At 32.5% G+C, this 288,358-nt stretch overlaps 3 protein-coding genes across 5 annotated transcripts; all 3 read right to left on the reverse strand.

Moving 5' to 3' along the window:
* Positions 1-30,388: 30,388 nt before the first annotated feature.
* Positions 30,389-103,195, reverse strand: LOC114342798 (uncharacterized). Of its 3 annotated transcripts, none has more exons than XM_028293609.2 (8): positions 103,030-103,195; positions 91,401-91,550; positions 76,282-76,482; positions 74,874-75,310; positions 67,220-67,368; positions 59,677-59,825; positions 51,973-52,155; positions 30,389-30,724 (listed from the first exon to the last, which is right to left on the reverse strand). In XM_028293609.2, exons 2-8 carry the CDS (start codon positions 91,538-91,540, stop codon positions 30,406-30,408), a joined length of 1,578 nt encoding a protein of 525 aa, XP_028149410.2. In that variant the 5' UTR covers positions 91,541-91,550; positions 103,030-103,195; the 3' UTR covers positions 30,389-30,405. The 3 variants fall into 3 exon arrangements, with proteins under 3 accessions (XP_028149410.2, XP_028149401.2, XP_028149404.2); XM_028293600.2 differs by having other exon boundaries at positions 74,874-75,322; XM_028293603.2 differs by lacking the exon at positions 103,030-103,195 and adding an exon at positions 98,811-98,956 and having other exon boundaries at positions 74,874-75,322.
* Positions 103,196-106,540: 3,345 nt separating this feature from the next.
* LOC114342814 (uncharacterized) lies at positions 106,541-141,025 on the reverse strand. Its single transcript, XM_028293617.2, has 8 exons — positions 140,880-141,025; positions 138,646-138,804; positions 135,763-135,963; positions 130,437-130,873; positions 124,431-124,579; positions 113,565-113,713; positions 112,161-112,343; positions 106,541-106,909 (listed from the first exon to the last, which is right to left on the reverse strand). The coding sequence occupies exons 2-8, from the start codon at positions 138,792-138,794 to the stop codon at positions 106,594-106,596; spliced, it is 1,584 nt and encodes a 527-aa protein (XP_028149418.2). The 5' UTR covers positions 138,795-138,804; positions 140,880-141,025; the 3' UTR covers positions 106,541-106,593.
* A 2,711-nt stretch (positions 141,026-143,736) lies between these two features.
* On the reverse strand, positions 143,737-169,696 carry LOC114342821 (myrosinase 1). The gene is made up of 8 exons (XM_028293629.2): positions 169,468-169,696; positions 164,134-164,453; positions 160,447-160,815; positions 156,956-157,050; positions 154,896-155,192; positions 150,057-150,194; positions 146,114-146,220; positions 143,737-143,961 (listed from the first exon to the last, which is right to left on the reverse strand). Exons 1-8 carry the CDS (start codon positions 169,503-169,505, stop codon positions 143,829-143,831), a joined length of 1,497 nt encoding a protein of 498 aa, XP_028149430.2. The 5' UTR covers positions 169,506-169,696; the 3' UTR covers positions 143,737-143,828.
* Between the last annotated feature and the right edge of the window lie 118,662 nt (positions 169,697-288,358).

Here is a 288,358-nt window from a genome sequence, read left to right on the forward strand (position 1 = left end):
TACCAAGCAACATTTTTGTTTAATTTATTAATATTTTGTATTTTGACAAAGACGTCCGTGGTGGACGTCGAAACGTTAATAAAATCATTTTTTAGTTAAATTGTGGCTTATTTCCCATTTAGAATAGTTAATAATTATTAAATTATAAATTACAAAATGTACATTTTAATATATCATACTTCTTGTAGTTTTGTGAATCAAAACATTTTGTTCTTTGTTTATTAGTTTGTATTTAGTAGGTACCCTAATATTACCTTACATTATACACATTCTAATTATTCAAACATGTGCGTGTACCATCTATATAACCTATTATGTATCTCTGCCTATGTCATTTTGCTTCACGTTTACTGCCACATAAAAAGAATGAGGAAAATATTACCAAAGAATATATAGTTCCGTATAGGTATATTCATAGAGTATTCGGAGAGTTATATTCGTTGGTATTACACTTAACAGTTCTAAAGTCTTCATCGCTGTCTTCGTCTATTACAGGTATAACATCTGTATTGTCAAAGAGTTTTGCAAGATATTCTGCTGGCTTGATGATTTTTGTAGAATATCTTCCATGCCATAAATATGATATTATGGCAGCTACATGCAGCCTATGATTATGTTGCCGTTGGCGCAACTCGCATCTACAAGATATATACAAGACATAGATATCTATCGTTTAATGTTTTCCAAACCATCTACATTTGGCTCATAATGCAAATAGTCCACGACGTATGCTTGTCCCCGTTAGGTAAACTATTCCGATTCGTTTTTTTGCACGAACTTACTCAAAAACAGGTCCTTTAAACAAATTCACAAGGTGCCGCTGACCGCGGTCGGAAAATTGTTTAAACAATTTTTTAAACGAATTCAAAAAATCAATTTTTTCACTTCGGACAAATCTGTTTTAGATTCTCTGGATCAACTTGATCAAAAAAGGTCTTTCATCATCTTGCTCTAAAATTGAGTCTTGTCGAGTTACACGCGATTTAAAATTTGAAAAACACGAAAATGGCCATTTTAAAGGCTTAATAACTCGATTAAAAATTATTATTAGGAAAGTCAGAAAGTGACCAAATCAAAGTTTAAAGCTTCCCTACAAGAGCCTGAAGAAATTTTTGTCATTATTTTATTACTAACTATTAATTTTAATAATTAAAAATGAGCGCTAAGCACGTATTGAGGCGGCCGTCCGCGAGAGAGATGTACATGTACAATTCATTGGACGTTTTAAAAAAATATCGGTAAAACAAGTATCGATCGAAGTCAAAAATACGTTTTAAAAAAATAAAAAAGGAATTTTAAGGTATTATGTGTACACTTGACCTACGGGTCTATAAAAAATAGATATGTTTTGTAGAAGCCTCATAAAATTTTTAAATTAATTGCAACTTAACTAAATAAAAAAAAAATAGAAGAATTGACGTTTTTGTGGAGGCAGGGGGAGAGCGTGGTGGGCTAAAAATATGATGAGTCTTATTTATTAATCACATATAAAGTAAAAAAATGAAAAAAAATATTTAGGCTGTATTGATCTCAAAAAATATCATCAAGACGGCAAAAACCCTTACATAACTTAAAAAAAAACATGGTTTTTGTGGGGTTTAATCGTGTTTTGCCCAATTTTTGATAGTCCTAAAATACTCAGTTATTTCAAATTATACATAATCTATTAACAAAACCTTGAGCTGATCTATGCTTCAGTCTATAAAATGGAGAAAATCCCCAAAAACCCCCTAAAAAAAACAGTTTTCCGGAGTTTTCAAGATGGCGCAGGTGACGGAAAAATCTAAAAAAAATTATAGAAATAGCTTTTGAAAAAATACATGAAATGCAAAAAAATTGGACCCGCAGCCCCCTCCAAGAAAAAGTTATAAGCTTTAAAAAGTTAAAAAAAAATTGAGGTTATGTACACTCGACCTACGGGTCCATAAAAAATGGACATGTTTTGTAAAAGTCTTAGATACATGAATGAATTTTTTGAAATTTTTAAATCAATTGCAACCCAACTAAAAACAATTAAATCTAAAAATCTACCTTTTTGGCTGTGGTGGGAGGGTTAAGGGGGTTGGCGAGCTAAAAATCCGCGTTATCTCATTTTTTAATTGCATAGAACGTAAAAAAATTTAAAAAATTGAATTCTGGGAGTGAGGGCATTTTGCCTATCTTAACGGGGGTATCCTTTGCTACCCAAATAGTTCGATCGTCAATATTATTTGGACACGTACATAGAAAAATAAATGATTTTTTATTCATTTCACTAATTTATTTGAATGTGTGAGAAATATCAAATTTAAAAGCTACTAAACAGGTATTTTTAATCAGATGATGTCTACTTACAATTTAAAAATGTTTATAATAATTTAATGGACTAATATCTTGTTCAATACATTAATATGAAGGAACACAATGGTACGCCTATGAATGGTACACCATATTTTAAAATGTAAACAGATTTCCTTATCTTCTATAATGTAAATATACAGTACTTGAGTACAAATGAAATGAGAGATCGGAATATAAATATTTCGTTTTTTTTTCAAATGCAAGACTGTAGCACCATTATTATGATCATAGTCAGGCAAATGTGCAATAGTGCATATGCATATGCATTTGCATATTTTTGTAGTTTCTTTTGAATTTTGCATATAGTGGTATATTTAAAAATAAAGTGCATATAATAGGTTTTCAAAGCGAATTTTTATCAGTTTATTCATGGTTCAAATACCTTCGTACCTGATATTTCTGTGTGGATCAAGGCATCCAGAATTGGTCATAGATAGAGAGCGGAATATATGCAAAGTGCATATAGATGCATATATTGCATATTTTCAGACAACAAACATTGCATATTTAAGCTAAACACGATTTATTTTGCATATTTTAAAAATAAATTATATAAAAGTTTCCTCTCTTAGTTGGAATTTTATAACTTCGATATGAACGAGCTCGTTATTTATCTATCTATCGCTCATCTGGACTTTCCCATTACTACCTGAATTTAACAATTATGGGTGTTCCCAGAAAAATATTATTTTATTAGCGTAGCAAGTCGAAGGTACCTACCTGCTTTTAAGGGTCTAATATTTATTTTGTCAGTTTCCGGCCAACATTTGTTTAAAGTAAACGTTGTATCGTATTTAGTGTTTTTGAAGGGATTGGTATATATTAAATTTAAATATGTCTCCCATTCAAAAAAGTGCTTGGATAAAGTGTTTTCCCGAGTTAAAGCTAAGTGGAGACAAAGTATTTTGCAAGACCTGTTCCAAAATCGTAAGTTACATTCATTTTCACATTTCATTTTTTAAATGAGGAACTGACAAACAAAAGCATCATGTCCCACACAAGAAATTTTTCTGGAAAGAGTTTTTTTATTCGACAAATTCGCTTTTACTTCTATAAAGACGGACATAGAGAGAAGCATCAAAATACAAAAATCCATCAAATTGTAGACAATTCCGCTTTTGTTCTTCAGCTTAAGTAACGTACTTTGTTCTTTAAGTAACGTACAAATTGCTAAAGAACTTATGGTCATAAAAGTTAATTTTAGTTTTTTACCAGATCTAATAAAGTCATTAGAACAAAGGAATTTACAATTAAGTGATTCGGTTAATCTTGTTAACACTTTTTCTGCTCATTGTCAAAAAATTCCCGGAAATACAGGAATTACAATTAGAAATAAATTAAAAAATGTTTTAGAAAAAAATGAGGGCTTCGATTGTTTGAGGAAAGTTGTACGTATTTTTGAAGGCAACTTTTCTGAAGATCTTACGACTTAATATATTGTTTTATTTTTGAGTATTTTTAATATGCATTTGCATATTTAAACAAATTTAGAAAAAATACCTGCATATTTGTAGTAAAAGTAATGCATATATATGCGCATATTTTGGTAATGTTGTGTTGCATATATTCCGCTCTCTAGTCATTGATATGGGAAAATTATTATGCTCAGCATGCAGTAAGTAAATACAAAGTAAAACTAAATATTTTAAATTGCATAAAAATAATCAGAAAACCGAAATATATACATTTTTAATTTGAAATGCTTTAAATAACCCCCAATCTAAAAATTATTTAGTTTACTGTAGGATTTTTTGCAGATTCCATGCGAAAAAAAATTCCAAATAGTCCAGCATTGCAAAACTGCTTTACATTCCATATCTAGGTGCAAGAGAAGAAAAAACCAAGATTCGATAACTAGGTGCTTAAAATCAACTAATTGGAAATCAAGTGAGCAAGAGACATTTAGCCATGATTTTTTCGAAGCATTGTTCAGCTAAAATATATCTTTGTCCAAATTATCAAACGAAAATTAGCGAATATTTCTTGGAAAAAGCTGCAAATGGAATATTCCAAGTAAAAGAAGCTTAAGAAGAAACGAGGTCGATTCTGAAGGTATATTCTGCGGTACTGAATAACATAAAATTAGAGACAATAGGAGACAATTATTTTTATTTATGTGTGGATGAAACAATTAATTCTTCTGAACGTTCTGAACAAAATATTTCTTAAGGCACCTATAAGGTATCAGTTGTATAAAAAACATTTGCCGAATCTTCCTCTTCCACCAAAACCTATTGTTACTGGATGAGAACTTGATTAGAGGCTACAATGTTTTATGCAGAGATTTTTGATGAATTGAAGCCAGTAGATTCTCCTGAACCACTTACAATTTTCAAAGAATTGATGCAAAATAAAATAGTACTACAGCAACTTTCATACTTAAAATATTATGAACATACATGCATATTTTTGACACAATAATACATGCATATGCATATACATGCATATTTGACACAAATATATCTTCCTTGTCAGCCTGCATATTTGCCTTACTTTGATTATGATTCTATTCTATTTCAATATTTTGCTATTCAAATTTGGCTTCACAATTTTATGTAAATAACTGAGTCCATCCGTGTCCATGGATTTTTTAGTTTTTTTATCCAAGTTTCACATCCATGAAACAAAGCGGTCAAGACGTAACACGTCAATACCATTAGATATGTGGTCAATGACAGACTACTACTTCACAATAGGAACGCCATTTAATAAAGCTTTTTCGTGCAAGTTCTTTTATGGTCGAAATTTTCTTGTCACTTTATCCTGAAATCAATCCAGCAACCCAGATATCTAAAATGTTCCAACCTTTCCAGTATTTTGTTATCTAATTTTAGTTTTGCGTTCTCGATATTAATTTTTCAGACCACCATTCATTTTGTTTTCTTTGCGTTGTTTGTTAAGCCCATTTCAGTGAATTCGTTGTTTACAGAATGCAACACGGCTTGAAGGCCTTCTAGACTCTCTATCATTATGGTGATGTCAATATATGTAACTGCAAAGGTTATAATCTCTTTATCTAATGGTTGTAATAATTCTGTAGATATTTCGTTTTGATTGGTCGATGTCCTTTTGAACTTCTGAGATTAGAATCGGTGGGCCTGTATCTCGGTTAGATGATATTTCTTGGTAGATTCTTTGATCATCTTTAAATAATTCTTATGCACTTTTAGTTTGATTTTTTACTACTTTATTTCTTTTTCAAATTCCGTTATGTATTTCGTTATATTTTTCTTTGTTTACGGATTTTTACGGCCTCCGAACGTCCACTAGATGTCTTGTTTCCTCCAGTTATTTTAACTGTTCGTTGTGTTAGAAGATTTTCTCGAGCTGGAATGATTATTGTTGTTTTCATTTGTTCCCAGCAATCGTCTACATATGTTGTTGGTATCTTCTAGTCTAATTGGCTTGTCTTGGAATTCATCTCGTGATAATTTGGAGATTTTCTGATTACTTTGATTGTAGTGCACAGTAAAGTGTGGTGTATCTGTATAGTCTTTGTTCTACTCACAACCAAGTATTCATAATTAAAAATTTCTCCTCTTGGATAGAACTGCATCAACCGTTCTCCTCTTTCATTTTGTTTTTCTAGACCAAACTTTCAAACTAGTAATATTGAGAGTACTTTATGAGCCAACTTTTTTGTATTAAAGTCACTCATGATAAGTTCGTGTTTTTGTCATAACTAAGGCTTCTGATCCAAGTTATTAAAATGTTTCAATCAGGGTAATTTCTTTTTTTGCAGTTGTATTATACATAGTGGGCCAAAGAAAAGAGTCCACCTCGATGTTTGGCAGTATTTATCAGAGTTTAAGGAAATAAAAAAACAGGTCAATTTTTGATCTAAGTCGGACACATTTTTATGGTACATATATCTGTCATTTGTCAACACCCTCCTTTCCACTTCTGTGGAGCTAGCTGTGCTAGCTCATTTGGGGTTAGGGGTCATTTGGGGAAAGGTTATTCAATTCACTATTCAGTAATGTCAACATTGACATAGTCATTTACACAAGGTGTTCAAGAAAAAATTTTTTGAATTAAATTAATTGACAAAAAAGAAGAATGTATGTAATTTTTTAACTCAGAATACATTCTACTGAGGACACAAAACAGAAAAAAATGTTTATTTGATAAATAAACATTATTTGTTTGGCAGCTTGAACATTGAAATTAAGCGAAAAGCAATGTCTATTTATAAAAAAACATTTGTTTCTGTTTTATGACAGCAGTAGAATGTATTTTGAATTAAATAAATTACGTGCATTCTTCCTTTTGTGTCAATTAATTTAATTAAAATATTTTTTTCTTACACACCCTATATAAATAATTATGTTAATATTGATATTACTGAATATAAAATTGAATAACCATTCAAATGATCTAGCACACGACCCCTATTCCCTATTTAAAAATAAGGGGGAAAGGGAAGTGGAAGGGAAGGGGTTGAGAAATGACAGATGTATGTACCGTAAAATTGTGTCCCCCTTAGATTAAAAATTGACCTGTTTTTTTATTTCCTTAAAATCTAATAAATACTACCAAATATCGAGGTGGACTCTTTTGTTTGGCCCACTCTTATATTTTGCGTATAATACTTGTATTATATTTATATTGATTGGGAATGCAGCTAATTAAATTAGTATTAGTCGATCTATAGACCTGGATCCCGCGTACCAAAAAAAAGTTGCAAAAATACTAGGTTTTTTGTAAAAAGTATATTTTAAAATACCCTAAATAAGGGTCATAGAACATATAATATAGAACACTTGAGAAGAGTCCAAGTTTATACCTTGTATAGAAATTAAGATTATTCAAATATAATACTTATGAGTTTTTTGAGAGATAGATCTGTCTTTTTAGTCTTTAGACTACTCATCGCTTTTTTCGAACTTGTGCTTCACAGTTGCTTTCGATAATTATTATACTAGATTCCAGCTAGTTAAAGCTATCATCAGGGTGGAATATTTTGAGCCCCCAACCCCCTATAGAAGTTTCCTCTATCTAATAGGTACATTATTAGATTTTTTCGATAGTAAACGGAATTTTTAAATAAATTTACAAATATTAAGTTTATACTTTTATATTAGATATGTTTCTATTAATGATTTAATTGCTTTTATAAATTATGTTAAATCATTAATTTATATATAGTTAGAAATTGTATATATTGTAAAAAAGTATTGTAAATAAATTTATATTAAAACCTGCACAATACGTATCAATAAATTCCACACAGTGCGGTCATATCTCGATCAAAGAACAATCTGACCCAAAAAAATAAAGGAAGGATGAAAATTTCGGAACAGGTAGTTAAAATTGTCTATTATTATATAAGAAAAAGTTTACAGTTCGACATCTCCTACATTTTACAAAAATTAGGGGTGAACCCCCCCTTCTCGGTGGTGAAAAACTATACATTCAAAATAAGTCCGGAATTGTATAAAATGACTAATTCTAAGCAACTTTTGTTCTGATATCGGCCCAGTCTCTTAATCTGGGGAATTCCATCCGAATTATTTTGCAAGGGATAGTATGTAATATAATATTTGAGAGATAATGTGTATTTGTGTAATTTGAAATATGTATACGATAGTAAAAATTACTCATGGCACACGGCGGCGGCGGCAGAATGACGGTCATTGTCTCGGATTTATCGGAAACAACAGGCACCTGTTATTCCTTTATTTGTTTCAAACTGTCTTAGCATTATTTAAAAAAGACTAAAAGACTATTTAAAAAATAATGTGTGTACTTTGTACGCACGTAAGAAGATATTCTTCTATTATATAGGCAATTTAAACGAAGTAAATATACTTAACAGGTTATTTGTATTTTATTTAAAAATTAAACTAACTTTCTTATCTACCACTTTCAAAAAATTTTTTTTAAAACAACCAAAAATAAAAAAAAATATGAATCGTCCAGGATTCGAACCCGCGTCCTTCTAATCTCGGAGCTAACGCCCTACCAACTACTCCAGCGAGGTCCTTGTAATTGACATGTAAGTTTCGGATATAATTACACAACACGGCGACAAAGTGTAAAAATGTTATGCCTACATATTTTATTATTTTACTACAGAGAAACACAAATCCAATAACACAAGAATTATAATAAATAATACATTTACTAAAAACACTAATATATTCTTTTAATGACTTATCTGCACGGTTACAGATACATACATACCTATCTTGAAAGACTAGCAATGAACTACATGCTGTCTGTGTGCGCAGTAGGGTGGAACGAAAGGATAGGAAAAAAAAATTTTTGTTTCAAAGAACTTTCTAATAGCACTCGAAAGTTGCCTTTTCATGTCTACAATAAAACTACAAAATATTGTTGTTCTAGGTTTACATCTTGAGATGCCGCAAGAGCATTGAAAATATAGGTTTTTAACAAAAAAATACAGACATTTTCAAATATTTTATATATTTAATCTGGTGCCATAGCTAACATTTCTTAGTCAAATATTGTTTATAATAACAGTTAACATTGCTATCATTGCTATATGTACACATTGCTATAAGATTTCTTTAGTTACAATATTCCGCTTGATACTCAAAACATTGTTATTTATTTCAAACTTAAGAATAATCTTGTTGGAAGCAATATTTGCCCTAGCAAAGCCATTTCTTGCTTCTAGACCACAGACACTAAGAGATGACTCAGTCACGAGCTTTGTGACTCTTTCCACTGCCTTTGTATGACAGGGAAAACACTGAAAATCCACACACTGCAACAACTAGGGTATCTTGCTTCACTTATATACTTTAAGTCCTCGTCAGTTATATGTTTTATCATATGAGGTTCAGTAATTACTTCTTCCGTCCAGTTAATTACATCAATGTAGTCATTGGCATTAAAGTTAAGCTTTGGGACAACAAAGTTCCTTACACAATTTATGAGTTCCGATCTTGCCTTCAAAAGTCGTCGTAGACGACATATGTGTTTTCTCTCTTATGTGTTTTCTCTTGTCACGTAACATGGAGAGAAGCATATTTTTTGGGTGAGAGAAGTAATCATTCCTTTGAATTACTGGATCAGTTATTTGGAGATGTTCCTCACAAAGATAACGTGAAAATTTGATGAGTCCCCATATAAATTTTGATCCATTTACACAAGATGGTTTTAGTTTGATATGAGACAAGACTGGGGCATACACCTTCATCACATTCATAGTTAAAGTTTTCAGATTATCTGAAGGATTCTCTGTTGCAACACATAACCGAAGAATGTGATTGGCCAAAGTAAGCCATCGTGAATGAGCTAATTTCCCAGGGGTTTTTAATGAAAGATCAGAAGGACATACACTACTGGAGATTGTTTTGCACATATCAAGTAAATATTGTCGATCTGTGCTTAGATCATCTTTAATCTCTAGAATAGGGAGGTTGTTTTGTATGGGAGCGAAATTAACCACAGGAAGCTGGTTACAGATTTCAAGTTCTTTGCTTAAAACATCTTCAAATTCATTAGGGTTTTTAGTTTTTCCATGGCAAATGACGCAAAGGCAATTCATTGGCATGGAACAAACAAATCAGCCACTGCAGCGGCTTATTAAGGTTTTTTTCTTTTAAAGCAATTACACCATTGTTAACACCGGTGATAGGGCAGTTCCATCACATCCGATAGCTGTTATATTGGAAATATTCAAAGGATTGCCTCCTTGAAAATGCTCTACTATGCTTTCTTTTATAGCTTTACCTGTTCCGGAAGCAGAAGTTATATGCCACAGGAAGGTTGATCCAGGTTTCTCTACTATTGAAATGTGCTCTTATAGTATAAGTCTGTTAGTAAAATTTGTGCCCTTGTTTTTCTTGATTAATTGTTTTGTCTTTTCTTTTTTCGAGTGAAGCTAATTTCTGTGGCATTTGAACGATTCTTCAACCATGCTCAATGTATTTTCATCCTGTGTAATTACCTTACTTTTATTATCTTTCATAATAATGCCAACATCTTGTACAGCACTGGTGATTGCTGCTGCTATTCTGTCTGAGACACCAGTCCTGTCACAGATAGAAGCTACTGTTGGCAGTTCTACTCACATTTGTTTAGTTATACTTAAAGAACTTGAGGGCTTTTTGGACTTATAAATAAATTCTTGCAGGTAACTTTGATCGTGATCATCAGTAATGTAATATTCACAGCTGTGTTACCATCAGCTACTGATTGTCTGTAATTCAAATGCTGCTGTACTAGTTTTTGCCTCCTTTCCTCCCTCGTTGCCAGAACCTTTGAAACTATCTTGTCAACTCTATCAATACACATTTTTCTCACGTCTTGGCTTTCATCTGCTACTAAGAATGTTAAATTATATTAAAAAATGAAATAAATATTGACTACTAAATATTTCTTTAAATGTGGAATTCTAGTTCAAACTTTGTCAGTTTTAGTAAAAATAAATATTGTATTATTGTAAGTTAAAACTAAAATTATCTTTAAAGAGTAGTTTTAGAGTGTGTATTTCTCATTTAAAATAGGAATTAGGACATTACAATAGCTATTTTTGACCAAAATAAAATCATCAAAATTCGCAAAATTTAACTAAAAATTCTAATTTTCAACCCTTTTGCGGCACCTCTAAAAATATTTTGTTTTGAAAAATATTTTATTTGTGGCTTAACAATGGCTATACGCAACTTTCTATCACTATTACACTTTAAAATTATAAAAACATTTTTTTCGTTCCACCCTAGTGCGCAGGCGCGCAGATTTATGTACAATTCTACCCTCAATCGGATCGCCGCTAAAGAAGAATATCTTCAAAAATTTTTTTTTAAATGGTCTTAGTTTTCGCTCTGTATAACATCGTTCCGATTGTGACTGTATTGTGTGTAGTACAGTCTTGTATTGTTTGCTTTCGTTTTCTTAGGTTTGTGGTTGCGTGTTTTTAATAATTTAGATGTGTAGGTACTGTGCATATCATCATCATCATCATCATCAACCCGTACGCTTCCACTGCTGGACATAGGTCTCCCTCAGCTCTTTCCATCTTTCTCTGTTTTGTGCGGCTTGCATCCAGTTGCCGACAATACGTTTCAGATCGTCAGCCCATCTGGTTGGTGGTCGTCCTCTGCTCCGTAGTGCTTCTTCTCGTGGCCTCCACTCGACAATACGTTTTGTCCATCGGTTGTCTGACAATCTGGCGACGTGTCCTGCCCAATTCCACTTAAGCGACGCGATTCTTTCGACGGCGTCCGCTGTTTTTGTTCTACGACGTATTTCTTCGTTTGGGATTCGGTCCCTCAGGGAGACACCCAACATCTGGCGCTCCATAGCCGTTTGAGTAATGCGAATCTTGTTCACTACCTTTTTTGTGAGTGTTAATGTTTCCGCTCCATAAGTGAGTACAGGCAATACACACTGGTCAAAGATTTTCCTTTTCAGGCATATGGGTAAGTCCGATTTAAATGCATAGCTCAGTTTACCAAACGCTGCCCAGGCTAATCCTATGCGACGTGAGAGCTCGCACGTCTGGTTATCTCTTCCCAACCGAATTTCATGTCCCAAGTACTTATAAGATGCAGTCTGCTCAATATTCATTCCATCAAGAACAATATTACGATTTAGCACCAGATTAGTCATTATTTGCGTCTTGTTGATGTTAATCTTTAGTCCGACCTCTAAGGAAGCGTGATATAACTTGTTCAACATTATTATTGCATCATCCATACGATCGGCTATAAGGACGATGTCATCTGCGAATCTCAAATGACTGAGCTTCTCTCCATTTATGTTGATACCATATTCGTTCAGATCTGCCTTCTTAAAACTGTGTTCCAAAAGAGTTGTGAACAACTTTGGTGAGATGGTGTCTCCTTGCCGTACTCCTCGCTGTATACAGAATTTATTTGTTTGTTGATCAGATAGTCTTACGCTAGCCGTTGCGTTGTGGTAGATATATTTTATCATGTTAGTATAGCGATAATCTATTCGGCATTCTGTCAATGCTTTTAACATTTTCTGCTGGTTTATGGTATCGAACGCTTTCTCGTAGTCCACGAATATCAGTGCCAATGGTTTGTTGTATTCCGCAGACTTCTCGATCAAGTTTTTTATTACCAGTAAGTGGTCGTTAGTGCTGTATCCGGATCTGAAGTCAGCTTGTTCTCTAGGCTGATAGAAGTCTAACTTAGCCTCCAGTCTCTTTTTGATAATTTTTGTGAAAAGTTTATATATGTGTGATAGCAGACTGATAGGACGGTAGTTTTTTAGATCTGTTATGTCACCTTTCTTGTGCAATAAAACAATGACTGCATTGTCCCATTGAGAAGGCGTTTTTCCTTGGTAAATGCATTCGGTGAAAAGTTTGGCCAAAACCTGGATAATTTTATTTCCACCTTGTTTGATTGCCTCGATCACTACTCCGTCATCGCCAGGGGATTTATTATTTTTCATTTCTGAAAGTGTCTTTTTAACTTCGTATGGTGTTACTTCTGGCATTAATTCTGATCCCTGGTTTGTGATTTTGGACAGGAGCTGATCTTGCCTTGCGTTGGTGCTCTCATACATTTCGCGATAAAACGATTCGACAACCTTAAGGATTTCGGCTCTATCCGTAGCAATGCTGTTGTCTTTATTTCTTATTCTGTACATATTTTTGTTGCCAATGTTATTCGTATTTCGCCGCAAAACTTTTAAACTTTTGTTTTCTTGAATTATTTGAGTTATTTCTCTTGTATTGTTTTCTCTTATGTCTTTTCGGATCGACCGGTGGATATCTTTATTTAATTTCTTCAGTGTTGTGTAGTTGGAGTCGTATTTTTCCGTCAGTTGTCTTCTTTTACTTATTAACTCTTTGGTATTTTGGCTTAATTTTTCTTTATGGGTCACGACCGTCGGGCAGCACTCCCTTTCGGTTTCTTTAAGTGCCTCCGTTATGAGATTGTTTGCTAGTTCGATGTCTTCTATTTCGTTTTCTAAGTCTTGTATACGTCTGGTTAGTATATCTTCATAGAGGTCGTTGTTTTCTGGAGGAATCCATTTCTTCTTTCGTGTTTTGAAGATCATCTTTGTTCTTTCCAAGTTGACATTTAATTGTATCCTTGCTCGGAATAATCTGTGGTCGCTTCCTATCGAAAATTTGTTAAGTACTTCAATATCTTTAATTATTTCTTTTCTGTTCGTTATGATAAAATCTATCTCATTTTTGACACTGTCATCTGGGCTTATCCATGTCCATTTACGCTGAGGCTTTTTATCGAAAAAAGAGTTCATCACGGATAAATTTTCCTGGTGTAAGAAGTTAAGCAGTCTTTGCCCTCGTTCATTTCTTTCGCCGTAGCCATACTTGCCCATTGCTACTTCTGCATCATCTTGTTTAAAGCCCATTTTCGCGTTAAAGTCGCCCATAACTATTGTGTAGTATGCTGGTGTAGTATGTAATGCTGTTTGTAGGTCGTCATAAAATATTTCAGTTTCTTCATCCGAGTGGCTAGTCGTTGGAGCATATGTCTGAATTATCTTAAGGTTATATCTTGCATTTAATTTGAAGATGAGGTACACAATCCTGGGACTTATGCTGTTAATTTTAATTATATTTTGGGTGTGCTTTCTATGTATAATGAATCCTACTCCACTATTTGAAGTGTCTTCTTCTCCTCTAAAATGAAATAAGTGCCCCGATTTAAGGGTAATTTGCGCTTCTCCTCTTCGTCTGATTTCACTGAGGCCGATGATGTCCCATTTTATGGTTTTCAGTTCTTCCTCCAGTTCCATCATCTTCTGGTCCGATATAAGAGTTCTAACATTATATGAGGTGATATGCATTTGTCGTTCTTTGTGGTAGCCTGATCTTTTCCGGGGATTCTTAGCACCCTCTGCTCCAACCCTTTTCCACCCGCTACCTTGGCTGGGGGTGTTGGAGCCGCCGGAGACTGAGGGCCGTTCAGTAGTTTCGTCTTTCATGGAAATTTGCTTTTGGGGTTTTAGCCATTAAAACGCAACGCTTGGCTAGTGCGTGCATATACAGTGAGCGAAATAAAAGTGTCCACCTCGATATTTTGCAGTATTTATTAGATTTTAAGAAAATTACGAAACAGGTTGGTTTTTGATCAAAGAGGGACACATTTCTACGGTACATACATCTGTCATTTGTCAACCTCCTCCCTTCCACACCCCCACCCATTATTTTCAAATAGGGAATAGGGGTCGTGTGCTAGCTCATTTAAAAGACTCTTCAATTCTCTATTCAGTAATATTAACATTGGCATAATTATTTGTACAGGGAGTCCAAGAAAAATTATTTTAAATTAAATTAATTGACACAAAAAGAAGAATGTATGTAATTTATTTAACTCAAAATACATTCTACTGCTGATATAAAACGAGAAAAAAATGTTTATTTGATAAATAAACACTGTTTGTTGCTTAAATTCAATATTCAACCTACCAAGAGGCAGATGGGTGGCAGCTTGAACATTGAAATTAAGCAAAAAGCAATGTTTATTTATCAAAAAATATTTTTTCTGTTTTGTGAGAGCAGTAGAATGTATTTTGAATTAAATAAATTACATACATTCTTCTCTTTGTGTCAATTAATTAAATTTAAAAAAAAAATTTTCTTGGACACCCTGTATAAATAATTTTGTTAATGTTTGTATTACTGAATAGAGAATTGAATAACTTTTCAAATGTGCTAACACACAACCCCTATTTCCTTTTTAAAAATAAGGGGTGAGGATGTGGAAGGAAGGGGGTTGACAAATGACAGATGTATGTCCGCCTTAGATCAAAAATCGACATGTTACGTCATTTCCTTAAAATATAATAAAAACTGCCAAATATTCAGGTGGACACTTTTATTTGGCCCACTCTGTATATATTTCATGTTATTTCAATTATTATAACGGAGTTTATCGGTAAGTATACCGTATTTTATTAATTTTTACCATATTCTCCGGCTAACCCGGATTTTCGATAACCCGGATCGGCCGCGGTCTCGATTAATCTGAGTTATCGAGGTTCCAGTGTAACTCTAAAAGTAAGTATTTTATCGAAAAAAATATTCTTAGCAAAAATAGTGCCTATAAAAAAGTGGCAAAAATGGTGTAATCCAGGTCTGTGGATCCAGTAGAAGCAAAGTTGTAGCTAATGAAAAGTAGATGTGATCCTTTTCTGTGAGTATTAAAATTTGACCGCCGCGCCGGAGCGAACGGTCGTGCTCAATTCTTCCGGTATTTTATTGTGTTTTATAATTTTGTTAATTATTGTTGTTAATTGTTGTGTCAGTGTTGCTCCACAATATTTCAGTAATTCGTTTGGATACAATACAATAATTTAATTTAATTTCTGAAATAGAAACCGACACTGATCATTTCTTACAAAGACAATTTATAAGGTGGTATATAATTGGCGCCTGCTCGTTTGCATGGTCTTTAATGGTGCACCAGCAACCGACACAACCATGAATCAGCTTAACTATGCTCTTTATTCTTTTATCAGGTAGCCTATTGAGTATAACTCGTTACTGCTACATCAACGCATTCTTCAGCACCCACCTGTATATGGTGTATATACAAAGACTAATTGTAAACGACACCGACAGTTTTAGTCTATGTACGTATGTATAGATGTTTGAAGAATTAGTTTAAAATTAGCAAACCTGAATATAATATGCAATATTAGGATTATTATATAGGCAATTCCAATATGCTGTCAAAATTAAATCAATCTGACAGCAGGAATATAAATGCTATTCTATCAGTTCTTAATGTCTTTTAGATCATTTTAAATGTATTTCTTTATAATTTTGTTTTGTACAAGGATTATTTTAACAATCTCACTAGAAGAATTAATCTAAAAAATAGTATGTCTCATTTTTATTGTGTTTTGAAGTGTGGAATGCGAAGTGTTCATGATAAAGTTTAATTTTGTCGGTTACCATCAGTACTACTCCCCTGTGTTAAGAGCCAATGTATGGTAGAGGTACATCTCCAGGGTACCAGATTTCTCACCATATGATATTCTGACGCGCTCGAGTAACTGCAAAAATCCCCGCTTGGGCTCCCCTACCATTACACTATAATCTGATTGCGAAATTAACAGTATCACGCCAATGGCCTTAGTTGTCGAGGCATTTAACTCTGGAACTGCACACTGGTGTCTAAAAACCCAGGCACATAAATCTTTCAATGTAACTTGCACATGTCTGCGTCTTTTGGCGATCCCTGGCACGTAAATTCAGTTTAGAGCCGACTACGTTGAGAGACAATCGCTACACCTCGTAAGTTTGTTGTATAGTTTGCTGTGACGCTATTAGTGGAGCTGTGGGTACTTCGGACCCCAGTGTGCAGTTAAAGAGGGTTTAAATTTTGAGGTAATTTTTTTTATTTGCTAGTATGGCAGATTCTAAGAGAAAATATTAGCGTCCACTGGCAACAAAAGAATTATGTAGAGTGGGATACTGAAGACCTGTGGTCGAATGAAGATGAACCTGAGACCATTGAAGATGATTTTTTAGACTCATCAGATGAAGACGATGATTATGTTCCTGAACATCAGTCTAACACTGATAACGAACAAAGTGACGACGATAATGAAGAAGAACAAATAGAACTCAATACCTCGCAAAGAAATATCGCCAGTATACTGAAAAAAATTGTTTAGAACATCGTACTGTTTAGAACATCCAGCTCAATTATGTTATGTGTGTCAGAACCAAAGTTGAAATGCCTGGCTAAGAGTAAGAAATAGTTATCTTGTAACAACATTTATGTTTTATTTTAGATTAAAGGGTTTTCAAGAGACAAATTTTATTTCACTGGAATTTTGTTTAATTTTTTTGGTCATATCTCCATATTTTTAAAAAAGTGTAAAAAAGCTCTATATTATGTTTTTTCGCGTTTATCAGATCTAATGAGAAATGATGTTTTTGAAATAAACATATTTTGAAAATAAGATATTGTTGTTTATTGTTTTGTACTACATTCCGCAGAAAAAATAAATAAATAACATTTATTACTAAAAAAAATTAGGGTTTTCGAGACCCCACTGTGCAGTCTACGTTAGATAAACCAACTGTGCTGTTCTAGGGTTAAGCTGAATAAAAAAAAACTAATTATGGATCATAATCTCTGTCACCGAAACCTGTTACCTACAATTTTCATAGAAACAAACATTCCTTATATTAATTTCTATTAAGGGGCTATCCTAGTGTAAAAGTACGAAACTCATATACTTTTTTGGGAATTTCTAAAATAAAATGTACTGTACCAATTGTTTTGAAAATTTGCACGAGCATTTATTGTAAAAATAAGTACACATAAAACATTTTCATAAAAAAATATTGAAAATTAAACGATTTATGCGCTATCTACTGGCACCGTGAAAATAAAAACATAGCTCCACTACTGCAGTGATAGGAACTAATAGAGATCCTGAAACATATAATTTCAAAGTTATTATTGAAATATGTTATTTTCTATACCAGCGGTTCTCAAACTTTTTGAGTCATGTACCACCTACAGTTCTTTTTATTATTTTTGGTACCACATATACAGGTTGTAACAAAAATACAACAGGTCATAAATTAAATCACATATTCTGGAATCAAAGATAGTTCGATTCAACCTAACTTACCCTAGTACAAATATGCACACAAAAAAAGTTACAGCCCTCTGAAGTTACAAAATGAAAATCGATTTTTCCGATATATCGAACTATTGGAGATTTTTACTGAAAATGGACATGTGGCATGACTGTGGCAGGAATATCTTAAAAAGAAATTATAGTGAAATTTGTGCACCCCATAAAAATTTTATGGGGATTTTGTTCCCTTAAACCCCCCCGCAAACTTCTATGTACGTTCCAATTAAATTATTTTTGTGGTACCGTTAGTTAAACAGAATGTTTTTGAAACTTTTTTGCCTCTTAGTATTTTTTAGATATACCAGTTTTAATCGAGATGCAGCTTCTTTTTTAATATGTTAACATAACAATTTTATGGAGATTTTGTGCCTTTACACCCCCCAAATGTTTGTGTACGTTCCAATTAAACTATTATTGCGGTACCATTAGTTGAAAACAGTGTCTTTAAAACTTTTTGCCTCTTAGTATTTTTCCGATAAGGCACCTTTTATCGAGATGTGGCTTCTTTTTTAATATGGTTCAAAATATACTTATAAAATCTGTAATTTATAAATAAATTTTCATATTATTATAGGGTCTCTATAATCGTACTTAACAGTATATAAATATGTGGTGGATTTGACAAATATTCAAAATATTTCCATAAAAACTAGTTAGAAAAATTACTAAGAGGCAAAAAAGTTTTAAAAACATTGTGTTTAGCTAATGGTGCCACAGTGATAATTTAATTGGAACGTACACAAAAGTTTGGGGGGTTTAAAGGAACAAAACCCCCATAAAATTTTTATGAGATGCAGAATTTTTTTAAATATTTTCCTGTCATAATAATGCCACATGTCCGTTTTCAATAAGAAAACTCAAATAGTTTTCGATATATTGGAAAAAATCGATTTTTATTTTGTAATTTCAAAGGGCTGTAACTTTTTTTTGTGTGCATATTTGTACTAGGGTAAGTTAGGTTCAATCGAACTATTTTTGGTTCCAGAATATGTGATTTAATTTATGACCTGTATTTTTGTTACACCCTATATTTTTAGAGTGTATTATGAAGACTTACTAAGTACTACTATTTTAATTTTTTTTGTGTTTTGTGTACCACCGCAAGTAATGAATTGTACCACCAGTGGTACATGTACCACAGATTGAGAATCGCTGTTCTATACCATCAACTAGGGGTTTTTGATGGGATAAAAAATGTCAATTTGGCGGTTTTTGATACTGAAAATATTTTAGCTAATTTGAAGAATTTTTTTCAACACTTCGTCATTTTTCTAAACTTTAATATATTTCAGAAATCGTAGTTGATGGTATAGGAAATAACTTATTATATTGAATTCGCTTTGCCGAGATTTACTTTGACACATTGGGAATAGAAAACATGCAGCACAAAAATTACTAAACTGCTCAAATCAACTTAACATTTCACTAAAAAAAGAAGAATTATTGGAAATAGTGGGAGTGGGTACTAAACCCATAAAATTTTGTGGAATTTATTTCTACAAAATATTTTTATTTTGTACCGTAGACTGGGGATACTTTGAACTCGGGGGTTATTTTGATCAAAACTTTAAAAATTAATTATATGCCTCAGGCGTGTAGGCTATTGATTATGTACTATAGAAAGGAACTACAACGTTAACGGGGTTTTATTATTTCATATGGTCAATGAATCTCTATATATGAAAAAACCGCGGAGTGCTACCATTTAAAGGGGTGCGTTTTTGAGAAATGGGTGAATTAGTCCCTGGGCACAGGTTACATTAGGGTGAGTTCTATGTACTTTTGGTACAAACACGTCTACATAAACATTGTTCCTGGTTAAATTTCCTATCTAAATATCACTTTTTAAAGTCAATAATACTTTTTTTACAAAAATATATTCAAAAGAAAAAGCACAAAGAAACCCAAAAGAAAGAAATTTTGTTTTTTGTCCCATAACTCTTGTCCACGGGGATATAGGTATAGACATTGCTTCACAGAAAAAAAAATTACATATTTTCTCTTTAAAATGTTGTTTGGTAGACGTCATTAGGATTTACAATTTTCGAAATATGATTTTTCAAATTTCGCCACTCACAGCAATTTTGGGCCATTTTCCTTGTTATTTCACAAATATTGTTCTGTAACTTTTTTTACGTAACTTTAGGCATACGCAATGATACATGTAAGAGGAATAGAAATCAATTACCTTTAAAATGTTCTACTGCATAATGTTGTACGACTTCTTTTAAAGAGGTTATCTTTTTCAAGATTTTATACTTTTAACGAGTTTTTATATTTCTTACGTTTTTTTTTTAAATTTCCCATTATAACTTTTTTTTCTACATTTAGGTATATATTATGTGATAAAAAAGAAAGCTTATTCTGTTTACTTTACAATGATGTATTATCAAAAATTCTAGGATTATTTTTGAATAAGGTATGCTTTTTCAAAATGTAATAAGTACTTGCAACGATTTTTGATTTTTGGATTATTTTTTAAATCTCTCATTATAACTTTTTTATGTGATTGTGTGTTATGATTGAATCTTATTTTTTATAGGTAATACTTTCGATCCACTTGACTCGGCCGGGCAAACTTCAAAATATGGATTAATTCCAATATTTACTGTCAAAGCTCCTGCACCACAAGCTTTGCTTGAAAAAATAGCATGTAAATGTACCAAAGGATGTACAAAAAACTGCGGTTGTAGGAAGATAGGAATTAGTTGTTCAATATTCTGCAAAGGGTGCATGTGCATGGGTACTAATTGTGGGAACTCTAAGATAACTGAAGTGTCAAAGGAAGATATTGAAGCTAATGCTAACGAAGAGATGGACTTTGATTTTGAAATTTTTTTACATGTCAACGTTTAAATAATTTTAACTAGAGTGATGTTTTCTAAGACTAATGTTTATGTAATTTTTGTAAAAGAAATAATTTTAAATAATACAGGTAAAAAAATATCAAAGAATTACTCGGTTTCCATTATTTAAATATAGATGATACACCATTTTTAAGAACAGAAAGTAAGCCCTCTTTATTGAGCAATATATAGTATATTCATGTATAAGAAAAAAAGTTATAATGAGAAATTTAAAAAATAATCCTAAAATCAAAAATGGTTGCAAGTACTTATTACATTTTGAAAAATAATATCTTTTTCAAAAATAATCCTAGATTTTTTTGTAATACACCATTTTAAAGTAAACAAAATAAGCTTTTTTTATTATATAATATAATATATACCTAAATCTAGAAGAAAAAAGTTATAATGAGAAATTTCAAAATTAATTGTAAAAAATGTAAAAAATAATATTTTTTTATATTAGGTATTATATAAAATATAATATTATATTATATATACTATATATAATATAATATTATATAATATATGTATTATATAATAATATTATTTTATTTTTATATTAAATTATAAAAAATCGTTAAAAGTATAAAACCTTGAAAAACCATAATCTCTTTAAAAAAAGTCGTACAACGTTATACAGTAGACCATTTTAAAGATAATTCATTTCTATTCCTATTGCGTGTACCATTGCATATACCTAAAGTAACGTAGAAAAAAGTTACAGAACAATATTTGCGAAATAACAAGAAAAATTGCCCAAAATTGCTGTGAGTGGCGAACTTTGAAAAATAATATTTCGAAAACTATAAATCCTAATTACCTCTACTAAACAACATTTTAAAGAAGAGATATGTAGTTTTTTTTGTGTAAAGCAATGTCTATACCTATATCCTCGTGGACAAAAGTTATGGGACAAAAAACAAAATTCCTTTCTTTTGGGTTTCTTTGTGCTTTTTGTTTTGAACATATTTTTATAAAAAAAAGTACCATTGACTTTAAAAAATGATATTTAGATAGGAAATTTAACCAGGAACAATTTTTATGTAGATATGTTTGTACCAAAAGTGCATAGAACTCACCCTAATGTAACTTGTGCCCAGGGACTAATTCACCCATTTCTCAAAAACACACCCCTTTAAATGGTAGCACTCCGCGGTTTTTTCATATATAGATGTCTATTGATCATATGAAATAATAAAACCCCGTTAACGTTGTAGTTCCTTTTAGCTATCTTATTTTGAATATAATCAATAGCCTAGTATGCGCTTAGCCACTGCCGATAACCGAATTTTGCCTAGTCGGCAGCAGATGTTACTGTTATTTAGTATTTATGACCATTCGATACCGATACACACGCGTGTGCTAGAAGTACAAGCATTTTTTCGGAGTATTGAGTTTCACATCAATTTTGTTAAGTGAAAAACTTCGTACATTCACGGTAAGTATATTGTTTATACAACGTATTCTTTCATGTAGTGATTAGAAGTACTTTGATCATGAATCTCACTGAAAATAACGTAAGCAGGTTATGGGAGTGATTAAGAGTACGGCGTGAAATTACTGGGGGAAACATTGATCAATACAATGGGCAACATTGATCGTGTGATCAATGTTACCCCAGACGATCCGTATAATCGTTTTTTCGAACAGATGAAAATATTAATCAAATAAATATTATTTAAACGTATTCTTTCTTGCAGGAAAATGCCCCGTAAGCATAAAAGATTACTTGGCAGCAGAAGTTACGCTGATTACCCTCCAGCAAATTTAGAAAGAGCCATTGAACAGGTAGTTGAAGGCACACTATCTATTAAAGAAGCATCAAGACAATATAAAATTCCCTTTGGTACCCTGTACAACAGATATAAAGGAAAATTCCACACCTGTAATTTTGAACCAATCAAAATACGTTATTTTGACAGATCACCATGGCAACGGAGGTATTTTATCGGAAATTTTTTGCTCGTGGGGTACCCAACAGCGAATTATAGTGGAAATTTTTTGACGTTTACAATAACAGGACATTTTTGACAGACTGGTTTTTATTTGTTTACATAATTTAGTTTTGATTCATTTTCTATCACTTGTAGTTACTCAAAACTTATGTAAAATTGAAGAATATACTATTTTCTATCTTGAAATGGTATTCCCATGCAACTACAATGAGTAGAAATTACGAATTTGAAAGCCTAAATAATTGCTGACAAAGCTATGGCGCGCTATTAATCTGTTCATGCAGCTTTGGATTTTCAAATGCAAATTTGGTGTGGAATTTTCTTACCGAATACCACGCGAAGTCAAATTAATATCCGGAAATTTTTTTTGATCATGAATATTTTTAGAAAATTTCCCTCGTCTGCGACTCGGGAAATTTTCAAAATATTCATGATCTCAAAAAAATTTCCGGAAATAATTTGACCTCTAGTGGTATTACTAGTGAAAACATATTGGCACCCCCGGACGTCCTACTATTTTCACCAAAGGAGAGGAGGTAGCAATTTTAAAAGCAGCCGCTAAATGTGCTGACTGGGGCTTTCCTTTATCTATTCAGGACCTACGAATGATGGCAAAATGGTATTTGGAGCAACAAGGAAAAACGTGGCTATATTTCAAAATAATCTGCCTGGTATTGACTGGGCATACAGCCTACTTAATAGGCATAAGGATTCGTTTGGGCAACGACTAGCAACAAATATTAAACGTGCTAGAGCTGCTGTTTCAAGAGTTACACTAGAAGAGTTCTATAATAACTTGGAGCCAGTAATTAAAGATTTGCCCAGTTCCAACATTTTCAACTATGACGAATCTAATTTGTCAGACGATCCAGGGAAAAAACGTTGCATATACAAAAGAGGCATTAAGTACCCCGAAAAAGTGATGAATCACTCCAAAAGTTGTACCACTATTATGGTATGTGCTGCTGCAGACGGAACTCTTCTCCCTCCCTACGTCATTTATAAAAGCATTCACCTGTATGATACGTGGAAGGAAAATGGACCGCGTGGTTTACCTTGCTGCGATAAACCATGCTGCAACCAAGGGACGAGGTATAATCGTACTCAAAGTGGATGGATAGATGGCGTAACTTTTAGAGACTGGTTCACAACTTGCTTTTTACCCCATGCACGACGTTTAGAAGGAAGAAAAGCTTTGATAGGAGATAATTTGTCGTCACACATGGATGTTGAAGTTCTTAAGATGTGTGCTGAACATGAAATTGACTTCATATGCTTAGTTCCAAATTCTACCCATTTGTGCCAACCACTGGACGTGGGCTTTTTCAGGCCAATGAAACAGGCTTGGAGGACGACGTTAACGGATTGGAAATTAAAAAATTTGCGACTAAGTACAGTTCCAAAAGATATGTTTTCATCTCTTTTAAGGAAAACATTAAAAACTCTGGACGAAGTCACTCCTCGAGTTTCGAAAGGTGGTCCATCCCAACAAACGGATAAAATTGCGTCAGCAGTAAAGCGAAACTTAATTAGCTCCTTTCGTTCTACTGGTATTTATCCGTTTTGCCCGGGTGAAGTTTATAAGAAATTGCCAACAGATGACGCTCCACAAGATCCCACGGACGCCGTTGAAAATGCATTAACTGCACTTCTAAAGGAGCAAAGATTTGGAGGACCAGAGAGACCAAAACAAGAAAAAAGAAACTAGATGTAGCTCCCGGAGCTAGTGTGTCAACAGCAATAATTGAGCAGCAATCAGAAGATAGTTCAGATAAAGAAAGCCACATATCACAGTCAGATGAATCCGAGTCCGAAAATGAATCAGACTTGTTAGAAAATGAAGAAAACTACGAAGTGCAGTCTGAAGTAGATAAGGTTCAAGCAGGTAGATATATTTTAGCAAAATTCTTATCTCAGAGAGGAAAAAAAACTTATATCTATGTCTGTAAAATTTTGGAGGTAGAGCCGGAAGTAATAGTCATAGGCATAGGCTATAAATCCATAAAACCCAGCAAGACAGAATTTAAGATGATTGATGCCGACATATCCCAAATTAGTAAGGAGGATATAGTTGCATTTTTACCAAATTCCGCATCTATAGAGTGTTTAGATGGAAGCACCAAATGCATTTTTAAAAAAGACATTAAAGTAGTTGAAGTTTAGTTTAATTTGAAACACGTTAACATACCTTATTTTTCTGTAAAATTCGTAGTTCTTAAGTTGTTGAAGTGCAGTTTCATTTCATTATCATCAAATACATTATTTTCTGTAAGTTTCATAATTTTTTTTACTCTAAAAAGTCATAATAAAATAAGATTTGTCAAAATATATTTTCAAAGTGAATAACATTGGGGATACTTTCATATTAAACTAAAATTACATGTGTGATCAAAATATCCCCATCTACAGTATATCTTTGATCAGGTCCTTTAAATTTTTTTTCTTGAAAAGTACTAAACATTTAGTGTTAATATTTATTGTGTGTCTTGATAAACGAAACCCGATTATTACTGATTTTTTTAGTCGATTTTAACTCTTAGATAAAAGTTTTGTTTAACATTAAAATTTAAAAATGATCAATGTATCCCCATTCTACGGTACAATAAATAATTTTCTCATTTATGTTATCGATAAATTATAATGGTGTGAGTAATTATTATTGCTGGTGGTAAGGTTTATACTATTTATGTCTGTTTACCATTAATAGTATTGGCAATGCGCAGGTTTGTTTGATTGTGTAGTAATTTCCAGTTAATATAGAAACTCAATTTCCCAAAAAATAAATTACCAACGTCACTAGACCGTAGAGTCTCGTCAGAACGAATACAGTATACAGTTATGAGTGTGCTAATAATCGGCAAAATAGCGCAAAATATGGAAAACGTAATAAGTAGTGACATAAAACAAAATGAAATTAGTCGATCTGGGAAATTTAGCGATATTAACATATTCATTCACACTATATTTATTGATTCCCACCTCTACACGTATATCAGAGGATTATGTGGACCGCGTTATGTAATAGCGGATTAAGCGCCAAAATGTAGTTTTGAGATAAATCGGTTTAAAGATTTTAAATTTGCTTTTGGTACTATTTCTAAAATATGGTACTGACATGTTTCATATTTAATATATTACCTAATGCAAATGTAAATAGACTTTTACATGTGTTTAAAATTTTTTTAAAATCATTTATATTTTAAAAGTTATTCGATCAAATGTCGCTTAATTCGTTAATGATTTTTTAAGATATGCATGAGTTAAGATCCGAATTCCGGATTAAGAAACATATTTGGCGCTTAATCTGATGTTTCCTGACAAAGGATGTCTTTTAATTTGATATCTTAAACGTTAGTAAATATGTTATGTTTTGTAATAAAGAATTAATCGACTATTCATGGCGCTTGATTCGTTATTAAGCTTAAAAAGATGCGGATTTTTGTTTATGACAATGGATTATGTACCATTATTGGCGTTTAGTTCGATATTACAAATCCTAGTGTGAGATTTTTTTTAATAAAATAAAAAATGTCGCTTAATACAGGCATTTAAAATCAGCTTTTTTTAAATTTTTTTACAAAAAAAATATTTTTATACATAGATTTGCACCCTAGCTGCAAGATGGCACTATTATCTCGATTTTGGACTTTTGGCGGTTAATCCGTTATTACATAACGCGGTCCATGTCAACTAAAACTGTGACTGTGACAGTGTAGTTGCCAACTCGTCTGATACGTCTAAAGGTGGGAATCAAACAATATAATGTAAATTGTATATATAACCTAAACATATAACCCTATAAATATAATTTCTATCATCAATCTCAATCACTCGGCTGTCTGATATTTACTTTTTCCCACAACTTGATTGCATCTAATTACTTTTTACAATCTAATTTTTTAACTTTTTAATATTTAAAAAAAAATTCTTTTGAAACAGCAACTTTTACTCAACACCTTCGTTCTTTATTTTCTCTATAAAGGTAATAATTTAGAAAATTTTACTTAATTTTTCATTGTCCTAGAGATACACATATGGACAGAATAATTTTTAAACCTTTTTATAACAACTATTATTCCTAATCAGTGTTGAGTAACCCTCACATACCCCATAAACTTTAATATAGTACGAATTTCAGTTACATTAATTCAACCTCCCTATCAATATTAAAATATAAGACATAGAGCTCATTGCCTCATAATTTTATTATTAGTCATACCTTTGTTGCCTTTCTCATTTCATTCAGTTAGGTATCTACATTAATCATCTTCGTGCTGGATGTCAAATAACTATATACTTATAAGAATAGCAACTTCTACCTAGACATTGCCCTCATCATGTTTAATAGTTTAGGAAAAATCTACTTATTTTCTCTGCCCTAAATGCATTTGATCATATGGGCAAATTATTATTTTTCAACTATTAAAACAAAATAAGATTTTCATTTTACTTAAAATACACCTTATGTATGGTTGGTTGCCTATCTTTAGTAATACACTTATTAACCCGGGAGTAGTCGCGCTCACTTCTGTAACGTCGATAGTCGCGTGTGAGATTCTATCTCAAAATACGAATTTAAAACAAATTTTTATTTTGTACTATTTTTATCTACTTTTTATATTAAAAATATATATTTCTAACAATTTTATTAAAAAAACCTTTGTTAACGGCCACCTGCCAACATCGGCCACCTGTCCTAACGGCCAGTTTAAAAATTTCCCAAACCAATTATAATATGTAGACTACAAAAACTGGCAATACCGTCCACCTTTCTATATCGGCCAATAGTTCTTTCATTTCTAGTGGCCGTTACTGACAAATTTCACTCTATAGTAAAAACTATGTTAACGGCTACCTGCCAACATCGGCCACCTGTCCTAACGGCCAGTTTAAAATTTCCCAAACAAATTATATGTAGACTACAAAAACTGGCAATACCGTCCACCTTTCTATATCGGCCAATAGTTCTTTCATTTTTAGTGGCCGTTACTGACAAATTTTACTGTACAGTAAAACCTGTGTTAACGGCCACCTGCCAACATCGGCCACCTGTCCTAACGGCCAGGTTAAAAATTTCCCAAACCAATTATATGTAGACTACAAAAACTGGCAATAGCGGCCACCTTTCTATATCGGCCAATAGTTCTTTCATTTTTAGTTTCCGTTACTGACAAATTTTACTGTACAGTAAAACCTATGTTAACGGCCACCTGCCAACATCGGCCACCTGTCCTAACGGCCAGGTTAAAAATTATTATAATTGGCCAAACCAATTATATGTAGACTACAAAAACTGGCAATAGCGGCCACCTTTCTATATCGGCCAATAGTTCTTTTATTTTTAGTGGCCGTTACTGACAGGTTTTACTGTATTACGAAAAAGGATGAAATGTGAGATTCTATCTAACTGCGCGACTACTCGCGGGTTAAAGCTAATTGGCTCTCCAATTGGCTCTCTCCACAAAAAGAAGAAGAAGAAAAAAAATTCCTACGCATTACTACACCCTTCCTCGAGGCACTTACGAAATTTTTTCAAAATTGCAAAATTTTTTATCAAGTTATCGCGAAAAAGGATAAAAATTGAGATTCTATCTCACCGCGCGACTACTCGCGGGTTAAACCCCGCTGACAATTGGTTTTTAAATAACGTTATTTTCACTCCGTATATTATTCTTGGTAGCTTAATAGTGAATACTTGTAATCCCAGCACATGATGTTTGTTGTTATTATCGTATTTTACCACTAATAAATTTTAAAACTATTGGCTAGTGTACCTAACTACACATCAGTTCACAAAACCTCATGTTGGACCGTCTGTCTTGTGCTGTCATCAGTCAGAAACGTTTTCTTACCTGTCACCTGTAATTAGTTGGCTTTTACCTTTCTCTTTGTGAAGATAGAGAAATCAACTTAACCACCCACATAAACGTGGTATAGTCATATGATGCTTTGAGGTATACCTTGTTTAAATTTCATCCATCGCCAGGGTTTAATATATAACACGCCAATGTAAGAGTTTTGGTCGGCGTTTTATGGATTTTAACCCATGTATTTTTGGTGGCTTAGCATGTAGAACTTGTAAGTATAACCTAATTTTTTATCTTGGTCAATCTTTAAATTTTTTTTACTCTTGTCTTCACTAATTATGGTTGTACTTATTTTAGGCTTAGAACACTGATGATGCTCTCTTTAGAGCAAAAACGTTCTGTCTTTTAATATAGCCTTTTATTGGCGTTTTAAATAAATATATCTTTTACACAGAAAATTTTCTTCAAATTTTTTTTTAAATATAACCTCCTAAAAATATAAATTTTAAGGTTAATATCGCTAAATTTCCCAGTTCGGCTGGTTTCATTTCTTTTTATCTCAAAACTTAATACGGTTTCCATCTTTTGTGCTATTTTGCCGGTTATTAGCGCGCTCATCACTGTATTTTAATTATCACTCTGAAATTTTATGTTTCAGGATCTCTATTAGTCCCAATCAGTGCAGCAATGGGGCCATGATTTTATTTTCATGGTGCCAGTAGATGGCGCATAAATCATTGAATTTTCAATATTTTTTATGGAAATTAATTTGCATGTACATACTTCTTTTTATAGTAAATACTCATGCCATTTTTCCAAACAATTGGTACAGGACTTTTATTTTAAAAATTCCCAAAAAGTTTATGAATTTTTTACTTTTACACTAACTAGGATAGTCCCGTAATGAAATCGGTTTATGAAAGAAGCAACAAATCCCATTTTTCGGACGTCGCAACAATAAATAATAATCTTTTAAAACAACCATTTGTCAGAAAAGTAATTTCAAAAGACAAGTCAATAAGAGTTGGTACATCGTAAAGTAAAGAGTTGTTTTCCAAAGAATAACCTAAGCACAAAGTAGCCAACGGCTACTAATATTTTAACCATCGCGGTAAATATTTGTTCAACGAATTAACTTGTCAATAGGATGTTACGTTCTGCTTATTGATGGCTTTTCTTCGGTTTATACATCTGAGTAAAATAAGAGAGTGCCTGCAAACAAAAAAATTATACCGGTGTATACGAAAAAAATCCTGTCATTTTCAGTCTATTTAAAAAATTTAGTTGATTATTCCATTCATAGAAATTCTGACCAATAGAAAGCTACAAGAATAAGAATTACAAAGGTAAAAGGTGTATTTAAAAGACATAAGGGTTACATCACATTAACAAAACGTTTTCGGATTAACAAATAATCCATCACCAGTGTTAAAAGCCAATAGCAGGCGTGCGTGGGTTATGGGTAAAAACCCTTTAAATGTTACAAAATCTTAAATGGTACTACATATTGTTAATAATTATAATGGATGTTGCAAATATTCCTGAATATTACCCATCCACGTGAATGTAATGTGAATGGGACGAACCTCACATATTGAGAGTTGAATGTCAACTCAAGTTTGTGTCAACTCAAGTTGAATTTAAATGTCAAATGTACCATTTAAAGGGTTTTTACCCATAACTTTTTGGTGGCTCACGCATGCCTGCTATTGGCTTTTAACACTGGTGATGGATTATTTGTTAATCCGAAACCGTTTTGTTATTGTGATGTAACCCCTATTGTGGTCTTTTAAATACACCTTATACAAAGGATCCAGTATTTTTTGTGATAGAAAAATAATAACAAAAATTGTTAGATACTATTGTTTATTTTTTAATCAGTCCTGTATTATTTAATGTATCCTTTACTCTTTTTATAAGTATATCTCTATATTTCCAAATTGATTCATCGGTTACAATGGATTGTTGTTCCCCTTTACATTTGATTTTACAATTTTCTCTGTAGTGTTGCAAATGTGCGTCTTCGGAATCTATATGATATTTGAGACAAGGTCCAGGTTTAAGACATCCAAGTGGGTAGTGATTGAAAAGTGTTAACACTTTTTCAGTGTTTACAAAAGACTTAAGGAACTCTTTAGTGTGCATTTTCTTTTCTCTGTAGGTATGTCGAAGCATATACATGTGCCTGAAAAAAAAGCATAATATAAGAATTACATATTATAGTCAATCCCCGAAATTCAGGTGTTCCTAGGGTTGACTAGTCAATCCTCAGATCTGATCAACGGTCTTAGTCAAACCCCGATATAAATTCCATTTTCGGCCTTTGACTAGTCAAACCTAGGAGAGACTGATATAGTCAGGCAAAACGTCGAAACTTAATTTCACGAAATCGGGCTTTGACCAGTCAAACTCCGATCAGGTATTAAAATATCATAATTTGTTAGAATGAGTCTACTAAGACTAGAGCTGCATTCCCGGAAAATTCCCTGGACAAATTTGCCGGAAAATCAGTTAAAAATGGAAACCCCGATACCCGGGAATCCTTACAGATTTTACGGAATTTTTTTAAATATTTTATTGTAAATTATGAATTACTAACTCACAATGAATAAATGATTCTGATACTTTAATTATCTATGTCTGCTTAATAATCATTTAAATCATTCCACTTAAAATATTTCTTTTTCAATATTTTAAACATTTCAATTTTGGCGTTAAATCAGAATGTATTATATCAGTCAGCATAAATATTCTTTTGTTAATGTGACGATCTAATTCATTTAGAAGCAACCAGAATTATAACATAAATATTTATTTTGAATTCAAATTATGTTTATGAAGAATTAGTACATAGGAAATTTAATACGTTATTATATTGTTGCAAATCAGCTGACCGGACGTTTAAAAAAAATGACCTGCACTATAGGCTATTGATTATATTCAAAATAAGATAGCTAAAAAGAACTACAACGTTAACGGGGTTTTATTATTTCATATGGCCAATGGACATCTATATATGAAAAAACCGCGGAGTGCTACCATTTAAAGGGGTGCGTTTTTGAGAAATGGGTGAATTAGTCCCTGGGCACAGGTTACATTAGGGTGAGTTCTATGCACTTTTGGTACAAACTTATCTACATAAAAATTGTTCCTGGTTAAATTTCCCATCTAAATATCACTTTATAAAGTCAATGATACTTTTTTTTACAAAAATATATTCAAAAGAAAAGGCACAAAGAAACCCAAAAGAAAGAAATCTTGTTTTTTGTCCCATAACTTTTGTCCACCAGGATATTGGTATAGATATTGCTTTAAAGAAAAACAACCTACATATTTCTTCTTTAAATGTTGTTCAGTAGAGGTAATTAGGATTTATAGTTTTCGAAATATGATTTTTTAAATTTCGCCACTTACAGCAATTTTGGGCAATTTTCCTTGTTATTTCGCAAATATTGTTCTGTGACTTTTTTCTACGTAACTTTAAGTATATGCAATGGTACCCGTAATAGGAATAGAAATCAATTACCTTTAAAATGGTCTACTGTATAACGTTGTACGACTTCTTTTTAAAGAGATTATGGTTTTTCAAGGTTTTATACTTTTAGCGATTTTTATAATATAATATAAAAATAAAATAATATTATTATATAATATATTATATATTATATAATATTTTATAATATATACTCTATATAATATAATATGTCAGTCACGTTCAAGTAAAAGTTTTTGTAGATATTGTCCTGTAATTACGTTTGTAGAAAAAATATTGTATGATACGCCTGTTAAAAAGTACATTTTTTAAAGCACTCATGTGAATTGCAGAACTCGCTATCGCTCATTCTGCAAACTTTCACATGCGTGCCTTAAACGTGTACTTTTAACACTTATATCATAAATAACTATTAAAGGTTGACATTTAAAAAAAAATCAGTTATCTTAGAGTTCCCACAATTAGTACCCATGCACATGCACCCTTTGCAGAATATGGAACAACTAATTCCTATCTTCCTACAACCGCAGTTTTTTGTACATCTTTTGGTACATTTACATGCTATTTTTTCAAGCAAAGCTTGTGGTGCAGGAGCTTTGACAGTAAATATTGGAATTAATCCATATTTGGAAGTTTGTCCGGCCGAGTTAAGTGGGTCCAAAGTATTACCTATAAAAAATAAGATTCAATCATAACACACAATCACATAAAAAAGTTATAATGAGGAATTTAAAAAATAATCCTAAAATCAAAAATCGTTGCAAGTACTTATTGCATTTTGAAAAAGCATATCATTCAAAAATAATCCTAGAATTTTTTATAATACACCATTTTAAAGTAAACAGAATAAGCTTTCTTTTTTATTATATAATATATACCTAAATGTAGGGTCCGGTCCTGATAAGGAAAGAGTAAACACGCAGTGAAACTAGCTCCTAGCAAAATTCAATTTTAGTAGTGTTAACAAAAATAATTTTAGAAGTAGATTATCATAGTAGTAAAGTTAAAGTGCAGTAGTGCAGTGGGAGTAAAGGTAGAGCTAAACGTAAGTCGTTGCATGCTTTTTCAAAATTTAAAATCTGCAAATAAATAAAAATTACATTGCCATATCATTATCAGTAAATTTCTGCTAATTAGGTTTTAAAGATAAGGAAAAGTTGATATTGGTTTCAAAACCTGATTATAAAAGCCTGAAAGAAACAGAGCCGGCTTGGAAAAAATAAGCAGAAATTATAAAATTTGAAATAATTAAATTATTTTATAAAGTATAGGCAATTAAGACTAGTTAATTGAATAAAGGATAAAAGAGGTAGATTGTTGATGTAGATAAGGTTAGCTCGTGCATCGGCCGTGGGTTGGATTGAGTAGGCTCATGATTGCGGTGAGCGGGACGCCTGATCTGTATCTAGCAAACACAGCGGAAGAACTTATCCTGGTAAAAGTTAAAATTCAATTAACAACGACAAACATAGCTTAAACGAGTGAGCAACAAAAGAGATAAACCGGAACACGAAAACTCATTCGACGAGGAGGAAGTCTTTAAAAGAAGCAAATCAACGACAAGAACACCACCAAAGGACAGCAAAGAAGAGCAAGAAAAACAAGAAATGGAAGAAATAAAGAAAATGTTAAAAGAAATGAACGAGGATATCAAAACACAAATAAAAGAACTGAAAACGGAATTAAAGGAAGAAAATGAGCAGATTAGAAACAACATAAGGGAGGTAAAAGAAGAATTAAAACAAAACAACGAAGAAATAAAAAACATAAAAGGAGAAATAGAAAATATGAAGAATGAATGGGCAAAGGAGAGGAAAGAGTTAAAACAAGAGAATGAAATGCTCAAAGCAGAAAACAAAAAGATAACAGAGGATCTATCTGATCTTAAACGATCAATGGAAAGGCTAGACAAGGAAAAAAGAAAAAATAACCTAATCATAAGCGGATTAATTATAGACAGTGAAGATCCAATAGCTCTAAAACAAGAAATGACAAACATGCTAGAAAACCATCTAGGAATTAAGACCGATATCAAGAGAGCACAAAAAATTGGCACAGAAACCTGCCTAGTCGAATTAGGAAATGAAGAAGAAAAAGTAACCATACTACGAAATAAAAGCAAGCTAAAAGAAGTAAAGCATAAGAAAATATGGATTACAGAAGACCTCACAAAAAGAGAGCAACAGAAAGCGAAAGCCTTAAGAGATATAAGCAGAGAGATGAGAGAAAAAGGGAAAATAGTAAAAATGGGATATAATAAAATTACAGTAGACGGAAGGGAATGGAGATGGAACCAGAAAGAAGAAAAGGTAATGGAAATAGCGACTCCAAAAAACTAACACAGTCACACGGAAGAAACGACGTAGGGACCATCCGAGGAACAGGGAGAGAAGATATTGCAAGTGAACAGGACACTAACAAAAAATGTATAGAATTAAGTAGTGATAAGTTTAGAAATACGAAAATAAATATTAATTATTATAATAGTAATACGATTGGTGGTGGGAATAATAATTTTAGGAATAGTATTAAAAATCAAAACAAAAAGAAACAAAAAAGAAAACAGAAAATAATGAAAATATGCACCTGGAACGTAAGAACAATGTTAACTACAGGAAAAATGGAAGAGATAGCAGGAGAGCTGAAAAGATACGGTATAAACGTAGCTGCCATACAAGAGACCAGATGGAAAGGAAGCGGCGAATTAGAAAACAAAAACCTCAGCCTCAAATACTCAGGGAGCGAAAGACAAGGGCAATACGGAGTAGCATTTATGATACTCGGAGATGTAAGGCAAAAAATACTACAATTTAGACCGATAAGTAACAGACTTGCATACTTGCGCATAGAAGCAAAGCCAAGCAATTTGTCACTACTAAACGTATATGCGCCTACAGAAAATGCGAACAGAGAAGAAAAAGAAAAATGGTACGATGATATAGAGGAAGAAATAGAAAAGATACCCAAAGAAGACACGATCATGGTACTGGGAGACTTCAATGCCCAAATAGGAACAGAACAATACACAGAAATTGTAGCAGGAAGATACACAATACATGAAAGGACAAATGACAATGGACAACGATTATGCAACCTAGCAACAAGAACAGGCATGGTCATAAGCAGTACAAAGTTCCCGCATCCTAACAAACATAAAATAACATGGATATCACCAAATCTGCAAACTAAATCTCAGATAGACCATATTTTGATAAACAGGCGGAGACAATCTTCAATTAAGGACGTAAGATCCTACAGAGGAGCCTGTGCTGACTCAGATCATTTCATGGTAACAGCAAAAATAAAACAAAAAACATGCAGGAGTAAAAATAAAAGCAAACAAACGAAATGGGACATTGAAGAACTAAAAGAGGAGCAAGTAAGAAGGAGATATCAGGAAGAACTGGAAAAATATCTAAGAATGGATGACAATCAAGAATGTGTCGACGTGAAACGGGAGTGGAGCTGCATAAAAGACGCCATACAGGAAGCAGCAGAAAAAACAATTGGCAAAAAGAGGAAGGAGAAGAAAAAAGAATGGTACAACATCGAATGTCAAAAAATTATGAAAAAAAAAAGTGGAAGCGAGATTAAAATGGATAAGAACGAACACGGCAGAAGACAGAGAAAACTACGAATTACTGAGAAATGAGGGCAAAAAAATTAACAGAAAACAAAAACGACAATGGATAGATCTAAAGATTCAGGAAATAGAGAACGAAAAATACAACACAAAAATTCAAAAAAATTCTATAATAAAATAAAAGAAAACAATAGAACATTCAAAGGTAAATTAAAAGGAATAAAAAACAAACAAGGTAAAATTGTCGAGGAAGAGAAAGAGTATAAAGAAATATGGACAAGTCACTTTAAAGAATTACTAATTGAACCAGTTATAAATGATGAAATAGAAGACGTGGACGAAGAAGAAACGAACACACAGGAACCAACATTAGAAGAAGTAAAAAACATTATAACGACAGGGAATAATGGAAAGGCACCTGGGAAGGACGGAATAAATCTAGAACTAATAAAATACGGAGGAGACATATTGCATGAAAAAATACATGAATTGATTAAGAAAATATGGAAAGAGGAGACAATGCCGAACGAGTGGGAAATTGGACAGATTATAACGATCCATAAAAAAGGCGACCAGCATGAGTGTAAGAACTACAGAGGTATTACACTATTAAACGTTGCCTATAAAATATTATCGTCAATAATACAAAAAAGGTTAACAGATGAAACAAAAAATATCATAGGACAATACCAATGCGGTTTCGTAAAAGGCAGATCAACAACAGATGCAATACATACCATTAAACAAATCATGGAAAAAGCACACGAACATCAACATGAAATAGAAATATTATTTATAGACTTTGAACAAGCCTTTGACTCAATAAAGAGAAAGGAAATAATGAAAGCCCTAAAATATCAAGGAGTAAGTAAAAAACTAAGAAACCTAATAAAAATGTCTATGAATAAATCAAAAATAAGTATCCTAACACAAAAAGGGGAAACAGAAGAATTCGAAATAAATAAAGGAGTGAGACAAGGTGACTCACTGTCAGCAACACTATTTAACCTGACAGTAGATTTTGTGTTAAAAAAGATCCATAAGGGAAACCTAAGAGCATCAGGTTACCAACTAATCGCCTATGCAGATGATATAGCGATAGTACCAAAAACACGAAAAATCATGAAAAAATTATTAATGGAGATAGAAGAAGAGGGAAAGAAGATGGGACTAAGAATTAATGAAAAGAAAACAAAATTAATGAGACTCGGAAAAGCAGAACAAAACAGAGAGGTAAGGATAGGAAATAAAAAATTCGAGGAAGTACAGAAATTTAAATACCTGGGCGTTATGATAAATAACAAAGGGGAAAGGAAAACGGAGATCGAAGAAAGAATAACTGCGACAAACCGGGTATTCCAAGCAAATAGAAAACTACTAAAGAGTAAAATATTGACCAAACAAACAAAAATGAATATATATAAAACAATAATAAGACCAATAACGATGTATGCAACAGAAACCATGACTATGACAAAAAAAGAAGAAGAGAAATTAAGGATAAATGAACGAAAGATAATAAAGACAATACTGGGTCCAGTGAGAATCGAAGAACAAGACTATAGAAGGAGAACGAATAAAGAAATTTTAGAAGAATTAAATGGTGAAGATATAGTAAAGAAAATAAAAGTACAAAGAACCAAATGGCTAGGTCACATATGGAGACAAGGACCAGAATCAGTATCAAAAGCTATGATATTGTGGCAACCAGGAGGAAAAAGGAGACGTGGTCGACCCAGATCGAAATGGTTAACTGAAGTAGAGGAGGACCTAAGAGGAGCAGGAATTACAAAATGGAAAGAGAGGGCAATATACCGGAAGAAATGGAGACATATTAGTGAACAAATACAATGATCATGGGGACTGATCCACCCCGTAAAATGGATCTAGAAAGCGAAAGCGGCGAAACCCCACATGGGGTGTTAAGCCATATACTATACTATACCTAAATGTAGAAAAAAAGTTATAATGGGAAATTTAAGAAATAATCGTAAAACATATAAAAACTCGTTAAAAGTATAAAGTCTTGGAAAAGATAACCTCTTTAAAAGAAGTCGTACAACATTATACAGTAGAACATTTTAAAGACAATTGATTTCTATTCCTCTTACATGTACCATTGCATATGCCCAAAGTTACGTAGAAAAACGTTACAGAACAATATTTGCGAAATAACAAGGAAAATTGCCCAAAATTGCGGTGATTGGTGAAATTTGAAAAATCATATTTCGAAAACTGTAAATCCTAATGACCTCGACCAAACATCATTTTAAAGACAAATGATGTAAGTTTTTTTTCTGTGAAGCAATATCTATACCTATATCCCCGTGGACAAAAGTTATGGGACAAAAAACAAAATTTCTTTCTTTTGGGTTTCTTTGTGCTTTTTGTTTTGAATATATTTTTGTAAAAAAATGTATCTTTGACTTTTAAAAGTTATATTTAGATAGAAAATTTAACCAGAAAAAATTTTTATGTAGGCGTGTTTGTACCACAAGTGCATAGAACTCACCCTAATGTAACCTGTGCCCAGGGACTAATTCACCCATTTCTCAAAAACGCACCCCTTTAAATGGTAGCACTCCGCGGTTTTTTCATATATAGAGATTCACTGACCATATGAAATAATAAAACCCCGTTAACGTTGTAGTTCCTTTCTATAGTACATAATCAATAGCCTACTAAAAAAAGCATCAGACCTACATCAACAGAAAATGCGTTTTCAACTTCAGCAAATTTCTGTATGTCAGAACGTGTATGTATCGATCTGTAAATTGGTGCCGAAATTTGTAATTATTACTGTAAATACTAGTTATTTAAATTAGTTTTCGCTCAAATAGTGATTAATAACATTTGTGTTACGTGCTAATCATCAAGAACAAGCTGTAACTTCAGTCAGTAAGAGATGTTTTGCTTAATAATCTTCCAACTTAAACACATTCAGTGTCAAACTATCAATAGTTTTTCACTGTTGCTATCATAGAGTTATATATTAGCATAGAGAGAGTGTCAGTCAGAGCGAAGTGACGACACCATCTTTTTTATTTGGATTAGTGCTGTTTCAATCTTACGCATAGTAAAGCTGCGGAAGTTGTCCTTCCCTTCCGTACCTATGCTCACACTTAATGTTATCTTAGTTTCGTTTCTCGGTACAATGTGTTAGAAAGAGATGCCGCAAACCAGTCCATGAGATCTTGTCGTCAGGAAGCGCGGAAGGTAGGCTCACTCTATGTTAATATAATTGTCAAGTCATTATAAAATATGGTAGTGTCCGTGTTTAAAAGATATTTCTGCTATACATACGGCGAGCCATATGGTTTGTTTTTCGTTGTTTTAAGGTGAAGGGATCATGGACGTACTAGCCAGCCCACTTGAGATTGAAACCTATGATAAGAATGTATTGCAGTTTTAAGGAATGTGTAGATATTGGATATTATGTTTTTAAGTCAGTCGAGTTTGTAACATTCTTCGGATAACATCCAAATAAAAACTTTATTTTAAGCTACACTTGCGTATTTTTAATAGGGGTAATTTTCTGTAAACGAAAGTTATTTTCTTTAATTTGATTTCGAACCAGGGATCTTTGCGTGAAGTAACTCGTGGACATCCCTACGTAACATTTTGGCGACCGCGATAAGGACTTAAATGTATTTAGTGTAAACTTTTTTCCGGCGAATAAATTCGTTTGTCGTGAGGCTCGGCCGAAGTTGTTACCCTTGTAAGCGAGAAATATGGCATTAGAATTAGAAACAAAACGCCGAACAGTGCTTCGTACTGTTTTTACGACAGCTGCTAATGTTTTGGACAATTTGTTATCTGAAACGGTGGACACTCGACCCTGGCAACAAACTAGTGTACAGTGGGAACTGTTACAAGTTAAGTACAATGAGCTTTGTGTCGTGGAAAGTGCGGTATTTGAAGCTATGGTCGAAAAGGCTTCCGAAGCAGAATTAATCAGTGAGATGGAGGCAAAGGATAGATACAGCACACGCTACTATGAACTGAAGTACAAATTTGAAGACAGACCCAGTTTAGTAAGTTCAGAGTCATAACTAAAAGGTAAGCGCAGTTTTAAATTACCTCCAATCGAATTCAAGAAATATTCTGGGGACTTGATAGATTGGCTTCCATTTTGGTCGCAGTTCAGAGTAGTGCATGATGATCCATCGATTGATTTAAACGACAAAATAGCTTATTTGAGACAAGCCACTGTAGACGGTAGTAAGGCCAGACGTTTAGTGGAGAGTTTTCCTGCAGTAGCCGATAATTACTCAAAAATTATAAAGAGTTTGAAGTCTAGGTTTGGCAGAGAGGATCTCCAGATTGAAGTATATATTAGGGAACTCTTAAAGTTAATTTTGAGTCGAGTTTCTAGTAGTTCTTGTAATGTTTCTGCACTATATGATATGATAGAGAGTCAACTTCGTTCACTTGAGACCTTAGGCATAACTGCTGACAAATATGCGGCAATATTGTATCCCCTTATTGAGTCATGTTTACCGGAGGATATGATCAGACTATGGCATAGATCTTCACAGTTTTTAAGGCCTTCTGGTTCCGTATCCATGCACAATGTCGAAGAATCTGCAGAAGTTTCAACTTTGGAGACAAGATTAAGTGGGCTAATGAGTTTTCTACAAAATGAAGTTCAAAATGAACAAAAAATTAATTTAGCAACGGAAGGTTTTGGTTTATCGACTGAAAATAAATATAAATCCAATAACCTGGTTGAAAAGAAGAATATAAAATCACCGAAGCAAGGAACTGATCAGCCATCAGCGACCGCTGCTGGGTTGGTAAATTATGAGGTTGACAGGTGTATTTTTTGCGAAGGACAGCATGACAGTATCAATTGTTTTAAAGCACAAAAATTGTCTATGGAACAGAAACGACGAACATTGTCAGAAAAGAAAGCCTGTTTTCGATGTTTGAAGGTGCGACATTCTTCGAAGAGATGTAGAGCACGTTTGAATTGTATTTTGTGTTGTAAATCCCATGTTGTTTTGATGTGTCCTGATTTACCTGTTAACAAAATTGATACATCGACCTCAAGTATTAGCCGCTCGGAAGAAAATAGGACTGAGGATCAGACGCTTGCGAATTTGAATAATACACAGGTTTTTTTACAAACTCTGCGAGTAAACATAAGAAGTGCACATGGTACTAAACAAGTAAGGGCACTTATTGACACTGGATCGCAGAGAACATATATTTTACAGCGTACCGCACAAGAAATGGGTTTTTCTGCTAAAGGAACGGAAAATATCGTACATACGTTATTTGGCGGTAAAAGTACTTCTGAACAACGACATAAATTATACAAGGTAACTGCGAGTGAAGGAGCTTACTCTTGTTCATTTGATGCCTTAGATCAACCAAAAATTTGTGCAGATGTCTCTCCTGTTTATCACGGCCCTTGGGTTGAGGAACTTAGTGACATGAATATTTCGCTCAGCGATGTCGGACATATAGCACCAATTGAGATTTTGTTAGGAGCTGATGTTGTAGGCAAATTGTATACAGGGAGGAAATATCAGTTACAGTGTGGTCTTGTAGCAGTTGAAACTTTGTTAGGTTGGACTCTTATGGGCAAGGTGCCGGCAGTTGCTTCTAATTTCAGCACATCTATGATGTTGATTTCGTTGTTTGTTGATAGTTCTTCTGTGGCGAAACTCTGGGAGCTTGATATTATTGGGATAACCGATCCTGTAGAAAAATTGACACGAGAGGTGGCGGCCAAGGAGGCTAAGAATTTTTTCTATGAGACTATCCGATGTGACAACGAAGGTAGGTATGAGGTTATGTTACCTTGGTTGAACAAGCATCCTTTAATTTCAGATAATTTAGTTGTCGCTAGAAGAAGGTTAGATACTACTTTAAATAAGTTGAAAAAGTCCAATTTGTTTGAATCGTATAATTTAATATTCAATGAGTGGTTGAACGAGGGTGTGATCGAAATAGTAAATAATCCCGAAGAGAATAATTGTGTGCACTATTTGCCTCACAGGCCCGTTATTAAAAATACTAGCGAAACCACGAAAATTAGGCCAGTCTTTGATGCATCATCTCATGAACAGGGTCGTCCTTCTTTGAACCAGTGTTTAGAGGTAGGGCCTAATCTTATTGAACTTATTCCTTCTGTGTTATTACGGTTCAGACAACAAAAAATAGGTGTTGTGTCGGATATTCGAAAGGCTTTTCTTCAAATTTCTGTACATTCGAAGGACAGAGATTTTTTGAGGTTCCTATGGGTAAACAATGAAGGAAAGGAATTTGTATTTCGACATAGGAGAGTTGTTTTTGGAGTCAACTGTAGTCCATTTCTTCTGGGTGCTACTATAGAATTTCATTTGATAAAGGCGCTGGAGAAGTGTTGTAATGATATGCCGTACTCTAAAAATACAATTGAAAGGCTTATGATTGGGTTCTATGTAGATAATTGTGTGACTAGTGTTACTGATGAGAATGAGTTGAGAAAGTTCGTATCAGAAGCAACTGCCATCATGGAGGAAGCTAAGATGGATTTGAGAGGGTGGGAGTCTTCTGGTAGTACAAAAACAGTTGTCCCTGTTCTTGGTCTTCTCTGGGACTCCTCAAGAGACACACTAAAAATCAATGGTGAAATTTTTCAGGGAGTGGTCGGAAAAGAACCCATAACTAAGAGATTGATGCTTTCTGTAGCTCAGAGTATATTTGACCCTATTGGTTTTACCTGTCCAGTATCTCTGTTCCCTAAACTGTTGCTGCAGAAACTTTGGGAAAAGCGCCTGGGATGGGATGCACCAGTCGAGAATGACATGGCTGAGGAATTTTGTCAATGGGTTACTCATCTTCCTGAACTGTCGAGTATTGAGATTCCACGTTGGATCCAGGCTGGGCCCATTGAAGCTTACCATTGGAGTTTGCACACCTTTTCAGATGCAAGTAAGAAAGCTTATGCAGCCGTAGTGTTTTTGAGAGTTCTTCGGAATGATGGTGTTTCGATTTTTCTTATAGCAGCTAAGAGTCGTGTGGCTCCTTTGAAGAAGATTTCTATACCTAGATTGGAACTGTTGGCAGCCACTATTGGTGCTAGACTTTATCAGTCAGTCAAAAGACAATTTTCTCAGCATGTTGAGTCTTATTTTTGGAGTGATTCCACTACGGTTCTTTCTTGGATTCAACGTAAGGATGACTGGTCTGTTTTTGTTTTTAATAGAGTTCAGGAGATTAGAAATTTAGCCAATGCTGAGTGTTGGAAATATGTGCCTGGTTCTCTCAACCCTGCCGATCTTCCATCAAGAGGCTGTGGTGTTCGGCAATTGTTCGAATCTCGATGGTGGGAGGGCCCGGAATAGTTGTACAGAAACGAAAATTATTGGCCCCAACAAAAAGTAGAGGTTGATGAAGAAGAAGTCGGCACTGAGAAAAAGAAAAAAGCCATTTCGTCACTATTGAATATGACGTCCGACGATTGGCACCTGCGTTACTTTTCTCAGTACACAAAACTGTTAAGAACGATGGCTTGGACGCTACGATTTTGTTACAATACGAGAAATTCAAATGGAAAACTTACAGGCGAATTGGTCGCGGAGGAAATCGACAAAGCCGAAATGTTTGTGTTGAAGTTAGTGCAGAAAGAAGCGTTCGGTTCAGATACGAAACGAATTTCCTCGCTAAACACGTTTGTCGATGAATTTGGACTTATACGTTTAAAAACTCGCGTTACCGAGAGAATTGACACGGAAGATTTTCGTCTGCCTATCTTACTTCCGGGTGAACATTTTATAGTGCGCAAGTTGATTTTGAGCTTACACAAAAACTCTTGTCACGTTGGTACACAGGGACTGCTTAGTTTGCTCCGCGAAAAATATTGGACTTTAGGGGGTAGACGGATTGTGCGGTCCATTTTAAAAGAATGTGGTGTGTGCAAGAGACAAGATGGGAAATCGTTCGAAGTACAAACGCCTTCATTGCCGGCCGATAGAGTTCGAGATGCTGCAGTGTTTGAGATTTCCGGGGTGGACTTAGCTGGGCCTCTTTACTTGAAATCGGGCGAGAAGGCATGGATTTGTGTGTTCACTTGTGCCGTTTATCGCGCAGTTCATCTGGAACTCGTTACCTCCTTGTCAACAAATGCATTTATTCAAGCTTTCCGTCGCTTTGTTGCCAGGCGTGGACGCCCGAGAACGGTTTATAGTGACAATGGAACGAATTTTACGGGACTTGAGAACGCGCTTAAGCAATTGGACTGGAACATGATCGCGGAATATAGTTCTACACAACGTATTAAGTGGCGTTTCAACCCCCCTACAGCTGCATGGTGGGGTGGATTTTGGGAGCGATTAATAGGTATTGTGAAAGGACTTTTGCGAAAAGTTTTGGGTCGAGCGTCTCTCAATTATGAAGACTTATTGACATTGTTGTGTGATTGTGAGAGTATAGTCAACTCGCGGCCATTGACGTATATTTCGGATGATCCTACTGAGTTAGCCGCGTTGACGCCAGGTATGTTTTTACGTGAGCAAGTCAGTTACGAGTTGCCGGATTGTGATTTGCTAGAGCAGAATTCTCTCACACGCAAAATACGCCGTTTGCAAGAGTTGAGAAGTCATTTGCGAAAAAGATTTCGTGCTGAATATCTGGCTCAACTCAAAGCGGGAACGAAGAAGACGAAAGTGTCTAAAGTGTCTATCGGGGATGTCGTTTTAGTAGGCAACGAAAACATCAAGCGTCTTCAGTGGCCTTTAGGAAAAGTTATTGAACTTTTACCCGGTAGAGATAATCAGGTGCGGTTAGTTCGTCTTGCGACAGCACAAAGCCAACTTCTGAGACCGTTGCAAAGGCTTTACCCAGTGGAAGTCGTGGAGGCAGTTACTGCTGGCGAGAATATCCAGGGCATTACCCTACGGGATGCGGCTCCAAAGACAGTGCCTCAAGAGAACGGTTGTCAGCTCCAGGCTGAGGAAGAATCAAGTGAAATAAGTGCGGGAGTGACAAAAAGCAGAGCACCCGATCTAAATGAAAGATGTAGGCGAAGTGGCCGGGTAGTTAAAACTCCTGTAAGATTCAAGTGACATTTTCTTGACTTGATTTTTTCATGACTGTTTGTTTTTGATATATTTTACTTTTCACTTTATTTGATATTTTATTGTAATTTTTCGTGACTCTCTGTATTTTTTTGAGAAATTTTGTCAAATTCCCCAAGGTGGGAGAATGTCGAGTCATTATAAAATATGGTAGTGTCTGTGTTTAAAAGATATTTCTGCTATACATACGGCGAGCCATATGGTTTGTTTTTCGTTGTTTTAAGGTGAAGGGATGATGGGCGTACTAGCCAGCCCACTTGAGATTGAAACCTATGATAAGAATGTATTGCAGTTTTAAGGAATGTGTAGATATTGGATATTATGTTTTTAAGTCAGTCGAGTTTGTAACATTCTTCGGATAACATCCAAATAAAAACTTTATTTTAAGCTACACTTGCGTATTTTTAATAGGGGTAATTTTCTGTAAACGAAAGTTATTTTCTTTAATTTGATTTCGAACCAGGGATCTTTGCGTGAAGTAACTCGTGGACATCCCTACGTAACAATAATATATCTCTATGGTTGCTATCCCGTCGCCGTCCCAACGGACGCCAAAGGTTAGGCAACCAGTATTGCAGTGATGTATCCAAGGTTAGCACTTACTTCCAGACATCTAAAGCGTAATACATATAAACAAATTCAAGTTACTTTTGACTACATGCGTATCAATTTAACTCAATGTTCCCCCACTGTTAGCATCACCAAGTCTGGACCCAATTCTTTCAGTAATCTTACTAGTTCATATGCAATTGCTACTATGACTAAACAACGTCCAAAGTACCCCAAGAAGACCGAAGCAATTTCATAATTAGTTGTACGTCTCTATAGTATCCAATGATTGTATATTAAATTTTTTTTTCTTCATAATTTTTACCTAATGTTATTTAAGATTTAGAAATTAACTGTTATAATAGTTAGTTTTAAGTCCTTATAGAGAGACATAAATTTAAATAAAAAAAAATCTGTACAAACAAGCCATCCTAAAAGATAAAATTAATAACAATTTACGTTTTTTAAAACATATTTCAATAATAAAACAAAGAAAATTCAGATTGATCACTTTATAATGTTTCTATTTTTAAAAATTTCTTCAACATTTTGAACTTTCTTTTAAATTTTTGAATTTTTCTAAACCTTTTTAAATCGCAATCTTTATAAGTTTTTATAAAAATTGCATTGAAAAATGAAAGGAAAAAAATTTCTTCTTTTTATTTTTAAATTTCCCAATTCCCGGGAACTCCTGGAAGATAAAAACTACCGACTCCCGATTCCCGGGAAATCAAAAGGGGCCGGGAAAGCGGAGCTCGAACTAAGACGTCATTTTTAAATTTTAATGTTTATTGTTTTCATATGATCGTAACTAAAATAAAAAATTAGTATTTATTCTCACATGGTTTAACATTATAACATATAGAATTACACAACACTTTAAACCTTTTACATTTATATAATTTTGAACGTTTTTTTTATTGCAGTAGCAATTTGTAAAGACTTGTCCCCCTATAGAAACTTTTGCACAGAGTTCTCTTAGAGGCAGCTGAATGTTGGGCAGATCTTCCTAATTAAAAAAATTCTTTTTGAAATTCTTTTATTTAATTCTTCGAAAAAAGTGTGTTTATTGTTCGGTGTTTCATCCCCACTCTGTATAAGCTGGCAAATGTTTTATCTTGTATGATACCCAAAACATTCCTAGCATGTCCTTTAGGTCTGTCAAAGCTGGGAATAGGTATGGTTACAGTTTTCCGATCGTAATTGACAGAAAATCATTGTTTACTAGTACACTTTAGAAGACCAAAAATAAGCATTTTTTCAAGATTTTTTTCTCAGAACTTTTCTTAAAAATGGACATAAAACTTTTTACAAGTTAATATCTAACTCTTAGAGAATATAAAAAATATATCTTTCTTCATTTATGCACGTACACTAATATTGTAGAGGGCGCCAAAATCGAGGCCTCGAAAAAAAAGTAGTTCCGATGGCGGACAGTTAATGTCAGGATTGGGATCTCTGAAGCAAAAAAATCGTACGACATTTGAAAAAGGAAGGTTTCTTACGTGACAATTTACCACCTTTAGTGAAAAATTCCGCAAAAAAAAGATTTTACGGTAATTTGAAAAAATTTTGTGAAAAAATCGCACGTTTTTCTTTAGTTTTTTATGTTTAAAAAAAATTTATTTTTATGTTTTTTATTGTTTATGTATTTTTATGTTTTTTTATCACATGGTATACAGCCAACTACAGGAAAACTTTTTCCTTGTGGATATTTATTTTTTTATTTTTTGGTCAAATTGTGGTAGATTGTCACGTAAGACACCTTTCTCTTTCAAATACAGTACGATTTTTTTGTTTCAGATATCCCAATCCTGAGATTAACTGTCCGCCATCATTTTTCGAGGCCACGACTTTTGCGCCCTCTACAATATTAGCGTACGTGGATAAATGAAAAAATATATATTTTTTGTATTCTTTAAGAGTTAGATATTAATACGTAAAAAGTTTTATGTTCATTTTTAATAAAGGTTCTGAGAAAAAAATTCTTGAAGACAATAATTATTTTTGGCCTTCTAAAGTGTACTATTACCCTGACCACGAAGACCTTCAATCGTCTATATTTTATACTTCATTGTTTTTATATTATACAGTGCTTTTCAGATAAAACTATCCACCTTAAATAACTATTGATACCTACACTGATTTTTAGAAAAAACACAAATACCTGTCAAACAATAGTAAAAGGGGGAGACATTATGCCATATTTAAGTTTGCCGGGAAAGGCACTATCTCACCCCCCGTATCATCCCTTAATTTGTTTTAAATTACTTCCAACTTTTTTTATTTTTTATTTGGGTTCTGTTCTTTGTACTGATTTCAATACTGTTTAACACATGATGCTTAAAGTGATTAGTTTATGAGAAAAATAAATACAAAACCAAGAAAACTAGATTGAAAATTTTTTTTTTAGCAATTTTATTACATACAAACATTTAGAATAAACATTTTACTACCAAAAATTTTAACAATAATTATTCAAAATGACTTTTTGTTTTTGTTTTTAATGAAATTTTGAATAATTTCTGTTAAAATTTTGAATAATTATTGTTACAATTTTTTGTAGCGAAATGTTCATTCTAAATGTTACAAAATTGTTAAAAAAATTATTTTTATTCAATCCAGGTTTCTTGCTTTTGTATTTACTTTTCTCATAAACTAATCACTTTAAGCATTAAGTTTACATTTTTGACACGAAGGAGAATCCAAATATAAAATAAAAAAAGGTGGAAGTAATTTAATAAAAATTGAGGGATGATACGGGGGGGTGAGAGGGTGCCTTTCCCGGCAAGATTAAATATGGCATATTGTCTCCTCCTTCAAGTATTATTTGACGTGCTTTTGCGTTTTCTCTAAAAATCGGTGGTTCAAAAGTTATTTAAGGTGGATAGTTTTATCTGAAAAGCACTGTATGTCTGTGCATAATGCTTGCATCTAAGTTTACTTTCGAATCCTTCATAGTATGCATCAATTGTGCTGTAAGCGCCCACAATATGTACATTGTACAACCTGATTACAAATTTTGCACGTACGTGCGCCAGAACTCTCTTTTTGCCAAACACAACAAACCACATCTGCAGAAGTAATCTCAATTATTGAACAATTTTTTTCCTCTCTTAGTAACGACGGTCCAGGGGATTTGTCAGTATAGTGCACTTTTGTTTTTTCTCCTACTGAGTATTTGCTTTCACAGTTCACTATGACATTCCCATTTCATATATTTGTTGTCCAAGTAATGAAGCTTAAAATAGTACAAAACCTCGCAATTTTTACAGAATGGATCGATTTGCTTGAACATAAATAGTGGATCGTCCAAGGATCAAAACCTATATGATACCGAAAGGAGCTGTTACCATGTGGCTAGTTGCCACCCCATCTTGGGGGTGTAAATTTTTTATTATATTTTGACCTCAAAAGTTGGTAAAAACTTTAATTCTAAGCAAAAAAGGGTTTATACATTTTTTTGATAAAATTTATAGTTTCTGATTTATTCGCTATTGAAAGTGTCAGTTTTATATCGAAAAAATCAATGTTATTAATATGTTTGCTCTAATTTAAGTTGCTAATAACTCCAAAAGTTTTCGTTTTATCAAAACAACTTTACTTAATAAAAATGTACCTTTCAAAAAAATAAACACAACCGTTTCTTTTAATTTTCTTTAAGGCCAGTAGTAATCAAGCTATACTTTATTATACGATAGCTCTTCTTCGTCAAATGCTAAATATTGTAGTTTCAAAGTCAAAAGACGGAAAACTATGCATTTTTCGAGAATAACTTCTTTAAACTAATTTAAAGCATTTAAAAATATCTATCTCCAGAAATAAAAAAAAGTATTTAGCTCAAAAATTAAGTGACTTATAATGAAAAGAATGTCAGTCCCTATTTTTTTCAGCGAAAAAGTGATCGGAAGTAACCCCCTAATCACCATCCTAATTAAAATTAGTCACTGACCTTATTTGGTCTTCTTTATTTATGTATTATTAATAGGTTTTAAAAGTTTGACCGGCTTAGAGTGATTAGTTAAACAAAATGGAGTTAAAAGCGAATAAAGAATTTTTGTAGTTTGGAAAAAATGGAATTCTCTTCAGAATAGAAAGACTAGCGTCAGCAATACGAAAAAATGTTTAAATATGAAATTGTAGCTTATTTAGTTTCCAAGAACACGGTTTGCAAAAATGTTTTCTACGGCAAAAATTTAGTGAACTATTAACAATTTAAACTTTAATATAGTAATATACATATATAATATAATGTAATAACCTGCAAAAACCACCTTTACCAACCCTTTCAAAGCCAGTGTTTTTTACGACTGAGGATTTTAAAAAGATTTATTATAAGTAGGCTTATAGATCTTGTAAAAACCTAAAAAATTCTTTTTTACCAAATTTTCTAAGATAAAAAATTAAAAAGTTAATGTTAAAAAATTAATATATGTTTTTTTTAAAAAAAAAAAGGATAAATCCAATTGGAAGCATAAGAATGTACGTTAGCGGTGTTTTTAGTCATTGGCCTTATTCATTCTTCTTTATTTATGTAATAATCTAGAAGTTTGACTGGCTCAGAATGATTAGTTTTTAAAAAAATGGAGTTAAAAGAGAATAAAGAATTTTTGTGGTTTGGTAAAAATGCAATTTTCTTCAGAATAGAAAGATTAGCATCAAAGATATAAAAAAATATTTATATATGAAATTGTAGGTTATTTAATTTCCAAGAATTTGGTAGAAAAAAAATTTTCTACGGTAAAAATTGAGTAAATCGTAAATGAGTATATCGAAAAACGTTGATTTTTTCGATATAAAACTAACACTTTCGATAGCGAATAAATCGAAAACTTTTAATTTTATCAAAAAAAGTTTTATCAAAAACACCTTTTGATTAGAATGAACGTTTTTATCAATTTTTGCGGTCAAAATATAATAAAAAATGTCCACCCACGAGATGGGGTGGCAACCACCCCCATGGTAAAATCGCCTTTCAGAATTACATAGATTTTGATTCTTGGACTATCCACTACTTATTCTCCAAGTTTCAAGCAAATCGATCCATTCTGTAAAAATTGCAAGCTGAAAACCTTCGGTTCCTAAACTAGAAGTCACAAACACCCATATTTTTAATACCGGGTCATATATTTATTCTTTCCATGTACATCCTATATTATGGGACAGTTTCGACAGTATAAACACACAAACAGTCCTAAATACTTTCCAGTCTAAGACTGAAACACAAAAGCGCAAATGAACTCATCTAATTGCGGAACAAATTCCAAAACCTACACTTTTGAAACCCACCACAGTGGTTCACAACTATTCTGACACCTCTATCTCTACCTTTGCCACTCAAGCTTTAGCAGAAGGTTTCAATTATTCTGTTATCCCAAGCCACATCCCAATTATTCCTAACAATCCTAATTTACCTTCCGAAGATGCTGAAATAGTTAGAAAAGAAGTCGCTCGCTAGAGTCCTTAGAAACTTAAAACCCTCTACTCCAAACATTAGCCAATTCGAGAGAAAAGCCCTGAAAGAACTTGAAGCAAATCCAGATCTAGTCATTTTTCCTGCCGATAAAGGAAACGCCAGTGTCATCCTAAACACTTCGTCTTAAAACAATAAGTTCTCAAATCTCATTAACACCCCCATTAACTACAAGCCCGTTTCTAATAATCCCACAACCTATTTGGAAATAACAACAAAAACAAAAACCATCATCAATAAAACTTTTCGTTTTGTTGCCGCAAAACAAACTTTAATTGCTCGTAAAGGGTCTTCTAGAACACCTCGAATATATATGGCCTACCCAAAATTATAAACCCGATCTTCCTCTATGTCCGATTGTCAGTGCATACAACTGTCTCACAAAACCATTAGCAAAATACCTAGCCAAAACTCTTTAACCTCTCACCGAAAATGCTCCATTTTCGTCAAAAATTCTTTTCATTTCATCGAATTTCTCAAACGACATCCTATCTCACCCTCAGACATTCTAGTCAGTTTCGACATCGTTTCACTTTTTACCAAAATTCCTATAGATGAAACCCTAAATATTCTGGAAACCAAACACAGTATCCAGCAAGAGCACTTATCTCTCATCTCTCATTAAACATTACATGCCCAACACTTATTTCATCTTCCAAAATCAATTCTACAGAGAAATAAATGGTGCCCCAATGGGCTTACCACTCTCTCCAGTAATCTTTATGGAAGATTTTGAGTCCCGAGCATTATCCACATCTATGATTATGCCCACATGTTGGCTACGAATGTTGACGATACATTCGTCTTTTGGCCCCACGGCAGGGATGCTCTAGTATCTTTTCAGACCAGTTCACGATGAAGGTGGAGACTAATTCATCCTTACCGTTTCTCGACGTTCTCATAAAGAAGAACCAATCCCAAGATTTCCATCACTCTGTTTATCGAAAACTTACCCATACGAACCGCTACTTACATGCCAATTCTCATCACCCACCTTCACAAATTAATTCAGTCATTAATACCCTTGTCTCCAGATCAATACGCCTGTCCGACGATGAAATTAGATCTACTGAACTCTCTTCTTTAAAACAAGCCCTCATCCAAAACAGTTACCGCGAATATCAGATCGATAAATATATCCTCTAACTATTCACCAATTTTCATGCATATGCATGGAGGTTCAACGAAATCGGAGGTAATAGCTCATATCCACCTTCAGTGACGGCAATATAACTTAAAACAATAACTAATATCTATAGGTACTTACTTGGGTATAGTTTTATCCTGAGTTAAACGATTAACAAAATGAACATTGGTCACAGTATATGCAGATCCGCGTTCAATTTTTCCTTTTGCTATTAACTTCATTTTCACTCTGTGCATCAGTGCTTTTAAATTGTCATCTTTCATAGGAACTATCACTTCATCTGTATCGATCACAATAATGTACCTTGGGAAAAAATTACTGATAGATGTTCATATTTTTTTACTTAAATAAGACGACTGAATGTTATAAGTATAATTCAAAGTGGTGGAAATTGAAATGTAATAACTGGGCAGCTTGAAACAGTCTATGTGAAGCATAAACTGTTTCAATACCTTCTGGGGTAGGCGCAAAATCTTGGTACAATGCTATTTAAATGCTTTCATTTTTTCGAATACTGAGAAAATAGAGAAAATATTTCTAATAAGTATTTTTAAAAAATTTGAACCCAGAATGAAATATTACATCATCATCGAGGACCGAAAGTCCCTGAAATCTTCTATAATGTTTATTTTAGTAAATTACAGGGAAGAAAAAAAATTAAAAAATGTAGTGTGATTTTTAACTTCAAATATTTCATTAAAAAAACTTTTTGTTTATTCTAAGGGACTTTTGTTCCTCGGTAATTATATACTCTTTCATTCTGCGTTTAAATTTTTTAAAAATAATTATTAGTTTTTTCAGGATTCGAAAAAAATGAATGCGTTGGACCAATATTTTGCGCTTACCTCATTTATTACAAAAGAATTATAATATTACATATTATTATATGATGCGGAAGTTTAATAGAAAAATCAAAATTAAATACCACTTTACAGAAAGAAAAAAATATAAAGATTCTTCGTAAAGCATCTAAAAATTAATTCGTATATAATAAAAAATAGAAGTAAAAAAAGATTGAAACGATTCAACTAACAAAATAACAGAAGAAATAGTAGAAATCACTCTATTATTGATAGATCTCCGAATCCGGAAAAGGAATTAGAGGAACCTGGGTTGTACAGATCTATAAACATACATACATACAATGTATGTAGGTATGTAGTATGTATGTAGGTATGTATGTATGTATGTACGTATGTATGTATGTCATAATCTGTATTTCTTTTACCGGCTGACGAATTTCGATACTGACAGTGTCGAAACTGTACACATCTATGTGCCTGTTAAATACCTTAATCAATGGCTTTGAGATTCTTGTATAGACAAGTCCAGAGAGGGATATAATGGAGAAACGTGGCATCTTCGACCGACAGTATAGGTTCATTAAAGGAAAATCTAGAAAAAAAGATAGACACTGCAAAGAGGATCACAAGTTGGATATGCATATGAAGCAGTAGATAGATGGTGGCTTCCTTCCTCTATCTAAGAAATGATTCCAGTGCTACCTGGATAATTATCATCAAATTACTTGGCAATTTAGGGATATCTTCCTATCTGTAGTACTTATTCAGGGACTACTTGACAGATAGATACATCTACATTGCGAGGGATCACTCTATGAAAACCACGAGGGGATTGCTGCAAAGCTCCGTCCTGGGCCCATTGATTTGTAATGGCTTATACAATGAGATTTTGGTGACCACGCTAAACATTTGTGTATGGGCAATAGCATATGCAGACGACCTGGTGGTGCTGGTGGAGGACAACAAAAACTAGTCAATCATAAATAGAGAAAATTAAGACCTCGACAAAGGGAAGACGTGGATGGAAGCAGTGATCTCTAGCTAGCGGCCGAGAAAACTGAAACTACGATCCTCAAAAGTCTAAGGGCCAGAGCCCATATAGTTTGTTTCCTGGAGGGCAAAAGGATCTTACTTGCCAAAAAAGTAAAGTACTTGGGAGTAGCCGTAGATTAGGCCCAACGTGGGAGAACCAGGGAGCGTCAAAAGGAGCTATACTGGAAGTGGTCTACTCTACCGTACTCTACGAGGAATCGACAAGGCAACAAGTGTTCAATATCAAAAATATAGGAGTATGCTAGAGAAAGTAAAAAGAGCACTACTAACGGTAGCATATGCATCTACCGTTGGTGTTATTCTAGATACACATACAAGTGATCGCGGGTGTAGTAGGAATAGCAGCATAACCAAGTGGCAGGATGTAACAAATGAGCGTAAGGTGGCTTGGTGATAACGAAAAAATGACCATAGGGTGGTCTGAACGAGGGTATTAATTCCAAAAATCGCAGAATGGATGAAGTTCGGTGACTGGTTAACTAATTACTTTTTCACTAAGCTTCTAATTGGGCTTACTTGGAAAGGATAGGAAAGGTTGCGGATTGAAACTGCGCAGACTGTGTAGTAGCTCATACGAGGGAGTGTGTTCGAGTGTAGAATTTTGGACGAGGAAGAAAAAAGGAAGTACAAATACCATAATGCAGGTAGCAATGAGGGGAAAGACTAAATACCTACAAGGCAATGCTGGATGCAGTATCTCAAATTGCCAGAGAAAAGGAAACATTAGAGAGGGAACTGCAAGAAAATAAGAGAGAAAGATTGAGAGATACAAAGAGAGAGAGAGAGAGAGAGGGAAGACGGTCACGAGTGCGGAGAGGACCTACTGCACGACTATGGTTTGTTTTTAAACCAAGAGTAGTGATTCAAATTTACCGCGCTGTAATGCTTGTTTGTAATTGGTCCAACCGCAGGCAAGTTTACTCCACTGTTATAAAATTTTGACACTAATGACATTTACCAAATTTTCACACTTTTCATAGATTTTAAGTTATATCGGCGATTTTTTGTGTTTTCTGTGTTATTCCTTTAATTTTTAGATTGTTATTCTGCTTTTATATTATAAAAAGCAGTTGTTTTTAGAACTCTGTAGCGACGTATTAATGTAATATAATATTTATGGATTACCGTTGAGGGCCGACATGATCGACCAAAGAAGAAGATATATTTGATGATTTTTCTAGTGACTTTCTTGGGTGTGGATTTGTCCTTTTAGTTTACTCCTCCTGGTTAAAAAATAAACATAGTTTGGATAAGATAGACTTTAGTTTGTAGACAGGAAGCTATGGCTGTATTTGTGAGCACAACTTATCTGGCGCAACTTGGTGTGGATAAGCCCTTTCACACACGCCATTCGTTTTTAAAGTGGAACGGCCTAGTACGGTCTTTAGAAGATTTACCACCTTCTTCCCATAAAAAAATATATCAACAGGAAGATATTATAATGTGTCATTTCTGAAAGGGTTATGACCACTTGAAATAGTTATGTCAGGAGCAAGTAGGCTATGGAAATAAAAGGATAGTACTGAGTTGAATGAAAGGATATGTACCTACTGATTTAAAAAAAAAATAATTCCCACACCGAGCATGAATATCAAAAATAACAAATCTACAAAATTCACATTTCAATCACAAAAATATCCTGTGAAGCATAAGTTAGGGTTATAGAAAATTATGCACATTTTCATAGTTGATTTTTTCGTGAACAGATTAACGGATTCCGCTAATTTTTCTTTATTATTTTATATTTTTCGTTAGTATTTACACAGTTGTGCAAATGTTCACCCAAACTCCTTTTTTGAACTTATACCGGATGGAATAAAAAAAATGTTTTTCTTATGTTAAGTTTGAGGCACCCTGTAGGGAAGACGAGGTACAAAATTAGAGTATACATCGGAATCGTATGGCAGTCTTATGTTTTGTGAACATTTTGTTTTTGAATCTCCCTGATGTCTTTAGAAACAAAGAAAATAGGTATTTTTACTCCTTAACATGTGATTTAACGGAAACAAAACTAAATTAACAATAAAAAATAACAGCTAACGAAACAAAAAATAGAAAGACACATAACGTAAACGGTTCTTATCGACACCTATTCTGCCGTGCTAGGCCCAAAGGCGGTAACTAACATTTGAGAAAATGGTGACAAAATCGATTTCAAAATTGAATGCTAAAATTTTGGCCCGTTAGGGATTTATGGACTAGCTAATAGTTTTTATGCATGGATATATGCCCCAGTTTATTAAGGGAACCCTTAATTATATTTTAAAACAAAGTTTTATATAAAAAGAGGTAGATACCGCTAAAATGTTTTATTAAAACTTACTATAAAACTAAGCCTATTAGCGGTATGTGGTTTACAGTTGTTATTGATATGAAATAGAAAGGTTTTCTGTGTATTCAAGTTTATTAAATTGAAAGAATTAAAGTACTATTAAATGTTATTATTTTGTTGAACCACAATATGACAACAACAAATTGACAATATTTAGTGGTCGTTATATCTGTTTTCTTTCAAGAGTCAATAAATACATATTGGTTCATTAATATTAATGTTCTAGTTGCGATTCAATATTAGTCCAGAAAGCCACTGCGCATCCGCTAGGAAAAATATTCTAATTCGGATTTTTTGCACAATCTTACTCAAAAAGGACTCCTTTTAACAAATTTGCATGTTGCCAGGACCAAAAGGTGGTCAAAAATTTTTTAAACGATTTTTTTTTGTTTTTTTCCTAAAATTATATTTTTTGCATGAAAAAAAGTTTTTTTAGGTTTTTTGGATCATTCCAAACAGAAAAGGTCTTTAGTAACTTTTCTCTAAAAATGATAGTTTTTGACATATTAGCGATTAAAAATTGAAAAATTGCGAAATCGGCCATTTTTAACCCTCAAACACTATGTGAAAAACTTAAAATTTTAATGTTGCCAAGGTAGGTAGATATTCTTTAAATATCGATTGATGAAATCCCGAAGAGTTTTTTGCAATACAATATTCAAAACTTCTTTGTTTTTTAATTGCTAATCAAGCGTGCGCGACACTATTTTCCACCGACAGTATGGTGCAAATGAAAGGAATAAATTCGTTATTTCGTAAACGGGCGACTTTAAGGAAAAATCCCGAAACAGGTCGATTTTTATTTTTAAGTTATGATATTGTGGCATATATGGTATACTAGTGACGTCATCCGTCTGGGCGTGATGACGTAATCGATGATTTCTTTAAATGAGAATAGGGGTTGTGTGGTAGCTCATTTAAAAGGTTCTTCAATTCTTTATTCAGTAATGTAAACATTTACAGAATTATTTTTACAGGGTGTCCTTCTACTTCTTTTTTGTCAAATAATTTAATTTAATAAAAATTTTTTGGACACCCTGTATAAATAATTATGTAAATGTTTATATTACTGAATAGAGAATTGAAGAACCTTTCAAATGAGCTAGCACACGACCCCTATTCTCATTTAAAAAATCATCTATTATGTCATCACGCCCAGATGGATGACGTCACTAGTATACCATATATGCCACAATATCATAACTTAAAAATAAAAATCGACCTGTTTCTGGATTTTTCCTTAAAGTCGCCGGTTTATGAAATAACGAATTTATTCCTTTCATTTGCACCATACTGTCGGTAGAAAATAGTGTCGCGCACGCTTGATTAGCAATTAAAAAACAAAGGAGTTTTGAATATTGTAGATATTGCAAAAATCTCTTCAGGATTTCATCAATCGATATTTAAAGAATATCCACCTACCTTGGCAACATTGAAATTTTCAGTTTTTCACATAGTTTTTGAGGGTTAAAAATGGCCGATTTCGCAATTTTTCAATTTTTTAATCGCTTATATGTCAAAAACTATCATTTTTAGAGAAAAGTCACTAAAGACCTTTTCTGTTTGGAATGATCCAAGAAACATAAAAAAACTTTTTTCCATGCAAAAAAAATAATTTTAGGAAAAAAACAAAAAAAAACGTTTAAAAAATTTTTGACCACCTTTTGGTCCTGGCAACATGCGAATTTGATAAAAGGAGTCCTTTTTGAGTAAGATTGTACAAAAAATCCGAATTAGAATATTTTTCCTAGCGGATGCGCAGTGGCTTTCTGGACTATATAGACAATTTAATAGACAATCGAACACCATACCTTTTGTCCGGTACATACACAAAACCTATTTAGTATTACAATGGTATTACCTCATAATTATCATTTTTTATAAAATCTTTTATAGTGCGTCTAATAATTTGGGCAGAACTGTACTTATACAACGAAAAACCAGGATCCGTTCAGATTGTTATAGCTGTTTAAACATCTGCGTTTTAAAGAATTCTTCAACTGTAAATGTGATTGTAAACCATACTTTTGACTTTCTCTTCTCAGCTATTTTTATTTTGTTTCTTGCAAACAAATTTTTGGATCATTATCCAGGTACCTGACGCATTCTTAGAAAATTTATAAAGGAATAAAACCAGCATTGTTGTATAAAACTTATGTAAAGGATTCTCAAAAGATTAGCTAAAGATATCCCAAATCTACAATCCCGGAATCCCGTATCTATAATAGCATTGTATAACTAGACTACTAGACATTGTCTAGTTAAACAATGATAATAGCTTGTATTGAAACAAAAAAAAAAATGCAATCAATGGGTTGCATTGATTTAGTTGTTGCAACCTGACAAAGGGTTTAAACATACATATAAATCATCCACTTGGCGCAGATTCATATTGTTTAGGACAACATAAATGGTTAATTCTTGAAATACTATAAACAAAAATGAAAATATATTTCAATAGATATAATAATCTCGAAAAGTTCTTACCATCCTCGCTAATTATTTCTTTTACTAACACAACTCTTTTAACTAACACAATAATTTAACCTTGTAAAGTTAGGCCGAATTTACTTTGTAATACTAAGGCCATGTGGCGGTTTCTAAATGTAGGCGTAGAATTCTTGAAAGTAGATTAGCGGTAAGTGCAATATGCTAAGGTATATGGACGGCAACTGTAGCAGATACCGTCAAAACGCCATAGTATTTAACATTTGCCGCCAAATTGCTTAGTATTTTAACTGAAAAGTGTAGATACCGCTAACAAAATTGCAATTTTATTTAAAATATAATGCTTCTACAACTCCGAAGACTTTATAAATATATACTTAATACCCTATTCTACCTAAAAATAGAAAAATCTTATTTTCGATAAAAAATCAGATCCCGCCTTTGGGCTTAGCACGGCAGTATTATAAGAGAGACGAGGTTGTTTAATAGGGACTCTGTCCCTATTGTTTGGGGTGGAATTTCCTTGGGAGTATGTATGGATTTGGTGTATAAGTGGAGGCTCTTTAAATAGCGAGAGGTATACATTGCTCACATTTTTTCTTTGAACACCCTGTTCCTTTTGCAATATATAGAGGAAATAACTTTATATTAGTATGATAAGGTATGGCCTCCTCACGTATCACATATCATAAGTTAAAATATATTAAGGAGTAAAACCGTTTAGTTTCTTTGTTTCTAAGGATACCAGAGAAATTAAAAAAAAAACAAACTGTTCACAAAATATGAGCCTAAAACATTATATCATTGTATACACACCTTTGTACTTTTTCTGCCATACAGGGTGTCTCAAACGTTAAAGCATTGTTAAACTACAAAACCGTCTATTTTCTTTGTTTCTAAAGATATCAGGGATATTCCGATGTATACTCACATTTGTACCTCTTTATCCCTACAGGCTGTCTCAAACTGAACATAAGAAAAACATTTCTTTTCTTCCACCCGGTATAAGTACAACAAAAGAAATTTGAGTAAATCTTTGCACAACTATGTAAATACTAACAAAAATCTGAAATACTAAAAAAATTAGCGGAATGTTTTAATCTGTTCACGAAAAAATCAACTACGAAAGTGATAATTTTCTATATCACATCTTTATGCCTCTCAATAATATATAGCACACCTACTTACTTGTATCGATACATGTTTCTGTAAAAGCAATCATTGTATGGAACAATTTCATTAAGTCTTTTTCTTATACCTTGTTTCTCTAGATAAAAATGTTGTAAAAACGGAACATTCGATGCGCCTGCCGGTAACGTTAAAGAAGTAACTTGAATCTTAAACATAAATAGAAATACACACATAAAAAATGTGTAAAGACGGATCCACATCAATAAAAATTTATGTTGTACGTTGTATTTGACACAAATTTGCTCGTGTGCATTGAACTTTTTGTTGATATGGACTGCGCGCCGCATGGATTTATGCAAAAATATTTTGGTGACGATCAACGCACGCTATCCGTCGTGCTCTCGGTTTTTCAGTCGACTTCAAAGAATTTTCGCTGCACAGCAGTGTTAATGTGGACTTGATTATTCACTTGTCGCTAAGTGGATTCGGCGGTACAACACACAAAATAAATATTTACGTCGTAAAAATACTTGACCAGATTTAAATTTGTGCTGCAAATATTTTTTTGTATTTTAAAATATAACACACACACAAATTTTTATTGATGTGGATCCGGCTTTAGGAACACACAGCTTTTTTCTCATATTACTCCAGGGAAATAAGCTATATAGAAATAGACCATGTTCGGGACAGTCAAATATCCAGGTAGCTGACTACTTTTTTAATTATTGTAGACCTATATGAAGAAAACCTACCTGTTTCCTGCCAAAAGTTCGCGTCCTTTTTTTTAATTATTACCAATTTAGTGCGGAAAACGCGATTTTTTCGATTTACCTCATTCAAAAGCTAAATAGTTGACATGAAATTACAAAATGTAAATTTTTAGAACATTGAAAAACCTCCAGAATGCCGATTTTTGAAAGTTACAAAGTTTATTTGTTGCTTCGCAAACTGCAAAATAAATGACAATCGTTATCTGTTAATAACTTTACTACCTGTTAATTACTAAAACTAACTTAGAACTTTAGTGTTCCACCCAAAGTTGGGTATTGGGGTACTTAAACTTATAATTAGTTTAAAAGTTATTCTATTTGTTTATACCAGAGACCTTTATTTTGCAATAACATAAGACAGAAAATAATGAAGATATGGCAATTCTGCGTATACTAAATGAAAGTAAAAAAGTGATACTATCAAAATGTGTTAAGATTATATAAAAATATTATGTAATATAATCTAAAATCCCAATGCCAATTTTTTGATATTTTGTAATTTATAAACATTTAGAATAACTTGTCCGTAGAAAAATCATTTTACATATTCGAAAAGCTGGTATTTTACACGAATTTTTAAAAATGTAGTTCAAATGGTGACTATTCATGGCAAGTGAAGGTAGAGCTGGGAGCCGACAAATGCACTAGTTCAAAAACTAAAAAAGCAACTTAAAACCAATATCATTTTTTATATCTCGGGATAAACTCAATGGATTTTGATCTTTTTTTTTAATTTGTATATAATTTTTGTGTACATTACAAATATGCAATTTGTCTAGATATTTATTAATTAATAAACAGTCTAATTTGTTTAAACAATTTTTGAAAATATAATTTTTTCCATTAAATCCATATTTTTAATCATACTGTCATTACTAATCATAGACAAAATTAAGGTATACTTTAATAAATAAATTATCTTTAATAAATAGTTATCTAATAAAAACAATTTATTTATTAAAATGTCCCTTTAACTTTTTCTATAATCATTAATAATACTATGATTTAAAAAATAGGTCTTTGAAACAAAATTATTTTTTCAAGAATTGTTTAAACAAAGTCAACTATTTAGCTTTTTAATGGGGTACAAAAATCGAAACAGTCGCGTTTTTGCACTAAATTGTTAATAATTAAAAAACTGACGCGAACACTAGGCAGGAAACAGGTAGGTTTTCTTTCTATAGGTCTACAAGAACTACAAGAACTAACCTACCTGGATATTTGAGTGTCCTGAGAAAATAATTATTTCTCTGGACTATATTCATCAATTTTGATTGGATTTGAAAAAGTGGCATACCGTTAGAATGCCTGAATAGTCAGCAATGAACTGATTTTAATTGCAGTGTAATTCGATTTCTCTATGATGAGATAATCAAACAAAAGTTAAAAAGTGCCCTAATTTAATGGATAATTAAAAAGTGCCCTAATTACCATAATTTTTGAATCGTTGAATCATAAAAGTTAAAATAAAACATAAAAACGTAATAACACATCTGGTTTATAATCTGCGTTTCCTCCAGCAACATTAATGACAGCTCGATACCGCCTTGCCATGCTTAACCCGGCATCCGACAGGTGGGGTGTAGTACACCCCAACAATGCTGAAGCGCCTAAAACATAAGGAAATTTTGCATGTACATGTAGTGGAAATAGCGGCTAGATAACTTTCTAGTGACACATAGTTTTTAGTCGTTTGTTTAGTTTCAGCAAGTACATTTGGATTGAAAGTGGTCACACCCCACGAGTCGGATTTTGTACTTTCTGCAGAATTGTCTTTATTTTTTTTCACTCCTATAATAATGTGGTGCTAAAAAAGTCAAGTTGATAATTCCGTGTCGCTGTAGTGCGGAAAAGTTCCGATTGGTAATTACAAGAAAAACAAAAAAGAATTATTCAAATCGGAATTTATCTTCCGATCCCGCAACGGGCCTAAAAATTATGAAAAAAATGAAATTTTACCTTTTTTTTCAAAATTTTTTATTTATCCTCCATGTACATTTTATTTATCGCTATAGAAAAATTTACTTACAGTTTGTATGGTTGAGTAATAAAAAAATAGTTTTAGAATATCGAATATTTACGTTTAACGAATATCTTCCGATTCCGCAAGGTCAATCAAAATCTATAAAAAATGAAATTTTTGATGATTTTGATGAATAATTAAAAAATATTTAGTTATCTCATTTTTCTGTTACATTGTGCAGCTCTTCGCTTGTTAAGATATTGTACGACAATATTTAAACAACCCAGAAATTACAACGAGGAGATGGTTGCACTTCTAGGTCCACTCACATCCTTCTCTCCAACCAACCAATGAGTGTGTGTTTTTTACATTATTTACAAATGTACATTTGTTTTTGATTTGTTTGTGTCCAGCTTTTAAACGCCAACTTTGTATTGTGATTTGGTACTAAAATCTGGCAGCATGTACCTTGATCTAAGTGTTGCCGTGATGAATCCATCTTTTGATTGGGACCCACGACCCACATACATTAGACGATGCAACCAACGTGACCAACTTTCCACACCCACACCGCTCGACAGCTTGCGGGTGGCATGGATAGTTTTGTACATTCCAGTCTGGCATGATGTAATGCAGGAACTGATATCTTCATTTGAAGCTCTGCGAAGAACTGGTGGATAAGATAGTTTTGCAACATTCCAGTCTATTATTTCAGTGTAGTCCTATGCTTCAAAATTTAAAGTAGGAGGAATGAAATTGCTAATACTTTAGTCCTTGCCATTATTCTGTCCGGCTTTAACGCTCTCCTTAGCCGTAGCTCTCTAATGTGCTTCCTTTCTCCCTACTATTTGAAATTTTGAAGCACAGGACTAAACTAAAATATTAAACTGGACTGTTGCAAAAGTATCTTTTCCACGGCTTCTTCGAAGAGTTTTAAATGAAGATATAAGTTATTGCATTACAACGGGCGACATGCCAGACTGGAATGTACAAAACTATCCCTGCCACACGCAAGCTGACGAGCGGTACGTAGAGTTGGTCCCGGAAGCATCGTCTAATGTCTAACGTATGTGGGCACCAATCAAGAGATGGATTCATCAGGGCAACACTTAAATCAAGGTCCATGCTGCCAGATTTTACCTCCAAATCACAATACAAAGTTGGCGTTTAAAAGCTGGACACAAACAGGTCAAAAAGAAATGTACATATATGTAAATAATGCAAAAAACATACACTCATTGGTTGGTTGGAGAGAAGGGTGTGGGTGGAGCTAGGAGTGCAACCACCTCCTCGTTGTGAATTCTGAGTTGTTTAAATATTGTCATACAATATCTAAACAAGCGAAGAGCTTTACAATGTAACAGAATAATGAAATAACTAAATGTTTTTTAATTTATCAAAATCTTCAAAAATTTCATTTTTTTATAGATTTTGATTGATCTTGCTGGATCGGAAGATATTCGTTAAATGCATAAAACTATTTTTTTTATTACTCAACCATGCAATCTGTAAATAAATTTTATTATAGCGATATATAAAACGTATACGGAGGTTAGACAAAAATTTTTGAAAAAAAAAATAAAATTTCATTTTTTTTATAATTTTTAGTCCCGTTGCGGGATCGGAAGATAAAGTCCGATTTGAATAATTCTTTTTAAAATACTATTTACCATTTTTAATTCTTATTAAATTGGTGGATTCTGCATCTGAGATTCTTCAATTTGTTAGTAGATGTCGCTGTATTGCGTCTGATGGGAAATTTGAATTATTTTTCAGATTCCCTTTAAAATGATGGTGGAGCTGTTTTTCGGTCCAGAGGTAGGCACACTATCGAAAGCTACTGAGGACGCCTGAAATGGTAGAAACAGCCTGTCTAGCTGGTGTGCAACCCTCTGAATCGAAAACAAGCAAAACCATCATTTATTTTTATTTCCTTTACTCGGATTTGAGTACTGAAAGTTCCTCTGCTGTCCGTTTTTCCTAGACGAATGAGAGCGAAATGTGATCGTTTCCCTTTCGTTTTCTATATTCGTCGTCTGCTGTCTTATTAATTGAAAAAGTCGCAGATTAAGGATGTACCAGTAAGAACTTTCAAGATGAAAAATCTCAGTTTTAAAATACTATTTACCATTTTTAATTCTTATTAAATTGGTGGATTCTGCATCTGAGATTCTTCAATTTGTTAATTCTTTTTTTGTTTTTATTGTAATTATCAACTTGAATTATCAACTTGACTTTTTCGTACCACCCTATCCTATAAATAAGTAATTATAGGTAAGTGAATAATACTTATTACAAATTTTAACATATTTTTTATTAGTCTAAGCTAAAATGAATTACGAACGAGAATAAGCACGCCTTCAGGCCTAATGGGATGAAGCAGACAGTGACGAATGTATTGACAAGAGTGATATGGAAATAAGTGAAGAAATAGACTTTGTTAGTGTAAATAGTGACTATCCTGACCAGATTTAAGATGTTGACGTTCCACATATCACAAAAACTAAACGTAAAAATATTTTTTGAGATACTTTAACTCTTTTAATTGCTGGGGTTTGTCAAACCCCACCTGTCTGTTAGTGGCAAAAGAGTTGACCTGTCGGATGCCGGGTTAAAATTAAATTTTCAATTTTGTTCTGAGGCAATATGATCCATTCCTGTGTAAGATGATCTTGAAAACCTTTTTTAATATAAACATTGTGCAAATGGGGAGCAATCAGTTTCTGAAGCATCTCCCAGACATGGTCGATGAGATTAAGATCTGGCGACTGAACTGGCTACTGTAAAAATGTAATATCCTCATTATAAAACAAATATATTACTTAGTTAATAAAACAGTACATACCCTGATCTGTAGAGAACAAGTTTTCAAATGAAATGGTATATTAGTACGTTCTTTAGCGGTAAAATATTTCAAAACCTCTAAATTTTAAAGAACCGCTTGAATTGACATGAAATTTGGCATACACATAGATAATAAGTCAAAGAAAAAAAGTGATATTGTGCCGATGTGTGCTTTTGCCCTGGGGGTGACACCCCCTCTTGTGGGTGAAAAAAATATATGTCCAAAATAAATTCGGAATTCGATAAACTGACTAATTCTAAGCAACTTTTGTTACATAGAGTTTTTTCACCAAATTAATACTTTTCGAGTAATTTTCAAGTGAATTTGTTCATTTTTAAACAAAATATCCACGTTTTTAGACGGGTTTTCGCATATAAATCAAAAAGTAAGTATTTTGTCGAAAAAATATTCGTGATAAAAATATAGCTTATAAAAAAATTAAAATTTTTTTTCATGTATTAAGTCTTTAAACCCAGTACAAGCAAAGTTGTAGCTAATAAAAAGTAGGTTCTTATTCGTCAAATTCCAAATCGAATATTTCGTCGAGAAATAACCAAAAAACGGAACACTTTTCGGGGAACGCTCATTTTAATTTTTTAAAGTGTTTAAAAATAGGTTTATTTTTGTTTTTTAAAAAACCTTGTAACCTTAAAAGTAAGTGAGTTATGCTCAAAATATTGCTGGTACCTTTTATTTTTTGGTAAAAAGAATCGCGAAAAGCACCCCTTAACTAGCATATCAAATAAAATTAATCGTTACTGCTTCACAAGTTACTTTGCTTATTTATTCTTTATACGATCTGTAAGTCTCAGTGGTTCAAAGTGCTTATTTTTGAAAAGGCTGTAATTAAAATGGCTTGAACGAGTCACTAATCCTGAGTGTATGCAAAATTTGAACAGCCATAGCATAACCGATTTTTGCCTAACAGGAAAACAAAACGTCCAAAATATTCAGAAAAGCAAAACGTACATTTTATTACTTTTTGATATGTTTGGTATTACTAATGATTTTTAAGTTATTTTGAATAAGAGCATTTTTTTCAAGATTAGAAATTTTAAAAATTTGATCTTAAAACCACTTTTTTTCCAAAAATAAATACGTTTAATCGATGAAACTTACAAATCATATAGACACTACATAAATAAAGCAACATGTGAAGCTGTAACAATTAATTCTATTTAAGTTGGTAATTAGGGGGCGATATTCCCGATCTTTTTATGCCAAATCAAAACGGACCAATTGTATTTTGAGCGTAAGTTGCTCACATTTGATGCTAGAATATTTTTTTATAAAAATAGACATAAAGCTTTTTAAACTCTTTAAAAAAAGTTGTAATGTGTTTTTTCCAAAAATTGCTTCATTTTTTGGTTATTTCACGTTGAAATATATTTATTTGAAATTTGGCGAATATGAACCTATTTTTCTTTAGCTATAACTCTGCTTCTACTAGGTCTAGTGACTTCGTGTATACACCATTTTTTTTCACTTTTTTTACAAACTATACTTTTGATAACAATGATTTCTAAGATAAAATACTTACTTTTTGAATTATTTGCGAAAAATTGTCTAAAAACGTGTTTGTTTTGTTGAAAAATGAACATATTCACTTGAAAATAACTCGAAAAGTATTGACTTAGTGAAAAAACTGTATAGAATAAAAGTTGCTTAGAATCAGGTATTTTATCGAATTTCGGACTTATTTTGAATATATGTTTTTCACCCACGAGAAGGGGTGAAACTCACCCCCAGGGCAAAAGCACATATCGGCACAATATCACTTTTTTTCTTTGACATGTTGGCTATGAGTATGCCAAATTTTATGTTAATCTAAACGGTTCTTTAAAATTTACAGCAAAAACCGTCAAATAATGTACTATATATTAATAAAAAAGTTTTTATTGAAAAGAGTGGAAAAATAGTGGTGTTCTTTAGATATTTTGATGTGTGTATTTTGACCGCATTATGATTGGAAAAATTCAAAAAAGTATTTAAAAAATATAAACTATTTTACATACATACTTTCCCTATTTTCTCATAATAATTTAAAATTTTTCTTATATTCGGATGTGTGTAGAGCTCGTAGAAAAATATTTTATTTACGCCTGTAGCATTTAACATTTCTATCCACTCCGACAATCTAGAGGAAATATCGTTTGGATAAGTTAAGCCTAAAAACCAAAGAAAATAAGTCTTAGTCTCAGAGATAACTCTATTTAGATTAAAATTAAATACAATATATAAAAAAAATATGAAAAAATCACTTTTAAGAAACGATTTTCTTTAGGTACGAGTGACTAAAATTAAAAATATTTATTATAAAAAAATCAACTAAAAAGCAAAACATAAAAAAATTGAAAAAATCTAACACATTCTTCAAAGAAAAGCGTGGCGCGTCTTCATCGAATAAACGGTTTTGGGCCCCACGCTTTTCTTTAACAAGTGTGTTAGATGTTTCAATTTTTTTTTTAAATTTTTTGCTTTTTAGTTGAATTTTTTTTTATGTTATTAATTTTAGTCACTCGTAACTAAAGAAAAGCGTTTCTTAAAAGTTTTTTTTATATTTATTTATTTTTTAATTTTTAATCTTACACTTTTTAAACATTAAAATATTCCGTCATGTTTATTAAAATATGTATAAAACATATAATGTATAAACACGAAAAGTAGACGGAATCGGCAAAAAATTTGAAACTTTATTTTTTATTTATGAAGCATAACGTAAATAATTAACGTAAAAAGTGAAATTATGTATAGTTTATATAACTAGTTACAATCTGTAAAAGTTTCAAGTTTATTCATTGTAAAAAACAAGTTAATTTAAGCATTTTCCGTTAAGAAGATGGGTACGCATTTTCGGCTGCAATGCAATTCAAATGGGGATTCATTTTTTTCGAATCCTGAGAAAACTAATAATTATTTTTGAAAAATTTAAACGCAGAATGAAAGATTACGTTCTTACCAAGGGCCGAAAGTCCCTGAAAACTTCTATAATGTTTATTTTAATAAATTACAGGGGTGAAAAACTAAGAGAAAATGTAGTCATCATTCTCTTTGCCTTATCCCTATGCGGGGTCGGCTTCCCTAATTGCATTTCTCCACACAATTCTGTCTTGGGTCATATCAATGTTAATCCCCTTTACCAACATGTCCTGCCTTATCGCCTCCCCCCAGGTCTTCTTTGGTCTTCCTCTCCTACTCCTTCCAGGAATCTGCACTTCAGCTATTCTTCGTATTGGGTGATTAACGTCTCGACGTTGAACATGACCGAACCATCTTAACCTATGCTCTCTCATTTTGGCATCAATTGGTGCCACACCTAGACTTCCCCTAATATACTCATTTCTAATTTTATCCTTCTTTGTCACTCCACTCATCCATCTAAGCATTCTCATTTCCGCCACATGCATTCGTTGTTCCTCTTTCTTTTTCACTGCCCAACATTCAGTTCCGTACATCATAGCCGGTCTTATGGCTGTTTTATAGAATTTTCCCTTCAGCTTCATTGGAATTTTTCTGTCACACAACACACCACTCGCTTCTTTCCACTTCATCCATCCAGCCCTAATCCTACTGCATGCATCTCCATCTATTTCTCCATTACTCTGTAATACCGATCCTAGGTACTTAAAACTATTGCTTTTCACAATCATTTCACCATCCAAAGATACCATTTTATTTGTAGTAGCTCCATCTTTAAATGAACATTCCAAATACTCTGTTTTTGTCCTACTAAGTTTTAAACCTTTTTCCTCCAGAGCTTGTCTCCACTGTTCCAGTTTTTGTTCTAAGTCTCTTTCACTATTTCCTACTAACACGACATCATCAGCATACATTAAGCACCATGGAATGTTACCCTGTAGTTTCGCTGTTATCTGGTCCAAAACTAATGAGAATAAATACGGACTAAGCACAGAGCCTTGGTGCAATCCTACTTTCACATGAAATTTATCAGTCTCTCCCACACCTGTCCTAACACTAGTCGTTACTCCCTCATACATATCCCTCACAATCTTTACATATTCACCAGGGACTCCTTTCTTATTGAGTGCCCACCACAGAATCTCTCGAGGAACTCTCTCATATGCTTTCTCAAGATCAATGAATACCATATGAGCGTTTGTTTCTTTACTCCTGTATTTTTCCATCAACTGCCTTATAATGAAAATTGCATCTGTTGTTGATCTACCCTGCATAAAGCCAAATTGATTCCGTATCCGTCTGTCAATTACTCTTTCCCATATTTTCATGGTGTGGCTAAGCAGTTTTATAGCCCTGTAGTTTGTACATTGTTGTATATCTCCCTTGTTTTTGTAAACAGGTACCAGTATACTGCTTCTCCATTCGTCTGGCATTTGTCCGACTTCCATAATTCTATTAAATAGACCTGCTAGCCACCTTGTTCCTGTCTCTCCCAATGCTCTCCATACTTCCCCAGGAATATCATCTGGTCCTACCGCTTTTCCTTTCTTTATTTTTTGAAGCGCTTGAGCCACTTCCTCGTTGGTTACTTTGGTGACCATTGCTGCTACTGTCTCCGTTGACTCTACAGGCTGTCTGTCAAATTCTTCATTTAATAAGCTGTCAAAGTACTTTCTCCATCTCTTTTTGACTTCCCTTTCGTGAACTAGTATTTTATTATTTTCATCTCGGATACATCTAATCTGATTAAAATCTTTTGCTTTCCTTGCTCTCTGTTTGGCTATTTTATATATCTTCGTTTCGCCTTCCCTGGTATCAAGTTGATCATATAGGTTTGAATACGCTTCTGCTTTGGCTTTTGCTACTGCTACTTTCGCTTCCTTTTTCGCCACCATATAGTTTTGAAGATCTGTGTCGGATCTGGTTTCTTGCCACTTTTTATATAATTTTCTCTTCTCTTTTATTTTTCCTTGTACTTCGTTTGACCACCACCAAGTCTCTTTATCCTCAAACTTTTTTCCTGACGTTTTCCCAAGTATTTCAATAGCAGTCTCTCTAATACTACTGGCCATTTTTCTCCAAATTGTATTAGGGCTTCCTTTCATGTTCCAACATATTTCTTCTACTATTCTTCTCCTGAATAGACCTTCTTTCTTATCTTTCAGCAGCCACCATTTGATTTTTTGTGGTCCTCTCCGATATTTTTGTTTAGTTTCGCTTTTTACTTCGATGTCCAGAACAAGCAGCTTATGTTGTTGGCTTACTGTCTCACTCACTCTTACCTTGCAGTCCTTGCATTCACTTATGTCTTCTTTCCTTATCATGAAGTAGTCTATTTGGGATTGATGTTGTCCACTTTTGTAGGTAATAAGTTGAGTTTCTCTCTTTTTAAAGAATGTGTTAAAAATCGCCATATCCAATGCTGTTGCTAATTCAAGCATGTCATCTCCAGCTTCATTTCTAGTTCCAAAGCCTAATCCCCCATGTATTGTTTCATATCCTGTCTTGGTTTGGCCCACATGTGCATTGAAATCACCTCCTATTATAACTTTCTCCTCTGCTGGAATATCACTCAGTACGTCTCTTAATTGATCATAGAAAGCTCTTCTTTCATTCTCACCCAGACCTGTTTGGGGAGCATACACACAAACAACATTCAATACCTCTTTATCAATTACGAATTTCACTGACATCATTCTATCACTCGTTCTTACAACTTCTACTACGTTACCTTTCATTTCACTATCAGCAATTATACCAACTCCATTTCTAGTGTTACTACTCCCTACATACCACAATTTGTATCCTTCACCTAGTTCTTTCGCCCTTTGTCCTTTCCACCTAGTTTCTTGAATACAAGCAATTTGAACTCTTCTTCGTTTGAGCGCATCCACTAACTCCAGACTCTTACCTGTAAGACTACCAAGATTCCAAGACCCTATCCTGATTTTTCTAACCTGCAATGGTGTTCCCCCTGAGATAGTCCTCACCCGGAGATCCGAACGGAGGCTCATTTTACTTCCGGAACATTTTACCTCAGGAGATGCCATCATTTCAGTATAAGTTTTTACTGCGTTTGGAGAAGGTCTTTTCATTATTATGGCCTGAAAAGATTTTTGGATATTTGATGCCTGAATGCCTTTTCTATCAGCACCATACCCTGCCCTGCACGTTTAGCCAATACACCACCAATGCAACCAAAGTGCAGTATTACCCCACACCCGCCTGCATTTTTCTGTATAGGCCAGGATCCCTACTGTAAGGACTGCCCTATAAGCCAATGTATTGTTGCCCGTATCCCGCCGCTAGGAGGCACGTACTTTGGTTATTTCGGGATACCTAAGAGAAAATGTAGTGTGATTTATAATTTCAAATATATCATTCAAAAGAAACTTTTTATTCATTCTAAGGGACTTTCGACCCTCGGTAATAAAGTAATCTTTTATTCTGCGTTTAAATTTTTCAAAAATACTTATTAGTTTTCTCAGGATTTGAGAAAAATAATTACATTTAAAATACATTGAAAACTTTGACAGGCGTCAAAATGTTCCTTTCTTCTTAAAATCGTTAAAATTTTTTTTTACTATTCGTGTATTGTTCCCGCGAATGCATATGTCTGCAAATTTTTAGTCATTTGAATTTAAGAAAAGGCAGTCAAATTAACGTCCAAAGATTTGACCCAAACGATCGAAATAAAGAAAAGCGTTTAATTAATTAATACGCCAAAACGAATTTTTATGTTAATTGTAGCACAAAACGTCTCTACTGGTGGTTTTTCTAAAACTACGATAAAAACACGAATTTTTTGAATTTGAGTTTTGGTTGAAGTTTTGTCTCTTATGGTATTGAAATTTGACACGAATAAGAGCCGATTTTTATATAAACAAATATATGAGCGTTCAAAATTTAAAACTTTATTGTTTATTTATAAAGCATAACGTAAACAATTTAAAAAGTTAAATTGTGTGTAGTTCATATCATTAGCTAGAATCCGTAAAAGCTTCAAGTTTCCACATTGTAAAAAACAAGAGAATTTAAGCATTTTCCATTAAAATCGTTTTTTTTTATTTAAACAATTATTAATAAACATAAAAAAAATTTATTGACTATTTGTGTATTGTTAGAAAAGGCAGTCAAATTAACGTCTAAACATTTGACGCAAATTATTGAACTAAAGAAAAACGTTTAATAAATAAAGGTACAATATCTGGGCCACACAATGACGGGATAGCGATAAGAAATACTACGATGGATAATGCAGGAAAGATAAGAGGAGGAAGAAGTATTTATAGGTCGATTTTATTTCTCGTGTTTTCGTCAGGGCTTTAATTCTCATGTACACCTTCTGTGTTTGTCTTTGAAAAAAGCTGTTCATTAAATAGAGATTGTTTTCCAAAAGAAAAGTTAACAGTTATTTGCCTCTATAATTTCTGCCTTCGCTTCCAAAAGTTCCCAATGTTATTTCAGAGGGGTCTTTTTAGTACCAATTGTGGAGTTGTAGTCGTCATCTATTATTAAGAAGTGGCCAGGATTTTCCTTTACTGCACAGGATATTTGATCGTAGAATATTTGGACTTCTTTTTCTGGATGTCCTGTAGTAGGGGCGTACACTTGAAGAATGATCTTCAGGATATTATGTTACGCTTATTTTAATGTTTAAGTGGACCACCTTTGTTGAGATTTGGTTTGTTAATACAATTCTCTTGGCAAATTTTTTGTAAATAAAGAAACCGACACCTCCGACTGTCGATTCCTAATCTCCCTTGTAGTATCATAAATGGTCTGTTAGCAGTATGACAAGGCCCTTTCCCTTTTTTCTAACTTCACTAATACTCACAATATCCCAATTCACTTTTGAGAGTTCTTCCCCATTTTTTTGAATCTTTCCTCGGTAGAGAGTGACCGAGTATTGTATGTGGCGATGTTAAAGTTTATCTTTTTGACGTACTTTGAGTAGGGTTGGTTTACAGTGGTTGGGTTTTTGGCATTTAAACACTTTGCTTGGCTTGCATGTTGATGAGTATTCATATTTATTCCTTCGAGTAGCTGGAGAGCATTGGTCGATTCCTTTAGAGCCTCGCGTACAGGAACAAAGCTCAATGGGATGTAGCCCAGTGTCCCAAGAGCGTCGTTAACGACTGCGTGACGTACGACCATTCAGTTTTTAGCACGATATCTTCCACCTATACTTACGGATTTTTTGCATCTGGTTTTGTCGGACGGGGAGGGAAAGAAGGTGCAGATGAGAAAAGTATAGAGTAGAAAGGAAATACAGTTCCCGTCTGCCCTCTCGGAAACCTAATAACCATTCGGGGACAAGAGAGGTTGATAGAAAAGATTAAAAATATTTCACGCAAGACAAATTGAAAAAGAGTAAAATATGAAGGCTCTTATTACTCGCCAGGTGCCTTTCATAAGCGTGTGAGTACTGCTACACTTTGTATTCCCGCTAATATTTCGGAGTGTTGACTATAGACTGTATGGTTCATCCAGCATGCCATACCATGGAGGATAGAGTGCACGCCATTTTACAATGTAGACACGGCAACTCCATCCTCTGACTGAACGGTGCACGGTCTAACTTTTAGTCAGGTCATGCACCAACACTACTCTAATTTAATTTATTTGCTTATTAGCCCAGTAAATGACCGTATTGTAGGGTAATTTTCAGGGTTAACTCCGAATTGCATAACAATTTGGATTTGGCTTTTACTTAACCTCCACTTCAAAGTTGAAATTGTGCCGCTGGTTGCTTTTATTTTGGGGGTGATAATCACCTCTTCTCGGGGGTGAAAATATGTGCGTTTAAAATAGATCCGGTAATTGTAGTTTTATAGAGTTTTTAACTAGTTCAATTAGTCCAGGGCACATCTGTAAAAAGATGAGTGCATTTGGATGTTGAGAGGTGACTCATATTTTTTGCAGAAACTGCTTGTAAATCACTCATATAATAATTGGGTTATCCTCCCCCTCAATAAGGTCCAGAACATTGTTTAAATAATGAAAATGTCAAAAAATGAAGAAAACGTTCCATTTTTTTCTTGGTTTTTTGATTATAACTGTAACTTTAAAAGTATTCATTTCCGAAAAAAGTTTCACCGAGGTTGCGTAATTAAATTTCCTACAAGATAGGATTGGACAAAATTTTTAAAAATTGTCACCCTCGTTGCAAAATAGCAATAATTGCAAAAAAAACCATAAAAAACAGATATTCGCATTTTACCTTTTCAACCATTTATGCTATACTAAGTACTTTCATATTTCACCCAGAAAAACTTCATGATATAATAAAACAATACTGTAAATTTTATTAAGGTCGGCTCAATAGATTTTGCAAAATAATTTTGCAATCCAGCTTTCGTAAAAAATGCAGTTTTTCAAAATTTTGCAGGACTGAAAATAAAGCAGATAGCAAGTTAAAAGTTTTTTCATATTATATAACAACACCGTACCTTTCAATTGCAATTCGCCAAATTAAAATCAGTTTACTAGCACGGCGTCAGGAATTTTTTTTAAATAAACATTAATTTTTGGTTCTACGCGCAGGACAGCGAATAGGTTTGCTCTGATTGAGCATTCCAATGACCTGTCAAAAATTATCGAATATGGCGGCTGTAGACAAATAAATGTGTTGTTGTTAATAATTGTTAAGTTGGTGCTTTAGTTTTTTTTGTGAGAACAGGGACAACAGTAAGTATAAATATTAGTACAGATCTCATAGAGAAAAATAGTCTAAGATCATCGAAATATTTACCTTTTACACAAACAGCAAAATCTTCTTTTTTTCCTGGGTTGTCGTATAGAACTCTTAAGCGATTAGTTGCATTATCACACTCTCTTTCCACCAAGGAAATAGATTCCGGAATTCGTTTGCTAAACTTCTTTGGCAAAACGCATGATATTAGATACGGTATAAAATAACCTTTTTGTGGTTTTCCGAACCACCAGATACTTCTATGTTCAAAGGTTTTTACGATTACTGGGTTGTTTGTACCGTTAAACCAAAGATGACAATATGTAGTTGAATTAATTTTGTGTATATCTATCATTCCCACAATTCTTACAGTAGGACCAAGTGTATTTTCCGATCTAGTATCCAAATATGCATTGTATAACAGAAACGTACCGTTGCTAGTTTTCTGAGATTGCCAGTATGAATTGCGGTACTCAATGTTTAGAGGTAGTACAAACCTGTAAAAAAAACTATAAGAGATATACAAATTTAGCTGATTTTTTTTTTATATGTAAAATAAATTAAACTTAAGTATAACTAGTTTTACGAGTATATCTATATAAAATATAATAGTAAGTTTGGAATAGCAAAGAGCTAGATAGAGCTAGATCCCAAGGATATTAATTTAATCAAAAATCCATAATACAATCAAACAGTGGAAATTCAAAGAGGGGTCAGATAGGGATGCGTGTTGTCGCCACAACTATTTAATGTGTACTCCAACTATTACTTCAGGAGGCATCTTGCATTTTATTATAGTGGAAATCATACAGTAGTATTTTTGCAGTTTTATCTCGGTTGGCTAGGGATATTTTGTGAAGCAGATTGAAGCGGATTTTTTCTAAAGCAGCACTGGTACTAACGAATAAAAGATGCTCTTTATAAGATCAAAGTACCAAAGAACTCATTTTAGTGAACAGATGGATGAAGAGCTCTTTAAAGTATAATATTTGTGAGGCTCCAATATAATTTATCCTATTTCTTGTATATTTTAAGAGATTTTTTTAATAAAGATAATCGTTTTATTTTATTAATTTAGTCCTTTTTATGTCATTTTATCAAGTATTGTATCGATATCGTATAGAAATCAATATAAATACGATATTTTTGTAAGAACGTATTGCCGATACCTATCGATATACGATAGGATACTTGGTATAATCAATACAACACTTAATACTTAAACAGTATCGATATTGTATCGTATTGTGAAGCTCTAAAAATAACTCTACCATACTTTCAAAAAAGATTCACAAAAATGTGCTTGAAATGTTGGTTTCAAACCCTTAAGGATAGCTTTAAAGATATTTTGATAGGCAAGACATGCAAGACGTATTTGTCTATGTATGAAATTTAGTAAAAAAAATGTGTCATTCGGTAAACAGATGGATGAAGGTCGACGTAGATTCGGATCTTAGACTATACTTACTTAGCACAAGTTTGATTGTATCCCCTTTTTGCATCCGATTTCCAATCCTTTTTAATTTTTGGTAAACTGGGTAAAATTTTCTCGATAACTAATTTTAACTGTTCGTCGGACAAAGCTTTTTCATCTGAGTAGGCATCGATATCTGTCTCGAGAACTGAGGAAAATGCCTTAATTTGTGATTCTGCATGGTGCTTCGACATCCTTAAAAAACAACATTCCTAACTTAGTCGGAATCTCTTAATATTATATCAGTGTTTACCAAATATTTTGAAATATATTACGATGTACTAAAGTACAAATAAAATCAATTATAACCAATTTATTTTAACCTTCAAGTAGGTGAACCTAAAGAAACCTCTAAAATCCACTTAAAACTTTCATTGTTTTTGTAACAAATAAAATTATAATAGTAGGGGAGGAAAGTATACTAAATCTGCAGTTACTCGAGCGTTCTGGAGACCTATTGGGTTATAAATAGTAGGTCCTAAAACCAAAAAAAGTTAAGTTACGTTTTCCATAAAGTGGTGGACTTTCCATTTTTTAATTTAATTTTCCATTTCCAACAATCGTTTTTTCCGATTATATTGCCATCTATCCATAATTCGAAAAAATGATTCGAATAAAATGTGCTTATTTTTACGTAAAGAATCCAAATCTGTAATAAAAATTGGCGGTTCATATTTAAGATTTTAACGTAACCTCCCACCCCACCTCAATGGGGGTCGTGTTTGATGCCATTCGATAGATTTTTCAAAAATATTATTTAGCAGTTTGTCGATCTGATGTTTATTTCGCGAAATATTCGCTTTTTTATACGCGACGCTCAAATCGTCAGGTTTTTGAAATATACACTCTTCTGCATGTAACTACTTAACTTACCTTATCTGAACTGACGATTTCGAGTTTTTCTAAGGATCGATTTTTTTACCTCCCTTAACGAACTCTCCTGTATTGAGAGCCAATATATGGTAGAGGTACATTTTCAGGGTACAAATAATATTCTAAAGATCCTTCGTTGATATTATATGAGCAGTTTCACCAATTAAAATTAATTTAACACCACCAGAAAAAACGTCATAATATCACGTAAAAACAAAAATGGAGAGGAGCAAAATGACTCAAGGAAAATAACAAATATAGAGAATCCTTCTATAGCGAATTATATGACACAAAACAGGAGCCTGATAATAACTCATAAGAAAATCTGACAAGGAAAATTAAAAATGTCAACTCTGAAATTCTGCCAGATATAGACGTCCATGAAATCGAAACCGTCCTATGTCAAATTAAAAGTAACAAAGCTGCTGGTTCAGATGATATCCTTGCTGAAATGCTTAAGGAAGGTAACCAAGCTATTATAGAGGAGCTCACGATTGGAATGAGAGTATTACATTAGTGTTATTCAAAAAAGGAGACAAATGAGACTTAAAAAAATGCACACCTCTCACTATTCTCACAAATTTACAAACTCTTTATTAGAATTATTCTAACCAATATATAGATTGACAAATAAAATTAACAGTAGTTATCAGCCAGTTGAACAAGCAGGTTTCAGAAAAAGTTTAGTACCATAGATCATCTCACTATGAAAATATTGATAGAGAAGGCAAACATTTATGTTTAGCCTTTGTTGACTATGAAAAAGCGTTCTATGGTCTCGAGATATGGGTGATAGAAAAAGCTCTAAATAACAGCAGAAAAGACTCTAGATACAGGCAACTCTTACATAACGTCTATAAAACAGCAACTATGACAGTCGAATGGAAAAATAAAACAAAGAAGACTAATCCCATAGCAATCCGTAGAGGCGTAAAACAAGGAGATGTAATATCCCCAAAACTCTTCACCTTAGCTCTGGAAGAGGTCTATAAAGAACTGGAATGGGAAGACAAGGGTATCAACATAAATGGAAAGAAACGCAATCAACTCAGATATTGCGATGATGTTGTTCTTATTACAACAAACCAAGAAGAACTAGCCACAATGCTGACTAAACTAGCATAAGCATCAAAGAAGATCGAATTATAAATGAACATGAGCAAAAGGAAAATCATGACAAATACAAATAACAGAATAAATATAAATATTAATATTGTAAATATTGAGGTTGTTGACGAATACGCATACCTGGTAGTCCAGAAAGCCACTGCGCATCCGCTAGGAAAAATATTCTAATTCGGATTTTTTGCACAATCTTACTCAAAAAGTAAGTAAGTGACCTTTTAACAAATTTGCATGTTGCCAGGACCAAAAGTTGGTCAAAAATTTTTTAAACGTTTTTTTTTTGTTTTTTTCCTAAAATTATTTTTTTTGCATGGAACAATTTTTTTTTAAGTTTTTTGGATCATTCCAAACAGAAAAGGTCTTTAGTGACTTTTCTCTAAAGTTGATAGTTTTTGACATAGAAGCAATTAAAAATTGAAAAATTGCGAAATCGGCCATTTTTAACCCTCAAAAACTATGTGAAAAACTGAAAATTTGAATGTTGCCAAGATAGGTGGATATTCTTTAAACATCGATTGATGAAATCCCGAAGAGTTTCTAGCAATACAATATCAAAAAACCCCTTTGTTTTTTAATTGCCAATCAAGCGTGCGCGACACTATTTTCCACCGTTACATGTGTATGCAGTATGGTGCAAATGAAAGGAATAAATTCGTTATTTCGTAAACCGGCGACTTTAAGGAAAAATCCCGAAACAGGTCGATTTTTATTTTTAAGTTGTGATATTGTGACATATATGGTATACTAGTGACGTCATCCATCTGGGGTGATGACGTAATCGATGATTTTTTTAAATGAGAATAGGGGTCGTGTGCTAGCTCATTTGAAAGGTTCTTCAATTCTCTATTCGGTAATATAAACACTTACATAATTATTTATACAGGGTGTCCAATAATTTAATTTTTTTGTCAGTTTGCCAAATGATTTAATTTAATAAAAAATTTTTGGGCACCCTGTATAAATAATTATGTACATGTTTATATTACTGAATAGAGAATTAAAGAAACTTTCAAACGAGCCAGCACACGACCCGTATTCTCATTTAAAAAAATCATCAATTACGTCATCACGCCCAGATGGATGACGTCACTAGTATACTATATATGCCACAATATCATAACTTAAAAATAAAAACCGACCTGCTTCAGGACTTTTCCTCAAAGTCACCGGTTTACGAAATAACGAATTTATTCCTTTCATTTGCACCATAATATATACACATGCAACGGTGGAAAATAGTGTCGCGCATGCTTGATTGGCAATTAAAAAAAAGGGGTTTTTGATATTGTATTGCAAAAAACTCTTCGGGATTTCATCAATCGATGTTCAAAGAATATCTACCTATCTTGGCAACATTCAAATTTTCAGTTTTTCACATAGTTTTTGAGGGTTAAAAATGGCCGATTTCGCAATTTTTCAATTTTTCAATTTTTAATCGCTTCTATGTCAAAAACTATCAACTTTAGAGAAAAGTCACTAAAGACCTTTTCTGTTTGGAATGATAGAAAAAAACTAAAAAAATTTGTTCCATGCAAAAAAAATAATTTTAGGAAAAAAAAACAAAAAAAAACGTTTAAAAAATGTTTGACCAACTTTTGGTCCTGGCAACATGCAAATTTGTTAAAAGGGGTCCTTTTTGAGTAGGATTGTGCAAAAAATCCGAATTAGAATATTTTTCCTAGCGGATGCGCAGTGGCTTTCTGGACTATGGGTCAAATAATCAAAGCTAATGAAGAGAACCAAACAAATGAAATATAAAGAATAATCAGATTAGCGTGGGCAGCGTCTCTAAAGTTAAGATGGATACTAAAAAGCACAAAGGTACAACACTACCTAAAAACTCGTATATTTGACCAGTGCATCCTTCTTGTTCTGACGTATGGCTCAGAAACATGGACATTAACGACGGAAAACATAAACAAAATAGAAATAACTCAGAGAAAAATGGAAAGATTCCATTGTTGGTAATAAAACTGCAAGACAGAAAATCAAACAAATGGATAAGAGAGAAAACACAAGTACAAAATGTAACTGAACATATAACAGGGTTAAAGTGGAGATTTGCGGGCCACAATAAGAAAGGGGAAGATAAAAGATGGAATGCTGAAATACAAAACTGGAGAACGTGGACAGGAAGAAGAGGAAGAGAAAGACCTCAGATGCGATGAAGGACAATATTGTAAAAGCTGCAGGGACTCACTGGAAAAGCGCAGCCAAAGACAGACGGATATAGAAAGATTTGGGGAAGGCCTATGTCCAAAGTTGGATAGATATGGGCTAAAGAAGAAAAAGAATATCGCCCGATGGCATAAACATGCCTTAGTTTCACACTTTACTTTAATCGTTATGGACACTCACTTCATCTCACCTTGTTAGAGGTCGCTAAAGGTATACGTTGGTAGAATATTTAAATAGGTATAGTTACCAACGAGTTGGTGCGTTTTGGCTCAATTCAGTTTTCCTGCAAATCCTCTCTGATAACGGGTAAACCTAGGAACACGTGTCAGAGGGTGGCAAGAGACTCAAATTGAATCAAAACGAAACCGTCTACTTTTTTTATTATTAGAAATAACCCGCATCAACCATAAAAGTTTATTAGCGGTGGTGCAATACATATTTAATTAATATATATGTTAGAGTTCAAGTTGATTCTCAGTTAGAGTTGACTTTTCCTAGTTCGAGTCAACTCCAACTGAAACGAGCAGTAAAAGTTGATTTGAAAAATTTAAATCAACTTTTACTAGTTAAAGTTGACTCTTCCTAACTCTTGTTAGTAAAAGTAGATTATACAATTTATACGAGTATAATCTCACGTGCATTTTTGATGAGTGCGCGTCTCTTTGTTTTGACCGTTTCAACTACTTATTAGCCTAGGCTTTAACGTCGCCCCCGTTAGGTAAATTATTCTCATTCGATTTTTTTGCACAAACTTACTCAAACAATTATATCCTTATAACAAATACACAGTGTCAGGCGGTACCGCGGTCGAAAAATTGTTTAACCAATTTTTGTTAACCAAATTCACCAAAATAATTCTTGTCTACTCTACCCCATATTTTGTATAAGTTTTTATTGTGTGAAAATTGTAAATATAGACAGCAGTACATGAAGGGTTTAAAGTGTGCCTGAAGTAATAATGTATTTTAAATGGGATTTATTTTCGCACTGTTTTTTAGCACAATCTCATATAATCAAATATCCTTAACTTTCGCCTTGTTATGGTGATGACATGTGAGCAATAAATTACAAAAAATTTTGACAGTTTTGTGGTTTGACAGAAGTTTTAATTTTTAAATGTCAAAGTTCTAAAACATTGTAAAATAAATGTATTCCAGTGACGAAGAGTTGCAGTTTTTTTTATTTGATTTTTGGTAGATAAAATGTTGTATGGAACTGTGCGTGAAGTACTTTTTGCGCACTTAGGCGATGTATAGCACTCGGCCCGCTCGTGTTCTAAACATCGCGTGCTTGCGCAAAAAGGATACTTTACGAACTGTTTTATAAATAACTAAGTATTTCACTCCTGATAAATTTTTTTAGATTATTTTGGTCATTTGGAGCAAAAAAGGTCTCTTGTGATTTTTCTCTAAAATTTATAGTTTTCGAGTTATACGCGATTTAAAATTTGAAAAATGCGAAATGACCACTTTTAAGGCTTCATAACTCGATTAAAAACTATTATAATGAAAGTCAGAAAGTCACCTAATCAAAGTTTAAAGGCCCCCTACAAGATCCTGAAGAAATTTTTGTCATTATTTTATTACTAAGCTGTTATATTTAATTATCAACAATGAGCGCTAAAAGCGTATGGAGGCGGCCGTCAATGTGAGTGCGAGTAAGATCCTCAATTCCGACCGTCCAATGTTGCATCTCAGTCGCACTCACATTGACAGCCGCCTCAATAGGCTCCTAGCGCTCATTGTTAATAATTAAAAATAACAGCTTAGTAATACAATAATGACAGATATTTCTTCAGTACCTTGTAAGGGGGTCGCTAAAATTTGATCTGGTGACTTTCTGACTTTCATAATAATAATTTTTAACTGAGTTATTAAGCCTTGAAAATGGTCATTTTCGCATTTTTAAAATTTTTAATCGCGTATAACTCGAGATCAATAAATTTTACAGAAAAATCTCAAAAGACCTCTTTTGCTCCGAATGACCCAAATTAATGATGTAAAAAAAATGTCCGAAGTGAATTTTATTTAAGAATTTGTTTAAAAAAATTGTTTAAACAATTTTTCGATTACGATACCACCTGACACCCTGTGGATTCGTTATAAGGACCTCTTTTTGAGTAAGTTTGTGCAAAAAAATCGAACTGGAATAATTTACCTAACGGGGGCGACGATAAATCCTGGACTATAAATATCACGATTTAAACATAATATACAGTAACATTTAATTGCTATACTCGAGCCATCTAAAAGATGGATCCAAAGTCGCGTGAACATTCAATGCAAGCATCTATCGGTCGTTCGAAGTCAGACCTTCTAAGAACTGTTTACACGGTCAGTACTTGTGTTTTGCACTTCCGCTGGTGAATTTTGTTAGGCAGTGCTTAAAATTCGTTTTGTTGAGCGATGTAAACGTGGGAAAGTAGTGACATCGGAAGAGGAACGATTAAAGAGTGCGTGCCGTTCACGTGATCAGTCTATACTTTCAGCGGCTAGACTATAGAATCGGTTGTTTGTGTGAATCAACTTTTACTAAATAGCATTGGGAAGAGTAAACTTTAACTAGTTGGAGTCTACTTTTACTAGTAAATGTTGAATAAAAATCTTCATTTTATATTTATAATCAACTTTTACTAAAACCAGCCGTTTAAGTCGACTCGAACTAGGAAAAGTTATCTCCAACTGGATAATCAACTTGAACTGTAACATATACAAAGTATAGAATTTTTACCAAGTTGATTTTAATTTATAATTGTTCTTAACGTTAGCACTCATATTTGGTTATAGACTTTAGTTTCTTTTAAAAACCGAATGATTTTCTTACAATCACAGACTAATGCACATTAATATCACGTGGTAGTCCACTTGATATAGTGGACAGTTTATAACAATCAAAATTTGTGGTAGGAATCAAAATGTTTTAAGTGAAACCGTCAATTTTTATTTTCTTTTTAATTGTTCTACTATTTTAGTTAGGAAAAAGTCATAATTTTAGTTTTAAGTTAAGTTTATTTGACGTTCTAATTTCGATTTGACGTTTATTTGTGCCAGCCGGAACGAATAACATGGAGCATTAAAATAAAATGTTTTTCGACGTCATAGGTTTTATGACTGAATTCAACTAGCTACGTAAAAGAACTAGCTTTTTCTCGTACTATCTCACAACTTAACATGTTTTCCATTTTTACGTTATTTTGCCGGTTATGAAAATATATTGTTATATAATTTTATGGGGAAAATTTAGAGATTTCAATTTATGTCCAAGACCACGAGATCGTACATTTTTATCGCCCTGTATATGGCCAAAATTTGTAAATAATATATTTTTAGTCGTAAGCAGTCTTTCGTGGAAAGTGAAAAACATTAGTGATTAAGATTCTACGAACGGACTTAACAATTCAAGAACAATAGAACTACATTACGATCGGTTTTAGAAAGTGGATGTATTTTCGGTTTGACGTGGACAATGAAGTGTTTCTAAATGATTCCTAGAAAGTGAAGACGGTGATAAACAAAATTGTTTAGTTTTAGAATAGGGTTTTTCTAGCATGTAAGACAAAAATTAATTTTGGTGTCTCCTGGAATTTTAAAAGATGGAAAATATGTATACAACACTATTTGTTTTTAAGAAAGGAAAGTAGGGATGTAATGTGTAGAGAGAATGCTTGTGATTGGCGAGGACACTGATGGAGGGGAGTAGAGTGTTTGAGTCTCAGATGGATGAAGGAAAAAATTTTACTGTGTAATTAAGATCTAAAGAGAGCAGTCCAGTTCAGAAAGTAGTGATTTTGTGTGAAGTGGTTAGGTTGGTGGCCGTATAAGCAGATTTCTGTTGAGACGAAATCGTGATCTAGTCTTCTTCTTCTTTCTCATAATCCTTAGTGCCCTTCAGGGCGTCGGATGTCGGGTTCCGCCTTTTATCCACTTCTTCCAATTGCTTCTATTGGTGGCCAGGTTCTTCATATCCCTCATACTGACGTGTCTCCTTTCACCTATATCTTGGAACTGGTCCATCCATGTCTTCCTCGGCCTTCCCTTTTTTCTTTTGTTTCCCATTTTGGCTTCATGTACCTTCTTTGTAAGTCTACTTTGCTCCATTCGTTGTATGTGTCCAAACCAGCTTAATTGTTTGTTTTCGATCTTCCTAATTATCGGTTCTTGTTCCAGCTCTCTTCTTATATCTTCATTTCTGAATCTGTCAAACTTCGTAACTCCGGCTATTTTTCTCATGTATTTCATCTCGTGTGGGAAAACAACTAGAGAAGTTTTGTACACACTTATGAATAAAATATTAATTTCAAAACAAATACCCAACACTTGGAACGAAGCAGTAATATTGTTATTATTTAAGAAAGGAGATAAAAAGGATCCAAAGAATTACAGACCCATAACTTTACTAAATGTGATGTACAAACTATTAACCAAGATATTAACAAACAGATTAACAACTAAATTAGATGAATACCAGGCAAGAGAACAGGCCGGATTTAGAAAAAGCTTCAGTACAAGTGATCACCTTTTAACGATGAAGATATTAATCGAAAAAGCTAACGAATATCATATCCCGCTATACATGGCATTTATTGACTTCGAAAAAGCATTTGATAGTGTGGAACACTGGGCAGTAAAGAATTCCCTACAAAACAGCAGAATAGACTACAGATATACCGACTTAATTACAAATATATATGATAAGGCAACAACAACTATCAAGCTAATGAAACAAACGGAGCCTATTAAAATAAACCGAGGAGTAAGACAAGGAGATACCATCTCGCCCAAGCCATTCAACCAAGCGCTAGAAGATGTGTTCAAACAACTGCACTGGGATGGTTTGGGTATAAACATAAACGGGCAATATCTGAATCACTTACGATATGCTGATGATATTGTATTAATAGCAGAAAGAAGTAAAGAATTACAAAGAATGATGGAAGAACTAGATAGAGAATCGACAAAGATAGGACTGAAGATGAATTACAGTAAAACAAAAACCATGACCAATTAACAAGAAGAACTAGTAATTACAGTGGCACAAACAAGAATAGAACAAGTAAAAGAATATATATATCTAGGACAAATCACTAGATTAAATAAAGAAAATCAGACCGAAGAAATAAAGAGAAGAATAAGGTTGGCCTGGGCATCATTGGGAAAACTGTCTTATATTCTAAAGAACAGAAAATACCCGCAATACCTAAAACCAAAGTCTTCAATCAATGTATACTCCCTGTTTTAATATATGGCTCTCAGACATGGACGTTTACAAAAGAGAATATGGAAAAAATAGCAAAGACAGAAAGAGCCATGGAAAGACAAATGCTGAACATTAAATTATCAGACAAGAAAAGAAACGAATGGATCCGTAACAAAACAAAAGTGAAAGACGTCTCTACCCAAGTAGCAAAGCTTAAATGGAAGTTCGCCGGACACACCTTACGGCAGAACAATGAAAGATGGACTAAGATGGTAATACATTGGAGACCATGGAACCACAAACGAAAAAGGGGAAGGCCACAGATGCGATGGTCAGATGACCTGAAGAAACACACTGGGTCAAAATGGATGCAAATTGCCCAAGATAGAGAGGCATGGAAGAAGGAAGAGGAGGCCTATATCCAAGAATGGATGTTTAGGGCTGATTAGATAGATAGATAGATTTCATCTCGGTCGCGTTTATCATTTATTCATGTTTCTTTTGGACAATCCATGTTTCCGCGCCATATGTCATTATCGGATTTACTATGCTGTTATATACTCTGAGTTTAGTTTTGTTGCTTATTTCTGACTTTCCAAAAATTGTATTATTTAAAGAGTAACACACGCTAGTTGCCTTCTTCAGTTTATTACTTATTGCCAAGTCCGTTTTCCCATCATCTGTTATTATATTTCCCAGATATTCAAAAGTAAATACATGTTCTATTACTTTTTCCCTTACTATTATATTAGTATTCCTTTCTCTTTTCTCAACTTCATTTATTATCATAAGTTTTGTTTTGTTGAGGTTCATTTCCATTTTTAATTTATGTATCTCTTTTTGCCAAATATCTATTAGTTTCTGCATTTTCTCTACTGTGTCTGTGATTAAAACTATGTATATCATCAGCGTATAGAAGGGAGTTGAACTTTATTGCATTTAAGTTTTTATATCCTACTATGTATTGAAGGTCTCTTGTTTGATCTTTGGTATTTTTGATTAAAGTATCCATGACTATTATACACAAATTCGAGTGATCGAGTCGAGAAGTAAAATCTCCTCGTGTCCGAATAGATTCCAGTTTCTGTCTGGAACGAGTCGCCGGTTTTTTATCAATTTTGCACAAGATATCGAACTGAGAAAAATATCTTTAAAGTATAAAGATTGATATTGTTTGTATCGAGTCAGAGACTAAATTGAGGAGAGATTTTGAGCGAGTGCTGTTTGTTGGTGAAGCAGTTGGAAGAGAAGAAGCGTCGCAGCATCCGAAGGAGCACGTGTAGGGGGAACCGAGGACAACACAATCTATGATAAGAAGTACCTATAGAAGGTAAAAAAGGTTAGTCAGATTATTTGTAAAAAGGAGAGTTGTTTTGTAGTACATACCATATTTGTTTTAATTTAACAATTTTACAGCATAATTCACTTATTCATAAATTCATAGAAGATATAAGTATCTATTTAAAAAAGTGAAAATTAAATTTTTTTTTATTTTTATAATAGAGAGTTATTGCCAACGTCTTTTAAGTCGGCCTGTAATAAAAGATCCTTTATTTTGACATATAAGCATGCGCAGTATTGTGTCTTTTATTTTTGTCCTTTAATAAAATACAGGCCGCCTGTATTTAAGGAAAATTAGAAGACACCCTTCTTTTAATAAAAGTTCCTTTATTTTGACATAACCTGTCAAAAATGTGAAGAAAGGTCTAACTTCACTTGTATTTTGAATTTATCTTGTCTATTGTCTTGTCCCTTCTTTCTTTGGATTGATAATTTATGTATTGTGGGATTGATATTTGATTAAACTTTCATCTTAAAGTTGTGTGTTGGGTTTTATTTATTAAAAAGAACTCTAAGTAATATTCTCAGATATAGATTATTGATGTTTTGACCCAAACGAATATAAAAAAGAACATTTTATTGAAGCTTGAGTTACAAAAAGTTGTAAAAAGGAATATATAATGTAAATAATTTTAAATTGTTGCTAATTACAATGATCAGACATAGAATATCATTAAATTATTTATTAAACTCAATATATTTTTTATTTTTGCATAGAAATAAATATTTATTATAGATATAAGAGGTAATTTCAATAAATTTTAATGAAGGTTAGGATTTGTTAAAATTATAGATTCAAAATAGAGTTCAATTCAACAGATATATAACAACAGGTTAACAAAATAAAACAAAGTTTCAAGTATGTATTTATTTTTGAAAATTTAATCTTTTATAGATTAGAAACTATAAAATTTTTAATCAAAAGTATTAATACACTTTCATTTTCATATCATATTCTTTTGGTTCCTACCGTTTCAAATCGTATTGTAAATCATATTAGCAATCATAACCTTCCTAGCTGCGATTTGAAACAGTTCCATTGATATTCTCCCTCTACGGGGTTTTCACTTACCTTTGACTGTACCTTTCAATATGTACTGCAGCAGGGAGTAATGGTGCTGATTTCTCATATGTGTCCTAGATACTGCAGTTTTATGCGTTTAATGGTAAACACAATGTCTAATTCCTTCTTCATTCCTCCTAGAACCCCCTTGTTCGTGATCCATTCCATGCCATCATTATTTGTTTATTTAAACACTGATAAAAACATTAATAAAAAACCACCATAAAGCTTAATTCTTCCATTATATTTTTGTCTATCGGGAAGTTTATCTGACAGATTAGATATTAGAGGCCTTTTCATTTCCAGATAACTAATTATTGGGAAGTTTATATAACAGTATCCTTGGTACACGACAATTAGACCGAAAAGCACTTTACCGAAACCTCACTAGACCGAACAGCATTAAACCGAAATGGTACATACATTGAAAAAGATTGCAGTAAATAATTATGCTAACATTTTGAATATCTGTCTTTCTGTTTATTGTATTTTTTTTGTATTATTTTATATATAGACTGTGTACAGTCTGATATAAAATAATTTTCATCCGTTAAACAAATTAGTGGAGGTAAAAATAAATTAAGGGTAGAGTGACGTTAACACCATTTTAACTGTTTCTAATAACCATCCAAATAACATTTAGTTGTAATTATATTATTTGTCTTATCTATTTTACTCCGACAAATAAAAAGAAGAAAAAATAAACAAAAAACGAAGCAAAAAAAAACAACCTCTAAACTCTCCAGTACTTTGTGCTGCGAGTCCTAAGCCTGGTTAAAGGGTGAGGGGAGGTTGATGTTACCCTTGCTCAGATTACAATCCTGTTTGAGCACCCTGTATTATGTACCTATTGCTTTTCGGTCTACTACTGTTCGGTCTAGTGAGGTTTCGGTCTAATGAGTTCGGTCTACTGCTTTCGGTCTAATGATTTCGGTCTCTACAGTAAACCAGTATCCATAATATCTGTCTTTTCAGCTCCGGATCACTAGTTAACGGAAGATTTTCTCTGTCAGATATCTGTTAGTATCTAATCTGTCAGATAAACTTCCTGATAACTAGTTATGGTAGGGGAGCCCAAGCGGGGATTTTTGCAGTTACTCGAGCGCGTCAGATTATTATATGGGGAGAAACCTGGTAGCCTGCAGATGTACCTCTACCATATATTGGCTCTTAACACAGGGGAGTTCTTTAAGGGGGGCCCGAAAATAAAAATCTATCGTTAAAAAAATTGCAAATTGTCAGATTAAGATAAGGTAAGTTAAGTACATGCAACAGAGTATATATTTCAAAAATCTGACGATTTGAGCCGGGCGTAAGGAAATGGGTGAGTCCCAAAGTTTCACAACAAAAAAGCGAATATTTCGCGAAATGAATGACAAATCAAAAAACTAAAAAATATGTGCTCAATATTTTTTAAAAATCTTTCGAATGATACCAAAAGCGACTTCCCACGGAGAGGGGTGGGGGGTAAATTTAATATTTTAAATACGATATTTCGCGAAATGAACATCAGATCGAAAAACTGCAAGATACACTTATTCAATATTTTTGAAAAATCTATCGAATGGCACCAAACTCGACCCCCATGGAGGTGGGGTGGGGGGTTACTTTAAAATCTTAAATAGGAGCCCCCATTTTTTATTACAGATTTGGATTGCTTACGTAAAAATAGGTAACTTCTATTCGAAACATTTTTTCGAATTATGGATAGACAACGATATAATCGGAAAAAACAATTGTTGGAAATGGAAAATTAAATTAAAAAATGGCAAGCGCCCACTAAAATGGAAAACTTTACTTAACTTTTTTTGGTTTTAGGACCTACTCTTCACAACCCAATAGGTCCCCATAACGCTCGAGTTACTGCACATTTAGCATACTTTGCTCCCCTACCATTATCCAGAGGTGAAAAGAGAGGCTCATAATGGATCGTAATGAACATATTTTAAATGATAGAAAATTAAACGCCAATAGCATGTATATATTTATAAATTTATTATTTCAAACCTGCTAATGATCATAAAATACTTAAAATCAGTCACCAATATAATATTTATTTATAAATTTATTAACAAACTGCAGTCCAATAAAAATAAAATTAGTTTAAGCTAGCTTTAAATGTCGAACAATATTTTTAAACAAACACACACACACACAATTTAGTTGCATTAGATTAGCTCCTGGTTGAAAATGTACTGGCACAGCTTCTATATCAACAGCACACTCATTTGCCAGTATTTCAATGTTTTCTCTATTATCTACTGCAATATTATGTAAAACTGAACAAACTGATATTATTCTTTGAATAAAAGGTAACTTGCATCTCATTAGGTACATATTAAAACGGGAAATGTCTTCAAAATACCAAATGTTCTTTTAATAACAATTCTTGAAGGGATTTGTGATTGAAAAACACAACTTCTGTCTGAAAATTCTGCAATGGTGTCATAGTCATAATGTAGTTGTAGACTGGATATCCACTATTCCCTAATAATATAAATTCTCCAGAAATTACCCATTTTATATACCCATAAGCCCATAATGCAAAAGTATTTAAAAACCCATAAAATAGTATTTCCAATTGCACTTCCATATTATTGAACGATGAGTATTATGGGATATATTATGTTGTTCTCTAAACATCTTTAAATGACAAAATAATTAAATTTAACGTTTTACTCTTTTCAATTATCTTATTTTAATTTTTATCAACAAATGGAATTTTATAGGTTATTTTTATATTTACAAAAATTTTTCATGTCATTTGTCAAAATAAAAGATTCCTTAACTGCGTTTGCAATACCACTCTTTTAGCCCCGTCCTGTATCTGTCCTTTATTAAAGTATCCTCTAATAAAGGATCCTTTATTTTGCGTTGGCAATATCTCCCTAATAATAAGAACAGTCTACCGAATCTTTTAAAGGAAAATTTGTTAAAAAAAGGAGATAGTAGAATTAAAGATTAATTTATTAGATAAGAAATTTTTACAACAAAATTGAGTTTTAGCATACATTTGGAATTGTATATTTATGGTATAGCATAGCATAAATAAATAATATTTGTAGAATTTACATGATTTTGAGTACATTTATTGTCCTTGTTTTGTCCTGGACAAAGTGAGCAACGAGAAATACTAGAAGACACAAACTAAAGGTAATGCTTTAAAATCAATTAGACCTGAGAATAAATTTTACTGGAAATTTTTTATTTAATTTTGATTTTGTCTCCAGAGTAGTAATTAAAATAATCAATTAATTAATCGAATTAATAAGATGCTGATCAATCTCTTAACAGAGAGAAAATAGAAGGAATAACAATATATAGCTAAAATACTTACTTTATTTTTAAAAGGATGCCCCGTGAGTATAAGATATGGCGAACAAAAAAGAATATAATAATTGTCATTATGCAGACTAAAAATGATTTAGCCACATAGGCAATATAAAATCGGGTCCGGTACAAATAGGGGCAAGCCATTGTTGGTCATCTAAAATAAAAATAATCATATAAGAATAACAAATTTTAAAAATGAGACTATAGATCTGTGGTCCATCTTGTAAATTTAAAAGAGTTTATAGTTTTTCTCGCTTTAAGTAGTTTGCTAGGCCTGGATCCCGGAGACCAAAAAAAGTTTATTAATAGCAAGTTGAAAATTTGTTAAAAGCTTAACGGTGTCTAGTCGTACAAACTTTGATGTAAGAGAACACTGGAACAAGGGAAGTTTTACTTGTGGAACAGGTTAAAGGTTTGGAATGTCAGACTACGAAAACATCCCATGTATTTTGTCGGACAGAACTTCCAACTAATTTGTTACCCTTTCATTAAAATCTCATGCAAAAATTAGACTGCTATTTACTACCATTTTCCCTGTCATTTGACATGTTCTACGTGTCGAGCTTATTGAAATGCCCAACGTATTTGTCTGATAAATAGGTTTTCATATATACAGGGTGTCCCAAAAAATAGCGAAACGGTCAAATATTTCGCGAAATCAATATCCGATTGAAAAGCTGGAAAATACGTGTTCAATAATTTTCAAGAATCTTTCAAATGACACCAAACACATCCCCCACTCCATCGTGTGGAGGTGGGGTGGGGGTTACTTTAAAATCTTAAATAGAAACCCCCAGTTTTTTTATTACAGATTTGGATTCACTACGTAAAATAAACAACTTTTATTCAAGACATTTTTTCGAATTGTGGATAGATGGTGCTACTATCAGAAAAAACGATTTATCGTGATGCCACAGGTAAAATATCTCGAGAAATATACTTCTAAATAAAAAATTAAAAAAGACTTGTTTAATATTTTTGAAAAACCCATCGAATAACACCAAGCATGAGCCTCCACCCAATCCCCTGGAAGTGGAGTGCGGGTAACTTTAAAATCTTAAATAGGAACCCCTAATTTTTTATTACAGATTTGGATTCCCCTTTCGTCATGAAAAAATTAGTCACATTTGTTCGAAACATTTTTTAGAATTGCTGATAGATGGCGTTATAATCGGAAAAAACCATTTATTACCACCATCTATCAAAATTCTAAAAAATGTTTCAAATAAATATTACCTACTCTGTCATGAAGAATCGAAAACTGCAATAAAAAACCGAGGTTCCTATTTAAGATTTTAGAGTTACCCTCGACCTCACCTCCAAGACGTGGTGTGGGGTTTCGTGTTTCATATCATTCGATAGCTATTTGAAAAATATTAAACAAGTGTTTTTTGGGTCTTAATTTGGAAGTGTATTACTCGAGCTATTAGACCGTTTCTATAATTTACCTATCACGATAAATCGTTTTTTCCGATTATAGCCCCATTTATCCACAATTCGAAAAAAAAAATTTGAATAAAAGTTGCTTACTTTTACGTAAGGATTCCAAATCTGCAATAAAAACTGGGGTTTCTTTTTAAGTATTTAAAATTACCTCCCACCCACATCCAGAGGATGTAGTTAGGGTCGCTTTTAGTGTCATTCGATAGATTTTTGAAAATTATTGAAAACGTATTTTTCAGTTTTCCGATCGGATGTTCATTTCGCGAAATATTCGACCGTTCTGCTACTTTTGGGACACCCTATATAAAGTTTGCTATTGAATAAACCTAAAAACAACCTGCTAGTTTTCACAATCTTGAACTTGTCAGGATGATGCTTTCTACAATTAAAATCACGTTCCACAATTATTAAAGCTTCCCCGGCTCCAGTATTGCGATACATCAAAGTTTGTCCGACTAGACACCGTTAAGCTATTTTCAGCTTGCTATTAATCAACTTTTTTGGTACGCGCGGATCCAGCATACTGTACAAGTACATAGGGTCCATGAATATAAATGGCGCCGTCTATCTTTTTCGAATAAATATGTTTAATTGTTTATAAACAGATATTCTTCTTTGTGTGCCGTGCCTATTTTCAAGCTTTGGCTATACTAATTAACATATTAAATTAAATTTTAATCTATATAATATACACTGTTTTGTAAATGTATTTTTTAAGATAACTCAACACTACCGTGAATCTGGTGTTATGTTCATATTAGATTCAGCCACAATTGTTAGTGTAATGAAAATTATATTTCTTATATACATACTACTGTTTGACCCTTAAATATTACTGTAAAGGGCTTATCAGAAAAATTAAAAAAGATAGGAAACAAGTACAATCTCACAACATTCAAAACAGTCAACCAAAACCAAACCCAAAAACACACAAGAAAGATCCAAAAACTGCATTTACAAACTACCCTGCGAATACGACAACTACGTGGGTGAAACTGCAAGACTATAAGCGTTAGGGTTAACGAGTAAGAAACAAAGATTTCAAAAAATCCCAGGTATGCAAACATGCGTGGGACAAGGAGCACATACCACAATGGACAGATGCAACAAGAATCATAAAAGAAACAGTCATAAAAAAGAGAAAGGTCAAAGAAGCAGCCCTTATCCTACTCAACGAAGACAAATATGTAGCAAATCCATCAGCCTAATTCAGCAGGTTTTGGTTGCCAATAATACTTAAGGAAGAAGTCAAAAACAAGAACATAGCTACAATACCCAATATATATGAAACACACATCACAAATTAACAAAGGATTAAATTTCAATTTACGAATAACCCTCATAGATTCTTGCGTAAACAACGGTGCGGGGTGCATTTGCACCCCATTGGTATATCCACTTTATATACATAAACGTTGGGGAAAGAGATTTGACAGACAATTATAACTTGTTTATTATACTATGAAACATAATTTTACGCACAAAATACTTATTTCGTCTTAAAAAAAATAATTAACGTTGCTAGAGAAACATGAATTTCACAGAGTGAGCAACACAAACAAAGTTTATACACACAATACATAATACACACAATACATAATAGTAATGCTGGGACTTTCAGTCTTTTTCTCTGTTTCGGTCTTGTATAAGTAACAGCGATTATTTTGATCATGGTAAGGTTAAAGCGTTATTTAAGTAGCCTTATCGTATCTCGTCTCAAGTGGACGTTAGCAGAATGCAGATAGTCCAGAGTAATAAGGTTTTTTCCATGACACTTCAACTTCCAGGGTACTGAAGCGTTTTTTCGACAGGTAATACCTATAAGAACAAATTGTAACTATTTCCTGCGTAGGATCTGTCGGCCATTTTTTATTTATAAACAATTTAGTGTCAAAAAATGGCCTTTTTTTCTTTTTTTTTTCAAATTAATGGAAAACAGGTTTTCTTAGTACAAACATCTTCGAGAGAATGGAAAAAGCTTTAAAATATCGTATTACAAAGTTTAATACACTCATCTATTGTTAATATAATTGCGAAACAAGGACGAAATTTTAAAAACAATAATTTAGCAATTAGGGGAGTGCATTTAGATTTTCACTTCGGAAAAAATCAAACAAGATAAAACTTTTTGTAATTTTTTTAAGAAATGTTTAATAAACAACCTTAGATTAATGAAAACACTAAATCTATGTAAACAACATATCAAAAAGTTCTACTCGAGAAGTGGGTGCTTCATTTTTTATTAAACAAATGAACAGCGAACTTAGATGTTTTTTTAAATAACTCAGAATATATAATTTTTAGAAAAAAACTGACTTGACCATTGAAAAATTCAGAAAATTTTACAAACAAAACCTTATATAAAGAGTTTTCTAAAATTAAATCTCGAGCTTCTGTAATTTTTTATTTACAACGCTAAAATCACCCTTCTCACACACATTGGCGCACTGTAAACTAGCGTTGGAAGAAGTGCACGGTTGAGTTTTTTTAATGTAATTCTTTAACTAATGGATCAAAAGAAATTTTACAAATTGGACATGAAAGAAGATGAAATAAGCAATCTTATGGTTGTAATCAAAAGAAATAAAATATATGGACATAAGTCGGTGTGGGCGGAAAGTGAGCCTTACATGAATTTTGTTTAAAAATGTGTAACTAATACAATTTTACCTATAAAACTCTCAAATTTGCACAACTTACCTCTCAATCATCTTACTAAACGATGTTTTATTCAAAAAGAAATCTCAAAAATTTAATTCAAATAATACGCTGTTTCAAAAAATGTAATTTTTGAAAACTTCGTAGTTTTACAGAATTCCCACCACTTTAAGACGGTATTACTCAAGTTTGAATAAATCTAATACAACTTTTTTGATATTTTTTAAAGCTTAGGATGTAGTATTTAAAAAGCACTGAAATATTTTAGTTTAAAGATGAAACAAACAATTTTTTTTTGAGAAGACTAAGAAAGATAACAAAAATGTAATACAAAAACCGAAAATTACCAGCTGAAAAAATGTATATAAAGAGTGATCAAAACTTTTTTCTGTAAAATTTACCTAAAATATATTTAATAATAAGCTTCAACAATAATAAATGTTCAACAAAAAATTTTTTTTAAGCTCTTATACAGTATGTCTGCGTAACTAGGAACCTATTGATAACTTTTTTCAGTTTTACGAAAAAAAGTTATTCTTTATAAAATACTCTGCATCGTATATAACATAAGATGCAACCATCAAATATCAAATTTTGTTAATTTTGTACGAGGTATGTCAAAAAATATGAATTTCACTCAAGAGTAAAGTACCTTTATATTTCACAATATCGAAAATTTTTATAAAGAAAAAATGTTTGTAATTAAAAACTATGTTCCAATATGTAATTATATCCTTCTAATCGAAAATTTGTTTTTTTTAACATTGTTTCAAATTAATTATACCCAACATCATTAAATTTTTACTTATTATTTATGATAACCGATTTATTATTAATTTTATGAAGAAAGTTATTCGTCATAAATAACTGTGCATGGTCTAACACTTAATATGCAAATAGAAAATATTATATTTTATCAATATTATACGAGGTATAAATTATATTCCGCGAAATAAATATGTACCTTTATAGTTCACAATATTTCGATTAGAAGAGTGTTATTGCATATTGACACATAGTTTTTAGTTCTGAACAACTTTCCATAATAACAATTTTCAGTATTATGAAAAATATAGGTATTTTACTCCTAACTGAAATTTTTATTTATTGACATATCTTGTACAAAATTGATAAAAATTGATATTTTATGATTACATTTAAAGATTTAGAATATGCAAAGCTTTTTACTAAGAATAACTTTTTTATTTATGATCCCATTGCAACAATTTTTTGAATATTGGAGAGATAGATTTTGAATAATTTGCTCTTTCTTTCTAATACATTTTAATTTTTAATATTATTGTGAAAATTATTTGTTTATCTTTTTTGTTAAAATGAAATTCCATATTTGTTTGATTGGATTCTACTTGTTTTTCATTTAAATATCCGCCATTTTGGATCCGCCATTTTGAAATTTAAATTTTTAATCTTTAATTCAGATTCAACAACCTGTTAAAAATAAAGACAATAAATGTTTTAGAAAAATGTTCTTTTCTATGTTCTTTTTAGAAAATCCGCATTTTGGATCCACCATTTTATAGTTTATAATGTTAACATTTAAGTTAGGTTTATCAAAGCTCTCAAAAATAAATATATGTAGAAATAAATACATTTTGTAAAGAAATTATGATGTTACAACTATTTTTTAAGTTATCCCCCATTTTGGATCTGCCATTTTATAATTTAAATTATCAAAATTTGATTCAGGTTCAGCAACCTCTCAAAAATATCCAAATATATGTAAACAAACACGTTTTATAACAAAAATTCGTATTTTACAACTGCTTTTTAAGGATTTTTAGGAAAAAATCCGCCATTTTGGATCCGTCATTTTGAATTTGCCAATTTTAATGTCAGATTCGGCTTCAGCGTTATCAAAACTAAAATAAAAACATTTTTTATTAAAATAAAATGTTGAATTCACCCATATTTTTAACATTATTTATACAAAACAATTGTTATTGTTTAAACAATTAATAAACAATTAGCGGCGAAATTTGTGAGTAGAACTTTTTACTTTAACATATTTATAAACCAAAAAAAAAGTTTTAGAAAAATATAACCTTGTTTGATTTTTTCCGAAACATTGTATCTTTTCGTTCTAATTGCACTCCCCTAAATAACTATTGTAAAAATAAGTGTACAGCTGTGAAATTTTTGTCAAATGAGGGTTCTTTGGTGCTCATTATGTGACAAAAATTTCAAAGCGACCCATTCAATTGTTTAAATTTTGTTCAAATTTTTTATCCCAGAGAGCTATTTTTGCAATAACATAAGTCAGAAAAAAATAATGCTAGAACCATTCTACAGGTGCCAAATGAAAGAGCATGATCTAAACTTTCAAATTGGTTTAAAAAAAGGGAATAAAAGACGCATCTATTAGTAATAAATAATTATGGAAAACTATGTTAAATTTCTCCTTATAAACTTTTTATTTTTTTATACAATAAATTATATATATTTATTACAATTTTTCATCAATTATCATATACATAATATTACTTGGTAGTTGTGCACCTAAAAAACGGTAAAAAAAATTATTTTTTTTTTTTGAAAAACGTTATTCAAAAAGTTTATAAGGAAAAATTGACGATGTTTTTGCACAATTATTTATTACTAATAAATGCATTTTTTATTCACGTTTTTTAAACCAATTTGAAAGTTTAGCTCATGCTCTTTAATTTGACACCTGTAGAATGGTTCTAACGTTATGTTTTTCTGACTTATGTTATTGCAAAAAAAAGCTCTCTTGGATAAAAAATTTGAATAAAATTTAAACAATTGAATGAATCGCTTTGAAATTTTTGTCACATACTAAGCACTAAAGAACCCTCATTTGACAAAAATTTCAAAGCTGTACACTTATTTACACAATAGTTCTTGCGAAATTATTTTTTTTTGAAATTTAGATTTTTTTCGCAATTATATTAACAACAAATGAGTGTATTAAACTTTGTAATGCGCCATTTTAAAGCTTTTTCCATTCTCTCGAAGATGTCTGTACTATGAAAACCATAAGACTTACTGTTTTCCATTAATTTGGAAAAAAGGAAAAAAGGCCGTTTTTTGACAATAAATTGTTTATAAATAAAAATGGCCGCCATATCCTGCGCACGAAATAGTTACAATTACGAAACAACATTAGTTACAATTTGTTCTTATAGGTATTCCCTGTCGAAAAAACGCTTCATTACCCTGGCCTAAGAATGGACTGTAGCAAAACACAGGTGTAAAATAAGAACAATTATTAACATAGACTATTAATAACTACTTATAATACTTACTTATAACATAACCTATACGTAAAACTTACCTTTATTAGTACCTGGCTTAATATGTTTTATATCACTAACAACATGTCTCTACATAATATCTACTGTCACGTTTTTATCAAATGATGGTAGCAGTTATTCTGCGTATAAAGCAGTCGTTATTAGTTATAGTAATATATCTTCAGATTGAATGTTGTGTGTGTGGGTGGTGAGTAAAATATGTTTTATCATAGTGAATATCCCAAAATAGATATTTATCTTTTAAATTTCGTAACATTGTCTGAATAATACAGGGTGGAACAATAAGGCAGGTCATAAATTAAATTACATATACTAGGACCAAAATTAGTTCGATTGAACCTAACTTCCTTGAGTCAAATGGGCACATAAAAAAAGTTACAGCCCTTTGGAAAGTCGATTTTCTCCAATACATCGAATACTATTAGATATTTTTTATTGAAAATGAATATGGGGAATTTACGAGTAAAATCGTAAGAACGTCAAGAAGACAAAGTTTATGAGAATATCGAAAACTCAAAGAAATAACGAGAATCTCTTCATAAACGGATCCAATATCTAACGAGTAGACCAATATGCATACCTTGAAAAATTTATCAACTCCACAGGAGATTACTTACAGGAAATCAAAATCAGAATAGAAAAGGCTAGAGCAAATTTTAACTAAATGAGAACAGTGCTCTGCACAAGAGATGTGAAGATGGAGCTAAGAATTAGTTTGGCTAGGTGCTACGTTTTCTCGACTTTGTTTTACGGAATGGAAGCTTGGACCTTGAATGCTGCATCAATGAAAAAACTAAAATCATTCGAGCTGTGGGCGTACAGAAGAATTCTGAAAATATCGTGGACAGAACACGTCACAAACAAAGAGGTTCTGAGAAAGATAAATAAAGAAATGGAAATCTTAAATACCATCAAAGAAGGAAATTGGAATATCTCGGACATATTACACATAGAGCGAGATACAGCTTGCTCCAATTGATTATGGAGGAAAAGATTCAAGGAAAAAGACTGGAAAGGTGGCTGCGCAACCTGAGAGAATGGTGCGGATGTAGAGGACTCAGTACTAGAAAGTTAGATAACAGAACCCTGGAAAGGGTAGAGTACTTTAGATATCTGGGTGGCTGTAACGACTACAGGATTGAGGGTGAAGAGGAAATTTTGATCAGAATAGAAATTGCACAAAAAAGAATTGTTGGCTGGCGTTCTAGTTATGAAGTGGAAGTCTGTCATTAACCACGCGTCTAAGAGTGTTGAAGTGCTACGTCTGGTTCGTTTTGTTTCTATGAATTTGAAACCTGAACAACAAAAATGAAGAATCTTAATAAATTAGAAGCATTGGAGTTACCTTCGCATGCTCAGAATCCCGTGGATAGCACACATATCCAACGAACGTGTGCTGGAGACAATGCACAAAGAGCAAGAACTGATCTTTGATCATAAAAATGAGAAAGGCTCAATACTTCAATCGTATCGCGAGAGGACTTAAATATCGCTTACTCCGGTTGATCATCCAGGGCAAAATCGAAGGAAAACGCTAGGTTGGAAGAAAACAATTGTCCTGGCTGCGTAAGATTAGACAATGGACAGGTCGAACGGTCGAGGAATTGTTTCATATAGCTGCCGACCGAGAAATATGTCATCAGCTTGTTAATACGACGATATCCAACGCTTGAAAACAAGCACGGCACACAAAGAAGAAGATGTGCTGGGCCTGATGATGAGGCAAATAATGTAAGCCTTGAAACCTGAAACCGGTTCCCCCATTTTTTAACACCGATAAAATACTCAAAGATAGCGAGCATTGACTTAAATTATATAAAAACAAAGTAAATCATTAATTAATCAAATTGTGTTTTGACTAGGAAAGGTTTGGGGTAGTTCTGATTTCTTTCATTATATACGTATTTTGGGCTGCTGAATCCGAATATGAGGTTTGCGGACAAAATTTCGTGACGGAACATTGAGTAAATCGAGAAAAAAGCGAAAAATATCTGCTTTTTCCCGCTGTTTTTCTTAAATCGCGAAAACTATTAGTTTTTAGTAAATAGTCTGTTAACAGAAATTAAAGTACTTAAAATTCTCTACAAATATCACTGTTTACTTTTTTTTTCAGACGTACTTTTCGGTATAAAGTGCAAGTTGAAAATTGCCAATTTTTAACGGTCTCTGCAAAACCCACTTTTTACATATCAAAACTTTATTTTTTTATTAGAATGTTGTCATTTGATAAATTTACATCCTTCGTTCTGTGAAAGATGCTGATATTTTAATTATCACAACAGCTCTTGAGATGGCACCGTGAAATGGACATGTGACAGTGGTGGGGGAAGATATCGACTTTCTGGTCATTTTGATTGGCCTTTGTAGTCCTAATACAAAAAATGTATTTTTTCCGAAACCAGTAAAAGGAAAGGTTTCGCAAAGCTTGTACAACACTCATCTAGCTGCTGAAAAAACTCTAATGGACTATAGCTTATTCCTACATGCGATGAGTGGTTGTGACATTACTTCTGCATTGTTTAATTATAGGAAACTGAAATTTCTTAAAGTTCTGCAGAAGAACACAAACTTGCAACCAACCATTGAGGCTTTTAAAGACCCCAATGCACATCAGGATGAGATTGCCACAGCAGGAAACATGTTTTTCATGGCTCTATATGGAAGAAAAAAAGAGACCAGTCTGAATGATTTGAGGTACAGACAATACGTATCTTTATCATACAATATAAGACCAACATTTCCTCATTACCCGCTACCGAATCTGCTGCACGAGAACATTTACTTAGAGTTTACTATCAGGTGCAGCAATGCTCATCTTTATATCAAGCCGCACCCGACGAGCAACAGAAAGATCCAAGTGAGTGGGGTTGGAAAAAAACTACTCGTGCCAGTGCCAACCACTTTGGACTTCGCACCAAACTCACTGCTACGGTATATTTCTTGTAAATTGTGGATGCACGAAGGCCTCCATCGTTCCCCAATTTGCACATCGTGCGAAAGACTGTGTGACAATGTTAAGCCCCCGGAATATAGCTCTGATATAGACGTAGAAGAGACTGAAGAAAGAGACAGAGGTATGTAGAATATCACAAGTTATTTCCTAATCATTCATCTCTATTTGATATATGATCACAAGTCAGTATCTCACTACATCTTTTATTTTCCAGGAGAACGACCCCTGATGCTGACGATGGAGCAATCACACCTTGAGCCAGGGCATGATGCCATAGAAGAAGCTCAATACAATGAGGAAGGTATGTTTAATCTCACAATCTATTTTATGATCGTCATATCTCTTTTAGAACTTACACCATCTTTTTTATTTTCCAGAACAAGCAGAATATATTTATATCGGGACCTACCCATCGCCACCTGAGAACCACAACCAGGACTTTCTAAAAAACAACGGCTCATATAATTTTGTATTATAAAACATTTTGTATTTTAATTTGTTTTGTATTTTAATTTGTAATACATATTAATAATCACAATATTTTAAGTTTTATTTTGTTAGAATCCTACCTGTTTTGATACTGAATTTGTACAACTTCAACCTTCTTTTCTTTTTAATTATTTTTGTAGAAAAAATTTATCAAATCATAGCATTCTAATAAAGAATAAAGTTTTGAAATGTAAAAAGTTTTTTGCAGAGGGTTTTGCAGGGACCGTAAAAAATTGGAAATGTTCAGCTTGTATTTTAGACCGAAAGGTTCGTCTCAAAAGAAAAGTAAATAGTGATATTTGTAGAGAATTTTAAATACTTTAATTTCTGTTAACAGACCATTTAATGAAAGTTAATAATTTTCGAGGTTTAAGCAAAAGCGGAAAAAGCAGAAATTGTTCGCTTTTTTCGCGATTTGCTCAATGTGCCGTCACGAAATTTTGTGTGCAAACCTCATATTCGGATTAAGCAGCCCAAAATACATATATATATATATATATATATATATATATATATATATATATATATATATATATATATATATATATATATATATAATGAAAGAAATGAGAACTACCCCAAAACTTTCGCACTAGGAGGCTCGTAGAGTACAAATTGCCTGAATTACATAGGTTTTAATGGTAGAACTTCATAATCTATACCAAACTTTATTATGTTAAATCGGATTTGTGAGTTATATCAAAAGAAATACACGATACAGGAATACAAGATTTTGCTTTTTGTTAATCTGATTTATGCTTTCTTTCCTATGTAAATATTTATTTAAACTAACTTACCTTTGAGTAACAGTAAACAACGAAACATGCATTTCCCTTACATGATTTATCCATTCAAAATACTTTAGATGCCATTTTAGTCACTAAATCAATACTGCACAATTTAAAACTTTCATCAACCTGATACCGTAACAAATTTGTAATCAACTGGTAGTTTATGAAATATATCCGTTTTTCATTTAATTTTTATTATAACCAATAAAACAGATTACTATAGGTGATATCCATAAAAATTAATAGGAAATATAAATTGAACCAAACAATGGCAAATAATTTGTAAACCTAATAAGTACTTATATAGACTTTTTAAAAGGTTAAACAAAGGTTTTAAGAAATCATTAATTAATATTTTTATATTTCGTGCATATTTTTACACAAAGTGCTTATAATTATATTCAACGGTAAGTTGAAGAATACTTCACAAATGCACAAAAACATCCTCCTATACAGGGTGAGGCAGATAACTGGCCTATTAAAAATATCTCGAGAACTAAAGGCAACAGGATCATGAAAATTGGAATACAGGGGTTTTGAAGGATGATCTATTAAATGAAAATATTTTCATCTCTTTGCAACTTCCGGTTATACCGGAAGTTGCTTACAACTTCGGTTTTTTAAATGGGAAACTCTGTATATTTTTTACATTTTTGGATTCTCTTCGATGTCTTTTTTCTTAAAATATGAGAATTTGTAATGTTATACAGGGTATTTTAAAAGAGAATTACGTTTTTTTATTAATTTCGTAGCAATATTCACACCCTGTAGAATTGTAGTAGTTTGACAACTAAAACTCTACTTACGTTCAAATGATTTTTAAATATAGTCTGCTATTGTTAAGAATCATTAGTATAGCTAAATCTTTAATTTTAGTATACAGGGTTGGTCGAAACTCGGAATGAGTATTTTCTGAGTTTTCTTAAATGGAACACCCTGTATTTTAGTATTGTGATGAAATAATATTTTATGGTACTTTTTTATTTCGTAAGCATTTCCTATACCTAACTACTTTAATTTGTGCTTAATTGTTAATCGCACCAACAATCTTAACTACGTAGGTATTTTGATAGCTAAACCATTATTGATAATTTTAAGGATCAGTCTGGATTATTATGTATTTATATCTGAAAAATTATTTGTGATTGAATATTTTCACGGCCAACCTAATAAAATTAGACGTATTTTTTGCAATTAATGTTTAGCTTGAATCACCAATAACTCACAAATTAAAGCAGTTAGGTATAGGGAATACTTATAACATAAACAAGTACTATGAAATATCATTTCATTACAATACTAAAATACAGGGTGTTCTGTTTAAGAAAACTCATAAAATATTCATTCCGAGTTTCGACCAACCCTGTATACTAAAATTTCAAAATTAGGCATACTAATGATTCTTAACAATAATAGACTATATTAAAAATCACTTGAACGTGAGCAGAGTTTTTACTGTCAAACTATGACAATTATACAGGGTGTGAATTTTGCTACGAAATTAATAAAAAAACGTAAATATCTTTTAAAATACCCTGTATAATAATACAAAATATCATATTTTAAGAAAGAAGATATTGAGGAGAGTCCAAAAATGTAAAAATATACAGGGTGTCCCATTTAAAAAAACCAATTATAAGCAACTTCCGGTATAACCGGAAGTTACAAAGAGATGAAAATATTTTCATTTAATAGATCATCCCTCAAAACTTCTTTATTCCAATTTTCATGATACTGTTACCTTTAGTTCTTGAGATATTTCTAATAGGCCAGTTATCTGTCTCATCCTATATATTAGGCTTTTGATTTGTACTTTACAAAGGAACTAAAACGTTAACGGTGTTTTATTGTTTTATATGGTCAATGGACCTCTAAATACGAAAAAACCGCGGAGTGCTACTATTTAAAGGGGTACGTTTTTGAGAAAGGGGTGAATTAGTCCCTAAGCGTAGGATGTACATATTAGGGTGAGTTCTATGCACTTTTGGTATAAACACGTCTACAGAAAAATATATTAAATTTACTATCGAAATATTACCTTTTAAAGTCAAAAATATATTTATTTAAATATATTAAAAAAAAATCAAAAAAAATCACGAAAGACAGCAATTTTGTTTTTGCCTCATAATTTTTTTCCACGGGGATATAAGTACCTATAGACATTGAAAACTTCACAGACAAAAAACTTACATCCTTCCCCTCCGGAAAATTCATCGGAGCTCCCAATCCCATCATGCTTTAATGCCTCCATTGCACCTAATATTAAGGAAATAGTACACTTTAGAAGACCAAAAATAATAATTTTATTCAAGAATTTTTTTTCTCAGAACCTTTATTAAAAAATTATCATAAAACTTTTTACATATTAATATCTAACTCTTAGAGAGTACAAAAATATATCTTTTTTCATTTATGCACGTACATTTATATTGTAGAGGGCGCAAAAGTCGAGGCCTTGAAAAATGATGGCGGACAGTTAATCTGAGGATTGGGATATCTGAAATAAAATAATCGTACTGCATTTGAAAAAGGAAGGTTTCTTTCGTGACAATTTACCACAATTTGACCAAACAATAAAAAATAAATATTTTTTAAGCATGAAAAACTGAAGAAAAACAGGCGATTTTTTCACAAAAATTTTTCAAATTTCCGTAAAAACTTTTTTTGGGGAATTTTTCACTATCGGTGGTAAATTCTCACGTAAGAAACCTTCCCTTTTAAAATGTCGTACGAGTTTTTTGTTTCAGAGATCAAGGCTCTTTTTCAAGATTCTGTGGCGTTTCAATTTTTAAAGCATTTTTTCCGAAACTGTCAATTCTTTTCCTTCTTGCAGTACCGTCTCGTATCGGAGGTTGGCTACCATCACAGCAATTTTAACTTTGTTGGCTGCAGCTCTGAACAATTGCATTGAATTGCACTCCCTTAAATTTCGCAACCAGGAAATCCTCCTACGTTCCACATTTCTCTTTTCCGAGATTTTTCTTTGGATTGTGAGCCTAAGCAGGGGGTACCTTGCCCCTCTAGTGGCCTAGATATTCCAGTTTTCTCGTTAGAAAGAATAATGCTAATGTTTTGGACAACAATGTATCTAAGCAATTGTTGTATATATGTATATTTACTAAATATTTTCATGTATTTAATGACTTTCTTTTACGTAAGATAACTAATTATATAAGAGAAACGAGTGGATAAGAGAGAAAACCAAAGTTAGGGATGTTAGACAAGAAGTTGCAAAGTTGAAATGGAGATTTGCCGGACACACTATAAGACAAAAGGAAGACCGATGGAACAAAATTCTCATAAATTGGAGACCGTGGCAATATAAACGAAGCAGAGGAAGACCACAAATGAGATGGGCAGATGATGTCAAGAAGCACGTGGGCTCTAGGTGGATAACTGTAGCGACAGACAGAGAAGAATGGAAAAGGATTGGGGAGGCCTATGTCCAAAGATGGACCGAAGAAGGCTAATTAGATAGATAGAGAACTAATTATCCAACAAATAAAGACATGCTATGAAAATAGTACAATCAATATATTTTAATATAACAAATACTGTTACTATTATTGTTTATTTTTCTTTAATCAGTCCTATATTAGTTAATGTGCTCTGTACTCTTTTTATAAGTATATCTCTATATTTCCAAATTGATTCATCGGTTACATGTTGTTTCCCTTTGCATTTGACTTTGCAATTTGGCCTGTAGTGTTGCAAATGCGCATCTTCGGAATCTATATGATATTTTAGACAAGGTCCAGGTTTCAAACAGTCAAGTGGGTAGTGATTGAAAACTGTTAACACTTTTTCTGTGTTTAAAAAAGACTTAAGGAACTCTTTATCGTGCATTTCCTTGTCTCTGTATGTATGTCGAAGCATATACATGTGCCTAAAAATAAGTATGGTATTAGTATTAAATGTAAATACACAGAAGTTCAAAATTATGGAACAAATTAATTTTTTCGAGAACAGGCCATTTTGGCCAAAATCCCGAGAGAGGTCGACTTTTACTTTAATTTTATTTTTAAATTATGATCAATTTACATATTATATGTATGTATATGCCATAATAGTGACTTCATCCATTTGCGGGTAAAATAAAAATGCTAAATCCTCAGAAAGCTCCAGGCTATGATTTGATAACAGGAGAATTACTTCAGAAGCTACCAAGAAAAGCAGTGGTGTTATTAATATCTAATAATATACAACAGCATACTACGCCTTCGCTACTTTCCAATACAATGGAAATTAGCTCAACTTACTATGATTACGAAACCTGGTAAGCCCGTAACACAAGCAAATTCATATCGCTCTATAAGCCTACTTCCAATAATGTCCAAAGTATTAGAACGGCTGCTATTAGGTACATAAAATCGAGCAAGTTGTCCCAATAAACGAAATTATCCCACAACACCAATTCGGATTTAGACGTGAACACTCAACCAACCAACAATGCCGCAGAATATTAAATAATATAATTAAAATAACTCTTGAAGAGAAAAAGTTTTGCGCTGGAGTGTTTCTCGATATAAAACAGGCATTTGATAGGGTATGGCATCAAGGTCTTCTCTATAATCTGAAATTACACCTAGCAGACTAACTACACTTTATTCTAAAATCGTATCTTACTGACCGATTCTTCCAAGTGAAAATTAAAGGAAACTTCTCAAATTACCAAATCATCCAATCTGGCGTACCACGGGGTAGCGTTCCCGGCCCATTTCTGTATCTGATATTTACAGCCGGCGTTCCAACCAGAAATGATACCTTGTTAGCTAATTTTGCCGATGATACGGGAAACTTAGCAGTGGATGTCCACCCTAATGTAGCATTACAAAAAGTACAAAATAATTTAGACCAATTACAAAACTGGCTCAAGCGATGGAAAATATATATTAATGCCATTAAATCAGTAGAATTACTTTTACAACCAAAAAATCTGCATGCTCTCATGTTTATATAAATATTACTCCGATTCACATCAAACCAGTTATCAAATACTTGGTGTTGCATCTGGATGACAAACTCATATGGAAAACGCACAATAAAACGCACGTTTACAAAGCTAAACTTATACCAGTTTGGTCATACGGAATAGAAATATGGGGCTGCAGTAAACCTTCAAATACGAAGATACTTCAAACATTCCAGTCCAAAATACTCCGTATGATAAGTAAAGCTCCATGGTACGTCTCCAACCAGACACTTCATAATGATCTGGACATCCCACTAATCAAGGACTTAAAGAATCGTTTAATAACGTATCAAAAATGCACCGCTGATCACACCAACGAATTGATAAATAATTTATTCACCCAATCAATTGCTGAAAGAAGACTGAAGAGAATATGGCCAGACGACCTACCACAATAATATTTAGAGAACCGTCACTGGACGGTACCTAACGCACGTTAATTGACTTACCTACCATTTACTTATTACTTTGTATATATGTAAGTATATTAAATTGTAAAAATGCAGTGTATCAAATAAAAACAAATCCATCTGGGCGTGATGAAGTAATTGATGTTTATTTTTAAATAAGAATAGGGGTCTTTTGGTAGCTCATTTGAAAAGATATTCAATTCTGTATTCACTAATACAAACATTAACATCATTTGCTACAACATAATTTATACAGGCTGGCCAAAAAATAATTTTTGAATTAAATTAGTGGCCTCAAAATAAAAATTTATATAATTTATTTAACTCAAAATAAATTTTACTGCTATCAGAAAATAGAAAAAAATGTTTATTTAATAAATAAACATTGCTTATAGCTTAAATTAAAAACGTTCAAACTGCAAGAGGGTGTGGGTGGCAGCTTACACATTCAATTTAAGGTAAAAATAATGTCTGTTTATCAAATAAACATTTTTTATACTTTTTAACAGCAGTAAAATATATTTTGAGTTAAATAAATTACATAATTCAAAAACTATTTTTTAGCCACTCTGTATAAATTATGATGGCAATGTTTTACATTAGTGAATAGAGAATTGAACAACCTTTCAAACGACCTACCACACGACCCTTACTCCCATTTAAAAAAATCATCGATTACGTCATCATGCCCAAATGGATGACGTCACTATTATGGCATATATTGTTGAATAATTTTTATGGGGAGAATTTAGAGAATTAATTTTATGTCAAAGACAAAGTTTTTTGTTTGTGAAACAGTTTAGGAGAGAAAGACCGTAGCAGCATTCGAGGAGCACGTGTGGGAGAACCGAGGCCAACACAATCCATAAGAAGAAGTAAAAAAGATTAAAAAGGTTAGTTAGATTATTTGTGAAAAGGAGAGAGTTGTTGTATATTACATACCATATTTGTTTTTTGTCAATTTAACAGTTTTTACAGCATAATTCATTCATTCATGAACTCATAGAAGAGATAAATAATCTATTTAAAAGGTAAATTAACTATTATTGTTTTTATATAATAATAAGAACAGTCTACCGAATCATTTAAATAAAAATTTGTTAAAAGAAAAATGAGATATTAGAATTAAAGATTAATTTTATTGGATAAGAAATTTTGACAAGAGATTAAAGTTTTAGTATACATTTTGAATCTTATATTTATGGTATAGTATATAAATAAATAATATTTATAAAATTTGTATGATTTTGAGTATATTTATTTTTCTTGTTTTGTCGTGGATAAAGTAAGCAACCAGATATACTAGAAGCCACAAACTGAAGGTGATATATTAACATCAATTAGCCCCGAGAATATTTTTATCGGAAAGTTTTATTAAATTTTGGTTTTGTTTTCATGAGTAGTAATTAAAATAATTAATTAATTAATTTAATTAACAAGATCCTGATCAATCTCTTAACACAGAGAAAATACACAGCATAATAATATTTATGTGAAAAAATCATAATTTAAAAATAAAAATCGACCTGTCTAGGGATTGTTTCTTGCTAGTCAAGTTTCGAGCCGAATCTAGTTTTTTTCGAGCCGAGCCGAGCTGAGCTGAATCTCAAACGAGCCGAGATTTCCTTAACGCTTGTCAATAATTTAGCTAATATATTGATTAATTTTTTCTGCTACGACTGATGCTTTTGCTTGAGAACAAGTCATTCAGACTACAAATATGTATTTCCAATATACAGTGTGTACGTAAAATATGAAATAAATTCCAGCCGAGCCCGGCTTGGCTCGAAATATTGCTTCTATCTCGAGATCGGCTAGAAATTTCGAGCCGAGCTCAAACTTGTCAAAAGCTCGGGTCGTTTCGGCTCAAGTCCATCCCCATTCAAGTCTTATTCTATCAGTTCTTGATAAGCATTTATTTTTGACTTACTTCATTTTAAAATATTGGTTTTTAGTTGTTAATGCAGCTTAATCGCCCGTCTTCACATAAAAAACTTTCCTCTTTAATAATTAACCCTTATCCGGGCAAGGTGGGTCCAACGGACCCGAGACGCCAATTATTTTATCAGAAACTGATAAAAAAATTTTATTGAATTTTATGCATCACTGAATTTGTTTAGAAGTATGTTTCCTTCAACATAGTCATGAGCTATTCAAAATATTCATTATCATTTCTGAAATTATTGCGTCGAAAGAGTTTTGTTACGTAAAGGGGCAACACGGGCCCGTCGGATCCTGTTTGTATTTATACCCAAAGTCTAAATCTTTGTTACAGAAGTTAAACTGGCAGTCAGGTATTGTTTTTTGGATTATCTAAACGACTTTTATGATTCCAGAAATCCAGTAATAAAGTAAACGTGTTACAAACAATGTAAACATCTCTTTGATGTGAATATCAAAGAGATGCTTACAATAGGTGTTATATCTATTCTAAATGAATTTTAAAAACTGATAAACATTGTTGGAATGCAATAATATTTTTAGGTGGGTACCTATACATATTTTGAAATAAATAATGCATCTGCTATCAGTCGCTTGATATCGATGTTAGTTTTGATAACTAAGCTCCTAAAATTATATTGAATTACAGTGAAAGTAGATAGTGCCAATAAAATGTTCCGAAAGCAATTATCAGCTGCAGAACTGCAAGATATTGCTAATAATTTATGGAATTCCTATGATAAAGAATCTCCTGAAGTAGGTGGCATTGAAAGTGACTCTGAAATTGAGGATCATCTTTCGGAAGCAAGTGAAGAGGATTATCAGAAGAAGTAGTATTGAGTGATAATGAAGAAGAATGTGTAGCTACAAGTTTCCAGATTTCAGAGTGTGTAATTTTTGAAACTAAGGGCGAAATTAACTGGAAGAGTTAACCACAACCGACAGGACGTATGCAATACTGCGACATAATAAAAAGCAAAGTGCACAAAGTAATGTTAATTCCTGGTCAAAGTGTAGATAATCCTGTTAATTCCTATTGTTTGTTTGTGGACGAAAAATTGTGAACGCAATAGTGAAATGTACAAATAAGGAAGCCTAAGAAGTCCTGGGGATAGAGAACTGGAAATATTTCAACTCTACGGAGCTACATGCCTCTATTGGACTACTACTAACTGCACCGGAGTGTACTACTAAGGGCACCTGAGTGCCAACATCCATAATGTAGATATATTTTGGAGTAAATTTTATGGAGCTACTATATTTAAAGCTACCATGGGGTTAAAATGATTCAAAAACTTGCTAAGATTTGTTCGATTTGACGATAATGACCCGAGGTCTGATCGAAGAAGAAACGATAAATTAGCAGCAATACGCGATGTGTGGAATCAAGTCAACCAAAACTTTCAGAAATACTATTTACCAGGAAAACACATAACGGTAGATGAGCAACTTGTTCCGTATCGAGGTAATCTTTATTTGGCTCCAAATGTTTATTACTTGTAAATAAATATTTTTCTACCAAAGTTTTCTTGCATTTCATTATTTTGTGCAAATCTTTCGGATAGATGGCACCCTCGAGGTAGACCGCATACTATAGGTGGAACTTTTTTTTTGTAATCTAGGTAATTTAAATTTAACTTTAATAAAAAATCAAAAAAGGATATTAGAAATATATGGGTAAATATGGATAGTACATTCAATAACAGTAGTGGGCCCAATGGACCCGAGTTGCCCGGTTACGTAAGTAAAATGTGTTGCCCGGATAAGGGTTAAAGAAATTTAGAATACACTAATAAACCAACATCTACACTTACTTAGGTATAGTTTCATCCTCAGTTGAACCATTAACAAAATGAACATTTGTCACAGTATATGCAGCTCCGCGTTCAATTTTTCCAGTTGCTAATAACTTCGTTTTGACTCTGTGCATCAGTGCTTTTAAATTGTCATCTTTCATAGGAACTATGACTTCATCTGTATCAATCACAATAATATACCTATGGAAAAAAACATATATTCTTATTTTTGTATTTAACTAAGATCACCGAATATTATAAACCTAAATCAAAGTGGTGGAAATTGATATGTAATAATTATTGTGCAGCTTGAAACAGTTTGAGTCCAAGCATTTGATCTTAATATTACACAAGAATTATAAAACATCTCATCACATTTTTGATGCGCAAATCTAACCCGAAAAATCAAAATTAAGTACCACTTTACAAAACAAATGAAGATTCTTCGTAAGACATATAAAATGTCATTCGTATAGAATAAAAATTAGAACTATAAAAAGACTTTGTTTTAACTCACATAATAACAGAAGAAATAGTAAGAATCACTGTATCACCAAAATCGATCTACCACCCTAGATAGATCACTGAAACCGATCTGTATGCCTGCTAAATACCTTAAGCAAGGTCTTTGAGCTTGTTGGAAAGAATAATCTCCCTCCCTGAACATGGAGATAATGGAGAAACGTGGCATCTAAAGACCATCAATATAGGTTCAGGAAAGGAAATGTAGAACAAAAAGGTAGACGCCACAAGGAGGATCAAAAGGGGCATATGCATAATGTAGGAGCAGATGGATTGTGGTTTTCTTCCTCCATATAAGAAATGATTCCAGTGCTACCTGTAAAATTATCGTCAGATTATTCATTATGTGCCACATTATTAAAGCAATAAATAATTATTTTGGCGGTAGGTACCTACATTTCCTGTGTCAACAACCTTGAAATTACACCTCAAATAATAAATAAACAAGGGGTTCAATTATGTTAAATTTCCAAAGTCAAAAACGGGTTCTGGTACGACGATGCCAGATTAAATTTTATGAAAATAAAAGCTAACTTATATGGAGAACACTGTAATTTTTTTTTGGAAACAGTTAACTTTAGCAAAAAATGTTATAGGACTCTTCTGTTCTACATTGTGTATTACATCCATACCTTAAAGAAAACCGCTATTTTCGAGGACAGCCTGTATATCAGCAGGAAGACATTATAGAGTGTCTCATTTTTGAAAGAGTTCTGACCACATGGAGAAAGAGTTAAGCAACGACTAAGCAGGTGTACGAAAATAAAAGCATAGTACTGAGTTAAATGAAAGGATAGTACTGAGTAAAAAAAAATAATAGCACCACAGAGCATCAAAATTAGAAATATCAATTCTACAAAATTCAGATGTCAATCACAAAAGTATAGCACACATACTTACTTGTATCGATACATGTTTCTGTAAAAGCAATCATTGTATGGAACAATTTCATTAAGTCTTTTTCTTAGAATTTGTTTCTGGAGATAAAAATGTTGTAGAAACGGAACATTAGATTGGCCTCCCGGTAACGTCAAAGTAGTTACTTGGATCTTAAACATAAATATAAATTAGTGGAGTCACTGAAGGTGGATATGAGCTATTACCTCCGATTTCGTTGAACCTTCATCGATTTTTATGAAAATTGGTGAGTAGTTAGAGAATAATTCAAGGAACAAAGGTGACATAATGCCAACTTGCGCTTTTATTCTGGGGGTGAAAATTATTTTAATTAAAATAATACCATAAATCGATAGAGAGACAAATTGTAAGTAAAATTTGTTATATAAAGTTATAAAAATAAATCAAAACTTTTTGAGTTATTAAACATCAAATATTTTAATTTTTCGTGAGAAAAATCCATGTTTTTAACCGATTTTCCATAAATAACTCAAAAACTCTAAGTTTTTAGAAAAAAGTTATTATTACCAAAATTAAAGCTAATAAAAAATGAAATAAACTAGTTACCAAAAACATTTTAGTTTTAATTTAAAGTGAATTATAGGTAATTAAATGTTTATTCTTTTTGGAGAGTCCCCAAATCCAAATAGTCGATTTTAAATAACGGGAAAACTGTGCATTTTATAACAAAAAGTATTAAACATTTGTCAAAGTACTTAAAAATATCTATCAAATGAGTCCCCGAACAAGTTGATAGCGTTAAAAGTTTATGCACCAAAAATTTTTCAAAATTTATCTTTTAAAAATTTTCCAAAAAAATGGTGTTGTTTTTTTTAATAACTCCGTCATTTTTTATGATATCAGGTTCACCTAAAAACCATTTGAAAGCTAATTTCGAGGGATAATAAACCAAGTTAAATTTTTCCTTTTAACCGTCTTACTTTTTTAAAAATAAAAGGTTAAATAGTCCCGATTACATGGTTGTCGCAGCAAAATTTAAGATTTAAACGTTTTTATCTCGGTTATTTTTTACCATAGGGAAATAGTAAAAACGGTAGAATATTTGGTACAGAAAATACTAAAATTTGATTAAATAAAATTTTTTATGTATACTGAGTATTTTTGGAGTTTTTATCAAAAGAAAATGAAAATTACAATAATTTAAAAATTCTGATTTTATTAAATTATATGTTTTTTTCAAAAATATGCATTCTAAACCGGTCAGTATTATTGAAATCATTACTTGTGCTTATATATAAAAGTTATAGTAAGGATTATTATAAATTAAAATTTTTGTGGAAATGGCGTCTGTTTTATTTTTCACTTTTTCCTAAAAAATTCAAAAGAGCTCTCTTATTTCCATCATAACTTATAGCTTAATTTTGATGCAATTAACTTCTCCTGGAGCTCATTTGATAGGTATTTCGAAGTACTTCGGTAAGTGCATGGCACGTATATTTTATAAAGTTGATCGTTTTCCCGTTATTTAAGCTTAAATACTTAGATTTGAGTACTCGTCTAAAAAAATATACATTTAATTACCCCTAACTTACTTCCAATTAACATTAGTTTAGTTTGTTAAGCGAGAAGTTTATTTCGTTTTTCATTAGCTTCAATTTCTTTAATTATAACTTTTTTGTAAAAACTTATGGTTTTTGAGTTATTTATGAAAACTCGGTTAAAAACATGGATTTTTTTCACGAAAAATTAAAATTTTTGATGTTTAATAACTCAAAAAGTTTTGATTTATTTTATAACTTCATATAACAAATTTTGCTTAGAATTTGACCCTCTATCGATTTATGGTATTATTTTTAATAAAATAATTTTTACTTCCGATAGGGGGTATCCCCCAGGATAAAAGCGCAAGTTGGCATTATGTCACCTTTGTTCCTTGAGGTATTCTCTAACTACTCACCAATTTTCATGAAAATCAATGGAGGTTCAACGAAATCGGAGGCGAAAACCTTCAGTGACTGCACTAAATACACAAGTCAAAAATATCTAATACACAAAGGATTTCAAAACAAAATGATTTTCAGCGAAAATTTTGTTTTCGTTTATAAATTCGCAAAGCCTGTTTGTTCGTTTGTACGTCGGCCCCGCCCTGCAATAGATGGAGCCCATCTACCAAAGAATTATTATGTAGTTTTGTCACCTGAATCTAAATCTAAAAACGGAATTTCAATATCTCCAACAATTTAGATACCCGATCTCAAATTATAAAATGTGACGTAACAATCTTCTAAATTGTAAAGAATTGAAATGGAGAGAATCGTATTTTGGAGTGTGTACAAAATATTTAATTCCTAGCTAAGCGCTTTCGGCTTATAAAGTCATCTTCAGAGCTATGATAAATGTCGGTATTTACCGGTGAATGTTAGAAAATATGATATTTAACCAATAATTCGAACTTAAGCTAAGCGCCTTTTTGAATGTTGATATTCACCGATGTATGTCGATATTCTCCGGATTTCGGACTTTCGCAGTAACATACAGGGTGAGTCATGAGGAACTGTACATACTCCTACCTCGTATAGAGGCTTCTATGGGGAATAACAAATGACCATTAAAAATGTCTGCTCCCCTTGTTTAATAATATACAGGGCGAGTTTCGCATTTTTACAGAAATTTATATTCGTCATAATTTTTGAACGGTCAGATCGATGTGTCTCTTATTTTGGTCAATCGTTACACTATTACCACCTAATCAACTGATTTATTCAAACTAGAAAAAAATCAGGTCCGGCTCTAAAAAATTAGTTCGTTTGGGTCTTAGAAAAAATTTGACCCTGTATATGCTTCTTGAAAACTCTAATATGAATTTTACAAGTTAGACAAATAGCCAATTAAAATGACTATTTATTTGTTCCCCACACGATTACTTAATTTTTTATAAAAAAAAAATCAAATTTCAGTATGAATTAAATGTTTGGTAAAGTAAACCATAGATTTAAAAAAATTTACTTTTATTACAAAAATTATTTGTTTTTCAAATATTTGATTTATGTTACCACCCAATCAACTGATTTATTCAAACTAGAAAAAAATCAGGTCCAGCTTTAAAAAATTATTTTGTTTGTGTCTTACAAAAAATTTCACCCTGTATGTGCTTTTTGAAAACTCTAATATGAATTTCGCAAATAAGACAAATAGGCAATTAAAATGGCATACTTATTTTTTTCCCACATGATTACTTAATTTTTTATAAGAAAATCAAATTTGACTATGAATAATAATTAAAAGTTTGGTAAAGTGAACCAAAGATTTTAAAAAATTTACTTTTATTACAAAAATGAATCTTTTTTGAACAAATATTTAACTTATGTTACCACCCAATCAACTGCTTTATTCAAACTAAAAAAAAATCAGGCCCGGATTTAAAAAATTATTTCGTGTTGGTTTTAGATAAAATTTCACAAAAATTTGTCAAAATCGGAATTTTAACCTAAAAATGAAAAAAATTTAACTCGCTACAACGCGCAACGTTCCATTTTAATTTTTTTTTCTGAAATTTTTACAGCACATATCTCTTACCATTGTGAAGACTATGACAATTGTTGTAGACTTTCAGTCTTCTTCTCGTAAAAGTTATGAATTTTTAAAAATAAAAGGTGAAGATTTGTGAATTTCAAAGTTAAAACGCAAAAATTAAGTGAAAAAATTTAAAATTTATCTATTTGATCACGTCTATGTTAAACTATAGAGACCAAAGAGAAGTGTTATGGGGAGTTTTAGATCTAGACGTGTTATAGAAAAAAAAAAAAAAGAAAAAATGGTGAACTTTTAATTTTAAGAAAAACGTTCTTTAATTTTTTATAATTTTTTTGGTAAAATTGCGTGTTTTAACAAATTTGATTTTTTAATAAAAAATTAAGTAAACGTGTGGGGAAAAAATAAATATGCCATTTTAATTGTCCATTTTTGTCTAATTTGTTAAATTCATATTAGAGTTTTCAAAAAGCGTATACAGGGTGAAATTTTTTTTAAGATCCAAACGAAAAAATTTTTTAAAGCCGGACCTGATTTTTTTCTAGTTTGAATAAATCAGTTGATTGGGTGGTAACATAAATCAAATATTTGTTAAAAAAAAAATAATTTTTGTAATAAAATCTAATTTTTTTAAATCTATGGTTCACTTTACCAAATTTTTAATTCATAGTCAAATTTGATTTTTTTATAAAAAATTAAGTAATCGTGTGGGGAAAAAATAAATATGTCGTTTTAATTGCCTATTTGTCTAATTTTTAAAATTAATATTGGAGTTTTCAAAAAGCGTATACAGGGTGAAATTTTTTCTAAGACCGAAACGAACTAATTTTTTAAAGCCGGGCCTGATTTTTTTTAGTTTGAATAAATCAGTTGATTAGGTGGTAATAGTGTAACGATTGACCAAAATAAGAGGCACATCGATCTGACCGTTCAAAAATTATGACGAATATAAATTTCTGTCAAAATGCAAAACTCGCCCTGTATATTATTAAACAATGGGAGCAGACACTTTTTAATGGTCATTTGTTATTCCCCATAGGGGCCTCTATACGAGGTAGGAGTATGTACAGTTCCTCAAGACTCACCCTGTAATATTACTACTACTACTTCTTGTCAGTTTATAACGTTCTCCGCCATTTTCCGACTTCCAATCGCCACTTCGTCCGGTTGTTCCATAGGTCCTCTTCTATGGCCCTCTCTCTCAGCTCTTTATTTATTCCTTCGCTCCAACTTTTTCTGGGGCTACCTCGTTTTCTCTTTCCTTTTGGTTGCCATTTTAATATTTATTTTGGTATTCGTTGTTCATCCATTCTTTGTATGTGTCCGAACCAGATAAGTTGTTTTGTTGTTAGGTCATCTGTGATTGTTCGTTTGATCCCCATTATTTCTCTAATGCGTTCGTTGGTACTCTTTTCTCTTCTAGATCTTCTCCAAAAATCCATTTCCGTTGCTCTCAGCGTTGCCAGTGTTCTTTCTTTCAGTGGCCATACCTCACAGCTGTATAAAGTGATACTTTTTACTGCAGTCTCATATATCCTCTTTTTATTTTTTTGCTGATGGATTGGTCCCATAAAATGCTGGTTAACATTGTGATGGCTTTTTTCCCTGACGTATTTCTCTCTCTTATGGCTTTATCTAATGTTCCATCCTGTGGATCCTGTGAATCCTGTTCCATCCATACAATAGATATTTGTAGTCACAACAGTACTTTATCGTGGTGTTATCGTCTAATATGAGATCTTTTTGTTCTCCTCTAATGCACAATTATTCGGTTTTCTTTTTATTTACTTCTAGAACCCATATATCATAGTCTTTAATTTTTTCGTGCTATATACAAAGTTTAAATCGTCATAATCTTGAGCCATTATTACTTGATAGTCTGCAAAGTTGAGCGTATATACCATAGTGTTGGTGAGCGGTATCCCCATTGACCTGCATTTTTTTTTCATCTTTTTCACTTTCGAGGTATATTTGAAATAAAATGGGGGACAGACAACATCGTTGCTTTATTCCTTTTAATGTTATAAATTCTGTTGTAATTTGTGTCCTTGCTTTTATTTTTGTTATTGGTTGGTTGTATATAGCACCATTATTAAAATTAATATTAATATTAATAATTATATTGGAACATGAAAGGAAGCCCTAACATAATTTGGAGAAAAATGGCCAATATTATTAGAGAGACGGCTATTGAAATATTTGGGAAAACGTCAGGAAAGAAGTATGAGGATAAAGAAACTTGGTGGTGGTCAAATTAAGTACAAGGAAAGATAAAAGAGAAGGGAAAACTATATAAAAAGTGGCAAGAAACCAGATCGGACATAGATCTTCAAAACTACATGTGCGCCAAAAAGGAAGCGAAAGTAGCAGTAGCAAGAGCTAAAGCAGAAGCGTATTCAAACCTATACGATCAACTTGATACCAGGGAAGGCGAAGCAAAGATATATAAAATAGCCAAACAGAGAGCAAAGAAAGCAAGAGATTTTAATCAGATTAGATGTATCCGAGATAAAAATAATAAAATACTAATTCACGAAAAGGATGTCAAAAGGACATGAAGTAAATATTTTGACAGATTATTAAATGAAGAGTTTGACAGACAGTCTGCTGAGTTAACGGAGACAGTAACAGCAATGGTTACCAGAATAACAAAAGAGGAAGTGGCTCAAGCGCTTCAAAAATAAAGAAAGAAAAAGCAATCGGACCAGATGACATTCCTGGGGAAGTATGGAGAGCATTGGGAGAGACACGAATAAGTTGGCTAGCAGGTCTATTTAATAGAATTATGGAAGTTAGACAAATGCCAGACGAATGGAGAAGCAGTATATTAGTACCTGTCTACAAAAACAAGGGAGACATTCAACAGTGTACAAACTACAGGGCTATAAAACTACTTAGCCACACCATGAAAATATGGGAGAGAGTAAATGCTAGACGGATACGTGAAGAAACCGATATATCGGATAATCAATTTGGCTTTATTCAGGGCAGATCAACAACAGATGCAATTTTCATTGTATGGCAACTGATGGAAAAATACAGGAATAAAGAGACCAACGCTCATATGGTGTTCATTGAACTTGAGAAAGCATATGATAGAGTTCCTCGAGAGATTCTCTGGTGGGCACTCAATAAGAAAGGAGTCCCTGGCGAATATGCAAAGATTGTGAGAGATATGTATGAGGGAGTAACGACTAGTGTTAGGACAGGTGTGGGATAGACTGACAAATTTCAAGTGAAAGTAGGATTGCACCAAGGCTCGGTGCTTAGTCCTTTTTTGTTCTCATTAGTTTTGGACCAGATAACAGCGAAACTACAGTGTAGTATTCCATGGTGCCTAATGTATGCTAATGATGTAGTGTTAATAGGAAATAGTGAAAGAGACTTAGAACAAAAACTGGAACAGTATAGACAAGCTCTGGAGGAAAAAGGTTTAAAACTTAGTAGAACAAAAACAGAGTATTTGGAATGTTCATTTAAAGATGGAGTTACTACAAATAAAATGGTATGTTTGGATGGTGAAATGATTGTGAAAAGCAATAGTTGTAAGTACCTAGGATCGGTATTACAGAGTAGTGGGAAAATAGATGGAGATGCATGCCGTAGAATTAGGGCTGGATGAATGAAGTGGAAAGAAGCGAGTGGTGTGTTGTGTGACAGAAAAATTCCAATGAAGCTGAAGGGAAAATTCTATAAAACAGCCATAAGACCAGCTATGATGTACGGAACTGAATGTTGGGCAGTGAGAAAGAAAGAGGAAAAACGAATGCATGTGGCGGAAATGAGATAGCTTAGATGGATGAGTGGAGTGGCAAATAAGGATAAAATTAGAAATGAGTATATTAGGGGAAGTCTAGGTGTGGCACCAATCGATGCCAAAATGAGAGAGCATGGGTTAAGATGGTTCAGTCATGTTCAACGTCGAGACGTTAATCACCCATACGAAGAATGGCTGAAGTGCAGATTCCTGGAAGGAGTAGGAGAGGAAGGCCAAAGAAGACCTGGGGGAGACGATAAGGCAGGGCATGTTGATAAATGGGATTAACATTGATATGACCCAAGATAGAAGTGTGTGGAGAAATGCAATTAGGGAAGCCGACCCCGCATAGGGATAATGCAAAGGGAATGATGATGATTAATATTAATAATTATAGTATTATAACAGTATATTATATCGTATATAGTATATTAATATTTTTAAAAAATGTTTAGGTTTTTTTTTGTAAAACTTGGAATAAAAGTGGTGTTCCTTAGGCATTTTTGATGTTTGTATTTTGACCGCATAATGTTTGGACATACATTTTCCAAAAAAAGTAGTTTTTTCTGTGACCGTTTATTAACATGCCCATTATTCACTATTTTTGAATAGATAATAACACCAATTATTTTACCCGTGAGTAATATTACTCACGGGCTGAAGTTAATCATGGGTCATTACTCACGGGCAGAAGTTAAGTTAAAGTTTTAAAAACGCCACTTTTAATAAATGAAATATAAATAAATATATTATAGATAAACTTGTTTATTATAACAAGTATTGTAATTTATATCAAAAATTAACTTACAAAAATTTTAAAAGGATTTTTAACTGTAACAATTGGTCAGTATATTTTTTACTTTTATATCTTGTTTATTATGAATTTTGTCGTTTCATTATTTTCAGCGACAGTGACATTGGAATTTATTTGTGACTTATAATATTGTGTTTTGTGTTTATTTTACTTATATTGTTTTATAGTTATTAAGGTACCAAGGGTATTAAAAGGATAATACCGCTTGAGGCTAATGGTGTATATACCGAGTGCCTTTGGCCCGAGGGGTATACGTTGACCGAAAGCGTTATTATCTATAATACCCGTGGTGCCTTTAAAGTATAATATCCGACTAAATTATTGTTTGCATGCAAAAATTTGAATGAATTTTAAATGAATTAGTTTTCAAATAAAGACATTTACCAACAATAGTCGTAACGTAATAATTGTGGTAACCATAGTTTTACTTATGTTGTTATTTTTCAACTTGACAGTATTTAACTTTTTATTTAAATTTAATGCCCTAGGGCGTTATTTCTCAAAACAACGCCCTAGGGCATTATATCATACTTAACTGACTTCGAAATCATGTCATTATTTGTCAAATAATATACCAGTCGGACATTAAATAATATATTATAACATATTATATATTATAGTTTTATTATTATATTATACAGGGTGTCCCGAAAAGATTGGTCATAAATTATACCACACATTCTGAGGTCACAAATAGTTCGATTGAACCTAATGTAAGTCACCTTAGTACAAATGTATTCATAAAAAAGTTACAGGCCCTTTGAAATTACAAAATGAAAATCGATTTTTTTTAATATATCGAAAACTGTTTTTTTATTGAAAATCTACATGTATCATTCATATGGCAGGAACATCTTAAAACAAAATTATAGTGAAGTTTGTCCACCCCATAAAAATTTTATGGGGGTTTTGTTCCCTTAAACCCCCCCAAACTTTTGCGTACGTTCCAATTAATTCATTATTGTGGTATCATTAGTTAAACACAACATTTTTAAAACTTTTTTGCCTCTTAGTATTTTTTCGATAAGCTCGTTTTTATCGAGAGGCGGCTTCTTTTTTAATATATTTCCATAACAATTTTATGGGGGTTTTGTTCTTTAAACCCCCCAAATGTTTGTGTACGTTCCAATTAAACTATTACTGTGGTACCGTTAGTTAAACACAGTGTTTTTAAAACTTTTTTGCCTCTTAGTATTTTTTTGACAAGTCACTTTTTATAGAGATGTGGCTTCTTTTTCAAAATATACCTAAAAATTTAAATTATAAATAAATTTTCAGATTATTAAAACTGGTCTCTATAATCGTACTTAACCATATACAAATATGCGGTGGATTCGACAAATATTCAAAATATGTCGATAAACACTGGTTTATCGAAAAAGTACTAAGAGGCAATAAACTTTTAAAAACATTGTGTTTAACTAATGGTGCCACAAAAATAATTTAATTGGAACGTACACAAAAGTTTGGGGGGGGGGGGGCTTTAACCCTTAAACGCCCAAAGGTGGGTAAAAAATGTCCACCTAATGCATATTCCCTTGTAACATATTTATTACGTGTTTAAAAAATTTCCAAAATTATTTATTTTTAAAAAGACAGCCTTTTATCGAATATTAAATTGGTTCCACCGATATTGTTCAAAATAAAAGTAATATCTTGAGTTAAATATGGGTGGGCATAAAAAGAACACCGTTGGTAAGACTTGTAACTAAAGATTTCTATACAATTTCTCGTTGATATATAACATAATCCATATAATTATCGACGTATAATTACATAATCGACATAATTATCCGCCAATGAGGAGGCTGAAAGAAGAATGTGAAGAAAATCGACAAATCCGAATTACTGGCTTTTACCGGTATGTTAATTTTGATGTACATTTTAATGTTGTTGTAAGGTTTGTAAATTGTTTATCTTAATATTTTAGAAGATGCTATGTTTATTAAGTAAAAGATTCTAAAGTTTAATCCATTTCCAGCAACTCTCAATAAATATATTAGCTATTTTCGAGGTGGACATTTTTTACCCACCCTTGGGCGTACATGGAACCTAAAAAAGGTTGGGCGTTTAAGGGTTAAAGGAACAAAACCCCCATAAAATTTTTGTGAGGTGCACAAATTTCACTTAATTTTTTTTTAAGAAATTGCTGCCATAATAATGCCACATGTCCATTTTTAATAAAAAATTTCTAAGAGTTTTCGGTATATGAAAAAAAATCCATTTTAATTTTGTAACGTCAAAGGGCTGTGCGTCAAACAACTTTTTTTGTGTGCACTATTGTATATAGGTAAGTTAGGTCCAATCGACCTATTTTTGACCCCAAAATCTGTGGTATAATTTACGACCAATCTTTTCGGGACACCCTGTATATAGTTAAATAATAAATATACATTATAACTTTATATAATACGCCCTCCGATATTATCCATTACCTATTTATTAGGTACATTAACAGTACGTACAAATTGGTGCTTATAATTTTTTGGAAACCAATATACCTTGAATTGACAATTTCTTGTAGTATTTTTTAAAATAGGTACATAAGAGAGCATTCGCTAGTAGTAGGCAACCAATTTTTCAGCCATGTACTACTAGTAAATAAAATTTATTTTTGTAAATCATAATTTTAATCTCGAGTAGTTAGTAATTATAGATTCTTCAAATTAAAATAAAAAATGTAGAAAAAGTATACTATCCTACTCGCATGTAAAGGCTGCAAACTTCATCATCGTGAGTACTGGCCAGCATTACATGCTCGTTGAATAATATGCTATTAAAATATAAACGATTGTTACAGACATACTTTCCCCATTTTCTCATAATAATTTAAAATTTTTCTTGTATTCGGATGTGTGTAGAGCTCGTAGAGAAAGATTTTATTTACGCCTGTAACATCTAACATTTCTATCCACTCCGTCAGTCTAGAGGAAATATCGTTTGGAAAACTTAAGCCTAAAAAGCAAAGAAAATGCGTCTTATTATCGGAGATTACTTTATTTTTAATATCAATAATAATTAACACAAAATTGAATAGGGTACATTCCATGTCAAATCATTCAGACAAAAACTTTTGGACCTCCGACCCAAATCTCATGATTCTGTCGTCGGCTTAGGGACACAAAATTATATCTCAGAAATGACTACTTTTCAGCAGAGCTTATTTAAGGTTTTTAAAAAAGTGATTTGCATTTTGTAATGATCTGTATATAGTAGTTTATCCTCAAATTTTTTGTTCCGAATTATTAATCTTAGAAATGTTTACTTTAAGGTAGTACCATTGATGGTAATACAATCATACCCAACAATGGATAAATTGTGTTGTCAATAACAATATTTAGATAAAAAGTGGTGGAGATACATTTTTGTGTCCCTAAATGAAACGTCTATTATTATAGAGACTTACTGTTGGGATTAGTAATTTATTTGTAATTCTTTGTTGCTACAGTATTTTAATCTAATTTTACAACTGAGGGTTACCCAATGTTCTAATAATAATAAATAATAAAAGTAATAATCATAATTCATTTTATAACTTTATTTAAAATCACAAAATAAAATTAATCGAGTTAAGATATTGACAGGACCGATAAACAGTTTTTTATTTATTTTTTTAAATAAATATCAACTTTGAAAACGTTTTCAAACATTAATTTTAATTGTGTCAATCACTTTGCACACCTGATTGATTGTGATACGCTCTGCTGAAGAGTAGTCATTTCTGAGATACAATTTTGTGTCCCTAAGCCGATGAAATTATCAACTTATTTACTTTTTTTACGCCTTCACAGTTGTAACAGAGCTGGAAATGCAACAGACCACGCCGCCAACTATACGAAACAAATTATTAAATCCATTGTTGCTACCTGCAACCACCCTTCAGTGCAATAAAATTTATGCCACAAAAATGTAACTCAATATCATCAGTCAAAACACAGTATCACAAAAATGTAAGACCACTTACATTTCTGTGACACTCAAAGATTGCTAAGAAATGTAGTTATGAAAACTCCTTACTGGGGTAAGAGAAACTCCTTACTGGTGTTCGGAGAAATACAATTTTGTGTCACTCAAAAGAACTCAATAAGGTAAGTTCAATGGTGTGGATATCTCAAAATGGAAAAAAATGTAGGTAGATTTTTGTATCCCTAAGCCGACGCTGTGTGATACAGACCCAGCATTAACTACAAACCACCACAGAGCTCAGTGGCGGCTCTTGGCTTTAGGGACAGGGTCGGCAAGGTTTTGTCTCCAAAGGCTTCAATTTCATAGGAGATATTTGGTTTTTTTTTTATTTTTTTTTTGTTTTTTTCCTATAAATTTAGAAACTATACCTGTTTATAAATTAACTCTAGTCTATGTTGTTTGGAAGTAGCAAAATGGGTTATAATGTATGTAATAATTGTAAAATTTATTATTATTTTGGAAGGATTTTAAAAGTTTTTTTCTATTGACATTTGAGACAAGTTTGACATTCTCTCCTGTTTCATGGTGTTTCGACAATACGTTTTGACTCTTTTGAGACAAGAGAAATCCCGTTCATTTGAGACAGAATTTGTCCACATTTGAGCACAATAATTTATTAATTTCGGGAACAGTTTGTTGTACCTAATGAATTGCAGTATATGAAATTATACATAGTCTGTAACTTATCCCACCTTCCGAAAATATTTGGATCAGAATATAAAACTCTGAATTCATTTTCTTATTTTATTTGATTAAAAAATGATGGATAATAATTTTTAATGAACTTGTCTAATAGATATTTTGAAAATTCTTTGGCGTAACTTTTAAATTTTGAATAGTCAAAGAGGTCAATGACTTATAACAGTGAGTAAATAATAGTTTTTCCTGGTGCAATTGTTTTAACTTTTGTCCGGAGACCATACAATTCACTGGACATCAAGACAGCCCCGTCATAAATTTGCCTTACCAATTTATTTTTGATATCAAAAAATTTAATCTATCCTTTCAATTAAAACACCAAAAATATATTCTGTCTTATGGCTTCTACTCACGTCTGAAAACCTAACAACCTCTCATAAATTTAGACGTAACGCGTATCGAAGAACAATTTTTGATACTTGTGAATGACATGTTACCTCTATCAGTAGTTTCGTCTATTTCTACCGAAAAGGATCAAAATGTAACTACTAATTGATTCTTTCATTCTGTGCTGTTTTAGGTACGCCGGTATATTCTTCGAGTCAGAAAATAAATTAGAAAATTCCAGATCGTATTTGCTAAACAATTTTATTTATTCTCTATAATTAACTTGATTTAACGAATGCTTCGATACATCCTGTCCCCTAAATGGTAATTCCTAACAACTTAAAAGAATTACAATATCAATAATAATATTAATAATTAAACGACGTAAAACTACTTAGGTACCTATTTCATAATTATCCCGGGCGCGCTATCAAGGCAATACGTGGCTACGTACGTGTCTTTCTGCCGTTTGCAGATCACCGCTCGGCCTCGGCAGAGGTACCCGCTGCCGTACTTGCCATTCAAATAAGTACGGAGAATGTATAATTGGTTGCCTATCGGCTAATATTCCATAGCTTCTTATTATATAGCAAATCCTCGATCTGGGGACGGCGTGCCGTGCCGGGCTTTATAATAAGAATTCACACAATCGCAATCGGGTGCGGGTGCATGGCTATAGGATCATTAATTTGAAAAGTCTCTTACGCACAGCGCACAGGGATCACTTAACTAACGTATCGGGATCGAAGTCTTTTAAAAACAATGAATAAAATTTAGTCTATATTATCTCACAGATATATTTTTTATTTCACAGAAACGAATATCATCAACTCCGATTAAATTAAATATTTAAAAAATCTATAATGTGTCCATAAATGTGTGGGTAGGCACTGCCGACCCTGCCGACGCTGACGAGCCGCCACTCACAGAGCTAGATTGTAATTTACCAGATCACGAGTGAACTGGAATAATGACGACTGGGAAAACGTTCTGTTTACACATGGATCCAGATTTTGCCTCTACAGTTCCGGTCGACGTTTGAGTAATCCGAGACCGATTCAGCATTATGCCCAGTGCAACCTACAGAACATCATTTAATGGAGGGGCTATAATGGTTCGGGGAGGAATTGGGGGTTCCTTTACATGAAACTTCTTTAAACAGTGAAAGCTTCTTCTTCTTCATGTGCCATCTCCTCTAAGAAGGTTGGTAACCATCACGGCAATTCGCACTTTCGATACCGCCGCTCTAAAGAGATCAGCAGAAGTGCAATAAACCAAGCCCTCAAATTGTTTAACCAGGAGATGCGTCTTCTTCCGCGACTCCTTCTACCCTGTATTCTTCCTTGTTTTATTAATTGTAACAAGTTATAACGCTCGCCCCTCATAATATGTCCCAGATATTGCAGTTTTCTGACTTTATTTGTATTTAAAACCTCTTTATCTTTTCCCATTCTTCTCAACACCTCGATATTCGTGACTCTATCCACCCAACTTATTCTTAATATTCTTCTGTAGGCCCATAACTCGAAGGCTTCTAATCTGTCCGAAACATCCTTCTTTAATATCCAAGCCCCCAACCCATAGAATAATACGGAGAACACGTAGCATCTCAGAAGTCTTATCTTTAAAGAAATTGTAATGTCGCTGCTACAGAGTACTTTATTCAGTTTGTTGAAAGCATTTCTTGCCTGTCCTACTCTTTCTTTAATATCTTCTGTGTACTCATTACTTTCATTAATTATTGTACCCAAATATTTATATTTTTCAACCTTTTTAATTTGTTCTCCATGTATTGTTATGCTTTCTTGGCGCTGTTGAGCTTTTGTGATTACCATCAATTGTGTCTTTTTTGTATTTAGGGACAGTCCGTTTTCCTGGCTGACTTCTACCACTCTGTCAACCATTTGTTGTAAATCCTCAAGACATTCGGCTAATAAAATAGTGTCGTCGGCAAACCGTATAATATTGATTGGTCGGCCATTTACTTGTATTCCCGTGGTTAGGTCTTCTAGTGCTTCCTGGATTATTTCCTCTGAATATAAATTGAACAAAGTAGGAGACAGGATACGGCCCTGTCTGTAGTGAAAGCTACATAACCGATATTTTATCTGAGCGTGTTGTACTTTTCGCACCTTATACCTATTGCTAACAATTGTTTGCTAATGCACGATAATGCAAGACCTCACGTTCTACAGGTAAATCTTCGGACTTTTGAATTGGCCACTGCATAGTACAGATCTTAACCCAATCGAATATTTGTGGGACATAATTGGCAGAAGGCTACGACAGCTTTTGCCACCTCCTAGAACCACTCAAGAGGTAGAAACAGTAGTACCTACTCGATTGAAATGATATCAAGGCCAAATAGCAAACCTCATTTCGAGTATGTCTCGTCGATGTGGCACCTTCTTTAGAAGTAGAGGCAAAAACACGCACTGCTGACGCGTATTGTATTGATTTATTTTTATTACTGTATATTATATTACTGTGTATTAGTAATTATGCTATAAGGCGGGTTGACATTACTAGTGAATAACGAACGTTGCTCACGCTTACGTAGTTGAGCTGTGCTACACGACTAATGTAAACAGATGTTCGTGCAGCACGATTGTCTCACGAATGGTCTACGCCACGCCACGAAAGACATTAAACATGTTAAATATTTCACGCATTAAGGCGGGTTGACATTACTAGTGAATAACGAACGTGGCCCTCGCTTACGTATTTTGAGCGTGCTATTGTTACATATTTTATTATCTATTTTCAAACTCGAGCAGTACATTTGTATCTATGTATTGCATAAATACAAATGTACTGCTCGAGTTTGAAAATAGATACTAAAATATCTAACAATAGCACGGGCAAAATACGTAAGCGTGAGCCACGTTCGTTATTCACTAGTAATGTCAACCCGCATTTAAGCACGTGCTTCTAACCTAAAAAGTGAGCGTCTGAATGAACGAGAGATCGTTATGTTAGATTTGTAGACTTGTACGAAAGTGATTTTGTACTCTGGAATGATTCTGACGCAAGGTATAAAAATAATGAGTAGAAAGAATGGTTGCTCAGCTTGAAATTGAAAATTTTACAGCAAAACATGTACTCGAAAAATAATAGCAATTATTTCGCAGGTTGCAATAGTAGCCTCCAATATACACATAGGCTGTAATAGTAGCCTAGGTATACACATAGGTTGCAATAGTAGCCTTGGTATACACATGATGACGCCATGTTCACTAATAAAATATACAACTATCGTGCCCAGTGTAAACACAATAACGTTTCTCACGAAATGTATTGCACAGAAGCGTAGATAACGCTTGTTTTTTAGTGTGAACCACGTTCGTTATCCACTTGTAATGTCAACCCGCCTTAAACTCGTATTTATTTTTTCTTATATTATTCTAATAAAAACGTTTTGGACTAAACATTACATATTATCTCTTTTATTATCGAACACAAGCGAATGTGTCAAAAACAAAATCAAAAAAAAAATCATAGGCTACGATTGAGTTTTAATTTTGATATTTTTTTAAATTTCAGCACATTCCACAGGGTGTTTCAAACTTTGAGAAAAAACACAGTATGATTGTTACACCCGGTATGTAATGACATTTACCTGTCTAGAAACAACATCGTTGCAACGATACACTTAAAGAATAAGGCTATAACATATTAAAAAAATCACTCAAATCGGACAAGACCTTTAGGAAATTCTAGACATTAAAAATGTCTCAATTTTAAAGTGGTGCTTTAATTTTGCTATTAGGAATACGATATCGTAAAGAAATAATTTAAGCTACTTATTTCAGCTATTTACCTTTTGTACAAACTGCAAAATCTTCTTTTTTCCCAGGGTTGTCGTATAAAACTCTTAAGCGATTAGTTGCATTATCACACTCTCTTTCCACCAAGGAAATAGATTCCGGAATTCGTTTGCTAAATTCTTTTGGCAAAACGCATGATATAAGATACGGTATAAAATAACCTTCTTGTGGTTTTCCGAACCACCAGATACTTCTATGTTCAAAGGTTTTTACGATTACTGGGTTGTTTGTATCGTTAAACCAAAGTTGACAATATGTAGTTGAACTTATTTCGTGTATATCTATCATTCCTACAATTCTTACAGTAGGACCAAGTGTATTTTCCGATCTGGTATCCAAATATGCATTGTATAAAAGGAACATACCGTTACTAGTTTTCTGAGATTGCCAATATGAGTCGCGGTACTCAATGTCTAGAGGTAGTACAAACCTGTAAAAACACAACTATATTAATAAGCTATTGATTATGTTCAAAATAAGAGAGTTAAAAGGAACTACAACGTTAACGGGATTTTATTGTCTCATATGGTCAACGAACCTCTATATTTGAAAAAACCACGGAGAGCTACCATTTAAATGGGTGCGTTTTTGAGAAAGAGGTGAATTAGTCCCTAGGCACAGGATGAATTAAGGTGAATTTCATTTACTTTTGGTACAAACACTTCTACAGGAAAATTGTTCCAGGATAAATTTACTATCGAAATATCATATTTTAAAGTCAAAAGTATTTTTTTTTTACAAAAATATATTCCAGAAAGGCAAGAAAAAACACGAAAGAAAGCAATTTTGTTTTTTCCGCATAATTTTTTTCCACAGGGCTCTAGGTAGAATAACTTCCAGCCTTCCTCTTTAAAATGACGATTAGTAGAAGTCTCTAGGATTTACAGTTTCCGAAATTGGATTTTTCTAATATTTGCCGCTCGCAGAATTTTTGAGCCATTTTCCTCATTATTTCGCAAACATTGTTCTGTAACTTTTTTCTACGCATTTCTAGGTATATACAATGGTACATTTAGTAGAAAGAGAAGTCAATTGCCTTTGAAATGGTCTACTGTATAAAGTCATACGACTATGTTTAAACAAGTTATACTTTTTCAAGGTTTTATACTTTTAATGATTATTGATATTTTTTATGATTATTTTTTAAATTTCTCATTATGGCTTTTTTCTTGTACATTTAGATAGATACATTCTAGAATAAAAAAAGCTTATTTTTTTTACTTTAAAATGGTGTATTTAAATCACTTCTAGGACTATTTTTAAACAAGATATCCCTATCCGTAGGATATCCAAGGGTATCCGTAATTTAGAAAAAAAATAATTTTATTTTTTTTTAATTAGAAGAATATAATTGCATAGTGTAACATAATTTTTAATTTTAAATAACTTTTCTTAATAACACTTTTCGATATTGTGAAATATAAAGGTACGTTACTCTTGAGCGAAATTCATATTTTTTAACATACCTCGTACGCTATTGATAAAATTATATATCTGATGATTACATCTTAGGTTTTAGACTATGCAGAGCATTTTCAAAAGAATAATGTTTTTCATAACGTTAATAATAAAAAGTTTTCCATATGGTTCCAACTTAGTGGGGCCTATTGCATGTGTATATGTCAAATTTTGGGAAAGCATATCTTGTTTAAAAATAAACCTAGAATTTTTACAATATACCATTTTAAAGTAAAGAAAATAAGCTTTCCTTTTATTGAACAATGAATATACCTAAATATACAATAAAAAAGTTATAATGAGAAATTTAAAAATAATGGTAAAATATATCAAAAATCATTAAAAGTATAAAATTTTGAAAAACCATATCTTACTTAAAAATAGTCATACAGCCTTCTACGACAGACCATTTTAAAGATAATTGACTTTACTACATACCAAATGTAACATTGCATATACCTAATGCTGCATAAAAAAAGTTACAGAACAATGTTTGCGAAGTAACACGGAAAATGGCCCAAAATTGTTGTGAGTGGCGAAATTTGAAAAATCATATTTTGGAAACTGTAAATCATACAGACTTACACCAAACGTCATTTTAAAGAGGAAGGATGGAAGTTTTTTTCTGTGATGCAGTGCCAATACCTATATCCCCGTGGAAAAAGTTATAGGGCAAGAAACAAAAATGCTACCTTTTGTGCTTTTTCTTGCTTTTCTTTTGAATATATTTTTGTAAAAAAATATTTTTGACTTTAAAATGTAATATTTCGATAGTAAGTTTAACCTGGAAAATTTTTCCTGTAGACGTGTTTGTACCAAACGTTCATAGAACTCAGAATAATTCGCCCTGTGCCTAGGGACTAATGCACCCCTTTCTCAAAAACGTACCCCTTTAAATGGTAGCACTCGGCGGTTTTTTCATATTTAGAGGTCCATTGACTATATAAAACAATAAAACCCCTTTAAAGTTGTAGTTCCTTTCTAAAATACATAATCCATAACCTATAACGATATGCAAATGTTGCTGTATATTTATATATAAAGTGAGGATAGTTCTTGTCATATTCTTTTTTTTTTTGTTTTATTTCTGATATTACACTACAGTACTGGGTTCAATTCTTCCGATGTTCCTTTGTTTGATATTATGAAACCTGAATACTTGTACTTGTCTGTTCCTCTGTTTTGTTTTACCTTCGTCTATTTCCTGCTGTTTTATTTATGTATTCTCGGTTGTTAGGTATTCAGTTTCCTTTAAGTTTATTTCCATCTCATTCTTTGTATATTGCTGTTTCAGATTTCTCTTCATAAAACTGAGGTCATCTTCGTCTTGTGCAATCACTATTTGGTCGTCAGCAAAACTTAGGTTATATATGTAGATGTTCGTTTCTTACTGGTATACCTATTCGTTCACACTTTCTTTTCCATGGTTTCAGGGATTTTTCCAGGAACATTTTGAACAGTGTAGGGGATGTGGAGGAGCCCTGTAGTAGTCCGTTTGTCGTCTTAAATGGACTGCATCTTCTATTACCCGTTTTGATACCTATTTTGTTAATTGATAATTATACCAAAATTCTACCATAACTCTACCACAATTTCTATCAGTGGCGACTCGTGGCCTTGGAGACAGGGTTGGCAAGGTTTTTTTATCTCCTCATATAGGTATACCGTCAAACTAAAAGGCTTAATTCATCATAGGAGATTTTGTTGTTTTTTGCTTTTTTTTATTTGATATACTTGACATTCTCTCTTGTTTCATGGTGTTTCGACAATACGTGTTGATTCTTTTGAGACAAGGTAAATCCCGTTTTTTTTTAGGCAGAAATTGGTGGTAATAAGAAAATTGATAAACAGTTTGTTGTAATGAATTGCAGTACTTACTACATAGAATTATACATACATATTGTGCAACTTATCCCACTTTCTGAAAATATTTGGACCAGCATAATTTTTAAGTACCTAACTTGTAATAATAAATATCTTGGAAATTCTTTGGCGAACGTAACTTTTAAATTTTAAATCGTCAAAGAGGTCAAAAATTTGCAAATCTTCAAAATTCGAAAAACGAGTATCTATTTGCATATAATAGTAGGTATCCAAAATTTCAAGATATACTTACTCGTTTTTCGAGATATGTATCATGTCGTTGTCTTTTTTGGGGTGGTTCGGAAATATCAAGCGAATCCAAAACGTCACTACGTATATATTGGAAACTACTATCATTACGAAAATCTCTGACATTTTGCACCAGATTTCGTATTCTATATTTAGAATAAATAATGTCAGTTTACTGATTTTGAACAACAAGGAATATCTTGGGCAAACTCTGTCTTAAAAATATTTAAAAAAATATTGAGAGTCATTAGTATTTAATAAAGTTCTCAAACCGATTGCTTCACGAATCGAGGTATCGCCACTTTCAAAATCATCGCCTTCGATAATAAAATCAAAAACTTCCAAAAGCTGTTCACGAAAATCTGCTACAGATACTAAAACTATAAGAGATAATCTGCTTAGATAAAACTAACCGATATTTCAAATTTCATCGCGTCTGACAAACTGTTCGCTTTTTTTCGAAACAAATTTGTTCTAAAGTAGTAATCTGTTTAGGTGAGCTAAACTGGCAAGAAAAGACGATATTCTTTATTTTTTTACACGTATCATGTAAAACTAAATTCATTATATGCGCATAATAGTGAGTTAATAAAGCTTGTGATGCAATAGTTTTAACTTTTGCCTGGAGACTATTCAATTCACCACTCATCACAGCAACGCCGTCATAAGATTGCTCCAGTTTGCCCTACCAATTTATTTTTGGTATCAAAAAAATTTGAATCTGTTCTTTAAAACACCAAAAATATATTCTGCCTTATTGCTTTTACTCACATCTCTAAAACCTAAAAACCTCTCATAAATATTACCACGTAACGCGTATCGAACAAAATAATTGATAATTGTGAATGACATGATAATCAGAAGTTTCAACTACTTTCAGTGAAAAGCAAATGGTTTTCTAAATCTCAGATTCAACAACGTTATTTAAAATTTATCTATTTGATTATATGTATTAGTTCATTCTGTATTACGAATACACTTCGAATCAGAAAGTAAATAGTTATTTCCAAAACAATTTTATTAATTCTCTATAATTACTTTGATTTTTAACAAATGCTTTGATCCATCATATCCACTAAATGATAATTCCTGACAACTTAAAAAAATTACAATATCAATTAAACGACGTAAAACGGCGTGATTATTTTGGACAATTTCTACCGATGCATGCTTCCAAATGAAACACCGACCGGCAGACCGAAATGTGCCGTACTTGCCGCTTAACCTGCCATGCCGTATCTGCTATTGCCCACGGAGAGAAGTAATGTTCGCTTGCTCATCGACTTGTTATGTCGTTGAGTTTTACGTGTCAATTGTCAAGCTACGGATGAGTTAGGAACGGCTAGCCGAAAAGTCAGATAAATGGCTCGGATCATTCATTTTTTGAGAAGTCTGTTATGCGCAGGGATCACTTAACGCTCGGATTGATCAAATTCTTTTAAAAACCATGAATAAAATTTAGTCTGTATTATCTGATAGATTTTTTTTTATTTCACAGATACAAATATTTAAAAAATCTATATCTATAAATGTGTGGGTCGGCACTGCCGACCCTGCCGACCCTGACCGGCCGCCACTGATTTCTATCAATATATCACAAAAATGTGAAGAAAATGTTGATTTCAAGCCCTACTACGCCCGCCCCCCTAAGGGTAGCTACGAACATATATTTTGATAGGCAAGCCATGCAAGACGTACTTGTCTATGTACGAAATTAATAAAAAAAATGTGTCATGTGTCAATACTTACTTAGCACAAGTTTGATTATATCCCCTTTTTGCATCCGATTCCCAATCCTTTTTAATTTCTGGCAAACTGGGCAAAATTTTCTCGATTTCTAATTTTAACTGTTCGTCGGACAAAGCATTTTCGTTTGAGCTGGCCTCAATATCTGTCTCGAGAACTGACGAAAATGCCTTAATTTGTGTTTCTGCAGAGTGCTTCCATATCCTTAAAAAACAGCATTATTTATTTTGTCGGAATCTGTGATTATTATATCAGTGTTTACCAAATATTTTATCATACAGTATGGTGCAAATGAAAGGAATAAATTCGTTACTGCGTAAGATAGCGCATTTACGGAAAAATCGCGAAATAGATTGATTTTTATTTTTAAATTGTGATTTTTTGGCATATTATATCATTCTAGTGACGTCATCCATCTGGGCGTGATGACGTAATCGATGATTTCTTTAAACGAGACTAGGTGCTAACTCATTTGGAAAATTGTGTGCTATAGTCCGTCCCACCTTGACGTTGCAGTATCAGGAACATAGGCAATGCAGTCCTTATGAGAGTTTTTAGCGCGGTTATGCCGGATTTATCAAAAAAAGTTGTAATTAAACATTAGAGAGAGTAAATTAAAACTGTTTTAGAAAGGCAATCTACAATTTTAGGATTCATATGCGTAATAACTATAGTATTTCAAATAAACTTAAATGCATACGAATCCTAAAATTATAGATTGTCTCTCTAAAACAGTTTTACTTTAATCTCTCTAATGTTCGATTACAAATTATTTTTGATAAAATCGGCATCACTGCGCTGAAAACTCTCATAAGCATTGCCTATGTTCCCTATACTGTAAAGTCAAGGTGGGACGGACTATGGCTCATTTGAAATATTGTTCTTTCACTTGTTCTTGATATGTTGTTTTTATGTTGATTGTTAAGTTTATTTTAAACGCATGTTTTTTCACTCCCTAGAAGGGATGACTTTCATCCCCCAAGTAAAAGCAACCAACAGCACAAGTCCAAGTGGAGGGAAAGTAGAATTTAAATCAAAATGCTCATACAACTCGGTGGTGAACCTGTAAATTATACGGTATCGCCGCATTTCACGTTCATTTACTTATTGTCGTATTTTGATGGCTATAATGATTTTACGAGAAATATTAAAGCTTCAGAACAACGTCGTAGAACTTCAGCAACATCTTCATCTTCTAATATTTTATTTCATCAATTCATGAAAGTGTCTACAGAAAAAGTCAACAGAAATTTCTTGCAAATTGACTTGCTCGTATACTCACTGCTCAAACTCCAATCCAAAAGTTTTTTTTTAGACATGGAAAAGCTCAACGCTCAAAGGACCAAACTTCCTAAAATCCATCATGCGAACTTGGTGGGGAGCAGAACCTCAAACTGCGCTAATTTTCTATAGAGCTTACACAAGATCAATAATTGATTATGGTTGTACACTTTATGGAACGGCCAATAAAACCAATCTACATAAGCTGGACATAATACAAAACAAAGCACTTAGAATATGTCTGGGAGCAATGAAATCTACACCAGTTGAACCATTAAGAGCTGAAGCAATCGAACCTCCATTAGAACTGAGAAGATCATTTTTACCTGAAAAAATGATTATTAAATCACTAAAGCAAAATTCACCATTCATTAGTAGCATATACAAGTTAAACGAATACGACTTAACTAAGCCTTTTTGGATACATAAGAACTCTCCTCCTATTTGTAAAGCATTAAGAAACGTGACTCTACAACCACAAACAAAGGTAGAGATCGATTACTTTGTTCACTTTGTTGTATGTGATGTGAATATACCCCATTACTCTGAATTAGCATCATCTAATAACATAGTTATTAATCCAATTTTAGACCAATATCCAAACTATGTCACAATATATACTGATGGATTAAAAAACACTGACGGCACAGGTTGTGCCGTCTATAGCGCCTAAATAACTACGGGCTGAGATAAGTCTCGATATGCATGTCTCTTTAAAAATACTCGAAGTAAAAAAAAATTGCAGTTAAGTGGAAGAAAACGCATCTCCTGGTTAAACAATTTGAGAGCTTGGTTTAATTGCACTTCTACTGATCTCTTTAGAGCAGCGATATCGAAAGTGCGAATTGCCGTGATGGTTGCCAACCTTCTTAGAGGAGATGGTACATGAAGAAGAAGAATCTTGTCTTCCTCCAACCTCAGCAGCTGCTCATTAACATCTTTTTCGGATATATTATAAAGTTCAAGTGTGGCTTGGTTAACAGCTAGATCCAAAAGACTGGGGATGGAAATTAGTCGACAGTTCATTAGAACCAATTAAAACTCCCCCCTGCGCCGGAAAAACTCCTGAACACAATTAATTTTTGCAACTGTAAAAAGGGAAGTAGCGCTAAATGTGGTGGCAAAAAAGTTTTGACTGTTTTGTTCGGTAGTATGTACTAATTCTCAAAATCGGTCGTGCTCCAATGTTTAATCACCAACAATTGAGGATTTGTGGTGTGGAAACCTGTGGCTCTTAGAAAAAAGGATTGACATTTTTTATAGATAGTTATCATCTAATCTATATTTTTTGTTAGAACTAATTTTATGATAAAACTTACCGTTTCGCTGAAAATCTCTAAAAAACAAACCATATTTGGTGACTTTTGACCCCGCGTAAATTTTTTTGCTCGGGTCGGATTTATGAGAACTTTTTATATTTCATTTATGATGGTATTTTTAACAATCCTGCCAATTTTCAGCTGGCTGGTACTTTTTGTAACCTTGGATGTGTAAGTTGACCGGAGTAACTGGACTATCTAAGCTTACGTAGGTACAGATGAACCTTTTACGCAATCTACTTATATATGTCAAAGATGCCAGTAACATAAGAGCTAAAATACTTACTTGGTTTTCAAAAAGGTACCCCGTGAATATAAGATATTATGGCGAACAAAAAATAATATAATAATTGTCATTATGCAGACTAAAAATAATTTAGCGACATAGGCAACATAACGTTGGTTCCTGAACAAATAGCGGCATCTAGCGGTCATTATTGGTCATCTGAAATAAACAAATTCATATATAAATAACATAATATTTTAAAAAATAAACTGGAAACCCTTGGTCTACCTTGTAAATTCAAAAGAGTTTCGCGCTTTGAGTAGTGTCCTGTTCGTAGGGTCGATGAATATAAATGACACCCCTTTATATTTTTTATACAAGGTGTATATTCTCCTGGAGTTCGTATAATACCGTTTTAGTACGGATTCTACATTAACCGCTAGATGTATATCTTAACACAGACTTGAAAACTATTTCCGAATATGTATTATGAGCATGATATCTATGATTTAGTGGAAGAAGTATTAGACTAAGAGCTAGTGAACCCTCCGACTAACGGTCGTCCTGTAAGGCTAGAAATTTGTATAGTGATAATTTATAGCACACCAAGGCTAAAAACCATGACCTGGCAGGCATCAGCCGTGCACGTGTATCTACCAGGTGAATCGAAAAGTGCATAGTTTAGGGGAAAAATAAACTTTCTCCTGTAAGGTTTAAATTTAAGTATGTGTTTGAGTAAGTCATTTAGAAGAAATGTGCACAATGCCAGGCGATTCTGAACAGCATAAGACCTTGACAGACGAGGGGAAAGATTAGGGGTTTTCCTAAAATTATTTTTTTTTGCATCTAACAAAGTTTTTTTTAGGTTTTTTGAATCATTCCAAACAGAAAAGGTCTTTAGTGATTTTTCTCTTAGGTTAATAGTTTTTGTTATATAAGCGATTAAACATTGGTTTAAAAAGCTACATAAAGTATGGATGTTTAAAATATTTTATGTAGGTAGCTTTTTAAACCAATATTTCCTTGATGGACTTCTTTTACTGGGCTTTGACCCTAATATTTTTGTTAAATACTGTCTTGGTGGTTAGCATGTACATTGCACGTAAGCACTGATGATGACTGGTAAACCAGTCGAAAACTAGTTATGTGATTTTGATGTGGCCCTTTTGAGGGTTTTTAAATATACCTTTTATACAGGATTTTACTGTTTTTTTTTGTATTACATGGTATACAGCCAACCACAGGAAAACTTTTTCCTTGTGAATTTTTATATATAATTATTTGTTCGTCCACTATAACTTTTCCCACGCGTCACGATTCATTTTCAAACAAATTAAGTCAAAACATAAAGTGAAACGTACGCCGATGTGTGTAGTATATAGTATAAAGTATACAAAATGTATATACACATCAGTGTTCGTTTCACTTTATGTTTTGACTTAATTTGTTTGAAAATGATTCGTGACGCATGGGAAAAGTTATAGCGGACGAACTATATCTTACAAAGTCCTCAAAGTATGATGACCATTTTGATTGAAAATAACATAATATCGACATTTACAAATTTATATAAACGTTGCTTACATCTATTTGACTATAATTTATACCCATTAGCAATGCTTCAGGTGAAAGTTCTTTCTCAGTAATGAAAAGAGCAAAATCGTATTTAAGAATTCCTCTAAATCAACAAAGTCGGTGGTCTTTGGCTGTTTTAAATATAGAAAATGATATATTACAAAAAATTTATACAAATAATTGACACAAGTAATAATTTATTTTAGTGAAATAAAAATAAGAAGAAACAATTTTAATTCAATATATTTTGTTTTTCTTACTGATTATTTATTATAGTACATACATACTTATTTTGTTCTTTTCTGTGGAGACAGTATTTTTTATTTTATTTTAATTATAATATTTTAGTTGTGGGTAATTTCTGTATATGTAAGTTAATTGAAACTTTTTATTGTTATCTATAAGGTACCAATAATGTACTATAAACCTATTCCATTTTTACTCATGTTTAAACATTTATGTTTAAACAATTAAACAATGTTTTAATGTTTACATATAATTTTATTTATTGGCAAAAATGTAGTGCAAAATTTTAAATTTCTAATGTAACTATATTTCTATTAAATAAAAATGATACATTTAAAAATTTATTGTTATGTTATTACTATAATTAATAAATATTATTTAGGGGCCCGCAAATTGTGTAGTGCCTCGGGCCTGATTTGAAGTAAAATAAGCTCTGTTTGTTGCTTATGTAAATATTTATTAAACTGACTTACCCCTGAGTAACAGTAAATAACGAAACATGCATTTCCCTTACATAATTTATCCTTCCAAAATATATTTATGATGCCATTTGTCACCAAATCAATAGTGTGGAATTAAAACCTTTATCAAACCGATAAAATTATCATACCGTATCATACCGTAACAAATGTGTGTAGTCAACTATGCTTTGTTCTTAAACCATGAGGCGTAAAATATAAAAAAAAAAACATATTCACACCCAAAAAAGTCACCAGAAAAGTCACCAAATACATCTTCTTTTTTGGTTGATCATATCTGCCTTCGACGGTAATCCATAAACATTATATTGTACAAAAACGTCGCTAAAGAGTTCTAAAATCAACTGTGTTTTTTATATAAAACCAGAATAAATATCTAAGAATTTAAGGAATAACCCAGAAAACACAAAATATCGCCTATATAACCTAATTAAACTCTGAAAGGGCAATAGTGTCAAAATTTCATAACAGTGGAGTAAACTTGCCTGAGGTTGGGTTGGACCAATTACCAACAAGCAATCCGGCGCGGTAAATTTGAATTAATCCTCCTGGTTTAAAAACAGAGTATAGTAATTTATAAAATATATCTGTTTTTCATTTAGTTTTTATTATAACCAATAAAACAGATTACTATAGGTGATATCCATAAAAATTAATAAGAAATATTAATTTAACCAAACAATGGCAAATAATATGTACACATAATATTCCTATTATTTTATAGACTGTTTAAAATGTTAAACAAAGTTTTAAGAAATTATTAATTTATATTTTTATATTTAGTGCGTATTTTTACACAAGTTAGGTACTTATATTTAGGGGAGTCAATGTAGATCGAAAATGTGCATTATTTCGGAAAAAATCAAACAAGCTTATATTTCGCTAAAACTTTTTTTGTTAGTTTTGCGTAATTAAGAACCATAAGGGAAACTTTTTTATTATCAATTTTACAAAAAAAGTTATTCTCATAAAATGCTCTGCATGGTTTAACATCTGAAACTCAATCATCAGATATACAATTCTAATAATTTTATACGAGGTTAGTCAAACATGTGTACTCCTGTACCATTAAACAGGGGAGTCAAACAGGGAGACACTCTATCACCCAAATTATTCACCTTAGTTTTGGAGGACGTGTTTAAAAATCTAAATTGGAAATATAAGGGAATAAACAATAAATATCAATGGCCGCTACCTCAGTAATCTACGGTTTGCGGATGACATAATCCTGATAGCTACTGACCTACAAGAACTGCAAACCATGCTTTCAGAACTACACACAGAATCTTCTAAAATAGAACTGAAAATGAATTTAAACAAAACCAATGTCATGCACTCCTAAGAAACCGTGACAATAATAAACGACAAAGTTATAGAAAAAGTTGAAGAATATATATATACTTAGGACAAAAAATAATAGGTACTAAAGAGGGAAATTCAAACGGAAGAAATAAAAAGAAGAAGAAAGTAAGCATGGGCAGCATTCGGCAAACTGAATTATATACTCAGAAATCAGCAAATTCAACTACATCTTATATCTAAAGTTTTTGATGCCTGCATTATTCCGATATTAACCCGCGAGTAGTCGCGCGGTGAGATAGAATCTCAATTTTTATCCTTTTTCGCGATAACTTGATGAAAAATTTTGCAATTTTGAAAAAATTTCGTAAGTGCCTCGAGGAAGGGTGTAGTAATGCGTAGGAATATTTTTTTCTTCTTCTTCTTTTTGTGGAATTTATGGCTTTGGGGAGAGCCAATTAGCTTTAACCCGCGAGTAGTCGCGCCGTTAGATAGAATCTCACATTTCATCATTTTTCGTAATGCAGTAAAACCTGTCAGTAACGGCCACTAAAAATGAAAGAACTATTGGAAGATATAGAAAGGTGGCCGCTATTGCCAGTTTTTGTAGTCTACATAATAATTGGTTTGGGAAATTTTTAAACTGGCCGTTAAGACAGGTGGCCGATGTTGGCAGGTGGCCGTTAACACAGGTTTTACTGTACAGTAAAATTTGTCAGTAACGGCCACTAAAAATGAAAGAACTATTGGCCGATATAGAAAGGTGGACGGTATTGCCAGTTTTTGTAGTCTACATATAATTGGTTTGGGAAATTTTTAAACTGGCCGTTAGGACAGGTGGCCGATGTTGGCAGGTGGCCGTTAGACAGGTTTAAGACAGGTTTTGTTGTTAAGACAGGTTTTTTAATAAAATTGTTAGAAATATATATTTTCAATATAAAAAGTAGATAAAAAGAGTACAAAATAAAAATGTGTTTTAAATTCGTATTTTGAGATAGAATCTCACACGCGACTATCGACGTTACAGAAGTGAGCGCGACTACTCCCGGGTTAACATATAGGGCACAAACATGGACAATCACAAAAAAGAATATGAACATACTCAGAGTCACTCAACACGCGATGGAAAGAGCAATGCTTGGCATATCACTTAAGGACAGGAAAACAAACACATGTATAAGACAGAAAACCAAAGTCACCGATGTGGTACAAAAATCATTAAAATTGAAATGGGAATACGCTGGACATGTAGCTAGGAGCGATCTAAACAAATGGCACAGAACAATTCTAACCTGGAGACCATACCAACGCAAAAGACCCAGAGGCAGACCTCCTATTAGATGGACAGATGATCTGAAACGAACTGCAGGGAAAAATTGGCTACAAGTAGCGTACAACAAAAAACAATGGAAATTTGAAGAGGCTTATGTTCAGATGTGGACATGAATGGTTAGACGAAGAAGAAGAAGAAGAAGATGTCAAAATATCAATTTCGTTCAAGAGTAAAGTACCTTTATATTTCAGAATTTAGCAAAAATTGTTATTAAAAAAGTTGTTTTTAATTAAAAACTTTATTATAATATGCATTTATTTACATCCTTCTATATTCTAAAACAAGTAAAATTGCTTAAACTATTTATTCAACTAATCTACACATTGGCTTTCTTCTACCAAACAACGATTTTTCACAACATTTGTAAAGTAATCTGCAGATTTTCTTTTTATCCTTGCTCTGTTGGGGTCATTAAAGTCCACTTTATACATTCCCAAGAAAGATCTGAAACAAACAGACATGCACCATTATTTGGATATGTTACGATAAAAGTAGATAATCTGGTAATTGTACAAAATTACCGGTAATTGTATACAATTACCACAGTCGACGGTAAATGTAGGAAAATATTCTTTAAAAAGCCTTTATTTCCTACTTTTACCGGTAATTGTGTTACAGTAAAAGTAAATAATCTGGTAATTGTACAAAATTACCCGTAATTGTATACAATTATCACAGTCGACGGTAAATGTAGGAAATTATTCTTTAAAGAGCCTTTATTTCCTACTTTTACCGGTAATTGGAAACATTTCCCAGAGGATCTGAAACAAACAGACAGGCGCCATTATTTGGATATGTTACGGTAATAGTAGATAATCTGGTAATTGTACAAAATTACCGGTAATTGTATACAATTACCACAGTCGACGGTAAATGTAGTAAAATATTCTTTAAAAAGCTTTATTTCCTACTTTTACCGGTAATTGTGTTACGGTAAAAGTAAATAATCTGGTAATTGTACAAAATTACCCGTAATTGTATACAATTATCACAGTCGACGGTAAATGTAGGAAAACATTCTTTAAAGAGCCTTTATTTCCTACTTTTACCGGTAATTGGATACATTTCCCAGAGGATCTGAAACAAACAGACATGCGCCATTATTTGGATATGTTACGGTAATAGTAGATAATCTGGTAATTGTACAATATTACAGGTAATTGTATACAATTACCACAGTCGACGGTAAATGTAGGAAAATATTTTTTAAAAAGCCTTTATTTCCTACTTTTACCGGTAATTGTGTTACGGTAAGAGTAAATAATCTGGTAATTGTACAAAATTACCCGTAATTGTATACAATTATCACAGTCGACGGTAAATGTAGGAAATTATTCTTTAAAGAGCCTTTATTTCCTACTTTTACCGGTAATTGGATACATTTCCCAGAGGATCTGAAACAAACCAACCTACATGCGCCATTATTTGGATATGTTACGGTAATAGTAAATAATCTGGTAATTGTACAAAATTACCCGTAATTGTATACAATTATCACAGTCGACGGTAAATGTAGGAAAATATTCTTTAAAAAGCCTTTATTTCCTACTTTTACCGGTAATTGGATACATTTCCCAGAGGATCTTGGTAAAAGTAAGAAATTCAAATTATAACGATCGCCACGCAAGAGTAATGCCTTTGTTTACTTCGTGCGTAATCAGTCTACAGTCTGCAGTGTTTAAGGAGACACCAAAAGTGTTTCTATCCTGATTTTTCAGATGCTTCATGTTTAATACCTACCTATGTTTTAAGTGTTTTCTTTACCGACATAACATGTTTTGTTTTAACTTACCTACATATAGAACTGTACATCATATTATCTATTGGGCATGGAGGTAGAACGAGAATTTTGAAAGAAAAGACATAACTGTAGAAATCATGATCTATTTGGATCTGTGTGAAACCTGTCAGAAAGTAATCTAAGTTACAAAAACCTATACTGTCAAAAGAAATGACTGGTAGATGTCAAATAGATTTGGATGATATTCAAGCCCAAGCAGATAATGAATTCAAATTAATTTTTGTCTACCAAGATCACTTAACAAAATTTGTACAATTACAACCGTTGAAAACTAAACGAGCAGACGAAGTAGCATTAGTTCTTCTTGACATATTTTGTGCCTTTGGAGCTCCTAGCATTCTTTAAATCGACAGTGGATGAGAATTCTTCAACAGAATTAAAGAAGAACTGTGCTCCATTTGGAAAGATTTTAAAATAGTAAACGGTAATAATTCGAGCTGTGGGTGTACAGAAGAATGCTGAGGATATCGTGGACAGAACACGTCATCAACAAAGAGGTTCTGAGAAAGATGAATAAAGAAATGGCAATTTTAAATACATACCACCAAAACAAGAAACTTGGAATATATCGGGCATATTACAAGTGGAGAGATATACAACTTGCTTCAATTGATTATGCAGGGAGAGATTAAAAAAAAAAGAAGTATATGGAGAGGTATCATATTTTGGATGCGTAACCTGAGGGAATGGTACGGATATACATTAAATAAACTTTTCAGTGCGGCCGCCTCTAAAGTCCGAATAGCTATGATGATTGCCGACCTCCGTGGCGGAAGAAGAAAAAGTACTACTTACGTGTAACCACCGGTCCATTCCCAGTCATCCATGATACTCCAAACTGTGTAAGCTGTCAAATTTACATTGTCCTCATAGATAGCATCTAGGCAAGCACTTACATGACCCTAAAATAATTTCTATTATTGAATAAGCAACACCGTAAAACAAACAAGACAGCTGGTCAATATAAAAAGGGACGTAAGCTGGAGTCCTAAGCCGTTTATCGCAAGTCGAAAACCATAATGGTTTCCATGGAAGAGGTGGACTCCAAAAGGTCTTAAGTCAAAAAAGTAAATTTTTCAGGAACGGATTTTTTCTATTTTTAAAAATATAATTAAATGTTACTTTGGAATAGAATCAGCCATGTAATTTGGAGGTTCAAATTCTTGTTTCAAGACAATTTAAATTAAGATTTGAACACAAAATCATGGCTTTTAAGAAGGTAAACATTTGTTTTTTTTTCAAAACGACTTTAAGTCAGTAACTTAAGTACTTTTGGAAAATTCATGTGGGAGACACAACTGCATAGAAAAAGCATGACTAAAGCACTTTTGGAAAACATTACTGACTTGTAATCTGTATACTATACTTGACTTAATCTTTTATGACATGAACTGTTTTTCTAATGATAGAAATGATGCTCTAGAATTAGATCCAACTAAAACCTCAAAATGTGAAAAAAAAAGACTTAAGAGGAAACAGTAGCGATCAACAGGTAGCAAAAACGCGTTCCAAGATTGCGGCTGTAATTTTGAATATTTTTTCGGGATATTTGGCACACGTATTTGTAATATAATAAAGAATGGCGGTACAGAGCCCAATTTGAAAAATATATTAATATGTGGAAATTACTCTGTAATTAAATACAATATTAAAAAACGAGCCTGTACCGCCATTAAGAAGAACAAAAAATACACTTTCTTCAAATAAACTTGTTTTATCCGATGCCTAGATTTTGTGTCATTTTGGAACTACTAAAATTTTTTATTTCATTAGTAGTTCCAAAATGACAAAAAATCTAGGCATCGAATAAAAAAGTTTATTTGAAGAAAGTGTATTTTTTTGTTCTTCTTAATGGCGGTACAGGCTCGTTTTTTTAATATTGTATTTAATTACAGAGTAATTTCCACATATTAATATATTTTTCAAATTGGGCTCTGTACCGCCATCCTTTATTATATTACAAATACGTGTGCCAAATATCTCGAAAAAATATTCAAAATTACAGCCGCAATCTTGGAACGCGTTTTCGCTACCTGTTGATCGCTACTGTTTCCTCTTAAGCCCTTTTGGAATCCACCTCTTCCATTGTTTTCTGTTTTGCCATGAATGTATTTCTATATTTCTTCTATTCGTGGCTATATTGATCCCTTTTTCCCAAGACTTCTTTGGTCTTCCATTTTTTTCTTCTTTTTTTGGGACCCATTTCCAGGTTTTAATCGGTAACCTCTCACCATTCATTCTTTTCATGTGTCCGTGCCAGGAAAGTTGTTTTCTCTCTATCGTATCCGTTAATGTTGTCTCTACCTTCACCATTTCTTTTATTCTATCTGTTTTTACTTGATCGTGTAACGTTAACCTACAGTGTCTTCGCCAAAAATTTTTCTCTACTGCGTTTATTCGATTCTGCATTTTCTTACTTATTTTCCAGACTTCTGAGCCATATTTATATAACTGTACTTTCAATCAGTGTTGTATATAGTTGTTTTTTTTTTGTATTTTCTTGTATATTTTTACTCATAAGTAATTGGTTTATCTCACTTGTGATGTCCCTTCCTCTACCTCATTTTTGTTGTATATCTGTTTCGTCGTTTCCATCTACCGTCAATATAACTGCCAAGTCTTTATATTCTTTAAAAAATAAAAACCTTATTTTGTATCTAAAATGTATGTATTTATTTAAAATGTATGTATTTAAAATCCCTAAAAAGGGTTGTATCACAAAACGTTTTCGGAATCAATATTCCATCATCAGTGTCATCACCTAAAATAAGTATAACTCTATAAGTAAAACAAACGTGAGGTTAAATTTTGACAAAATTAAAAAAAGAATAGATAGTTATACTTACAGGTTTACATGCTTTAAGCCACCAAAATGTACGGGTAAAAACCTTTAAATTGATTTTAAACAGTTGGGGTTACACTATGTTATCTGATTTTGAAGGATGTAAAAATATTTCCAGATTATCCCCTGGCATCACATGACATCAACCATATTGGTTGGAAAATTGTAGGTAGAAACTTACATGGCAGAGTTTAGGTGACAACTGATCGGAATGACCCCCGGAAGGATGTCATTACCAGACTGACACCGCACCTTGACAGAATCTAATATGTGTAGTTAATTCAGCCAAAAGAATATAAATTTTATGTTAATATATATACATAATAACAGTAGTGAAAAATATTTGTTGGGATTAAAAATAATTTACCCTAAATAAGTATGATGGATGAAAGTTAAAAATTATAGAATCAAACAGAAGTGAATTAATACTTTCTTTAGGGTAGGCAATTATCATTACATGAGATGGAAAATTATGTTATTAGGTAAGCTGTCTTTTGGCTGAATTAACTACACATATTAGATTCCGTTAAGGTGCGGTGTCAGTCTGGTAATGACATCATTCCGGGGGTCATTCCGATCAGTTGTCACCTAAACTCTGCCATGTAAGGTTCTACCTACAATTTTCCAACCAATATGGTTGATGTCATGTGATGCCAGGGGTTAATCTGGAAATATTTTTAACATCCTTCAAAATCAGATAACATAATGTAACCCCAACTGTTTAAAATCAATTTAAGGGTTTTTACCCGTACATTTTGGTGGCTTAAAGCATGTAAACCTGTAAGTATAACTATCTACTCTTTTTACTTTTGTCAAAATTTAACCTCACGTTAGTTTTACTTATAGAGTTATATTTATTTTAGGTGATAACACTGATGATGGAATATTGATTCCGAAAACGTTTTGTGATACAGCCCTTTTTAGGGATTTTAAATACATATACCTTTTACAAAATAGGGTTTTTATTTTTTGTGATTGATGGTATACAGCCAGTACAGGAATTTTTCCTTGTGATATTTTTATATTCTTTGGTGTTTTTTATTATTTTTACTGCTAAATCTACATCTTCGCCGGTGCAGCCGAGTGTCATGTATTCTGTTTTGTTGGTATTTATTTCCAGACCCCACTTTCCATACTCCTCCAGCAGTTTTCGAACCATATAAGCAGCGTCTTCTGCATTCTCTGCTAGAACCACCTGATCGTCAGCAAATAACAAAGTAGTTAGAATACTCTCTTCTATTTGTACTCCCATTTTATTTACTTTTTTTGAATTATTTCTTCAGAGCCGTGTTTATATAAATTTTGAAGAGGGTAGGGGAGAGGCAGCATCCCTCTCTTAGACCCTTGTTAACCTGAAAGTATTCTGAGTGTCCATCTCCCGTTTTTATACAATTGCTGGTTTCTTGGTAAAAGCTCTTCACCGCATTAATGTATTGTGGGTGAACATTGTACGTTGTTATCTATTAGGGATTCCCAAAATCTATTTACCGGTACACTGTCATAGGCTTTCCTTAAATCTATAAATAGTAGGTGTAGTCGACTCCCATATGCTAGTGATTTTTCAATTAGTTTTTTTTTATGTAAAACAGGTTATCAATACACGAGCTTCCTGCTCTGAAACCACTCTGCTCCGCCCAGTCAAATAGAAAACAATAAAAAACATTGCGATAAACGGCCTAGGATGCTGTAAAACAGTCGCTATATATAAGCTGGAATCCGTCGGTCACATCATCATGAGCAAATTTTTATACATAATTTTGTAGTTTATTTATATTACTTTTTAAAATACCAATTCTTGAAAACAATATTTATAGAAAAAAGGGGCTATTTCAACGATAATGTTTTTGATATTTTAAAAATGTATCTTTTTTTAACTTTACCATAAGTACCACTTACCTCCAGATAAGTAATTCTGTTGTCATCTTCTAATGTGCCATTTGTATCTGCAAAACCATTTTCAGTTATGACAATTTCTGGATTTCCGTATGTATTTTTCAACCAGTTTAAAAATTTCCTGAGACCCCATGGTACGTCCTTAAAAATAATTATATCATCTTATATAATAATTATTAAAAAAATTTTCAAACGTATTTATAATTCAAAACATTTGAAGTAAGGGAAGGTGGGGATATTCTACGCACTTAGCAAAACCGTATTCATTGTTGTGTATTAAGTTAATAAAACTACTCAAATGAATTAAGTTATCGTACGAAAGTTTTATTTATTTATATAAAAATTAATAATTTCAACCACCATATAATCCGGATTTATCGCCTTGCGATTGTCAGTAACGTCTTTAGGCCACTGAAAAAGCCTAAAATGTACTCGTTTTCAGTCGGATGAAGAAGTACAAAATACCATAAATAATCCTTCAAGTAGCAATCACATGAACTATTTAAGCAGGGTATATATCGGTTATTGAAACAATGGGATATGTGCCTTAATTGTGCTATTTGTTTCCCTTCTTCTTCATTGTCTTACGTTCACAGTTTTCAGGTCGTCTTCCATGTCATCCGTCCATCCCGTTCTGGGTCGTTCTTTCTTCCGTCTTCATGTCGACTTCCTTCTTCTTCTTCTTGACTGGCTTTACAACTCGGGGTGAGTCTTCGCCGCATCCACTATGGCCCTCCATCGTCTGAGATCTTGCGCTTCGATTTGCCATTGTTGTACCCCAATCCTAGATAGATCGGTTTCAACATCATCCTTCCATCTTTTTCTGGGACGGCCCACTGATCTTCTACCGTCTGGTCTCTCGAAGAACACTGTCTTTAGCACTCTGTCTTCCTCTGATCTTACTACATGACCTGCCCATCTTATCCGATTAGCTTTTATATGTCTGACGATGTTTTCAGTACCATATAGAGTCACCAATTGGTCGACTTCCATTGCAACATTTTTGTTGATGCACATCTTCTTATATTGTCCCAGCCATATGACAGCTTCTGACTTTTACAAAATAGTACAATATCGCGCCCTTCATTGAATTCATTAATCTTGCAGTTTCTTCTGACTCTTCAAGAGCCGTCCCCCTATTGCACCGGACCATATATTTTTCTCATTTTTTTCTCTGGAATATATTAAGTTGGTCTTCATCTTTTTTATTATTACCAAGGTCTCATTATATCCATGAGTCACTACGATTCTAATTATTGTTGTGTAGATTGTTATTTTGGTTTGTTTGTCTAATAATTTCGATGTCATCAATTTTTTACTATCATAGTATATGTATAATATGTGATTTTCACTGAGAGTTCCCCACAGTACCTATGAGCTATTATCAGCTTTTTTATTTTATATTTAAGAAACTGTTGAGTTTGAAAGAGAAGATAAACAATAATTGAAAAAAATATTACTTAAATAAATTTTCCAAAAAAGAAGAAAATAGATTGACCATCTGGTCAATATATTTTTTTGGCACCGGACCGTATATTTTTCTCATTTTCTTTCTCTGGAATATATTATTTCTGGAATAGAAATATATTTCGAGAATATATTATGCTCTTCATTTTTCTTTTTATTACCAAGTTCTCATTATATCCATAAGTCACTAGCATTCTAATTATTGTTGTGTAGATACTTATTTTGGTTTGTTTGTCTAATAATTTCGATGTCATCAATTTTTTACTATCATGTGATTTTCACTGAAATTTCCCCACAGTATGAGCTATTATGAGCATTTTTATTTTATATCTAAGAAACTGTTGAGTTTGAAAGAGGAGATAAACAATTGAAAACAATATTACTTAAATAAATTTTCCAAAAAAGAAGAAAAGAGCTTGACCATACATTTCCAGAAAATTAAATAAACAAGAGGACAATAAATATAAAGAACAATAATAAGCCCACTAAGAAATAGAAGCCCTCTATCAGACATCTTCAAGAACAAAAATTATTCTTCCAGAGCCGTCCACTATTGCACCGGACCATATATTTTTCTCATTTTCTTTCTCTGGAATCTATGTATTTGTTGCTCTTCATCTATTTTTTATTACCAAGGTCTCATTATATCCATAAGTCACTACGATTCTAATTATTGTCGTGTAGATAGTTATTTTGGTTTGTTTGTCTAATAATTTCGATTTCATCAATTTTTTACTGTCATAGTATATGTGATTTTCACTGAAATTTCCCCAGTATGAGCTATTATGAGCATTTTTATTTTATATCTAAGAAACTGTTGAGTTTGAAAGAGAATATAAACAATTGAAAAAAATATTACTTAAATAAATTTTCTAAAAAAGAAGAAAATAGCTTGACCATACATTTCCAGAAAATTATATAAACAAGAGGACAATAAATAAGAACAATAAGAGGCCCACTAAGAAATAGAAGCCCTCTACCAGGGCAACACCTCTAACAACATGTCAAATTATCTGAAAAAGAAGACGTTCGACCAATGTGTGCTTCCAGTCATAAATTACGGCGTCGAAACACTATGGTTAACCCTAGCCAGAGCAACCAAACCTAGAGTGGCCTAAGAATAATGAAACAGTCACTATACTTGAATTGAATCTCAGAGACAGGGTTAGAATCGAAGAAATCGCAATAGACAAGGCGAAAACGGCGGGTTCTTTGGAGAAAATATTCCCATGAGACTTTTTTGCATAACCACATTCGCGAGACATTCCAGAATAAGATTCAAGAAATCGCCCACGCGAAAAGTGGTGCAAATTTTTTTTAACAATTTTTTTAACCAAAGAAAAAATCAATGTTTTTGGCCCGGACAATTTTTTTTAGGTTAGGTTTTTTGGAACATTCTGGATAAAAAAGGTCTCTTATAATTTTTCTCTAAAATTGATCGTTGTCGAGGTAAAAGCATTTGAAAATTAAAAAATAAATCGAAAAATAGCGTTTTTCAAGGCTTAATAACTCGGTTAGAAGTTATAACTATGAAAGTCAAAAAGTGACTAAATCAAAGTTTAAAGCCTCCCCCCCCCCTACAAGATCCTGATGAAATTTTTGTCATTATTTGATTAATAAGCTGATATTCTTAAGTAATAATAATGAGCGCCATGCACGTATTAGGATGCCGTCCATGATGAGTGCGAAAGAGATGCCATTCAGGAAGTCCAATGGCGCATCTCACTCGCACTCACATTTAGAGCCGCGTTAATACGATCTTACTGCTCATTATTAATAACTAAAAATAACAGCTTAGTAATAAATTAATGACACAAATTTCTTCAGGATCATGTAAGGGGGCTTTAAGTTTGATTTAGTTACTTTTTGACTTTCATAATAATAATTTTTAACTGAGTTATTAAGTCTTAAAAATGGCCATTTTCGCGTTTTTCAAATTTTAAGTTTTCTTTAAAGAATAATTACAAGACACATTTTATGTCCGGAATGGTCCGAAAAATCTAAACCAAATTTGTCATGGCCAAAAATACTGATTATTGAAATTTGATTAAAAAAATGTTAAAAAAAATTTGGACCACTTTTCGCGTGGGCGACTTCTTGAACCTAATTCTGGGGTGTCTTACGAATATGATTATGCAAAAAAATCCCATGGGAATATTTTTTCCAACGAACCCGCCGTTTTCGCCCTATCTAGTAAGGATAGCGGTTTTTGACAAAACACCGGTTTTCGGTTATACCGGTTTTTTTTTGCTTACGGTTTAACACGGCGGTTATAACCGGCCAAAAAAAACGGTTTTTGGAAAAACCGGTTTTCGGTTTTTTTAATCCAATAGGTTACAAAGTTACATTTACAATAAATACACTTTAGTTTGCGATACTCCATTCGACTCGATATCAATATGATCAAAATTAGTACTATCGAAAGAACATGTATTACTTTTAACACGTTTGTATATTTGTAGAATAGGTACATTTTAACTTATTTAATACTTCCTGTATGAGTGTATCGTTTTGAAAACGTAGCGAAATTCTTGGAGATTCGTATTCGTAATCAGTAATTCGATACTCATAGTCAGAGCATTATTTTTGGTAATCAGAAAAAGTCATTCACCCACTTTCAATGTCAAGAGTTAAGTGTGAAAAATAGATGATGTTTGCGTCTAATTCAACCAGATCACTTCTTATGTAAATATTATGATTACAAATACATTTTCAAGGAAGTATTATAATAAAACTTAATAATTGTTTCTGGCTGATGTGAGATAGCACTTTCAGTTTGCTTCTGTATTTTATAAAATAAAATATAATTTGAATTATGGTTTTGTTTGGAAAAATTACTTGAGAATAATAATTATGATTGGGATCCAAAATAATACCTAACCTAATCCTAATCACCGTAAAAACCTAATAACCGGTTTTTACTTTAAAATGAAAAAACCGGTTATAACCGGGACAAAAAACAACCGGTAAAACCGGTTATTGTGAAGTAAAAAACCGGTTTTAGGTTTAAACCGGTAGGTTTTTCCCATCCCTACTATCTAGAAGGACAAGAGTCACAAATATCATAGAGAGAATAGCATAGCTGAAGTAAAATTGGGCGGACCATGCACCAGATTGAAGGACGGGAGGTAGACCCAAAAAATAACATTTTATAGACCAAGAGCAGACAGAAGAAGTAGATGTAGATCACCTACACGTTGGACAGACGACGTCAAAAAAATTGCTGTGAATTGGTTGCAGCAAGCCTAAGACCGACAGAATTGGAAGAAATTAGGGGAGGCCTATGTTCAATTTTGGATGTGGAGGGCTAGATGATGAAGAAGGATTAAAATAGGACAATGAGGATTTCAACTCTAGAATATTAATAATACTTACAAAGAACCAATCAGCGCTTCCTTGGGTCCAATCATCCCTGTGCCAGAGGAGGACGCTTTTGTCGTTATCAAAACTAGGACTACCAATAGGAGCGTCTGCTGTATGGTTTGTAAGTAATGTTGAATAGTGGTTAAGACCCAAATAGTCGGATGTGCCTTTAATGTATTTAATTTCATCTTCTGTAAAAGCTGGAAGACGTGATTCCGTGAATCCCTCCAGCTTGCTGCGATAGGCTACTCGTTCCTTAACTATTTCTGGCCAGTCTCCGTTAAATAATGGATTACCATAAATTCCAATCTATAAATTAAAATTTATTTTATTAGATTAGTCCATTCGTCAAAGTTCAGATCTCTAAAATCGAACTTAATAGCTGAATTTTGCTAAGAATATCAATTTTGGTACCACAAAAATAAAATATCATAGAAAACTTATATAGTATAAAATATAAGTAAAGACTTAGGTTTATATAATAGTATAAAATTTAACATAACTCTAAAAAAGTCATCTAAGTGGATTAAAGAAAAACGTCAGAACGTTTTTGATCTAATGAGATCATCTTCAGTGACATTCTGTGTAGTAAATGAAATTAGCCCACTAATTGATATATAGTCATTAAAATTACATACAGTTCGTCTAATATACTTACCGTTGCCTTTCATTATCTACGTCAGAGATCTAAGTTGACATTGTTGCCTAATTTCAGAAAATTCTTGAATTGATTTTAAATCAAATATATCACATAATTTTTGCGGAAGTGGATTATACAACAAAACAAATTAATATACAATGTAAATAAATAAAAATTTTAGAAATAGAGAACTAGAAATAAGTTATAATCTCACGTTAAAGTAAATGATAAGAACAATAAATATAATAAAAAAATACTTATAGTAAAGAATAAAAACAAATATGAAGTGTCATCACCGCAACCCGCAACTGTCAAATAAATGTTACCAATTTATGCCAAAATATCACATTCGTTCGATTACAGTCACAGTTTGTTCCGAACAAATGTGCTTCATAAAAACGTTTTATGTATAATCCATTTATCCAAATTAAATGAAATATATTATTGTGTATTTCTTTAAGTTAACTTTAATAGAAATCTTCAAATATTATTTCTACGCGTATATAATAAAATACGTCTAGTGGCTGTAATTCCAGTGTATTCGGCAAAATGATTCTAAAAGAGAACACACCTACCGCCTATATATTTCGTGTTGGTGTCATGTGACGTCTCGGGCTATAACGCGGATGACGTGCAACGGTAAGTATATTAGACAAAGTATAGTTATTTATTACAATATACTTTTGTAAAGAGACACAAGGTCTATGTTAATGGTTTTTATTATTAGTACTTAAAAGCAGTATAGATTCGCTGCTCGAATAACTAAAGGGGTACTTGTCAAGACGATTGACACAGACCGAATCAATGTAGTATGATGTAGTTTAACCGGTACCCTATTGTAGAATGTATTTTCTAATTAAGCTTCGCTAAATAATATTCTTTTATGGTATTGATTAAAAATTAGAGACGAGAAACCAAAATTCTCTTTCAGTTCACGATTACTTTTTACGTATTGGGTGTGTTGACATTTAATTCTTAAAGTTACGGTTTAATTCCTATAGTGGTATTTAGATCTCAGATTCAACTAAGTTCAGTTCAGTTAGTCTCTATCACTAATAGCTATAATTTTTCTTAATTTTTAGAGCAGGGATATTTATGATCTTTTTAAGTGAATTTAATAACATCGATCTAGTTTTGATTAAATTGTTACTTTTAACATCACAAACATTTTTAACACTAAGGTTTTATAAACAAGAAAGTAGGTTAGTTTCAACTAAGAGTAGAATGTTGATGATGGTTTGATAAGACCGAAAACGTTCTGAAAATTTTGTTATCCATTTGGATAATTTTCTTCTTTCGCATAATCCTTATTGCCCTTCAGGGCGTCGGATGACTTTAAATGGATGGATTTTATTTGGATGATTTTAAAGTTTTTAAACAAAACTTTACACACGAAATTTTTACTCCTTTGAAAGTTTTTACCTATACTTACATCAAATTGCTGAGCCCTTTCTGCGGCATCTTTATCCTCTTGATTGTCGCTGCCTGGTTCATACCAGGTAGCATCGATAACCATAGCGACTTGTCCTACAAATATTGAAAAAGTTTAAAAATTTAAACAATTAAAAAGTTTGCAATAAATCACTATCTAAACGAAAAACACCAAAACTAACTATTTTTCTACACTATGTATAGCACTATACAGAGTGGGCCAAATAAAAGGATCCACCTCGATTTTTGGCAGTATTTATTAGATTTTAAGAAAATGCCGAAACATGTCGATTTTTGATCTAAGGGGACACATTTTTACGGTACATACAACTGTCATTTGTCAACCCCCTCCCTTCCACATCCCCTACCCCTTATTTTTAAATAGGGAATAGGGGTCGTGTGCTAGCTCATTTGAAACGTTATTCAATTCTCTATTCAGTAATATTAACAATGGCAAAATTACTTGTACAGGGTGTCCAAGAAAAATTATTTTAAATTAAATTAATTGACATAAAAAGAACAATGTATGTAATTTATTTAATTCAAAATACATTCTACTGCTGTCACAAAACAAAAAAAAATGTTTTTTGATAAATAAACATTGCTTTTTGCTTAATTTCAATATTCAAGCTGCCACCCATCTGCCTCTTGGTAGGTTGAATATTGCAATTTGAGCAACAAACAATATTTATTTATCAAATAAACATTTTTTCTGTTTTCTGTCAGCAGTAGAATGTATTTTAAGTTAAATAAATTACATACATTCTTCTTTTTGTGTCAATTAATTTAATTTAAAATAATTTTTCTTGGAAACCCTGTACAAATAATTATGTCAATGTTAATATTACTGAATAGAGAATTGAATAACCTTTCAAATGAGCTAGCACACGACCCCTATTCCCTATTTAAAAATAAGGGGTGGGGGAAGTGGAAGGGAGGGAGTTGACAAATGACAGATGTATATACCGTAAAAATGTGTCCCCTTATATCAAAAATCGACCTGTTTCGGCATTTCCTTAATATCTAATAAATACTGCCAAAAATCGAGGTGGATACTTTTATTTGGCCCACTGTGTATATTGAAAATATTTTAAAATATATTTCTTTAACATGGTGAATGATAATGTCTTTTATTTATTTATGAGATTAATAAGAAATGAAAAAGTCAGAGTGACTCGATTTAAATTGTCTTCGTCACTAAAAAAGTGTGCTTTTTGAACAAAAAATAAGAAGACCGTAGCAAGATGCAATACATCAGAATGTACGCGATTTAAGGAAGCTCCCTGTTAAGATATGCGAAATATCCGTACTCCCAGAATTCAATTTTTTTACGTTTTATGTGATCAAAAAATAAGATTCAGCGCAATTTTAGCCCAACATTCCCCTACCCCTGCCTCTACCTCAAAAAACGTTATTTTTTTCAGTTCTATTATTATTATATTTTTTTTTTTCGGTGTGTTTCAGTCAATTTAGAAATTTAAAAAAAGTGACAGCTGGAAACACATGGCGCAAAATAGACAACACTGGATTAAATTGGGGTAGGCCTATGTCCAAAGTTGGATTACTTAAGGCTGAAGAAGAAGAAGAAAACACGCATAGTTGAGGCTTTTAAAAAGCTTGTCTGCATTTTATAGAACCATATAAATTATTTTTGGTGATTTTGGCTGCAGGTTTAAATTTTTATTTTGTGCATTTTATCAAAAAATACATTTCTGATTTTTTACAGATCTTTCCGTAGATTGTGACAGCTTCAAAATCCCGAAAAACTGGTTTAGGGGTTTTTATTTAAGGAACAAATAAGAAATAAAAAAATTGGAATGACTCGGAAATTATCTTCATCACTAGCAAAATATACTTTTTGTCAAAAAAATTAAGAAGAGCATAGCAAGATGTAATAAATCAATAAATCCGAATGTTAGCCACAAACTTGCAAAAATCCTTAAAAACCTAGAAAAACATATTTCTTGATAGGTCTGGATCCCGCGTAAGAAAAAAGTTGATCAATAGCAAGGTGAAAATTTGTTAATAGCTTAACGGTGTCTAGTCGGACAAACTTTGATATATCGGAACACTAAGACAGGGAAGTTTTAATGGTGGAACAGGTTAAAAATTTGGAACATCAGACAACGAAAACGTCAGATGTATTTTGTCGGACAGAACTTCCAATTAATTTGTTGCCCTTTCATTAAACACTCATGAAAAATCAGACTGGTTTTTACCACCAACTGGGCATTTTAATGAGTGGAACACCAAGAACATGTCAAATGACAGGAATCATGTTGGTTAGTAATATATAGCAGTTCGATTTTTGCATGAGAGTATAACAAATCAATTGGAAATTCTGTCCGACAAAATACCTCTGACGTTTTTGTAGTCTTACGTTCCAAATTTTTAACCTGTTCCACAATTAAAACTTCCCCTGTTCCAGTGTTCTCATATATCAAAGTTGGTCAAACTAGACACTCTTAACTATTAACAAATTTTCAGCTTGCTATTAATCAACTTTTTTGGTACGAAGGATCCAGACCTAAACGGTTTAAAGGTGTTTTGCTCAATTTTTGAATATGCTAAAAGACTCAGTTACTTTAAGTTACATATAAACTATAAAAAATAACTTAATTTTATTTATTTTATAGTCTGTAAAATGGATTAAATATCTACTAATGCAAAATGAACCAAAAGAAACCAGTTTTTTGGGTTTTTGAAGATTGCGCCCCTAACGGAAAAATGTGGAAAAAATCAGAAATAATCTTAAAAAAAAGTTAAATGATTTTTCGAAAAACAAAAAAGTCGATATTGAATTTAAGAATATGTAGGTACACTCAACCTACGAATATAATATAAAGAATATAGAAGTTTTTTTATAAAAGCCTTAACAATTATTCGTGTGATTTTTTTGTGGTAAAATGACGTTGTAGGGTGGGGGTGGAGGGCTAAAATTGAGTCTAATTTTTTAAACATATAAAACGTCTAGAAATAAAAAAATTGATTCAGGTTTTTTCGATCTCAAAAAATATAATTAACTCCTCAAAAACGCGTTAAAAACCTCTAAAAACCGTGAAAAAACATGTTTTTAGTAGGTTTCAAGGTGTTTCGCCTAGTTTTTTACAGGCGAATATATGTATCCTATATTTTAAGTTTGGAGTGTCCTCAAGGACTCAGCAATTTCTAAATATAACAAGAGTTACAGTGGACCGTAGACTGTGTCAGGCTAAGGCACTTAATTTTCCAAAATGAAGGCTTAAGTTAATGAAAAAAGTAATTATTACCAAAGAGCATAAACGTTAATTATATAATATAGAGTATATAGGAGAAGTATATATAGAGTGTATACAGTATATAGGAGAGTATATTTTTTATTATTTGCTATTACTGTAATGGAATAGACTTTGAAGGCGAAAACGAAGATCGAAGAGCTCCTAGACAAGATAACGATGCATATACATATAAGAGTGAATATGAATATTTTTTCCAAACTACTTAAAATATTACCTTTATTTTTTTCTCTAAACTGTTCATCATAAATATGCCAAGCTTTAGCATGCGCAAGAAGTACATTTTTCGTACAGACGTAATCCATAATTCCATTGGAGACAATACCAGGTGCAAATGCTCCGGAGCCATAACCAGCTTGACAAACTTGTTTGGGTTCATTAATGGTAATCCACCATTTAACATCATCTCCAAAGAGCTCGAAGCACAGTTTACAATAATCGGCGAAGATGTCAATGATGGTCTCATTTATCCATCCGTTCATTTGGTCTTGAAGTGGTTGAGGTAGATCCCAATGGTATAAGGTTACTAGAGGTTCTATATTGTTCTTTTTCAGCTCTTTAAAAACGTTCTTGTAGTACTGGACACCTTAAAAAATAAAAGTGAAGTTAATGAATTTAATATAACATAGAACGGCATTTAATTAAAGTACATAATAAAGTATTATATAGTGGCTATACGATACCAATATTACTTTTGCATACACTCGTGGTAGTAAGTATTTTAATGATAGTAGTATAAGGTATTATACAGGGTGTCCCAAAAGTAGTGGAACGGTCGAATATTTCGCGAACTAAACATCAGATCGAAAAACTGAAAAATACGTGTTCAATCATTTTCAAAAATCTATCCAATGACACCAAACACCAACCCCCACTACACCCCCTGGAGGTGGGGTGGAGGGTAACTTTGAAATCTCAAATGGAAACCCCTAGTTTTGCTTGCAGATTTGGATTCGTTACGTAAAAGTAAGCAACTTTTATTCAAGACATTTTTTCGAACTCTGGATAGATGGCGCCATAATTGGGAAAAACGATTTATCCTGATACCATAGGTAAATTATAGAAACGGTCTAATATCTCGAGAAATAAACTTCCAAATGAGAAACCAAAAAAAAAGGTTTTTAATACTTTTCGAAAACCTATCGAATAGCACTAAACATGACCCTCCAACCCACCCCCTGGAGGTGGGGTAGGGGGTAACTTTAAAATCTTAAATAACAACCCCCACTTTTTATTACAGATTCGGATTCGTCATGAAAAATTAAGCAACATTTATTCGAAACATTTTTTAGAATTCTTGATAGATGGCGCTTTAATTGGAAAAATACGATTTATTAGCGCCATCTATCAGCAATTTTAAAAAATGTTTCGAATAAATGTTGCTTAATTTTTCATGACGAATTCGAATCTGCAATAAAAAGTGGGGTTGCTATTTAAGATTTTAAATTTATCCCCCACCCCGTCTCCAGGGGGTGGGTTGGAGGGTCATTTTTGATGTTTATCGATAGGGTTTTGAAAAATATAAAAAACCTGTTTTTTGGTTTCTCATTTGGAAGTGTATTTCTCGAGATATTAGACCGTTTCTATAATTTACCTATGGTATCAGGATAAATCGTTTTTCCCAATTATAGCGCCATCTATCCACAGTTCGAAAAAATGCCTTGAATAAAAGTTGCTTACTTTTACGTAACGAATCCAAATCTGCAAGAAAAACTAGGGGTTTCCATTTGAGATTTTAAAGTTACCCCCCACCCCACCTCCAAGGGGTGTAGTGGGGGTTGGTGTTTGGTGTCGTTGGATATATTTTTGAAAATGATTGAAAACGTATTTTTCAGTTTTTCGATCCGATGTTTAGTTCGCGAAATATTCGACCGTTCCGCTACTTTTGGGACACCCTATATATAGCCTTTTAATGCCTGGTTGCACCAACAGATCTTAGGCTTAAGCCGAGAATATCATAAGAACTATTGTAATATAATTACAATAAAATATAATAGGAATATCATAATATAATAATAGATATACTTCATAACAAGATAAGAATCCAAAATTATGGTGCAACGTAAGTGATACTTCCGATGGTCCAATCTATAAACAGAGCTTAGCTAAGCTGGAGCTTAAGATCTGTTGGTGCAATTAGGCTTAAGTCCCTTTTATTTTCAGTATCGGGACTGACACGTCTTTTCACGTGTGTACAAATGTTGACCATTGTTTCTTATTGTATGCTAATCTGATTGCTTTTGCTATTGTTTTCCCCTTCCTTTGGATGATTTTAGCGAATACTGTATCCCAATTTTCTCTAGGTCTTCCTGTATTTCTTTTCTTTTGTATCCTAGCTTTCCATGTTTTCTTCACCGGTATGTTGTCTTTCATTCTTTTCATGTGTCCCCACCAAATTAGTGGTTTTTCTTCAATATATTCAAGTCGGTACTGATTTTGCCTTAAGATCTGTGCTTATATGTGTGTTTCTCATTCTGTCTCTCATTGTCACTCCTCTAACTCTTCGTAAATACTTCATTTCTAGGGCTTGTATCTTACTCTTTAGTTTTCTTGTTAGTATCCATGATTCACAGCCGTATGTAAGCACTGGTCTATATATGGTGTTGAATACAGTTAGTTTGGTTTTTCTTGTGATTTCTTTCTTGTTTAAGAAGCTATTTTTTATTGCATGAAATAGTTCTGATGTTTTACTAATTCTCTCTTCAACACCTTTGCCTTGCCTTCCACTATTTTCAATTGTAACGCCTAAGTATTGGAAATGGTTTATTTGTTCTATTTCCTCTTCATTAATTTGTATATTTATTACGACTGGTTCTTGCGATATTGCCATGGTCTTCGTCTTATGTGTATTTATCTTCATACCCTGTTTATATAATGCGTGATTCCACGCCTTCAGGTTATTTTGCAGGTCTTCTTTTTTTTTTCTGGGATAACAACGGCATCATCTGCGAATGCTTATTCCGAAATGGTTACGCTATGGAGATTCCTGCACCCTACATGCAATTTCTTTAGTTGCGGTGTGCACTCTTTCATTTCTTGGATTTCGTCCATAAAGATGTTGAAGAGGGTTGGGCTCATGACACTTCCTTGCCTTAGTCCTTCAGTTGTTTCGAATTCTGTTGATTTCATGTTTTTATGTATTATGTAGTTCCTATTTCTTTTATAAAGACTTTTGATGATTTCAACTAGTTTATCGTCAACCCCTCTTCCTATCAAGCTGTCCCACACAGTTGTCGTTTCACCCTGTCGAATGCCTTTTCCAGGTCTATGAAGGCCATATATGCTTTGTTTTTAGACAGTCTGTCTATAAGGTATTTAAAGCCAATAAATAACATCCGATAGATAACCTAGAAGATTTACACATCCTTACGAACGAAATCACATATTGCAGTCAACAATGATTCAGACTCAATATGCAGACCCAATATAAACGCAAAGAAGACAAAACTAATAATAATAACATCAACCAAACGCAGTAGAAAAAGTAACGCACTATTTTGGCAGTATAATAACTGAAGAATGGACCAAAAAACAGGAGATAAAAGCAGTCATTGGAAAAGCTAGATCCACCTTCAACCGGATGAGGGGACTCTTCAAGAGCTACAATGTCTCTATTGGTGTAAAAGTAAGAATGCTCTGATACTACGTGTTGTCTGTCATTTGTTATGGTGTAGAATCGTGGACGAAGATGTGTGCAGAATATTGTGCGAAAGAAGTAATAAAAAGTAATAAATTATGCAAATTTCATAAAAAAGATGAGAAACAAAGAAACGATAGTTGGTGAAAGATCTAAGTATCAGTCCCAGATTAAATAACCATAAAACAAATTTTCATATTAGTTAAAAGATTAAAAAGGATAGGAAGAATTTTTTATATTATTTTAGAGATATAGGATGTAACTTACCTAACTGATTAAGACTATCTAAATAACCAGTAGGAAGAATTCTTGACCAAGCAATGGAAAGTCGGTAATGATCCAAACCCATTTCTTTTACCATAGCAATATCCTCTTTGTACTGATAATAAGAATTACAAGCAACATCGGGTGTAGATCGGTCTATGAATTTTTCTGGCTGAGTGTGAGCAAAATGGTCCCATATCGTTTCTCCTTTACCGTCGGTGTTCCATGCTCCTTCAATTTGAGGCGCGGCATTAGCAACACCAACTTTAAATGTCTTTGGGAATCTTCTGTTGTTTATGGGATCTTTTGCATTGGCACTAAAACTAAAATTTTTGGCATGTCTAAATATAAAATAAGTCAGTGAAGCTTAACAGCGGAACGTAAGGAAAGGTAATAAAAAGGTATAGTATAGTCATTAAAGCGTAAAATAGGTATTTACCTCCTAAATTTTTTACTATTAACCGATTTACATGAAATTTTGAAATTAGGCTTATCTTACCCTTAGCTTCAAAAGTGATATTGACCCGAACTCCGTTTTTTATTTTTAAGGGGTGAAAACAACCCCTTAATGGAAAAATTGACATTGAGCCATTTTATCGCCAGAAAACGTGTTTAATAATAAAGAGTGACATTGTGAAGTGTTTTCTAGCACAATAACCCAATTCTAAACTCATTTTCATCCACTTGAAATCCGTGCGACCCTTGAAAACAACCCCTAAATTGAAAAAATTTACAAAAAATTAATTTTTAGTATGACCTAAAAAGATTTAAATATAGAGTAAAAATGATATTTTACGTTCTCTATTTTAATTATCATATTGTTATCCCCCTTTCAACCCTTAAAAACAACCCCTAAATAGAAAAAATTTATAAAAAATTAATTTGGTTTGACAAGAAGACTTAAATATAGAGTAAATAATATTTTACGATCTTAATTGTTTAATTGTTAACCCCTTTCAACCCTTAAAATCGACCCCTCGATTAAAAATTGTATAAAAAATTTCTTGATAAACTAAAAATGATTTAAATATCGTTCCACGTTCTCGAAAAAGCTATGCTGGAAAATCATATGCTCAAGTTCAATAACCCTTAAAACTACCCCTAAATTAAAACATTGAATATGTATGATTTAGTTTTTGTGTCATAACTACTTCAATTTTGAAGCTATCACAACTTATAAAAAATCATTTTAAAGGTAATTAAAATAGCTACAACTTTTTTCTATATAATATGTAGCGAAAAACCTTTTATTTTGAAACGGTGAAGGGTTAAAAGGCTCGAGAGAGACTGTGGTTGCGCTACCGCGCGCTCTTCTTTGTGTGAGAGGAAAAACAAACAAACCAAAATTTTTGTCAAAAACACCTATTTTTTTATTATTACACTTTTTTACGTATCTTTCATTATTTTTGAGATATTATGAAGAGAAAGTGGTTTTTCTTTTAATTCGAAATTTTTTTTTCTAAAAGTCGTAGTTTTTTCAAAAAATATGTGTTCTAAAGCAGCGAAACTGCTAGAAATTATCTATCAAACTCTTTATATTAAAGTTGAGTCTAGACGGAATACCGTTAATTTTAATTTTGGTGAAAATGGCACTTATGAAATCCATTGATTTAAATAAAAAAACATTAGATATTCTTTTTCTCTATACAGCTCACTCATTTTACGTAATAAAGACTTGTAACTGCTCATTTTAAAGCTTATTTTAAGCACTATAAAATCCTTTCTCATTAGTATGCATAAAATTTATTCGCTCTCCGCTAGATGGCATTGAATATATCGATTAAATTTCACACAAAATAAAAAACGGATTTGATCTTCAATATCTCGCCTAATATTGCACTTAGTAGAACACTCTTTAAAAAACCAATTTGTTCATTTTTTTATCTGCTACAGTTTTATATATTATAATATTATAGTTAAATGCATATTTTTGGAGATATTTGCAAAAAAACTGTTGAAAATCGTGAGGAAATTCCGAATTTTCAATTGCCAATAACTTGAAAAGTATTGGGTTTTTGAAAAAACTTTATACAACTTCAACTTGCTGCTTAAAATAAGGTCTACTATCTATATCTGATATTATTTAAAAAAAAATCCACCACAAGAAAGGGGTGGTAACCACCCCAGGGTGAAAACGGAGTTCGGGTCAATATCACTTTTGAAGTTAAGGGTAGGATAAGCCTAATTCCAAAATTTCATGTAAATCGGTTTATAGTAAAAAATTCTCAGCTAAAAAGCTTCAATGACTGCACTAGTAATTTTGAAAACATTTGTAATGTCCACAGTTTAGCTCACTCAATATTTAAGGAAATTAGGAAAAAAGCTGAAAAAATCATAACAGGTATTTAAAGATTCTAAAAGGTACATGAGGATTAGCTAAGAGTCTTCTTCTTTTTATTTTTGTATAGACAGGATTGTATGTATGTTTTTCAAATAATGTGCCTCTAGTAAGTTGTCGTTCCATCGTTTTCGTGGTTTTCCCACTGATCGTCTTCCTATTGGGGAACCATATCTCACCGTCTTTAATACACTATTTGTTATCATTTGGCTTATATGATCGTTTCATTCCACTCTCCTATTTATCATCAAGTCCTTCAGCCGGGTATGTCATTATTTTTCTGATGACTTTTTTTTGTAAATTATGCATTTATTGCTCCATATTGTTTCATTCAGGCAACCAGTGGCTCTATTTTTTGCTGTATTCACTTGATCTTCTAGTACGGTCTCGAACTTTCTGTAGCTAGATAGTGTGAGGTATATTAGGTATTTAAACTCCACCACTTGTTATCTGAACCTCCAGTTCTAATTTAATCTTAGCAGATTTTATCTTTGAAGGGTATAGAATCAAAACTCGCTTTCTCCATCGATGGCCGAAATTGAATTGTTTATATTTCCTGAATCTATTTGTTTTACCCTACACGAATCCAGACTAATTTTGACTCCAAACTAGCTTTATCCAATAAAAATTCAATGTTAGAAGTTGACTTTTCAATCAAACCCGTCTTTCTCCTATGACAATTCTGCGTGAAACCCGTCTTTCTCCAACCGACCAATAGGAGGCGTGTAAAGTGAGTGGAGGGAACCCACACAGATTTAATCACTCTATTTGTCTAATGCAACATCAATGTTTGTTTATTAGCTTTATTAGCTATTAACTTATAATACTGTTTATTTGCATAGTTTCTTCTTTTAAAATAAGTAGCATTATAGTAATATTTTTCTTCTATTTGTAATGGATGTTCAAGTGACTCCTGTAGGACCTGGTAAAAAGGCAACGAAGAGAACATCGACGCAAAATGAATGGAGAAAAACTAAGAAGAAAGAAACCTGAAAGTTGAGAAAATTACGGTAATAAGCATGATTTTCCAAGAACTATACCGTCATTGGAACCGATAAGATTTCTTGTACTACTATCAAGCTAATTACTTTTATTCTATTAAAATTGGCAAAAACCAAAAGTTGTAAAATTCCATTTCCAAAAAAGGGAATCGTTTCAAAACTTGCTTTCTCTTAACGAGTTTGTTTCAAAACTTGCTTTCTCCAAAAGTTTGCTTCAAAACTCGCTTTTTCCAAACAAAAATGCCAATTATTTAATTATTGACGAAAGTTTAATTTCACTCAATATGTAATATCAATTTCTATGATTAAATTCTATAATGTGAAATTTAAATCCGTGTGATAACTGTAATGGCTTGTTTTTTACAAGTTTTTCGCGATTTGTGGCAAACGAAATTTTGGATAAAGCGAGTTTTGATTCTATACCCCTCTTATAACCATGCATTTTGTCTTTTTTGGGGAGATTAACCTAGTAATATACCGTAGAGATAAGTACCGTATCATCTGCATATCAGATGTTAGGTTATTTTTCACCCATTTTATAAACTTTTTTAGTTCTTACTTTTTTTATTATTTCATCCATGATCAGGTTAAACAACGGAGGACTCAGGTAATCTCCCTGTCTTATCCCCTCGTAGATATTTTTAATAGCTTCGATTATTCCTAGAGGTATCTTTCCTACGTACAATAAGTGGATAAGGTCCTTTAATCCTGTCAAATTCCTTCTGAAGGTCCACGAAAGATAAGTATGCAGGTTTGTTGCATTATAATGATTTCTCTTATGATTAATATAGCTTCTGTGTATAATCTTTCCCACCTAAGACGTTATTGTTCTTCTGCTAGTGTTATAATTTTGTTCAGGATTTAGTGTTATAATTTTAATCACTCATCGGTAGGATAATTTTTCATATTTAAAACTTCGTTTGAAATATGACTAGTGAGCTCTTCTTGCGAACTATTTTCAATTTTTGTGGCCTCTGTCAATTCACGCAACATCACTTTACGATACTATCCCAAAATATACCAAAAATACACTAATGGCTGCGTCGCGCTAAAATTTGATGCCTAAAAATGGGATAGATTTTCTAGAACGAATGTCTTTTTTAATATCGCAGCACCATAATCGGTAAGCGAGGCTACTGCTAAATCCGATCAATAACAGATGGTTTTATAAATAATAAGGACAAAGTAGAAACAAAAATAATTGGCACCCCACATAAGAGGAGTAATAGAAAAAGTTAAAACATACATATATTGGTACAACTATTATCTATGAAAATAACGAGTAGAGGAACTAGAGCAACATTTAATAAGACGAGAAAAGTATTATGTATTCGAGACTTTAGTTTGCAACTACTCAAAATAATAATATTACGTTCATATGTGTTTTCCGTGCTTCTGTATGCGGTGTAGGCCAGGATCTTAAAGAAAGAAATAAGCGATCGACTTGATGCATTCGAGACGTGGACCTACCGGAAAATATTAAAAATATGTTGGGTAAACCGAATAACAAATGTTGATGTTTTTAAAAAATGAAAAAGGAAAAGAAACTCATGAATACGATTAACATAAGAAAGCTACTATATCTCGGCCACGTTATGAGAGGGGATTATTATGTGTTGCTACCAACCATAATGCAGGGAAAATACAGGGAAAACGAAGTATTGGAAGAAGACGCATATCCTGGCTTTACAATCTGAGAAAGTGGTATACTTTCAGCTCCATCGACTTGTTTAGAGCTGCAACCTCAAAAGTGAAAATAGCTGTGATGATTACCAACCTCCTTAGAGGAGATGGTACGTAAAGAAGAAGAAACAAAAATAATTAATAAATATGGTACGAAATAAAACCCATAAAATCGAAAAAAAAACTAAAAATACAGTAAACCGTAGAAATATAGTACGATCTGCTGTTTTATTAACAAAAAAATAAACCTAATAACGCAAATTAAAAATAAATTTTTGATATTTAACAACAAAAATTTATAAACGATAAACTTACCATAGTGCAATTAAACATATTAATATAAATAGCTTCATTTTGATAACAGATATGTTACTTAGAATTTCTCTACACTTTATATATATATAATTTTTATCGCAAAATATTTAGTTTAAAAAAATTTGAGTGGATTGAAAACACTTCACGATTTGTAGTGGAATTGATTGCTTTTGTACAAAATGTAGTGTATTTGTTACGGGTAAAGTTTATTAGAGGATTACCCGAGTAAAGTTCGAAGTACTCTCGGGGTATTCGTAATATAAATGCAAATGTAAAGCTCCTGGAAATATTTCCTGTACTTTGTAACTTCAAAGGTCACAGCAGCTTTTTTTTTATTTATTTTTGCTTCAACCACTAGGGTTATTAGCATAACAAGGTATAGCATAACAAAGTAGGTATAGAAAAAAACATTAAAAAAAGTGATAAAGTGATAACGAAAAACATAACATAATAAACAGATACAAAATATTAATTACATTATACAGTATACAGGGTGAGGTAAATAAAGGGCCTATTAGAAATATCTCGAGAACTAAAGGTAAGAGAATCATGAAAATTGGAATAAAGGGGTTTTGAAGGATGATCTATTAAATGAAAATATTTTCGTCTCCTTGCAACTTCCGGTTATACCGGAAGTTGCTTATAACTTCGTTTTTTTTAATGGGACACCCTGTATATTTTTACATTTTTTGATTCTCCTCAATACCTCCTTTCTTAAAATATGAGGTTTTGTAATATTATACAGGGTAATTTAAGAGATATTTACGTTTTTTTATTAATTTCGTAGCAATATTCACACCCTGTAGAATTGTAGTAGTTTGACATATAAAACTCTACTTACGTTTAATTGATTTTTAATATAGTCTACTATTGTTAAGCATCATTAGTATAGCTAAATTGTTAATTTTAGTATACAGGGTTGGTCGAAACCCGGAATGAGTATTTTCTGAGTTTTCTTCAATGGAACACCCTGTATTTTGGTATTATAATGAAATGATATTATATGGTACTTTATTATTTCTTAAGCATTCCCTATACCTAACTGCTTTAATTTGTGCTTAATTGTTAATCGCACCAACAATCTTAACTACGTAAGTATTTTGATAGCTAAACCATTATTGGTAATTTTAAGTATCAGTCTGGATTAATATGTATTTATTTCTGAAAAATTATTTGCGATTGAATATTTTCACGGCCAACCTAATAAAATTTTACGTATTTTTTGTTGAAATTAATGTTTAGCTTGAATCACCAATAACTCACAAATTAAAGCAGTTAGGTATAGGGAATACTTATAAAATAAAAAAGTACCATGAAATATCATTTCATTACAATACTAAAATACAGGGTGTTCCGTTTAAGAAAACTCAGAAAATATTCATTCCGAGTTTTGATCAACCCTGTATACTAAAATTTCAAAATTACCTATACTAATGATTCTTAACAATAATAGACTATATTAAAAATCACTTGAACGTAAGCAGAGGTATTAATGTCAAACTATTACAATTCTACAGGGTGTGAATATTGCTACGAAATTAATAAAAAAAAAACGTAAATATCTCTTAAAATACCCTATATAATATTACAAAATCTGATATTTTAAGAAAGGAGATAATGAGGAGAATCCAAAAATGAAAAAATATACAGGGTGTCCCATTTAAAAAAACGAAGTTATAAGCAACTTCCGGTATAACCGGAAATGGCAAAGTGATGAAAATATTTTCATTTAATAGATCATCCTTCAAAACCCCTTTATTCCAATTTTCATGATTCTGTTACCTTTAGTTCTCGAGATATTTCTAATAGGCCAGTTATCTGCCGCACCCTATATACACCCAAACAATATTATTGTTGTAGTAGTCCAAGTAATAAAGCTTAAAATAGAACAAAACCTCGCAATTTTTACAGAATGGATCGATTTGCTTAAAAATTTTAGAATAAGTAGTGGATAGTCGAAGTATCAAAATCTATATCATGCCGAAAGGCGCTTTTACCATGGGGGTGGTTGCCACCCCATCTCGGGGGTGGAAATTTTTATTATATTTTAATAGCAAAAGTTGGTAAAAACGTTCATTCTAAGCAAAAAACGTTCTATACATTTTTTTGATAAAATTGATAGTTTTCGATATATTCGCTATCGAATGTGTTAGTTTTTATATCGAAAAAATCAATGTTTTTAATAAGTTTTCTGCTAATAACTCCAAAAGTTTTCTTTTATTAAAAGAACTTTACTTAACAAAAATGTACATTTTCAAAAAATAAACAAAACCGTTTTTTTTTTAATTTTCTTTATGACCAATAGTAATCGAGCTATAATTTATAATATGTTGGCTCTTCTTCGCCAAATGCTAAATATTGTAGTTTCAAGGTCAAAAGATGGAAAAACTATGCATTTTTCGAGGACAACTTGTTCAAACTAATTTAAAGTACTTAAAAATATCTATTTCCAGAAATAAAAAAGACTCTAGCTCAAAAATTAAGTGACTTTTAATGAAAAGAATGTCAGTCCATATTTTTTCAGCGAAAAAGTGATCGCAAGCAACCCCCTAATCACCATCCTTTAGTCATTGACCTTATTCGGCCTTTTTTATTTATGTATTTTTAATAGGTTCTAAAAGTTTTACCCGCTTATAATAATTAGCTTTTAAAAAAATGGAGTTAAAAGCGAATAACAAATTATTGTAGTTTGGAAAACAATGGTTTTTCTTCAGAATAGCAAGATTAGCATCAGAGGTACTAAAAAATATTTAAATATGAAATTGTAGCTTATCTAATTCCCAAGAAGCAGAGTTTCAAAAAAAATTTCTGCGGCGAAAATTGAGTCAGCTATTGACAATTAAAACTTGTAATAACATGCAAAAACCACCTTTACCAACTCTTTCAAAGTCACCTCTTTTTGCGACTGTGGACTTTTAAAAGATTTAATATTAATAGGCTTATATATCTTGTAAAAACCTACAAAATTATTTTTTAACAAACTTTCTAGTATGAAAAATAAAAAGTTACGGTTAAAAAATCATTATATTGTTTTGAAAAAAAAAAAGGAGAAATCAAATGGGAAGCATAATAATGTAAGTTAGCGGTGTTTTTAGTGATTGGCCTTATTCATTTTTATTTATTTATGTATTTTAGAAGTTTGACGGGCGGCTTAGAATGATTAGTTTTAAAAAAACTGTAGTTAAAAGCGAATAACGAATTTTTGTAGTTTGGTAAAAAATGCCATCTTCTTCAGAATAGACAGATTAGCATCAGACATACGAAAAAATGTGTCAATATAAAATTGTAGGTTATTTAATTCCTAAGAACTTGGCTGGAAAAACTATTTTTCTACGGCAAAAATTGAGTGAATCGTAAATGAGTATATCGAAAAACATTGATTTTTTTTTACAAAACTATCACTTTCGATATCGAATCAATCGAGAACTATTAATTTTATCAAAAAAATGTATAGAATATTTTTTGCTTAGAATGAATGTTTTTATCAACTTTTGCCGTCAAAATATAATAAAAAATTTCCACCCTCGAGATGGGGTGGCAATCACACTCATGGTAGAAGCGCCTTTCGGCATCATATAGATTTTGATCCTTGGACTATCCACTACTTATTCTCAAATTTTCAAACAAATCGATGCATTCTGTAAAAATTGCGAGATGAAAAGCTTCGGTTCCTGGCCTATAGGTATTATGTTAAAGTTTATTAAAAAGGCTTATCGATTTTAGGAACTCTACCAAATTCGTTGTGTACTTAGGCACATCAAAAAAAATTGAAACGTAAAACATGAAACATAAAACTTGAAACACGGTTCATGAAAATAAAACAATGCTAAACAAATAGAAGTCCGCATACCAATGAAACGAGTGTGATTCATGCGTGTGAAACATTTTTACCTTCCGAAATTCTGCACGAAAAGTAATGGCAGTTTAGTTTCAAACAATGGGTTCAAACCTCACCCGGTGTCAGTTGTCTAGGTCTATATATTTATTAATTTGGCTAGTCTTTACTTCTTCTTCTTCTTGACTGGCTTTACAACTCGGGGTCAGTCTTCGCCGCATCCACTATGGCCCTCCATCGTCTGCGATCTTGCGCTTCGATTTGCCATTGTTGTACCCCAATCCTAGATAGATCGGTTTCAACATCATCCTTCCATCTTTTTCTGGGACGGCCCACTGATCTTCTACCGTCTGGTCTCTCGAAGAACACTGTCTTTAGCACTCTGTCTTCCTCTGATCTTACTACATGACCTGCCCATCTTATCCGATTAGCTTTTATATGTCTGACGATGTTTTCAGTACCATATAGAGTCACCAATTCAGCATTGCGGCGCCTTCTCCACTCTCCTGTCAATTCATCTCTTTGAGGACCAAATATCATTCTGAGGACTTTCCTTTCAAATATCAGCAATTTATTTATTTCTCGCTGATGTAGAGTCCATGTTTCACTCCCATATGTAACAACTGGGCGAATAATTGATATGTACAGTCTTAATTTAGATTGTCTTTTCAGCAGCTAGTCTTTACTATGGCTATGATATTCAAGCTTAAAATGTACCTCTCTGTTACGTTGTTCAAAGATATGCAATAGGCTAATGGGAAACTGAGAGACTTGCAAGACTCTTGCTGCAAGACCAAGACCAAGACTGTCTAAGTCTCGTCTTGGTCTTGCATTTGGGCAACACTACTTGTTACGTCATCTATCTGAGTGTGATGATGTAATCAATGACTTTTTTAAATGGGAATAAGATTCGTGTGGTATCTCATTTGACAGGGTGCTTAATTCTCTATTCAGTTATACATATAAACATTAATATCATAATTTATACAGGGTGACCAAAAAAATAATTTTTGAATTAAATTAATTGACGGAAAAAGAAGAACGTATGTAATTTATTTATTTGTATTGCCGTCAGAAAATAGAAAAAAATGTTTACTTCACAAGTAAACATACGTTTTCGCTTAAATTAAATCACAAACAGCCCCCCACCTACCTCTTGGTAGTTTGAGCATTTAATTTAAGCGAAAAGTAATTTGCCAAATAATTTTTTTTTTCATATTTTCTGATAGCAGTAGAATGTATTATGATTTAAATAAATTTCATACATTCTTCTTTTTGAGTCAATTAATTTATTTCAAAATTATTTTTTTGACCATTTTATTGTTTATATTTCTGAATAGAGAATTGAACACTCTTTTAAATGGGCTACGACACGACCCCTATTCCCATTTAAAAAAATCATCGATTACGTCATCACGCCCAGATGGATGACGTCACTAGTATGAAATATCTATTAAAAAATTGTAGTGTAAACATAAAAGACCTGTTTTGTCAGTTCCTTAAAATTTAATAACTACTGCCAAATATCGAGGTGGACTTTTTTCTTTGGCAGATCCTGTATATATTTTTTAAATAATACAGTATTTTAAATAATATCTACACTTTATATACTATTTGTACTTTGTAAGCAACTTAGAAAGTAATATTAAAAAATCCACTAACCTGTGTTGTTAAGTGAGGTTTATCAGAAGTTAATTTTGACGAAATATTGATTCAACTGATTAGTATCTCTCGTTCAATACTGTACTTAAGTGTTTTTGAAATGTCAAGTATGGAAAATATTTCCGAAAGGATAAGGATGTATATTATATCATCTCTTATGTTCAACATTTACCTACTCAGAGGCAATTTTGCAAGAAGACCTAGTATAGATGAAAGCAGGAAAACTATTAAAATACGAACGAGTAAACCATTTCAGATAAACCGATAACATTTTTTACCACTGCTCAAGGATTACAGCTTTTAATGATCAAAGCAGTTGAAATTAATAGGAAATATGAGAAAGAAGGTAACACCAAAAAAAAGTCTTGATAATTACAAAATCAAGAATTGAAGTAGTACGATTTACCATCAATAAGAAAATTGTAGAACGAGTGTCAACATATATACATATCTAGGTACACTATTAACATTACATACACTATTAACATATCTAGGTTCACTACTAAATGGAGGGTGATGATATTCCCGTGAAACAAAACCAAAAATTGAAAAAGGCAGAGCAGCTGTCATCCAAATATCCAAATTATTTAAGACACTTATAGTCCATTAAAATGTTACATTTTTTAGGCCTTACCTTGCATTTCTTAGAGGAGTCAATTTTATTTCTTTAATGTGTAGGGGGGATCAGTAGAAGTTTAAGTTCAAGTTTTTGGGGTCGCCATCCTTGTCCCCCGGTCGCCATCTTGGAAATGGGGTGCAAAGGGGTTTCGCGCTATATCTCGTAAACTACCAACCCTACGGAAAATCTAATTAAACATAAAATGTAGAAAATTAAATTTTCCACAATTTTGTTTCTATTACTTTTTATCGTCAAGTAACCAACACAAAAGATATAACCAAAAATATGTAAATTTTTTTTAACAAGTTTCCTTTTGGATGTTATAACTTTTTGAAGTTATACTTCTTTACCGGCGATAGAGGGTGATTTTTTTATATGTTAAAACCTATCAGCCCGGCGCATGCGCATTATAACTTTGTTCTGATTGGATGTTCAAATGACATGTCAAAAATTATCCGATATGGCAGCTGTGGTTTGGAGGTAAAGTGGTTTGGAGGTAAAGGTAAAGGTAAACAAATGTATAATATATTAGTTTCATTATTGTGAGGACCGAAAAAAAAAAGTTTATAATATTGTAGTGACTTTTAAATAGTTTTTAAAAGCAGCAGGTACGTAATAATTGTTAATGTATCATGGGTATAAACCTGACTATTTGATCTGCCAAAATACATAGTATGTAATACTTTTATTTATATAATTTGATTACCATCAAAATTTCTATCAATATTCACCTAATATATTGTTTTTTACTCTATGTTTTGTTGTATTTTTTCAATTCTAAATCATAACAATTCAAAATTAAAATAATTTGATCAATTTTCAAAATATCACAAGTTTAATCCGTTTAGTTAGTCGATCTTCGTAAATAATGACACATAGTGTCTGTGGCTAAGCGGAGAAGGCGAATGAATTCCAATACCAACCGCTCTTATCAGCGCTGGTTCGAGTCCCAATAGAAACTTTCTTTTTTGTTTTTTTTAATACATTTTATGATTGTAAGTATATTTATTATATAATTGTATTTTCAGAAAATACGTATTTAGTTAAAAAATTTTTCGACAATTAATGTTCAGACATCATTTGTGGCTTGTTTAGTGTGTTTGTGTGTGTTTTATTCTTTTATTATTTTAATTTTTGGCACTGTTCTAATAAAAATCTTTGAGAAGTAGTAAGTATAAATTAGTTTAATATTTAAACAAAATATAAATAAAAAGTATATTAATTTCGTTTAAATCATATAATAGAAGTATAACTTCTTACGTGCGTACAAAGTACACACACATTCTTTTTTCTTTCAGTTCATTTTAAAATAAAATAACATTATAGCAATTTTGTAGAGGGTTTTTCAGCGAACAATTTCCACTATACAGTTGTTTAATTCTATTTATTTATACAGGTTTTACAGCGCTCCAAACTTGACCAGATTCTCGAATGCTCATAGAGATACAATAAAAACAAAAGTTATGCTTACTTTTCTATCTATATATATTTTTTATTCATACAATTTATTATGATTTTAACATTCCTATGCTATTATTAATCTGTTTTTGACCTTTCTTCCCTCTATAAAACTTATAACTCTAAGCATATATAGAAAAGGCCCAAGAAGTTGTTTGATGACAAATTCGCCGCTTCAGAAGAAGAATGACGCAACCGCAAAATGCAAAATTCTTAAGCAGAGCAAAAAAACGATTTTTGATATCAAAATCATAAAGTATGATAAAATTAGCCATTCACCACACCGTTGTCAGGATCTCGAGATATAAGCGTTTTTTGGGGTGTGCCGCTTGTATATGAAGTAACATAACTTTTTTCCTATTATATATTTTGATTTAAAATTTTCCAAAAAACTTCTTCATGAACTATATTTTATTGTTGTGTTGGTTAAAATTATAAACTAAAAAGTTTGTCACTCAACTTTTTTAAGTAAACATGAAACTAACGAAATATGATGACAAAATGTTAATAAAGTAACAACTCCTTTTTTAATGTGTTTAAACATTTTGGACAAATTTCATTGTTATCTACATACTTCAAAGATGACACAGTAAAATTTTTAAAAGGAAATAATTACAGGGACTAAAGATGCAGCGAGGTAAATTTGAAAAATCATTAAAATTGATTTTTGGCATTTTTGTATAAAATCTATTTTTTTAATATGTTCCACCAACTCTAGATAAAAATAAACTTCATATTCGGATTCAGCGACCTGGAAAGGATAAAAATAGACCAAAATTGATCATTCACCTTAAATTTGATTTTTGTGGTTGGCATAACGGTTAATGCCGCTCGTCTAATATATAGATAGAAAAGCATTATTTTTCTAGGAGAATTCGAGAATCTGGTCAAGTTTGGAGCGCTGTAAAACCTAGATAATAAATAAAATTAAACAACTTTATAGTGAAAATTGTTTATTGAAAAATCCTCTACAAAATCGCTATGATGTTATTTTATTGTGAAATGAACGTATAAAAAGTTAGAACCTCCAAAAGGAAATTTTATGTCAAATCAAATTTTCTGTAGGGTAGCTAGTTTACGAGATACAGCGCGAAAGCCCTTTGCACCACTTTTTCCAAGATGGCGGCCGGGGGACAAGGGCCTCAACCCCAAAAACTTGAACTTAAGCTTCTACTGAACCCCCCTACACATTAAAAAATAAAATTGACTCCTCTAAGAAATGCACACTAAATGTAACATTTCAATGGACTATTAATTTATATTTGAAATTAAATCTCAGAATATCACGATGCTTCATATTTTCCATCTTGTTATATAGAGTAGATCCTTGGACCTTGACTAGATCAGTAGAAGATTTCTTACAACTTCATGTATCGACAAAATATTTCACCTAAGGTTCCTCCAAAAAATTAATAAAGAAAGAGAAATAAAGTACTCAGTACAACGTAGAAAATTGGAACATTTTCATTCTCAGAATGAATACCACCATTAGATAAGGAAAAAGCACTGAAAGAAGAAGATCTCCAAGGTAAATTGACAGTTTTTTATTGGTGATCAGTTATTAAGCATTAAGTAGGTACACCACGGTAGAAATAAAATATAAATCAAACATATTCAGAAAATTTACTACTATGTTATTTATTGTAACTTTGTTAGTGTTGCTAATCTTAGAAATGTCGTGTTTAGTCAATATAACGTTAGTGAATAAACGTCGTGCTTGTTCTTAGAACTGGAATGAGCAAACTATAGTTGGGATGTTAAATACAGGGTGAGTCATGAGAAACTGTACATACTCCTACCTCGTATAGAGGCTCCGAAGGGGAATAACAAAGGACCATTAAAAAGTGTCTGCTCCTCTTGTTTAATAATATACAGGGCGAGTTTTGCATTTTGACAGAAATTTATATTCGTCATAATTTTTGACCGGTCAGATCGATGTGTCTCTTATTTTGGTCAATCGTTACACTATTACCCCCTAATCAACTGATTTATTCAAACTAGAAAAAAATCAGGTCCGGCTTTAAAAAATTAGTTCGTTTGGGTATTAGAAAAAATTTCACCCTGTATACGCTTTTTGAAAACTCTAATATGAATTTTACAAATTAGACAAATAGGCAATTAAAATGGCATATTTATTTTTTTCCCGACACGATTACTTAATTTTCTATAAAAAAATCAAATTTTACTATGAATTAAAAGTTTGGTAAAGTAAACCATAGATTTAAAAAAATTAACTTTTATTACAAAAATTCATTTTTATTAACAAATATTTGATTTATGTTATCACCCAATCAACTGATTTATTCAAACTAGAAAAATATCAGGTCCGACTTTAAAAAATTGGTTCGTTTGGGACTTAGAAAAAATTTCACCCTGTATACGCTTTTTGAAAACTCTAATATGAATTTTACAAATTAGACAAGTAGGCAATTAAAATGGCACATTTATTTTTTTCCCGCACGATTACTTAATTTTTTATAAAAAAATCAAATTTTATTATGAGTTAAAAGTTTGGTAAAGTAAACCATAGATTTAAAAAAATTTACTTTTATTACAAAAACTAATTTTTTTTAACAAATATAAAATTTCACCCTGTATACGCTTTTTGAAAACTCTAATACGAATTTTACAAATTAAACAAATAGGCAATTGAAATGGCATATTTATTTTATTCCCCACACGATTACTTAATTTTTTATAAAAAAATTAAATTTTACTATGAATTAAAAGTTTGGTAAAGTAAACCATAGATTTAAAAAAAAATAACTTTTATTACAAAAATTACTTTTTTTTAACAAATATTTGATTTCTGTCACCACCCAATCAACTGATTTATTCAAACTAGAAAAATAGGAGGTCCGGCTTTAAAAAATTAGTTCGCTTGGGTCTCAGAAAAAATTTCACCCTGTATACGATTTTGAAAACTCTAATATGAATTTTACAAATTAGACAAATAGGCAATTAAAATGGCATATTTATTTTTCCCCACACGATTACTTAATTTTTTATTAAAAAATGAAATTTGTCAAAATCGGAATTTTAACCTAACAATGAAAAAAAAAAGATGAAATCACGGTTTAACTCGCTACAACGTTCCATATAAATTTTTTTTTATGAAATTTTTACAGCACATATCTCTTACCATTGTGAAGACTATGACAATTGTTGTAGACTTTCAGTCTTCTTCTCGTAAAAGTTATGAATTTTTAAATTTAAATTTAATTTTAAATTTAAATGAATTTTAAATCGCAAAACTTAAGTGAAAAAATTTAAAATTTATCTATTTGATCACGTCTACGATAAACTATAGAGTCCAAAGAGAAGTGTTATGGGGAGTTTTAGATCTAGACGTGTTATAGAAAAATAAGGTGAAACTTTTAATTTTAAGAAAAACGTTGTTTAATTTTTTTTATTTTTATGGTAAAATTGCGATTTTGACAAATTTGATTTTTTAATAAAAAATTAAGTAAACGTGTGGGGAAAAAATAAATATGTCATTTTAATTGCCTATTTGTCCAATTTGTAAAATTCATATTAGGGTTTTCAAAAAGCGTATACAGGGGGAAATTTTTTCTAAGACCCAAACGAACTATTTTTTTAACCCGGCATTGGTCGCTAGGTAAATTGTTACGCGAGTGGTCGCGCGTGAGATTTTCTCTCACATATCCAACTTTTGCCTTTCTTTACAAAATTTTATAAAAAAAGATGAGGTTTCATCAACGATAAACCATTTGCTTTAAAAAGACACGACGTTTTTCTGTTTTATTATTATTATCTTTATATAAAATGTGACTATTAATCCCGCCAATATTTAACATTGAAAAATATATAATAAGTGACCATCTACAACTAGCCCGTGAAACAGAATATAGGATTTTCATATCATCGACCACATCCACGGCGCCTTTTATTACATCATAAAAGGATATTATTTCAGGTTTTAAGAGGAAAAATAAAAATTTTTATACACACTTGATGACGCCGGTGGTCGCTTGATGAGAGAATCTCTCACATGAAGCGCACTGACTCAACAATATGGTAATACTAAGTAAACTGAGTCACTATCTGAGCGGACGAGTCTATTAGATTGTCGAGGGAGGATAGTTAGGAGACTAAAAGGAACTACAGCGCGTATATTTTCCCAGAAAAAAATTTGTGCGCAATTTTTTGAAACCGTGAGAGAAAATCTCATATAGCGACCACTGGCGGGTTAAAGGCGGACCTGATTTTTTACTAGTTTGAATGGGTGGTAACATAAATCAAATATTTGTTTAAAAAAATTAATTTTTGTAATAAAAGTTAATTTTTTTTTAAATCTACGGTTCACTTTACCAAATTTTTAATTCATAGTCAAATTTGATTTTTTTATAAAAAATTAAATAATTGTGTGGGGAAAAAAATAAATATGTCATTTTAATTGCCTATTCGTCTAATTTGTAAAATTCATATTAGAGTTTTCAAAAAGCGTATACAGGGTGAAATTTTTTCTAAGACCCAAACTAACTAAGTTTTTAAAGCCGGATCTGATTTTTTTCTAGTTTGAATAAATCAGTTGATTAGGTGGTAATAGTGTAACGATTGACCAAAATAAGAGACACATCGATCTGACCATTCAAAAATTATGACGAATATAAATTTCTGTCAAACAATGGGAGCAGACACTTTTTAATGGTCATTTGTTATCCCCCATAGGGGCCTCTATACGAGGTAGGAGTATGTACAGTTCCTCATGACTCACCCTGTATATTGACTTATTGTAAAAAATATGTTTAAACTGTTTTTATGTAAATTAAAATATGAAAATATCCTCATATTTCAAAAACCATCATAACGGATTATTCAACAACAGAACTTGGTACACGATTAAATTCTCATGGAATCGGTTTAACATATATTTCCTATAACATATTTAATCCGTAGACTCAGAAGTCCATTCTCACACAGATCAAAATTGAAATATAATTCTCAACGTCGGAATACAAGTCACACCCTGTAGTTGCTGTTTGTCTGTCAGGTAAAATGGTTTTATTCAAAGTATATGTCGAATAAAGTGGCATTTTGAGTTATACTCTCGCACAGCACCGTTAAAATGACTCCAATGTAATAGAAACGTTATTCCACCAAAAGTTTTCCTCTTATAAATCTCGTCCAGACACTATTTAGCCGCATAACTTACTACACTATGAAGAGGTGAACATTAAAAACGTTTTAGATTCAATAAAATTGTGTTTTGACTAGGAAAGATTTGGGGTAGTTCTGATTTCTTCCATCGTATATGGATTTTGGGCTGCTGAATACGAATATGAGGTTTGCGGACAAAATTTCGTGACGGAACATTGAAAAAATCGCGGAAAAAACGAAAAATTTCTGCTTTTTCTCGCTTTTTTGCTTAAATCTCTAAAACTATTAACTTTTAGTAAATGATCTGTTAACATAAATTAAAGTACTTAAACATCTCTACAAATATTACTATTTACTTTTTTTCAGACGAACCGTTTGGTCTAAAGTGCAAGTTGAAAATTGCGAATTTTGAATGGTCTCTGCAAAACCCACTTTATTTTATTAGAATGCTGTCATTTGATAAATTTCTCCTAGTTTCTTATAAATACATAATACATTTCTACTACTTATAAATAAATAAGAATTATTTCCAATAATTGCAGTCGAACCCGCTTATTGGAATAGTCTTCTTGCTAAGCAAAAGTATTCCTATAACCGGGTTATTCTAATAACCCATCATTTGTGGTAAGTAGAAACATTTTGGGACCTCAAATTTCTATTCCTTAAAGCGGGATATTCCTATAACCGGTATTCTAATAGCGGGTTCCACTGTATTCTTTTTTTAATGACAGAGTAAGATTAATTAAGCTGTTAATAGCGTGAGGTCGTAAAAATTACAATGATGTAAAAATGATTAACGCTTACTTGAAGAAAATTGAGGAGGATAGGGAGCAAGTTCAAAGACGTTTTACTGCACCACCTTTTAATTTCAAAACTCAATGTTTTATGTGTGGTCTCCTCATAACACTTGAGTTTATAGAACAACAAAGTAAAAAGACAACCAATCGCAATATGGTGTATCAGGTTCGAGTTTTAAAATTTAAAGAAACTGCTATAAAAGGAGCAAAAGAACGTGATGATCAGTATGGCAAAGCCATAATCAAACGCCTCTTGTCTGTCTCAGACTTAGTAGTCTCTGATTGCCGGTATCATAGTTTATGCATGAGAAAACTGTACAATCGCCCAATCACTCAAAAAATATTAAAAAATCGGGTCCATTTGCCGATGATGTTGAAAGAGCAATGCAAGATGTTTAGAATTATTTAGAGAATTGGGATGGGGAGTGCCAATTTTTGCTCGATGAGTTGATCGACCAAATCAAGGGTAAATATCGTCCTGACAAAAAGACAGCCAAACCTCATCTCCTCAAAAAATACGGAAGCGATATAATTATTACCATGTCCCGAAACAAGAAGTCGGTCGTTTTTTTCAAAAACACAGGTTACAAAATCTTGAACGACGCTTGGTACCAACAAGCGTTAAAAAATAAAAAAGAGGAAAGACTACGGATTGTTCAGACGGCTGCTGCCATTATTGTTGAGGATGTCCGGAGCCAGGTTTATGAGACACAGGAATACCCCTAACTGGATAAGTTCTTAGAAGGAAATGAAGAAATAATTCCTGAAACACTACGTACATTTATGGAAAAAGTTGTACTTCCTAAAAAACGTGGGGAGTATGATAACTGGAAGAAGAAAAGCAACGCGCTTGCTCTTAGTCTTGTAGCGGCGGTAAGGCCCAGATCATTCGTCTCACCAGTCCTTGTAGGGTTGGCCGTGTTGCTCTACAAAAAGTACGGATCAAGAAAATTGGTTGATGTAGTTTCCTCTTTGGGGTTTTGTTCATCTTATAAAGAAGCTATTTGTCTGAAAAAATCAGCAATCGCAGGCGATCCGCAGAAAATTGACTAGCCGTGCTTTACACAGCAGGTGTAGGATAACGCTGATTTCAAAGTACATACAATCAACGGATACAACACTTTTCACGTCATGGGTGGCATTTCTTGTATTGCACCAAAACATGCAGTAGCACCTAACCAATCCATTTCTCGGTTAAAAACGAAACTCGCGCCTGAGATTTATGCAAGTCAGGGAGCTGTTCAACTAATTCATTTTGAAAGGACAAAACCTCAAGGTTTATCAGAAATCAAGATAATAGATCCGAAGAGAATGTTCACACCAACTGAAGCTGTGACTCCATCTGTGCCTGATCTTCTGTGGCTCTACGGGAAAAGTAGAGATATTCCCGGCCTCTTAGGATGGAATGGATTCATGGAAGCTGTCACAAGAAACGTGCCATATGAACTAACATTTATTGTTTACCAGCTATTTATCAACGCTCCTCCAAATGATTATAATACAATATTTACAGAATTGTTGAACGGAGTAGAGAAAACTAAATCCTTGAAGCAAGTTACATGTCTGGTGACATTTGACCAACCCCTCTACCTCAAGGTAAGAGACATCCTTGCTAGTCGTCCCGCTGATCCTGATCTGTCAAATGTTGTTATAAGGCTCGGTGGATTTCACTATTGATATCTTTCATGGGGGCAATTGGTTAAATTATGCAAGGTGGTGGATTGGCTGAATTTTTCAATACCATATATGCGGCAAAATCAACCAAAAAAATTATGTTTGTTCACGCTTACACAAGGGCAGTACGAGCTCATATGTTGGCTCAGAGAACTCTGGCCAAAATAGTGATTAAGTCAATGGCCCTATCAACAACAATGGTGGATCAATTAGATGAGATCTTGTTCAACTTAGACAGAACAGTGATTCTTTCTAATCATGTAAAAAATATTGTAAAATATGTGCCAGAAGAATTTAAATCCAAGATTCAACTGTTGGCAGAACGTGGCCCCCTGTCTGGCTTGATGTGATACTGAATTTGTACAATTTCGACTTTTTTTCTTTTTAATTACTTGTGCAGAAAACTAGCAGAAATGTATCAAATGACAGCATTCGAATAAAAAATAAAGTTTTGGAATGTAAAATGTGGGTTTTACAGAGACCGTTGAAAATTAGCAATTTTCAACTTGCACTTCAGACCGAACGGTTCATTTGAAATAAAAAGTAAATACTGATATTTGTAGAGAATTTTATGTACTTTAATTTTTGTTAACACACCATTTACTAAATGTTAATAGTTTTCGAGATTTAAGTAAAAAAGCGGGAAAATGCAGGAATTTTTCGTTTTTTCCTGGTTTTTTCAATGTTTCGTTACGAAATTTTGTCCGCAAACCTCAGATTCGGATTCAGCAGCTCAAAATCCGTATATATTGAAAGAAATCAGAACTACCCCAAAACTTTCCCACTAGGGGGCTCGTAGAGTACAAATTGACTGAATCATTAACCAAATATTTTTAAATATCGAATAAAAATATGTATAGATATCATTGATTGATTTTAAATTTTTCTATTGGAATTTTCACTATGCATATTTGAATTGCATCACAGACAGAGAACAGAGAAACAGTAAGATACAAGCCAGTGGTCAATTGCATATAAACCTTACAAGGATAACAGATATAAATTTAAAAAATATCTTTAAGGTAGATGTATTTGGAAAAATTGTGCAAATGAAATGAAACTGGGTAGGACACGTGGCACGCCAAAACAACGACAGGTGGACGAGAAACATTGTACTGGAGACCACCCGAACAAAGTCGCAATAGAGGAAGACCACAAAAACGATGGCTAGAGGACATCAAAGCAAAAGTGTGGAGAAACTGGCACCAAATAGCACAAAACAGAAGAGAGTGGAGAACTTATGTGGAGGCCTTTGTCCAGGAGTGGATGTATGCAGACTGAAGAAAAAGAAGTTGTGTAATTGCCTGGTTAATTTAGTCTATACTGGAAAAGGCTAAACTAAACAAAAATATCGGAGAGGACCACAAAAAATAAAGTGGTGGATGCTAAAAGATGAGAAAGAATGTCTATTCAGGGAAATAATAGTAGATAAAATATATTGGAACATGAAAGGAAGCCCTAACAAAATTTGAAGAAAAATGGCCAACATTATTAGAGAGACTCCTATTGAAATACTTGAGAAAACGTCAGGAAAAAAGTTTGAGGATAAAGAGACTTGGTGATTATAAAATAGATTATATAAAAAGTGGCAAGAAACCAGATCCGACACAGATCTTCAAAACTATATGGTGGCGAAAAAGGAAGCGAAAGTAGCAGTAGCAAAAGCCAAAGCAGAAGCGTATTCAAGCCTATACGATCAACTTGATACCAGGGAAGGCGAAACGAAGATATATAAAATAGCCAAACAGAGAGCAAAGAAAGCAAAAGATTTTAATCAGATTAGATGTATCCGAGATGAAAATAATAAAATACTAGTTCACGAAAAGGATGTCAAAAAGAGAGGGAGAAAGTACTTTGACAGCTTATTAAATGAAGAATTTGACAGACAGCCTGTAGAGTCAACGGAGACAGTAGCAGCAATGGTCACCAAAATAACAACCGAGGAAGTGGCTCAAGCGCTTCAAAAAATACAGAAAGTAAAAGCGGTAGGACCAGATGATATTCCTGGGGAAGTATGGAGAGCATTGGGAGAGACAGGAACAAGGTGGCTAGCAGGCTTATTTAATAGAATTATGGAAGTTGGACAAATGCCAGACGAATGGAGAAGCAGTATACTAGTACCTGTTTACAAAAACAAGGGAGATATACAACAATGTACAAACTACAGGGCTATAAAACTGCTTAGCCACACCATGAAAATATGGGAAAAAGTAATTGATAGACGAATACGTGAAGAGACCGAAATATCCGAGAATCAGTTTGGCTTTATGCAGGGCAGATCAACAACAGATGCAATTTTCATTATAAGGCAGTTGATGGAAAAATACAGGAGTAAATAAACAAACGCTCATATGGTATTCATTGATCTTGAGAAAGCATATGATAGAGTTCCTCGAGAGATTCTGTGGTGGGCACTCAATAAGAACGGAGTCCCTGGTGGATATGTAAAGATTGTGAGGGATATGTATGAGGGAGTAACGACTAGTGTTAGGACAGGTGTGGGAGAGACTGATAAATTTCATGTAAAAGTAGGGTCGGTGCTTAGTCCGTACTGATTCTCATTAGTTTTGGACCAGATAACAGCGAAACTGCATGGTAACATTCCATGGTGCTTAATGTATGCTGATGATGTTGCGTTAGCAGGAAATAGTGAAAGGGATTTAGAACAAAAACTGGAACAGCGGAGACAAGCTCTGGAGGAAAAAGGGTTTAAAACTTAGTAGGACAAAGACAGAGTATTTGCAATGTTCATTTAAAGATGGAGTTACTACAAATAACATGGTACCTTTGGATGGTGAACTGATTGTAAAAAGCAATAGTTTTAAGTACCTGGGATCGGTGTTACAGATTAATGGAGAAATAGATGGAGATGCATGCTGTAGAAATAGGGCTGGATGGTTGAAGTGGAAGGAAGCGAGTGGTGTGCTGTGTGAGAGGAAAATTCCAATGAAGTTGAAGGGAAAATTCTATAAAACAGCCATAAAACCGGCTATGATGTACGGAACTGAATGTTGGGCAGTGAAAAGAAAGAGGAACAACGAATGCATGAGGCGGAAATGCGAATGCTTAGATGGATGAGTGGAGTGACAAAAAAGGTTAAAATTAAAAATGAGTATATTAGGGAAGTCTAGGTGTGGCACCAATTGATGCCAAAATAAGAGAGCATAGGTTGAGATGGTTTGGTCATGTTCAACGTCGAGACGCTAATCACCCAATACGAGGAATTGCTGAAGTGCAGATTTCTGGAAGGAGTAGGAGAGGAAGGCCAAAGAAGACGTGGGGGGAAACGATTAGGCAGGACATGTTGGTAAAGGGGATTAATATTGATATGACTCAAGATACAATATTATGGAGAAATGCAATTAGGGAAGCCGACCCCACATAGGGATAAGGCAAAGAGAATGATGATGATGAATTTAGTCTATACTGGATTAAGAATACGTATGTTGACCAATCCTAACCACAAAAACAGAGAAGAGTATAACCACGTACGAAAACAGTTAAAGAAAAGTTGCAGGAAGAAAAGGAAAAAATTCAATGAAAGAAAGTTGCATGAGATGGAAGAAAATTTTACAAACAATGAAATAAGATCTTTTATCAAGAGGTAAAAAAAGTAGAAAAAGGTTACCAAAGCAAAAAAAACTACATAAAGGCCATAGAAGGAGAGCTAGTGAGCCGGAAAAAGTTATGAAAAAATGGAAAATATATTTTGAAACTTTACTAAACAGTGATGATGTCAGGGAGAGGACGAAGGCAGAACAGAGGAAGCAGATATAAGAATAGCCGAAGTGCCGAACCAACCAAAGACGAAGTGCAAAGAGTTGTAAGCAAATTGAAAAACAATAAAAGTCCAGGTCAAAATGAAATAAATGCAGAAATGCTGAAAGTAGGGAGAAGAAAACTACTTGAAAAGGTGTATGAACTGATAGAACTTATATAGAAAGAAGAAAAAATGCCCGAGGAGTGGGCCAGAGCCTGGATAATCCCATTGCCTACATAAAAAAAGGGATGCAACGATGGTGCAACATTACAGGGGTATTGCTCTGCTGGACGTGTGCTATAAGATATTTGCTAGGATTGTGAGAGAAAGATTAGGGGTATACGCAGAGAAACTAATAGGAGAATACCAAGCAGGATTTAGACAAAATAGATCGACGACAGAGCAAATATTTAACATCAAAGAAATCCAAACAGCCGGCTACGAACATAAAATGGTTTTATATGCACTCTTCGTAGATTTTAAACAGGCCTATAACAAAATTAACGGGAAAAAAATGTATGAAGCCCTACGGCAAATGAACATACCAGAAAAACTAATCAAGTTAATAAGAAATACCTTAAATATGACATCTAACGAAATAGTGTGGAACAGTCACAAATCGGAAGAGTTTTTAGTCAAAAAAGGACTCAGACAAGGTGACCCTCTATCAGCTGTGTTATATAATCTAGTTTTGGAAACAATGGTAAGGAACAGCAGAATAGAAACACAAGAAACGATCTACCGTAACGAGCATCAAAGCATGGCCTACGCCGACGACCTTACACTGCTAGCAAAAACTAATACCGAATTAAAGAAAGTCATGAGAAGATTAGTCAGAGAGGCAAAAAAATTTGGCCTAGAAATAAATGAAGGAAAGAAGATGTACATTATATGGTGTTAGGCAACACAGAAAGATAACCCGAAGATATTATGATAAAGTTAACAGCGCTCGATGGAAAAGAATATAAATTTAAACGAGTGAAGCACTTTACATATCTAGGTGCCATAATAGATGAAAAAGGAAACGAGCAAAATGAGCTAAAGCACAGGATAGCTAAAGGTAACCGAAAGGTAGGCAGTTTAAAAAAATTATTAAAATCAAATTATGTATCAAGAAAGACAAAAATCAGTATATACCAAACTGTAATAAGAGCAACAGTCACCTACGGATGCGAGACATGGGTACTAAACAAAACAGAAGAAGAAATGATAGAGAGGTGGGAACGCAAGGTAATGAGGACAATTTTTAGGAGAAAAAATACGGCAGACGGTTGGCAAAGAAGAACTAATCAAGAATTAAGGATGCTTTATAAGGAAACAACTATAACAGGATACACAAAGGCACAAAGAATCCGGTGGGCAGGTCATGTCGAGAGGATAGATAGGTCAAGAATGCCAAAGAAGTTACTGTTAAGAAGACCAGTTGGGACAAGGAGACGAGGTAGACCAAGAAAAAGTGGTACGAAAAGTTTCAAGAAGATATAGAATCGATGGAAATTACAGACTGGAAAGAGAAAGCAAAAAATAGGATACAGTGGAGAAAAATAGTGCGGCAATTTTTACATAGACATTAAATCAAATTATATAATATATTTATGTAAGACATTAGTATAATATATTGTCATTTGTATTATATAAAATTGTACATAATTGTTAAGTTGTAAAGCCCTAGGCCTACAAGGCCTGTAGAGCATATTAAATAAATAAATACTGGATGTGGAAATACAAGCGTTTAATAATGGGAAATACTTATTTTATGTGGTAGTGGCAGTTTATACACCTGCTTAAGAGGAAAAGCAGAAGGCAAGGGATAAATTTTACGACGAATTATCGGACTTTGTAGAGAGTATTTGAACTAGGAAGAAATAATTTTATTAGTTGACTAAAACACTAGAACCGGAAAAAAATAAATACCAAAGTGGCCAATCCATTTGATAAAGAAAAAATTAAAACTGTGAAAGATTAATAAGCTTCTGGGATTATATGAATTTCAATGAATGGGTACAAACAGCACAAAGATAATCATAAATTTATGTGGTCGCAATAACAAGAAATTTGAAATTCATTATCGATTACTGTATAGGCAAGGAAAACTCATAAAGGTTAATAACGTTATGATCCATCATAACATAAAAAAATGTTAATAACATTAAATTTTAGAATTTAAGTAATTAAGTGTGAAACTTATCAACATTTACTTAAAGCGTCACTACTATTTAAATAGAAACGAAGCCAAGTACTCTGGGCTAATTAGCAAAATACAAGGAATAGCTATTTGTATAAAAAGGGAGGAAAGTGCTACTTTTCCTCCCGAGAATGAAGTTTACTGCCCGACGCGTAGCGGAGGGCAGTAATCATTCAAGGGAGGAAAAGGCACTTTAGTCCCATGTTATACATATGGTTTTTCCACCTTCCTCAAATAACAAGTCATTTTTTCACTTTTACTTAATTTATTTATGTAACTAACCAACAAAATTTATTAGAACTAAAACTAGCAAGTAGGTAAAATATAACTGTCAACTGTCAAATATATGTCAAATTATTAATGTAGACATTGTTAAATCAAAATAACAATTTACTGTTTTTTACCATTCTGCAAAATACAGGGTGTTTTATAAATAAACGTTAAAATGTATTACGCAATAGAAAATGATATTGTACAGGGCGTCAATAAGTTATATTTCATGAATGAAATACCGTGACGTCACTTTTACTTTTCCTCCCTAGGGAGGAGAAATATTTTCCTCTCTAGGGAGGAAAAGTACAACTTTGCTCCCTACAATCAGGTCCGGAAAAATATACTATATATTAATAATATAGTTATGCAAAGTCCGCAGATAGCGTGCTACTTTTTTTTATAAACAAAATGGCGCCCGAAAATTGTGTTATTTTCAATTTTTGCTCTATAGCTCCAATGATTTTAACTTTACACCAGAAACACCCAAATAAAAATTCACCGTAATTAAATTCTGCATAGTCATTTTTTTCCCGATTTATTTCTTCGAAAATTTTTCTCGGAAAATGCTTGTTTTTCCAAAAAAAATCTTTAATTTTCAACTGAAATTTTTACTTAGCAACAACATTTTTGTTTATTTTAGTAGTATTTTGTATTTTGACAACGAAACCCGATTTGGGCTTCGAAACGTTAATAAAATCATTTTTTGGTAAAATTGTGGCTTATTTCCCATTGAAAATAGTTGATTATAAAAATGCCACAAGGAAATAGCTTCAGAACAACATTAAAATTTTAGGTTAGTAATTATTTATCAATAATTAGATATCTTGGTGGTATAGAAGCTCTTTTGGTATATATTATATTTCCAGAAGGCTATGGAAATTAAATGAACAGTTTAGCAACAATTAAATTGTTAATTAAAAATTTACGGTCGCTATAATAACCATAATAATTACGATGCATAAGAGTAGCTATCATTTTTGTATAAGAAGGCACTATACCTATATATCCAAGATGTTGAAATTGGACTATTTTTACCGGCCTCAGAAATATTTTAAAATTGTAAACAATTTTTTGACTTAAAAACAAATAGAAGATCTCGGGAAATATTAAATTAAAGTAAATTATGAAAACGGTATTGGAAATAACGCAGCATGACGCTTATTCTAAAAGAAAAAACGTTTGATTGCGATGAGTGGTTCCTGAGATACAACCGGTCAAAGTTGACCGGCATGTACGGCAAAGATATAAACAATAGAATGGTAATTTTCGAACCGTCACCTTTTTGTTTCGGTCCTCTTTCTCCACCCAAAATTCTATATCTCTAAAGGACTCGAAACATATATTATTATAATAAAAACTATCGATATTACGAGTGAAAAATTTCAAAAATACCAAAATTCCAATAAAAAATTAGTTTGTAGAAAATGGAATCTCAAAGTTCAAGATCGGTGTATGTTAAAAAAAGGCTTTTTCCCGGCTTCCCATGGAGAAATTTTCTTCATTCTTTTTTCGGTCCCAAGTAACTCGAGTAGAGCCATCTAACTAACTCACTGTTAAATGTCAAAGTTGCTTTTGTTTTGTTATAATAAATTTATTTATTTATTGTAACAAAAATTTTTTATTTGTTTAAACAAAGATTGTTTAAATAATTATGCAGCTTTCAAATGAGCATATTTCTATTTGAAAGGTTAAAATGTAGACTTGTGGTAAGTTTATCTAAAAAAAGTTTACAAGTGGAAAAAACTATAAAATATATTTCAGCCGATTTATAAAATATTTTCAGAATCAGTTCAGCCGATTTTGTAGGTCGTGTTCACATCCAGCAATTAATACCGTATCGTCGGCATATCAGATTTTATTACCATTAACAATTCTTCCGTTAACTGTAATACCTTCTTGTGTCACATTCGGGCTCGTACAAATATCTCTTCTGAGTACACCTCGAATAATAATTTCGAGAATATACTCAACCTCTCCTGTTTGGATTTTTATGGTGTCAGTATCCCACCTCTCTGTTATAATAAATGCATTTTTTCTCCACTAGAACGCATTCATCAACTTTCTTTTTTTAACATTCTATTAGTTTTTCGTGCTTGACTTTATCAACTGTCTTCTCTTAATTTATGAAAGACAAATATGCGTCATTTTGTTGATCGCGACATTTTTGGATGAGCACAATGAAATTAAACAAAGCCTATTTAGGTTTCCATGCCGTCCTGGAAACCAATGTTTTATCACTATGTTTAATATTTTTCTGCTACGTATTCTCCACATTGCTGTATGGCTTGGAGAGATGAAGCCTTACAGACATTAATGAAAAAATTGTAGGCCTTTGAGATGTGAAAGAATGAAAGATGAAAAGAAATGAAGTAACAAAAAACGATTAAAATTTGAAAGTTACAATATTTCGGTCATGTAATTGGACATCTGTTTATCTAAAACATTTATTACAATCAAACGGCCAAAATCAAAATAGAAGACCAGTTGACTGATAAAATTGCAATAGAACGAGGAGTACGACTGGGCTGTATTTTATCTCCACTACTATTCAATATTTACTCTGAATGGGTATTTAAGGAAGCTTTAGACGGTTGTGCGAAGGGAGAATTAATAAACGGTGAATGGTTGAATAACATTAGATATGCAGATGACACCATAGTTTTTGCCGATATTCTGAATGATTTACAGATATTAACCAATCGTATAACAGAAGTCAGCAACAGATAGCGACGATAGACGAGCTCTAAACATAAAGAAGACCAAATTTATGACAATTAGTAAAAAAACAATACTAAACGCTTAACTTACAATCAGCCAACAGAATATCGAAAGAGTTGAGCAATATACATATCTGGGCACAAATTTGAATAGCCAATGGGACCACTCGACAGAAATTAAACAGCGAATATAATAAAAGCTAAAGCAGCAAACGTTAGAATGAGACCCATTTTCAACAGTCGAGACATATCATTAAAAACAAAATACCGTGTGTTGAAATGCCACATATTCACAGTTCTGCTCTACGGAATGGAAGCGTGGACACTAACTGTTGCATCTATGAATCAGCTCGAAGCTTTCGAAATGTGGTTTTTGTTCGAAATAGGCGCATCTTACATAAAGAGTATTTAATTTTCATAGAAGTGTAATTTTAGATAAATAGGATAAGATTTTGGGATCTAACTAACCAATAATGGAATATTTAAGTTAATGTTAGTGACCATAATTTGTACTAAAAAAATCTTTACAAACGAAAGAAGATTTGTCATATTCGTGTATAGAATCGTTTCGAATATTACACTTTATATCATTGTAAGATGCTTATTTATTCTTTAAGTATACATATGTCAATAATTTTGGTAAGGTTTCTATTTAGGCAGATGTATTCTAAGAGCGCAGTGATTTTTAAGCTATCATAATACTCTCATTCTTAGTTCCCATGACGTAACATTAAATCCTAACGTAATACCACAAACACTATTGACATGGCTATTTATGAATGGATAAAAAGCAGACAATGATAAAATATCTTTATTTCCCCGGTAACTGAATATACAAACACCTTGTACCTATCCACCTGTGAAGGAATAAACTTCAAATTTTATAGCTTGATATTTCTAGAAAACAGTAGCATTATCTTCATAAAATACATAAGGAAAATGTAAAGTACATAAATGTAACGCAATAATTTTTGCACCTTGATTTCTATAAGGAGGAGTGGTTCGACAATAATATCTTGCCTTCTAAGCTGACCACAGAGGCGTTCCATATTATTATTATATAACAGGGGTGGCCAAACTGTGGCTCGCGAGCCGCATGTGGCTCTTTGAAGAATTATTTGTGGCTCTCAATAAATGTACCTGAATTACTTTTAATTTTTGTGTTTCAAAATTTCTTAAATTACTGACAACAAATATAAAAGACTTAGGGCCGCGGCCGGTTGTTCGAACGCTAATCAACATTGATCACTATCAAATACTTAATTACTGTCACAACTGTCAATGTCAACTTTGGTTGGGTTGCCGAAAACATAATTATTGATGACAATTATGAAATTAGTTAATCAATTATGTTAATAATTGTTATGTTAATTAACTAACTAATCTCATAATTATAATTAACTATGTTTTCAGCAACCCAACCAAAGTTGACATTGAAAAGTCATCAAAGTTGTGACAGTAATTAAATATTTGATAGTGATCAATGTTGATTAGCTTTCGAACAACCGGCCCTAAGTATAACATCAGGACTTATCTGAACATCAGATAAGGATACCCCTTATTACTGCTGCTATTCAATTTGGCCTTAGAATTTGTAATAAGTAAAATATCATCTGAGCTGGCAGGGGGGTTTGCGAATCGAGGGTTCAAAATTATTTTTGGCCTTTGCTCATGATCTAGGTGCAGTCGCTCATTTTACAAGAGACGTTGGAGAGGTGTTTTCACAACACGAGGAAGAAATAGGTAGTCTGGGCCTTCGAATAAGTAAAGAGAAGACGAAATATATGCTATAAAAAAATAGTCACCAAAAATCCAAGACCAAGAGTTAGGCAGAACATGCTAGTAACCAAAAATTCAAAGACCGAGAGTTAGGCAGAACATAACTATTAATGACTATAACTTCGAAGTAGTAAAAAAGTTTAAATATATAGTGGCGGTAATCGCAGATGACAACCACATATATAAAAAGACAGCAGGGCTAGCTGCGCGGAATAGAGCATTATACTCCTTATCATCATTATTAAGATCTAAGCTTCTAAAAAGACAATCTAAATTAAGACTGTACATGCCCATTATTTACCCAATTGATACATATGAAAGTGAAACATGGATTCTACATCAGCAGGAAATAAATAAGATGCTGGTATTTGAAAGGAAAGTTTTCAGAGTGATATTTGGCAGTCAAAGAGATGGATTTACAGGAGAGTGGAGAAGGCGCCGCAAAGCTGAATTGGTGACTGTGTATGGTACTGAAAACATCGTCAGACATATAAAAGCTAAGATAAGATGAGCAAGTCATGTGGTAAGATCAGACGAAGACAGAGTCTTAAAGACAGTGTTTTTTGAGAGACGGTAGAAGATCAGTAAGGGAGCGTTCAAGTATTATGTAACGCGATTTTTGAAGATTTTTGACCCCCCTCCCCCCCAGCGTAACGTACTCTAATGGGCGTTTAACTATTGCGTAACGCAATTTTTGAAGATTTTTATCCCCCCCCCCACCTTGCGTTACGTAATACTTGAACGGCCCCTAAGTAGTAGGCCGTCCCGGAAAAAGTTAGAAGGATAATGAAGAATTGAAGTATCCTGAATTTGTAAAAGCTGCTTGTAGAATTATTCGCATAATTGAAGCAACGATCTAATAAACCATTTTATTTCGCTTTAAAATTCGAGAAATTCAATTCATACGGTGAGAGGAAAAATTACATGCCTTTTTACACTTTTTAAATAATTGTTTAATTGAGGCTCTCGAAAAATTTCAAATTTTGAAGAATGGCTTTGACTAATAAGGAGCTTGGCCACCCTGTTATATAAGGATGTAAAAGCTCTGGACCGAAGAGAAAATACAAACAAAATAAACAATTGGACTTCGTAAGTCCTAGGTTTTCACCCAACGCGACCGGAAGTAGAACCAAAAGTCGATATTTGAACGATATACGATTTCACTAATTACGATTCACGATACTTATTAATTGATATACGATTTCGCTAATTTTGAGTTATATTTACCAAACTTTCGGTCATAACAGTTTCAATGGAAATGACGTCAAAACTGGAACTAAAGATTTCAGATACGCTTTGATTGATATGTGACATAAACAATTTCTGCGACTATAATATGACACTTTGCTTAGAACGTTTTAACCAGAAATGACCTAAAACCAAAAGTATAAATATATTCTCAGCTTACCGAGGCTATAATATACCTATCTCCTATACTATTTCGGCGACTTTAAAACAGTACTTCCAGTTGCCTTTCTAAAACCAGAAGTCCAACTCCTAGTAGGCCAATCAAGTTAGGTTTTTACTAGACATAACGGAAAAGACGAGGTTTGACAGTTGAAATGTGTAGTATGAGATATTTCAAAAAGACTACCATCTTTGGATTCATCAATTTTTTAGTGGAACATTTTTTAAATAAACAATCAAAACGTCAAACTTAGTTTTTTACTCATAACTTAAAAACTTGTTTATTTAGAAATTTGACGTCCACAGGTAACTTTCTCAGAAAAAAAAGATACATCGAATGAGATACGCTAAATAAAAATCGGTTAATAAACAAAAAAGTTATTGCAAAACGGATGACAAAATCACTGTTTTTGAATATAGTTAATAACAATTTTATTGTTTGTTAAAATACGTTTTAATATACCCAAAATTGAGGGCACTATGGTGCTTGAATGGTGTGCAAAAAATGGTCCAGATCTGTTAAATAGTTTTCGTAAAATTGAATTTGTTTATAAGATTTTTTGAAAAACGAGCTAAATTCTGAGGCTTGTCCAGTTAATATGGCTGAATGTATCTCAATAATCCGGGGCTCATTTCCTTCGTTAAGATGTATACTAACAGCTTATGAAAGAAAAAGTAAAAAAAAATACATATACGTACACAAAATTATTTGTTAATAAATAGCAGTTTTTAAGCTTATAAACAATTACAATAATTTCGTAGAAATTAGATCAAATTAAATGGAAATAAAAAATACGGAAATCTGGTTAAAATACACAACTTTCAAAAAAAAATTTTTAGGTCCTGCGACCCTTGGGGTCTGAGATAGCCCCTTTTTTTGAAAAAATCACTGTTACGTTAATTAACAACACTAAGAGCTGAAATTAACCAATCTTTTATAAGAAAAGTCAAAGTTTTTAACAAAGTTTTTAGTAAGAAAAGATGTCAAAAATTGTTTAAATAGGAGTGTTATAAACACAGAGTATTTTGCGTTCCGACCAAAGTAAAAAATAGCGGGCGCAGTCGACTGACTGAATAGTGGGCGCGGTTGGCGACCGGCATGCGGCAGCAACTATTAAAATTACGATATCCCGACCACAAAAATCCACTTTAAGGTGAATGACAAATTTTGGTCATTCCTTATGTTTTCGAGGTCTTTGAATCCGAATATGGAGTTATTTTTTTTCTAGAATTAGTGGAACATGTTCAAAAATCAAATTTTATGCAAACATGCGAAAAATCAATCTTGATGATTTTTCAATTTTAACTCACTGTATTTTTGGTCGCTGTAAATATTTCCTTTTGAAAATTTTACTGTGTTATCTTTGAAGCATTTAGATAAGAATGAGATTTGTCCAAAATGACTCAACACGTTAAAAGAGAAGTTGTTAATTTTTAAACATTTTGTCGTCAGATTTCGTTAGTTTCATGTTTACTTAAAAAAGTTGAGTGACAAACTTTTTAGTTTATAATTTTAATTAACACAGAAATAAAATATAATTTATGAAGAAGTTTTCCAAAAAAATTGAATTTAAAATATGCAATAGGAAAAATGTTATGTGACTTTATAGACGAGCGGCACACCCCAAAAAAAGCTTATTTCTCGAGATACTGATACTAATTTTGGTCATACTTTAATTTTTGATGGTGCTCAAAACTAAAATTAGGGTTGTTTTGAATTTTACGTGGGGAACATTATCAAAATCGCAAATTTACCCTAAAATAAAAAAAATCACGTTTTTTTGAGTTTAATTTGCTACAACTCTGTTTCATTGTAATATTTTTTTCTGATATTTTTATAGTATATATTTCTCACCTTTCTGAAGACAATGGGACCTGCTTCAATATTTCTGTCTTGCCATAAAGAAAGTTATAAATTGTTTGAAGTAAAAGGTGCAGATTCTTGAATTGCAAAGTTTAATCGCAAAAGTTGAGTAACAAAATTTGAAATTTAGCTGTTTAATGAATTTTAAGTTAAAATCTAGAGTACAGAGAACAAAATGTTTTATAGAAAAAAAATGGTGTAACTTTTAATTTTAAGAAAAACGTGATTTCATCTTTTTTTTATTTTTAGGGTAAAATTGCGATTTTGACAATGTTTTCCCATCTAAAATTCAAAATAAAACTCATTTTCGTTTTCAGCACCATAAAAAGTATAAAGCAAGACCAAAATTAGCCATTCACCACACCGTGGTTGATATCTCGAGAAATGAGCGTTTTTTTTTTGGGGAGTACCACGTACCACTCGTCTATAAGGTCGCGTAACTTTTTTTCTGTTGCATATTTTGACTTTGTGGCCTTTTTATTGTTATTTTTTAAATTTATTTATTTAAAATATAATTTTACTAAATAAATGTGCAACATAATAATATTCATAAAATTCAAGTTTCTACCAAAATATATAAATATAATATTAAGCTTCAAATCCGGTATACCGTCAATGTTAAAAATGGGCTGCAACGGTCTATCGCTAGCGAATGCTAGTCCGCGAATTTATTCTCATTCGGCTGCGCCCATCATTTTTTTTTTACTTTAGTCGGAACGCAAAATACTCTGTGTTTATAACACTCCTATTTAAACAATTTTTAACATCTTTTCTTACTAAAAACTTTGTTAAAAACTTTGACTTTTCTTATAAAAGATTGGTTAATTTCAGCTCTTAGTGTTGTTAATTAACGTAACAGTGATTTTTTCAAAAAAAGGGGCTATCTCAGACCCCAAGGGTCGCAGGACCTAAAATTTTTTTTTGAAAGTTGTGTATTTTAACCAGATTTCCGTATTTTTTATTGCCATTTAATTTGATCTAATTTATACGAAATTATTGTAATTGTTTATAAGCTTAAAAACTGCTATTTATTAACAAATAATTTTGTGTACCTACATGTAATTGTTTTTACTTTTTTTTTTTCATAGGGTATTAGAATACATCTTAACGAAGGAAATGAGTTCCTGATTATTGAGATACATTCAGCCATATTAACTGGACCAGCCTCAGAACTTAGCTCGTTTTTCAAAAAATTTTATAAACAAATTAAATTTTGCAAAAACTATTTAACAGATCTGGACCATTTTTTGCACACCATTCAAACACCATAATGCCCTCAAGTTTAGGTATATTTAAACATATTTTAATAAACAATAAAATTGTTATTAACAATATTCAAAAACAGTGATTTTGTCGTCCGTTTTGCAATAACTTTTTTGTTTATTAACCGATTTTAATTTGGTGTATCTCATTCGATGTATCTTTTTTTTCTAAAAAAGTTACCTGTGGACGTCAAATTTCTAAATAAACAAGTTTTTAAGTTATGAGCCAAAAATTAAGTTTGGCGTTTTGATTGTTTATTTAAAAAATGTTCCACTAAAAAATTGATAATTCCCAAGATGGTAGCCTTTTTGTAATATCTCATACTACACATTTCAACTGTCAAACCTCGTCTTTTCAAGTATGTCGAAAAACGGCTTATTTTTTACTAACTTGATTGGTCTATAGTAACTTATTGTGAAAACAATAGCACGAAAATATAATGATCTCCATGCATAAAAAGACAGACAAAACCAAGTTATCTAACTGTAGAGGCATCTCTCTACTTAATACGGCGTACAAAATCCTATCGAACATCCTATAATAAGTAGGCTAACACCTTTTGTAGATAATTTCATAGGGAAACACCAAGCCGAATAAAAAAAATATATGGACCATACATTAAACTTTTACTTTAAGAAAGTAGTGGGAAATGAAAAAGGATGGGAATTCAATAGAACTGTTTATAATATTTTCATAGATTTCCGTCAAGCGTACAACATAATTAAAAGGGATCATTGAAGGTAATGACAGAACTTTCAGTTCCAAAAAAAAACGTATCCAGCCCGTTAACTTATTTCGTCCAATTAGAGGTAAAACTCACTAACTACATTTTTCAGAAAGTGGAGAAAATCGATTTAAAGATAAAAATTGTTTTTTAAATTCACCTGACTTGAATATTGGAATTTTTTTAATGCAACTTTAAAGAATATATAAAAAAAGATATTTTAAGCCATATTTCGTCACAAGAACTATGATAGAATCAATATTAGATCAATTTTTGTACTTAATGAGTTTTTCCATGAACACTATTATTGGATATTGATATCCTATTAGAGGTAAAACTCAGTAACTACACTTTGTAGTTGATGAGTTTTTCCTTGAACACAATTATTGGATATTGAGGAGTTAATGAATTTGTCTCTATAAATTTTCGTCGACTTACAAAAAACTAACTATCAAAAATAACAGTCTATTATTTAAATAATGAACAATAAGTTTCGTTCTTCGAAAATAAATGCAATTCTTTCGGCATTTATGATAGCCACAAAAGTCACCTGCTTAATTGCAAATAGATTGTTACCCTTTATGTAAACTATCACGGTTATAAAGAAATTTAATCTCCTATTTCTTTAATCAATCGCCGAACAGAAAATGCACACAAATATAATGTACAGTTTGTACAATTTCAACAATACAATGTAACACACAAGTCGCCTGCTTAATCGCAAAATAGATTATGTTATCTAATGTATTGTTTGAAAGATCACTAAATACCGATTCGGCATTTCAGATTGTAAGGAAAAATTCACTAAGTGCAATAATAAGTTATAATGAGTTCTACACTGAAACCGAAATTCACAATAATGAACTTAGTGAATTGTACCATAAATTATCTCAGAAATTAGAAGGGTTAGAGCCCCAGGTGACTTCTCTAGAGCTGGGCAAATTCTCAAAAAGTACAATTAGTGAGTTTTACCTCTAATAAGACGATTTGTAAATAGCACAATCTCATAAACAGTCTCGCAGATTTGTTTTAAATAAACAGTGATCTCAGACAAGGAGATGAGCCGATACCACTTTTTTTTTATGATCATGGAGGAAGTAGTAAGAACAGCACAAATTAGAAGATTAGAACAGAACTACTGACAGTAAATTGACCAAAAGCATACTTTTAATAAATTAGACGTAGAGGAAAAAAACTGGTCGAAGGGTCAACGAAGAGAAACACAAATACTTGCACATTAACAAACAAAAGAGACGAGATAGAATAGGCCAAAATATTACAATAGACCCATATTAGAAATTTAGCTTTTTAATGACATTTATTTTCCTGAAAAGCTTTGGATAAAAATATTTGATAGAAAAATTGCGACTTTTAATTTTAAGACAAACGAGACTAATAAGTTTCGAAACCGGTAGAGGTGCTTGCTGCATTCTCTGATTGATCTGGAATGATGATGCGGCTATAGTTTCGTGTTGCAACGAAATTGAAAATGGTTATTCATTTTTGATTTACATGTTTACTCTGATTGGAGTACGAAGGGAACCATTCTCGTTGGATTTTTACCGCGCTGAGCAGATGGGACGTGAATTATAAATTGTAAAATTCCCTCATCTTCCTTAGTCTCAGCATCCGTTATGGATTGCAAATTGTAGAAGCCTCGGAGGTGTTACCAGAGAAGATTTCCATTGTTTTTAATCTGATAGGATGTAGAGTAACATTTTTGGATGTTGTTTTATGTGCTATTAGATTGAAAACCTAGTATTTTGCTAGCAGTTGCCGCTAGGGCATCCCTGCCATTTCGTTCGTTGCAATCCGTGACTGCACGCTGGGGTTTATCCTAGTTGGGTCAGAGAGAGCAGCATATGTGCCTCCTGATGAGAGACTAATAAGTTTCGAAACCGGTAGAGGTGCTTGCTGCACTCTCTGATTGGACTAGAATAATGCTGCGGCTGTAGTTTCGTGTTGCAATGAAATTGCAAATGGTTATTCATTTTTGACAAACGTGATTTCATTTTTTTTTTATTTTTAAGATACTTACATATAATTTGAATATAATTTGAATTTTGATAGTGTTACGCCACTTAAAATTCAGAATAAAAAGTAAAACCAAAATTAGCCATTCACCATCCATAGACAGTATCTCGAAAAATAAGTATTATTTTGGGGACGTATAACGCCTATATTAAAAGTGGCCCCATTTTTTTTCTATAAAACATTTTGATCTAAACCTTTCCAGAAAACTTCTTTGTTCTCTATATTTAAACGCAAATATGATTAAAAATCTAAATTTCAAATTTCGTCACTGAACTTTTGCTATTAAGTTTTGCAATTCAGGAATCTGCACCTTTTACTTCAAAAAATTCGTAACTTTTATTAAAATCAGACTGAAAGCTTAAAATTGGCCCCGTTGTCTTCAGAACGGTGAGAAATATATGGAAAATTAAAAAAAAAAATATTAAAATGAAACAAAGCTGTAGAAGGTTAAATGCTAAAAAACGTGATTTATTTTTTTATTTTTAGGGTAAAATTTCGATTTTTACAATGTTCCCTCATAGTCCTGTCGCCAGGGGGGGTACAACGGCCTCCTTAATTCAGATGGACTTACCCAAGTTTTTTTTATATATTTTGACCCGTAGAATACGAATTTTTTGGGTAACAGTTGATCCGGATGTCGATAAGATTGTTATAGACAAAGAACTTGAGGAATTACATAACAGCGATTTCTCGCAAAACAAAACATCTTTTTGTATTTTTTGGGTCATTTTAAGCAAAAAATATTTCTACAAGTTTTTTCGTAGAATGCATAGTTTTCGAGATAACCGCGGTTGAACTTTCAAAAAATCGAAAAATTGCAATTTTTGAACCCAAATAACTTTTGATTAAAAAATAAAGTAGCAATTTTGCTTACCGCATTTGAAAGTTTAAGTCAAATTATATCGGTTTTGATTATTTTCATTGCTAAAAATTAATTTTTTTATTGTTAAAATAATCTATAAACACATAGTGTTTCCCGTGCCTAATACATGCGTTTTAACGTATGCTACGTAGAAATTGCCTCGCTTGCACTCGTAGCTACTCTACCTACTCGTTCGATTTTAAATGAGAAATCATTGAAAACATCACTCACATACTAGGTGTTTGTAGCTTTGTTTAACAATAAAATAATAAATTTCTAGCAATGAAAATAATCAAAACCGATATAATTTGACTTAAACTTTCAAATTCGGTAAGCAGAATTGCTACTTTATTTTTTAATCAAAAGTTATTCGGGTTCAAAAATTACAATTTTTCGATTTTTTGAAAGTTCAACCGCGGTTATCTCGTAAACTATGCATTCTACGAAAAAACTTGTAGGAATATTTTTTGCTTAAAATGACCCAAAAAAATACAAAAAGATGTTTTGTTTTGCGAGAAATCGCTGTTATGTAATTCCTCAAGTTCTTTGTCTATAACAATCTTATCGACATCCGGATCAACTGTTACCCAAAAAATTCGTATTCTGCGGGTCAAAATATATAAAAAAAACTTGGGTAAGTCCATCTGAATTAAGGAGGCCGTTGTACCCCCCCTGGCGACAGGACTATCACATAAAATTCAAAATAAACTTCATTTTCCTTTTCAGATCCATTAAAAACATGAAGTATGACGAAAATTAGCCATTCACCACACTGTGGTCAGTACCTGGTCAATTTGGGGTGCGTGTTGCTCTACTATATTATATAATACTTGTTACTTGTTCATTATTATCTGTCAGTAACACTGTTACCAAAAAATAGGTTTATATTGGCTAATGGTTTTAAACCGGATGTAATATTTATTTAATTTGGATCTGTAATCTACTTACTTGTTAAACATTTCTTTATTATTTATTGGTCCCATATAATTACTTATTATCATGTTAATTCTGCACGTTTCTTATAATCTCTAAACCAAAATGTAACGCCAATGGCATAATTGAATACGGTCTAATATTATTCATGATATTATGGTAACAGTCAAAATTTTTTTTAACAATGAGTTATTTAATGTTGTTCTGAAGCCATTTCCTTGTGGCATTTATATAATCAACTATTTTCCATGGGAAATAAGCCACAATTTTACCAAAAAATGATTTTATTAAAGTTTCGACGCCCAAGTCGGGTGTCGTTGTCAAAATACAAAATAATACTAAATTAAACAAAAATGTTGTTGCTTAGTAAAAAATTCTTCTAATAATTTATTTAATCTGACTCATTTATATCGGCAATTCAGACATGTGTTATACATTTTAAAGTAGAAGACTTTAAAATGATATTGCCAATATTTATGAGTTGCGTTCCTGGGACGACTTACTGAAAGATAGTTCATTCGATTACATGAAGTCAACCCCAACTCAAGAATATCCGTCACAAAAAAATTATAGCATGTGATCTGTCTTTAAAAAGACAACAAATGCAACGATGGCAGTAAAATTCTCGCGCTAGAGACTCCATAGTAAATCACGAGGGAATACCAGGAAAAACCCCGTGATACTATCCCGACATCGTAAGTATTTGGGCTTACATTTAGTTTACTCTCAAATCTAATACCAAATTCCGACTTTACTATACACTCCTGGCCAAAAAAATCGGAAGACCTTAAAAGTGGGTCATTTTTGATGTCTCGAATCTCCTAAACCTTTTGTCCGATTTAAGTGATTTTTTAATATGTTATAGCCTTATTCTCTAGGCAACTGGAAAATGCAATCAAGGGACAGAACAGAATGGCGTAGAAAGCTTGAGAAGGTCGAGGCCCTCTAAGGGCTGTAGCACGATGATGCTGATGATGATAGCCTTATTTACTAAGAATATGGATGTAGTAATAGTGTTGCTTAACAGGTAGATGTCATTGTATACCGGATATAACAATAATACTGTGTTTTTTCCTGAAAGGTCGTAACACCCTGTAGAGTATTCTAGCATTTAAAAAATATTCAAATTAAAACTCAATTGTAGCCTTAGCCTTTCTGAACACTCTGCTTTTTGACTCATTCACTTATATTAAATAATGAAAAATTAGGTACTTTGACAACTAGCCATGTTCTTCATCAATACAGGGTATTTCTAAAGATGTGGGACAAACTTAAAGGGGTAATTCTGCATGAAAGAATAATGACCGTTTGATTTATAACTAAATAAAATAAAAAAATACCAAGTTTTTTGTAAAAGGTATATATTAAAATACCCTAAATGAGGGTCATAATACAAAATGTTTTCGGATTAAGGAATCCATGATCAGTGTTTAAAAGCCAAAATTTGCATGCCTGAGCCACCAAAATGTATAGGGTTAAAACCCTTTAAATGTAAAATCCATAAGGAAAAATTTCCCGTAACTGGCTGTATACCATTAATTACAAAAATTGAAGAAAGACTTCTGTGTAAAAGGTTTATTTATTAAAACCCCCATAAAGGGCTACATTAAAATGCAGAACGTTTTAGCTCTAAAGAGATCATCATCAGTGTACTAAGCAAGCTCTACATGCTAAGCCACCAAAAATACATAGGTTAAAACCCTTAAAACGCCGACCAAAAGTCTTACATTGGCATTTACATTTTAAATGTAAATCAAAAAGTTATTTTACATATTTATATAAAATTTATCGGATGTTATGGATAAACCTGGATGTTACCCAGAGCAACACAGGACTCTCCCCACGTGGTTGGAACTTTTTTGGAGAAAACCTCACATATTGGATTTCAATGTCCAACTGACAACTCTTTCAGTTGTCGAAGACGCGAGAATTTTACTGCCACCGTTGCATTTGGTTGTCTTTTTAAAGACAGATCACATGCTATAATTTTTTGTGGCGGATATTCTTGAGTTGAGTTGATTTCATGTAATCAAATGAACTATCTTTTAGTAAAGTTGTCCCAGGAACGTAACTCATAAATATTGGCAATATCATTTTAAAGTCTTCTACTTTAAAATAATGTATAACACATGTCTGAATTGCCGAGATAAATGAGTCAGATTAAATAAATGATTATTTAATGATAAATATGATAAATTTTTTACTAGGCAAAAACATTTTAGTTTAATTTAGTATTATTTTGTATTTTGACAACGACACCCGACTTGGGCGTCGAAACGTTAATAAAATCATTTGTTTGGTAAAATTGTGGCTTATTTCCCATTGAAAATAGTTCAGTTATTTAATAGCATGTAAAATGCTACATGACTAAAAGTATTTTACAACAATGTTTAAGACACTATTTACAAAAGCTGTTAATGGGTATTTTTGATTCCAAGGCACACTGAAACCCACAGTAGTAGTTTAAACACGATCTAAAATGTATTCAAATAGAGAAATGAGAAGTCCCAGATATGAACAATAAATCTAAAAATTCTCTTGTAAATACTTTTTGGTAACATCCTTAATCTCTGCCTATTACATTTTATGAGGCAAGCAGATGACGAATAAGTAAGATGAAACGCTCTATAATATGCAGTCATATTCCGTCTATTCGTCTACGATAAAATTCCATCGAAAGTTGATTCAGTGTACTCAAAATATGAGTAAGATGAAAAATTTAAAAACAGCTTATGTTTCATTTCGCTTCAGTGGTGATCCACCAACCCCGCATGGACGTTTCTGTCTCTCCAGATGTTCAGTGCGGCTACATGAATATCTCTGAATGGAAACGCAACCAAGCTGCCTATTTAAGCAGAATTGTAAAAATATATTCTGCGTAATAATAGTTATTTGTGCATTTACAAAAGAATACTTTCCTAATAATGTTCTCAAAGAGCTTTCCTTTTTTATTTAATTGCGTATTTCCATGCTACCCCCTTAATCCTAGTTAATAATGAAATATATATTTTATCAGGACACCGTATGATAGGAAGAATGGAAGACTACCGTTGGACGAAGTAAATTGTTCAATGGCGACCAAGAACAAATAATAGAAGTAGAGGCAGACCTCAAATGGATCGAAGATAGCAATCGACTGACTGGCCATGAATGGACGCAAAAAAACAACGAACAAAATTGAGTGAACAACACCTAAAGGGGCTTACATCCGACAATAGCAGAGATTTTAATTTTAATGATATTTCATCAAAAATCTGTAGTGGTAGACTTCTAGGTCCTATGCCCCATTCTTTGCATATTTATCAATGGAGCGCATACGGGTAGATCGATACTTCAAATTAAAAATCATCTGAAGAATTCGTTTAATTTATGCCAAAACATATTTTTGTTATATATATATATATATATATATATATATATATATATATATATATATAAATCGCCGTTTGTATGAAAAAAAAAATATAACATCATATCGCATATTTTTCATTTCTTTAATACATTCTCAAGAACTATCTATAGTAAATTTACAATCAAGATGCAGTAGAAATAAACAAACCAAAAAACGTTAAATGATACTAGGAGCACTCCCGGATCATAATTTACAATGCATATATTGTTATTGTAAATCCCAAAGCATGATTTTCAAAGTTTATACATTGTAAATTATGATTCGGTAGTGTTCTTAGTAGCATTTAAAGTGTCTTGGTTTGTTTATTTCTACTGCATCTTGAATGTAAATTTAGTAATACAATAACAATAAACCAGAACAATAACAGGAAGTACCACTAATAAAATATTAAATAGGCGAAAACTACAAAATGTGTTCAAAATGACTCCCTGAAACGCGACACCAGATTCAACTCTTATCGTCACTGGTTGTGGAATTCGTGCAAATATTCCTGGCGTATTTCTTATTGACTTATGGAAAAGTTGGTTTCAGGGAAGTTGACTGAAACTTTGCAGAGAGGTAGCCTTGATCCTACTAATAAAATGTTCTCATTGCCTCAAGACACAGAAATCGATTGTTTCTGAGTTATAAAGCTTCAAAATGAAATCATACATATTCACTATGTAACATCTGAATCTCAGTAAACACGACTTAAGTAATAAAAACTATTGATCAGCATCACCAAAGTAAAATTTCAGTCCAATTAACTGAAACCACTTTTATCTGCATAAGTAAATAAGAAATACACCAGGAATATTTGCACACAAACGACAAGAAATGAGGCGAAAAGGCTTGTGTCACGTTTCAGGGAGATCATTTTGAACATTTCTTGTGGCTCTAACTAATGGAGAAAGTAAAGCAAGTAATAATAGGTTTACTATTTCCTACTGCTATGAAAATATTAATCCAGGGATTAGTAACTGATTGTTAGTAAACTTTAAATATGGTGAGGAGTTATACTACAAAATACAACATCCTGTATACATTCGGATTGGCTCTGGCTTATTAAACTAATTATCTGCGAAATTTCTTGTTGACAATTTCTTCAGTATCATTTTTCACCGCAAAAAATTAGCAAAGACCGATTACAGATACAAATTTAAAAATTTTACTCTCTCAGCACGTATTTATTATCTTGTCAACAAGGCAGTTAAGTATTTAACAGGATCGTACTTTAAAATGTAAATTTTTTTGCCTGGAACTAATTATTTGCTAGTTTTTTTTTATTTCTTTACTGTTGAATGAAATAATAATACAAGTTGGAGATATTTTAAACTTACCTGTTATATAAAATATTAGAGAAGAATAAGTAGAGTAAACAAAGAAGCATAAACTGAATAACTCAGAAAATACACTGGGGTGCAAAATTAACCGGACACCTTAAAAATTGATCATTTTTTATGTCTCGAATTTCCTAAACCTGTTGTCCGATTTAAGTGATTTTTTTAATATATTATAGCCTTATCCTTTAGCAATATCGCCGTAATGGTATTGTTGCTAAATAGTTAAATTTTCATTGTATTCCGGGTGTATCAATCAAACTGTGTTTTTTTCTCAAAGTTCGGATCACCCTGTGGAATATTCTAGCATTTATAAAATACTGAAATTAAAATCAAACTCTAGCCTCATATTTTCTCAATATTTTGTTTTTGTTTCATTCGCTTATGTTGGATAATAAAAAAGTTAGGTACTTTAACAACTAGCCATGTTTTTGACAGTTTGCTTTATCAACGATATGTATGCAAATGCTTCGTTTCCGAGATAGGGGGTGTTGAAAGTTTTCTTACAAACTGACGATTTATTTATTGCTTTAAAACCGGTTGAGATATGCAAATGAAATTTGGTGGGATTTAAGAAGTAGTTATTGCACATTTTTTGACATACAATTAGGAATTTAATATTCACCATTGGCGCGCATACGGGTAATATGAGGGCTTATATTACCCGTATGCGCGCCAATGGTGAATATTAAATTCTTACTTGTATGTCAAAAAATGTACAATAACTGCGTCTTAACACCCACCAAATTTGATTTGCATGTCTCAACTGGTTTTTAAACAATAAATAAATCGTCAGTTTGTAAGAAAAATTTCAACATCCTCTATCTCAGAAATGAAGCATTTGCGGACATAGGTTTATAAAGCAAACTGTCATTATTTTTTCATGTAGAATTACCCCTTAAAGTCTGTTGCACTTATTTAGAAACACCCTGTATTGATAAAGAACATGGCTAGTTGTTAAATTTCCTAACTTTTTTATGGTCCTACTTAAGCGAATGGATCAAAAAACAGAATAAGAAAATCGACGGATTCGTTTTGATTAAAAACAGAATGATGAGAGAACATAAGGCTATAGTTGGGTTTTAATTTTAGTATTTTATAAATACTAGAATATTTCACAGGGCGATGCGAAGTTTGAGAAAAAAACACAGTTTCACTGGTACACCCGGTATGCAATGAAAATTTACCTGTTTAGCCACAATATTATTACAGCGATATTGATAAAGGGTAAGGCTATAACATATTAAAAAATCACTTAAATGGGACAACCGATTTAGAAAATTCGAGACATCAAAAATGACCTATTTTTAAGGTGTCCGGTTAATTTTGCACCCCAGTGTATATATCAATATTAAAAGATCATGATGAAACTATTAACCCTATAATATCATGGTACCTACATATATTTTTTAGAACATTAGTGTTACCGTGATGTCATATTATATGTACGACACTACAGACTTTTTTTTATTTTTAAGAAATCAAAAATTTAAGTAATATCTCTTACATTTTTTATTGTTCAAGGTTATAAAAAAGACTCGAAAGAAGTAGAAAAGAACATGATTATAACAAACAGAAAATCAAATTTTTTCAGTACAAGTTAGACATTTTGGTCTTCTATGTTCCACACACAGGCAACCTTTGCAGCGGACGCACAAGTGTACGATCTACCATTTGTTTTGGTAGATCAAGAGCAAACTTGACATTTTTTGTCGATTGGAGGTTGCGTTTCTTAGGTTATAAGTACTGGCTGGTCCTCTTGACCAAGAGCATCCAAAATCGTGGAGCGCACAAATCTGTAGGAACTACCAACTGTAGTGCTACATGACTAAGAAAATATTTCCTTGGTGTGGTTATTAAATTTGGATCTGATTTGGTTTTATTTGCGATTTAAGTAACATAAGCATTACCTCAGATGTTAGCTAGGGCAAATTAGAAAATATTTTAAACATTCTGGCTTAAGGTAATATTTTAAACCAATGTTTCCTTGACGGACTTATTTTACTGGGCTTTGACCCACATATTTTTGTATAATACTATCTTGGTGGTTAGCATGTACATTGCACGTGAGTGTAACCGACTATTTTTTAACCCTAGTCAAAATTTCAACATCTTTGCCTTTTTATCAGGTTATATTCATTTTAGGTAAACACTGATGATGACTGGTAAACCAGTCGAAAACTAGTTATGTGATTTTGATGTGGCCCCTTTTGAGGGTTTTTTAGATATACCTTTTGTACAGGATTTTACTGTTTTTTTGTATTACATGGTATACAGCCAACTACAGGAAACATTTTTCCTTGTGGATTTTTCATTAATAACCTGTACCATCAAGCATGCAGTAAAAAACTCTAAGAGGCCATCAACGACTTTTTATAGCCACAGTCTTCGAATGACACAACTGACCTACTAAAGTTTCTATTCTTTCTTTTGTTATAAAATACAACAATCTAGTAATGCTAGTAAAATCATCAAGTACACCATAAGTATGAGATGCTGACAGTAATAAAACTATTTTTATGCTTTGGAGAAAATAACGAGAATAGCATCTTATTCTCGTCAATAGCAAAGTCAGTACTTCGTACATTATTTTATTTTTAATAAATTTTGGCGGAGTGTCAGACTTGTTTTTTCTTAGGGTCCCAACCGTGGTCAACTTTTTTTAAAGGCTTTTCCGTAAGATCTGAGGATGAAAACCAACTATCGATTGTACCAATTCTATTGGTGTTATAGAGAAGCGAAGAACGTGTTGGGTGGGCAAAGGTTCTTATAAATCTCTTCTATACTTTCCAACACGGTATTCCTAAAACATAATTTTGAGTCGCACAAAATAACGATTTTAATTCCATATTTGTCTGGTTTGTCTGGTCTAACCGAATTATGCCAAAATCTCTTCTTTCCATTTATTACTTTTCTTCTTTTATGGCTATATTTCTGCGAAACTTCACTCTGTGTTACGGTTACAAAGGTTCTACAAAAATATATCAGTTCCCACCTTTACACATAGTTTAGTTTTTGTAAAGCGGAAATTTGGTTATTTTTTTGAAAGACCACTAATATCAAAATATCTGTCTTCATTTTGCTGTTGTGGCGAGCAGTCGTTTGTTAAAAGATAAATTGTTCAAAGTAATTATGATTTATTTTTCATACCGTTAAAAATTGTCAGTAGTAATTGCACAAGAGCTCTAAAATTATCAAATTTTTCCCGAGTGTCACTTTGACAGTTTTAATTGAGTAAAATTATGTCAAAGTGTCACGAGGGCAAAAATTCGATAATAATTTTAGAGATCGAGTGCAATTTGCTGCGATTATTTCATGAATAAAACTGTTCAAAAACAAAATTTTATTGTAATTTATTTATTTAAGTACAAATTAGTACAATTAAATACACAGCTGTTATAAATATTTGACGGTTGACAGTCATCACTTTTATAATTTTTAAAACATTAATTGTCATTAATGTCACTGAATGTATTTTTTCGTAGCAACGAAGGGCATCTGACGTAATATACTTGACGACGGGATATAATCAAAAATTATCGGGTATAATATCACAAGAGAATGAGAATAAATTGAAAATAATGCGACATTTTTTCGAAAATTTGTTGTCTGGCAATAGACACGAGAGCCCGTAGGGCTCGAGTGGCTATTGCCCAATGGCAGCAAATTTGAGTAAAAATTAAGCATTATTTTCTTATTTATTCTTACTGTCGTATGATATTCGTATGATTATTTTTTAATACGTATATTATGGATATTTTCTTAAATGTGACAGTTGTCAAAACTAGGAAGCTGGTTGCCATTAAACGGAAACAATCTAATTAAAAAAATTCTATCGGTAATTTTCTACAGTAGATAATTCTCAGTATAATTTTGATCAGATTGGACAGAATTAAACACGTAATCAAATATCTTACTATACGATTAGAAGTTAAAATCATCAAAAAATAATCGGGTATAATATCACAAGAGAGTGAGAATAAATTGAAAATAATGCGACCGTTTTTCGAAAATTTGTTGTCTTGCCCGAAAATTGCCCAATGACAACAAATTTGAGTAAAAACGAAACATTATTTTCTTATTTATTCTTACTGTCGTGTGATATTCGTAAGATTATTTTTTATACGTATATTATGGTTATTTTCTTAAATGTGACAGTTGTCAAAACTAGGAAACTGGTTGCCATTAAACAGAAACAATCTACTTAAAAAAATTCTATCGGGAATTTTGTACAGTAGATAATTCTCAGTATAATTTTAATCTTATTGGACAGAATTAAACATGTGATCAAATATCTTACTCTACGATTGGAAGTTAAAATCATTAAAAAATAATCGATTTAATTTAGATTTATGTAGCTTTCTATTGGTCATAATCTCCTATGAATAAAATAATCACTTTAGTTTTCCAAATCCTAAACAATATTTTATTTTTTCAGGTTTTTGGTGTTTCTGCTTATTTTCCGTACATGGAAACTTTCCGTTTCTTCATAAGTAAATAAGTTTACTTTCTGTTTGGACGCTGAAATTTTCTGCGTACTTCTCACCATAAATGGTCTATGGTTAGACTTTTCAGGAAATCGAATGGTTTACTTCAATCGTACGTGAATTACTTATGGGTCACGTTCCACTGAAGTTCGTTTCTACCACGGTGTGGTGATCGCTGATGTGGTTATCGGCCAACTAAATTCTTCAGTGGAGAGTTTATCCAGGATTTTCCATTGCTGCTAGTCAAAGAGCGGTAAAATATCTCAACTCCGCTCAAAGAGTGTTATAACTCAAAAAATTTTAACATCGGTTTTATTGCACCAACAATTTAATAAAACTATAAACTCCTATCTCACAAAGTGTCACGTCTATGGGTCAAGTATTTATAGTTAGATGACACTAGTGTCATTATACGATTATCCAAAATCAACGATGCACCGAACACAAACAGTGTCACATATCGACTTGTGCAAAGCATTTGTCCATCTGAGATGTTTATATGGCGTCGTTTGTCGAGTTAAGCCAGTATATGTGTATACTTTATTCAAAACAATCTGCGTATGTGCTCAAGAAAAGTGACATATTTATCACTTATTTATCTTTTTTTTGCAGTATTTTGTGTTTAATATTGTTACTTGATTTAAAATTACCCGTGTTGAGCTGCCCCCCCCCCCCACTTGCAAAAATTAAAAAACAAATAGCCCTGATTTATGAGCTATTTATGAGCTCTCATATTCCGCAAACTAAAAATTTTGAGCTCGTTCCACTGAGCAGGAATTTAATACCCTAGTGGGGGGGGGCTGCGTCAGCCATATTGAATCGGTTTTTGTGGCAGAATTAGGAGCTATTTATGAGCTTTTGAAATTATATAGTTTCGATTTTTGGGCTCATCCCCTTCACCCCCAAACAACCCTTTAATTGATTTAACTTAAGAGAAAGATGCTGAGAAAACTTAAAATATATCGTATTGCGAATATAATTCCTATAGCTTATATACTCTAAGAATAAACTATTAAATCAAGAGCATTTCGATTATTGAGCTACAACCCCTTCGCCAGAAATCCACCCTATCTTCCCGGCTTCCCGGTAACGATTACCTTCAATTTCGGTGAACCTTCATCGATTTTCACGAAAATTGGTCAGTAGTTAGAGGATACGTCAAGAAACAAAGGTGACATGGTAACACCTTGCGCCTTTACCCTGAGGGTGGATACCGCCCCTTCTCGGGGGTGAAAATTATTTTATAAAAAATAAATGCACAAATCAATAAAAGAACAAATTAAAAGCAAAATTTATTATATAAAGTTAATAAAATAAGTCAATACTTTTTAAGTTACTAAAGATCAAAGATTTTAATTATTTGTGAAAAAAATGCAGGTTTTGAAAAGGTTTTTTGTAAATCACTGAAAAACTTTAAGTTTTTACAAAAAAGTTAATAGTAGTTTAATTCGTATAGCTTATATTCTAAGAATAAACTCTTAAATCACGTGTCTTTCGATTATAGAGCTACAGCCCCTTCGCAAGAAAACGACCCCATATTCCCGGCTTAAGAGAGAGTTGTTCTTAAAATAATTTAAATTAATTATTTGGCGACTACATATCGTTTAATAATTTATGAGCTTGCAAAATATACGCATCTCAATTATTGAATTGCCATTTTCTTTCTATAGTGCAGTCACTGAAGGTAAAAATCAACTAGTACCTTCGATTTCGGTAAATCTCCATTCATTTTCACGAAAATTGGTGAGCGGATTTTGATACTATCAACTTTTTCTGCATCTTATTTTTCATAGGTATTTCTAAGTACTTTGACAAGTATTTAGTACCTAAGTGTTATAAAATGCATCTCTTTCCCGTTATTTAAGCTTGAACCCTTAGATTTTAACAGTCGCGGAAAGAAATATACATTTAATTACCAATAACTTACTTTAAATTAACATTAAAGGGTTTTTCAAGTAAGCAATTTATTATATTTTTTATTAGCTTCAATTTTAGTGATGAAAACTTTTTTGTAAAAACTTACAGTTTTTGAGTCATTTATGAAAAATCGCTCTAAAGCATGCATTTTCTTTCCAAAAATTAAAATATTTGATCTTTAATAACTCAAAAAGTATTGATTTATTTTAATCACATTATATAACAAATTTTGCTTACAATTTGTCCCTCTCTCGATTTGTGGGATTATTTTTAATAAAGTAATTTTCACTCCCGAGAAGGGGTGACATATAGCCCAGGCTAAAACCCCAAGTTGTTATTGTCAATTCGTGAAAATAAATGGAGATTTGCCGAAATCGAAGGTACTAGTTGATTTTTACCTTCAGTGACTGCACTATAGAAAGAAAATGGCAATTCAATAATTGAGATGCGTATATTTTGCAAGCTCATAAATTATTAAACGATATGTAGTCGCCAAATAATTAATTTAAATTATTTTAAGAACAACTTTCTCTTAAGCCGGGAATATGGGGTCGTTTTCTTGCGAAGGGGTTGTAGCTCTATAATCGAAAGACGCGTGATTTAAGAGTTTATTCTTAGAATATAAGCTATACGAATTAAACTACTATTAACTTTTTTGTAAAAACTTAAAGTTTTTCAGTGATTTACAAAAAACCTTTTCAAAACAGGCATTTTTTTCACAAATAATTAAAATATTTGATATTTAATAACTTAAAAAGTATTGACTTATTTTATTAACTTTATATAATAAATTTTGCTTTTAATTTGTTCTTTTATTGATTTGTGCATTTATTTTTTATAAAATAATTTTCACCCCCGAGAAGGGGCGGTATCCACCCTCAGGGTAAAGGCGCAAGGTGGTACCATATCACCTTTGTTTCTTGACGTATCCTCTAACTACTGACCAATTTTCGTGAAAATCGATGAAGGTTCACCGAAATTGAAGGTAATCGTTGATTTTTACCTTCAGTGACTGCACTATACAAAATAAATTGCAATCTACTGATCTAAATGCGCGTAATTTGGAAGCTTATAAATTATTAAATGATATGTAGTCGCCAAATAATTAGTTTAATGCATTTTAAGTACAACTTTCTCTTAAGCCGGGAAGATAGGGTGGTTTTCTTGCGAAGGGGTTATAGCTCAATAATCGAAATGCGCTTGATTTAATAGTTTATTCTTAGAGTATATAAGCTATATGAATTATATCCGCAACACGATATATTTTAAGTTTTCTCAGCATCTTTCTCTTAAGTTAAATCAATTAAAGGGTTGTTTGGGTGTGAAGGGGATGAGCTCAAAAATCGAAACTATATAATTTCAAGAGATCATAAATAGCTCGTAATTCTGCCGCAAAAACCGATTCAATATTCCTATTTTTAAGTAGTGGGGGGGCTGACTCAGCCCCCCCCACTAGGGTATTAAATTCCTGCTCAGTGGAACGAGCTCAAAATTTTTAGTTTGCGGAATATGAGAGCTCATAAATAGCTCATAAATCAGGGCTATTTGTTTTTTAATTTTTGCAAGTGGGGGGGGGGCAGCTCAACACGGGTTTTAAAATTATATCGTTAAAAAGTATAAGTCTGTTAACCAGATAAAAATAATGATATTATATTCTGTACTGCAAGTGTCACTTATGATAAATAATATGTCGTAAATTTTTCGATATTTTATCTGTATAGTGTCACAACTAAAATATTTTTTATTTTTAATACTTAATACGCTATTTTATAGAGCTTCAAAAACCATTGTAACTGACTAAAAAAGTTATTATTCTAATTTTAATAGTTTTTGAATTACGCCCGAACATGTTGTAGGACAAACTTTAAACGTCGTTTTCTCAAAACTTTGCTTTTTTGATTTACTCTCTTTGAGCGGATGTGCGACATATATTTTAAATATTCATATGTTATTTTTGGGTCTATTTAACTTTGGATTAGACAGTACAAACACAAAAAGTAATGTTATGCTACCTTTTTTTTAAACCATCAAATGAATCTGACTAGGAATTGTATTTCAGTTATTTAACAACTAGTTTGTATCTACATATAGGCAACCATTATCTATCAACATTGTGTAATTATTTTTATAAGTAATTATTTATTAAAACTCGTTTTGCTTATTACATAGTATCTCTTTCCAGTTTCACTCCACAGGGTAGTTGGTTTAGGAGGAAACAACATAAATTTTATACTTGGAAATTCAGTTCAAGAGTTAGACTGGCGCCCACATTTTGTTTGGTTTAGGACCTCTGTCTGGTTTTATTTATTGAACTTTCTGTTTTATTCTTCCAGCTCTCATTCTTTCACGCCCAAATTATTTCAGAAAGAAATCTGTTTTAATTTTATTCCTTTTTCTGGGAATCCCACCTTTTTGGTCTCTTGTTTCTCGAGCTTATTTAGCCGGTGCTCTATATTCTATTCTTCTTCCTTCTTCCATTTCTATTGTATGCTTTCTTTACTTTATTTCAACTTGCATACTAACTTCGACTATATTTTATTTGCGAAGCCGAGTTTAGTGTAACATCTTCTCTTCACTAACCTCTGGTCTGCTAAAATGGTATCATAATATTCACTTGCATCCAAAAAAAGTTATCATTACACCTATTAGATATACATAAATACTGGAAACCTTACTCTTTTCTAATATCGAATTGTCCACAAATTTATTGAACGTTTTCTTAAATTTTATGTTATTTTATGTTGTACTTACTGTTATCCAATTTATATTTAAATAAATATACTTGCATTTTGAGCCAGTTCTGTCCTGAAAATAAGTTTTATGAACATTCACACGTCGACCGTCACTACAAATGTTTCGACTACCAAAAACACATTTTTTTGGCTGATTTCAAAAGATTGCCGTACGTTCACGGATGATAAAAAATAAAGGCACAATCGAAACCGTCCAGAAATTCGCCAAGAGTTTTAACAAATTAGTATGGAATGTGAAACCCACAGTAAAAATTCAAGTTTAAGTTATGACTTTAATCAACTGCAGAATGCCGAATGGGAAGAACATTAATTTAACAAAACTGAGCTGCAATTTTCGATTACACAATATTTTAAGACGTTTTAACGACAATCTAACAGAAATAATTGTTATTCAAGTTATTGGGGTGTATTCTGTAACAGTTTTGTAAAATACCTATAAGAGACCTCTAAAATTTAACGATCTCTAAATGGCCCTCTAAAACTTTTAGGTTAGATAGAGATTCTATAAAGACATAGTATTATATAGTACCGCTAAAATATATTTTTTTTATATAGGAATCCTCTAAAACTCTAAACGTATAGTAAATACATCAACGTCGCACGTTGACCATGTTTTAACTACTTTTAACCTAGAAATTGACCAAAAACTGACTGTCGGAGGCCAAAAAAGTTAAGAAAGAAGAAAAAGTTGACAGTTTGCTAGAAAATAATATTTATTTTATATAAATATTTTTTTGGCAAAGTCATATTTTCCAACTTTAAAAAGAGTTATTCCTCTAGTTGGCTGTATACCTTCGATAAAACAACGTAGAATGAAGTAAACACTTCTGTTGTATGTAGTTTTATATGAATTTTTTTAAAATTCTTTAAACATTTTCCAAAAAGTAGTGAAAAATTAAAAAACACAAAACGTTTTCGGTCTAAACTGATAATCATCAATGTGAACGTGGAAATAAGTAAAGCACTAAATTTGAAAGCAAAGGGTAAAATTTTGACTGTTCAAAAATAGAAAATGGGGTTACTTACGTCCGGTGTACAAATATTTGCAACTAGCCACTTCATTAGGTGTAAAAACCTCTAAATGACATTGTTGGTATATTTAATATTATAAAGTAAACGACATTAAGTCGATGTATTAAGATTATTGAACAACCATATGGATGTAGGTACTTCACCCTTGCTCGAAAGGTGCACGTAGTGCTCAGGTGAGAAGTACCGATCAATTAATCAGAACACCAGATAGGTGCCAAAGAGGTATGAAAAGATGTCACAGGAAGGTGGTGATTGATAAATTGACATGATGTCATTATATCATTTTTGTTATTATATACTATTATTTTAATTGATATACCTATTTATTATTTGATTAAATTTGTCATTTAACAGATTATGCATTATTGTGTTTAATAAGAACTTTCCAGCAGACAGTGGAAGCAGAAACAAAATTAAAAATTGCCTCTACAGTTCCGAAAAATACATCCAAAGAAACTGGCCTTTTTGATTTTTGCTCTAATAATAGCTTGTATTCCTCCATGGACGCCGCTCATAACAGCTGCATTATCATATCCCTGTGAAAGACACTTCATAATATTTTAACCATCAATTTCAAGCTTGATATTATTAACTGAATTTTCTCTTTTAACGGAAAAAACTAAGAAATGTCTCTTTGACCTCGACTTTTCTCGGCTTTGTGTGTTTATAAAATAACATCGAATTATATCTAGATTGTAAAGTGAGTAAAGTTACAAATTAACGATTCATTCTTTTGTCATCGGATCTCTCGGGTGTCATCCCCGAATGGGTGACACCCGGGGCAGTCAGCCCCACCTGGATACTCCAGCACCCGTATCGGGGTGGGGGGAGCCACCCCAGCTATGCCACTGGCCGGAAACATAGCAAATAGAGAAAATATGGTCTATAAATCACGAATGAAAGAGGAGAACGAAGGGGAGAAAAGAAATTGATTACATATTAGTCAACCTAGTCAGCAAGTCTATAATATAGACCCAAGTCAGCTGTCTGAGGTAACCAATTTCAATTTTGCAATAACTATTAAGTGAAACTTCTCAAAATTTTTAAAATTGAATATATTTATGTAATATTGTCTCTATTCTCAAACGAGATTAAAGTTTTACATACATTTTAAGACAAGTTATTAATAATTTTTTACAAATGAGTAACAAATTAACAAAAATAACCTTACAAGATCTCATTTTAAAGGATCTTGTATGCTAGTTCAGTAAAATTGTGCCACATTTCCATATAATTTTATCGTCTAGAGTACGCCAATGTATTAAAAGCAAAACGTGTTTTTATACCATTTTCGACAGTATAAAAGATAAAACGGAAAGCCATTTTATCACTCTCGGTGTGCTGAACAGAGAATAATCAAGAAGGTATAATAGGTGAGCTAAGTATATCCCGACCATATTCCGAACCCTTCCGAACCCCGTCGACTTGGCGTGTTGAACAATTTCGACGTTTCTATTACCCATCTCATTCGAGAGGTGATCGTAATTACTTACATGTCTCTCCCCCTGGCGAGTTTAGCGAGATGCCCTCTCCTTATATATCCATTTCACATTAATAAATAAATGCAATTCCTATCGTCGTTTAGTATCATTCATTCATGTATCATATCGTCACATTGGCCCGAGGTTTACAAAAGACCGATATGTAGATTGTAATTAACAAGTAATTAACGCTAATTCTCTTATATTTTGTATGTTTTCGTTCAAAAATAAGTATTTTAAAACGAATCCTACCTTCGACTGGATTTGCTACCCGATATCTTCACATTTGCAAAGTCTTCACATTTAGTTTAAAATAGCGTTCTTACTTTGTTTATGTATTGTTTATAATAAAAATATATAAGTAAAAAATGGAGTTTAATCATTTGGTTTTAATTATTGGCATATTTCTTAATGTTGTTATGAAGCTATTTCCTTGTCGCATTTTTATAATTAACTATTTAGATGGGAAATAAGCCACAAATAAATTGAAAAAAAAATTTATTAACGTTTTGACGCCCAAATCGGGTGTCGTTGTCAAAATACAAAATATTTATTTATTTACGGGTCTCCCCAATTTAAAAAAAAATATACATATATAAACAATAAGTAGAAGTAAAAGTAGTATTGGTAAAGTCCAGTAAAACAGTAAAAAAACTAAAAATAAAATAAAATGAATTAAATGAAAGTGTGACAGCATAAAACTGTAGTAAGTACATTACAATAAAACTAAATTTAACATACACACAATCCACGTTATGCAGTGACAATACATAATAATATAATATAAACTGACATTAATCAACTAACTACAGACAATAAAAAAATTAACAAATTACATAATACAAAAGCATTATCCATGGCAAAAATTAACAAATCCACTGAAAATATAATATTAAATATTAAATATTAAACATAAGTGCTGACCGGAAAAACTGATTTTAGTTGGTTTTTAAATACTCGACTGGAAGAAGAGAATAAATCGATGTCCAAATCATTCAGGCGACTTAAAGTTCTATCTATTGGTGAGTTAAGACCATAGTTAGTTAAATGATGAGGTACATGGAACAAGTTATTATTTCTCAGATTATGGTTTGGAATATTAAAGTTTATTAATTTTAATAAATCAGGACAATGGATTTCACTATTTAATAGTTTATAAATAAAAGCTAGATCATTTATAATTCTACGGTCTTTTAAGGAGTGCAAATTGAGATCACTACGGATGATGGTATAGTTGTGGTTTAGTTCAATAACATTATATCCCAATCTGTATGCTGCAAATCTTAAAAACTTATTTTGAACTCTCTCGAGACAAACAACATGAACATTATAAAATGGTGACCAGACAATAGAGGAGAATTCTAATATAGATATAACCAATGATGAGTAAACAGCCTTTATTGTATTAAGGGAAAGATCAGCACAACTGCGAAGTATATAACCCAGTACTTTTGAAGCCTTTGCTGTCACATAGTTAATGTGATCCACAAACGTTAAGTTTTCATCGAATATTACTCCTAAATCCTTTACTGCTCTAACATAAGAGAGCGCTTTACTGTCGATGACATATGATGATTGATATTTTTTTGCAACTTTGTGGAAGCTAATGAAATGACATTTATTAATGTTTAAAAAGAGTCTGTTTTTGTTACACCACTCAACTAAATTATTGAGATCGTTTTGAAGGAGACTACAATCTTCATGATCTTTGATAGATCTGTAAATCTTCAAATCATCAGCAAATAGCAAGTACTTAGAGTGATTAAAACATTCACCTATGTCGTTAATAAACAGATTGAACAGAAGGGGCGAGCAATGAGCACCTTGTGGAACTCCAGATTTTATTTGTATTGTATCTGACATAAATGAACCCAGTTTGACTTTTTGTGTGCGACCTATTAAATAGCTATCAAACCACTTTAAAAGCTGATCGCTGAAACCATATGCCTTAAGTTTATGTAGCAGTAAGTAGTGGTCAATCCTATCAAAGGCTTTTGAAAAGTCTGTGTATACACAATCTACCTGACATTTTCTTTCCAGATCTCTGATAATAGATGTTTCATAAGATAGTAAGTTTGTAGTTGTGGATTTCTTGTGCATAAAGCCATGTTGATAATTATTTATTAATTGTTGACAAGTAAAACTAATATGGTTATAAATCAAGTTATCAAGTAGTTTAGGAATGGTCGATTGTTTAGATATACCTCTGTAATTTTCTATATTTTCTCTTTCGCCAGATTTAAAAATTGGAATTAAATGGCTAGTTTTCCATTTATCAGGAAGAATGCCTAATTTCAATGATAAGTTATATAGAACAAACAATGGTTGAGTTAGACTGTAAGCACAGTTTTTCAAGAAAAAATCGGGAAGACCATCCGGTCCAGCTGTTACATTATTAGAAAGTTTTGACAAACCATCGAAAATAACTTCCGCTGTCAAAGAATCACACTTTATAGATGAATAATTATTAAATGTGTCATGATAACTTACATCCAGGGAAGAAACATAAACTTCAGAGAAGTAAACAGCAAAAAGTTCACTTATCTGATCACCATTCACAGCTTTTTTATCAGCTAGATACATATTATTAGGAACATCATATAGATTATTTTTTCGGCTAAAAAATCTCCAAAATGACCTGGGATCGGTATTAAAATTATTTTCAAGGTCTTTTTTGTAATTCACAAAACATTCTTTAGATAAAATATTACATTGACTACGTAACTTTGAAAATTCTATGTAATAACAGCGATTGCCAGTATTCTTGTAATTTTTGTGAGCTATTTTCTTTTGGATGATTAAATTTCTCAACTCAGCATTGAACCACTTTGGGAAAGTTGATACCTTACTTTTCTTTTTGGGCACAAAAAGATTTAATGCCATACTCATAATATGATAGAAATTGTGTACTGCAGTATTTATGTCATTTAAATTTAAATACTTGTGCCAATTGATAGGTCCCAAATAATTCTGTAAGCTAATATAATCAGCGTTTCTGAAATCATAGTAAAATTCTTGGCACAGTAAATTATTTGTAATGCCCGATATAGGTAAATCAAATACTACTAAATTGAACAAAAATGTTGTTGCTTAGTAAAAAATTCTTCTAATAATTTATTTTATCGCCAACCGTCACTAAAGTCATTCATTATTGTACTCATTTGACGCCATTTGCGGCAGTAAAGTAACACTTTATTGTACTGAAAGAAGAATTTTACTTTACCTGCCGCGATTAATCAAATTAACTGAGATTGAATGTAAGCGGTCGATGGCAGTAATCGATTACTTATTTGAGTGAACTTAAAATTTATTTACTTTAAATATTAAAAATATTGTACAAAATTTACGTTATTATTAATTAAGTTTATGTCAGAAAGTGAAATTCTGTAGTATTTTGCAATTATATTCATAAAACATAAATTGAAACTTTACAGATTTAGTAATTAGGTACTTATTCAATATTGATTACTTGAACAACTATCGATTAAACATCGAAATCGGCCATCATGCAAAAGCATTCTATCATCGTCATTACTGTCATACAAAATTTTTATTTCGTCTAAAATTAATAAAATTCTTAATTCTTGAAGTTTTGTATTAATGCAAATATATTATGAAATGGTGTTTTTGTTAATTCGATTATATATAGGACGGTGACAGATATTAACGATTATTTCATTCATAGGAGATTCTGACCAATAGAAAGCTACAGAAATCTGAATTAAATCGATAATTTTTGATAATCTCCCGTCGTTAAGTATATTACGTCAGATGCCCTTCGTTGCTACGAAAAAATACATTCAGTGAAATTAATGACAATTAATGTTTTAAAAATTATAAAAGTGATGACTTTCAATCGTCAAATATTTATAAAAACTGTGTGTTTAATGGTACTTACATAAATAAATTACAATAAAATTTTGGTTTTGAACAGTTTTATTCATGAAATAATCGCAACAAATTGCACTCGACCTCTGAAATTAATATAGAATTTTTGCTCTCGTGACACATTGACATAATTAAAACTGTCAAAGTGTCACTCGGGAAAAATTAAATAATTTCAGAGCTCTTGTGCAATTACTGCTGATAATTTGTTAGCAAATATATTTATTTAGATTTTCTACTATTCATCAACTACATCTACACTTCATAAACAATAACGTAACTATTAACGGTATTTTTAATTTTTGGTATTTTATTTTAAGTGTTAAAATTGGTTTAATATTTAAATAAAAATTATTATTATTATTAAATAATAATTATTATTAAATAACAATAGAAATTATCATAATAGAAGTATCGTCTTACGTGCGTACCAAGTACACACACTCTCTTTTCATTAGGATGTAATTAAGTGTTAATGTTTTTTATGATTGGCGATAAAATTTTGTATGCACCACGTCAGTAAAGACTCTTTATCAAACTCGTTTGTTATTCGCCTCTCTCACTAACGCTCGCTCTGCTCATAATATCAGACTCGTTCGATAAAGAGTAACTTTACTGACTTGGTACATAAATAACTATAATCTGACTCATTTATATCGGAAATTCAGACATAATATAATATACATTTTAAAGTAGAAGACTTTAAAAAATGATATTGCCAATATTTATGAGTTGCGTTCCTGGGACGACTTTACTGAAAGATAGTTCATTCGATTACATGAAATCAACCCCAACTCAAGAATATCCGCCAAAAAAAAATCATAGCATGTGATATGTCTTTAAAAAGACAACCAAATGCAACGGTAACAGTAAAATTCACGCGTTAGAGATTCCATAGTAAATCACGAGGGAAAACCAGGAAAAAAACCTCGTGATACTATCCCGACATCGTAAGTATTTGGTCTTACATTTAGTTTACTCTCAAAACTAATACCAAATTTTGACTTTAATATACAATATATATATTGTTCAAATTATAAATAATATTAATAATACATAGATATGTAAGTAATACTAAAATATAAAATATGTACTAACTCGATATATTATTGACTTACTAATCGTGGCATTTTCTTTTTATTGACTTCCTCTTTCAGTATGGGTAGCCACATCCTACTGAATTCTACCGAGGAATTTGCGACACAATTGGTTTCATTTAGCATAATTAGAGCCGCTTCTTTGATTTTTCTCTTTTTACTCTCTGTTTCTTTCAGGACTATACTTGAATCTCTCCATTGAACTCTATGTTCATTATCGCATGCGTGTTGACATATTTGAGATGTATCAAATTCTCTATTTTTAATATAAGACTGATGTTCACTTATTCTAACGTTTAATGGTCTTGATGTTTCACCTAAATAAAAGTGTTGGCATTAACAAGGTATTTTTTAAATACAAATTTTTATTCTTTCTTGTTTATTGTTAAGTTTAGTTTTAGATACAACAGATCTCAATGTGTTTGTTGTTTTGAATGTTGTTGAAATGTTGAATTTATTTCCTATTGTTTTCAGTTCTCGGATAGTCCTTTTTTATGTGATTTTGATATTTTCCTCGTATTATTTCTTGTGAATCTTGTAGGATCCCGTTCTAAGTTGTTATGTTTTATTCGATCCAATCTTGACAATTCCTTAAAAAACGATAAAGGATAATCATTTTTTTTTAGTAAATCAGATGTTAACAATTGTTTTTCTTCTAAAAATTAATTTTTGTTAGAACAAGTAATTTTGGCTCTGTCATATAAGGATTTAATGATTCCATTTTTAACGTTGATGTTGTGATTTCATTTGTAATTGAGATATCTGTTGGTGTGTGAAGTGTGTGTTGGTTTTCTATACATTTGTGTCTCATATCCAGTATCCTTCTTTGAGACTAAAACATCGAGGAAAGGCAGGGTGTTATTATATTCCTTTTCCATTGTAAATTTTATTGTCTCTTCTTGATCGTTTATAATATTTAGGTATTATAATCGTCGAAACGTCAATAAAATTATTTTTGAAGTTAAACTTCTTTACCGGCGATAGAGGGTGATTTTTTATATGTTAAAGCCTATCAGCCCGGCGCATGCGCATTATAACTTTGTTCTGATTAGATGTTCAAATGACATGTCAAAAATTATCCGATATGACAGCTGTAGGACAGCTGTGGTTTGGAGGTAAAGGTAAACGTAAACAAATGTATAATATATTAGTTTTATTGTTGTGTGGACAGAAACAAAAAAGTTTATAATATTGCAGTGACTTTTAAATAGTTCTTAAAAGCAACAGGTACGTAATAATTGTTAATGTATCATGGGTATAAACCTACCTATTTGATCTGCCAAAATACATAGTATGTAATACTTTTATTTATATAATTTGATTACAATCAAAATTTCTATCAATATTCACCTAATATATTGTTTTCTTACTCTATGTTTTGTTGTATTTTTTCAATTCTAAATCATTTCAATTCAAAATTAAAATAATTTGATCAATTTTCAAAATATCAAAATATCACAAGTTTAATCCGTTTAGTTAGTCGATCTTCGTAAATAATGACACATAGTGTCCGTGGCTAAGCGTTGAAGGCGAATGAATTCCAATACCAACCGCGCTTATCAGCGCTGGTTCGAGTCCCAATAGAAACATACATTTTATGATTGTAAGTATATTTATTATATAATTGTATTTTCAGAAAATACGTATTTAGTTAAAAAAAATTTCGACAATTAATGTTCAGACAATTAATGTTTATTCTTTTATTATTTTAATTTTTGGCACTGTTCTAATAAAAATGTTTGAGAAGTAGTAACTATAAATTAGTTTAATATTTAAACAAAATATAAATAAAAAGTATATTAATTTCGTTTAAATCATATAATAGAAGTATAACTTCTTACGTGCGTACAAAGTACACACACATTCTTTTTTTTAAATTTAATTGTGGTTTATTTCCCATCTAAATAGTATCTATTTTTATCAAAAAATTTATTTAAAGCAGTTGTTAAATACCCGTATCAAAGAGTCTCACGAATAAAGCTTTTTACTAATTTCTCTGGTCTAATTTTCTACTATCAACATTGCCAAATATCTTGTATTATGTACTATTATTCTGTTAACTGATATTTTAGTTTCTTATTTGCGGAATGCCGTGTTTGGTATTATCAAACAGTCGTAAATAAAGTTTAAATATGTTAATTGGACATTCTCGGTATTCGTTTAAGAATTCTCGAAATCGTCGAGAAGAATTTTAAACAACACGTTAAGTACACTAAATTCACATTTTACTCGTTACTAATGAAGTTTAGGCATTTGAACAATGGACCAGAAGCGTTAAACAGTTACAGGGAGTTGTATGTATATTGTTCGATAATTTTAGGTTTTGGTTTTTACGAAAAAGTATACACCAATACAATTCTTATCTACAATCCATAATAATATATTATAAGATCAGGGTATTTAGCACTAAAAATATAGAATTCTAATAGAACTTGCCTAATTAAAAACAGTCTCTTTTTTTATTTACAAAATTGCATCAACCTCTACGGGTTATTGGCATGGTACAATAATTACATAAATGATTAAAATATTACATTAGATTTTGTGAAGGAGTCTTGCATTTTTTAAAAAGTTTATAGTTCTATCGTTATTTAAACCGTTTAAGCACTCTTTGGATGTAGTCGGTAATCCACCTTGATGTCGCTCTAGAGTGTACAAAGGGCAATCCACTAGCACATGGTTCCCTGTTATTACACAATCACAACTGTAGCAAATGGGATTTTGTTCGTTACTTAGAAGGTAATTGTGTGTTAACTTCGTATTGATTATACGTAACCTAGAGATGCATACTTGGTCTCGTCGCTTGCGTGGGAGATTGTATACAGCTACCTCTTCTTTAATGTTCTTTATAGATGTCTCTGAATTGCTCCAGTGAAGTTGCCAATTCTCACTTATTTTGTTTTTGAAGTATTGCTTCAGGTCGCTATGAACGCATTTAGTGACTAATGTTGATTATGGATTTTCTGTTACCCCCCTTGCCAACTGATTAGCTTTTTCATTTCCAGTTATACCATTGCGCTCCTGTTTGAGTTTCTGTTATAGCTTCATTTGATTTAATCGGTTCCGTCACCATTGTTTGGGAGTTATTGAAAGATGTAGAGTTTTGTGATGCGGGTGAAGTGATTGTTTCAGTAGAGTTTTGTGGTGCGAGTAAAGTGATTGTTTTAGTAGAGTTATGTGGTGCGGCTGAAGTGATTGTTTCAGTAGGTTGTGTATGTACGAGAGAATTTACTGTTGTTGAGTTTTATTTTGTTGTGAACTAACGATTGATCACATTGTGATTGGGCAATGTGTATTGTATTGTCATCGGTGAATTAATTATTAGAATTGGGCATCGAGATGCTAAATGATCAGTTTGTTTACAAATAAAGCACATTTGTTTTTCTAGTGGGAAAAATATTCGGTAGTTTGACTGATCGTGGTTAATTACTATTATGGAATCGGGAATATTTTCAAGGTTTTTAGGGGCGATATAAGTAAAACGTCGAAAACTAATGATATGCCTAAAACTAGGATTTGGTGTTCTGATCCGTGAAAAATCTACTGGTGTTATTTGATAGATTCCTATCTTTTTGAGTTCATTTTCTATTACGTTATGTGGTATGGAAGGAGATACATTAGAAATGATTGGTTTTTCATTTGGAGTAATTAACTTTCTAGCTTGTATGCGATGTTGATTTACTATTATTATCCAATTTTCTGTTTTCAAAAATGTTTCAACAATATTTTCTGAAGTGAAGTAGATGCATGTACGATTATTAACAATTCGGAATATTGCAAGTATATTTTTGAGGTCATCTGAGTTGGCTACAGCATTCAGGTAATCCTCGATTTTTGAACTTGGAACTGAATTTACTACAACCGCTTGCTTTTTGGAAGGAAACAATATACTGGTAGGTTCATTTAAAACTGATGAATATAACTTTGGTGAAGTATTATCATTTTTGGAAATTACTTGTTGAAGCTTCGTTCCTATTGATCTACGGAACCTGAGTACGGTCATTACACCAACACGAAATCATTGGTATGTAATAACTCGATTTAATTAAATATATTAAATAACTTACAGTAAATGTCCAAGTATCGACAATTTTTGTCGATAATTTACACTTTTTCACTTTTAGTATTCAACGTTTATAAACAAACAGCAAAAACTAGGTGTGATTAAAGTAATTAGGTGTTGCTTCGATGAACGATCGAAGTCGAATCAAAAACGGTCTCTCTCGGTTAGTAGAATGGTGTTTACATCTTACAGAACGAGAAATAATCAAGATTTAAGGATTTGGGCATATTTATATTGTCAAAAATCTCCCTTGTAAAACTATCATAAAGTATCGTTAGGTTTTTGATGGTCATGGTCGAAATATAGGGGTGCTTCTGCGGCATATTTCAAAGAGTTTATTTAGAATATTTTAAAAAAAGTATCTAGCAGGATATTTTATTACTGCATAAATTTTGCAAAGCAGTCATAAAAAGCCAATTGACTGGAATACGACCGGCGTAGAACAAACGGATTCCAGGGAGAAAAAAATTCACAAGGAAAAATTTTCGTGTAACAGAAAAAAAATTTTGGTTCCCTGTATACACAAGTAATAAACTATATCATTGATTGCATTCTACCCGTTGTAGGTTTGAGAAAATACTGTACAAATTCAACAAACAAATGAAGTTTTAACTAGTTAAGATGAAAGTAATTCGCCTCCAGCTTACGTGCGATGAGATCTATAAATCAAAGTACTCAACACAACAAATTCAAAACACACAAGCAATTTGAAGATACTATATCTCCTTAATAGACCAGTTTTATAAGAAAATATAAAGGTAAATAATAATAACAACATTTTCTCTGTTAATAGTCCAGTCAACAGCCATTTTCTGGTGGAATTTTGAGAACCAGGGTCGTTTCTTTGAAAATTTGGATTTAGGTAGTAATTATAACCGCTGTCCAAATCTGCCCTATTCCGAACTGCGCTTTTGCCCTGGGGGTTAAAAGCAACCCCATCTAGAGGATGAAAATCTTTTAATCAGAATAACTATGGAAATCTACAGAGTGACCAATTTTGAGTAAATTTTGTTCTATCAATACGAGGGTTTAGTGTCAAACAACGTTATCTACATTTTTTGTGAAATTGAGATATATCTATAATCGAGTTCACCGTTTTCGACTTCATTTAGTAACAAAAACCTGTATCTCTATCTGTAGCAGATTACAAAATACATTAAACGTTAACTAACAATTGTGAAAAAATTGTTCATGTCAAAAACATCTAAGAGGTGATAACGTTATTTCACAGTGAATTTCGTGATACATCAAAAACAGTTATCGACTGTTAACATTTATTGACACTAATATTTTAAGCTGTAATTGTAGACAGCGTTATTATTATAATTCGTATTTGTTTGAAAAACGTCATTTTGATACTGGATAGCTAAATACATTTGTTTATTTTCGATATTGTTCGATTCTACCATCTGATTACTCATTACATGATTACATGATTACAATAATCTGATTACCCATTACATTTTTTTGAGTTTTGCCGAAGTTAAAAGAAAACATATATGTTATTTTCTTATTGCCGGTTACGTATATATTTGTCGTAATTATTTAATATTTTGATTTTGTCAGTGTTTAACAGAAAAATGTCCAGTCGTATCACAAAACTTTGTATGACACGAAGCACTAGCGGGTCGTGGATCTTCTGAGGTAGCCTCTTGCCTTACAAATACAATGAAAAGTGAAGTTACTGGAAAAGACTTCGCTTTTATGTCTGAAAGTTGTTCGGGCCAAAATGTTTCTGTTTGCTGTTGAAACACTAAATATTTCAAAAATCGACCAGTTATTCTTTGAGCCCGGATATTCCCAAATGGAACGTGATGTGGTCAATGCCCACATCGAAAACGCGAGTAAAGGCTTGGAAATTTATGATCCATCAGGATGGTATATGTACAGTGATTAAAATGGCTTTAAAGAAATCAAAATACGAAGTAGCTGAAATGGATCAGGAAGACATTTTGAATTTTAAAGACCTTTAAATTCAAATGATTAAAAATAAACAAAAACTGACATTGAAGGAAATGTTGTCAAATGGTTGAACATAGTTTGGCTACAATATACATATTATGAAAGAACACACTGCACAGAGTTTATTCAAATATAATTTTAAATCAGAAAACTTTACGAAATTAAAAATACAGAGAAGGCAACGTCGAACATTTTCAATTAACAAACTTGTGCCAAGAAGAAAATATGACAAACCGTTAACGATTAATAATAAAAAGTTAAAAGGTTTAGTAGAACTCTGTGAGCAAAAATTAAAGACCAATATCACTTCTTTTACTAGAATCTTCAAGGAAGGGGTGATGATCATAATGAAAATGTTTCAGAAGATGAAGACGTTTAAAGATGGTATTTAGACATTTCATAAGTTTAATATTTTTTGTATGTTAATAGAAAAATAAAATTTTTTATTTAAATACACTTATAACATTTTTTATAATAGTTTATATTAGTTTATAATAGTTAGTGCTGCATTGGATATCCTGAAAATTTTGAAAATATCAGCGAATTTAAGTTAAAGGATATCCTGAAAAAAGGGGAAATATCAGTGAAATGTTCTCAATATTTTAGGGAAATTACATTTTTACATTTTCACTCAGCAGTGATAAACTTGTAGTAAAACTATTATTATCAGGTGCGACGTTAACGGTTACAAAAAATATATATCGGTAATATCAAAAAGCGTTATCAGGTCATTATTAGAAAAAAATTCTATTTTTTTCTCTGTAGAATAACAATAACCTGTAATAATTTTTACCATATGTCAAAGAAACCATAATAATACTATATAAATTTACAGATTTCTATTGTAATGTATTTTGCCTCCGTAATCACAAATTTGTTGGCCGATATTACGTTTCAAAACAGTTTTTCGCATTTTCTGCCACTTTATGTTTTTGTAGTTAACGTTGTTTGATACTAAACCCTCGCAAACTTTTTTGCAAAATTGACACTTTCTAAGTTATTTGCGATTGAAACTATGCATTTTTCATTGAAAAACTCACGTTTTATAACCGTTTTTCATGAATAACTTAAAAATATTTTATAAAGGAAAAGATTCCTCTCATTGGCTGTATACCATAATAAAAAACTTACTAAGGAAGTAAAACTTCACCTGTAGGTAGATGGTATATAAATTTATTAAAATTTTTATCTAAAAAGATCCAAATTGGATTGAAGTGGTTACATCTATAGTACAAAAAACACAAACGTTTTCGGAAGAATCAGTCCATCATCAGGTTGAAACTTTAGATCCAAAGCAGTTGGAACTAGCTACATAGATAAATCAAAAGACCTTAGTATTACAATAATTAGGCCATTTCGGCTACAACAATGTCGACAATAAGTCGATGTTAAAAGAATATAGAAATGTAGTGAGACTATAGTGTAGTCTTCATCTTGGCTTCAAACTGACAGGATTCATTCATCTTCATTCAACTTCAATTTATATACCATCTACCTACAAGTGAAGTTTTACTTCCTTAGTAAGTTTAAAAATATTTAATTAAAAAAAAAATCATTAAGAACAAAATAGTAACCAATAAAAAAACAAAGAAATTGTTATTAAAGAAAAAATTACCGCATAGGCCAACAGGTTATTAGCGGTATTACTTGATAAACAAAGGTTAACAATGATGTAGTAATGAAACAAAGACTTACTCACAATCATTTAATTATACTTTGACGACCGGTTTCGATCTCTACATTATTCAGATCATCTTCAGGTCGGCGTTACAAGTAGTTAAATGATGCCGTTACAAGGGATGCGTTGCCACTTAGTTGTTAACATGTTAATACGTCCAACTTATGCTAATAGATTAGCTGGGAGAGGTATAGGGCAAACAGACATGTTACGTAGGTCAAAACACAGTAAATTTTGAAATTTAAATGGATCCTGAAGGTAGATGCGTGCTGTGAAACAAAGGATGTTGTGTGAGACAGGAGAAAGACAATGCTCGAGTGGATGTGTTTTAAATGTAGCTAAGTTTGAAACCAGCTGCTGATCTATGATGACTGTGATGCATCACTTTCTATACCGGAGCCCACCTCTCCAAGATGAGCAAGTATTTTTTTATTCAAGTTAGTCAGCCTTGTTTTTATAGATCTTTCTTTTAAGTAGGGACGAATTTCCTTTAACATGTCACTGAGACCTCTAAAATCAGAAGTGAAATCATTGATTGGGATTATGGGGTTCAATAAGCCAGCTATGTTTTCTAGGAGGAGGAATAATTGATCACTTTTCAGCGGAAATGGTGGTTCTTGATTATCGATGAAGGTTTTGGCAGGCTTTATCATGGAGAAAATGGATACATTCGAATGCGTTTCTTCAAGTTTAGATGTCTTTGGCATCTTTCGAGTTGCTGTAGGTTTTGGTACTGTAAATGGATTTTCTTGAAGTGTATTGTCGGTTTCAGGAAAGGGCGACTTCACTGATAGATCGTTTTAAATGAGCGCCTTTATTTTCGGTTACTTCTGTATTTACGTTTGGTAATTTTGACTCAGTATGTTCTGAAAAGTTACTTTGGTGTGATGATGTAGTTGGAGCTGGATTATATTGGGACTTCTTTATGATTATTTATATATCTAGTAACTAGTAGGTATACATGATAAGGCCTTGTAAATATTATTCACGACAACACACGTTCAAGATGTCCTCTGGCCAGTGGAAGATCTACGGGGAGGGAAAATGAGGAAATTTACCCCTTAACAAGATCCAAAATTAAAGAAAAAAAATTGTTCAAACATTAAAATATATTAACTGACATGAAACCGAAACCACAGAAAGAACAATTTGACCCAATAAACACGCTAGTTAGGATAAATAAGGAAACTTGATGCCTATAAGTTATTATTTATGGCTTTTATGTAATTTGAGTTTATCTTTTTATGTCTTTTGGTTGGTTTTTTATTGGAACCTCGCCCCTAAGGCAAATTTCCCCTCCCAAGGTAAATTTCTAGATGCGCCACTGCCTTTGGCACAAAAAAAAATTTAATTCTGGTATGCAAATCCTGTATGATTCCTTCAGCGTTCCCCTTGTGTACGCATATGGTGGGGTTAGTTCTGGTGAGTGGCAACTCCCAAAATCATCACGCAGTATTCGAAGAAACTTCCTAGCACTGTGACAGGTTGTCCCGTCCTGCTGAAACATTTGTTGATTTTAAGCTTTGACCGTTTTTGTGACCTTTTCCGTATGATTGATAATAGTCCGTACTCCACCATAAAATTTTGTCCGCAAAACTGAGAAAAATTCTGAAGCACCGAACATTATCACGACATTCACATAAGTTATAACAACGTTCGGAAACCACTCAGTACTTTTCGGCGCCTGACACATACAAAATTTGAGGCATACGAATTTCTTCTTCTTCTTCTTGACTGGCTTTACAACTCGGGGTGAGTCTTCGCCCCATCCACTATGGCCCTCCATCGTCTGCGATCTTGCGCTTCGATTTGCCATTGTTGTACCCCAATCCTAGATAGATCGGTTTCAACATCATCCTTCCATCTCTTTCTGGGACGGCCCACTGATCTTCTACCGTCTGGTCTCTCGAAGATCACTGTCTTTAGCACTCTGTCTTCCTCTGATCTTACTACATGACCTGCCCATCTTATCCGATTAGCTTTTATATGTCTGACGATGTTTTCAGTACCATATAGAGTCACCAATTCAGCATTGCGGCGCCTTCTCCACTCTCCTGTCAATTCATCTCTTTGAGGACCAAATATCATTCTGAGGACTTTCCTTTCAAATATCAGCAATTTATTTATTTCTCGCTGATGTAGAGTCCATGTTTCACTCCCATATGTAACAACTGGGCGAATAATTGATATGTACAGTCTTAATTTAGATTGCCTTTTCAGCAGCTTAGATCTTAATAATGATGATAGGGAGTATAATGCTCTATTTCCCGCAGCTATTCTTGCTGAGACCTCTTTTTCTATGTGATTGTTGTCTGTGATTACTGCTCCCAGATATTTAAACTCTTTTACTACTTCAAAGTTGTGGTCATTAATAGTTACGTTCTGCCTAACTCCTGGTCTTTGATTTTTGGTCACCAGCATATATTTCGTCTTCTCTTCATTTATTCGAAGGCCCAGGTTACCTGTTTCCTCCTCGAGCTGTGAAAACACCTCTCTTACGTCTCTTGTAGAATGAGCGACTGCATCTAGATCATCGCCAAAGGCCAACAATAGTTTTGATCCTCGATTTGCGAATCCCTCTGTTAGTTCAGACGATATTTTACTTATTGCGTATTCTGAAGCCAAATTGAATAGTAATGGTGATAAAGGGTCTCCTTGTCTAAGCCCTGATGTTATACTAAATGGCATCGATGTTCTGTTTCCTATCTTTACCTGTGCATATGAGTCTGCCACGCACATTTGAGTGAGCTGCACTAATTTTCTTGGTATTCCCATTTCTAGCATTGCTAGCCATAGTCTGCTTCTTTTTATCGAGTCGTATGCTTGCTGGAAATCCTACGAAGATTTGGTGTACGTCTCGGTTGAATTCCCAGTTTTTTTCTAATATTTGTCGGATAATAAATATTTGATCTATTGTTGACCTTCCACTTCGAGAGCCGCATTGGCAGTCGCCTAGAATATCTTCCGAATACGGAGTGAGTCTCTTTAGTAAGATAATTGATAGAATCTTATACGCTGTACTAATAAGCGATATGCCTCTGTACTTTCGGAATTGCTCTTTATTTCCCTTCTTATGTATGGGTATTATAACGCTTCCATTCCATTCTCTAGGCATTTTCTGCTGTTGCCATACTCTGAGAATAATGTCATACAATTTTTGATGTAAAACGTTTCCTCCTTTTTTATCAATTCTCCATTTATACCATCATTTCCTGGTGCTTTGTGATCTTTAAGAGATGCTATTGCATTCTTTACTTCTTGGAGTGTTGGTGGTGGTATTTCCACATCAGCAGAATGAAATGTAGTCTCTGATTCCTCCATCTCACTTTCAATATTTAGTAAATTCCGAAAGTATTCCTTCCATCGCTCTACGATTTCTGTTTCCATCATTATCAGTTCACCTGCTTCATTTCTCATAGCTTGTGTTACCCCAACATTTCCACCTTGTCTGACTGTCTTCATACGAATTTCAGTACTGTTTATTTTGCCGCACACCGTACTTGCAGAAGACAAAAGCGTAGCAAACTCATCAGCAGAATGTAATAGGCCCTGGTTGCCAATACTAAAATAAGTCAGCAACAAGAATATAAGAACAATAATGCATTAATAGAAAGCCAGACACAAATTACCTACAATTATAATACATAATACATAAACACACTATACATCAACATATTATATACACACTGATTATATGACCAATATATTCGATGTCTTTTACGACATTTTCAAATTTATCACGTAGTAAAATGCTCACTTTAAAATTCTAATTTTAAATATTCTCTTTCATTCACTACTTTCATCCCCAGCATACAATTATTTTTTAAAAGCGACATTAAGAACATTTTCTAATAACATCTACCGTAAATTTACCTACCGGAATACTAATGGTACACACACATACCTAAACAAAAAACAATGAATATGTAAATGTGATCAAACTCAACAGCGGGGCACCAAAAATGAAGATAAGTGGGTAACTTAAAATCTGATTTATATAGTACTTAAAAAACATTCAGTATTTATATTCATTGTTTATAATAAATATATACATTAATCATTCTTCGCTCTGTCAGTGTTAACTTGTTAACACGTAGAAACAACTGAACCAATGTATCATAGCCACTACGCATAAATCTCTTTGTTATAATAGGCCAGCCATACACACTCAAAAGTTACCTCTGCGAAAGTAGTACCAGTAAAACAAAATTAGATCTTTTATTGTGTTTAATAATAATCTAAGTTTATAGAAAATTAACAGAAGTTCATGACAAGTTGTAAAATGAAAATATCTAAAAAAGGATTTGGAAAACAAAAAGGAAAAAAGCAAATACAGTATTTAACACTTAGCAGAGATTCTAGGATAGTGTATTAGATAGTAACAGTAAAACCAGATCTTATGTTTGTGGTTAATAAAATAAGCGTAGAAATATGAAAATGTATAAAAAAGATTTGGTAATAAATAAAATAAAGTAGTGGTTAAATATTATATATGTACATATTATGCTTCAAAATCAATAGATGGCGTGGGAGCAGCAGTTATGTCTTCTAATATGTCTATAAAATATAAGTTGCCAATATACTACAGTATTTTTAATGCAGAATTATCCCAGAGAACGGTAGCTCTTGCCAGTGGCGCACAACCCTCGTACATGCGACACTATAATATATACACGAAATTTTCGATTTTCTAAAAATCTGACCGTATTGAAAATTGGGCCAAATCCCATTTAAAGTTTAGGAAAGACGCGCCCATGAATATCAACTATCCATTTTGGTCCAAGGGTGTGGATTTTACGGCCCCTTCCATTTAGGGTCTGTTTTTCGTTCTCGTCCCCAAAACTCATAAAAATTTCGAAAATTTAAGCCCGACCTTTACGACATCTGATAATACTGCACATGTTTACCTTCACAACGCATGTTTAATTTCACAAGTCATGAAAAAGCATGAATACGTTTGTATGTTTATATGTGGGTATGTGTGTATGTGTGTGGAAAAGTTACACCAATCTGATTTTTTTTTTCTGTGTTGCAAAAGGGGGTCAGGACCAAGTCAGAACCGGAGTAGTTTATGACATTCGACCACCCATAAGCTAGCTACAGGGCATATATCTTAGGTTCAAGAAGAGACAGGAAAACCGCAAATACACTAAATTAATAACATTGTATTAAGCTTTCAAATGATGTCTAAACGGTCAGGATCAGTCATACAAATGGCTCAGTATGGCGGAAAAACTGAAAAACTAAACTTCGAAAATTTTAGTTTTTTGACAATTACTCAAGATTTCAACCTACGAATTGCGCCAATAACTAAGCGTTTTTAGTATAGGTGGACTCTAGACGCGTCTAACGGTGTATACCTCAGATCTGGAAAAATTCGTATTTTAAATTCGTTTTTTAAGCTAACTAATTAACTAATTCCTGTAATACCTTCAGTTATCTTGTCCTTAGATGCATCAGATACTACTTGTCAATACGTTTCAAACTCATGTTTAGTGATCAAAATCGCCGTTTAAGCCGTTTCGAAGTTATCTAGCTCCAAAAATATAATCCATTTAACCATTATCGCCGAAATGGTTTATGTAGTTGTAGTGGTTACAAAGTTAAATTTGATCGGACAATCCTAGTTCATTTACCGGCCATCCCAATATTTTTTCAATCTATTTCGAATAGAAAAAAATCTAGTGTACATTCGATGGACACTAGATCATTTATGAGATAATTCGAGAAAGGCGATCATTTATAACGCTTAACGTGTAATCGAGAAACATTACATTTACCTTCATATATTTAATTTATAAACAACTTTGAAAAAATCCTGATACATGGAAGAAAAATCGCTAAACGCCGTAAAAAAGAGTGGCGCATACAATATTCCAGCTACAAAAGAGCTGATATGAATATTATGTGGCGCGAAAATGTATTTTCATTTTGATAGAAAATAAAATTATAGTCTTATTTTAAAAGATTTTTCCATAATATTTGCTAAATTTGAGGTAAAACGCGCCACAAAAGAGTATCTTTTATAGGGTGTGCATTTTGAAGCTCATTTGTGGCGCATTTTACTTCAAATTTGGCAAATATTATGAAAAAAGCTTTTAAAATAAAACTGTAATTTTATTTTTCATCAAAATGAAAATACATTTTTGCGCCACGTAATATTCTTATCAGCTCTTTTGTAGCTAGAATATTGTATGCGCCACTCATTTTTACGGCGTTTGGCGGTTTTTCATTCTTGTATGCTACATACAGGGTATTCTCAATATATTATTATATCTTCACCACAACAGAAATATGTACGTCATTTTGACTAATTAACTGAACTCATTACAATCCATAGGAGAAAAATATACCCAGAAAATCACGTTTTAGAAAAAATTTAACAAAATCTGATAGATATAAAAAATAAGGAGGTAATCTTCATTTTCACCCCATCACGTATTGGAATTCGAGGTAGTGAAGAAGCAGATAAGTGTGCGCGTGGAGCCGTCAATCCAGCTGACTCTATGATCGAGAAATATATGGTAGATAACTATTGATGTTCCAAGTATAATCCAATCACGGATCCTGAGTGAGTGACAAAACAGTGCCCAATCAGTATCCAATCTTCTGAATATTAAACCGAAGATTAAACCTTGGAGATGTTTCCCCACCAAAAGAAGAGATCAAGTGATAATAACCCATATTAGATTGGTTCATACGAATGCAACATACAAGTTGTTAATCACAAAAGGACCCAACCCAAATTGTTTGTAGTGTAACGTCAAGCTCTCGGTGAAACATATTGTTTATATAGAGGCTCTTCAGGTTTCTCTGTAGCAAGAAGAAATTACTGTAACGCAACAAACTTAAAGAACGCACTTGGTGCAAATTGTTCTTTCGCCAATATTTTAAATTACTTAAAGTCTATTAACGGACACATTACTTTCGTTTGAAGAGCTGTCTTGTTTTGAGTTGCGCCGTTTTCAATAGCTTCAGTTTAATTTTATGTCACACCTACGAAAGTTTTTAGTTCCAGATATGACTAATAAATTTTAATTAGTCTATTAAATTAAGTGCCTCCTTCATTTCTGTTATTACAAATTATAGTTCTTATCCAATAAATAGCGATAATACAGCCACTTATTTTTATAGATCATTAAAAGTATATTAGTGTCTTACAAAGTAAAATATTGTAGTTTATGAACTACTTAATTTTATGGGAAACAACTGTTTCATCATCTTATTCGTATAGGATCTACACAACGTACAAAACGTTCTTACCTTTTTCATGATCATTTATATTATGTATTTCATTTTTTTTAGTGTTCAATAATAGTAGGGGAGGAAAGTATGCTAAATGTGCAGTCACTCGAGCGCTTTGACGACCTATTGAGTTGTGAAGAGTAGCTCCTAAAACCAAAAAAATAAGTAAAGTTTTCCATTTTAGTGGGGACTTACCATTTTTAATTTAATTTTCCATTTCCAACAATAGTTTTTTAGATTAGAGCGCTATCTATCCATAATTTAAAAAAATGCATCGAATAAAAGTTAACTTACTTTTACGTAAAGAATCCAAATCTGCAATTAAAAATGGGGACTCCCCTTAAGATTCTAAAGTAACCCCCACCCCACCTCCGTGGAGGGTCGTGTTTAGTGTCATTCGATAGATTTTTAAAAATATTGAATGAGTGTATTTTTCAGTTTTTCGATCTGATGTTTGGCTCTTTGCCTAACAGCGGCATTTGGCTTGTGACTAGGAAGTCACGAAAGGAGAACAGTTTCTAACACTAGATTTTCAGGAACTTTAAAACTTGATTAATAACTACGTCAGAACTTAACATTTGAACTTAACTTTCTCAGAAAACTGCCAAAGCCGCTTCTGCCGAGGCTACAACAAACCTCTCTCTTTGAAAGCCCAAACTTGAATGACTCTCCTCAAACCAAAAGCTTCCTTACAAGAACCCACTCCATTTCTCTCATTCTACCCTACTCATCCAATTAACCAATAAGAAAAAAGTTCAATACTTCCTTCTTTTATCATTGACTGATAAAAAAAAATAACTAAGCTTCCTACACTTATTATCGACCAATAGAAAAAAACAAAATATATCCTAAGTCCAACCTACTTAGTAGGAAATCATCAAAAATCAGTTCGCACAGTCAGCAAACCTCTCCCAGTTCCACAGTTCTCAGAAAAAATATTGCTGATACCACGATTCGACACCTGTGCTCTCTGATACTGATATTAGCACGTATGTGTATCTAAACCCTAAAAATCGTGGCGCCAAATACCATTAACTACAGTGTAACTCTTTTTTACATCACAACCTGAACGGGCGAGAAATTAAACACAGGAAATTGAATGTAGATACCCTATACTATGACTGTAAAATATAATAACGTCTTTTTTAACAAGACGGATAAACTACAATTCCATATTGAATTATACCTCACGTATTTTTCGGAACAGAAATAAATCCCTTGAATTTACTTGGCATATGAAGCGATATTCTTATGTCTACAGGGTGAGACAAAAATGTGCTACAATAAATTTACAATTTTTGGTTTCTGGAAGAGGCTAAATAATTGAGTTCTTTTGAACCGTTTCAGGGTGGAGACGCTTAGGCAAGAAATGTCGTTAAAAGGAATTAATATTGGTATGACCCAAGATAGAAACTTATGGAGAAATGTAATTAACCTTTAACTACCTGCGCATCAAGTTATAATATAACTACACGCGTGGCGTACTTTATACGCCACAAGAAAATACACTTAAAAAGAGCGGCTTTGTTTTTTTTTTTGAAAAAATACACTTGGTTGTTTGTTATAAACCTTATTCGGCATCAGTGAATACTCGGAGTTCCTTCTCAGTAAGTCAATTAGGATTTATAACTGGAATCATGGAATAACTGGATTCCATGATAAATAAAATTACTAATAAAAATTTTTTTGAAATGTGATTTTTTACAAAAGGAAAAGTATTGTTTGTAAAGAAAAATATATTTTGTGTCATAATGACCAAAAATTATTGAAATATTTACTTATATTACGACTTATATTAACCCTTAAACGCCCAACCTTTTTTAGGTTCCGTGTACGCCCAATGGTGGGTAAAAAATATCCACCTCGAAAATAGCTAATATATTTATTGAGAGTTGTTGGAAATGGATTAAACTTAAGGATCTTATGCTTAATAAACACAGCATCTTGTAAAATATTAATATAAACAATTTACAAACCTTACAACAAAATTACAATGTACATCAAAATTAACATACCAGTAAAAGCCAGTAATTCAAATTTGTCGATTTTCTCCATATTCTTCCTTTCTGCCTCCTCATTGGCGAATAATTATGTCGATTATGTAATTATACGTCGATAATTATATGGATTATGTTCCTACCAACAAGAAATTATATAGAAATTTTAGTAACAAGTTTTACCAAGGGTGTACTTTTTATGCCCCACCCATATTTAACTCAAGCTATTACTTTTATTTTCAAAAATATCGGTAGATACAATTTAACATCCGATAAAAGGCTGTCCTTTAAACAATAAATAATTTTTGGAAAATTTTTAAACACGCAATAAGTATGTTACAAGGAAATACGCATTAGGTGGACATTTTTTACCCACCCTTGGGCGTTTAAGGGTTAATATAATCGTGGCGTATATTGTCCACCACCGGAAACACCAAATATTAAACTGTAAATTACGATCTTCCCAGAACGCCGATTATAACGAAACTAAAACCAAATTGTAAAGCACATTCTAGTGATAGCTTAGAGAGATAAACAAGGTCGAAAATTAAATTTTTAAATATATTTTCAGTTTAATGTTTATATCTGGCGTACAAAATACGCCAGCGCGTGTAGTTAAAAGTTAGGAAAGCCAACTTTCCATCTTCTTCTCTGTTCTGTGCCTCTGCTATCCAATTTGTCACAGTTCTTTTGAGGTCCTCGGTCCATCGCATTTGGGGTCTTCTCCGGCTTCGCTTTGTGGCGTTCCTGAAGTCATTTTTTGAGCCCGTTCCGCTGGGAGATATAAACGTCAGATCGGGATTGTAGCCCCTTTGCCATCTTGCAGAATGGAAGGTGGGTTTCTGTTTTGCATCGTATTAAAATCTGAGATGGTGAAACTCAGCCCATTCGGCGATTTGTTCTCCTTTTTGGTTACATTGGTTATATCCCCATGTAGTATGGTGGCTGATAAAGTCTCCAGTGTATATTGTCGGGTGAGAAAATGTGGGAAGTACGTTTGGTGGGCATCCAGCGTTTGGTGGTTTGTATATATTGACTATAGTTATTTCGTCTACTTTCACAGCAAGTATAAAAATCTCTTGTGTCGAGTTAGTGTGAAATGTGCTGTAATGTTTGATCTGCTCTATAATAAGTCGCGATACCATACTGAGCGTGGTTGAGTGAAGCTATTAGTGTGTATCCAAGGATTTGGCCACGGTTTTTTAATTGTTTGTCGTCTGCAGTATGTGTTTATTAAACGGCAACCACGTCAATCTTATTCTTTGCCAGGAGCTTACCAAGATACTCGCTCTTGCTTCGGCTGGTGCCTTCAATATTCAATTGGCATACTCGAACCGTTGGTCCCATTGTCAACTGGCTCTGACAAGAGCCATCATTTGATCGTTTTGTGTTGTTCATTGCAATGTGTTCGCCAATAGATCTACGAGAGACAGGTCTGGCGCTTCTATTGTTGCTAGTTCATTTAGCGTTACCCAGGGTGCACGTGTAGTATTCTACTACGGACGCGAACTAGCTTTATACCTCTAGCTTTACACCCCTGAGAGCAGAGAAGCCTATTTATTCTTGAAAATGTACTTCTGGCCTGTTCAATTCTGAATCGTATTTCTTGAGAGCTGTCATTCTTTTCATTAATGGTTATATCTAGGTATTTGAACTGTCTTACTCTTTCAATAGGCTGTTTCTGTACATATATCTCACGATTGTCCTGAGTTGTCTTTGTCATTAACATATATTTCATCTTGCTTATGTCCTCTAACAATAAAACACGGAAAACTCTTGTTTTCGATACTTCAACAAAATTTATTATAAAACTATGTGACTACAGCGGTTCCGGCAAAGTACCTTTCTCAAGTGATATATTTTACTATGTGTTTGCATTTTAAAGTCTGTAACTGAATAGGTTGAGATGTGGGGAACTATTTGTCTCAAGTTGGTCATTCAGAACTATATCAGTATTTTTCAATTTATAAATGAAAAGATAGTAAAGGGAAAACAGGTGATAGGAGCCCTGAATTCGGAACTGTGGCAAAAAAATAAATAAGAACAGGAAATAAAAAACGAATTTACAACACAATATTTAAACCAGTGTTAACCTATGGAGCTAAAGTCTGGCAATTAACCAAAAAGTACAAAGATAAATTACTAGCCACTGAGATGGATTTTTGGCAAGAAGAGCAAGATCTAGACTAGAACACATAAGAAATGACGACATTAGACGACAAATGGAAATAGAAAGAACAATTATATATGATCTCACAATAAAAAACTGAAAACTTTTGTTTTCTACACTTCCACAGAATTTATTATTTACAACTATATGACTACAGCTATTTCGGCAGAGTACCTTTCTCAAGTGATATAATTTACAATGTGTTTGCCTTTTTAAGTCTCTAACTGAAGAGGTTAAGGAGTGGGGAGCTGTTTGTCTCGAGTTGGTCATTCAGAATTTTATCTGTATTTTTCAGTTTATTAATTTCCATAGATTCTAAAAAAGATAGCTTAAGGCCTTTATTTTGGATATGCAGAATTTGAAACTCTTCATTGAAAGAATGATTATGATCTAGAAGGTGAAGTGCGTATGTAGAAGTGTCTGTTTTTCTATTGTTGAAAGCCCTTTTGTGTTCTGCTATCCGTTTGTCAAAAGTTCTGCCAGTTTGACCGATGTACGTTTTCGGACAGTCACCACAATTTAGTTTGTACACACCACTCTGTAGTTGCTTTCTCTTTTGGCTTTATTGTTCTTAATATATTTGCTTAAGTTGTTGTTAGTTCTGAAAGCTGGTATTATTCCTTTCTTTTTTATGTATCTGGCTATTTTTGTTGTTATCTTGCCAGTATATGTGAGAGAGCAGAATGTACTGGGTTCTTTCTGTAGTGGTGGATACACTAATTTCAGGGCTTTCTTATGGAGTTTTTGATTTAAAATTTTGTTAACTGTTTGTTAATCTGCGTATCCAAAATAACCTTAAGCTATCTTTTTTAGAATTTATGGAAAATAATAAACTGAAAAATACAGATAACATTCTGAATTACCAACTCGAGACAAACAGCTCCCCACTCCTCAACCTCTTCAGTTAGAGACTTAAAAAGGCAAAGACATTGTAAATTATATCACTTGAGAAAGGCACTCTGCCGAAACAGCTGTAGTCACATAGTTGTAAATAATAAATTTTGTAGAAGTATAGAAAACAAAAGTTTTCAGTGTTTTATTGTGAGATAAAATGAACTTCCATCAAGTAACGGTCGAATCCATCAATTAATCATAAATGACATAGAAAGACAACAGCTAGTTTGGTACGGACACGTAAGATGAATGGATGAAAGGAGAATACCCAAAAAAGTGTTAGAATGGACCCACACAGAAAAACTAAAATGAGGAAGACCAGCAACTACATGGGTAAAAGGCATCTCCAATGCGATGTCTGAAAAAAATCTAAGAGAGGAAGACTGCCACAATAGAAAGGAGTGGCGATTAGGAACGGAAAGGCGTAGAGCGCTACAAAACCGATATAATATATTTATGATTTTTAATTTATTAATTTCCATAGATTCTTATAAAGATAGCTTGAGGTCTTTTCTGTTAATATGAAGAATTTGAAACTGTTAAAAGAATAAATAAGATCTAGAAGGTGAATTGCGTATGTAGAAGTGTCTGTTTTTCTATTGTTGAAAGAAATTTTGTGTTTTGCTATCCGTTTGTCAAAGGTTCTACCAGTTTGACCGATGTAAGTTTTTATACAGTCATTGCATGTCAGTCTGTAAACACCACTCTGTAATTGCTTTCTCTTTCTGCTCTTATGGTTCTTAATGTATTTGCCTAAGTTGTTGCTAGTTCTGAAAGCTGGTGTTATTCCTTTCTTTTTTATATATCTTAAATTCTAAAAAGCCACCACTAATTTGATATCTTTCTTCAAATTTATTCGGATAGCCTCTTTTATCGGACATAGTAATATAAACATTTTTATAAATAGGCATTATTTCTTGTCTTCGAAGCCAGCCAAAGAAAAACGCTGGTATCTAAGAAATATATTAGCTATCAATGTTTCCATGTCTTGTCGATACCGACAGAGAGGTAAAATCGTATTTACTGCGTTACAATTTTACATTTTATCATGTTTTACATTGAATGAGTTCACCAGCCACATAAATTTCATGATCGAAAGGCTCCCATTGTTTGTCTTTTCGAAAATAATTTGGAAGGTCCTTTCTTATAGGTTCCTTTTTATACTGATGTTTCGGCTTGTAGTTATTTTATTGCAAACGCACAGTAAAGAAAAATATTTCGTTTTAAACATAAATTAGCTAAAGGGTTTTTCGAGAGTATATAGTCCAGGAAAATCAAATTGAGGAAGGACTTAAATGAAATATCAAAAGAAAATGTACTTTATTTTTTTTTCTTCCCAAACAATTTACACTACCCACCCTGGTCATTATCAGAATTTATTAATTTACAACAAATGATGTACGCATGATTTATTTAAACAGTTAATTCCATTTTTAGTGTTTACATTTTTACCTAGTAACGTTTTTAAATCAAACAGAAATTGTTGTTGTGGCTTAACACTGTATATTTATCCCCTGTTATTTTATTTTAATAATATTAGATTGCAATATTCTGTCAATAAGAGTATATAAGACAATAATTCGTCCCAAAATAACGTAGGGAAGCGAGACATGGACTCTGAACCAGCGGGAAATAACAAAGTTACTGGTACCTGAAAGATAGATACTGCGGACTATCTATGGGCCTTGCAGAGAAAAGACAACAGGAGAATGGAGAAGAAGGCACAATGATGAACTCCAGACAATATAATATATGGAGATAAAAACATAGTACGCTACATCAAAGCAAACCGAATAAGATGGGCGGGTCACGTGCTAAGATCGAGTGACGAAAGACTTCTGAACGCCACATTCTGGCAAAGGCCCGATGGCAGTAGGTCAGTTGGTCGCCCAAGAAACCGATGGAAGGACGCAGTAGTCAGTGATCTACGCAAAATGGGAGTACAGCAATGGGAAATAGCTGCTCAGGACCGACGACAACATTGGAGGGAAATAGTAAACGAGGCCAAGACTCACACAGAGTTGTAGAGCCAAATGATGATGATGATGATGATGATGATGATGATGATGATGATGATGATGATGATGATGAATATTCTGTCACATAAATATATCAGGTAATTGTGAGCGTTATCTAGCTATATTTATTAAAAACAGTTATCCAAAGTCACTACTATACGATTTGAGCTTCGCTGGTAGCGCTAACTAGCGGATTACTAATGCAACTCATAATGCAACTTTCGCCGGAAATTTTTAAATATATTATTTAATTTTTACAGCGTAATATTTACAACACAAAAAAGTAATTAAATCGTAATCGATTTTTTTTAAGATTTTGCTAATTATTTTGACGTTCTCTTGATGAAATATTAGTTTATTATTTCGGATAATTTTACAATTATCGTGTAGGTGGCGCTTAGATTAGTAGATTAATTTATATTAATAAAACGTAAAACGTAAGTATATTTAAGGTAAAAATATATACCACGGCTTTGACCAACAAAAATTTTTTCCTATTGGTGTTTTTAATTTCAATGTTTTAAATTAATCACTTTGACATTTATGTCAAATTTCCAACATTAGTTCACTAACTTGTCACTACTGGCGCTCACGAACTTTTAAATATCCCCTCTACGTACGAGCTCACAGCGTATAGTGTATTATGCAACGAGCATTTAATGATGGTCATGATGAAGCGAGTATGAGGGATATGAAACGAGCCGCCTAGCGGCGAGTTTCTTATAGAGTGCGAGCTTCATAATGATATTTAAATGCAAGTTGTATACATGATTTTTTCTATGATCATTTGCAACAAAAAATATATATTTAAATTTATTAATTTGGCTCGACATTGACCACTACGCGTATGCCACCTTCATCGCGAATGCCATATCGCGATTCTATTGGTTACAAATCTATATCGTAATGAAAATCTGTGTTATAATGAAGTTCATGATGATACAAGTAGGGAAATCATAATTGATATATTACAGTATGAGAATAGAAAAAACAATTAATTCACAACTCACACTACTGTGATGATGATGACCTATTGAATAAAGATGCTCCACAATATTAATACATTAGATTGTCCTTCGTCGGAAACCTGACAAATAAAATTACAGTCTTCTTAAAAACCACCTTATAACATTAGAATTAGCTAATACCGCTATCTTAAAATAGCAAAACTTTATTTTCTCGCGTTAAAACTAAGACACCAGCATAGTTCATTAACAACACGATCTACAAATTACTGCGTTTAGGCTGAGAAGGTTCTTATATTGGGCAAACAAGCCATCGGCTTAAACAACATATTACCCAGCACTAAAGTGACTGCCAAAAATGTAAAACACAGTTCACAAACACAGGTCGCCAGTACATACTAATGTTGGAATGTTACACGACTATTTCTCGAAATGTGTTACATTACCAAAAAAAAATGTAATAAATTATAAAGCAGATACTAACCAATTCAGCAACATTTACTGCAAACTGTTTAATTTAAAATAATTGATCTACCATGTACGTATTTTATCTATTTTATCTATAAAACTTTACCATCGCTTTAATGCACCTAATCCATGGCGGAAAAGCACAAAAATTCATCAAACCCTCTGTGTTTTGATTGGCAACATGGCGGAGATCGAGGAAGTTAAGAAAGAATTGAACAAATTGAATAAAAGTGATCTAATAAGGATAATAATTGAAAAGAAAGTGACTTTGGACATAAAATCAAGTGATAAAGTGGTTAAGTATGTGGAAAGTGATGAAAGTACCAAGTTTCCTGATATAACTACTGAAATATCTGATAATAGTTCAACTGACCACGCCCATGCGGTAAGTCACTTAACATTAAAATATGACCTCAAAATCGCAAACATCCAACTAGAAGCTTCAACACGTATTATCAAAGAACTTGAACGAACGATTAGTAATCAAGATTATATTATAAATTTGCTACAAAACCCAGCAAATTTGTTGGTTAACCATATGCCAAATACAAACAAACAAAGCGGTGTTGCCGGTCATCCTCCAAATTCCGTCGCTAAAGCTGAAGGAAAGAAAACCAAGGGCATACACGAGACACGTGAGAATATAACAATTACAAACCAGCAATTCTCAAGCGCCCTAACGCAGGCTCAACAAAGTTTGAAAATGAATGATATCCACAGTCTTGGCCAAAACCAAAACAAAACTCGGTCCGATGCAAAAGTTGTGGGCAATAACAGCGAGAGTGAGGAGCTTGCAACAAAAGACAAGGTGTGGATTTATGCAGCAAAGTATAAACAATCTTATAGTACACAAAAATTGGAAACATACCTACAAACAAAATTTCCCGGGCATGAGTTCTGGTGCACTTTATACGAGAATAAGGTAAATGGATCCAATTCTTTCAGGATTACGGCAGATGCAGAATTGAAGGATATTCTTTTTCAACCACAGACATGGCCAAAGGGAATAGAGGTGAGTGAATATTTTTTTCGCAGAAAATATTCCGTCAATAAACCTCCTAACCAAGGTAGATACTTTAACAGGAAAAGACAACAGTGAAAGTGTTATTTTAAAAAACTCTGTACCATTTTATAATAAACAAAATTCGTTAGCAAACTCTGACCAAATTAGTCTAGTTAGTATTTTTCATGTAAACACCCAAAGTTTAATATACAAAATAGATCAGCTTAATGTTTTTTTGAAAAATAAAAGATACAATATATTATGTTTCTCTGAACATTGGCTCAGAGAAAACGAATTAACAACATTAAAGTTTGATGGGTACTTTTTGTCAACTTTTTTCTGTCGGAAGGTAAGAGAACATGGAGGTATTGCAATTTTTAGCGATAATAAATTTTCTACACGACCAGTTTGTTTGAATGATATATCATGTGAATATGAGGGTGAATTTTGTGCAATAGAAATTACAGATATTAAAACTATTCTAGTAACAGTGTATAGAACCGGAAATGGGAATTTTAAAATATTTCTAGACCTTTTTGAAAAGTTATTGGTGTTTTGCTGTGCTAATTTTTTGGAAATAATAATAATTGGGGATTTCAACATTGATTTTAAAAAATCTTCTAATGAACTCAGAATTTTCCGTGATCTAATTTCTACTTTTGGCTTAATAATAAATATTAATGAATATACTAGAATAACAACTAGATCAGCAACTTGTTTAGATAACATCTTAACAAACATAAACAGTGGGATAGTTGGTTGTGGAATTGTGGACCCATGTATCTCCGATCATCTTGCTCAATTTATTAACTTAAAAATAAAATCTGAAAAAAATCATAATGCAAATACATACACAAGACGTATAACGAGTAATGGCATACTGAAGTTGAAACATTCGTTAAATAACGTTGATTGGTCTTTAGCTATTTCTCTCAAAACAGCAACAGAATTAGCTCAATTTATTACTGAAATGTATCAAAAGTTAACTGAAATCAATTTTCCATTAAAAAAATTGCGAAGTCAGAATAAAGCTCCAATTTCTTGGTTTGATGATGAATTAAAACTTATGCTAGAAAATCTTTCCACAGTCAAGGTAATTGCTGACGTTACAAAAAATTATAGTGAATATAATAAGTTTAAGAAGCATTATAGATCAACAATATCATTAAAGAAAAAACTAGCTTATGGGTATTTCTTTTCAAATTCTGAAAATATATCTCGTGACAGTTGGAAAGTTATTAACTATCACAGAAATAAAGGTCAAAATAAAAAAGTTAGTCCTAGTACGATCTCATCAAACGATTTCAATAATTACTTTACTTCAGTAGCTAAAAATATTAGAGGTTCTTTCAGTTCTACAAATGAAAATGTAGCTATAGATATTTTGAAAGATGTACACTCTCCTTGCCACTCTTTATTTTTACTACCTGTTACTGATATTGAAATCAGAAATGTTTTGCGTGGCTTGAAAAATTCACATTGTACAGATTTTTATTTTTTAAACAAAAAAATAATTGTCGAAACTATTGATATTGTTATTGACAAATTAGTTTTACTTTATAATAATTGCCTTACTGAGGGGATTTTCCCTGATGTACTAAAAACTAAACGTAACAAAAGTGTTGCCACTATTCAAAAAAGGGTCTTTAGATGAAATTGGAAATTACCGTCCCATCTCTATCATTCCCATTTTCGGCAAAATTTTTGAAAGCATTCTTAATACTCGTTTGATAGAATATCTAGATAAACACAAAATACTTCACTGTAACCAATATGGCTTTAGAAAAAAGTGCAGCACTACACAAGCTATACAGAAAATTGTGAGAGATATAGTCGACGGCATGGAGGAAGGTCATTTCGTGTCTTTGACATTGTGTGATTTATCCAAAGCTTTTGACTGTGTTTCGCATAAATTAATGTTGGAAAAAATGCATAAATATGGTATAAGGGGAACTACTCTCAATCTATTTAGATCTTATTTAACAAATAGAAAACAGGCAGTTTTTCTTAATAATAGCTATTCTGATTTGAACACGGTCGAATACGGGGTTCCTCAAGGTTCAATACTAGGACCCACTTTGTTTCTTATTTATCTGAACGATCTATTTCACTACACTTTTCCCATAAAATGTGTGTGCTTTGCAGATGATACCACTCTCATAAATACTGACATTAATCATCATAATTTGAAAATTAAAATAGATAGTGATACTCAGAAAGCAAAAAACTGGTTTTTGCATAATGGTCTGAAGCTAAATGAAGACAAAAATCAGAATTTGATGTTTAGTTCTGACCGGAAGTACGTCTTAGGAAATAGTGTTAAACTCTCAGGAATTTTCCTACATGATAATTTGGACTGGAGTGCTCATACAAACTACTTAAGTTCTAAACTTGCTACAACTATATTTTTGATACGCAACTTAGTTTTTATGATCCCTAAAAGTACCCTTAAAATGATCTACTTTGCACTGTTCCACAGCCATTTAAAGTACGGAATAACTGTTTGGGGTGGTTCTTATCACGCAGACAGAATTTTTAAGTTACAAAAGAAAGTAGTGAGGATACTTGCAGGAGCAGAGTATAGGGAACACTGTAAACCTTTATTTCAGAAGTTAGGTATTATGTCACTACCTTCACTCTATATATATGAGACGCTGATTGAAATTCATTCCAACAAAAGTAAGTTTAACATAAACTCCAACTTCCATGATCACCATACAAGATCGAGCGATGCTATTAGAGCACAACGTTTTAGGTTGACGAAAAGTATAAAAAACTCAACTGATGTTAGTTTGTACAATTTTTTGCCAGATGAAGTAAAAGTCTTCATTTACAGTCGTTTAAAAATAAAATAAAATCACACTTTTTAAAACATTGTTTTTACACAAAGACAGAGTACTTATGTACCGCTTATAATACATTATAATAAGTACACTAGTTTGGTCAGGGTTTTTTTGCCGATTATGACGATATTTCATGTTTTTAAGTTTAATTCATGTCTTTACGTTTTTACATAGTGTGTTAAATTGTTTAAATTTGTTAGTACCTGTTTGTATATCTGTTCATTATAATTTATATTATTTATCTTTTAAATTTTGTCAAAATTTTATAATGTAGGTACGTACTCTTTTGACTTGTCAAAAACAAAAGAAATTTTGTATATTTGATGAAATAAATTCTATTCTATTCTATTCTATTCTATTCTATTCTATTCTATTCTATTCTATTCTATTCTATCAATAATTGGTACCAACGTTGTTTCATTACAGCCCTGCATCGCCTGACGAATGCATATTTACCCCCTACCCGAAGGGGTTTCGGAGGAAAGCCCGGGGGTATGGGTGGCAAACTTTTTGCATCTTTTTGGAATCCCAAAATTGACATCTCAGCAAAATTGAGCTTATTCTTATGATTTTTAGAGGCCAAATTTCTGACGACTGGGCTAATATAACACTCCAGATATTTGTGACTAAAATATATAATATGTTTATAAAAATTAAAGAGAAAAATACTAATAAAATTGACAATATTTTTGTCCCTGGGTGTATAAATCTTTAATGTATGGTCAAAATATATAACTAAGTATTTTTAAAAATGTAATGTTTAACCCCTATCTATTCAAGCTCTACACATCAATGTTGCTGAGATTTACGATTTAGTTCTAACACGGCAATGACGTGAGAATAGTCCGTTCATTTAAGTAAGTTATTTAAGCATTTGACTTGATGAACTTAAAAGTTGCAAATAAAGCTATCTGATTTCTATCTGAATGTTATACATGTGTATTCTTAGTATTAACCTATAGAGTTTCTTGTAATGGGAAACTCAACCAGGCATACGCTTCGTGACTCTATACTCCTATCGTTCTTAATTCATCATCAGTACGTAAGTCTTTAATTAATTCACAGCAGCGTTCTGACAAAAGGTGATCTTTAGTTTCCACAAAATTTAATTTTAGCTAGTTATAATAATTTACTTTATGTAAAAAATATCGGGATGTTGTACACAGTGTGTACCATTACAATACGTAAAGTTCAACAAAAGTATCACTCTCTCAAGTTATACAGGGTGTTTCCATGGGAAATGGAAATTCTTAAGTGGTGAATATAGGTCACTGAGGCGGTTCTAGATGTACTACATTTATTGCCTCAACAATTTTTATAACTGAGTTTATAACCGGTTATAAGCGGTTATATCGATTTTGCCCATTTATTTCTTTACCCATAACTTTAGAACCACTTTGTATATTTTTTTGATATTTAGCACCCATACGTCTCATTTACAAATAAAACCATTTAACTACTAATCACAGGAAAAATCCAGGTCCGAACTAAAAAAAATATAAAATCATTGTGACGTTGAAACAACACCCTGTGTGTTAAAATTTTCAAAATCCGTTTGCATATTTGAAAAGAGCACAAAAATAAGTTTAATGGTTCACGTAAATTTTTTGGCTAGACAATTTAATGACTTTAATTTTGAAATTATTTTAAAATTTTTAAGAACACTGAGATTAAAAGTCACCTTTTAATAATAAATTATTAAAGTTGATGAACAATTACTCATTTTAAAAATAATCAATACTCATTTACTACATTAGAACGACCCATTTACTAATCACAAGAAAAATCCAGATCCGGATTAACAAGAAACATTTTTGTGATCTTAAAACAACACCCTGTATGTCGAAATTTTCTGCAGATTTGAATTTAGCTACTTTATTAAATCTGTTTGCAGATTTAGTAAACTTTAATTTTGATATTAAATCTGTTGAAATTTTTTAGGACCCTTAGTATAAAAAGTAGGTATTATTAACTATTAATAATAAATTAATAAAGTTAATGACTAAATACTCATTTTCAAAATAATTAATAATTACTTACTACATTCGAACACCCATATTATACTAATCACAACAAAAATCCAGGTCCGGATTAACAAAAATATATATAAAGTTATAGTGACCTTGAAACATCCTAGTAGTCACAGACAAACTATATTCAGTTGCCTTTCTACTCCAATATGTGAGGTTTCAATCCTTCTTACATTTCAACCAAGTGAGAAGAGTCCTTTGTTGCCCTGGGTAATATCCAGGAACACTTGCAGAGACTAAAAGAGACGAAGAACAGCTTAGAATAATAGAAAGGACAATTCAGAACTGAAAACTGACTAACAAGCACACATAGTAGCGCAACGCAAAGAGCTAAATCAAATTAGTAGGCAAATAAAAAACATGCACCCAAAAGTTCGAAAATTGTAAGATTATTAGACAGAAGGGTTATTTACAGTAACAGACGACCAAGTGACGAGATAGAAAGAGAAATCAATGAGATGCTAGGTTTCCCAGGGATGATGTAGAGAAAATTGTGGAGAATTTAGAGACATTAGAGAAATTGTAAAGACTTGGAGAATTTAGATTTCCATACCTCGCGAAAACCTTTCCAAAATGGAGATAGTAAGAACAACAAGTTTTAGGAAACCGACAATATTGCTGCCATATTTCTCAAAGCTGAGCCTCATTTACCTATTCATACTAAATTCTGCTCCCTACAATCGAGAGGTGTGGGAAACAAAACGCATTCCAGTTTGCTGAAAAATGTACAACCAGCATACTGAAAATAATAATAAAGGAAGTTGAATTTTGAGCTTATCCAGCAGTCTTTAACCAGAATCGTCCTCATCATGTAGGTCACATCAACACTGTGAAGGAGAATAAGGGAACAATCGGTCAAATGGAACGCACCCTTATATCTGATTTTTGTCGATTTTGGGCGTGCCTTTGACAGCTAATCACATGTTCATCATCATCATAAGTGGCTCGACAATCCATTGTGGATATTGGCAAAGAAGTCGCCACTCCTGTCGATTCTGGCAACTTCCCCTTAATCTTCTGACCCCTAGAATATTTAGGTCTTCTTCTACATCATCAATCCATTTTCTTCGTGGTCGTCCTCTACTTCTTGTGCCACCTGATTTTGAAAAAAGTTAATTACTTAGGGTATTCGTGATCTGGCATTCTAGCAATGTGTCCAGCCCATGTGTGTCTCTCTACTTTAACGAATTTCACAATAAGTGGATTGGTGTACAACTGATACAGTTCAAAGTTGTATCTTAGAGGCCATGTAGTTTTCATTTACGACCCCAAAAATCTTTCTAAGAATTTTTCTCTCAAAAATACCACGAAGTATTTCACCATTTTGAGATAAGGTCCACGTTTCAGCTCCATATATCAAAACCGGGCTAATTTCTTGTATATATTGAGCTTTACTGCACTTTTTATATTTTTATTTTTTAAATGTTTCCGGAGACCGTGAACAGTTCTGTTTGTTATTGAGTTCTGTTTATTGAGTTTGACTCGCTTAAAGCTATGGTTTTTAATTTGAATTATCCGTTGGATATTTCTGGAGTTTTTGAAACCAACATATATATTTTGGTTTTTTCCTCGTTTACCACAAGTCCTAATTCACTTGCCACGTTCGCAAGCCTTGTAAAACGCTGCACCATGTCTCTCATACTTCTGTCCACTATAACTATATCGTCAGCGAATGCGAGAATTTGCGTAGATCGAGGATCACATATTGCTGTGTGAAAAATTCTGAAGATAAAAAACATCCCACAAAAAGAATGATCGTGATAAATTGTCAAAAAATTGACATCGAATAGTATTCAGAGTATGTTAAAACACATGCAGATTAAGTAATATTAACAATATCAAGCTTATTAAAAAAAGGTTGAAAAAAAATGCAGACATGATAACTTTTAATGTGTTATTTGTTATAAGAGAAAAGTTATCCACCTGTGCTAGTGCTTCTTTCTACGCCTCTGTAGAAACCAAAACATTGAAAAGCAAATTTATCAATTAATCTCGCACAAGTTCTTGAGTCGAACGAACACGAATGCCAGATAAAAATGTCGGTTCTCATTAGAAATTGTAATAAATTCAGCGAATGCTGATAGGCTAATATAGCACTACCATGAAAGATATCAACGTTATTCGTCAAGACTCGCTAAAGAGATAGGCTGTTTTTAGCATATTGGTCGTATTAATTTCTGAATTGCTAATATGGTTTGACTATTGATAGTGGATAAAATCGCTGTAAAGTATTGTATGATATTTCCCTCTAGGAAGAAGCTTCTTAACCCGGGAGTAGTCGCGCTCACTTCTGTAACGTCGATAGTCGCGTGTGAGATTCTATCTCAAAATACGAATTTACAACAAATTTTTATTTTGTACTATTTTTATCTACTTTTTATATTGAAAATATATATTTCTAACAATTTTATTAAAAAACCCTGTGTTAACGGCCACCTGCCAACATCGGCCACCTGTCCTAACAGCCAGTTTAAAAATTTCCCAAACCAATTATATGTAGACTACAAAAACTGGCAATACCGTCCACCTTTCTATATCGGCCAATAGTTCTTTCATTTTTAGTGGCCGTTACTGACAAATTTTACTGTACAGTAAAACATCTGTTAACGGCCACCTGCCAACATCGGCCACCTGTCCTAACGGCCAGTTTAAAAATTTCCCAATCCAATTATATGTAGACTACAAAAACTGGCAATAGCAGCCACCTTTCTATATCGGCCAATAGTTCTTTCATTTTTAGTGGCCGTTACTGACAGGTTTTACTGTATTATGAAAAAGGATAAAATGTAAGATTCTATCTAACGGCGCGACTACTCGCGGGTTAAAGCTAATTGGCTCTCCCCAAAGCCATAAATTCCAGAAAAAGAAGAAGAAGAAGGAGAAAAATTCCTACGCATTACTACACCCTTCCTCGAGGCACTTACAAATTTCTTTCAAAATTGTAAAATTTTTCATAAAGTTATCGCGAAAAAGGATAAAAATTGAGATTCTATCTCACCGCGCGACTACTCGCGGGTTAAAGTTTATGTAGTTAAGCTTGAGATGATAATAGTACCTAACCAGAAGAATATAAAGATCCTGTTAAGTTCCTTAAGTCAACAAATAAAAACAGAATAACACAAAATCTAATATACAGTATCAGTACAATTTTAAGATGGGTATTGAGGAAAATGAGAAGGGTGATAATTAATTACTGACGAAAAACCACTATATTGTTTAAAATATTGAGATAGTAGGTATATTCACTACTTTTCGCAGATGACCAAGTCATTTTTGCTCAAGACAGGGAGGACATGGAACATTATAATTTGATAATTTTTAAAAATGTTATTTATTATGATAAGGATATTTAAGGAAGATGAGCTATGGGGACTCAAGGTAAATATGTGTAAAACCGAATATTTATTTATGTATTGGATCTAAGATTTCCGATTTGAACTTAAGTTTAGAAGAGACTATTAAGAGCTATAAGACTTTTAAGTATTTAGGGTCAATAATAAGCTGAGATGGGACTTATATGAAAGATATAGAAATGAAAATAGCACGGAAAACCTAGCCACGAAAGCACTTCATGGAGTAATATGGAATAACACTAAACTAAACAAAAGAAACCAAAACTAAAGAAAACAAAAAAAAATGATCTTTTAGTTAGAGCATAACGCTGAATATTACCCTATTGGGACCGTGCAAGTTCGGCAAAGCGACCCCTATTTCTACGCTCTGTACTTTTATTTGCACTTTTAATTATATTGGCCAATTATATTAGTCCTGGTTGCTGGATAATTGTCAAGACCATAGTCCAAAAAAATAATAAGAAGAAACAATAAGATGCAGGTTATGTTATGCAAACGTAAACAATTGTATGTAGTAAATAAAATTAGTTATTAAAATGCAGTACTGCAAGCAAAATACAATTAATTTAATTTACCTTTATATAATAATTGCATATCATAACGATATTTTGGAGCAATATATAATTTTTCTGCTTCAATGACAGAAGGTATGAAATATACGTCAATTTGACAATTTCAATTGACAATATGAATTATTTAAGATAGTTGCAATATAGCGGGAGTATTGCCAATGACAACAACAATACGAAATAAAATACGATCAATTAAATTGGAGTTTATGAGAAGATAACATGCCCGCCGTAAGCGGCCGTGCAAGGGATGCACCGCACAAGGGCGGAATGTCCAGGGGCGGCAAATCAAAACCCAAACAAACAGAAGAAGTAAGGACGGAGAGCAATGACTATTTTTCTTTTATACGAAATATAGCGTCAGCGGAATCACCAATTGGAAGTGTATTTGTGAATTTGTCCAATGTTAATAATATTTTTGTTGAATGGGTATTAGTAACATAATTAAACAAAATTCATTTAGTTTGCTACAGCCTAAAATATATACGGTAAAGGACCCCGCACAAACCTTATGGAAAATAGGTCCCAGTGGATTTCGTTCATACTTTGGAAAAATACTCTTTGAAGCATCCTGATAAAAAGTTCTCATGGGCGCAACGCAATCGTATGAAGGATTTTCAAGATATAGAGGCCCAAACTTGGAAAATTATAAGATTTACGGGGTATTCCAATTCCGTGAGTTACTGGTTATTTGGCAACATGTAGATGTTTGGATCAAGGAAAAGTACTAGTAGTCTAGGATTTTTCCTGGCTATCCAATGGCGACCTTTACTTTGACCTTCACCTTCAATGGACGTCATCTTCTAGAGTTTCGAGGGTTTTCGGCATTAAATTGATATAAACAGATTACTCATGGGTTTTTGGGATCGCAAAACAAGTATATGCCATCAGAATTGGCCTCCAGATGACGTGGTGGCCAGGGCCATTGCAAGGGTCATCATCTTCTAGAGTTTCGATGGTTTTCGGCATTTATTTGATGCAAATGAATTACTGGAGGGTTTTTTGAGGTCGCTAAACACGAATATGCCACCAGAATCGACTCCCAGAGCACCTGATTTCCAAGGTCAATGAAAGGGGCTCCTGGAGTTTCGAGAGTCTTTGGTACTACATTGTTGCAAACGGATTACTCATAGGTTTTTGGAGTTTCTAAACACGAATACCCCATCAGAACAAACATCGGAGTACCTGGTGCCAAAAGCACGTCATGCTTTGGAGATTCGAGAGCTATCGGTACTAAATTAATGTAAACTGATAACTCACAGGTTTTTGGGGCTGCTGAACGTGAATTCAATATTATATCCGATCCACGGGGCACCTGGTGCCTAAGGCAGGTTTTCTTCTTTAGTTTCGACAGGTTTCGGCATTAAATTGATGCAGATGGGTATTACTTATTAGTTTTTGGGCCTGCTAAACACAAATACGCCATCAGAACATACACCGGGGTACCTGGTACTTAAGGCACGTCATCTTCTGGGATTTTTCTGGTGCACGTTTTCATCAATTTAATGCTGAAAACCCTCGAAACTCCAGAAGATGACGTGCCGTAGTGCATGTTCGGTAGTATGCATGTATGCATATTCGGCAACCCCAAAAACAAAAGAGTAATCCATTTGATTCCTCCGAAACTTCAGAAGATTACCTGCCTTAGACACCAGGTGTTCCTGTGTCTGTGCTGATCACGTATTCGTGTTCAGCAACCCCAAAAACCTAAAACTAATCCGTTTGCATTAATATAGTACCAAACACCCTCGAAACTCCAGGAGCCCCTTTCATTGACCTTGCAAATCAGGTGCTCCGGGAGTCGGTTCGGGTGGCATATTCGTGTATAACGACCTCAAAAAACCCCCCAGTAATTCATTTGCATCAATTAAATGCCGAAAACCATCGAAACTCTAGAAGATGACGTCCCTTGTAGTGGCCCTGGCCACCACGTCGTCTGGAGGTCAATTCTGATGGCAAATTCGTGTTTAGCGATCCCAAAAACCCATGAGTAATCTGTTTATATCAATTTAATGCCGAAAACCCTCGAAACTCTAGAAGATGACGTCCGTTGAAGGTCAAGGTCAAAGTAAAGGTCGCCATTGGATAGCCAGGAAAAAATCCTAGACTAATAGTACTTTTCCTTGATCCAAACTTCTACAGGTTGCCAAATAACCAGTAACTCACGGAATTGTAATACCCCGTAAATCTTATAATTTTGCGAGTTTGGGCCTGTATATCTTGAAAATCCTTCATACGATTGAGTTGTGCCCATGAAAACTTTCTATCAGGATGCTTCAAAGGGCATTTTCCCAAAGTATGAACGAAATCTACTGGGACCTATTTTCCATAAGGTTTGTGCGGGATCCTTTATCTTTAAATTTAGACAAATTTTAATGGTTAAAAAAAATATAAAATTTTCAGTGATCTGTAGACACGACGCTGGTCTATAATGGAACTAGCTCTTTTACATGATTTCACGTCTAAGGTTTTTTCAAAGCAACATATGTACCACACTGTTGTTCATATCATAGCATTATAGTGGGTACTCTTTATCCTTACAGTGCACGGCAATATATCTTCTTAATAAGTTAACAGTGTAATGCACACCTTCGCTGCTTATCAGAGAAGACATTAAGGCAGGCTTCCTATAATGATAGAATACACTTAAGTTACTTTATATCAACCCCTTTATCTACTGTTAACGAGCACCAATTCGCGCTTTATTTTCTCAGATAATTACGTACCCATATATCATAAATTAATGGTCTAAATAAAGAGCTTTATGGTACCATTAGGGTAGAATTTAAGAGTACGATTAATGGTTATGTAAAACGGTTTGGTTTTATTTTTCTGCGAAAAGGCGTGACCGTCAAACAAGAATTCCATTCCACAGTATTAGTAGTACACACACTTAAGTGTTAGATTGTTGGACAATATGAATTTTCATTAACAAAAAAGATATTCTTGTTTACAAGTAACACATGTAAGCAAAACTAGCACATTTCTTAATATACCCAGTGACAATAGAAGTGTTAACAACGAGCAGAAATAATTTCTTGATTCTAGAGTAGGAAAAGCTCGTCAGACAACCTCAATTGAGGCCATAAACCGAAGTAAAACAGGCATGAGCCTATTTATAAAGTGGAAAAAAAAAGAATACGAATTATTATTTAAATATTTCTTAGGAAATAATAGTAAAATTGGCGGAATACATGTGTGGATAACATGTGGAAGTGTGCAAACCTAGACGAAAAGGCATAATCATAAATGGAGAGCAACTTATGCCTGGTTGCACCAACAGATCTTAAGCTCCAGCTTAGCTGAGCTCTACTTATAGATAGGGCCTCCTTGAGTATCACTTACGTTGCACCATAATTTTAGATTCTTACCTTATTATCAATTATATCTATTATTATATTATGGTATTCTTATTGTAATATGTTATAATTATATTATATTAATTCTTATGATATTCTCGACTTAAGCTTAAGAACTGTTGGTGCAACCGGGCATTAGTCACCTCAGGTTCACGGACGACATAGTCCTGATAACAGATCGCATTGATCATGCCATCGAAATATGCGAAAGGCTCTACCATGCCTCTATACAAGTGGGTTTAAAGATCAACTACTCAAAAGCACAAGTGATGACAAATATCGTTCTGAGCCATAATATCAACTTACAGTTATAGAAGGAAAAGGTATAGAACAAACATTAGCATATTCGCCAGACAATGGGAGCAAGAATAGGATATTTTTGAGTTATTCGTGGTTGAAAATTGGCCATTTTCTTTAAAAACGACACATTTTCGGACGGTTTTCTGCGAATTCCTTAAAAACTATGCATCTCAATAAAAAGACTATATATAACATTTTTAGAGCTTATAAGAATACAAACAAAACAAAGAGATTCGTTCCTTCATAAATCTTCTAGTTATAATGCAAACAGAGATATGGTAGATGAGAAGAGTTTGTTTTTTTAGTGCATGCTCAAATCGGTGTACTCAACTTGAAATAACAGAGAATCGGTTGATTTTAGGGGTATAATGCTACCAATACGTTTTGTAGTGCTTGAAAAGACCTATAAAATTAACAATTTTAGATTGTTTTAGAAAAAACATAAGATCAAATTATAGAGCGCATTTTTAAATTTTCTTAAAAATCTTCTTTCTCTCCCTGTAACTTGAAAACAGTAAGAGACACAGTAATGAAAAATAAAAACAAAATTTTTATCTAAAAACCTTAGATTTTTGTTCGGTATCTTTTTTTTACGTATATCTTATCATTTTCGAATTACATGGAGAAAAGAAGATTTTTAAGAAAATTCCACACCTGTAATTTTGAACCAATCAAAATACGATATTTTGACAGATCACCATGGCAACGGAGGTATTTTATCGGAAATTTTTTGCTCGTGGGGTACCCAACAGCGAATTATAGTGGAAATTTTTTGACGTTTACAATAACAGAACATTTTTGGCAGACTGGTTTTTATTTGTTTATATAATTTAAAATAAAACGCCAAAAAATAATTTTCTATCACTTGTAGTTACTCAAAACTTATGTAAAATTGAAGAATATACTCTTTTCTATCTTGAAATGGTATTCCCATGCAACTACAATGAGTAGAAATTACGAATTTGAAAGCCTAAATAATTGCTGACAAAGCTATGGCGCGCTATTAATCTGTTCATGCAGCTTTGGATTTTCAAATGCAAATTTGGTGTGGAATTTTCTTACCGAATACCACGCGAAGTCAAATTAATATCCGGAAACTTTTTTTTGATCATGAATATTTTTAGAAAATTTCCCTCGTCTGCGACTCGGGAAATTTTCAAAATATTCATGATCTCAAAAAAATTTCCGGAAATAATTTGACCTCTAGTGGTATTACTAGTGAAAATTCCACACCTGTAATTTTGAACCAATCAAAATACGTTATTTTGACAGATCACAATGGCAACGGAGGTATTTTACCGGAAATTTTTTGCTCGTGGGGTACCCAACAGCGAATTATAGTGGACATTTTTTGACGTTTACAATAACAGAACATTTTTGACAGACTGGTTTTTATTTGTTTACATAATTTAAAATAAAACGCCAAAAAATAATTTTCTATCACTTGTAGTTACTCAAAACTTATGTAAAATTGAAGAATATACTATTTTCTATCTTGAAATGGTATTCCCATGCAACTACAATGAGTAGAAATTACGAATTTGAAAGCCTAAATAATTGCTGACAAAGCTATGGCGCGCTATTAATCTGTTCATGCAGCTTTGGATTTTCAAATGCAAATTTGGTGTGGAATTTTCTTACCGAATACCACGCGAAGTCAAATTAATATCCGGAAATTTTTTTTTGATCATGAATATTTTTAGAAAATTTCCCTCGTCTCCGACTCGGGAAATTTTCAAAATATTCATGATCTCAAAAAAATTTCCGGAAATAATTTGACCTCTAGTGGTATTACTAGTGAAAATTAAAAAATGCGCTTATATAATTATTTGATCTTATTTTTTCTTTAAACCAATCATTTTAAACCCGTCCAACTTTTTGAACATAGAAATAACACTGTAATAAAACGTATTGTAGAAGGAAAACGATGTATCTAAATTCTGAAGGATGAGGGGTTAAAAATTTACTTCCCATTTTTTCTTAAAATACATTAGTCAAACATATTTTGCAGCATATCTCGCTTAGGTTGAATGTAATCGACATCTAATATTGCTCATTTTAAAGGCCTTTTCAAGCACTCCAAAAGGTATTGGCAGCATTATACACCTAAAATCGATCGTTTCTCATCTGTTATTACAAGTTGAATACACCGATTTGTGCATGCACCAAAAAAACAAAATATTCTCACCTACCATTTTTGTATTACAACTAGAAGATTTGTGAAAGAACGAGTCACTTTGGTTTTTTTTATAAGCTACAAAAATATTTTATATAGTTTTTTTGTTAGATACGTAGTTTTTAAGGTATTCGCAAAAAAACCTCCGAAAAGGTGTGATTTTTCAATGAAGGTGGCCAATTTTCAACCACGAATAACTCAAAAAGTATTGAGTTTTCAAAAAAAATTGTAGAACAGTTTTTGATTAGAATTAGGTTCTCTAGCCACATCTAAGGTTATTTTAGCCAAAAAATTTTCCACTAGATCCACCCCCAAGATAAAAGCGCACATCGGCATGGGGTAGACTTTGTTTCTTGAGCTATTCCCTACTTACTGTGCTGCATAATCAGAATTTTGCACTATAGTCAGCACGTATTTCTATTGCTTTCCTTGATTTTCCTTTTTTTTAGATATTGCACAAGTATTGATTTACTGAAATAAATAATATCCCCCTTCTTGGTATATTCATAACCTGTTAAATAGCTACTTCTTCTTCTTCAGATTCAAATCCACTAATACTCCAGGCTGTGGGTGAAAAATAGGTCGATTTCAGGATATAATTCAGGAATTTTGAAACCTATCAGGTGTTGTAAAGGACGATGCCAGGAATAACTTCTACTAAAATGTGACCAAAAATATTGTGAGCTTTTTTTTATTGCGATTTTCATTTGTTAAATTTGCAATTTTTAAAGATTTTTAATTTTGCAGCTTAGGATATTGATTCTAAAGAAAAACTGTTTAATAGAAAGTTGTAGTAAATTAAAAAAACTACAATTTGAGCTATGGTAAATTTAATTTCGTATATTGGTTATTGCAAAACAGCCTGCGAAAAGTCCAAAATGGCCGTTTTTTACAATTGCGTTATTTATTGTACAAATAATTTTTTTAAATTTTTTAAAGCTTTAAAATGAAGATTTTTCAATTTCAAATATAAAAAAAATTGTAAGACCAGATTAACGAATTTGTTGCTCAGATATTATAAATTGTTTATCCCAAGAGGTCAAATGTCGAAGGCTATAACTTTTTGAAAAAAAAATCGTAGAGAGTTGGTGAAACATCCAGTCTCCTTCTGTATGTCTGATAGCCGCCATGTTGGCGACCATCATGACAATCTGTACTTGCACACTAAATCGGTACTGCTGCTCTAAAAAGATTTGAAGTTGTTGTGTTGAACGACGTACGTAAATTTTCTAGCAAGGTAATCCTTCGCCTTCCTGGTTCTCAGTTTCCAAATGGGGTTTGCCAAATTTCCATGATGGTCGCCAACATCCAAAACGGATAGTCACTACAAGAAGAAAAAGTTTTATATTGTATAATAAGAAGTAACATTATTATTATTATATTTATATAACAATGAAAAAATTAAAAATATAGTTATATAATTTCATATACAGAGAGAGTCTGTAAAGTGGAATAAATTCAATATCTCAAATACTAATTGTTTTTTTGGAAAATGCTCAGACCCGTCGATTAGTATTTCAAATTGTCCTTTTTGACATTCAATAATAATGTATACAGGGTGTCCCAATTTAGAGATATGACGTCATCGTCGATTTTTTTAAATGGCAACACTGTCATTTTGATAGCTAATTTGATAGGGTTTGTAAAGTTATACATAACTGCAAAATATCAAATTTTTATTCTCTACCATTTACAAGATAATAGAAAATAACAAAGTTATATCTGTAATTTGGAATATATTCAATAATTAAAATACTAACTGTTTTTTTGAAAAATGCTCAGACCCGTCGATTAGTATATCAAATTGTCCTTTTTGACATATAATAATAATGTATACAGGGTGTCCCAATTTAGAGATATGACGTCATCGTTGATTTTCTTAAATGGCAACACGGTCATTTTGATAGCTATTTTGATAGGGTGTGTAAAGTTATACACAACTGCAAAATTTCAAATTTGTATTCTCTACCATTTAGATGATAATAAAAAATAACAAAGTTATGAAAAAGAAGTAATAAACTAATAATTGAATTTAATTATTTCAATAAATTAAGCAAAAACTCATAATGTTGCCCTCAATTATTGTCAAATTGTCAATGGGCAACGTTATGAGCATTTGCTTAATTGAAATAAATAAATTCAATTATTATTTGATTACTTCTTGTTCTTCATAACTTTGTTATTTTTTATTATCTTGTAAATGGTAGGGAATAAAATTTTGAAATTTTTCAGATGTGTATAACTTTACACACGCTATCAAAATAGCTATCAAAATGATAGTGTTGCCATTTAAGAAAATCAACGATGACGTCATATCTCTAAATTGGGACACCCTGTATACATTATTATTATATGTCAAAAATGACAATTTGATATACTAATCGCCGGGTCTGAGCATTTTTCAAAAAAACAGTTTCATATTTTAATTATTGAACAAATTACAGATATAACTTTGTTGTTTTCTATTATCTTGTAAATGGTAGAGAATAAAAATTTGATATTTTGCAGTTATGTATAACTTTACAAACCCTATCAAATTAGCTATCAAAATGACAGTGTTGCCATTTAAGAAAATCGACGATGACGTCATATCTCTAAATTGGGACACCCTGTATACATTTTTATTGAATGTCAAAAAGGACAATTTGAAATACTAATCGACGGGTCTGAGCATTTTCCAAAAAAACAATTAGTATTTGAGATATTGAATTTATTCCACTTTACAGACTCTCTCTGTATATGTGTCACTTCTTTAATATTATTTCTTCAGAAATAAGGTTTCACATATAAAAGTTTATCAAGAAAAACAAATACAGTGGTAAATAGACTGTATATTATAATGGTAATATTATTAAATTGTTTTCGGTCAAAATTTAATACAACTTACGTACAGATTTTAAGAGCGCGCGGATTTGAAGCGAGCCGGGCAATTTGCAAAATTTGGCCGCTCGCAAAAGCACCGATTTAAAAATAATTTTTAATAATTAAATGTAACTATATTTTATAATAATTTTTATTTTAAGATAATATAAAATTTTAAGATAATATAAGATTTCTTTAGTCAATGACTGTAAAATAATTTCTTAATTGTTATAAATAAAGGCACTAAGATTTAAGAAAAAAATACAATTATCTCGGCTTCAGTCGGTTGTAAAATTTTTTAGTTTTTTTTATAAATCTTCGTTTTTTCTTCAGCAACAATAGTCTGTAAGTTAGAAACTCATTGGATGTACAGGGCCGCTTCAGCTCTAAATGTTTATAACGAAATTTGCCCCCTTATTTTCAAACCCAACATTTAGCTCGGCTTCAGTTGGTCGTAGAAATTTTTTATTTTTCTTTTATAAATCTTCACTTCATCTTCGGCAACAATAATCTGTAAGTTAAAAACTCATAGGATGTACAGGGCCGCTTCAGCTCTAAATGTTTATAACGGTATTTGCCCCCTTATTTTCAAACCCAAAAATTAGAGGTTTAAAAATGTTTTACGCATTTATGTACATCAGAATTTGATAATATAACTCTTTAGAAGGAGATTGGATGTTTCACCAACTCTCTACGATTTTTTTTCAAAAAGTTATAGCCTTCGACATTTGACCTCTTGGGATAAACAATTTATAATATCTAAGCAACAAATTCCTTAATCCTGCCTTACAATTTTTTTGTGTTTGGAATTGAAAGATCTTCATTTCAAAGCTTTAAAAAAAAACAAAAATTATTTGTACAATAAATAACGCAATTGTAAAAAACGGCCATTTTGGACTTTTCGCAGGCTGTTTTGCAATAACCAATAAACGAAATTAAACTCACCATAACTCAAATTGTAGATTTTTTAATTTACTACATCATTCTATTAAAAAGTTTTTCTCTAAAATGAATATCCTAAGCTGCAAAATTAAAAATCTTTAAAAATTGCAAATTTAACAAATGAAAATCGCAGTAAAAAAACTCACAATATTTTTGGTTACATTTTAGTAGAAGTTATTCCTGGCATCGTCCTTTACAACACCTGATAGGTTTTAAAAATTCCTGAATTATATCACGTTATTTCACCCACAGTCTGGGGTATAATGAATGATAGCGATCACATTTTCCATTGATTCTCTATTTCTTACAATGTGTATCATAAATAATTGTATGTCGTTAATCCTTGTCCATTGCCTTGTGTTTCAGAGCAGGGACATTTTCTTGCGTCTTATTGAACTCTTGCCTTTAATTTTACATTTACCCTCGATTGTAAGTTGAAGGAACTGGTATTCTCGCATGATATGACAAAGATACGCTGTTTTCCTTTTCTTGATGGTTTCAAAAAGTTGATTTTTTAAGGATATCCACATTTGTGACTTTCGCCGTCCATAGTATCTTTAGGATACGGCGATAAAGCTACATTTCGAAGGCTTCTAATCTGTTTAAGTGTACGAGCGACGAGAGCGTCTGTCACAGGTTAGCTCTGGGAACTGTACACATGTGTTAAATCACTACAAAATTTTTACAGTTTTGAAAACGAAATAGCTGTTATGAATGAGTAGTAACTTTTAAAAACAAATTAAAACATAATAGAGATACTCTCAATGAATCCATTATTTTTGAATTATCTGGATTTCACTTTTCTGAACACATATTAAAATTCCTCGTAATAATATATGGCTTTCAAACACACCTTACTTTATTAGCACTACTTAATACATTAGGATTAAACACATACACAACTGAAACCGCCATGAAAGTACATATAAATTTTGCAGTAAAACGTTAAGATTTAGCTATCTATCACCTCCACCTATATTTTAAAAGAGATAAGTTTAATTTAATATTATTCTCTTCGGTTGTTAGTTCGGTAAGCGGCCTCTTGTGATAAGAAAGTACATGTTACACTGAAGTATATAGGCCTTATCTTTGCTACCAGTATAAATTTGAACGCTGCACTATAAATAGGTATGCATAGAGAACTAAGGAATAGATACTGTGCTTAAGAATTACTTATACAAATTAACTCAGATTTTGTAGCCTATCGCTATTGGTTTTTTCCATCCAAGCATAAATATACAGGGTGTTTGTATATAAATACGACAAACTCTAGGGGCTAATTCTGCATGAACAATAATGACAGTTTTTTATATAAACGTATGTCCGCAAATGTTTCGTTTCCGAGATACAAGATGTTGAAATTTTTATTACAAACTGACGATTTATTTATTAGTCTGAAATTAAAATTTGGTGGGTTTTAAGAGATAGTTTTTTATGAATTTGAAAATTTCTTTAGGGACGTAGTGCGATTTTTGGATAGGGGAAAAAGCATTGAATTGGCGACCGTCATCGCGACCGTTATTGCGACCGTCATCGCTTATGCTATAATAATATATTATGTGTATTTAACTATTTTCTATGGGAAATAAGCCACAATTTTACTAAAAAAATGAATTTATTGACGTTTCGAAGCCCAAATCGGGTTTCGTTGTCAAAATACAAAATACTCCTAAAATAAACAAAAATGTTGTTGCTAAGTAAAAAAATTCTTCTAATAATTTATTTAATCTGACTCATTTATATTGGCAATTCAGACGTATATTATACATTTTAAAGTAGAAGACTTTAAAATGATATCGCCAATATTTATGAGTTGCGTTCCTGGGACGACTTTACTAAAAGATAGTTCATTCGATTATATGAAATCAATCCCAACTCAAGAATATCCGTCGCAAAAAAATTATAGCATGTGATCTATCTTTAAAAAGACAACCAAATGCAACGATGACAGTAAAATTCTCGCGTTAGAGATTTCATAGTAAATCACGAGGAAAACCAGGAAGAAACCTCGTGATACTATCCCGACATCGTAAGTATTTGGTATATCACGAGGTTTTTTCCTGGTTTTCCCTCGTGATTTACTATGAAATCTCTAACGCGAGAATTTTACTGTCATCGTTGCATTTGGTTGTCTTTTTAAAGACAGATCACATGCTATAATTTTTTTGCGACGGATATTCTTGAGTTGGGATTGATTTCATGTAATCGAATGAACTATCTTTTAGTAAAGTCGTCCCAGGAACGCAACTCATAAATATTGGCGATATCATTTTAAAGTCTTCTACTTTAAAATGTACAATATACGTCTGAATTGCCAATATAAATGAGTCAGATTAAATAAATTATTAGAAGAATTTTTTTACTTAGCAACAACATTTTTGTTTATTTTAGAAGTATTTTGTATTTTGACAACGAAACCCGATTTGGGCTTCGAAACGTTAATAAATTCATTTTTTTAGTAAAATTGTGGCTTATTTCCCATAGAAAATAGTTAATTATAAAAAATGCCACAAGGAAATAGCTTCAGAACAATATTATGTATATGTATATATAAATTGTGCAGAAGTATCTAAATTTAAAATAAATGTAAAACCTATTTTAGGATGGGGAAAAAGGATTGATTTAGCGACCATCATCGCGAACTCATCGCTTAGGCGAAATAAAAATACATATACAGGGTGTTTCATTAATAATTGTCCATATAGTAACTGGAGAAACCTTAGCACAAAATACGAAGATTTAACCCAAAACACTTAAATAAAATGTAGTTCCTTACTGAGTTACAGGGTGTTTTATCTAAAAATTTAAAAATTATTTTTGCTCAGCATTTTAAAACTGTTCGACTTATTCTTTTCATACTTGGCAGAAAGTGTGACTACTGTACACCCTACTAAATTATGATAAAAAAACGTTTCTAGCTACTACCAGAGGTGTACGACAGGGGATAGTAAATGTTTGACCCTTCTCAAATTATACGCCACTGGTGGAATTACTATTTTAGTGCGATTTTTAGATTCTCCAATACTTTCTACGTAAATAATATACTCCACATTGGTAACTATAAAGTCATTAGTTTTCTAGATATTTGAAGTTAAATATGAAACGGCACAGTTATTTTGATTAATTTTATGATATGATTGATATGATTAAAATTTAAAAATTATTTGTACCCAGTACTCTAAAACTATTTGGCGTATCCTTATAATACTTTCCAGAAAGTGTAGGTACTGTACACCCTACTAAATTAAGATAAATATACGTTTCTAGCTACTACCAGAGGCGTACGACAGGGGATAGTGTCTGGTTGACCCTTCCCAAATTCTACGCCATTTACGAAATTGCTATTTTAGTGTTATTTTTAGATTTTACAATGCTTTTTATGTAAATAATATACTTCTCATTCGTAACGATAAAATGATTAGTTTTCGAGATATTTGAAATTAAAAATGAAGGGACCCAATACATTAATCAAAATAACCGTGTCTTTTCATTTTTAACTTCAAAGATCTCGAAAACTAATGACTTTATCGTTACGAATGAAGAGTATATTATTTTCATGGAAGTATTGGAGAATCGAAAAATTGAACTAAAATAGCAATTGCGCCAGTGGCGTAGAATTTGGAAAGGGTCAACCATTCTCTTTCCCCCGTCGTACGCCTATGGTAATAGACAGAAACGTTTGTTTAACATAATTTAGTAGCTTGTACAGTACCTATACTTCCTGCCAAGTATGAAAAGGATACGTCGGATAGTTTTAAAGTGCTGAGCAAAAATAATTTTTAAATTTTTAGATAAAACACCCTGTAACTCAGTAAGGAACCACATTTTATTTAAGCGTTTTAGGTTCAATCTTCGTAATTTGTGATAAGGATTCTTCAGTTACTATATGGACAATTATTAATGAAACACCCTGTATACCTAGGTACATTATATGTATGTATACATACGAGTACATTGTATAAAAGTATTTAAATTTAAAATAAATGTAAAATCTATTTTGGGATGGGGAAAAAAGATTGATTTCACGACCGTCATCGCTTCGACGAAATAAATTTTGTACGTATGTTATTATAATGTACGTATAATAATACTAATATTATTGAAGTGAAAACTTCTTTAGGGACGTAGAGCACTTTTTAGATGGGGAAAAAGTATTGAATTAGCGACCGTCATCGCTTCGGCGAAATATATTTTTGAAGTGAATAGTTCTTTAGGGACGTTGTGCACTTTTTAGATGAGGAAAAAGTATAAATTAGCGACCGTCATTGATTCGACAAAATAAATTTTTGAAGTGAAAATTTTTTTATGGACGTTGTGCACTTTTTAGATGCGGAAAAGTATTAAATTAGCGACCGTCATTGCTTCGACGAAATAATGTTTTAAAGTGAAAACTTCTTTAGGGACGTTTTGCCCTTTTTAGATGGGGAAAAAATATTGAATTAGCGACCGTCATCGCGACCGCCATTGCTTCGCCCAAATACATTTTTGAAGTAAAAACTTCTTTAGAGACGTTGTGGAAGATGGAAAAAAGGTATTTAATTAGCGACCGTCATCCCGACCGTCATTGCTTCGACGAAAGTAATTTTTGAATGAAAACTTCTTTGGGGACGTTGTGCACATTTTAGATGGGGAAAAAGTATTGAATTAGCGACCGTCATCGCGACCGTCATTGCTTCGACGAAATACACTTTTGAAGGAAACACTTCTTAAAGGACGTTGTGCACTTTTTAGATGGGGAAAGAGTATTGAATTAGGGATCGTTCAAATATTACGTAACGCAGGTTGGGGGGGGGGTCAAAAATCCTCAAAAATTGCATTACGTAAAAGTTATACGCCCATTACAGTGCATTACGCCGGTGGGGGGTCAAAAATCGCATTACGTAATACTTAAACGCTCCATTAGCGACCGTCTTCACTTCGGCGAAATAAATTTTTGAAGTGAAAAGTTCTTTAGGGATGGGCATTAGGCATTATTTAGATGGGGAAAAAGTATTAAATTAGCGACCGTTATTAGTTCGACGAAATACATTTTTGAAGTTAAAACTTTTTAGGGACGTTGTGCACTTTTTATTTAGGGAAAAAGTATTGAATTATCGACCGTCATCGCGACCGTCATTGCTTCGACGAAATAAATTTTTGAAGCGAAAACTTTTTTAAGGACGTTATACACTTGTTAGATGGGTAAAAAGTGTGGAATTAGCGACCGTCATCGTTTAGGCGAAAAAAATTTTTGAAATGAAAACTTCCTTAGGGACGTTGTGCACTTTTTTGATGGGGAAGAAGTATTGAATTAGCGACCATTATTGCTTCGACGAAATAAATTTTTGACGTGAAAACTTCTTTAGGGACGTTGTGCACTTTTTAGATGGGTAAAAGTATTAAATTGGCGACCGTCATTGTTTGAGGAAATAAATTTTTAAAGTGAAAATTTCTTTAGGGACGTTGTGCACTTTTTAGATAGGAAAAAAGTATTGAGTTTGCCACCGTCATCACTTTGCCCAACTAAATTTCGTACATATATATTGTGTATGTATAAATTAATAGCATAGAACGTACGCAACGCGTATATAATATAGGTATAGCACTCCTTTTTGAATGGGGAAAAGGATTGAGCTCGTAATTTATATACTATAAGAAGTTTCCACTTCTGTCGGCACTCCCATGGGTGCTTTAATTTTTTTTTTCACTTTTAGCTTAAAATTTCGATTTTGACAATGTTCCCTCACATAAAATTCAAAATAAACCTCTTTTTCATTGTCTGCACCATCGAAAACATAAAATAAGACCAAACTTAGCCATTCACCGTCCATGGTCAGTATCTTGAAAAATAAGCGTTATTTTGGGGATGTATAACGTCTATATTAAAAGTTGCGCCATTTTTTTTTTCTATTAAACATTTGTAACTAAAACTTTCCAGAAAACTTCTTTGTACTCTATGTTTTTTAACATAAATGTGATTAATGAGATAAATTTTAAATTTTGCCACTCAACTATTGCGATTAAAGTTTGCAATTCACGAATCTGCACCTTTTACTTTGAAACATTCATAACTTTTACTAGAATAAGACTAAAACCTTAAAACAGATACCGTTCTCTTCAAAAAATTGACATTATAGGGTACAAACTTTAGAAAAAATATTAAAATGGACCAGAGTTGTAGCGAGTTAAACGCAAAAAAAACGTGATTCCACTTTTTTTATTTTTTATTAACATCCAAGATTTTTTACAATCTGTTTTACAATGAAAACAATAAGTAAAATTGTTTGTCTTCACAATGACAGAATAATGTATAAGGTCCAGTGACCAAAGCATCACGACACACATTCGCTTGTTAACCGGTGAGATGCGCACATACACTGATACGCACGAAACTACAACCGGCAGATAACACAATGGCTGTACGCTGTTTAAGGCATAGGCTTCCTCTACTGTAGGCTCTGTCAGGATCGGTTAGGTAGATCCAAGGGATCATATCGCTTCAATCTCTTCGTTTGTTGGTTGTTGAGAAGATTGTGTGCCAGGGTGTTAGGATGCACTCGCAACCTATTTTGATATTGTTCAGAAATTTTTTTGCACTTTTCAGAGACTTGAAAATCTCTATGTATTGCGTCATTTTGGATATACCAAGGGGCATTAAGGGCAAAAGAAGTAAACAACAAGAACATAACAATAGAGGATAAGAAGATGTAAAACACAAGTCTCTGTCATGACCTATACATGTGCAACACATAATACACATTTTTTTTACAATTTATACCACAATAACTGATAACTAGAGCTCGGGAAATATGCAAAATGCATATTAAGTGCATATTTGCATATTTTGGATATATTTTATAAGTGCATATGCATTTATTAAAATTGCATATTTTCAGACTTTTTTTGCCTTAAACGATACCAACAGAAAAAAAATTAAAGAGAAATGAGAAGTCCCAGATCTAAACAATAAATCTGAAAATTGTTCTGGAACCACTTTCTGGTAACATCCTTAATCTCTGCCTTTAACAATTTATAAGGCAACGATACGACGAATAAAAGAGAAGAAGGGAACTCTACAATATACAGTCACATTTTGTTAGTGAAAAAATTTTATTATTATTGAGTGATGCTGCGCAAATGAACAAAGATTGACAACATTTAAAAATATTTTTTCAAATTTGCTACTTGTTTAGCACACACTTTAAATAGAGTAGCAGAAACTGGAGGGACAGAATTTCCAATGATCAATACCCTTGTATCAAATATAAAAAAATATGTTTAAGCCCTTCTGCGAATAGAGGTGTATAAAGATCGTTTACCTAATGTGTCTTTACCACCTGAACCTATGATAACTGGATGGGGAACATGGTTAAGTTTCTGTAAATTTCATAACCGATAATTTTGAGGGAATTAGAGGCGTCATTTGTAGTTTAGATGTAGATAACTCAGGTGCTATAAAAAATGTATGGATGTTTTAAAAAACCGTTATTAAAAAGTAATTTGACACATATTAAAACCAATTTTGTAAATATTGCTGAACCAATTATTACTAAATTATAAAAACGAAACATTTTATTAAACCAAAGTATTGAAATTATCAATTCATTAAATGAAAAAATTAAACATCTTGGGGAAACCACCAAAGTGTACGTATGAAAAATTCTGCACGGTGCGGTGTTAAAGAAAAATAAGGAATATCAAAAAATAATTCAAATAATAGTTATTTATGTACCAAGTCAGTAAAGTGACTCTTTATCGAACGAGTCTGATATTACGAGCAGAGGGAGCGAAGCGAGCGAGGCGAGTATCAGACGAGTTTTACGATTACGTAACAGACGAATTTTAAGTTCACTCAAATAAATAATCGATTACTGGCATCGACCACTTACATTCAATCTCAGTTAATTTGATTAATCGCGGTAGGTAAAGTAAAATTCTTCTTTCAGTACAATAAAGTGTTACTTTACTGCCGCAAATGGCGGCAAATGAGTACAATAATAAATGATTTTAGTGACGGTTGGCGATAAATAATATTATTAAGATGGGGAAATGTGAAGATAATTTAATATTATAGGTATAGGTAGAACCCACAATTATACAATATTTTAAGTTTGCTCCTTTAGCTTTATGTGAAGTTGAAAGAAGTTTTTCCGTGTATAAACAATTATTATCAGATATACGGCTCAGTTTTTCAGTAGAAAATTTAGAAAAACGTTTAGTAATGTATAATTTTAGTTGTAATAATAATATAATAAAGAATGATGGTGATAAATATAAAGAATAAATAAATATAGTTATGTAGGTAATTGAAATTTCAATAAATATTTTTTGTAACTTTGGCAAAAAATAAAAAAATTTTTCGAGCCTCGAGAGCTAGGGCCATTGGCATAAAATAAATAATTAAATACCTTCAAAGCAAGGATTACTGCGTTTTTATTAATATGCAAAATGCGCAAAAGCATATTTTAGTGCATATTTCAACCGTTTATTGTGCATATTTGCATGCATATTTTAGGGTTTTTTAAGTGCATATTTTCCGAGCTCTACTGATAACTTACGAACAGTCACATAACAAATCGACGGTTGAAAGGTAAAAGGTTGTAACCCACAAATCAACTTTTTTCGGGAAGTAGAAAGAACGTTCCATAAGTAACTTTATAAAGAATTAACCTAATAATTTTTTTTCATTAATTTGTAGATCAATAATTGATCTATAAATTAATGAAAACGAGTATTATTAGGTTCATTCCTCATCAAATTACTTAAATAGAACGTTTTTTTTTACTTCCTAAAAAAAGTTGATTTGTGGGTTACAGCCTTTTACCTTTCAACCGTCGACATATAATTATTGCACAAATACAGAATTTCATGAAAGTATCATAAAGTATAAAAAATCCATCCTCACATATGTTTTGACAAAGCTGGCTGTTACCATAATAATTCTTTATAAAAGGTATATACACCACAATCACAGAACGTTTTCAATCTAAAAAGAGCATCATCAGTGCATGCTAAGCCACCAAGATATGTGGGTAAAAACCCTTTTACCCTTATCCAAGCCACACATTTTACTTACGTATCCGGGCAACTCGGGTCCGTACGGCCCACCACTGTTCTTGAGTATACTATTCATATTAACCCATATATTTCCAATATTATTTTTTGATTTTTTATTAAAGTTAAATTTAAATTGTCTTGATTAAAAAAAAGGTGTTACTATAGTATGCAGTCTACCTCGAGAGTGCGATCTACCTAAAGGATTTGCACAAAATAATGAAATGCAAGAAAACTTTTGTGGAAAAAATCTTTATTCACCAGTAATAAATATGTGGAACCAAATAAAAACCTAATTAATAAATAAATAAAAACTTTTGTAAATCTACCAGGCCATTTTATTTGAAAAGAGGGGTTGATGTTTACGCATATCCTGGAGAAAGATTACAATGTTGTCTTTCATTATTGTGTGAAAACCCTTCTGATATAAGATTGTGGTAACTAATAGCTCATGTATAAAGTACCGACAAAAACAATCTTTACAAAATGAATAAAACACATGTCAGAAGAATATTATTAATTTACTTTTAGAAATTAATATTTTGTCATATAAATTTACTATTTTAGTTGGGACTAAGCCACAAGATTAGCTTATTCCAAACTAGAATAGCAAATTGATGACAAATTAAATTATTAAAAAAACATAAATTAGTTTTCGGGGAATTTTATTCGCACATCTACTTTCACTGTAATTCAATATAATTTTAGGAGCTTAGTTGTCGACACTAACATCGATATCAAACTACTGATAGCCGAGGCATTATTTGTTTCAAAATATGTACATATAGGTATCTACCTAAAAATATTATTGCATTCCAACAATGATTATCAGTTTTTAAAATTCATTTAGAATAGATATAACACCTATTGTAAGAATATGTTTGATGTTCACATTACAGAGATGTTTACGATGTTTGTTACACGTTTAGACTTTATTATTGGATTTCCGGAATCATAAAAGTCATTTAGATAATTCACAAAAACATAACGTGACTGCCAGATTAACTTCTGTAACAAAGAATTAGATTTAGGTATAAATACAAATAGGGTCCGACGGGCCCGTGTTGCCCCTTTACGTGACTAAATTCTTTCGACGCAATAATTTCAAAAATGATAATGAATATTTTGAATAGCTCATGATTATGTTGAAGGAAACATACTTCTAAACAAACTCAGTGATGAATAAGATTTAAAAAAAAATTTTATCAGTTTATGATAAAATAATTGGCGTCTCGGGCCCGTTGGAACCACCTTGCCCGGATAAGGGTTAAAGTAGTACAATTATGAAAAATTTACATTGTTACGTTTAATTGTCCTAGATGTAGCACCAGACATCACAAGATTTCCTCAGGTGGGTTGCTCACGTCCGGAGGATATGTCCTCACATTACGGACGGTAATTAGCAACTTCCGAAAAAAAATTTTTGGAGTAGAAATCGAAATGTCAAGTACTTTTTAGGTAAAATGTAATAATTGTCATTACAACTAAACTGTGGCTAATCCCATATACACATAACTCCTTTTAAAATCAAACAATATTTACATCGGCAAGATATTTGCCGTGAGCTTCAATAAAATAGTTACTACACAATAAAAAGCAAACTTATATTCTCCTGCCACGAATATAATGGTGTGAAAAAGAAAGGACCTAATAAACATTGACGGTATACTAATAAATATTACATGTAGCGATCGGTACCCAATATCATATACGAGAGTTACCAATTGGCCGCGGTAACTACCGCAATGTATCACCGTTGGGACATCCGTAACACAATGAGTCGTATTTTATACACTACAGAAAACTAGTTACTGCAACGCTTTACATAGTATCGCCGGTCGGTAGGCAGTGACTACTGACCCATCGTTGTTTCGTATACTAAGTTTACATAATAAAGTACCTACCATATACTAAAACATACATGGAATATACGGTGTCCCGAAAAGATTGGTCATAAATTATACCACAGATTCTGGGGTCAAAAATAGGTTGATTGAACCTCACTTAGCAATATACAATAGTGCACACAAAAAAAGTTACAGCCCTTTAAAGTTACAAAATGAAAATCGATTTTTTTTCATATATCGAAAATAGGTCTGGATCCTTCGTATGAAAAAAAAGTTGATCAATAGCAAGCTGAAAATTTGTTAATAGCTTAAGGGTGTCTAGTCGGACAAACTTTGATATATGGGAACACTGGAACAGGGGCAGTTTTAATTGTGGAACAGGTTAAAAATTTGGAACGGTCACACCACGAAAACGGCACATCTATTTTGTCCGACAGAATAGACTTAACCTCTCCGAACAGAGATTAAACTCTCATGTAAAAATCAGACTGCTATTTATCACCAAATGGGCGTTTTAATGAGTGGAACATGTAGAATATGTCAAATGACAGGAATTATGACAGGTGATAAATAGCAGTCTGATTTTTGCATGAGAGTTTAATCTCTGTTAGGAGAGTTTAAGTCTGTTTTGTCGGAAAAAATAAATGTGCCGTTTTGGTGGTGTGTCCGTTTCAAATTTTTAACCTGTTCCACAATTAAAACTGCCCCTTTTTCAGTATTCCCACATATCAAAGTTTATCGGACCAGACACCCTTAAGCTATTAACAAATTTTCAGCTTGCTATTAATCAACTTTTTTTTCATACGCGGGATCCAGACCTAAAACTCTTAGAGATTTTTTATTGAAAATGGGCATGTAGCATTCTTATGGCAACAACATCTTAAAAAAAAAATAAAGTGAAATTTGTGCACCCCATAAAAATATTATGGGAGTTTTGTTCCTTTAACCCCCCCCCCCTAAACTTTTGTGTACGTTCCAATTAAATTATTATTGTGGCACCATTAGTTAAACACAATGTTTTTAAAACTTTTTTGCCTCTTAGTTATTTTTCGATAAGCCAGTGTTTATCGACATATTTTGAATATTTGTCGAATCCACCACATATCTGTATATGGTTAAGTACGATTATAGAGACCTGTTAATAATCTGAAAATTTATTTGTAATTTACATTTTTATGTATATTTTGAATAAGAAGCCACATCTCGATAAAAAGTGACTTGTCAAAAAAAGACTAAGAAGCAAAAAGTTTTAAAAACACTGTGTTTAACTAATGGTACCACGATAATAGTTAACTGGAACGTACACAAACATTTGGGGAATTTAAAAGGACAAAACCCCCATAAAATTTTTATGTAAATATATTAAAAAAGAAGCCGTATCTCGATAAAAACTGGCTTATCGAAAAGAATGCTAAGAGGCCAACATTTTTAAAACCGCTGTGTCTAACTAATTCTACCGCAATAATGAATTAATTAAAATAAAGAAAATCTACGGATTTCGTTTTGATTCAAATCTGTCTCCCGCCATCCCCCGATAGTACTATTTCTAGATCTATCTGTTTTCAAGGAGGCTTTTCGGAAGACAGATTTGCACCATTACGACCGTAGTTTTCGATATAAATTTAAACTATTTATATCGCAGTATGGTTAGAACGCCCTCTAACGGGGAATAAGTGAAATGAATTTCGACTCGATTCAAGCTCTCTGTATAACCCAGGTATAACAATACCAAGAGGCACCGCTAGGAAAATATTCCACTTTTCGGTTCAGATAGCCTATATGAAACGATTTTTTGTACTCTATGCAGAGTATGGCATTAATAAAATAAAGAAAATCTACGGATTTCGTGTTGATTCAAAACGAAATTCGCATTACTAATGCGAATTTCGTTAATATTCGAATAGCATTATTAATGCCATACTCTGCATAGAGTACAAAGACTCGTTTCATATAGGCTCTCTGAACCGAAAAGTGGAATATTTTCCTAGCGGTGCCTCTTGGCACCGAGCTAACAGAGCTAACAGAGCTTGAATCAAGTCGAAATTCATTTCACTTATTTCCCGTTAGAGGGCGTTCTAACCATACTGCGATGTAAATAGTTTTAATTTATATCGAAAACTACGGTCGTGATGGTGCAAATCTGTCTTCCGCAAAGCCTCCTTGACAACAGATAGATCTAGAAATAGTACTATCGGGGGATGACGGGAGTCAGATTTGAATCGAAACGAAATCCGTAGATTTTCTTTATTTTATTGATGCCATACTCTGCATAGAGTACAAAGACTCTTTTCATATAGGCTCTCTGAACCGAAAAGTGGAATATTTTCCTAGCGATGCCTCTTGGTATTGTAATACCTGGATTATACAGAGAGCTTAAATCGAGTCGAAATTCATTTCAATAAATTAATTGAAACGTACACAAAAGTTTGGGGGGTTTAAGGAAACAAAACCCCCATAAAATTTTTATTAGGTGGCCAAACTTCACTATAATTTTGTTTTAAGATGATCCTGCCATAAGAATGATACATGTCTATTTTGAAAAAAAAAATCTCTAATAGTTTTCGATTTATTGAAAAAAATCGATTTTCATTTTGTAATTTTAAAGGGCTGTAACTTTTTTATGAGCACATTTGTACTAAGGTAAGTTAGGTTTAATCGAACTATTTTTTACCCCAGAATGCGTGGTATAATTTATTACCAATCTTTTGGGGACACCCTGTATTGTAGACTAATAATGATTTTCACATTTTTCACTACATTCCTTCACTCTACCGTTCTCTCAACCAGTTCTTTCTGTTTTGCCAGCACTCTTCCTTTAATATTTCCATTGCTACGTCCACTTCTTCTCTGAAAGATCTTTGGGGTGTGACTCTCTTCTTTCTTTCTATCGGGATCCACTCTGTTATTCTGTTTATACAACTTTTTTACCTACTCTTCTGACACGTTTGTACCAGGTCAATCTCTTCTGTTCTATGTAGTCTATTATATCTAAATTCATTTCCATTCTTTTCGTAATGTATATGTTATTTATTCTATCTCTTCTTCTTACTCTGCAAATTATCCTTAGGAATTCCATCTCTCTTGCTCTTATTTTGTTTTTGGTTTTTTTATTTAACCACTTCTTTTTGTTTTTATACTGATGTTCTTATCATATACATATGGACGTACACAAGAAGTTTGATAATATAAAGAAGGAGGATATTTAGATTACAATAGAAACAAAAACATGATTTTAACATGACTTTAAGCAGCCTAAAAACGATTACAGTCCGGAATCTGTCGAAACGCAGAGTATAATGGACATTTTCCATATGAGTCTACTATTTTGCTGGAATCTTACTTTAAAAATTTTAAATCGAAGAACTAGGAAAAGCCATAGTCTATATATCAAAGGATATATATATATATATATAGACTCTGCGAAGAGAAAATCAGCAGAACACAGTTTGGTTTTCGGAATGCATTGGGTACGAGAGAGGCTCTCTTTAGTACACAAGTGCTATTTCAACGATGTAGAGATGTAAATTGCGATATTTATGCATGCTTCATTGATTACTATAAAGCGTTCGATACAGTAAAGCACGACAAGCTGATGGAGATACTAACCAATATTGGAATAAACACCTATGATTTAAGAATTATCAGCAATCTGTAGTGGAATCAAACTAGCCGGACAGAGGCAGGAGAATCAGACGATATCAAAATCAAACGTGGGGTCCGTCAGGGATGTATATTATCACCACTGCTGTTTAACATCTACTCTGAGCAAATCTTTTAAGAAGCAGTGGATGATGTTGAAGCCGGAATTAGAATTAACGGAGAATGTATCAATAACATAAGATACGCAGACGACACGGTGGTATTCGCTGACAGTTCTGAAGCCATCCAGGAGTTAATGAACAGAATCGCAGAAGTCAGTCAGAGATACGGACTTTCACTAAACACTAAGAAAGCAAAATGTATGATGATCTCTAAGAAGGAACAGCAATTTGGACGAATCAGTGTGAACAGTCAACAAATAGAAAGAGTAAAAACATACACCTACCTTGGTACGAACGTCAATAAAAACTGGGACCATTCCATAGAAATTAAATGTATGAGAAAGAAAGCAAGGTCTGCATTTCAAAAATGGCTAAGTTATTCAAATGTCATGTTTTATCATTGCCCATAAAGTCAGGTTACTGCGATGTTATATCCTTCCTATACTGTTGTACGGAGTTGAGTCGTGGACTCTCACAGACGCCACCTGCAAGAAAATTGAGGCTTTTGAGATGTGGCTTTATCGTCGAATCCTGAAGGTATCTTATACCGACCTACCGACCACGTTACTAATGAGGGTGTTTTGCTGAGAATTCAGAAAGAAAAAGAGCTGTGAACCACAACAAAAGCAGCCAAATTCGAATACCTCGGTCACATCATGAGAAAGCAGATTCTTTGTCGCTCCTCTTTTTTACTTTACCCAACCGCTTTTGAACTGCTTCCTTCATAGCGTCTTCTGTTATTTGTCGCTCTGAAGTAGTTTTGCTGTCACGTCTGTCTGAAAGTTTTCGGCGGTTTCTTTTTTCTTTAGTTTGGCAACGTCATATTTTTTATTTATTATTCTTTCTTCTCTGACCTTTGGGATAGTTTCTCTTAATTTCGTAATCATTAGTATGTGATCGGAATCTGCGTCTGCTCCTCGGTAAGTTCTAATATCTGTTATTAATTTCCCGTGCTTACTCTCCACTAGGACGTGGTCGATTTGATTGCGTGTTCTGCCGTCTGGAGCGATCCACGTTTCTTTGTGGATTTTCTTGTGGTCGAAGTAAGTACTCATAATTCTCAAGTTGTCCTCTTGAGCAAAGCGTACCAGCATCTTCCCATTCTCGTTACTTTCGTTATGTTTACTTTTACCTCCAGTAGTTTTTCGGTAAATCTCTTCATTCCCCACTTTGGCATTCAAATCACCTATTACAATTTTAATATCATATTTTGGAAATTGATTATATTATGTTCAATATTACCATATAAATCCTGTTTTACATTTTGGTCTTTATTCTCTGAGGGAGCATGCACATTTATTAGACCTAGTTTTCTAGTCTTACCTCTTAGTCTCAACCTACAAATCTGTTCAGATATGGGCTCGAACTCCACTATCGCACTTTGCAGCCGGTCACTAACTATAAAACCAGTTCCCAACATCCGGTCTTCGCCACCACTACTGAAAAAGCTGTAGTTGTCTATCATTGTTACACCAGTTCCCTTTTGTTATTACCAGGATATCCACTTTGTATTGCTTCATCACTGACACTATATGTTTAAGGGCGCCTGCTTCATAAGTACTTGTCATGATCCAGGAACCTGTCCGGAGTGTATTATTTTTTCTTACTTTTGATTCCCCTATTAATAATCCTTTGGTGTCCTCATTCATTGCCATGGTTACATTATCCTTTGATCCATCCCTGCTGCTCAGCTCTAGGTTGCTAGTGGGTCCAGCTTTCCTTTTGTGCGGTTCCATCTCCATACTCTGCTATCTATTGTGATCTTCCGAAACCCCATTTTTACTGTTCTACCTTCTCTTCTGGCCTCTTGTGCTTTTTCCTTTATTTCCTCTTGCATTCTTTTCTCAGTTATTGTCAAATCATCGTTTATGAAAATTCTTTATTTTTCCTCTTGGAGAAGAGGAGCTTCTCCTTTTCCTCTTGGTTTTCTAGCTGCAGCAGGCATGTTCTCTCTCCTATCTTAAGATCTGATTTAATCCCTACTTGTATATGTAAAATTTCTTCTATCTTTTTTCCCATTTCAGCATCTCTGGCTCCTCAGCATCTATATCCAAACCGGTTACGATCACGTTATCCTTTTTCTTCTCTTTCTCTAGGTAATCTAGTCTAGTACTTAATTCTCGTACTTCTTGTTTGTCTGCTCACTTTCCTTCCTAATAGCTTAATTTTCTTCCCTCAGCTTTTGATTTTCAGCTTCTTGTTTATAGTATATTGTTGAATTGTTTATTGTTCAACCTGCAGCCAAGATCTTTGTATTGGTCTACGTAATCAACCTGTTGGTGGTTCACATAATATATTTGATGAGATAAATTTTTGTTCTTTGCTATTTTCATAACTAATGGTCTACTAGTATGACGAACACATTTTTTATAGGTACATTGTACGATACTAGTCATGGTAAAATATTGGCAACTCCTGAATGCTGAACCTTCTGTAAATATTTATGGTCTGCTTAATTTTACTGACATCCATTTTTTTCAATGTCTGTTTTCTTTAAAAACATAACATATAATTATGTATCTCGCATCACCAAGCAGCCAACACAGTTTTATCTGATGTTATAAATCTTAATAGATGCAAACTTGGGAAGCAGTTTTTTTAAGTGAAAAGGTGTAGCCATTTTGTCACGTTAGTGTAGAACCAGACGCGTCATTACCGATATGCATTAAACATGGAAACGAGAACTTCACTCTGCAATATTTTAGACCGAATTGTTTGATTTCGCCGCCAGGGTGCTATAAGGCGCACCTCTTGTAAGCCAGTGGTGCGATTATATTTGAATTCAATGTTTATTTTATTCATGTTCGACTGACAAAGAAAACCAGGCGGTAAACAGTGGCTTCTTTTGTAAAAGGGATCTTGGAAATGTAAATTATCGGAAAATATTAATGGTTTTGTTACTAAAACTTTAAACTTAAATAACTGACATAATTCAATATTTACCAATATTCCTGGGCTATTCGAATAAGTTCCAATTAAGGCTATGGGTACATAATTCGCAAATATTTTACGTGTTTCCCTACTTTTTCTGTCTTAACACGGCAAATTACGTGTAGTAAAATTCACACTGGTATGGATATGTAAACATTACTAGAATGTCATTCTACTTGAAAATGTCATCATTAATTTAAAGAGATGGCTTTTGAATGTTCTTGGATTACTGTTATTTTTATAATTGCAAATTATTAATACAGTTAATAAATGTGATAATTTTTTCACTAACTATGTATTCAGTGATTGTAATAATTTATTTGTACAACAAAAACTAATACTCAATCGAGAAAAGAGGAAAAGTGTTAAAGTGATTTTTTAATAATATATTGTTATGGAACGCTTACAATTTTGAACATCTTAAACAACAAAATACTTGGATCATAGAATATATTATCCTGATGTATTCTCTGCTTGGATCTTCCACAAATAATACACAATAAATAACTTTTTATTAAGTTCACAATCAATTATTTATCAAAGACACTATATATCAATAATATTTAATCAATACCTCAAAATATTCCCGATGCAATGTCAAATATTTAAAATTGTCACTGATTGTCAGTATCTGACTGACAATATAATATGCTGACAATATTATATTCGGCTGAGTGCGTTGTAAGACAAAGATAGATTTGGAAAATATTACCACGGCATTGTGTTCATTTTTTTCGAATCCCGAAAAAACCAATAAATATTTTTGAAAAATTTAAACGCAGAATGAAAGATTAAATTATTACCGAGGGCCGAAAGTCCCTTAGAATAAATAAAAAGTTTATTCTGAATGAGATATTTGAAATTAAAAATCCCACTAACTTTTCTCTTAGTTTTCACCCCTGTAACTTATTTAAATAAACATTATAGAAGTTCTCAGGGACTTTCGGCCCTCGCTAATAACGTAATCTTTCATTCTGCGTTTAAATTTTTCAAAAATATTTATTAGTTTTCCCAGGATTCGAAAAAAATGAATCCCCATTTGAATACCATTGCAGCCGAAAATACGTACCGATCCTCTTAACAAAAAGAAAATTGAAAAAAATTGAAAATAATATATATTCAAGTGAATGGACTACGTACCAGAGGAAAAAATCATAATTAATGATAATGCTTTTACTTTGTTTGACATTTGATAAAAACAATAAACTTTTTGAAAAAAAAATTATTTCTTTTTTGAAACAACCTCCTCATAATTTATTTAGCGTATGGCTATATCATAGTTTTTGTATACAAATAAAGATAATACATTATAAATTATAATAAATTTTTTATGAAAGAAAATTTAGTTGGGAAATATGTGCAATTGACTCATTGGTCGCCACTAAAAAATCTGACCGATTGCCACTGTACGATCTGATGGGGCATTTCTCCACCAAATGCTTAATCGTTTGTCTCTCAGCACCGCAATCGCAATTTGGAGAAGGTACTTTTCCCCATCTAAAAAGTGAATCAAAGCACCTACCACAGTTGGTTCTAATTCTGTTAAGTGTCACCCAGATCCGTCTTGATTGATTGAGACCCTCTGGCTTGCTTGAAATACATGGCATATTCCGGATGTCAGGTGGAGCATTCGTCTCCCAATCTTCTTGCCAACGGTTCCTTTCAATTAGTATTCTTGCAGAATCCAGAGAGTTTTTCCTTAGGCTACGGCTCCACGGGCGAGAAATTGATGCTAGCAGTAGCCGTAAACGAACTTAAGGTTCCGCGGAACGGAATAGGAATAGCCGAACTGAACCGACTACGCACAAGTCCTGTAGTCGGTACAGTTCGGCTATTCCTATTCCGTTCCGCGGAACCTTAAGTTTGTTTTACGGCTACTGCTAGCGTCAATTTCTCGCCCTTGGAGCCGTAGCCTAAGGCTAAGCGAAGCCTACTTATGTCTCTGTCGTTAATACCAACGTGAGAGCACAGGATCGGCGTTAATTTTTCTATACTCCCTGACAAGGGCATGTTCTCGACGGATGTGTGAGGGGGCTATGTGCTGGTAGCCAATGCGTTGGCGTGGCCTTGAT

This window comes from Diabrotica virgifera, chromosome 3, assembly GCF_917563875.1.
Source record: "Diabrotica virgifera virgifera chromosome 3, PGI_DIABVI_V3a".
In the NCBI taxonomy this organism is placed as follows: domain Eukaryota; kingdom Metazoa; phylum Arthropoda; class Insecta; order Coleoptera; family Chrysomelidae; genus Diabrotica; species Diabrotica virgifera.

What these genes read in the sequence shown, in the direction of transcription:
- LOC114342798 (XM_028293600.2), bottom strand. Translation starts at nt 91,540, where the DNA reads ATGGCTTGCCCCTATTTGTACCGGACCCGATTTTATATTGCCTATGTG. An exon ending in ATTATGAGAAAATAGGGAAA is followed by an intron (nt 59,826 to 67,219) that starts GTATGTATGTAA and finishes TTTATGTTTAAG; the next exon opens with ATTCAAGTTACTTCTTTAAC. An exon ending in AGAAACATGTATCGATACAA is followed by an intron (nt 52,156 to 59,676) that starts GTAAGTAGGTGT and finishes TTTTTTCCCAAG; the next exon opens with GTACATTATTGTGATCGATA.
- LOC114342814 (XM_028293617.2), bottom strand. Translation starts at nt 138,794, where the DNA reads ATGACCGCTAGATGCCGCTATTTGTTCAGGAACCAACGTTATGTTGCC. An exon ending in GGTACCTTTTTGAAAACCAA is followed by an intron (nt 135,964 to 138,645) that starts GTAAGTATTTTA and finishes CTGTTTTTTAAG; the next exon opens with GATATGGAAGCACTCTGCAG. An exon ending in ATTATGAGAAAATGGGGAAA is followed by an intron (nt 113,714 to 124,430) that starts GTATGTCTGTAA and finishes TTTATGTTTAAG; the next exon opens with ATCCAAGTAACTACTTTGAC.
- LOC114342821 (XM_028293629.2), bottom strand. Translation starts at nt 169,505, where the DNA reads ATGAAGCTATTTATATTAATATGTTTAATTGCACTATG. An exon ending in ATATGTTTAATTGCACTATG is followed by an intron (nt 164,454 to 169,467) that starts GTAAGTTTATCG and finishes CAAAAATTTTAG; the next exon opens with TTTTAGTGCCAATGCAAAAG. An exon ending in GTTTAGAGAAAAAAATAAAG is followed by an intron (nt 157,051 to 160,446) that starts GTAATATTTTAA and finishes CAATATTTGTAG; the next exon opens with GACAAGTCGCTATGGTTATC.